General features: G+C 46.6%; 29 protein-coding genes and 2 long non-coding RNA genes across 37 annotated transcripts; 15 read left to right on the top strand and 16 right to left on the bottom strand.

Annotated features, from left to right (window-relative positions):
- Positions 1 to 20,677: 20,677 nt before the first annotated feature.
- On the top strand, positions 20,678 to 32,360 carry GSG1 (germ cell associated 1). Of its 3 annotated transcripts, XM_074870955.1 has the most exons (7): positions 20,678 to 20,705; positions 21,564 to 21,586; positions 23,741 to 24,059; positions 27,372 to 27,419; positions 30,217 to 30,369; positions 30,485 to 30,596; positions 31,681 to 32,360. In XM_074870955.1, the coding sequence occupies exons 3-7, from the start codon at positions 23,741 to 23,743 to the stop codon at positions 31,994 to 31,996; spliced, it is 948 nt and encodes a 315-aa protein (XP_074727056.1). In that variant the 5' UTR covers positions 20,678 to 20,705; positions 21,564 to 21,586; the 3' UTR covers positions 31,997 to 32,360. The 3 variants fall into 3 exon arrangements, with proteins under 3 accessions (XP_074727056.1, XP_074727055.1, XP_074727057.1); XM_074870954.1 differs by lacking the exon at positions 20,678 to 20,705 and having other exon boundaries at positions 21,509 to 21,586; XM_074870956.1 differs by lacking the exons at positions 20,678 to 20,705; positions 21,564 to 21,586 and adding an exon at positions 23,614 to 23,656.
- A 427-nt stretch (positions 32,361 to 32,787) lies between these two features.
- Positions 32,788 to 55,699, bottom strand: FAM234B (family with sequence similarity 234 member B). The gene is made up of 13 exons (XM_074870953.1): positions 55,621 to 55,699; positions 48,590 to 48,982; positions 47,568 to 47,666; positions 44,753 to 44,941; positions 43,159 to 43,289; positions 42,337 to 42,484; positions 41,844 to 41,985; positions 41,057 to 41,200; positions 37,576 to 37,657; positions 37,190 to 37,345; positions 36,459 to 36,576; positions 35,095 to 35,321; positions 32,788 to 34,665 (listed from the first exon to the last, which is right to left on the bottom strand). Exons 1-13 carry the CDS (start codon positions 55,655 to 55,657, stop codon positions 34,660 to 34,662), a joined length of 1,872 nt encoding a protein of 623 aa, XP_074727054.1. The 5' UTR covers positions 55,658 to 55,699; the 3' UTR covers positions 32,788 to 34,659.
- Positions 55,700 to 56,097: 398 nt separating this feature from the next.
- LOC141943769 (uncharacterized) lies at positions 56,098 to 57,686 on the top strand. The gene is made up of 3 exons (XR_012629047.1): positions 56,098 to 56,284; positions 56,386 to 56,441; positions 56,866 to 57,686. It is a non-coding gene; the product is annotated as an uncharacterized LOC141943769 (long non-coding RNA).
- A 16,643-nt stretch (positions 57,687 to 74,329) lies between these two features.
- HEBP1 (heme binding protein 1) lies at positions 74,330 to 78,052 on the top strand. The gene is made up of 4 exons (XM_074870952.1): positions 74,330 to 74,485; positions 74,650 to 74,788; positions 76,287 to 76,467; positions 77,782 to 78,052. The coding sequence occupies exons 1-4, from the start codon at positions 74,408 to 74,410 to the stop codon at positions 77,951 to 77,953; spliced, it is 570 nt and encodes a 189-aa protein (XP_074727053.1). The 5' UTR covers positions 74,330 to 74,407; the 3' UTR covers positions 77,954 to 78,052.
- Positions 78,053 to 101,134: 23,082 nt separating this feature from the next.
- Positions 101,135 to 125,287, bottom strand: GPRC5A (G protein-coupled receptor class C group 5 member A). Of its 3 annotated transcripts, none has more exons than XM_074870949.1 (4): positions 110,316 to 125,287; positions 104,175 to 105,142; positions 103,180 to 103,232; positions 101,135 to 102,508 (listed from the first exon to the last, which is right to left on the bottom strand). In XM_074870949.1, the coding sequence occupies exons 2-4, from the start codon at positions 105,094 to 105,096 to the stop codon at positions 102,416 to 102,418; spliced, it is 1,068 nt and encodes a 355-aa protein (XP_074727050.1). In that variant the 5' UTR covers positions 105,097 to 105,142; positions 110,316 to 125,287; the 3' UTR covers positions 101,135 to 102,415. The 3 variants fall into 3 exon arrangements, with proteins under 3 accessions (XP_074727050.1, XP_074727049.1, XP_074727052.1); XM_074870948.1 differs by lacking the exon at positions 110,316 to 125,287 and adding an exon at positions 107,678 to 107,954; XM_074870951.1 differs by lacking the exons at positions 103,180 to 103,232; positions 110,316 to 125,287 and adding an exon at positions 107,678 to 107,954.
- Positions 125,288 to 125,420: 133 nt separating this feature from the next.
- DDX47 (DEAD-box helicase 47) lies at positions 125,421 to 134,465 on the bottom strand. Its single transcript, XM_074870947.1, is given in 13 exon segments — positions 125,421 to 126,023; positions 126,117 to 126,246; positions 126,777 to 126,847; positions 128,573 to 128,710; positions 128,996 to 129,142; positions 129,271 to 129,387; positions 129,512 to 129,583; positions 130,454 to 130,572; positions 131,125 to 131,196; positions 131,859 to 132,047; positions 133,465 to 133,558; positions 134,308 to 134,393; positions 134,396 to 134,465. Coding segments are annotated over 13 exon segments (1,413 nt in total). The 5' UTR covers positions 134,451 to 134,465; the 3' UTR covers positions 125,421 to 125,900.
- A 4,112-nt stretch (positions 134,466 to 138,577) lies between these two features.
- Positions 138,578 to 143,416, bottom strand: APOLD1 (apolipoprotein L domain containing 1). Its single transcript, XM_074870946.1, has 2 exons — positions 143,332 to 143,416; positions 138,578 to 141,184 (listed from the first exon to the last, which is right to left on the bottom strand). The coding sequence occupies exon 2, from the start codon at positions 141,177 to 141,179 to the stop codon at positions 140,439 to 140,441; it is 741 nt and encodes a 246-aa protein (XP_074727047.1). The 5' UTR covers positions 141,180 to 141,184; positions 143,332 to 143,416; the 3' UTR covers positions 138,578 to 140,438.
- A 17,114-nt stretch (positions 143,417 to 160,530) lies between these two features.
- On the top strand, positions 160,531 to 161,601 carry LOC141944416 (histone H1.10-like). The gene has a single exon (XM_074870943.1). The coding sequence runs from the start codon at positions 160,540 to 160,542 to the stop codon at positions 161,215 to 161,217; it is 678 nt and encodes a 225-aa protein (XP_074727044.1). The 5' UTR covers positions 160,531 to 160,539; the 3' UTR covers positions 161,218 to 161,601.
- Positions 161,602 to 161,676: 75 nt separating this feature from the next.
- Positions 161,677 to 162,297, bottom strand: LOC141944417 (histone H2A-IV). The gene has a single exon (XM_074870944.1). The coding sequence runs from the start codon at positions 162,131 to 162,133 to the stop codon at positions 161,744 to 161,746; it is 390 nt and encodes a 129-aa protein (XP_074727045.1). The 5' UTR covers positions 162,134 to 162,297; the 3' UTR covers positions 161,677 to 161,743.
- Positions 162,298 to 162,310: 13 nt separating this feature from the next.
- LOC141944418 (histone H2B 5) lies at positions 162,311 to 163,145 on the top strand. The gene has a single exon (XM_074870945.1). It carries the CDS (start codon positions 162,441 to 162,443, stop codon positions 162,819 to 162,821), a length of 381 nt encoding a protein of 126 aa, XP_074727046.1. The 5' UTR covers positions 162,311 to 162,440; the 3' UTR covers positions 162,822 to 163,145.
- Positions 163,146 to 164,148: 1,003 nt separating this feature from the next.
- Positions 164,149 to 164,830, top strand: LOC141944413 (histone H3). Its single transcript, XM_074870940.1, has one exon. The coding sequence runs from the start codon at positions 164,274 to 164,276 to the stop codon at positions 164,682 to 164,684; it is 411 nt and encodes a 136-aa protein (XP_074727041.1). The 5' UTR covers positions 164,149 to 164,273; the 3' UTR covers positions 164,685 to 164,830.
- LOC141944412 (histone H3) lies at positions 164,821 to 165,462 on the bottom strand. Its single transcript, XM_074870939.1, has one exon. The coding sequence runs from the start codon at positions 165,339 to 165,341 to the stop codon at positions 164,931 to 164,933; it is 411 nt and encodes a 136-aa protein (XP_074727040.1). The 5' UTR covers positions 165,342 to 165,462; the 3' UTR covers positions 164,821 to 164,930.
- A 1,007-nt stretch (positions 165,463 to 166,469) lies between these two features.
- On the bottom strand, positions 166,470 to 167,174 carry LOC141944415 (histone H2B 5). Its single transcript, XM_074870942.1, has one exon. The coding sequence runs from the start codon at positions 167,172 to 167,174 to the stop codon at positions 166,794 to 166,796; it is 381 nt and encodes a 126-aa protein (XP_074727043.1). The 3' UTR covers positions 166,470 to 166,793.
- Positions 167,175 to 167,531: 357 nt separating this feature from the next.
- Positions 167,532 to 168,119, top strand: LOC141944414 (histone H2A-IV). The gene has a single exon (XM_074870941.1). It carries the CDS (start codon positions 167,532 to 167,534, stop codon positions 167,919 to 167,921), a length of 390 nt encoding a protein of 129 aa, XP_074727042.1. The 3' UTR covers positions 167,922 to 168,119.
- A 433-nt stretch (positions 168,120 to 168,552) lies between these two features.
- Positions 168,553 to 169,398, bottom strand: LOC141944411 (histone H1.11L-like). Its single transcript, XM_074870937.1, has one exon. The coding sequence runs from the start codon at positions 169,371 to 169,373 to the stop codon at positions 168,687 to 168,689; it is 687 nt and encodes a 228-aa protein (XP_074727038.1). The 5' UTR covers positions 169,374 to 169,398; the 3' UTR covers positions 168,553 to 168,686.
- A 23,505-nt stretch (positions 169,399 to 192,903) lies between these two features.
- LOC141944394 (histone H2B 5-like) lies at positions 192,904 to 194,016 on the bottom strand. Its single transcript, XM_074870917.1, has one exon. It carries the CDS (start codon positions 194,014 to 194,016, stop codon positions 193,522 to 193,524), a length of 495 nt encoding a protein of 164 aa, XP_074727018.1. The 3' UTR covers positions 192,904 to 193,521.
- Positions 194,017 to 194,249: 233 nt separating this feature from the next.
- Positions 194,250 to 196,698, top strand: LOC141944395 (histone H2A-IV). Of its 3 annotated transcripts, XM_074870918.1 has the most exons (3): positions 194,250 to 194,549; positions 195,738 to 195,952; positions 196,402 to 196,698. In XM_074870918.1, the coding sequence occupies exons 1-2, from the start codon at positions 194,250 to 194,252 to the stop codon at positions 195,870 to 195,872; spliced, it is 435 nt and encodes a 144-aa protein (XP_074727019.1). In that variant the 3' UTR covers positions 195,873 to 195,952; positions 196,402 to 196,698. The 3 variants fall into 3 exon arrangements, with proteins under 3 accessions (XP_074727019.1, XP_074727021.1, XP_074727020.1); XM_074870920.1 differs by lacking the exons at positions 195,738 to 195,952; positions 196,402 to 196,698 and adding an exon at positions 195,245 to 195,646; XM_074870919.1 differs by lacking the exons at positions 195,738 to 195,952; positions 196,402 to 196,698 and adding an exon at positions 195,245 to 195,646 and having other exon boundaries at positions 194,250 to 194,763.
- A 220-nt stretch (positions 196,699 to 196,918) lies between these two features.
- LOC141944398 (histone H2B 1/2/3/4/6) lies at positions 196,919 to 202,606 on the bottom strand. Its single transcript, XM_074870922.1, has one exon. It carries the CDS (start codon positions 202,237 to 202,239, stop codon positions 201,859 to 201,861), a length of 381 nt encoding a protein of 126 aa, XP_074727023.1. The 5' UTR covers positions 202,240 to 202,606; the 3' UTR covers positions 196,919 to 201,858.
- Positions 202,470 to 203,214, top strand: LOC141944397 (histone H2A-IV). The gene has a single exon (XM_074870921.1). It carries the CDS (start codon positions 202,583 to 202,585, stop codon positions 202,970 to 202,972), a length of 390 nt encoding a protein of 129 aa, XP_074727022.1. The 5' UTR covers positions 202,470 to 202,582; the 3' UTR covers positions 202,973 to 203,214.
- On the bottom strand, positions 203,111 to 206,456 carry LOC141944393 (histone H1.01-like). Its single transcript, XM_074870916.1, has one exon. The coding sequence runs from the start codon at positions 204,612 to 204,614 to the stop codon at positions 203,955 to 203,957; it is 660 nt and encodes a 219-aa protein (XP_074727017.1). The 5' UTR covers positions 204,615 to 206,456; the 3' UTR covers positions 203,111 to 203,954.
- Positions 206,457 to 213,891: 7,435 nt separating this feature from the next.
- Positions 213,892 to 214,539, top strand: LOC141944392 (histone H4). Its single transcript, XM_074870914.1, has one exon. It carries the CDS (start codon positions 214,141 to 214,143, stop codon positions 214,450 to 214,452), a length of 312 nt encoding a protein of 103 aa, XP_074727015.1. The 5' UTR covers positions 213,892 to 214,140; the 3' UTR covers positions 214,453 to 214,539.
- A 920-nt stretch (positions 214,540 to 215,459) lies between these two features.
- LOC141944391 (histone H2A type 2-C) lies at positions 215,460 to 216,190 on the bottom strand. The gene has a single exon (XM_074870913.1). It carries the CDS (start codon positions 215,912 to 215,914, stop codon positions 215,525 to 215,527), a length of 390 nt encoding a protein of 129 aa, XP_074727014.1. The 5' UTR covers positions 215,915 to 216,190; the 3' UTR covers positions 215,460 to 215,524.
- Positions 216,191 to 217,315: 1,125 nt separating this feature from the next.
- On the top strand, positions 217,316 to 217,823 carry LOC141944388 (histone H3). Its single transcript, XM_074870909.1, has one exon. It carries the CDS (start codon positions 217,325 to 217,327, stop codon positions 217,733 to 217,735), a length of 411 nt encoding a protein of 136 aa, XP_074727010.1. The 5' UTR covers positions 217,316 to 217,324; the 3' UTR covers positions 217,736 to 217,823.
- Positions 217,824 to 218,396: 573 nt separating this feature from the next.
- LOC141944389 (histone H2A type 2-C) lies at positions 218,397 to 219,127 on the top strand. The gene has a single exon (XM_074870910.1). The coding sequence runs from the start codon at positions 218,673 to 218,675 to the stop codon at positions 219,060 to 219,062; it is 390 nt and encodes a 129-aa protein (XP_074727011.1). The 5' UTR covers positions 218,397 to 218,672; the 3' UTR covers positions 219,063 to 219,127.
- Positions 219,128 to 220,047: 920 nt separating this feature from the next.
- Positions 220,048 to 220,458, bottom strand: LOC141944390 (histone H4). Its single transcript, XM_074870912.1, has one exon. It carries the CDS (start codon positions 220,444 to 220,446, stop codon positions 220,135 to 220,137), a length of 312 nt encoding a protein of 103 aa, XP_074727013.1. The 5' UTR covers positions 220,447 to 220,458; the 3' UTR covers positions 220,048 to 220,134.
- A 25,562-nt stretch (positions 220,459 to 246,020) lies between these two features.
- On the top strand, positions 246,021 to 246,769 carry LOC141943768 (histone H1.01-like). Its single transcript, XM_074869428.1, has one exon. It carries the CDS (start codon positions 246,036 to 246,038, stop codon positions 246,699 to 246,701), a length of 666 nt encoding a protein of 221 aa, XP_074725529.1. The 5' UTR covers positions 246,021 to 246,035; the 3' UTR covers positions 246,702 to 246,769.
- Positions 246,770 to 248,640: 1,871 nt separating this feature from the next.
- Positions 248,641 to 264,633, top strand: LOC141943766 (histone H4). The gene is made up of 2 exons (XM_074869427.1): positions 248,641 to 248,784; positions 264,184 to 264,633. The coding sequence occupies exon 2, from the start codon at positions 264,198 to 264,200 to the stop codon at positions 264,507 to 264,509; it is 312 nt and encodes a 103-aa protein (XP_074725528.1). The 5' UTR covers positions 248,641 to 248,784; positions 264,184 to 264,197; the 3' UTR covers positions 264,510 to 264,633.
- Positions 257,269 to 264,015, bottom strand: LOC141943767 (uncharacterized). Its single transcript, XR_012629046.1, has 2 exons — positions 263,964 to 264,015; positions 257,269 to 259,788 (listed from the first exon to the last, which is right to left on the bottom strand). It is a non-coding gene; the product is annotated as an uncharacterized LOC141943767 (long non-coding RNA).
- Positions 264,634 to 265,993: 1,360 nt separating the features above from the next.
- Positions 265,994 to 266,536, top strand: LOC141943765 (histone H3). Its single transcript, XM_074869426.1, has one exon. The coding sequence runs from the start codon at positions 266,007 to 266,009 to the stop codon at positions 266,415 to 266,417; it is 411 nt and encodes a 136-aa protein (XP_074725527.1). The 5' UTR covers positions 265,994 to 266,006; the 3' UTR covers positions 266,418 to 266,536.
- A 3,707-nt stretch (positions 266,537 to 270,243) lies between these two features.
- Positions 270,244 to 270,935, bottom strand: LOC141943764 (histone H3). The gene has a single exon (XM_074869425.1). It carries the CDS (start codon positions 270,826 to 270,828, stop codon positions 270,418 to 270,420), a length of 411 nt encoding a protein of 136 aa, XP_074725526.1. The 5' UTR covers positions 270,829 to 270,935; the 3' UTR covers positions 270,244 to 270,417.
- A 1,064-nt stretch (positions 270,936 to 271,999) lies between these two features.
- On the bottom strand, positions 272,000 to 272,862 carry LOC141943763 (histone H4). The gene has a single exon (XM_074869424.1). The coding sequence runs from the start codon at positions 272,826 to 272,828 to the stop codon at positions 272,517 to 272,519; it is 312 nt and encodes a 103-aa protein (XP_074725525.1). The 5' UTR covers positions 272,829 to 272,862; the 3' UTR covers positions 272,000 to 272,516.
- Between the last annotated feature and the right edge of the window lie 6,164 nt (positions 272,863 to 279,026).

Raw genomic sequence — 279,026 nt, 5'->3', positions numbered from 1 at the left:
TATGTGCTATTTGTAAAGCTGAGTTCTTACTACAAGAAAGGCCAGCTTGTCACTGTAATTTAAAAATCCTTTTGCCGTCTAGAGAAATGTCAGCAGGCAGAAACAAGTAACGGGAGGATTTGACCCAGACACAAAGAAGCTGTTGTTTTCTGCCTGTCCCGGCTGTCAGTGGTGTTGGGTTGCTCAATGCTGCTCAGGAAAGCAGCTCTGGAATTTCTCTGCCTTCCATGAAGTCTGAAGATGTATGAAGTGAAATGTGTCTGCCTGAATAAACACCTGCCAGACTGTCATGGGAAGATCTGGGATGCTGAAATGCAACAGGGTGAGGACTGGCACCGGGCCCAAACTGGGAATCAAGGAGAATCCTCTGGCAAAGCTGACATCTTGTTTTTGATCTCTTGGTTTCCACCTGCAGGTGTAATCGATACCCAGGTGGTGGAGTGACTAAACTTGCCCGCTGTTGCTGCTGCTGGGTTTCAGCTGCACCAAGCAGTGAGGAGGAATAGAGGGAAGGGAATGGGTGTGAGAGAAATTCCTGTCTCAAGAACCACGGAAGCATTTTCATGCCTGGGATACTTTCCTATTTGCTTTCCCCCAAGGTGGCCCCTCTCACCTTGGAGACAGTGTGGCACCTGAAACCATGGGCCACATGACCATGAGGTTATTTACGGCTGCAAAGTTAGGAGCAGAAGACGTATTTTGCAGGTCAGAATCCCAGTTGGGGGAGTATGAGGGGCTGGAGGAGCTGGGGTGTATCAGAAGAGGTTGTCAGTGTGACATCCTGGCTCAGAGAGCCTGTGGTTTGGCAGCGGAGGGTGGAGGGTGTGCTGTGCCCACATTTGGCCCACTGATCTGTTTTCTGATCCATTCCACTCTTAATGGATGGCTCAAGGAGGATCCTTCTGTGTGCAGGCTTGTTCACAGCTGGTGGAAACTTGCCCAAGGCATCCTTGCCTGCCATCACCAGCCCCATAGAGAAGGGGAAGGGACATACCAGGAATGATCCAAATCAAGGTAGGGGAGGAGTTGCAGTGGGATGGTGCACATCTGCACCCTATCCTCCACTGATGTGAAGAGCCCCAACGATTCCCATGCAGTAACTCTGTTTTTGCTATGCAGTCCTCACATCCCCTGGAACTCAGTAACAGAGAAACCAGCAAGCATCTGTGTCCTGTTTCTTCCATTCCTGGATTTGCTAGATTTAAGGTCCAGGCCATTAAAGCAATTAGGTCTAGTTATCACAGAGAGTGTCCTCACATACCTGCTGTCTAAGCACACTACATCTGTAAAAGGCTGGTGCCAGGCAGTCCTGTGCATTGGACCACTCTCAAAGGTGAGCCTTGGCTGTGGAGAGCTCTGCCAAATGGGATCACAAGTAAGAAAACAAGCATCAGCCTCCGCACTTCAAATGATCAGTCTCGACAAAGAGCTTATCAGAAGGACCTCACAGGGCTCTGTGCTAACACTAGTGCTATTCAACACACTTGTGGACACACTTGAGGAACGTGAACAGCAAGTTAACAGCTTACTTGTGGCCCACAATTATTCCAGAGAGGCAATATAAAGCTGACTGCAAAGGCTTGCAGAAAATCTCCTGGCACTGAGTGGCTGGGCCCTCCCTGGCAGATGAAATTCAGTGGCAGTAAATGCAAGGGAATTCCATGAGCAAGAAAACAGCCTGGCTGTACAGATACACTGAACGGCTCTAAGTCAGCTGCTGCCAGTAGAGAAAGAGATCTTGGATTCATTGCAGACAGCCTGCTGAAAACACTCTCTCAAGACTCCATAGAGGTCAAAAAGCCAAACAGAAATGTTAAGAATGAGTACAGAAGAAAGAAAGAACGTGATTACGCCTCTGTGTACTTCATGGTCTGCTGAAAGTTTGAAAGTTGTGAGTGCTTCTGGTTACTCATTTAAAGAGCATAGAGAAACACTAGTGAGAATACAGAGGATATCAGCAATGATCAGAAGTAGGAGATAGTTTCTGGGCAAGCACAGATTGCTAATCTTGGAAAAGAGATGCCTGAAAGGGAATCACAAATGGTATGGAGAGTGTCAACAGAGAACTAACATTCATGAGGTCCCATATCACAAAAACTAATGGCACCTGATAAAATGTTTTAAAACAAACAAGCTATGGACTTTTCCACGTAGGCATCAAGGAATAAAGGAACTCATTGCCACAGACTGTTGATGGGAGACAGTGCATGAACGGGTTGGGCACATCTATGCTGTGTATTTCCTTTGGTGACTGTTGAATGCAGCAGCACAGATGCTACCGTTGCATCAGAAGTGTCCTAAAGAGTAGACGAATGAAAGGTGGGCAGGTGTACTGTGATTTGGGTTATGTTTTCCACTGTTTCGTATACTTCTTTCCTTAATACCTGGTGCCTGCTAGACGAGAGATACTGGTTCTTCAGGCTGGGCTAGTATAAATCTTACATTTTTAGTAAACCTCTTTTTTTTTTTTTTTCCCTACATTAATTTCCCAAATTATTATCTGACAGCTGGTGAAATATTACAGGAGAAGTGGAGAGTGAACCAATGAGCTGGAGAAAACCACAAACTTCCAGATGGAGAGCTGACATCTCTTACGGACGTTCCTAATGTTCTTTGCACTGGTGTGCTAGGCCATGCCAGAAACAGGGACTTTTGAGTGAAAGTAAGCAAAGATGGTGGTCATGTTTTTAAAATGAGAAAAGCATTGTTTTCCCTATTAGCTTTGCCAGCGCAGTCCTTAGACGTTTAGGAGGTAGAAGAGAGACATAGTCTTCCCTTGCTGGACAAGCAGTAAATATGCTCTGGCTGTATGATCCAAATAGTTACACCTGTCCAAGCAGGAAATGCCAAGTTCCATACCAGCAATGAAATTTGGATTCTGCATATTTGCAACCGTGAGTAGAACATTTGCAGAAATAACTGAGAATAAAATTTGTCCCCAGGGATGCTAGTCTTTTCAGCTTGAATAGATTCATTGCTTGGGGCCGAATTTCAATTGAGAATAATTTTACATGAATAAGCTGGAAGGAGGTATAAACTGTCCACAGACAATTTTTGCAGAGGAAAAGATAACTAGCTGCAAGTCCAGAACTGTGGGGTGCTGGTAAGAGAAACATGTTGGTTGTGGCTTAGCACAGTTTCAACCAGCAAGCGGTCCTGGCCACAGTCTCAATGTAAGATCATGTCACAGCTCTGGGAGGGAGAGAATATACTTTATGCAAACAAAATTATATTTTTGTTTGTTTGGCCCTTTCCATTTCAAATACCTTGATTGCTGATGTCTGCCATGTTGTTTAATGACCAACCTCTACTCAGAGACTACAGTTTTTAAGATGATACATGTCCTGAATGATTTCAGCTGTGGTTCTGCTTTTTTTTCTCCTGTTCTGTTCTTCCCAATTTCTGACTCCACCTTCTCTGCCTGCCCACCCTCCTTGGTAGACAATGTTTTTCCATTTAATTTTATGAGACATTCTCAGCCCTTCCCCCAGGTCTGGAGAAGAAAAGCCCACATCTGGAGGCCATTCCCAGCTGGAAGATCTCTTCTGACATTCCTTGCTTTGAAATCCAACCCATGTAACCTTCTGTCTAAATACTCTGTGCAGGCAGAGCAGAAAGGGGCTTTGTGAGGGGAGTCCGTGAAGAAGCCCGTGACCCCTACATACTTTTGCAAGTGCCAGATTCCAAGATTACAGACTTTCTTCCCCAGAAGACAATTGTTATTTGGGTTTAGGGCTTCCTAATTTTGAGGTCTCCAAATACCTACTTTGAAAGCAGTTCAAAAAGGAGACTTTATTCTTCTGAGGTGTTAAACATACCCAGCAACAGTTAAATGAAGCTGTCTGAAGCATTGTGTAGGTTCCAAGATCCACAACTGATTTTGCCTGAATGGTCCAGCCGGTGGCGTGTGGGCTGCATTTTGTCTGTAAAACAGTTCATCCAGGCTCCTAGTGACTTTTCCACCACCAAAGAATAAAACTTCAGGTTTCTTGCATCCTCCTTGCTCGCTTAGAGTAAATTGCTGTAATCTGACTCCTGCTTGCCAGGAAGGTGGATAATTTGTAATTCCACTTTAAATACCTTGGAACAGAGGCTTACTTGTTACCTCTGCATTTGTTTAGCCTGTATATGCTTTCATCTATGACTTCATTACTGAGTGCTTTACAATGCTAGCAACCACACTCATCATTGTCGTAAATGCCCCTGTCATGACTAATAGGACAAAGATCATTGAACTGCTGGTCTGGTATTTTAGGCCCAGCGCAGAGGAAGCGGGTGTGTCTTTCCCTAAAAAAAAATAAAAGAGGGGGGTGTCCTGTTTGTTTCCCAATAGGATTCTGTCTCCTTTTGTGTTCTGATAACGGTCAGCAACTCTCTGCGCCCTGTAACACGTCCCCTTCCTGGGGGAGCTCACTGGTCTGTCTGCGCAATAGCCTCGGGTGTTTCACGTTGTATGTGGTCTCTGAGACTCGAATGGGTCCAACTACCCTAACTTCTGGCATCACACCAAGGTACTGTTGCATTCATACTGTATGCTTGCTTGCCTGGACACATCAGCCTCAATGTTCCTTCTTGTATTGCAATCTGAGCAGGCTAGAGAGGCTATATTCTTCTGTGTTAGTATAATTTAGGAACCATTTGTGGTTGGTTGGTGAATTTTTACTCCTAAAGTAAGTGAGCCTTATTCTGAGAAGAATAGATGTATATGTATGTACATGCACTCAAGAGGTGGAGGAATATATTATGAAAGAGCTGTATCAATTTTGTAGTTCTCAACCCCTGAGAGATTAAAGGCATCCGTTCACCTTTTCAAAAGTTAACTATTTCAGGATTTATGCTGTCCTGTTTCACTTCATACTACTACGGGCACTGTTCAGCTCGTGTGTCTTAGCTGAGAGGGTAGTAATAAACTGCTGAACAAGAGTGACTTAAACCACGACACATTTTATAGGGACTTGTCTGACTCAATTTAGCTTTCTAGGCTGCCCCATATAATGCAATGTAATATAATGGTCTGCACGTATCTGGGCCATATTCAGCCTACACGCTACCTCAGTTTGACTCACATGTTGTGACTATTTCCCTGAGAAGATTTCTGAGGGAACAGGAGTTAGTAGCTCTGGACAATAAGTGCGTTTTTTTTCTTTTATGAAGCTAGAATTGTTCTTTGTGTGATACAATCACCAGAACATCTGGAGTAGACATGTATTTTGGGGAATATGACGGCTTGTGCCTAGAACTGAAGTGTCCCTAAGGCTTCATATACCCAAAGGAATACCTTTGTAACACTAAGATTATATTTGCACTGGTATGAAAGGCAAGCACAATGCTCAGTACTCTTACTGACACCTTATTCTAACAGTTTGAGGAAACAACACAAACCATATTATTACTAATGATTATTACTGTTATCTGCTTATTATTACTAATGGTTATGACTGTTATCTGCCCTATGGACATGCTGAGAGGCTAGGGCCCCAATGCTTGGCGCTGGTCAGAAATATAATGAGCCACCACTGACCTTAGAGGTAAATGTGATGCTGAAATGCAATAGTGATCAGTAGTGTGGCCACCACAGAGACTGGATCTCTGTTTCAGAGTGCAAGGGTTGGCCTGAAAGGAAGCCATTTTCTTTTCATGTGCTCTTCAGTTTGGATACTTCGGGAAATATTTCTAGACATGTGATGCTGGCCTTCCCACCTCGGTTATTCTGTTGCTGGTGACCACATGGCTGTCATCAGGAGCAGTGAGACCTGCCTCTGGAGGCAGCCAGTCCTGTCACACTGGGATTGTGGGCTCTTTGCCTGCTGTGGACAGATAGAGATGGTCACAGCTGCTGCTCCCACAGACTGCTCTGGAATTGTGGTTTCTTGTCACTTCTGAAAATCTAGGTCTTGCTCCCAGCATTGCAAGCTGTGTGCTTCCTTTTGACAGGGGGGTGAACCAGGGCGGGGCACGACTGGGACAGGCAGTTCTGAAAAGCTGGGCTTGCACACACAGCAGTGAAACTTTGTCTTGGAAGGATGGAGGCAACTGGAATACACCACTTAAGGGAGAAGATCCAAAAGAAAATGGCTGGAGTAATGGAAAGAGTTTGAGTGAAAGGAAATTTTCAGTTGAATATCAGGAAATCTTTGCTAGCAACTGACTTTTGTTGGTGTGTGGAATAGCTTCCCAAGGGAAACCTAGTAATGAAAGCCTAGCCTATCAGTTCTGGTCTTCAACACTGGACTGGACATAGGAGAACATACTGCAGGCCAGGAAATGAACTTGCTTTGGCTGGGACAAAGACTATGGGTGTGACCCTGCACCATAAAAAACCAATTTGAGTGTTGCCAGTGACCTCAGGGAACACAGGCTCCTTCTAAACAGTAATCCAGTGCTGATTTTCCATCTCTCTTCTACACTTGAAGGTGTTTCTTGTCAGTGCAGTGGTGGTGGCAGAGTCACCAGGATATCCAAAACCATGCCTTTCCACTAAATTCTGCTGCTTGCTCCCTTCAGGTAGCTGTTAAGGAATGGTGCAAGAGTCTCTGAGATGCACAGAGCATTAGGAGGAGAGAGACAGATCTACATCTCATCAGCAGGGATGGGAGAAAGCACATCCATACTGTGCACGAGGCCTGTAAAACTGTGTTTATTTGATTAATTGAAACTCACTCCAGCCCCTGATCTGGCAGAAGCAAGGAAGGGGGAAGGAATAGATGCCTTTCTACCAGTCTTGGTCTTACTTCACTTTTGCCCTCTTCTTCCCTGGGAGTCCTCTGCCCAGTAGCCCTTACAGCAGAGGCAGGTGACACTTTTTTGCTCTCTGGTGCTGATGACAGAGATGGTCCCAGTGGACATCTCTGTCTCTTGCCAGATGTATCCCCAGGGAGCCATCCTCCTAGTGCTCTTTACAGTCCTTCCCAGTGTCCCCCAGTTATGCTAAGGAGTATTAGTGCTGGGGTGCACAGGTCAGCATGAAAAGGGTGGAGGCAAATAACTATGGTTTTAAAAGTAAATAATTTAAGCAACAATAACCTCTCCACCCAGGTAATCACGGTGAACAAACATTCTGCATGTCAAAGGTGTTTCTGGAGATAAGAGTTAGCACAATAAGTCTCCTGGTTTCTTACCTTTATCTAGTGCTCAGCACTTAATGCCACCTAGCTCTCTGCTGAAGGCAAAGTCTTGTCCCTCTGAGCAGCAGTGCCCCAGTGGAGGTTACCAGTCATTTTTCAAGGGGAAGTCTTTGTGATGACAATAAGTTCTCAGTGTGGCTGGTATGGTGTTTTCCAAGGGGGCTGGATTTAAGCCCTAAAAGTTTGCCCTTGACTCAGTGCAGTATTTGGCCAGAGGAGCAGAGAAAAGGGACAGATATGGAAAGAAACTCATTCTGATGGCTGGGAAATTCAGATTCATAGTTGCAAATTGCACTTGTGCTTGCGAAGCTGACTGAGGCTTTTATTTTCCCTTTTTTCTTTTTTAGTTACCCATGCAAATACCGCTGCTGGAAAAATTATGTATACCCAGCTAGGGGAGCTCTACAAAAGAAGCCCTGGAATTTACTACAGAAGATTTGGCCTTGTGACCTTCCTGCCGTATATTGACAGGCCATCACCATGTTGTAATGGTTGCCTAGCAAGGTGGTGACAATTGTGCTGAGGCACAGTGACAGCTGTGTCATACCAGAGGGCTGGTGAGGCTGAGACTCTGTAGTATTTGTTTTGCAACAGTGCAGTGCTTGCATCAGTGTATCCCCAAGTCATGAGTGCAGGCGTAGTGACAGGGCAACACTGCCTACGTGTTCACCTAACTTCCACCACTGAGTGCCCTGCAGTGGCTCCCTGGTTTGGTGTTAACAACATCCCTGCAAACAGAAATGTCCAAGACTTGCTGTGCTCATAGACACAAGAGGTAGTGTCTGAGTGACAGTTCTGTAGACCTGTGTACAGCTAAGCTTGGAACTGTGTTCATGAGCAATGCCTTACGTATAAAACTATCCTTTCTTTTGTAGTGCAGTTATTTTTGCATTATGATGTAACGTTCAAGGCCATGGCATCTAAGAGTCTGTGGGCTGTGATACAGAAACCTTCTTGTGGATGGTAGGGTTAGAGGCAAAGATAACCAACACCACCTCTGTTGCATGGCTTGAAAGCTTATCAATGGTTAGACTTAAGAAAGTACCAGCCAAGGGGGGGATCCCGTTACCAGCAAGTGCTTCTAGTGGGGTTCCTACGGAGTTAAACTTTTAGCCTGATGGTACTGAACTCATTTATCAGGAAAATTTTTGCATGTCATACAAATAATAGCAGGGAGGGAAAAACCAGCAAGGTCAGCTCAGATTGCACAGGCAGAGATGGATCTCTTGAGTGCATTTCAACAATGAAATGCTATGGCTGCCTTCTTGTAGTAAAGTGTGTACGTGGGATGTACCAGGGAGATTGGAGACACTATCCTGGAACACAGTGCCACTACAGAGGATATGGGCATCATGGTAAATAATCTTCAGGCTGAAAACCTCAAAAGTTTAGGAAAGACATCATGCCTAAAGGTATGAAGGGTATAGCAAGTGGGACATTTTCATTTTTTCAGTCCCACTAACCTGTGTCCAAGCTGAGGAGCAGAAGTATAACTTGGCCCCACTTAAACTCTTGGTCCCCTGAGAGCTCGTGTCAGGGACCAGATTAGTGTATTGTCCAGTTGACCCACACCTGTAGGATTCCCAACACTGGAAATGAGGCACACAGGTGAGTACAGGAGGACATGTGCCTTGTGCTATGCTCATAAGGGGAAGGGAAGCGGGGAAGGACCTGGAGTACAGGCATGGCTGGTGAGATCATACTGACGTACTGTCTTCTGTTTTCCTGTTTGTATTTCTCAAATAATGCTGAAAACTGGAAAGGACTCAAAATGTAGTTTATGTAAGAGAAAGTTACAAATTGACTTAATCACAGTCTACAAATACTTGACTTGGGAGAGAGATTTCTAATAGTAAACAACGCTGGCAGAAAAGGTCTCGTCAAAATCTAGGTTACACCTACACTAGTAAATAAAGCGATCCAGGGCCAGTTCTCTGAACCTGCAGGCAAGTGGCACAGCATCCCTCTGAATAAAATTTTTTCTCCCCCAAAGAAGGTAGCCTTGCCCAAACAACCTGTTGGGAATGGTGCCCTGACCTGTGGGGTCAGACTCAGTCCTGCCATTGTTAGGAGAGTACTAGCTGCCACAAGCCAAAACTTGTCACGAAGCATGCTAACAGTTTAACAATGCAGAAAATTGCATGTCAAGGCTTGAGTACATGGCCTGAACTGCTTAGCTTACTAATACAGAAGTCACCTCAGTGGCTGTTAGTTGAAGGCCATCTCGAAATAGGGTGTGCACTACAAACTGTGAGGCTGCTTAGCCAGTGGGACAGTTTAGGGACAGTAACTTCCTTGTCATTTGAAGTCCTTCAGTCCAGCTTGGATGTCCAGCAGTGTCCAGCAGATGCACTTGTATCCCTGACAGGTGCAATCACTACAGGGAAAGCCTCTGTGAGAACCTCTTAATGATTGGAAAGAGAGTTGTTCTCCACCATCACTACTAGAAACCCTAAGCTCTGTGGAAAGCGCTTGATTAAATCTCTCTGCCTCTGGGATAGATGGAAGCGGCACTCCCTGTGCTCCGTGCTGCTTTCTTCTGTGGGAAGTCTCAGCGCCTACACATAACCTAGTAGCTGAGAGGGGCTGTGGTGGCTCAGAAAAAGAGAGAGAAGCTTTTTGGGGGTGGACATAGGCATTCCAAGCCATGGCCATTTTCCAAGCAGTGATGGAATAATCTGGCTGAGATCCTGCAGGCATCAAGTCACTTTCCCTGGATGTACATTTTGGTTATGTGCTAGTGAGCCAGGTGTCTGAGTCATGGCCCCAGAGAAAGCCTGGGAGTGAGGAGGTGGGGAAAGAATAGTACAGAAATCCTCCCATTAGGAAATACAGTAAAGAAAGCCAGATTGGAGATATGGCTTCTCTGACATCCCTGCCTCTGCTTGCCATGATACATCCCCAAGACAGCAATTGGTGCTGTCTGGGACACCTTGTGCCCTACCACATTTGATCTGTGACCCACAGGTTTTTTCTTTAGCAACAAGAAAAAGACTTCAGTAGCTCTTCTGTCCTAGAGGTTCTCAAAGCCTCTTGAGGACCACAATCGAGCTTTTAAAAAAACAGTCTCCAGATCTTCATTGCAGAGGTTGAGCCAGCTATAAAAATTACTATGAGGGATTGTGGGGAGTTCAATCACTCCAGATTTTAATGTTCATTTAATAATTATTAAATGCATTTTAATCTATGAAGAGAGGGGAACAGCAGATCTGCTCCAGCAAAGCTGTGAAGCACACATTCAAGGTCTGTAACAGACTGTGGGTGGAAAGAAACACCAGTAAATTCCAGAATGGTTTTGTTGAGAATCTTAGTAATGTTGCACGTCAAACATCACTGTTGTCCCAAACCCGGAGCATGACAATTGCAGAGGGAAGTGTTATCCTGGTCTGCTGTGTTAGCCCAAACCAGGAGGTGTTCCAAGTCTGGAATTGTAAAACATGTGGTACAGTAGGCCAGACTTTTCTAGGGCTGACTAAGGATTGCTCAATACAGGTTGGACTTCAGGTGCCCATTAGCAGAGCCCTAGGGCATCTTTAGGATTGCAACACAGACAGATTTACCAGGAGTGGTAAAGGGCTGCAGTACAGGCCAGTGACCTGCTTTGAGTCTCATGAAAGGGGAGCGGCTGACCATGCATCCAGTCATGAACTGAAATGCTAGGGATTTTGAAAGTCAGGACTGAGGTGCATTGGTAAACTGCATGTGAGGCTTCAGGATTGACAGCAGTAATTAAGGATGTTTGTTGTGTCCAGCACTGAATTAATGAAGGAGTGAAAGACCAGCTCTGCAATCTGTTTTAATCTAACCCTCTGAAAGCTGATTTCAAACCAAAGCAAAATAGAAAACTCTTGCTTTAAAAGGAAGAAGGGTGGGAGAGAAGCTCCTAATCAAGTGTTCTGCTAACTCAAAAATCATTTTGTGAAAACTAGCAGGGGAGAGTCATGTAGAAAGCTAGAGCTGAGCCTTTCTACTTCTTGCCCAGTGCTGAAGACTGACCATAAGTGACCGCAGCATGCTGAAGTAGGGTCATGGCTCTCTTAAAGCCACCTTCTTTACCATTGCCCTAACTCCTAATCCTCACCTGCAGTGTCCTCAGTGTAGCTCACCTGCACACGCATCAGGCTGGTGGGAGCAGCCCCTCCAACCTGTGTTTTTTCCTGTTCTCTCCAGCCAGTCTTTCTAGTTTCACAGCCTCTGTGAGGCTGCAGGCTTCTTTTTTTTCCTGTCATCCAGGAAACACACCCACCTCTCTCTCTCCAGCCCCATCTTCTGCCTTGCTCAGAGATTCTGTAACTTGTGTGAAGGAATTTCAAGCAATGCAAACTACAGCCAATTTTAAAAAAAGAATATCATAGAAATTAGAGATGGGAAAATCTTGCTAGCTCATCCAGTCCATCTTCTCACATTCTAGCCCAGCCCAGTTCCTGCAAGATTCTTGCCTACAGTAAATTTTCCAGTGCATTATCCAGTCTGGTTGTGTATGATTTAAGCAATGGGCATCCTTTACTTCCCATGAGAGACTGTTCCACAGACGACTACTTTTCACTGTTTGGAAGAAGTTTCTGAAGTTTTCTTTCCATTCTGCCTGACCTAATTTCTCTAAGATCTGCCTGTGGTAACACGCTAGCCAAATGTTCTTCCTTCATGCTCATCCTGTTCAGATGATGGCAAATAATTCTTGTTCAGTCAAGCTGTTTAGCCACGATGCTTAATACTTAGCTGTAAAGCTCAGCAATTATAATCCTTGGCTACCTGGGAAAGACTGGTGTTGAGACTAGCATGTTAATGGGTGCGCAGAACATAGAAGACATTGCTAGCAGCATTGCCTCTTTATTGTAATAGTCACTTGACACATCCCATCACAAGGTTTGGCATTGGTTGCTTTTGCCTTTGCCAGACTTGGAGCCAACATCTTCTAGCTCATGACTGCTTCAGCTGTTTTACTGGGTTCTTTTTGGTTTTCTTTTTAATTTCAGTCAAAACCACTTATCTGTTTCTGAGAACAAGGCTGGCAGGGGAATATTCTGTTTTATCCACATTTTAAAAAAAATGTTGATGACTTTTTCTTTTAAAAAAACAGCCTCTTCACAATTTTTCTGTCAGGAACATGCCTTCTGTCATCTATGACAAAATATCCCCTGAGTTTGGCTAAATAATGAGCCTTTGAGTAATTGCAGCTTGAGCCTGGTCAGAAGAAAATAATAGGGACTGGAAAGGACAGTTGTTTGTTTGGGTTTTTTTTAACTGTGGGCTTGATGGAAATAATAGCACATGATTTAAGGCCCAAGTTACAATGCACTTGCACAAAGGGCCCTGGCTGTGGCTGCAGGGTCACCTAGCTCTGGCCTCTTATGGCCCAGGATGGTGTCACCGCTCCTGGACCCCTTCTGCCTGCAGCCAGGGCCAACCCTGGGGAAGCTAGGTCTCTGCTCCACACATGGGACTGGGGTTGCCCAGTCAAGTGGAAACCTGGCTGCAAGGAAACGGCAGTACAGAGAGAGGAAGAGAAGAGAGAAAAGAAAAAAAAACAACAACAACAAAAAAAACAGCAGAAGAGAGGGAGACGCCCAAGCTCTCTGCTGGCCCTCTCCAAAATATTTCTCACTTCCTTTCCACCGACTGGGGCCCTCCCTTCCCCCAGGACATGTAGGGAAGCCTGGGCACCCCGCAGCTCACCGGCCATGCCACACACGTGTTGCATCCACCTTGCACCCACGGCAGCAACATGGCCTGCTCCCACCACCACCTGCTCCCTCCAGGACTCCAAGGCATGGGGCTGGGGGCCCAAACTTGTGTCACTGCTGCCCTGTCCAGACCTGTCTCCTCACTGGTGCACAGGCAGCCCCACCGTGCTGCCCTGCAGCATGCAAGGGCACAGGAGGCATGAGTACCGGGGATGGCGCTCAACAGCAGGACTGTCAGTGAAGTCACAGCTCCAAAATGTCATGAAGGAATGCAAGGGGATTTGAAATCCTCATTAAATCTGGGAAAGAAAGGAGATGCCCTCAGTTCTGGATAATTACTAGGACATCCAGAAAGATAAAAAGTGCAATTATAATATCTAGCACCACTGTTTTCAAAGCACCCACTGTAACATACCCCCTCCGCTCAGCGCTGTAAAGAAAGCTAGTTTTATTATTCCCTTTAGATCAGCGTATTAGACCTTGGCTCCTCTGACCTGTGCTTGCTACCGTGTTTGCTCCATCAGGCAAGACAGCCTGAGAAAGTCACTTGTGCCTTCTAGGCACCCTGGTTGCATACCTCTTGCCATGCTGCCTCTTTATTCATGAATCCTTCCCCTCCCAGTTTTCTCTCCCCCCCTTTTTTTTTTCTTGCCAAAGCAAGGAGTTTTTAATAGCTAAAGAACGAAAAACACCTCCCACGCCTCACCTCAAAAAAGCTAACTCTCTGTCTTACTCACTCTTTTTGATTTCCAAACCTCTACTGCTAGCTTAGAGTCTTCCTTTGAAGCACTGGTTCCTCAAATACTAACATGTGAGTATAACTTTAGTAAACCGTATAGTTCCAATGGCCTCAAGGTGACAATCCATGTGAGTAAATAATTCAGATGTGGGATGGAGACCATGGCATTTAGCAAAGATGGAAAATTTTTCTGTTGGATATTGTGGTTTGGTTGGAATCAAGATATTACAAGGGAATATACTGACTTCAGGATGGAGCCTTGCGGAAAATATTAACAGTAGGCTTGAAGGTCTTCAGGGTGCCTGGGTCATATTGAAGCAGGTGGATTGACTAGATAATCTTTGGAGGTTTCCTCTAGCTCTGCTTATTCTGATTCACCACAGTGAAATGGAGGAAAAGATAAATTGAAGCAAAGAACAATTGTTTTGGCTTATTAATTTCCACACATGAAATCAAAGTGCAGTGTGGTTCAACTGTAATGCTTCATATTGGTTTTGCTTTAAAATTGATATTAAATATTTCTTTGACTCCAAGATCACCTGCATATATGATGTACTGTTCGCACAGATTAATTTTAGATCCTACGGTTTTGTCATTACCAAAACAGAATATCTCTTTCCCACTGACTTTGTGCTGATTCCAACATCAACAAGGATCAGCTGTGCTGTAGATTTGCATCTGTGGGAATGACTATGAAGACCCAATGTTATAGTGTAGGGAAACAAGAACTATTTTTGAACTATCAGTCCAGCCATGGCAATGTGGAGTTCAGCACAGCTTACTCTACTCAATTTCTGGACTGAGGTTTGTACCCTACCTTGTGCTCCATATTGCTGGAGTGAAATTGCTAGCAGCACTCAATTAAAACCCTGTCATCGTTAAAACCCTGGGAGTCCAGGAAGGCTGGACATACTTCAAGAACGAAGTCTTAAAGGCACAGGAGCAGGCTGTTCCCACGTGCTCAAAAACAAGCAGACGGGGAAGGAGTCCGGCCTGGCTAAACAGGGACCTTTGGCTGGATCTCAAGAACAAAAGGAGAATCTATGGCCTTTGGAAGAGGGGGCAGGTCTCTCATGAAGACTATAAAGTCGTAGTGAAATTATGCAGGGAGAACATTAGGAGAGCCAAAGCGCAGCTAGAACTCAACTTGGCTACAGCTGTTAAGGATAATAAAAAAAGTTTCTATAAATTCTTTAACAGCAAAAGGAGGATTAGGGAAAATCTCCCTCCTTTATTGGATGCAGAGGGAAACATGGTAACAAAGGATGAGGAAAAGGCTGAGGTGCTCAACGCCAACTTTGCCTCAGTCTTTAGCAGTGGAACTGGCTGTTCCCTGGACACCCAGCCTCATGAGCTGGGAGATGGGGAGGGGAAGCAGATTGAGGTCAGCACAGTTGAAGAGGAGGTGGTCAGAGACCTGCTACACCACTTGGATGCACACAAGTCTGTGGGACTGGATGGGTTACACCCAAGGGTGCTGAAAGAGTTGGCAGATGTGCTCGCCAAGCCGCTTTCCATGATTTACCTGAAGTCATTGCTGACTGGGGAGGTCCCATTGGACTGGAGGGTGGCAAATGTGACACCCGTCTACCAGAAAGGCAGAAAGGATGATCCAGGAAACTCTAGACCTGTCAGTCTGACCTTGGTGCCAGGGAAGGTCATGAAGCAGGTCATCTTGGGTGCCATTAAATGTCATATAATGGACAACCAGGGGATCAGGCCTAGTCAGCATGGGTTTATGAAAGGCAGGTCCTGCTTGACAAACCTGATCTCCTTCTATGACAAGATGACCTGACTATTGGATGAGGGAAAAGCTGTGGATATTGTGTACCTGAATTTTTGAAAAGCATTCGACACAGTTCCCCATAGGATTCTCATAGAAAAACTGGCTGCCCATGGCCTGGATGAGGGAACGGTCTGCTGGATCAAGCACTGGCTGGATGGATGGTTCCAGAGAGTGGTGGTCAATGGAGCTAAATCCAGCTGGTGGCCGGTCACAAGTGGTGTTCCTCAGGGCTTGGTGTTGGGACCATTTCTGTTCAACATCTTTATTGAGGATCTTGATAAGGACATAGAGTGTATCATCAGTAAGTTTGCAGATGACACCAAGTTAAGCGGGAGTGTCGATCTGCATGAAGACAGGGAGGCACTACAGAGGGACTTGGATAGGTTGGATCGGTGGGCCAATGTTAACGGGATGAGCTTCAACAAGGCCAAGTGCCAGGTCCTGCACTTGGGCCACAACAACCCCATGCATCACTACAGGCTTGGGGAGGTGTGGCTGGAGAGCTGTGTGGAAGAGAAGGATCTGGGGGTTCTAATTGACAAGCAGCTGAACATGAGCCAGCAGTGTGCCCAGGTGGCCAAGAAAGCCAACGGCATCCTGGCTTGTGTTAGAAATAGTGTGACCAGCAGAAGTAGGGAGGTGATAGTCCCCCTGTACTCTGCAGTGGTGAAGCCACACCTGGAGTATTGTGTCCAGCTTTGGGCACTTCAATACGAGAGAGATATCGAGGTGCTGGAACAAGTGCAGAGGAGAGCAATGAAGCTGGTGAAGGGCCTAGAGAATAAAACCTATGAGGAGAGATTGAAGGAGCTGGGACTGTTCAGTTTGAGGAAGAGAAGGCTGAGGGGAGACCTCATCACTCTCTACAACTACCTGAAAGGACATTGTAGAGAGGTTGGTGCTGGTCTCTTCTCACAGGTGATTAGTGACAGAACAAGGGGGAATGGCTTTAAACTCCAACAGGGGAGGTTCAGACTGGACATTAGGAAAAAATTTTTCACAGAAAGAGTGGTCAGACAGTGGAATAGGCTGCCCAGGGAGGTGGTGGAGTCACCATCCCTGGATGTGTTTAAGGGTCGTTTAGATGAGATGTTGGGGGATATGGTGTAGGGGAGAACTTTGTAGAGTAGGGCTGAAGGTTGGACTCGATGATCCCAAGGGTCTTTTCCAACCTGAATGATTCTATGATTCTACGAAAACAAGCACTGAGTGTTTATTCCCCATCACTGCCACTGCTTTGACTGCAGTGTAAATGCACCATTAATGACTTGGCTGATGGGAGGGGAAAATTGCGTGTCAGAGCCAAGTACTGAACCAGGAATTTGGGCCGTCAGCCACCTTGTTAGATCACACTATGTGCCTCTAATGAAATGCATTGATTTGTGGCTCTTACGATATCAGTTTTAGGAAATAATTTCACTAGCTGTTTATTTGTGTGTTGGAGAAGCCTGATGAGGTTGAAAAACTAAAGTAGACACTGTGCTTACAAATCAAGAGCAAAATTTTAAGAATGAGGTTAATTAACCATTAGAATAACTTTTCTAAGGATGTGATAGGTTTTCCATCATACTCTGTTGCATAGTCGATATTAGTTAGTTGTATAAAATATGTGCTATAGCTCCAGCAGGAGCTCTGTGTATCGTTAGAAATGATTGTCTGAAGTTCTTTGGGTTCTGATACACCCGAGATGAGACTATGTTGTTGTAATGGTCCCTCTTGATGATAAAAAGAACCCATGAGCCTGTGACAGCCATTGAGTCTGGGTGTTTGTGGTTCTGTGCAGTAACAGACTGAGATCCCATAAGTGGTAGATTTAAAACTGACAACAATTTTCATAAAGGGGACTACCAAATTACAAAGACGCATTCTGCAGAAGTGGACGCCCTGCCAATCCTGCGGCTGATATAATGTACTGTGATGAATTAGCGAGCTCAGAAAGAATTAACCCACCAATAAAATGACAGACTTGGTACATTTCAAAGCATCTGGTCAGATCTCATGGAATTTCTTGGCTGCTACATGTTCAGTCAGAGAGAAAGAAATAGTGGGGAGAGTCCATGATCACCTTGTATTTCACTGGATGCCTCAGAAGAGCAGATGGGGATAGGGAGCAGTGGATAAGGTAAGTGTTTATCTACTTGATGGTTTGTATGGACCATTTCCTGGACTGTATCCACTTTAATATCCTTATAGATCTATATAAAAAGTTGTCTTTTTCTTGTCTGCTTACAGTTTATGGTTGGCTAAATTTAATAAATAACATTTTTTTCTGTGTGCTCAGGTGAGCACATCCTAGAGTTGCCAGAATTTAAGTACTCTGTGAAAAGCAACCCCCTTTAAATAGTCTTATGTTACCTATCTAGAAATTGAAGCATCCAGACTCTAGTGAGTCCTAGTCTAGTGACTCTAGTGAGTCCTCAAAGTCTGTGTTGCTGCATTTGATTTTTTTCTTTTCATGTCTGCTTTCTATGTGGTTTTTGAATGGTTGATAACCATAAAGATTAGAAAAAAATCCAGTCGAGTAAGACTTGTTTTGAGAAAAAAAAAGAAGGAAAAAAAAAAGTAGGGGGGGAGAAAAGTAGTTGATGTCAAGCTTGTTTGTACATCTTTAAGATGTATTTACCTATCCAATTCAATCTTATTTCTGTTCTGCCACAGACTTGATGTCTAACAATGTACGCTGTTCATGTTTAAAAACAGAATTCACCTTTAAATATGCTGAGCCTGGAAAAAATATGCCTGGTGAGGTCATTTGCAGAGCAAGAGTTAATGCATCATGCAAACAGCTAAATAAAGGTTACAATCTGAGTGGAATTATTCAGAGCTCAGGGAGAAATCTGACATTTGCAGTTCTGTCAATGGGTTTGAGAAGTCTGGCTCTCTCAGTGTCACTGCCACCCAGAGACATCTTGCTTTCTGTGTGGCAGCAAGGGAGGGGACTGCAGTGCTGGACAGTCTTCCTGTAAAAACAGCAAAAACAGGAGCGGTGGGAAGTGTCATGTGTGAGGAATGTGTGGAATGAGGGGTGAGTATGAGTCCTTGTCCAGGTTTCAAAAAGCGATGTTATGGGTGTAAATAGCCGCACTTCCTCCTCTCTGTTCCTCTTCAGGACAGCTGAAGAGCCAATGTCAGGACAGCATATGATCCCTGGTATCCCTGGGAAGCATTGCTGCATGGAGGGCTATGAAGAGCCGTGTACCTCTTGAGACCTGCCAGTTAAGTATTGCAATTTTGGGGCCCTATCTGGTCAGGGCTCCTTGCCCTTCTTTTCCACCACCATCCTTGGGAGTTGAGGGTGTCACTTTGGGGCAGGATACACCCTAAGTATGTATGTGATACAGCCAGAATAAAAATGCATCACTTGTAAATGCCCGGCCTTTTTTAGAGTTGGCAACCTCCACAGAGGTGTTGTGCTAAGGTTGTGTTTTGCATTTCATTTCCTTGTTTTATTTCTATAAGCCGAGGACTTGGCTGATTGCACAGGAAATCAACTGCTATGGGCATTCATTTCAATGGGCGAACTTTAAACTAGTCACCAGGGACTTGCTGCTGCTGAGTTCAAAGGGAAAGAGACATCCAAAACCTCTAGCCAAGCCAAGTTATGGTGGGAAATATCAGATACAAAGAGGAGAAAACTGGAAGGCACAGTAGGGTGAAAGACAGATATAGCTTGGTTTTCCTGTCCATAATTGGTCAGATTAAGGTGAGGTTGCAATGGAGATTTAAAAAAAAAACCAAAACCAAAACATAAAATTTTGCTAAGGGAGTTTGTTGAACATCAGTAAACGTGCTCTGGTGTTTATGTTCTATGAGCTGTGTGCAATAATCTGGGGATGGAAACACGTTGAGAAAGTTAATATGGTACTTGACAAAATGTTGGAAAACATATTAGGAAGAATAGTTCTGTGCAGGGCAGAACATGGAGCAAATGCCTGGCTCAGCTTCTCCATTCATTCCTCCTTTTTTCTTTCCCCAGTGATTTCAGAAGTCTCCCCAGGCTCAGATAACTCAAAGATAACTCAAACCCCCCATATCCCCAGGTGAGGTAAAGAGGTTGTGTTCATAGAAATGGAAAAAAGAGGAAGACAGAGGGAGAAAAAACATGAAGGGAACGAACAGAAGTCTAAACTTGGGTGTTGCTTCCCCCAGCACACAGGTGAAGAGCAGACTCCCAAAAGGAAGACTAGAGAAAGATTGCCATCTTCTGGAAGGATAAATATCTGCCATTATTCAGAATATTTTTGAAACCATAGCATATTTCTGATAAATTTATTTTATAATCTGAATTCTTATCCGTATAAATCTAGTTCAGTCTCATTTCATCAATATATATGCTGTGATCCCAGCTTTAGAAACGGACATAACATCCTGGATTTTAATGAGTCTCTCATCAAGCTTAAAATTAGGAACATGTTAAGGATTATCAGCAGAGAGATGGACTTCATCTGTTCTTGAGCCTAAAAACCACACTTGTTTTTTACTGAGCATTTAAAAGCCAGACTTAAGCTGTCTAGGTGCAGAGAGACTGAACAATGGAAAAATATAAAAATAACCACTCTCCTTTTAAACAGAATCTGCTATTATTCTACCTACTTCAGTAAATTAAGTACCTCTGTGTCAAACAGAACCTTGTTATTGCTCAGAAAACCTGCAGACAGTCCATGGAGCATGGAAACATTTAGCATTGCTTTCAGTTAGCCCATCTTAGAAATGATTATCTATATTAGAGGAGTTTATGCAGTGACTAGGATTAAAATAGCTGCAGAGCTACCGTCCGTTCTGCTCAGGGCAGGAGGGGTCAGGAGCCTGTGATAGCACAGGCCACGTACGGCACCGTGAACCTGTTGGCTCCGTCTTCTGCCTGTGTTGTGCAGGGGCTGTCATGGGCTGTGCTGTCACCCAGAGCTATTCCAACACCTGCCTCCCAGCCTCTGGGTTCTGGTGTTGGAAGAAGGGGATGAGAGCAGGAACCACTGGTTTCCTCTGTCCCGGCAGAGCTGCAGGGTAGGCATGCAGGGAATCTGCCTTGCTCCCTCCCAGTGGTGGTGGGACCCTCACCAGCCTGGCACTGGGCAAAGCCTTTGTGGGGAAGATGGGGTGGAAGATGGGATGCTCCTCTCCCTTGCAGTCTGCTTCTCCATGCCCTCTAGTGACAGTTCATTCTCATGAGAGGTGATGCCATTCTTACTGTTCTGATACCAAACAATGTGTATCAACACCCTCAGGTATTATGGGAGACTTTAAACTTTCAGGAAGAGAGCTCAGAGGGGACTTTGGGTGAGTGAATCTTTCTGTCTCCCTTTACTAGCTTCCCAAATACATCTGACGTGAAGTTGCTGGGAGTCGGGATTCCTGCTGAACTTCGCACCTTGGTAAAATCTGCCACTACGAGGGACACTGACAGTCTTCCCTATGCTCCCATCTTTTGAGTATTGGACTTTGACTTGTCACTGTTTTACATACCTCTGTGATGGTGGTGATGCCGTGGTGCCAGTCTGCTACTCAGCAGTGCTTCTGCTAAGGGGCTCCTTTAGTCATTAAGAACTCCAGTGCCCATGGGAAGAGCTGGATTGTCATCTCTTCAGGGTCTGAAATCTTCAGTCCTCGGAGCAGATGCAGTCACATAAAATTTTCTCCCCCCATTTTTTTCTTCTCTCTTTTGTGCAGCCGGCAGGTCTGGCCAGGAAGATATTCCAGGGCTGGGGAGCTTGTGGCCTTTGCCATTCTGCTGAGACAGTGCACAGGGCAAGGGGTGACCTGATGCCAAGGGTGCTGGTAGTTTCTGAGCTAAGGTCACATCCCTTGAAGCACTGGCCAGAAAGCTACCAGCTCACTCCATACAAGCTCCCAAACAGCCACCGCATGGAGGTGGCTGGGATCTTTCTGTGTTTTACGGAAATTTTCTACTCAGTCAATACAGGTCACCCTTGCACTTAATCCCAGCTCACAGCACCAATCGCTTGCCATATAATCTCCCAGAACAGCTGTGCTGTGATTGCATTGTGGATTACAAAATTAGCATTTTCCATGAAACAGCTGCTGGCTGGAGGGATAGCATTTAATAATCACGGGGCGGGGGGGGGTGGGGGGTGGGGGGGGGTTGGGAGTGAGGGAGGAGACAAAGGAGAAAGGGGTTTTGAAGCTATTGGGTTTCTTGGAGGATCTAGAGATGAGTAAAACAGCAGACAAAGCGTGACTCCCATTTCTGTTTTGCTCCTCCAAATTAACAGGACTTCGAGGACTTACTGCCAAGGTAAATTCAACTCTTTTTCCTTTTGGGGCTATCTAGATACTATGGTCAATTATTGTCACTAAGTGCTTGGCTTTGATGGAGGGAAACTTTTCTGACAATGTTCTCATGAAGGAGTAGTTCAGATTTGCTTCTCATTCCCTATGTCCTCTGCATCCTTGATCCAGTTCCTTCTTCTGACTTGTTTCTTATATTTTTTTTCCTTATCACTTGTTCTGAAAATATATGGCCTTTCAACTACTATCACAAATCAGCTGGAGAGAATAGTTTCCCACTACTGAATATTTAAATTAGAAAAATGATTTTTGTCAATATTATGAGTGGAAAGATTTTTTTTTAAAATAAAAGCATGAGCAAACTGAAACCTGATGACAGAAAATCTTATAATCAAGCATTGATGAAAAACTTAAAAACTTTGTATGCTGAAGGTTTCTATTTTCAGATAAAAAAATCATGGTTTTGAGAAGAGAAATTTTATCTATAATTTCCTTTTCAGTCTTAAGCCAAATTTTCCACTGAGAGAACTTTCAGTGAGGAACTGGCCACCAACCTTAGCCAGAAACCTTCACATAATTGACTGTTCCTAGTAGGTATCTGCTCTGTGAAAATGGTGGTACCCAACATGCCTTCAGATCATGGAAGTCATTAGTTATGGTATCACTAAGGTGTTACCATCTCCAGAATGTGGCATCTCCATTGCTGGAAGAAAGAAATGTTCTGGTGAAGAGACAAAAGCATTCAGAGCATAAAATAATGCAGGAATTTTTCATGAGCTAGGAATTTTCCTGCCTTCAGTGAGGGTGTTCTGGATCAGGCATTATTTTCTCAGTGTGATGAAATGCTAATGAAGTCCTGCTTTCCAAGAGGAGCTTCAGCACCATCTTTATTGACCACATTTCTGAGCTTGCTGGTTAGCAGAACAAATGCTTCTAACTGCACCACTTTTTGCTGTGGTGCAGTCACAAACAATGCAAAACTCAGTCTCGTACCGTTTATTTATAGTAGTGTCCACAGTATGCTGGGCCTTTCTCACACGTTCAACGTTGGGTGAGTCAACCGAAGTTCTGTGAAGAGGACCGTCAGCAGGCAATGTCTGTACAAACTGAATCTATTCATGGGCAAATAGATTTTGAGAGTCATAAATAGGAAAGGGTGGGAGTATTGGATGAAATTGTGCCAAACATAGGGAGTGCCATGTGGGAAGAGGCATGCGTTGATTACATGAAAGTTGATGTGTGGGTAGATGACATCTAATCAATCCACGGAGTGATAAGTTGGGGTTCTCAGAAGTCAGTGCAGGGTTTTGCAGGAACCGTAAAATCTTAAGCTTCCTTCTGAGTGAGAAAGACCACAGGACCCTGGTACACAAACTGCTTTCTGAATTACTTTTTCTGATGAGATGAAACTGGTAAGAGTGTTTGTGGCAATGTTTGCTCTTAAAAAAAAACCCTTGACACTTTGTGTGAGAGCAGAAACACTGTCATCCCACCACCCTACCAAATTTCTGATGTGCAGAGCAGTACTTGTTCAGGTGGGGGGTGCTGCTCTGGGGCTTGAACTCAAGCTGCCAGGTCTGGATAGCTGTGTGTCCCTCCTGAGCAGCTTTGATGTGTGACTTCCAACAATCCAGGAACATTTTCCTGCTTTTCTCTGCTGTGAAATCAATACACTCCTTACCTCCCTAGGTAATGAACTGTTTGAAAAAGTGTTTGTGGACACTTGGCAGCAAGAATTCTCCTTTAGTTGGACAGAGCATTCATCATGCCCCATCTAAAGGCAATACATGGTATTTTGGGGAAGTTGGTTAACAGTTTTTCCTGACCATCTCTGAGATGGAGTAAATATGATGTCCCTTTCCATTTGCTCACGTGCTCACACCCCCTGATGCACTCAGCCCTGCTATGTCTACTGGGTCACCCTCTCTTCCCCAGTACAGATATTCAGCGTACTTTGAAATGGTTGAAGCTGAGCTATTGGTCCACCACCCTGGCTTTCAAGAAATGATTCTTCCATGCTGGGTGAGCTGTTGGGATGTTGTGAGGAGGGCAGAGTGCCCATATCCCCTCCCCACAGGTGCGTGCTGCGAAGAGCTGGGATTCATAAGGCTAGGTGGGACAAGTGGTTGGTGTGACAGTCCCTCCCATTTGTGTGTTGTAGATGGAGCTGCTGAAGGGATTGCCATGGCGCCGTGCTTTCCTGGCTGTCTTCCTGAACCTGCTGGCTCTCAGCCTCTCCACCACTGCCTTGCTTGGCAGCTACTGGTGCACTGGGACCCAGAAAGTGCCCAAGCCTTTGTGTGGGAAGAGCAAAGCCACCAAGTGCATTGGTGTCTACATGCTGCCTGATGCAGGGGCTAGCACTGTTTCAGCCCAGGATGTGGTGCACTACAGCTGGGAGACCGGGGATGACCGCTTTGCCTTCAGATACTTCCACACGGGGATGTGGCTTTCCTGTGAAGAGAGCATGGAAGGGCCAGGTATAGTGTCTTGCCCAGGCAGCCACAACTTCTTCCCTTGTATTTACTCCACAGGAGTTTGGAAATGACAGACGGGAGGCTGAAAACACTTGGGAGAAAAGCCTTCTTCATTTTCCTAGATGGCATTGGCCCTGTGCACTGCTGTGGTCATTATATTGCTGTCCTTCATTGGGATGTTTACAGAGGGAGGCAAGGGAGAATGGTTGTCTCTGGTGTGCCCTTCGGTCTGGAATAGGGGCTGTGAAGTGCAAGTGGTGATGGTGGTGGCATTGACTTTGTGATGGCATCATTCACCCTGATGTGAACTGGAGTGAGCCTCCTTGCCCTTTCCCCATACCTCCATTCCTACACACAGCTTACTTCATGTTCTCCAGGGCAGATTTGTGCATGTCCCCTCAGAAATTGAAGAGGGATGATTTTATGCAGTATTGTCAATTTATAGGTATCATGGTGAGTACTGCAATAGTTAGTGTTCTCCTTAAATTACCAAACTGAGAGGTTTTGTGAATTGAACAGGGACTGGACTTTTCTTGAAAAAAAAGACTAAAGAGAAAAAGAGAAGTACTGCCTTATAGATGCAGAGAAAACCTGGAGGATTTGAATCCAGAGAAACTAAAGCTAGGAGGCAAATTGACCTGAGGATTACAGCTGCAGTATTGTCATTTTTTTGGTTGTTTTGTGATATTGCGACAGGTTTCATTTGTGATTTCTGGCACTGCAAACCCTGGAGTGCCAGGGGCTGGTTGTGCAACCTGTACCAGACCCCTTTGGTGCCTCTGTTCACCCTTGACTTGCTCCTGCCCAGTCCTGCTGAAGTCCTTCTGCTGAAACCTGTGCCATGCCAGCACAGGTGGATGCTCTGCAGTGCACAGATGCTCTTTACGGCCTGGCACAGACATCAAAGATCAGAACTGACCTGGAAGGTGGCCAACAGGGCGATTTGTATATAAAGATACAGTGATGAAAGTCACTTTCATCAGTCCCATTCCCCTGAGCCCACCACCCTCCCTTCAGCTCTCCCCAATCACAAACATCTCACCTTCTTTAACTAAGCCATCGTTCTAGTATGGCATTTCTCATTTTCTTGTCTGCTGCTGCTCTCAGAGTTTGAAAATAAAGATTTGGTGAATAAAAGCAGACATAATGGGGGTGGGAGCAGGAAGTAATGTGCTTGAAACTCTCATGTCCTAACAAGAGGGCTTTGTTATGAGCATTTCCAGACATGCTGCCGAAGGAGATGTGCTTATTTGGGACTGGTTTGGGTTGGGCTGTGTTTCCATGGTGCTTGTGGGAATGGGATTACATCCTTTGACATCTTTCTCTGAAAGACTTGTTTGGCCACTGGGCAGTCCTGGAATAACCCTGAATCCTGAAGGAATGCAGAGAGCACGTTACATCTGGATTGCAGCAGAACACGGGGTAGAGCACATAGTCAGTCTCTGTCCCTTGCTTCTTGTAAATCGAGCACAACCCACCCCCTGCTGTGGGTCTTTGAAGCAAGTGCATAAACAACAACAACAACAACAAAGGGGCTACTATGAGCAAAAGGAGTTTGAGTTGAGCTGCAGAAAGCATTTCATTATTAAGGCTAATCTCAGGATCAGTTTAGATGAGCCATTACTGAATAACCTCACTAAAGTTCTAGGTGAAGTAGCAAACCACAAGTTAATAAGGACTGCAGATGGAACTAAACTGGGTAGCATCCTGAGAGCTGTGGATGACAGAAGTAATATAGGAGATTGGGAGAGATTAGAAATGGGGATAGAAATTAAGAAAATTAGATTCTTATATGAAAAGCAACAGGCTCATACTTCTGGGAGAAAATCCTGTGCCAAGTAGAGGAGAGGACCCGCAAATTGTATGAGGTTCAACGAGGCTAAGTGCTGGGTCATGCACTTGGGCCGCAACAACCCCATGCAGTGCTGCAGGCTTGGGGAAGAGTGGATGGGAAGCTGCCTGTCAGAAAAGGACCTGGGGGCATTGGTCAACAGTCAACTGAATAAGAGTTGGCAGTGTGCCCAGGTAGCCAGGAAGGCCAATAGCATCCTGGCTTGTATCAGAAATAGTGTGGCCAGCAGGACTGGGCAAGTAATTGTCCCCCTGTACTCAGCGCTGGTGAGGCCGCACCTTGAATACTGTGTTCAGTTTTGGGCCCCTCACTGCAAGAGAGACATTGCGGTGCTGGAGTGTGTACAAAGAGGAACAAACTTGGTGAAGGGTCCAGAGAACAAGTCTTATGAGGAGCGGCTGAGGGAATTGGAGTTGTTTAACCCAGAGAAAAGGATGCTGAGGGGAGACCTTACTGCTCTCCACAACTACCTGAAAGGAGGTTGTAGAGGGGTGGGTGTTAGTCTCTTCTCTCAAGTAACAAGAGGAAACAGTCTCAAGTTGTGCCAGGGTAGGTTTGGATTGGATATTAGGAAAAATGCCTCCACTACAAGGGTTGTCAAGCACTGGAACTGACTGCCCAGGGAAGTGGTTGAGTCACCGTTCTTAGAGGTATTTAAAAGACATATAGATGTGGCGCTTAGGGACATGGTTTAGTGGTGGACTTGGCAATGCTAGGTTACTGGTTAGACTCAATGATCTTAAAGGTCTTTTCTAACCTAAAGAATTCTATGTTTCGATGATTCTACAAAATTCAGTAATGCAGTATGCAGTAAGAGAGACTTACAGATAATGATGATGGACCCTCAGCTGAGACAATAGTTTACATCTGGCCAACATAAAAAGCCAAAGCAAATATGAACACTATTTGTCCAAATAGGATGCCTAAAATGTGAGGACAGAAGACCATATTTCTGTGTGATTTACTGCCACAGAAGAGAGACTTACATCTCTGTCATGCAGAATTTCACTTGGGAAGACTTTTTTTTTTTTTGTTCTTTGGGAAGCAGTGCTAGAACTGCTCTGCTGAGATTGGGGTGAGTGGGAATTCACATCCTCAGCAGAAGTGGTGGGTCTGCAGTCTGTTATAAGCTACACCCTTAATAGGCCTGATGAACAGTAATGTTGTGAATGAGTAGCAACAGATTTTTATATTCATTAGAGACTTCTAAAATTTACAAATTGCTGAAGTTTTTCTGGAAAGGCCAATTCTGGTTTTCCAGGCAGACATTGCCTTCCACTACCTTGCCCCAGCAAAGGTCTGGAAAAGTGGCCAGAAATGGAGCAGAGGTGAGAAGATCTGATGGGTAGACTCAGGTATGACTGGAGCTATGCATTTAAAAGAGAGTGAGAGGAAGATATATTCTTTTCCCTTATGTACCATGCATTGTTTTGCAAACTAATACCTTCGGTTTTGTGTTTCAGAAGAGAAATGCCGTAGCTTTATTGAGCTTTCACCACCAGCAGAGAGAGGTAAGAGCAACTCCCCATACCCCACTGTAGCTGCCCAGTGCACCTCCTTGGGATGGAGGGTGGACCTGCAACATTTTGCCTGTGTGAGAAGAGTAGGGTGGGTCCCCAGAGAGCCAGGCATGAAGTCTTGGCCTCATGGTTGCCAAGAGAGCAAAGATTTCCTCCCAGATGTTTGCCTAAACCACTGCCATCTGTGAGGTCAATGCTGGAGACCTCAGACTCCCTCCCATATGAAGTGGGATTTGTCTCATCTAATAATAAGTTGCCCAGTCTGAGCTTGTCATGCAGGAAGGGGACGGATGCCACCTGAGGGCAGTTCCTCCCACATATACTACATGTTGACTCAGTGCTTCAGTTTTGGGGTCTAATGTGACGACTCTGGAAACTGAATCACCTCTTACTTTGCGATAAGTGATCAGGACATCTGAAAGTTACACTTTCAGGGTGAAGTCCTTGCCTCATCAAATACAAAACTTCATCTGGATTGGAGATCTCACCCCTCCTGTCATTGTCACACTTTCCAAATTATCCTGGGGTTAACTTCAGTATACCTGGATGTACGCGTACGTATGCAATGGAGATTTTACTTACTGAAAGCTTTTCATCAGTTGGTGTAGGCTTGCTAACTATTCCCTGAGATTGAGGCTGGAGGCAAGTCATTTTGGAGGATGTTTATATGTGAAGGGAAAGGCCTGGGGTGCAGACCCTATGTCAGCATTCAAGCCATGAAAGCAAGAGCTGGAACAAATGCTGAGGAATCACAGCAGCCAGCAGGGTGATGAGTACTTTTGGAGACCTCATTTTCTTCTTCTGTCTTGTTTCCCCTATCTTAAAAACACTCACAAAGACTGCTGACCTGCTTTTATAAGGCAATGCGCATTCCCAGGTGAGGGATCTGGTGCTGTGCAGTGGCATTGCTGTGCAGATTAACCTGGATTACTCTCGGCACAACAGCAGGGTAGAAAATCATCCCCTGCTTATTCTTTTGGGCAACAGTATCCACACAATTCAAATACTGCTGGTGTTACAAGATCATTTTGAAGTCATGTAGATCTCCACTTTGTCATAAAACGAATGATTTAATGGCATTTGCTGAATGACTCTTGCATTTACTGCAAAATGCTCACTTCACAGGGAGTAGCAACACATTTTTCTTCTTTCTCACCTTCTCACTCTTCATCCATGGCCTAGGCCTCTGGCTCTGTTGCTTCCATTGTCTTCTTTATAGACTATTTTCTTAAGAAAGGAGGTTTATGCAACCAGATTACGTGTCTTTGTAAACCTGTCTGTTCCCTTTCATACTCCTCCTACTGCTCCTTGTCTGATTGCAGCACAACCTTGATAGGAAGGCCATGTTCTGTAAGACATTGAGCGCCTACAAATTAATTGGAAGACCACTGTGAGCTTAAGCATGACACTCATAGTGACACTGCAGTCTTAACTGCTCCATCACCTGCTTTCGCCCCTTCCTGCACATAGCATCATCTTAAGATGACCTTGGCCTTCAGCACAGCTGCCATTATATAGTTGGGCCAGCACTGGAGAAGGTGGTGTGACTGCTGGTTGCAGGCTGGACTGGCTGAGCTGGGTATGTGCAGAGCAACTCCACATTACATAGGCAGCATTACAAGACCAGATGACAGAGCATACGTGGTGAGCCTGGACTCACAGGGAACATGATGCATAGACGTCTATGCATGTGTGGTGCCTGGAGCCTCCAGGACATTTTTGTCAGTCTGACCTCTAATGAAATAGTCTTCCTGATGGTGCTGCATCAAGCAAGCCAGCTCCTTTAAGCAGCGAATGCAGCTCATCAATTCCTGCTAAAGAGCTGGGTGATTCTATGGCACTAACAACACTGAGGAGTCAAGTCAATGTCACATTAATGAGGGTTTTCTTCACACTCCTTTTCCCCAGCTGAATGTCTCCTCTATGGCCATTAATAGTTGCTAACAGTAGTGTTCACAGTGCTGCTTCATTTGTCAGATTAATATTTCTTTCCTCAGTGAATCCTGTGCTTTTCCACAGTCCAGCATTACTGAGTGCCTTTTCTCATTCTCATCCAAGTCCTACTGCACAGTGAGCTCAGCTGTGGACTGGTATCACTTAAGTCCCACTCAATCCCACCATGAAAGTATCTGCACTCTGTTCAAGCAGCAGAGTGAGTGGTGAATGTTATTGCCCTCGCTGGATATCCACCCCAAGGAAAGTAGTTTCAGTTTAACTGGGGTTTCACTGAGAAATACAGGCTTGCAAGGGGCTTCCTGAATTCCAGAGGCCAGGTCCCAGCTGCAGCTGTGGATGCACCATACAGTTCTTTACTTAACCAGTTGAGTCCCAGGTTTAAATTTCATTCCTGTGATTAGAAACCTACTCTGAAGGTCACTACACTAATGGGCAAGAACCTTCTAACATCCAGCTCATCAGATGTGTTTGTGGCCCACCTATGACTACTAGGTCTTGTGCTAATACTCAACAGCTTTCCTCGTCTTTTTCCCCTTGGTTTCCTCCTTGCTGTTTATGAATAATGCTCGCTTGTTTATAGTCATTTTAGTTCCTCTCAGCTTTTGTCATGCCAGAATGGCCAAGCCATCTTCTGTGACAAACTCTCTGTCCCCCTTCAGCATCCTTTGAGCCCTTGCTCACAGGCTCGGGGGATTGCTTTCGGGTGTTTGTTGTTTTCCTTCTCTCCCTTCTTTCCAAAGGACATCCTTTCAGGATTGGGTTGGGAAGGGGGAGTACTCTCCCTTGAACAAGCCATCCTGTATTGATGCGAGAAGTCTCTGGTTCCCGGCAGGAATCCTGTGGCTGTCGCTGGGATCAGAAATGCTGTATATCAGCTTGCTGCTCATCAGCTTCATCCTCCTGATGGTGGAAATGCTGCATACTGGCAATCCTGTCTGTGGGTTGAAGCTCAACGCCTTTGCTGCTGTCTCTTCGGTGCTGTCAGGTAAGTGTGTTACTGCAGGCTTGGAATCACAGCAGCAGGAGAGCCTCCTCTCCTAGACAAGGCTGAAGTATGCTGCTCTGGCTCTTGCTGTAACTTTGCTTTCTTTTGTGTCCAGGTCTCCTTGGGATGGTGGCACACATGATGTACACTCAAGTCTTCCAGGCAACGGTTAATCTAGGACCAGAGGACTGGAGACCGCACTCATGGGACTATGGCTGGGCATTCTAGTACGTGAGTGCTGAAGCTATCTTCTCCTCCCCAGACTTTTGGGCTTCAGCTGTGCTACACCCTGCTGAAACCCACCTCCTCCTTTCTTGACATGTGTTTCCAAAGACAGGTGTACCATGGTTCTCCTACTGCTAATCTCCTGTCTTTGCCTCATCCCCTGCTTTAACAAATAGTTGCTATGTTACTTAAATGAGTAGCTACCAAGGACTGGCAAAACAATGGGATCACACCTAAACAAGTTCTTTCAACCTTGTTGACTAATCATGTTTGTCCCTATGCTGGTTTGTCCTGTTTGGTCACAGGTCTTCCCTGTGTGCAGAGGCCAGTGTCACACTTGAGATGATGCTCTCAAATATGCCTTTTCTGCAGTTTAAATAAGTTGCATGCTGGTTTGGCATCTTCACGAACCAATGTCCAAAGGTCCTATTCCTGCAGCACCAAGCCTAGACACATGCTTAAAAGATGTGGACACTGTAGCCAGGAAGAGCAGCTGCAAAAAGCAGGTGGCTCAGGGTTCCTTTCTCTAAAGGCTAAAGAAAGCAACTGCAGATGATATGGCGTAACTGACTTGAAAAACAGTTGGATGAGCCTTGCCCATTGAAAGTGCAGGCTCAACTTGCAATGCTAAACTGACGATGACCACATTGACTTAAGACTTAAACCCTCCAGTGCCATGTGCCAGCTGTGGACATCAAGTGTCAGCATGGCCATCTGCTCGTGCTCAAGTAGACATGCCTCATGTTCAGGAAGACACTGAGCAGCCCTGCAATACAGAACTTGCTTCTGAACTGTGCTGTCCTACTCTGACCAGTTATAGACTTTCCTGATGCCCTATTTATTTTCCCTATATCCCTCCCTGCCCTGTGACAGGGATGACTAGTATTTACCCCACCGTCCTAAGAGGGATCTTGTGGTGGGATAATCCCTAAGAACTGTAATGTTACGAGCCCTAGTCTTTCTAGTTCATGTCCATGCTCAGCAGCTTCTGCCTGGCAAATCGGGGTGCATCACAATGCATGCAGTTCAATTCCTTACCCTACTTGGCTTCTCACAGCGTGTGCTATTCTTGTGTCTCTCCTGTAGCATGGCCTGGGCCTCCTTCACCTGCTGCATGGCCTCTGCTGTCACCACACTCAACACCTACACCAAGACGGTGCTGGAGTTCAAAAGGAACCACATCAAGGGCTACAATGGGAGCTTCAAGAATCAGCCTCAGCACCACCAGTGCTTCATACAGCAGCAAATAAGCAGCTACTATAAGCCCCAAGACAAGCCCCTTCATTCAGTCTCTGAGGGAGTTGACTTCTACTCTGAGCTGCAGCAGAAAGTGCTACAGAAGGAACCAGAGCTGGAGCTGGATGAGGTCTTAGGACAGACAATTGGGGAGGATCGCTGTTAGGGATGGGTGTCCAGGGGCAGAGCAGTAGGGTTTGGGAGGCACAAGAGCTCTGAACCAAACACTAGCACCACTGTTAGCAAGTTCTTGTGGAGCTCTTCCTTCCTCTATGGTTCAGAGAGCGAGAAGACAAGGTGGACACTGGGCCTGGGCAACAGCAGTGCCAACAATAGCAGGGTGCATCCTCCCTGATCACCATTTGATGGGTGTCCTCAGCTGGGAAGGGTGAAACTAGAGGGACATGTTGTTGGTGCCAGCTGTCTCCAAGCTCTTTCAGACAGAGCTGAGACAGATGTCCTAATCCCAGCACCTGGGAATAGATAGCCAGCACCATCCAGCTGGCAAATTCCAGTGTTGGGCCTCTTTGGGTGGTGCTACGGTGAAGGGCATCAGTGCTCATATTGATTGGCTGTAAACCTCTCTGAACACCCTATTTATTCTTCATTTCCAGGCCCAGCCTCCTCTTTTCCCTGCCCCCAGATTAAAATTCCTGCTGCAGTAGCAATGAGGGGGTGCTTTCAGACATCTCTCTCCTCCTCTTTCCTATCTCTAATGTCTCCCACATGTTCCTTTCTTACTTTTCCCCCCAAAATCTCCCATTCTGAGCTACTTTCATGTCTGTCTCTTTCTACTGTGCTGCTCCACAACCTTTAAGAATCCTTGGCCGGGCTTTTGCTTTTTTGTTTCTCTTCATCTGTTCCCTTTTCCCCATTGTAAAAATATTGCAAACAATCCTCAAATCAAGCAAACTCATAATTTTGCAAAGGTGAAACACTGGTTCACATGACAGATGATGCTGTACACAGTATTTATTTGCTCCACTGCAGTTCACAGTTCAAATACATTTTCCCAACAATATACAGACAGACTCTTTATTCACAGTGGGGATGTGTGTGTGCGGGCAGGTTGAATTCACATTATGGAGGAGGTAACATCACTGCACTTGAATATCAGTTCTCTCACGAAGAATCTCAGGAGAGTAACTACTTCGGGTAACAGCTGCTCCACCTTTTCCAGCAAGGTGGTGGGAGACAGGAGGGAAGGGGCACTCCTGTTTAATCCTCATATGTTACTGGTCCTCACACTTTCAGTCCCTATTATGCAGCAGTATTAACTGACTATGTATTATAAACACTAACCCCTGTTTGGAGGAAAAAATGCCAGGCCTAGAGCCCTTGCTACAGTTGTGCTAATATATACAAAGCTATTTACACAAAAATACCCTTAAACATATACAAACTGTTCACAGGCTCTGACATTAAGAGAGCAGGGCCCAAGGACCAGCCTTGGGGCTTGCAGCTAATCCTGAAGGGCTGTCCTGGAAACTTTATATGGAGATGCAGGGACGGAGAAGGAGTGGTACCAAGAGCCCAGGAGAGCAAACCCATAGTAGATGTGCCCATCTGGAGGGAGGGTCAAAGTCCTGCCATCAGCTCGCCACTCACAGGGAAGTGTGGGGAGGCTGGAAGGGCACGTGCCAACAGAAGGACAGAGGAGTCCTTTGCAATCCTCATCTCACTCTGCCTAATGTCAAAGGTCAGACCTAGAAAGGCATACCAAGAAAACAGTTCCTATGTTGTTGCCCTGCACTGTGGGGAGCTGCTGGGGCACCAAAGTGGTTGCTTTTTATGTGGTCATTCCTATCACAAGAAAATTCATGTAGATGCTCTGCAACTACAACACAGGAGACTGAGCCTCTGAGAGAATCAGAGATCTGACCCTCTAAACTCTGAAGCAGTGGTGTGAGAATCAGCTTTGCTGTGACTGGATCTAGTGTGATCTTTACAGTGCTAGTGGGGATCTGCTGAGAATCTATCCCAGAAGGGCTGTGATGCATCTGCAGAGGGGGACTCAGCCTATTGGACTGCAGTGTGATGTTACAGTGACACTTTGGGTTCATAAAAAGCTTAGGGATGTACAGAAATAAGATGTGAAACTCTTGCTTCTACATCACCCACAAGAACCCATCCTGAACTTGGGAATGGGGAAAGAAATATACAAGTGCAAAGGCTGGCAAATGCTGTGGGGACCACCTTTCTCTAAATCAGGTAATTCAGCTAGAGAACTAGTTTGTTTGTGAGTTTGGGGACAGAATGGAGAAGAGAGCACAGGAAAGGTTGTAAAGAAGACTAGCCCTGCAGGAGCCAGCCAGAAGCTTCTCTCCAAAAAGACAAAGATTAAAGCAGGCGGTGTCCTTTAGCCACACCATTTGCCTTGAGTCATTATGGCCCACTCTAGGCCTATAGCTTGTTTGACTGCCTAGGAATACTGTTTGGACATAAAAAGGAGTGTCCTAAATCTCATTCATAAATTAAACATACAAAAAATATACATATATTGTATAAAGTGATACATATATATATATAAAACCTGTTTTTTTATATATATATATATATGTGCGTGTGTGTGTATATATGTATATAAATTCTAAATTCACATTTCCGTGTTACCTGGAAGGAAGCATGCAAGAACAGCATATGGAGGGGTGGACGCTGAACAAGGTTCCTCTGGTCTGCCTAGAACAAACCTGCCTCCAGCTGAAGAAAGGGGAAGTGCTTTTAGCCCCCATTCCCTCTACACAGCAGTCTTCCTGAAGATCCACAGAGCAGCTTCCTGTATTCCCCATACAGGCCACAGGTCCAACCAAAATCTGAGGAACCACCAGGCTACAGCTGGAGAAGGAAAGGCAAACAAAAACTAGAGCCAAAACTTATTATCATCCAGTCTGGTAGAGAAAAGTGGTAATTCACAGGTCAGCAACTGAACATGGGCACCACCATATGGAAGGGCCTTGTTTGCCCATGTTAAACAAATGATTTCTGTCCCACCTCTCTGTTCCCTCTGTGAGTCTCTCAGTCCCTTATGATCATCATCCCTGGTTCTTTCTAAGATCCCCCCTCCTTGTCCAACTGCCAAAGTACAGCTGGGCCTCTCAATCTGTCCAGTTTATGCCCAAAAGGGCATCCAGTCATCTTGCAAACAGTCACTTTGCATCCCACCAGTCTCTTTGCATCCCAAAGAGCACCTAACTGTGTCAGTAGGGAAGAGATCAAGTGTTTTCAAAGGTCTGGATTTCATTAGGGATTCCTGCACAATCTCACCTTCTGAGGAAAGTCAACAAATTTCAGCCGGGCAAGAAATCGCCTCACTTCTCCACGGCTGATTTTGGGAGTGGTGGTGTCCTTTAGCCACACCATTCGACCTTGACTCATCATGGCCCACTTCAGGCCCAGCTTGTTGACTGAGAGAAACCCTGGCTGTTTTTCAGAGGTTGCAGTTGTTGTCACAGTGATGTGAAATGCATCCTTCTGGAGATCGTTAATTCCAACTGGTCCACCAGAAAAGAACAAGAAAATATTGGTGAGGAGTAAATGATTATGTTTCTTACAAAAGAAATCTTACAGTCTTTACTCACTCAAAACATCCACTGGACTGAGGGTATATTCAGTCTGACTTTACAATTGCATGTACCTTAGTTAATTAGGGAAAATTATTTTAAGTTAAAAATTTTCCATGGAAATAAATTTAGATCAGAAATGAAAGGGTTTGGTTCCAGGTGATATTTTTGAGCTTGACATAGGAGATACACATATTTCAATAATGCAGTTCACTTTCAGAGAACTTTTCTTCCAACACCTATTAGCAGCTATTGTTTTACCTCTATAGAAGGGGAAACTGGTAAAGCATGGGCAACTCAGTTCACTCCAGTCACTGCAAAATGATCTGTACAGACCTCAGAAATCCCAATTTCTAACAAACCCCTCTAAAAATGATACTCTATCTGTTTTTGAGTGAGCTGTGTTTTTGATACAAACCCAATTAGATGTATCAGTATGTAGCAGCTTTTCTATGCTTCCTGGCCTACTGGACCCAGTGCTGGATGAACTGATATTTTATTCCACATCCTGCCATTCTCAATAGGCTGGCTGTTGGTTGAACTGCTTTAGAAAGAGCAAGGAAATCCAACAGGGACTCTACAATCTTGTATAGATGTTAAATCCAGATCTACTTTTCAATGAAAACACAAATTTAAATATTTTGGATTCTCCCTTTCAAAAGGAAAGAAGCAGCAGCACAAGATGGCCAACAAAGGCAGAAGTGTAACTGAGGTGACAGAGGGAAGCTTCATAGTGATTCTTCATGCACCACCTTAAACCATAAATAGCTCCATGGAAAGCAAGCAGTAAAACATGCTCTCTGGTGTAAAACATGTGTGAAATCAAACTTGGACCTTTCCTTGCTTAAACATGTGCAAAAAACTTGGTGGGTCTTTTATTTGCAAAGTAGTGGTTGGACAGCACCTTTTTTCAGGAAGAAGACGAATCCTACTTTCCATTGCCGTCCTATGTGTGGTGGACCTCAGGTGCTATCTTTAAAGGCACAACTACATCCCACTGTTTCTCACAGCTACCTCTACCTCCATATTTCTTTAAGCCTAGGTAGTTTCTCCTCCATTTGTACTCACCTGCTGAAGCAATGACTTTGTCTGTTGCATTGGTGAGGTCCAAAAGGACTGTAGGAAAAACAGGATGGAGGAGATAGAGGTGGTGCAGTCCTGGGCGCTCAGGTCTGGGACCGGGTTGCTGTTGGAACAAAGGACAGACAACAACGTTACAGCTGGCTAGCAAAGAGAAGTCTAGCTTTGCCAAAGAAATAAAGAAGTTTTCTGACACTGTGCTGTCTTTACATGGATCAAAGAATCAAAAACTCTATGGTTTTACAGAGACAAAATCCTGCAAAGTTTTTTTTCTAAAACAGATTTGCTCCACAACTTCTGTTAGGTAAGACTGAGATCTGGCTCTGTCAAAGCCAGCTTGACGGGCGAAGCTACAGTCTGGAAGTTTGAGGCTCCATGCTGACTTGTGTGCCTGCATGCAAAGAAGCAGCACTCTGGGGCTGGGAGCAAATCTGCAGGAAAAATATCTCCGTTTTGCAGAAAAAAACAAAATTAATGCAGAAAGTTTTGTTTTTTTGGGCACGAATTTTGTGTCAATAAAGCTTTCTGGTGAAGAATTTGCACACCAAAACTCCTGTGTTCAGTTTCAGAGAAGTCAGAGTGTCAAAGCAAGAGGAAAAGATGACCCTGACATACTTCTTATATGTCAGGTTTAAAGTTCAATTACGTTAGGAATAAAAGACAGAGACTGCATGTGCCTCACAGAGAAACCTCAAAGTGAAGAAAGGATGCTTGCTCACCAAACTTTGTAACACAGGCTGTGCTTCATCAGCCCAGAAGAGAAAAACAGACTTCTTGTCCAAAGTCATGACTGACAGTGCATCGAGTTGTTGCTTCTGCCACAGGAATTCCTGGTTCCAGACAGTGAGGCCAGATTTGCCATCTATCACCACCACCTCAAGGCAGGAAAGAGATCTAGCATTAACAGGTGTCCAGGTGTGGGCATACAGAAAGCCCCCTTGCAGTGGCATGGCCTGTGCTGTTCCCTTTCATGCCTGTGCCCACCCAGTGATAAGGGTCGGCCACAGAAATGGGAAGAGCAAGGAGCAGGGAATGATTGCCCCTTTCTACCCAACCTCCTTCACTCCTGTGCTGCCACTGCCCTTCTTGCCTTCAGTCATTTTACCTTTTTGTTCCCATCTCCGGTCTGTGCTTGCAGCATGAAGTCGAGAGTTTGGTCAGCACTGAAGTAACCTGGTACAGGCTGGCTGCAAATTTGGGAAAAGAAACACTCAGTCCCCTGGCAGAAAGACAGGGATTTCAGATGGAGGCAGCACAGTTGCTTTCATCCTCCATCCTGCCTAAAAAGGCAGGAATTGCCCTGCTAAGTAAGATCTTTCATCCACTCAGAACTGTTCTGATTGTCAGTAACCATTTGTTGGTGGATCAGAAAAGTGAAAAATGATCAAGCAGCCCATGGTGCTTGTTAGCCATTCTTCAGAGTCATCTGTGTGTGGGGCATCCCTTGCTGGCCTGTGTAGACATCTGTTTATCACCCTGTGACGTGACTCTGTATTATTCTTCCCTTAGCAGAAGAACCTGTACAGTTTTGCTACGGTCATAAAAAATTAGTCAGCCCTTTCAAAATGCATTGGTAGATTTGACCAGCTGAAAGCATATTTCCCAGGCTGCCTTAGCTGTAAGAAATGGCTCTTCATATACTCACCATCAATGTCAGCCCATGATTCTTTGCTTTCTTATTGCTGGTGGTTTTAAAAGCCTTTTTATAACCTTCAACAGTTTAAATGAAGTCCCCTCTCATCCTCTCTCTTCCAGGTGACATCACACTATTACTTGAATATCCCTCACTATAACTATTTTCTAACCATCCTGCTTGCCTTTGGTTTTCTGAGTCTTATCTCTGTCTTCCTTAAATTCACCACAGCTAGACACAAGGTTCTAAATAAGCACAAACGATTCCTTAAAATTCACAGAATCAGAGATTTTATGGCAAGACGGGATCATCAGAATATGTCCTCCCTCCTCCTGTTTATGACAGATTGCTGTATTTTACCCAATTAACCCAGCAGGCTGACTTTGACTAGATCTACCAGCCATAAGGTTTGCTACGGAAATACAAAGATAAGATGAATTCATCACTTCTCATGACAGTCAGTTCTAATGATTAATCTCACCCAAAGAAACATGCCCGCATTTTCATTTTCTTGAACACGAATGGCTTTCGCTCCAAGGCTCTTGTTCTTGATACAGATTAAAATGCCTGTTAACTCCTATTAATTACACATGCTTATGAACTCACTCTTGGGCTTCTCTGATCATATAAACCCACTGACTTAAATCTTCCATGCTAAGGCATTTTTTCCAGCCCTTTTCTCCATTTTTTTTCCAGCTTCTCCTTTAAAATGTGCATACCAGAATGGCTCCTGAACAGCAATGCCACAGTAGAGCAGTGGCTTGACTACTTATACTTACTACATCAAACAACATTATTTGCTTTACAGAACCAATGTTTTCAAGGCAGTAGCATGGGACACTCTCATATACTGAAAGCTCTCCAGTAGCAAAAGGAAGTAGTAGGTAGTCCTATCCTATGGGCACAAACTCAAAACCTCTCCTAAGGTGCTTCTTCTCATGTCCCTTACGGGTTACAGTCAGCAGCAGATATCACAAACTGAATGCAGACATACGTATTTTAGATTCTACCAATCAACTGAAAAATCCTCTGGGCACTTTCTCAAATGAACCAGAAGGCTAGTAATTATTCCTGTCCAACAGTAATCCCCACGGCAACCTGCTATTAATCCTCTCTCATCTGAAGCATCCATTTACAACACAATTTTCAACTGCTTACTCAATTTCATGGTCTCTGAACTTCACTCTTGTTTTATGACTACTGATTCTCCTTTATGGTTTTCCAGGAATCTTATCAAAAGTTATCTGGAAATGCAGCACATCTGCAGCAGCCAGGTTTTTTTTCTTGGTGACTGTTCTGAAAGAGCTGGACTCAGTCTGCCTGGCTGGAGTGGTGTGCCTGGGGCAGGTTTACCCAGGAAAAGGGGAACTCTCAGCTGGCTCTGTAAGGAACTGAGTTTCGGTTTGTTTGACTCTATGGTGACACCCCTGAGCTGAATTTGTCCCCCAGCCTGCGTTGCTTAAGCAGAACAACTCTAAGTCCTAAAAAAACCCCAAAAACCACTTAAATAAATGCTTGTCCACAACATATTCAGTCTACCAGGTTTCATCCTTCTTAACTCTGAGAAAACAGGCAGTTCAGGACTTAGCACAGTAGCCTTGAACAAGAATTGCTTTCATTATTTTTCAATGTCTATCTGGCAGCTCCTGTACATGTATTGTACTCGGTCCCAGGTCATGGAACCAGAAGAAACAGGGCTGGAGTGCAGCAACCCGGAATACTAGTTGCCCAGTGAGGTACGTTGTGGAGTCTCTGTCCTTGGAGAGATTTAAAACCTGACAGCACACAGCCCTGAGCAACTTGCTCTAGCTGGGCCTATCTGAGCAAGTAGGTTGGACTAGGAAATCTCCAGAGATACCTTCCAACCTCAACCACACTGTGATTCTGTGAATGGAACGGGTAAAACAGTTTTCAACCCTCTTGATTTGAACCCACCGAAACTTTCAATTCATTAGCCGGTTCATTCAGGAATCTCTTCTTTATAACTGATTTTACAGCACCTATGAACTGGCTTTGCTTAGTCAGTACACACTTACCCTTTAAACTAGACCCCAGACACATCCAGAAGTCTACAAACTCTGGGCCCAAAATACTTTTAGTCCATCTCCTTTCCTCATAGCACGCCCAACTAGCCATAAGCCATTCCTAAAGCCATTGCTTATGTTATCCATCAGCCCTCAAGAATGTGGACATTATCTGAATATCAAACTTAGCTGAATACCAATTTTTTTTGCTTAATGAAGTTCCAATGCCTTTTTCCTATAGGTGCTCTTGACAATCAGGTAACACTGAGCTGAGAGCTGCTTTCTTTCCTCTAGATAGCAAGAGGAAGCAATTTGTTTCCCATGCCATGCAAATATTTAATACTGGGCAAGCTGGAATTGCTGGTTATTATCAACCCATGAGATCTGGCAAATTACTTAATTTCCGTGTGTGAAATCAGAGGATGAGCAGTATTATTTTAAGGATTACATTTAGTATAGATGGTGTGCTGACTACCATCTGAGCGTTCATTTTCAACTTTCAAGGAACATTGAGATCTGTGGGCCATACTCAGGAACCTTCTCTAAATACTTAACATCACTAACGCAACCACTCCTCTCCACTGAGCTGGCAAGTAGCAGCCCTGGGCAGCAGACGGGCTGAATCACACACCAGTAATCCCCTGAATTCCAATGCCATGACATTCCCCTCACATCAGTGTTGGATACCTGAATCAAGCCCCTTATTTGTGATCACTCCCAAGCACACAGCTTGGGTTTCCAGCCTTCTGTTCCTTGCTCCCCCTGACCTCCTCACTTCCTCAACGATGCATCTGCACACCTCCAGTTCTTAGATATCTCTGCAGACTTGGAGAATTCAACTGCTTTCTAAGGAGCATATGTGCTTACAAGTAAAAGGCAGAAAATGATACAGGAAGAAATAGGACATAAAAACGTTCCCAGTATGTAACCTGCTGATGTTCTGCAATTCCAGGGTCCAGCGGGGCTCCAGGTCCTGTCCCCGCAGTAGGATCAAGCCCTCTTTGGTCGTGATGAGCAGGTTGCTGCAGTTTGTGTCAGGTGTCTTCATTGTCTGCAGGAAGTCAACACCCCCACTGGGACAAATGAAAAGCAGAGAGGAGATTCCGAGGCTTGTATCTGCACCAGCTGCCTGTTCACATGGGAATCCTACCTAAGACTTGAACTATTCTTGGAGAAGCCCATCTTTTCCCCAGTGTTGAAGTTTACTTTCATTGGGGTTCCTCAGTCAAGTGGGCTAAATTCAGGTGTGGGGTCTTCTGAACATCTTGAGTTACCACAAAAAGCATGAGTTTGAGAGTTCACATTTGTTCCCTCCCTTTATTCCTATCCAGGTTGATCTTGACCACAGTTTGGCAGTAAAGAAGAAGGAGGTAAGAAATCCCGGCTCACAATGCTGTACACAGACTGAGCTTCCCAAAGGGACTCCATTAGCTGGGAACACCATTTTTTTTTTCCTCCAGGTATATACAGCGGTTGAAAGAAAGGAACAAGGAACAGGAGAAACAAAGGACTCCCTTTTATCATACTCTGCACTTCTTTTGCTAGGACAACCACAGGACAGGGAGGAAACAATGGGTTCCCTAGAGTACTGTTACAACTGGACAAGGAAAATAAGGACAGTATTGAAGTAGAAGGGACCATCTCTAGGAGCACCAAGAAGTGCTTACCCTCCCCTTCCTCTACCAGCGGAAGCAAGATGACAAGTCCATCTCATACCTGTAAATGTCAATGAGCTCTGACAGGTTGACAGATCTGCGCTTTTCCCACTCCGGCTCCTCCTGCTGCAGCATTGCAGGAAAGCTGTCCCGGTTTCTGGCTTGGGTAAAGATATCCCTCAGGGCAACTGCTTGAACATTACCTGCCAGGAAGAGTAAAGATGAAGAGTCCTGCCTGCAAAAGTTAACTCCCTAGTAGTACAGAGGGTCCTTGGGACCACTGCAGTTGTGGTAGAAGGCAAAGAAATGCCCAGAGCTGGAACTTCTCTGGCATGATGTGCCTTTGTGAAATTTCCAAGGTATTCCAGGCTGGCAGGTATTGGTACTCCTGCTCTTTTCCACACCACAGCAGTGAGTCTTGTTTCCATGCCCTCTACTCCTAGCTTTTACAGCAGAAGGCAGGGAAGAAATATCGCAGGGATGCTCTGGGCCATTTTAGGTAAAATTAATGTTTTCAGTAAGGTGAAGTGATGGAGAGGCAAGATGCATCTTACCAAAACCAAACAGGATGTAGATGGCTCCTCGGCTGGTGATGTGGACTTGGGGGCCAATCACTTTCCCTTCTCCATTGGTGCTGTACCTCACAGACGCACCCAAAGCAGTCCCAGTCTTTCCTGACACCAAGATGAAAAACACATCAGGCTGCAAAGAGAGAGATGTAGAGATTTTTAGCAGTGCTTTCATGCACTTGTGCTCTCAGAATCTTCCCCAGTCCCTATAGCACAAAGCTCCATTGCTCTTTCCCCCCACAGCAAGGTCTAGCTAGTGATCCCTTTCTCTTTGCTCAGCCTAGCTTCCTGGGCATCTTACATTCATGCTTTTCTCTTGACTGCAAATGCATCAAAGATGGAAGTGACTTCAAAAACCTGAACTCTTCTAACAACGTTAATGCTAGAATTGTGGTGTGGGATGAGCATAGAGGAAATCTGCATGTGAATTAATCACACAAGTATTTCTTTTGGATAAGCTGAGTGGTCCTTTCTCCAGAGATCTATCTCAACATGGCTCCCTACATGGCTGCTAAACACTCGCTTCAAACCAAGCCTTCACTGAACAGGTAATTCTCAAGTCTCAGCCAGGGGTAAACAATGACCCTTCTGTTCATTCTCAGCTGACAAGAAATGCAGGTAGTGTCATTACTGCTTGAACTCACTGCTCTGACCTTTTGAAAGAAAAAGGGTGTGTTTCAGGGAAATCTAAGGGAATGAAAATTACGGGCTCTGGCAGCTCCTCTTACAGCCTTTCCACATCATGCTCCCTCTTCTTCCTCTAGATAGTCAAGGTTCTTTCAAACCTTGAGCAGAGATATGCTGTACCTGTGTCTCTTTGAGAGCCAGAACAACAATATCCCTAATCCCATCTCCATCTACATCTGGAAGAGTTGCAGCTGGTGCAGCCAGGATCCCATTTGAAAGGTGGATGGAGTTCAGTGTCCAGATGGTCTTGCCTGCAGGAAGAACAGGATGAAAAAGACTTGCAGCACTTGGGGAACCAAGGGTTCCACAAAACCTTGAAGGAGGGTGCAAAAGAGTTTGTATCCCCCGTTCTCTGAGAAGAGGAAAGAGAAACCTACAAACTGGGGCAAGCTGCAGTGAGAAGCAAAGTTCTTCCCCATCATTTTTTCAGATTGTCTTTGAGTCATTCCTCAAGTCCTGCTGTGCTTCCTTCTTAGCATCTCTCTAGGAAGACCTGAGCCCAAAACAATTCCTGAAATAGCAGAGAATATTAGAGGTTCACTCTTGGAAGGAGAACCTAAACGAAAGCGTTGCTCTGCAGGACAGCAGTTGTTTTCCTCAGCCAGCACTAAAGCCTGTAGGTAGATGCCAGGAAAGGGAACAGATGGGCAATTCTGATTTTCAAAGTGCAAATCTGTGTCTCAGTTAAATTCCCAGCAGCAAATAGCCACTCCAGCATGGCATGCTCACTCCACCTCAGGGTGAAAGCGTGTTAGCAGACGTGATGTCAAATGGTTCAGCAGTCCAGCATGGACCCAGCTGGAAACTCAGTAAAACCTGATTTGCAAATTGGCAAATAAACACCCAAAAAAAGGCAGAATGAAATTCAATGCTTTTACTTTTTCACGATTCTTTTGCCAACACTTCTGCTTTTTCAATCAGTTTGAAAATGCTTTGCTGCTGCTGCTGCTGTGTAGGATACCACTTTCCTCTGCATGACAAAGGAAACCAAAGGCCATACCTGCAAACACTTGCACACATTAACACTATTACTCCTTGTAAAGGAGACAGCCTATGGTCCTGACCATGCAAACAGTGTGTAAGTAAGCTGGTCCCTAAAAGCATTTGAAAGGTAAGTGCTGCTGCTCGTTGACTGGATCTGTCATTTAAACCCAAGGTTTCCTGTATATCTCCATTCTCTGTTCTGATTCCAAAAACATCCATATACCCACCTATGAATATTTCTGCCAGTGAATTAATGTGGTAGAACAAACAGCAATCAGTGAATGGAGGTGTACATGATCAAGAGATTAAAAATGCAATATTCATTCACATCTAAACAATTCTTCTATGGGCCTAATTTCTCTGGAAGGTTTCCTGGCTGTAGTACATGTCCTTATATAATTTCTCCAAGAACGGTGTTCAGCTTTTCAGTGCTGTTAGGTAGGTGCTGAGTTATACTAATAGCTCAGTTGATGAGAACAGACCTTACATATCCTTCATGCCATGGGGATGCTACAGGATAAGATTAACATTTGAAATGTTCTGAGATGGTAGGATGAAGATGCTGCCACAAAGCAGCAATGGTTTGGACTCTCTTATCCTGTGTAACTAGAAACTCATTAGTGTTACAGCCACCATGAAGTGCCAGCACTGAACCACTCATGCTTATTACTCTTTTAAAGAAAACAAAAAAGCAGTAGCGTATTTCTAGTACGCTGGGAGTTCACTCTACCTGTGGAAGCACTGAGAAGGCTGAGGAATTTTGATATTCCTGTAACAAGGCAGACAGGTTCTGCAGGTGTCCCCAGTGACAGCCCTTTGCACTGCACACTCCGAGTCTCCTCTGGAAGCTGGATGGACCACAAGGTGCTGCCATTCATACCAGAAAGGGCCACCACAGTTACGGAGGGCCTAGAGACACCTGGAAGAGGCAGGAAGAGAGAGTGAAATCCCTTGGCATCAGAGGCTATGCCCATGCTGCCTTTGGTCTTTGAGCTTGACTTCCAGCTCTAACTCCTAAAGCTGAGTGGCTCAAGCCAGCCACATCCATGCTGCATGAAAGCAAAGGTCAAATCCCACCTCATGGCTGAGTCCCTCTGCCTGCCGAGCCTAGCAGTGATCTCCAGACAAGCTGGGCTGTCAGCCAACAGCACAGACAATCATGGAGGTTGGACCTGAGCTCACAGCAAGAAACGTGGGCAACTGGGCATAGAGGAATCAAGATCCTGGGGACAGTTGTGCTGACTTCCTAATGTGAAATGTACTGCTGTCAAACCAGATTGATCCTTCTGATCCCCTCTACCTCATGACAACAGCTACCACCAAGGGGAAACCTTAAGTGACTCCCAAGCCAGATGTCACCTCCTGTGAAAGTCCCAGGTTGTTTGCAATTCTGGAGCAGCAGAAAGTGATTGGCAATCTGAGAGCTTTTTCCTTTGTTTTCCAAATGAGTTTTATTATTGTGAAAAACAGACTGAATGCAACTAATTGGTGCAATTCAGGGGTCTTTTCCTAACTCACTGGTTAGCACAAAATAATTGTAAAGAAGTAGTGTTTTATGCTGTTTCAATTGACTGTTGGCTCTGATTCCAAATGTGAGCTCAGCCTGCCCTCAGACATAATTGTGGTTACTGTAATTTCTACCTGGTATGCTCATATTGCAATTTAAGATGAACTCCCGTACATTTCAAAATAACAACAGTCCCAGCTGACTCCTGTCTTACTAGCAAAACAACACATGACCTGACTACACAAAGGGCATATCTGGGCCACTGGCTGAAAGCAAGTCTGAGCCCACTCTCTAAATCAAACTTACTCTCTTCTCAAACTGAAAATCATCTGGCTTATGTTAAGGGGTTGCCCCAGACCGAGTTGTTCTCTTCATTGGCTTGGCAGGGACCAAGAACAACTAACTCCTGAGTGCAGCTCACAGCTGTGTTGCGTACAAGCTGAAGAAACAGCTAACAACGTCATAGCTTACTCCATCAGGTACCTATCCCAAGCCTATCTCTACCTGACACTGTGTGAATGCTCTGAGCACAAGCTACAGCAGGGCTTATGTCCAGCTATGTAAGTTTAGGATTGTGATGGGCTTACATCTTCTTTAGTGTCTGCTTTTTGTCCTCCAGCATAGCTATAGCCCAGGATATGTAGCTAGGTATGACTAGTTCCATTCAGAGCATGCTGAGAAGTGTAAATATGTCTGCAATGAAAGATAAATACAATGTAACAGCAAAACACAGAATGCAAGGACAACCTCTACAAACTGGATGCAGCCGTTAGGGCAACAGTATCTCCCTCTCTCACTTTATTTTTTAACTTACTCTAGTTTTCTGGATACTGGTAGGTTTCTGTAAGACTTGCTGTGAAATACTCAGGGCCGTGCTTGGGCTATGGAGAAGCAGCATTTTCCCTATCCTCTATATTTTTATTACCCTACTCTTTGAAGAGCCAAGACATTTTGCTCCCACAAGAGTTCTCTTCAGGCTGTGCAATATATGCTCGCTCCCTGAATACGTCTCTGAGACTGAACCGATTCACGTAATCTCAGGTGATGCCAGGCAGACACAGTACAGCAGGCAGCTGGGAACCTCCGGGACTTCAGAAGCCCAGTGCAATAGGATGCCACCAGACTTGGCAGCCCCTGTATAACAGTGGCCAGTATCAGCAGGCTGCTGCTATGTTACCTGAGGGGTGCGAGTGTTAACAGAGAAAGCAAAAGCAGACAGGAGGAAGCAGCAGGGTGATACCTGCTAAACAGTCAGGCACAGTAGCTTCCCCACCATCAGCCAGTCTATTATTTGTGAATTAACAACAATTTGGAGGCTGGCAAGTATATAGAGTGACCTGGAGAAAAAGGCAGCAAGGTGAGGGTGTTTCCCGCAACACCAACCTACAGCTGCTCGAGAAAAGTCCATAATGCTTCCTGTTGGCAAGCAACTGGCTAGTTCAGAAGAACCAGAGCACTCTATCAGTCAGCTCTGCCATCACTGTTCCTGTCACCAACTACCCTTGTTGACTAGGACACTGAACCACAGATAAGAAAAGAGTCAAGACTCTACCACTGAATCTCATTTGTGACCTTTGTCAAGCCACTTCCCTTCTCCATGCTTCCATCTCTGTGCCTGTAAAATGGAGGTAGTTAGACCGAGCTCTTTTGTGAATGGGTCTGAGAGATAACAAGGGGAGAAAAAACCCCACCTTATTTCCAATTGCTATTTGTAGAGCAGTGCTTTCTGATCGCTTTATCTGTGCCTCCAAACCAAATGTGCACAAATATAGTACAAAGAGGTGGACTTGCCCCAAGATGAGATAAGGAGAAATAGATGATGTTGACCCAACACGTATGGGAGCACAGGCTTGCAGTGAAAATTATAAGCAGCATGACAAAGCACAGGCACAGTACACCACCCATTTTAAGGAACTCTGAAAAAGAGCAATGCAGTGGATTTACAGTGACAGGAACTCTTCCCATGCATAAGACAAACATACAAAGGTCTGTACTGGCATGTACAGAAAGAGGAATGGAAAGGAACTGCAGTGCTTACCCATGACACTAGCATTCATTAAGGCAGTGAAGACAATGATGATGTCAGGGAGCCCATCACCGTTCACATCACACAGCTCCAGTGGGGATAACACACCACCTGAAATAGTCACAGAGAATCACTGCACTGTTGTCAAAAAGGCCATCCAGCCCATTTTCCACAGTGGGAGAGGAGGGCTGGTTCAGAAAACAGAATCATGGACAGCCAAGCTTCACAGAGTCTGCTAGGGCTGCTCCCACCCATGCCAGGCAGCTCACATCATGACAAGATTTTTCATTGCATGTAAAGACAGAAATATAGCATCTGGGGCACAGAAAGGAAAGGCAAAAATGGAGGACCTAACAGAAAAAGATTTCTGCTTACCACTTCACTTTCTGATGTGATGTGGGAGCTACATATCTTATGAAAGGCTTAGATTTGGAAGCCAGCGGCAGAAAGCAAGGAGGGAGAGACATATCTAGACCTGGTAGAAATTATTTCACAAACCACTATTACTTTACTGCAGAATGTATAGGATGACAAAAGATCTTGAATGTTGTTATATGGATTCAAGCAGGACAAGAAGACAAAAGAGATAAGGTTAGTTAAGCCAGTCAGAAGACACAAAGACTTCTATCCTTCTCCTCCCAAACACACCCACACACTTCAGTGTGGAGGTGCTGGTGAAATCCAGGATGTAGAGAGGGAAGTGCTATGTTTTAAAGTGGGCTGGGCCATCTCCATCTGAACAGAGCACACCATCCGAACAAAAAAAGGCAGGATGGGAGAAGAGTCAAAATGGGTTTTGGTGTTGACAGAAACAAGATTTTGTGGCACTGTTACCTACTGATGCCAGATCTCACAGGCCTCAGCTTGAAGAGTGAGCAGGACACAGCTGCCTGACTATTACCTCGGAGCATCTGCAATGGTGAGGAAGGGCCTCTGCTCCGACCTGGCTCTCCCAGATAGGTCTCTCCCGCTGATGCCCAGCCTGGGAGCTGCCACCTCCCCCATGCCAGATGCTGTTCTTGGGGCTTTCTCACCTGCTCCCTGACCTAGGTTGCGGTTCCAGGTGTTATGCAAGTCTCTAGGGGGACAGGGAATTAGAAATGCGCACACCAACACAAGAATCATCGAGATCACCACAGTGAGCAAAAAGATCGCTGTGCGCAGGTATGGCATGAGGGAGGGAGCAGCCTTCTGCTCCAAACTCCCAGCCGTCTCTGCAGGATAACCCTCAGGCGCGCTCTCTGACGTGTGCTGCTTTGTCATCCCAACCTCCACATCAGAGTCAGGGTCCTGCACCTCCTCAGGGGGGCTCTTCCCATTCTTGACCCCCCCATTCTTCTGGATGTTGAGTACCAGGTCATCTTCACTTTCATCACTGTCAGCCTGAGTGAGGGGATCATACTCCCCAAGGTCCGGGCTCTTCTTTCCTGAGGACAGAGATGGAGAGAGACAGTAAAATATGAGTTCCTTGCTTTTGCAGGATCTCAGTGGAGAAAAGTCTGCAGTGGAGAGTGATATAGAAGGGACAACAGCATAGTCTGGATTTTGGATGGATCCAAGTGAGAGATGTGAGAAAAAAGCCAGGGTCTGTCCATGTTTCAGGGTAGCAGCTGCGGGAAAAAAGATGCCAACAGTTTACTTCCCCAAGATAAAGGTATATATATATTATATATATACATACACACACATGTATGTGTACATATATGGAATTCATGGCTGATTTAGTTCTAATACTTTCCTGTTTGGTAATGAGACACACTGACATGAAGTCATGCTTAAGACTCTGAATACCTAAACTGCAGCACTCTCTTGACTTCAGACTCTGAACTCCTTTAGCATTTGCCAGCCTCTAACCCTGACACAGCCCCTCTCCACTTGTAGTCTTTGTTCTCTGAGGGGGCCTCCCTCTGCAACTCATTTTTTCCCTCCTTCTCCTGGACCAGGCAGCACTGCTGCTTTCTAGTGTGTCACATCTGCTGTCCTGTTTTGTGAGGGATAGAAGGGATAGTGCATGGATTCTCTGCAGTGCTGGAGTGCAACTCCCTGAAGATGAGGGCAAAGTGACTTTGTCCTTTCAGGCAAATAACATGCTGGTCTCTGGAAGGGATCAGGGCTGCCCCTCTGAGACACCACCTTCTCTGCATGGCTCAGCACTGCGAGAAGGAGTGCTCCAGACCCTGCAGTAGGAAACCACAGTGCTCCTGCGCTGTTCCTGCTGTCACCAGAGCTGACAGCTTGTGCTTGGCATTGCCAAGATAGATAACTTAGTACTGATGCCTTCAGGTGGTGGTACAAGAAAGTAGCTTAGCTTTAGGCATCTCCCCCACAGATGCCTGCCACATGGACAACTTCTCCCCCAAGTCCTAGACAGCCGCAGGGAGTGTGACAAGGGCAGGTGCAGAGCCTGGTTGTACATCCTGGCGTATGGCCAGGGCCATCTGCTTATGGGGGCAGCCAAGATCATGCAGACTCACTGCTCTGAACTACGAGTGGAAGATCACGTCTCAGGGAGCTGCCCTGCGCCACCAGGCTGGGCATGTAGCCATGGTCACCGCTCCGATGATTGCAGGATCTCAGCCTATTTCTCTCTCTCTCTCTCTCCTGTTCCAAGGTGGGACTTTGCTCTCCCAGATATTTGCCTCATTTCCCTTTGCCTAAAGCTGACCGGAGACAGGAGCTAACTTGTGCCCGAAGATGCTTGAAGTGATACATGCAAGGCATAAATAATAAGCAAAAACACACAAGCTGTAACCACTCTCAGACACTAAGATTATGAGAAGGCTTTACAGAGCGGAAGTTTAGGGGTGTTTCATGATTATTCTTCCTGCATAAGATAATATGCCTTACTTCTGGTTTTCCTGTTAAAGGCAGACTCACAGTTACAGACATATTGTAGTACCTAGTTAGTGCAACAGACCTATTTTGCATCATCTAGAATATATTTTGCAGCACATGCATCTCATTTCTATTTCATTTCTTGCCCCACAAAAGGATCTTCACTCCGCCTTCCTGTACCACTTATAAATGGTATTCAGTGTCAATTTTAGGATTTAAGAAAAACTCTCAATCCCACTAAAGGCCAGATGCCCCACACTAAGTGGAGCAGCCAGGACAACCCATTCACACTGAACAGAGGGAAATAAAGATATCCAGCGAGATCACAGATCTAAGTAAGACCCTTTCGTTTTGAACTAGGAGCTTCTACAAAAGATTCAAGTCAAAACAATCTGGGGCATATACACACTCCAAAAAGCTGTTCCTTCTGGAGGTAGAGCACCCAGCTAAAGCTACTACATTCCTATGAGACGGTCCTGTGCATCCCTGTGAGACACTACATTGTTTCACATAGATCTGTTCTAAACATGAGTTCAAAGTGTGGGTTTTTCAGGAAGTCTTGACAACCTTGGCTCCATCCTGTGAGCAGCACAGAAGGCCACTGACCTTGGTGGCACACAGCTCTCTGCTCTGAGATTGCAGTGACAGTGCAGTGTGAATTTCCCAGATCTCTATACACAGGTGCTGACAAGTTGCTGAAAGAGTACTCAGCAAAAACAAGAAATTCCAGAGAGGACTTGCTGGCAGGGTATTTGCAGCGTCTCACTACAGATCCAGATGTGCCAGTTCAAGCCAGGTCAGAGTGATATGAAGAGCAAATGGTATTTAGCCTGGGAAGTCAAAGTTGGACAGTTATGTTAACCAGACAGCTCCTAGTTTTGGAAACTGGTGTGCTTTGAGTAAAACAACTCAACAGCATACCTACATTTTGGATATTCTGTGATTTGTTTAATTATTTTAATTCCAGACAGTCAATGCAGAAGACTGAAACCTGTCTTGGGGCAACTAAAAGCATTGATGGGAATGAGCATTATCTGGAACAGTTTTCTGGATCTCTAGGAGAGAGAAAGAATCTCAAAACTATGGCTTACCCACTCCTTGAACTAGCAAGGATTGAGATGTTGGCAACGATCTCTAACAGGAACACCCTTCCTGCTGAGAACCACTGATCAGAGGCTAGAAAACAGCTACTACACAGTAATGACTTACATCTTTTGGTGATCTACATAGGAAAGGATCTACTGAGTTATAGGAGACCTATAAAGCAGATAGCTGCTCAGTCTTATTTCATGTCTAAGCCTGACCAGGAACCAGAAACTGGCACTCCTCCCTATCTTTCCTCAAAATGTTAGTTGGCACTCTCACAATGTGCAGCCACTCAGTAGAGTCAGGCATAAAATGTGCTGCTGATTTTTTTTTAAAATCAAAAGGAGGGAAGACATGACTCTTTAACAAAGAGTGTTAGAGCACTCATATAGCTCATGGGAAATCCAATTGCATATCTAATCTCAGAGGATTCAAACGCTCATCTCCCACTGTTCAGAGAGAGCCGTAACAATTGATCTACAGATGTTTTGGGAACGCATCTGGAGGGCTGGCGAGGACGTGCTCAGCCCAGCCTCCTGAGGCTGTTCTGTGGTGCAGAGAATACGTAATATATGATTCACCTGACTGGAGAGAGAGCAGAAGGAATGTGAGTCTTCATCTGAGTTTTAGGTCACTTGCTGTGGGAAGGAAGGATACCACACCTAGCTTTCACTAATCACTCCCAAATGATTTTTCAACAGAAAAGCATGAATAGAGAGACAAACACCAGTAAAGAATGTGTGAAAACGAGGGTAATCTCAGAGCATTTAGAGAATTATGATTTACTGAGAAGTGCTCCACAAGTCAAATTCTTTCCTTTCTGGTCAACAACAAGGCTTAGGCTGGGGAAAGACAGTTTGTCCACCAAGAGAAAGCTAAAACTGCCTATGTTTCAAGTGATCAACTGTCAGAAAACCCAATACTCCCATGCGGTTTTCAGCTTTCTATTGTGGAAGTAGAAATGCTAAGACCCAAGTCAGCCGCTTGGTCAAACTCTCACCCTATCTCCTGAAATGATAATCACTGCTTAATCTTCATGATAAATTAGTCCCTGTGCTAAAGAAAACAGACTCCAGACCTACCTTGAGCAGTTCTGTGGCCTTGCATATGTAACAATCTGTATAACTCATATCTTGTTATCTATCATTATCTGCATAGCAACAGTGTATATAAACCTTGCATCCACTTTACAGGGACGGAGTTCATATCAGCAGCTGTTTTCTTTCCTACAGGTATAGTAAATAAACTACTTCTGTTCTGACCCGCTCTAAATTGTATTCCATTTTTTTCCACGGCATCAGTGATAAAACAGAGGTTCCCAGTCAGTGGCCTGTGGTTGCAAACAATCTGAGGAACTGTTGCTTGTGGTCTGTGGCTAAATTAATGGTCATGTTGCCCTGGATTTTTTTTTTTCAGCCACTGGAAGAAAAAGCAAATACTGAAGAAGGAGGTTTTCAAAGGCAGAAGAGAGAAAAAATGCCCCAAACTTATCAACTTTCAAGGGCAGTTGGACTCTTAAACTGCACATGACTCTGAAAATCCCCTGTGCATTTGCCTAATAGTAGTTTTTGCACAAGAAGCTCTTGCAGTTATTGCAGTGTAGAATGTGACCTCTCGAAGAAGAAAAGATGAATCACGTGATCGTGATCTGGAAAGGAGGCATCTCTGAGGTGATCTGTGTTGGAATCAGGTCCCACTCATAATGAAATACCATTTCTAGTGCTGATGGCTTGAAAGATATTCATTGTAATCTTTTTTTCTGGTTTTGACTTACTGGAAAGGCTTTTCTTTGCACTCACTGTGGAGTAAAAGAGCAGATCTTGGACTTTAGAAGAGTACAATTTTCAGTGTGTTCTTCCAATTATGACATACTGGTTCCAGTATCTTTTGTACTCGCTTCATGTTCTGTTTATTTTTCATTTTTTTCCCAGCTGGCAGGCACCAGTCACCGGGTACTGCAGACATATCTCTAAGTCCGTGGGGAGACAAGTTACCACATATAGACATAATTAATTTAACGAGATGCAGCAGAAAAAAACAGCTATAGCAATAGGCTTTCTGCTTTCTCATTGCTGGCTGCATTTTTCAAGAGTTAACTACACAAACAAGGCATGATATATACAATTTAATCTAAGGACTGGTGCAAGGACTGTTTTCATAACTGTGGTTGCAAGGCCTGTGCTTTTTTCCAAATCAGTGCCTCCCAACAGCAGCTATCAAATAGAATACGCTGGTTCGAGAGGTCCAGAAGAGATCTGTACTTGCTATTGTACAGTTCCCCAGTGGTCACAGCCCAATGCCCACCAGTTCGCACTTTTCCTAAAGAAACTCCATGTAAACTGTGTTCCTTCCCATTGAGACAAACATATATATATACACAACCAGGAATAAATTGATTAGTAAACAAAACTTCTTTGAATGAGATCTAACAGACACGACATAAACTAAAAAATAATGAGTTCTGGTATGGGTTACTAAAATCTGATGGGAAGGGCCCTGAAGACATTACAGTGATCTTCACGGACTGATGGAGGAGGAAAGTATGACCTGCCCACTGAGTACAGCTTCATAGAGTGGGGTACTGCAGGACCATAGTAATGCATGGTGCCAGGGAGCAGCCCTCCCTCAGCAACACACAGCTGGGCCCTGTCTCCGTCCCATGGCTGTCCCAAAGGTAAGACATGGTCAGGAGAGGCAACTGCTGTGGAAGGCAGCAAAGCTGAGCCATATGAGCATGTGGACTAGACCCAAATAAGATGTGAACAGCACGTGGCAATAATGGGATAAGGTTGTGAGGCTATAAGAGCACAAGAATATTTATAAAATTACAGAGGCTGTTAACATGTTTTAAAAGGCTTTAAGGACATTGTTTAACCACAAAAAAGTAGCCATTCTTGATAAAGCAGAATTTACAGCTTTAGCATTGACCTATTTGCTGATTGGAGGAATAAGAAAACTCAGAAAACCCCAGAACCAGTTTAAGACGGAAGAAGACATAATAACCACTACCCTAAACCACAGCCGCAGAAAAAGGAAAAGAATGAACCTGCCTAGAGACAAGAGAGAGGACCCAATGAGGAATAAGATGATGCCAGATCCGAATGTTATTATTGGAGCAAAAGGTGTGTGCAAGGCGTGTGAAGAGCACATGAGGGGCTGGTGCATAGATTATAAGGGCATAATTGCCCAGGGGCTTTTTTTTCAGGGTCCCTCTCCAGAGACATCCAGCACGAGCCGTCCAAATTTGTACACCACAGACAGAATAAATTACGCTTTTATTTCAAAGGCCTTGACTTAGAGACTCAACTTTAAGAAACCTAGGACCAAACCCGAGGAAAAAACCTTTTCCTTCAACACAATGAGGCACTTTCCCATTGGGTTAACGCAGCCAGGTGCATTGGCACCGTGTCCAGTCCATCCAACAGCAACTAGCACACTCTCATGATCTGGTTTCGCAATGTATTTTCACTCCCTTTTAATCTCCTCGCTGAAAAGAACAGTTGTTGGATGGCTGCTCATTGCCTTATCTTTGAAAGATCTGGTTCTCAGACACAATAGTCCCTTATGCTTGAATATCCTTTCATCTCCTCGAAGATCTCTGGCTGGAAGGTACGCAGAAGTGGTAGGCAGACTTTAAACGTTTATCTGGGTAATTGCAGTGGCACTTACCGAACTCCTGGCCTGACTTTTGGGGGTAAAACCCGGCAGGAGTGGATCAGAGAGGGACTAACGCTTTCTCGCGGTGGTGGCAGTTGTCTTGAGCCCTGTGCCCACTCCTGCGCGGCCTACGGGACCTGGCGCCTCCTCCCGCGCAGTCCCGGCCCGGCTCCTCATAGGGCCGCGGCCAGGCCCAGGCCCCCCTCCACCACACACGACGCCCTCGGGCCCCAAGGCGCAGTCCTGTCCCCTGCAGCCCTCCCTCCGCCACGGCACCCGAGCAGAGGCCGCCGGCCCTCCCCGCCTCCTCGCCTGAGCCCCCAGGACGGCCGGGCCTCGCCCCACATCACCATAGCAAGACACCCCACCACCCCCAAGCAACGGCAACCGCGCCCCCCCGCCGCCGGCCACAGACTAGGACGTGGCTGCCTCAGCTCGTACCGGCCCGGCTCTCCCTCTCTCCCTCCCACAGGTGCAGACCCCTTACCCGGCAGCTTCAGCGCCCGTGAGAGCACCGTAGCCATGCTGGCGAGGCGCAGTGCGCATGCGTGTCACCCGCCCTCTCCGCGCCTTCCCGTGGCCTGCCGGGAATTGTAGTTCTGCGGCAGTGGAGCCCCACCCCACGCCTCCAGGGTGGCGGGCGCCCGGGGGCCGCCTCGCTCCTCGCCCGCGCGGCCTCACTCTGCTGGAGAGAGGGGTGGCGGGGAGCAGCCCCGGGGGTCCCTGTCACGAGGAGCTGCGGGTGAGGGCCGCTCGGTGGGCAGCCGAGGGGTGGGAGGGGCGCCGCCCTGAGGGCCCCTCCCCATGGCGCCGTCCCTGCCAGGAGCCGGCAGGCCTCTGGGTTAGGTGGCACCGGGGACTTCACCCGGGAGGTGCCGCTCTCCCGCAAAGGCGGCTGCCCCCCTGGCATAAACGGGATTCCCACCGATACCGAAGCTCTTCACTGGTTCCGTGGCGCTTCATTCCCTGCCTGTTGTTTTACAGGGACAGAGACCCGCAGGGCGGTGGGGGCTGGTGGCAGCGAGCCGTGACCAAGGACAGCCCCGATTTCTACAGTCTGCACAATTGTGCTGGGCACAGGCACATGCAGAAATAAGCTTGTTGTCCTAAGTGGTTTACACAGAAAGTGCCAGTCCTTTATGTTTTTCTTGGTATGAATATATGCCTTCATTCTTGGGAAGTTCTTAGTTGGAAGAAATCTTATTTGTTGATTTTGGTTTATTTTGCAATGGCTTTTTTTGCTTAATTATAGAAGTCCGCTAGGGCGTTTTCCAAAGCTGTCCTGGATCTTCACCACAGCCTTCCGAGGTAAGCGAACAAGGGAACTCTTCCTTTCCCACGATGGGGAAGTTGAGCAAGGAGAGTGCTGTGGCTTCCCCAAAGCCACAAGGCTCCAGCTTCCTGATTCCCAGGCCCATGCACGGGCCATCTAACACCACCACTTCTTCAAGTCATGATTTGTGTGAGAACTCTTAAGGCTGATTCCTTTGTCACAGAAAAAGAGAAAGGAGTATTGGCTAAATACATCAAAAGAGAGTCCGACTGGCTAAGGAACACATCATGTTTCCTCAGCATCTGCTGCTGCTTTCCCCTGTTTCAGGCACTGTTCCTGCCAATAATGTACTTACCCTTTCCTGTCTAGGTCTGTCCGTAAACTTTAAATGATAATGAAGAAGGAGCAGGAGAGAGACACCAAGTGGTCTAGCTGGTGAAGAGAATTTTTTTTTTTCAGATACGAACAGGAAAGAGAGTAGTTCTGATCCAAAGCTTTTTGGTACCAGAGGGATTTTTTCCATTGATGTCATCAGGCTTCAGATCAGGACCTTCCTGAGAACACAGCACTTGTGGGAGCAGTCCCAGGTGACAAAGTCTGGAGAAGCCATCAGAGTCGTCATTTTCCTTTCCCTTCCAGGTCTTTCTGAATACAGAGTCTTTCTGTTGCGTATGCCATTTCCCCTCCTCCACTTTTTGATTTAAGAGCAGTGATGATCCTGTATCTATGTAAATATTTACAGGAGAGATCCTGGATCCTTTTCAAGTCTCAGTTAGGAAAGCCTGTGATACAGAGGGACAGAGCTGTCCAGCAGACCAGCTCTTTCTAAGAAAATGCTTCTGGCACCAATTAGAGCTGGGAGCAAAGGTATGGCAGAAAACAGCCAGAAGCTGGAACTGGAAAATCTGGTGGCCTCATTTGTGATCTTCTAACATCTGGCACACACACATACACTGCAAGAACCCATAGTTTACAATGCTTGTACATTTGCAGTACAGCATAGCCCACTTAATTTCATTTACCCCCACAAAAATGGCTTGTTCCCCAAGCCCTGAGATCTCTGTGAGGCTAATGGATAGCAAGTGATTTGAGGAACATATGACTAAGCAAAGTGTTCAGAGGGTGTAATGATTTGCAAAGCATGAGAAATGAAGTTTTCCTTCTTTACATTGTCAATGTAGGCTGATTTGCATATAAATTGGACCTGTCAAGTGTGCTAATATCAATCAAAAACCTGTGAAAATAAAACTGAAGTTGCAAATAAATCATTCATTTATATGAATGTTACTGTGTATTTATTTTTTCCAAAGCATTTTGAAAAAGCCAGATGCTGAAAAATGAGATTCTTGGGTTAAGCTTGGAAGTCTGAGAGCTTTGGGTTGGCAATGTGGTCGTTTAGAAAAATGTTACAAGCCAAAAAGCATGAAAATATGCACCCACCAGCCCCTTATTAGTATTAAGCCTGTGCAAGCCCTCTCTGCTCACACTGGCACCTGCTGTCCTGTGTAGGGTCAAGATGCTGTCTGAGGTAAATTTCCTGTGCCCTGCTGGGTGCCTGATTTCTGACCTGACCCATGCCCTTTGAAATGCCGGTGCGTTGGAGTTGCTGTATGGGTATGCAATATTCACCTGACCTACACAAACTGTGGTGATATACAGGGTCCTCCTAATAGGGCCAGTGCAGAAGACTTTGCTCTTGGTTCAAAAATGGTGGGACATACCATAAGGAAATGTTTTCAGTGTTGCCTCTTTCAGTAACTTCTCGCTGTCACTCCACACGAAAGGAGAGGGGTGATGTCCTTGAACAGCAGCAGGAACACAATATGCAGGGAGAGCTGCCTTGTCCAGAAATCCCAGATAACACACTCTATCCCTGCCCCCAGGTTGTAGATATCTTCTCTTTTTCCCATCCTTTCTTTCTGGGACAGGCCATGCATAACACCCTTCCTCCCTTGCAATCAGTTTGTTCAGTTCCCTTTCACTTTAGCCACTGGACCAGCTGACACTGAATGTCCCACAAGTGAAAAGCACTGCCCTTTTTGTACAGTGATTCCCCTTGTACAGCTGCCAATCAATTAGTAAAGTATGGGGTTAATGCAAACAAATGGAGAAAGGTTTGGGTTGGGCTTCAGCTGGGCAGGGATAACTGGTGAGGTCCCATGCCCCACTGCCTTGCTCCTTGCCACCTTTCTGCCAGAAATTACAGCCTTTTTCAGTCTGCCTGCACAAGAACCTCTGGTTGCTCCTTGATACCGAAAGGCCCCACATTTAACACTGCTATTGAAGGTCCTCAAGCTAGAGCAGGTCACCCAGGCAGAGCTGTACAATGGAGTGATTGCACACACAGTTCTGCTGTAAGATCAGAGGGGCAATTGCCTCCTGATGAGCTGCTGGGACAGGAGCTATTCTCAGCTGTCCCTTCCTCCAGGTGTCCGGAGGGAAGAAATAACCTGCATTCCTATTAGTGCTAAGTTAATGCTTTTACCAGTTCTTCTCATCCCACCCTTCTTTGCATGGCTACATGGACAGAGTCAGGAGCACCATCCTCTTTTCCCCTGTGCCTGTCTGAGTCCCTCCATGACAGAGGACTCACACAGGAGCAGATGTTGCAATAAATATGAAATGCTTGTTCAAACAACAAAATAAAATGCAATCAAACAGTGAAGACTAACAGAAAGAAACAATAAAAGCAGGTAAAACCAGGAAAAATGATAATAACATTTTTAGAAGGTGCAAAACACTCCAAGTTCCTACAGCAGGCAGACTTCAGGCAATTTTAAGTAGTGCAGATGATCGTAGATTTTCTAATGAACCCAGACAGTAAAACCAGTGCCAGCCCTGTGTTCATCCCAGCACAAGAAAAGGCCAAAAGATGGTCAGAGCTGTGTAAAGGTTTCAACTGCTCAGCCCTAAGGCTGTTTTGTGTCCACTGCCATCACAGGGGCAGGCATGGGTATGTTAGTTGAGGGAGTTACTGTGGGGGACTGCCCCAACCAAACTCCCTGATGTGTCCTTCTCTAGACACTCTCCCAGTCTCAGTGTTGTTCTGCCAGTGCTGGAAGTCCTGTGGTTGAGAGGCTGGAGGGAAATGCCCAGTGGTGTGTGAACTGGAGAAGCAATAAATTAAGAGAAGGAGAGGGTAGATACTAAGGGGATATGTTATGCACAAAGGGAGGCAGCATCTGCTGTAAAATCCTGCAAACTACCCAGCATCAAGCATATATCTTTATGTGCCCTTGGGAGCTACCCTCTTCCCTCTAACCAGTTGGGTCTGACAACACCGGGTTGATGCATGCTATGAAGTGATGTGTAGGCTCTCAGTGCCGGACCTGTGTCCCCTGTTGTTCTTGGTGGCTTCCTCTGACAGCCTTGCATCCCTGCGCAAGCTCATGGTGATGCCATGGACAGTGTGAGTCCTGTTGCAGGTGCCTGTGCCCGGAGCAGTGACATGCAGGCATCACAGCTGAGTAAGGGAGGAAGCATCACACAGCAGAGACATCTTGCTCATTGATTTGCAGAAGTCCAAAGCAGGTATGAAATGGTAGCAGGGGAAAAGAGCAACACTTCAAAAGTGCTCAGCACTTGCCTTGATCTGATGTGAGAGAGAAGTGGCGGCAGCTGTGTAAGCGAGACCTCAAATCAAGTAGTGGTTTGCACACAGGGGCAGGGAGGAGAATGAGCACAGCAGTGGTGGAGGTGATCAGCCCCATAAGCCAAGCTGGGGAGAGAGGAGCTGTTTCAGGCAGCCTGCTTTCCAGCTCATGTGTAGGGCTGAGGCAAGTCAGAGTCCAGCAGTGACTGGCTGTCTCTGGGGCAGCTCTAAAGAGGGATGCTCCTAGAAATTGCACAGGAGCATCTGTGTTACTTCAGAGATTTATTGAAATCCCTGGTGGCTCATGTGTGGACTTTTAAAAGGTCTCCAGCCCGGCTGTTAACATCTCAGAGCCAGCCTGCCCTCCGGTCCCTGGGAGATGTAAGGAATTCCTCTTTGTCTCCACCTCGTGGTGCCCAGTTTTTGCACTCTGAGGGTATTTTGTCTCAGTATGTGCCTGGCAGCCAGGACCGGACACAAGCGGCAGCACTGGAGAGACCCTCATAGCTGCTGCTTTCCCACATGGCCCAGGGTACAAACACCCTGCAAGGCACAGGGGGTTACAGGGAGAGTTTGGGCCCCTTTTGCCCTCAGCTTGCTAAATCCGCACCTCCCCAAAGGCTGCAGGCTGAACCAGGGTCTGGGGAAATGAAAGCAAATGTTTCTGCAGACGTTGTTCTTGCCAGGGGGATTTTGCTGTCTCGGAGCTCTTATGTGTCCTGAGAGACCCACAAACTGACACGTACAATAGCCTGTTTGCATATCACAAGCAAGCTTCATGCTGAGGCTACTCAAATTTAGAAAACTGACTGCAAGCACCAGTCCTCATGCAGGAGAGCAGATCAAACACCCTGTAGTTCTTAAAACATAGTCACAGAAATGTGGGAACAAAAAAAGGGGAGTTTCTTGTTAGTTGGTTGTATTAAAGTTCCCAGTCTCTGCTTAGTGTGGTACAGTGATGGCATGTGGGCGCTGGGTATCCCTATCTGAATGCAGCTACGGTGGTGATGGCAGGCTGGGCAGTGCTCCTTTCACATCACTGGCCATGTGGATAGTAGTAGGCAGGAGACAGGGAGGGAAGTGCCATAGCTCCCTCCTGCCCTGCCTCCCCCACTAATCCCCGAAGAGGCACAGGGAATGGGGAATTTCTGTGGCACACAGTCTTGCCCGCTGAGAGCCACTCAGAGGTAGCATGCTGCCAGCACGAGACCAGGACAGGTTGCAGTGTATGCCATCAGGCACACACTGCGACCCTTCACCAGCACAGGTTGGATTTGGACCAGAGTTTTGGGAGTGTGTTGCCGTGCCTGTGGGTGTTTCCCCACCAGGTTCGCTCAGCTGGTATCTCTGTGCCATACCATGGAGGGTTTCTTGCTTGAAGAGTTCCTCCATCCAGCGTCCCCATCCCACGCTGACTGTCAGCAGTTCATTTCCTCTTTGCAGGGAGTTACAACAGCAGTGTGACAGAACTGTGTTTGCCGTGTGCTGAATGGGGAACAGCTGGAGACAGATGATTGTTTGAGTTATTTTCTTGTTGCCTGGACATTTTGTTTGCTTGTTTGAGCCCTGAAAAAATAGGTTTCCAGTTCCTCCGGAGGCTGGTCTGTGTTAAGCCTGTCTATTGTGGGATGCTTTTGAAAACTGGTGTTTTGTAACTTTGCAAATGAGTGTCCTGCTGCTTCAGTGGCAAGGCTCCATAAACAAGGCAGTCTTCTCAGAAATTTCCCTGCTACAGAGCCAGCGGGACTGGGGGAGCAGTAACAGCCAAAACCACACAGTTTTGGTGTCGAAGCAGATACCCCTGAATGTGGTCCCAGGTGGACCTCTGTCTTGAGTGGATTTCAGTGGCCGACTAAATGATAGTGCTGGCTGATGTTTACAGACTGTGCTTAGAAGGATGCCACTCAGCTTTCCTCCCAATTGGCTCCTCACCTGGGGTAAAGCAACATCACTCTGTTGCAGTCATAATACTGCGTTAGCACTGCTGTGTCTGTAACACTTGCACATATCCTCTGGCTCCTTACTTCTGGGTGTTTGTTTTTGTTCTGAGCAGCTGGACAGTCCTTCGCCATGTGAGAAAAGCATCTTTTTTACTACTTCTGAGTGCAGACGTTTTGGCTGTAGAAAATGGAGTTAAATAAGAATAGGCTGGTCAGGAAACAGAGAGGGTGTTGTTGCCAGCTGATATTGGAGAAGTAATATCAGGAAGAATGCAGATTTGGCCAAGGCACTCGCAAGCAGTGCCATGGGTCTAGTCATGAGCCTCGGTGTGCAGCAATTGTGCAGCTTCAGGCTGTGATGGCTGCACAACATCTCAAATCATAGCAAAATGTCAGTCTGACACAGACATAGGACCAGAGTCGGGGGTCCATCTCCTGCTTCACAAAACCCATCACATTAACACCTCGTGTTTCTTCAGAAATCTCTTTATTGAGTACTGACCAGACCTGAGCCTGTTTGATTTGGCAGGCATGGACCTGGGGGAGGGGAGCAGGGAGAAAAAAAATAACAACACCACAGCCGATTCATCCCTCCTTGTTTATTCCGACAGAAATAGATTTGGCAGAGTGCATCAGGGATGAACTAATCATCAGAGAATTAATTGGCATGTTTGTTTAAAAGGCAGGAACAACACGGTGAACAAATTCATGGCTGGATGGCTGGAGGGTTCAAGCAGCCAGAGAGAAGCACTGCATAGTGGAAACTGTGACTAGTAAGAGAACTCATACAGCTGTGCCGGAGAGCCAGCAGTTGAGAGCTGCCCAGAAGAACTGGGAGCAAAGATATATGGGTGTCCTTGCAGACGGAGCTGCTTACGAGAGGGGCTCCTTCACCCAGGCTTTCCTTCCCATAAGGCTCCCATGTGTGGGGGGGATGGCTAGCTTGCAGGAGTGGGAGGGAGGGATAGGAGAGGTACAGCTGGAGGAGGCTCCACAGAAAGACTGTGGAAACGCAGAAAGCGGGGAAATGAAGAGGGACACGTCACTCATTGCAAGCTGAAATGCAGAGGGGGTGGTGAGGAGAAGAGTAGCAGGGAGGCAGAGATTTGGAAGCCTCATCACGGAAGGACTGGCCTCAAGAGCACAGGTAATGCTTGTATGCAATTCTCTGCCTTCTTTCCCAGGAATGTTCTGTTTTTTCCTCTGGAGGAGACACATCCATGCACCTCAGAAAGAGCTTGTTGGATTGAGGGACTCTAAAGGCACCTGTGGGAAGAGCCAGGAGAGGAGGGAACATGTGCAGACTGGCATGGACTTGGAGGTTGGAGGATTGCTACCTACATTTCCAGAGAACAGGAATATGCAGAGTGAAGGAAGGAAGGAGAAAGGAAGAGTGAGAAAATCCTTAGAAACAGCCAGACAGGCAGACATATAGAGTGCAAGGTCTGTGGGTGGCTATCCAGGGAGAGAGAGGAAACTTCTTAAGAGGGAGCACCAAGCTCTAAATGGGAGAGAGATGGAGCTAGGACATATCCTGAAAAAGCATGTACACCTGGAGAAGAGGCAAAAGATACATATTACTTTCTCAAAACTAACAGTACTTTACTAATGTTATGACTTGCAGTAGATGTGTGCCTTGCACCTGGATGGCTTTTTCTTCTTTAGCATCAGTATGCCTGCCTGCTGGCAACAGCATCACCCTAGCTGTCCATCACTGGGGCTGTCAAACAGATCCCTTTGTTTAGCAGGATGGTCAGGCTATTTGAGGGATTCAGGTGCTCTTTGCTTTCACACAACATCCAGGTAGAAAATGAGCAGTGTAACTCTCAATTATATGCAAACCCACTATTTAACTCAAATATGTTGCCGAACTTGGAAAATCTCAAGATATTGTTATTCCTACATAACCCAAAGCTGGGTGTGTTCATGTACCAACATATAGCATTATACCCACACGCATATAAACCAAAGAATAATACAATACAACTGATTTTTAACAAGGACTTTTGAAACAGGTCATATTCTAGCTGTACCACTGTGGCTGGGTTAATATTGTAGGATCCAATTTTTTAAATTGCTTTTGGCATTTTTCCTGATCTTTCCACTATTACATAATACTACAAGCATATGCTAATGTTTATATTACCCTGATTTTTTTTTTTTTTTTTTTGCTTGGAGAGCTAACAAATGCCATCCACTTTGCAAGCAGAGCTTGCAAATTCTTTGATTGTTCTGAATTCTCAGTCTTGGCAGCCTTCTCCTCTAAAAGGTTAGAGTCTTTTCAGGATCCCTCTTTCTCAGAGGGAGCTCTGGCAGAACTGGCATTAACCAAGAAATTGTGTGCAGCTATTGTTTGGTTTTTTGATGTGAAACTGTTTGATTTATAGTACCCAAACCTTCTTTGACTTTATACATAAACCAGAACATTTTAGTTGGGTGTGTGTAAGTAATATAACCTTAAAATATTCTTTAAAAAGTCTTAAAAAAAATCTTAAAACTATTCTTAAAAAAATATTCTTAAAAAATTCTTAAAGATAGAGAAATTCCAACAGTCTGCAAAAATACCTTCATTATCTATTGAGATCTTTTACAAAATTGAGAACCTTAAACTTACTTTGATGTTCAAATACCCATTACCATTGGAGTGAGAGCTACATTTTGTGTATTTATAATTTAACTGAGATCAAACTCCCTGATTCATTTCAAAGTATATGTTATTTCTCTGCAAATAACCCCAAACCCAGTATCACTCTTCAGCTTTAATTTGAAAGTAGCTCAAAAGGAACTTGGGAAAATTATAAGAGAACAGGTCTCAAATGAAGACCACAAAGCTAATTCACTTGCAGTCCAATATTGCAGCAAAAAAATCCTTCATTTTAGATATCACTACAGTGATTGTTAAATCTAATCAACAAAATCCTCCTCTCAAAGCAAGCATGGGCTTGAGTTAACACACTGGGATGCTCATGCATGGCATTAGGAGAGTGTATGTGTTCAGAGCAGTCAGAAGTGCAGGGAAAGGTTTCAAGTCCTCTTGATATACAAGGGGCAGGCAAGATCTGAATCATAATGCAACAACTCATGTGTGCAACAGGAACAGTGTGTTCTCATCAGGCTTCAGGGGAGAGAGGGGTCTCTGAAATGAAGCTGTGTTTGGCACGGGGAGAGGATAACCTAGGCAATTCCACCGTATCTTAGCAGGCAGCACAACTCATGAGCAGTAATGAACTTCAGTCATCACACTTGACCTCAGTATGTCAAGTATCAGTGGATATCTCAGGTATCAGGTATCAGTGAAATCTCAGTGCTCTGTTGTCTTTCCCCTCTGCGTGTAAGGAGGGATGAGCACTGGAAATGGAGTATACTGGAGCAGCAAGAAACAGAAAGGGTGAAGGAGAGAGGGACAGAGATGGGAGTTCAGATCCTGGCAGCACTCCTCTGCTTTGGGGCAGGGATTCAGGCTTGGATGGCACAACTGCTGATCTGGGCAGGGCTGTGCTTGGGTTACTGAGCTAGCAGAGCTCTTTTATCATGTTGGAATGAGGAACTGAGAGGTTAAAGAAGAAAAAAAAATATTGTGTAATAATGAGACAAATATGTCCGTCTTCATTGCTTGCAGATGAAGGGACTGTCCGTGAATCACTGAGCCTACCCTTTTCTGAGGGCAGAACATGATGTAATTTTTTGACAGAGAGCATGCCATATTATTGTAATTAATAGTACCAATAACAAGGCTACTATGTTGTTATTCCCTGGATTTAGGAAAGAGCTTTCATACAAGGATATGAGAGAGTTTTCCCTGCTTGTCAATCCCTGTTCTATTCTGACAGTATTTCCCAGTGCAACACTGCAACAGATCCGAAGACACTCTTGCAGTGGGCTTGGGATCTGGTTCCTATTACAGATGACCCTGCAAACTTTTTCTGCTAGAAACCTTGTTAGTGACTATCCATTTGCCTTCTACAATTCCACCTAAGAGAGGGACGATTGCTCAATTTCTGTGTAAGTGTCTGAGACATGGGAATCTATTTCAAAGATGATTATAACCTGATGTTTACTATGATAATAAATTACAGTAGGCCCTCAGGAATGCAGAGAGCAAAGCTACAAAGAAACTGGTCCATGAGGGGCCCTGCAAATAGAGTGTGTGGGTCTTGTGATTCATTTGGACACCTGATGTTTTAAAAAGTTTGAGATCAAGTAGGGTGGCTTTTCAGTATCAGATGTAGGTGGAATGTATCACCACCCTTCTTTTAACAAATATGGAAAGATCAAAGTATCCCAACCCTGGGGTACTGGAACAGATGGGAGGTAGAAAGGGTAAGGAATGGACAGACTCTTCAGGAAGTTTTAAAATGAGCTGGGAAGCCACATTGTCTCCTCGATGTTGGCAGCATTTTCAAATAATTTGCAATTAGCGATGTTGGCGTCTGGTAAGTCCTTTCCCATCAGAGAAGATTAAAAAGGCATGTGCAGTGCATAGTCATCAAACAAAAGGGAAAAAAAAAATAAATACTCTAGGGCTGGAGTATTTATCTGGAAAAGCAGAGAGGCAGAGGAGCTGTGGTGTCACTGCAAATAGTTTCAAGAAGATCTATGCAGACACATTATGTGTCTTGGTAATATCATCAAAATTTGTTAGAGATCTTAATTTTGGCAGCTCTGAGTTGGGGGGAAGAGGTGTAGCTATGTGCAAGATAGGAAGAAGGTAATTTATTTTTTTCCTTTAAATGAATACTGCAATTATAAGAAGAATACTGAGTACAAAATACATCCTGACAGGTGGAAAGTAATATTTTGAAAGTAGCATGACATTTTCCATCTGTATGGCTATATTCATACTGCTATTTTAAATAGATGGAAAAATAAATGCAATTGCAATTAAAATACACTAATGATTGAATGTAAGAAAGGCACAAAGTAAAAGAATTTATTTATGTATTGCTTTATCTGCTACAGCTCCTAGTAGGTTTTGAGGTGGCTGAATTCTTCTCAGATGGTTAGGAGATGAGGGTTTTATGATATTCAAAAAGCAATTTAATGTCCTCATATTTGCAGTGACGTCTTAGACTTTTGATGCATGTACTTGAACAGGGGAATAATTTGGATTTTCTGAACGTGCCTACTTCTCACATGAGCCCCTCCATCACTGTGACTACAGATGACTGAAATCATCACTAAAACTCATGAACTTGGCAATGCATTTTTTCTGTTTGCTATGTGCAATATGTGCATAATTGATATTTCCATCCAGCTTCTACCAGAACAGCTGTTCATGACATTTTAAAAAAGTAAAAATAGCAGATTCAACACTGAGGGACTACTTAATTAAGGCAGAATAACAAATTAGCATGAGTAAACTGTGGAGAGACTGATCTACCCTCTTACATTTAGAGATGGTACTTGTCCAGGAGGGCCTGGAGGTTAGGGTTGACTTCCATTGGATTGGAAATGATGGTAAACTTGAAAGAAGATGAGGAGCTTAGCTAAATGCTCATCATCAGTTCATATACCTGTCTTGCCTACTCTGCAGATTTGCTCAGGAGGAAGTGACCCCCTGATACTAAGGCAAGGTGGAGATGGTACACGGGGAGTGGGGTTGTCTTTGAGGCTCCATCACCGGGCAGCATCTCAGTTATTGCCACTGGTTAGTGGATCAGATGAAAAAGAACTTTTTTTTTTTTGTTCTGGACACTATTAAATCCTTGAAAAATTACTTCACTGGTTTGTACCCTGCTTTCCCTAATTGCAAAGTGGGGATGCAGCTATTTCTGTACCTCATAGTACTGCCTCCTGACATTGATAGCATTTATAGCTATAAGGTGCTATCCCAGCACAGCTACATATGAAGCAAAGCTACTTTCCTAGCTGCTGCCAGTTGATAAAGTATCTCTGTACCACTCAATGGCTTGAAAAAAAAGTAAGGAGGTTTGTACTTGTGAAAAAAAAAGTCCCTGTGCTTCTGTAAAAGCTAGGCTGAACAACTTGAACAACATTTTAAAGAAATACATCATCAGAGAGAAATTTGGTGTTGGGGTGACAGGCAGGATGTGGACAAAGAGTGAAATAAAGTAGTTAGCGAGATTTTTTGTCTCCACAGAGCAGGGGGAAGTCAAGATCCTATGAACAGCCATCATGGTGACTTTTCCTCTTTTCCTCTTCTTCGTCCTCTTGCACTGCAGTAAATCCCAAGAGGACTTTCCCAACCAGCATCAGAAATGGAACTACAGAGAAGGTGGTAAGAGGTGGTGGTGGGTCAGCCTGGGAGACGTTCAGTAACTCAGAGCTGAAGATTCACCTATTTTGTCCTTGGAGTGAGACACACAGTGCTCAGTCATGAGTGCTCTTTCTTGGTTCCTGGGTAGCTGCTGAGATTTCTGGAGAGAAAAATGGTTTTAGAAAAAAATCAGATGGAGTATCCAGTGACAGCAGAAAACTTGGGCACCTGGAGGCAGAGATTTATGCTATGAGGGAGAGTTATCTGCTTTTTAATTTAGATCCTCCATATGCTTAATATTTCGCATTTCATTGCATCTCAGTTCAAGTGATGAGGAGTGGAATCAAACTCAGACCACTGGCTCACGTTTTCTTGCTCTGACAGAGCTTTCTTGATTTTATTTTCTTCTCTTCCATGGATGTCCTGCTAATCTAGCTGACAAAGTCAACATAGAGGGCATTAACAGCATTACTCAAACCCTTGAGAAATGGGGAAATGGCATCTTCTGGCAAATGAAGCACACCCTGCTGAACAACCCAAACGCTTTACTGCCTGAGTTCTCCAGGTAATTCCCTTCATCTGGAGGTGGGATTCAGTCCTCTCCTGGGTGCCCTTCCTTGAGTGGGATTTATCTTCTTTAAGATGAACTTTCAGATTGCTCAGCTGTGGGGAGATGAATCCCACTGTCTTGGTATCTGTTGTGCTAGCAGCTCTGATTACTCTAGTAAATTGAATATTCTGCTGACTATTTATTGTGAAATATTCTCAGTTGCCATGACTGTATTATAAGAATTATCCTAAAGAAAATGTAGGCTGTCCTTGGCACCTCACTCCTGTGAGAACAGTCTAGAAAATGAATTGTGCTACAAATCCACACATGGAATTGGCCACAGAGCAGGGAGAAAAAACTGATTTGGCCTGTGATGTTTTTTATTTCAGTCTCTAACACCCAGATCTGAGAAAGCTATTCACTAGTTCATGTCATCATATTTCTCCCTTTGCATTGCATGAAATATTAACGATTGAGCACACTCACAAAATTTACTTCAATCTCATATTTCCAGAAACAGAGTGGGAAAGGCAATGAAAGAGAGAGAGGAGAAGGTAATACTGGGAATTAACTAGAAACCTAATATCACTTAAATCAGAGTTGTTCATAAAGCAAGTGGTCCTCTTCCATAACTCAGCTTTCTCTTCAGGAAAAAGAAAAAAAATCTGTCTGCAACTGCTGTGCGTTGAACCAGTTGAAGAGGAAAGGCTAGAAGAATAAAATGGCACTAGCAGAAGGTCACACAATACCTGTACAAATTACAGTTTCAGGAGGATATAGTTGACAGATCATATGTTGGCCTTTGGCATCAAGTGGATTTCTCCCTGGCTGCATGGGGGCTGTTGTTATTAGCACAGAATTCATCACAACTTTCACACTGCCAGTGCTGAAATTCATTGGTGCCTAAGATCATCAGGACCAATATTAAATCATGTATTTGGAACAGTCTAACTTTTGTCCAGGGAGATGTAAGGAGACTATCCAGTCATATTTCCTGCATAGGGCTTTGAATTAAGAGTTTGCTGGCAAGGACACAGGCTGGTCCATTAGAAATGTTGAGGACTGACAGTAATCCATGCGAATCAGTGGCCCAGCCTCTATGTCTGCTCCTGGTTACAGCGAGGCTAATTAATACTAATTAACATTAAGTGAAATTAGAATGAGCATCAGAGCTTTGTAACACCCAAAGGGAGACTGAGAGAAAGCCCTCCAACGGAAGGGACCACGTTACCCCCAAGCGCACTGGTGCATCAGTGCAGCCCTCATCTTGCCAAATCCTGATGTAAAACCTGTCTCTCCCCCTCCCTCAGCTCAGGCAGAGGCACAGCCTGGAGTGACCCAGGGACTGTGAAATCACAGCTGCACCATGGCACGCAGCAGCCTGTCCTTCATTGGGAAGTCCTCATGGGTAATCCTCCGCATTGCTGCTCTCTTCTTCTCTACCTCTGCTGGTTCCAGCCAAGCAGGATGGTTTTCAGTTCCCCCCTTAAAGCAGGAGTGCTGTGAAGTGCTTCTGGGAGCTCATAAACCAGCTCTCATTTAGCATTGAGCCAGCTGTGCTTTGGTGGTGGTGGAAAGACCATGCTGCCTATGCTGGTCCTGAAACTCATGGTTTCTTGGGTTCAGATGAGGTCATCTCAGATGAATTCCCACCATGCAAGGGGCAAGGTAACTTTGGAAGCATCTTTTAAGGGTTGTTTGCAACTCTTTCATTGTAAAGGGCCCTTACACACCAAGAAACACAAGGCCATGGTAAATTATTTTGCATGCTCAGGAACACTCCCCACAATGAGTTATTCTCCTGTATTATTCTCTCTGTAGTCTACGCCCTGTCTCCGCGGCTGTGGACAATCTCGTGAGGGAAGTCCAGTCGATAAGGAAAAGGTTAGAAGAACTGAATGAACGCCTCAATGTCATCAGCAAAACCATCCTTCCGATCCGACTGAAGGCTCTGCAGAGCCAGAGGCGTGGAAATACTCAGATGCGGAGGCTTCCGATGCATAGAAGAAGGTTGTATGCTCGCAGGAGACCTCAGAGGAGTTAATTTCCTACCAGAAAAAAAAGGGAAATGTTTATTTTTTTCATCTGCTTAAGCCTTTATCAATGGGATGCTGCTAGAGAGAATAAAGTAAAGAACATACAAGTCAGCTTTACTAAGGAGACCAGAACTTCTGCATTTTGTTACTGCCTTTCAAACCTGGGTCAGTACGTGAAATCTGACCCTGTTCTTCAACGATGGCTGTTTTATGTCCCAAGCAAAATGAGTTGACAAGCTCAGTCTACTTGGGTGTGAATACTTTCAGGCTATACAGTCATTCTTTCTGCTTACCAGAGGAAGCTCTTTCTATAAAGATCAGGTGAATTTCCCTCTCTGTCCTATTTTTACAGCACTCCATCTGAAACAGCTGGGGAATTTGATCTTCAAAAGTGCTGAATGCGTGATGAATGCAGGAAGATAGATTAGTGCTTGGCACTTCCAGCTGGGCATGGATGGGGAGAGGAAGCTGCTTTAAAATACAACATTCACCTATTCTCTGTCAGTGCAAAGAATGTCCTGTTCATATGTTCAGAGGGTGGGTAGGGTTGGATAACGTTGGTGTGTGCATCATGTTTCAAGACTGAAGATGTGTCAGATTCTAGGGACCAAATTTGAACATCCAACTTCTGCAAAGAGGGTTTTTTTAGCTACCTGGAATTGGGTACTCAGAACCTTGTTATTCAGCAGATATGTTCAGAATTTCCAGCACTCTGAAAGACATCACATTGACTTCTGCCAAGACCCTTGGAAATGAGGGATGTTTTTGCAAAACTATTTAGATATCTAATGGCATAGATAGATAGGTGTCAAGAAGGATTTTCCAAAATAGCTTAAGAGACAGTTCAGTCCTCAAAATCCCATATAATAATTCAATTGGTGTCTAATTTGCAGAGTATCTTCTTCATATGCAAGCACTGACCTCCAGACATTTCCTGACATCCTTTAGCACAATTAAGATCTGTAGGAAAAGAACAACTACACACCCCAAGGACTTTTGTGCCTCAGGGAGTACCCAGAATACCCTGACTTCAGCTTGTCTTTGCCTGTGGCTTCCTGACAATAGAACTGGTCATAAAAAATAGTTCAGAAATCAAATTATGCACTGAACAGAGGATAGCGTGGACTTGCCCTTCAGGTCTCTAAATGTAAATCCAATATAGAGATTCCCATCCAGTGTTACAGCCAACTGCATACCTGAAATCTGTTGAAACATAGGCAGGAGAGTCAGAGAGGAAAATAAAATATTTTTTAAAAGGTCTTGATGAAGCAGTTTATGAGAACAAAAATAAAGAATGGATTGTGTCTAAATGGTTGTGGGGAAGGCTGGCATGACAGTTGTTTTACAAACACTCTCCAGTCACAAACAGCAAGGATGCAGACTAGCTATTTAGGGATTCCCAAGGCCTGAGTTTATGGAAAGAAGTTCAGTGACACTACAATAACCTCCAGAGGGAAAGGGGAAAAACTAGTTTCATGTGAAATCTTTCATAATGAACCAGAAAAAGTAACACAGTCAGCATTTTGGCTGTGACTTGGGAGTTGAGTGGGGGAGGTATGAGGAGTGTATGAGACATTCTGATAAATATTTCCTGGATGTAAATTCTCTGAGTTCAGGTTTTCAGAAAACAACAAAACTCTAACTTGGAATGTCTCTCCTTGGCTTTTGCTTGGGAATTTAAAACACTGTTTAGCTAGACAAGGGAAAAATCAAGCTTGTGAAAAGGCTGATAAAAAGATACAGTTGTGCTTTTACTGAAGTTGTTGTCGTAATTTCTCAAGAAATGTAGAGTATTTTGATCCCAGAATATATTTACCTAGTTTACAAGGAACAACAGGAGAGAAAGGCCCTGTCCTCCTTGTTATTCTACATTCAGGGCTACTAGGCTGTGCTGTAGCATCATCAGCATGCTTGCACAGACTGCTGGTCCCTCTGGGAGATGCTTTATACACTTTGCTTGGGGCTGTAGGGACTGTTGGTCACTTTGGCCTATCTGGAGGAAGAACACAACATAAATATCAGCTTTCATGTTCATATTTTAGACATGAGCATTTTATCAGGCAACCTGAAGTTGTATAAAATCAATTGAGGACTACTTGAAACAGAAAGATGAGACTTCCATCAGTCACAGATAGCTGGAAGTGGGAGGCCAGACCAGGTCACTGCATGCTTTTACTTCTTACCTAGATGGCCACCACCAGCTTCTGCCAGAGACAGAGGACTGGGCAAGATGGACCACTGGTCTGACCCAGTGCATGTATTCCTACACTGATATGTGCAAGTTGGTATTTTTGGCAAAACTCCTCAGCTCGACGGAGAAACTCACCATTTTTTTTTTAAAAGAGAACATATAAGCTGCAGCATGCAATGTATATCACAACTTTGCAATTTCTTGCATAATGATGAATAAACCAAGTAATATAAATGGTAATAAATTACTAGATCTGTGGCCTTGTCACCATTGATAACAGCCCCTGTCATTCATGCTGTGAAAGTCCACGTCAGGCTCCAGCCCTGCTCTCTGACCTGAACATGACCTGTTTGATCAGATGATCATGGCCAGCTGCTTTAACTTCTTTACCTTTGCATGACCCTCTCTCTCTAGATGGAAATGCTTTAATGTCACGTTTCTTTTATAATTTTCTTTTTTGCTCTTTAAGAATATAGGGAAGTTATGCCTCAGCCTGCTTTTGTGCCACTCACCTATTTTAGGAGGCAGGAGTCCAGCTGAGCAAGGACCTTGAGGTGCCTCTGCTTCATCGGCCTGGGGAGGCTGGCCTGATCTGATTTGATTCCTGCCTCTGCTACCCTCCTCTTAAATGATCCTGGGCAAAGTACCTTCTCTAGCTGGCACTTGTCCTTTGAGGCTTATACAACTAAAATCCACTTGTGATCACCAAGGATCTAAGTCTTCCATGCACATATATATATATACAGCTATATAAGCCATCTAGGTCCCCTGTTATGTTCATTTACATATTTCTGGGAAGGGACCTGGCTGGAGTTTTAAACAGAGTTGACTGGTTGGGCTGTGAAGTCAGAATGAAGAAGTCAGTGGTGGAAGAGCAAATACCACCAGCAGCTTCTAAGATCTATCCCTTACCTAAAGCTTACAACATCCACAGAGACACGGAGCACTGCCTTAAATTCAGTCTTAACAGACAACAAGTGTGATTCCCCTTAGCTCTGTTTATTAACAAAAAACCCCAAACCGTTATGATTTTGCAGTTTCAGGAGAGCTGTGCCCCTCCACGCTATGTATTACACACTTCCGTCAGTACTTCCCCTCCCTTGTATCTTATTTCCTTCAGATTTCCTCTCCTCCTCAGACAAATACCACCCGCTCCCGCACTTTATTACTCCTCACACTTCTTGGCGTCCTCCATTACTTCACCCCCGGGGCCGCCGGCTTTCGGCTCCCACCGCCCCCCCCGGCGGGGTCTTCTCCCGGACAAGTCGCCCCGGCTGCGCCCCCTGCCACCCGTCGTGGTGTGGGGCGGGGCGGGGCGCGCGGCCCTTGGGCGGCCCTTGGGCGCCCCCTGGGGGCGGGGCGGGGCGGGGCGCAGCAGGCGGCGGGACGCTCTCCGGGCCCTCCCACCCGGCCTGAGCGGAGCCGAGCTTAGCTAAGCGGGGCCGAGCCGAGCCGAGCCAGAGCCGAGCGGCACCATGCTGGGCATGATCAAGAACTCCCTGCTGAGCACGGTAGAGGCATGGCCCTACCAGGTGCTGAGCAAGGGGGAGAAGGTAGGTGGCGGGGCGGGCAGCCGAGCTTTGTTCCCCCGCGGGACTTCTGCGCCAGCCGGGCCGGATAATACGCTGCGAGGTGGAGCGGGTATCTTCTGGGCAGCGCTTTTCTCCCAGCCCTTCCGGGCAGCTGACAGCTTCTGCATCCTCATCTCCTTTCCCAGGAGCAGCTCAGCTACGAGGAGAGGGTGTGCGAGGGCGGGCGGTTTGCGGTGGTGGAGGTGGTGGGGAAGCCGTTTGACGAAGCCTCGAAGGAAGGGGTGCTCAAGCTCCTCAAGTACGTCGGAGGAACCAACGACAAGGGTGAGAGATGCTCCCTGCCCTGCGGGGCATGGTGGGTGTTTGTGGTTGATCGCCACTAGCAGAGACTTGGTAAAAGTTGAATGAATGGAGGCAATGGCGCTGCGAGCCTGCCTGGCTTGTGGCTCCTGGCACTGGGGCTCTGTGGTGAGGATGGCCCCTCACTGGGAAAAGAAAACTTGCTACAGGTCAAAGCATGCCCAGCCAACTCATGCTACGAGTCCACTCCTAACCCATCTCTGTTTCAGAGTAAAATCTCAAAAATTATTTGTTTAAGAACGAGTGAGTTACTTTGCAGCTGGGATAACATGAAGACAGGCACACATGTATCAATCACAGCTCCTTGGGTGACCAGTAGCTGATGAAATCCAGGGTATCTGGGGCACTTTGGTTCTATGATGTGCCCTTGTAGGCAGTAAAATAACTTTTGTGACCTTGATGTTTTGTCATACACTCTGGCTATTTTTATTCATGAAAGTTTAATTAATGAGCTTGCTTTTAAATGTTACTTTGTAATGTTTTATAATGGTGCTTCCAGGTGATTGCTTCTAGTTCTCAATTTACTAAAGTATGCGCGTCAGTAATCAATTGTAGCAGAAGTTGAAGACCATGGAGTAGTTCCGAGGCGTATACATTTGTTTGCACACCTTTCTTGGGCATCTGGTAGATGTATAGTCTGTATGGGAGTGGGAGCTGGATGCAGAGGGAAATGGCATTTACAGTAGCATGTTTTGGAAACGTGGTGATTGCTGTTGCTGTAGGAGAAAGGGTGCCTTCTGTAGCATGTGCCACAGAGACAGGTATGATATCAAAGCAAAATAAATAAGAAAGTTGGCTTGATCTCAGCCAGGTTCTGTGGCTGCCTGATCCTGAGGTTTGGAGGTTCTTCAGTGCCATGTGCTAACTCTCGGTAGTAATGAGCAGAAAAGCAGCATGCTCTTCCTGGAGTGGTGGACAGCATGGACAGTCCTGTTGAAAGACGTAGCAGCTCTGAGGTTTGGGGCACTGGAACTTGAAGGATGTCTGGAAGCATTTGGAAGGGTTTAGGAGAAAGCTGCTGTCACCCAGTATTGGCTACGGGCTTACCACTAAGTACAGATGATAACAATTTAAATACTGATGTAGATTTACATGTGGCACTGAGCTGCCCCAGAACTATAGACCCTGTTGTGTTAGAGGTGATTTGTTAGAACAGAGTGTCTCAGTGGCATGAGCTATATGGTTGAGAGCTACAAAACCAGGATCATTAATAAGCCATCCAGAGGTCACCTGGGGCCCTTATTTCCCAGAGTCCTTGTGTAGTCACTGGAGAGAGAAGTTTGGCTCAAGCAGAAGCCTAATGTGACTGTTCTGCATGCCCCAGAGGCCCCCACTCTTGACTGACAAGGAGTTCAGTGTGAGGAGTTTTCCTAAACTAAATTAGCTTTTGTGAATCCCCTGTTGATTCTGCGAGTTCCTGAGAACCTAGACTTTTTTAGTAATGTCTGTGTGTCTCTTTCAGGGGTTGGAATGGGGATGACTGCTCCTGTCTCCATGACTGCTTTTCCTGCTGAAGATGGCTCCTTACAGCAGAAAGTGAAGGTCTCTCTGCGGATCCCGAGCCAGTTTCAAGCCAACCCTCCTTGTCCTAGTGATGAAAGCATTAAGATTGAAGAGAGACAGGGGATGACCATTTATTCTACGTAAGAATGCATCCTGGGATTTCCAGTCCTAAGTGCTGAGGTCTCTAGCATGCTCTGAAGAGCAGTGTTGATTTTACCAGGTGACTTGCTGGACAAGGGGTGCAGGTGGTAGGAGATGGAGGGGTCTTTCTAGACTGAAGACAGTGTTTTATGTCATTTCTTATCATTGGTCATGATGCATCAATTTGGAATATGGATTTTTTTTCACTGGGAAAACAAGTGTGGAGGTTAGTCCTGAAAGGTTTTTTGTTTCACCTGGGGAGGTGAAGAGCAGGGGAGGGTGAATATGAAGGTACTGAGTAATTTCTGATCTCTGAAAACTATTGTTTTCCCCACTTTCTGGGATCAAGATGGTTCTTAGTCATCAAGAATGTCCTTTGGTATGGTTTGCATGAAACTACAGGTGTCAGCTGAAGCCTCATTTGCATGGACTCAATACAAGAGTCCAGCATGGAAACAAGCAGCTATTGAGTTGCTTCAAATCACCTTTGAATGTCTTTGGCTATTGACTGACAACCTGAACTCAAACTAGCATCACAACAGCCATAAGTTCTTCACCTTGTATTTAACCCCTTGGATGTTCCCCTGCCTCCTTGCTTGAACTATTTTGACTGACTCTAAACTGTCTGGCTCCTCCCTCACCTTCAACAGCTGCCTGGCCTTTGCTGCCAGCATGGGCAACTTCTGCAAGAACAGGCTGTTTTGTCTCAAACCCTGGCTCTGAGGCAGGGTGGTGAGGTGCAGGCTGATGTGGAAACAGTTGCTGTCGGTGGGAGGTCAACATAAAACAAACCAATTCCAGTCCACCCCTTTTAAATAGTATTGTGGCCTGTAATTGCTAACATCTCTGTTCCTACCTCCCCTTTTTGTTAGGCTAGCTAGAGTTTGGCTTCCCTTCATGACCTGACTTCCAGCAGATGCTTGTTCACACCACAGTGAACATGGTTGTTGACAGCATTGGTGTGAGGACTGTGGGCTGAGCAGACTTAGAGATAACCTCGTGTTCTAGTAAGCTGTTCCTCTGATATGGCGGTGACTCAAAGGGCAGGGCCATTCTGCTGACTGATACATGTGCGTCTGTTTGGGGTCTGCCAATGGATGACTGCACCCTGGCTGTGCAACCCTTGAGACTTAATCTATCACAGATAAAGCGTACTGGTTCACAGAGAACAGCGCCTGCACAAGTGCATGTTCATGGGACCTGGACCAAAATGCTTGGCTAAATACACTGTGGCTATATATTGTTCTCCCTCCCTTCCTTTCTGTGCTTTGCCAGGATTGCTCAGCACCTCTCTGTGTTTGGTTTCTTTGCAGGCAGTTTGGCGGCTATGCCAAAGAGACGGATTATGTGAACTATGCTGCCAAGCTGAAGTCTGCTCTGGGGAGTGAAGCTGCATACCGCAAGGATTTCTACTTCTGCAATGGTTACGACCCCCCTATGAAGCCTCATGGGCGACGCAACGAGGTCTGGTTTGTGAAAGAGTGAGAATTTGGCTCCCTGTGGTGCTGGCTTGCACTGATAATCTCCCCATGCTGTAATACTGTCCTCTTCAAAATAAACTAATAATTTAGCAGAGACAGAAAACCATCATTCCTTTCCTCCACACCTATACCTTTGTCTTTTATGGACCAACCATTTTAGAAGAACACTTGCAAACCCCCCGTGATGGTCCTGCTTCTTCGTTTTGGACCATGTCCTCAACCACATGGACTCTTGTGATCTCTCCGCGGCTTGCTTTTATCTCTCTTGTGCTCCCAGAGTTCAATGCTGAGACAGCCAAAAGTACTTAATTAGCAAGACTGGTGCCTGACAGGAGTCACGTCCAAGTGCTGGCAGGCTATTAGTCTCACCTGAGGCAGGCAGGGGAACATGACAAAAGTGCATACAGAGACTTTTTTTATCTTCTTGAGCTTGCTGCAGCTGTAAAACGCTGCTTTTATCTATGCCGTTTCAAAAGGAGTCTAAAGGGACATGGGTGTTGCTACCAACACAGCGTGGTGAAAATAAGCATCCTTTAGATTGACTCATAGTGTGCAGGAGAGCAATGCTTCTGTCATCTGACTGAGAAATGTCATTTAGAGGAAGATCCAGGTTTCTGTTTGCAGCTGTCCTTCTGTTTGAGGTGAGACATTTTGAGGTGTGTTATGTCCTGATCTCAGACAGCAGCTGGACTGTGTGATGTGGAGAACCCAAGATCACTTCCTCACCTTCCTGTTACTTGTGTATTACATTTCTTTAAAACTAGCCTACACAAGGGCCAGAGCTGAAATGTGTGAAGTAATCTAATTGAATTAGAAAAATACAGGCTGTGAAAAAAGCAGGTGCCTATTAGTTGTGATCTGAGGGTTTATTTGAAGAATGCTGAGCATCTAGTGGAACTACTGTTGGGTGCAGATCTTCTAAAAAACCTCTCTTAAGTGATGTTAGTTTCTGAAGACCTACTTAGAGCAGCAGTCTTCTTTAAAGGAGGAGGAAAACCTGACTGTTCTTGATAACAGGAATTTATGTCAAATAACAAGTAGACTTTTGGAAACCTCAAATACAAATGAAAGGGTGGGTCTTGTTTTAGGAAGACTGTCAATGTTTAACTGTTAGGCATCAAACCAGAATTTTAGCTGTCGGCTCTGCCAGGGAGGCAGCAGGATGCCCACAGAGGGAACACACTCACACACCATGGTACTGTGGGTGCCTGTGTAATTCATTACCTCCACTAAAACAGCTGTGCTCCTCTGATGCTTAAGTGCCCCAAAGTTCAGGCACTTTCCAAAAGCTGTTTTCCCCCTGGAGCTGAAAGAGGTTTGTCAGATGGCATCCCAGGTTCTGGCTGGTCAAGCTGTTTGGTCTGTGCCTGCTTTCTGAGAACATATCTCAGCACTAAAAGGAGAAAACCTGAGGTTCTGATGTGCTTTCCTTTTCTCTGTTGCTAAGCCAGAGCTTTGCTGTGGACCTCACGAGAGAGTTTCAGGCACCTGTGTGCAAGAGCAGCTAGTCAGGATGACTAAAATGAGCAGGTATCAATTTAAAAAAAAAAAAAAAAAAACAAGGGAAAATTGGCTACAGTTAGTGATTGCAGTGCAGGGGAGGGGAATCAAAAGGGAAATCAAGGCAGACAAAGAGGTAGGCTTTTGAAGGAGTTTTTTAAGGAGCAAACACCCTTCTAAGGCTGTCCCTGAATCCAAAGGGAGCTATTCATGTCCCAGATTATTTTTACCTGTGTGGGTGAGGAATGGAGGGGCACAGTGCTGCCCAGTTTATGCATTCTCAGGTTAATTTTGGAACTTGCATATGGACTGTGGATACAGTCCTTTCTGGGTACCAGTGGTGAATGTCCTGCAATGATCAAAATACTGAAATTTCTCAAAATTTCTCCTGTGAAATCTCAGATGTTAAGAAGACCAATAATAAACCTGGTATGAACAGAGCTGCAAATCTCAGCAGCATGGGGTTTTTTTCATAACATGCATACTCTCTGAACAGAGAATGAGAGCTTCTGACCCAACATTGAGAGCAATTGCATCCGTAGGCTCAGGCTGTGCAGCACTGCTACTGGTGTTTCACATGCAGTAGGCAGGGTACAGTTTCATAAACAGTCTTAACTGTTATCACAGAATCATAGAATGGTTTGGGTTGAAAGGGACCTTTCATCTAGTTTCAACTGCCCTGCCATGGGCAGGGACATCTTCCACTAGATCAGGTTGTTCAAAACCCTGTCCAACCTGGCCTTGAACACTGCCAGGGTGGGGGCAGCCACAGCTTCTCTGGGTAACCTGTTCCAGTGTCTCACCACCCTCACAGTAAAGAATTTATTCCTTATATCTAATCTAAATCTGCCCTCTTTCAGTTTAAAACCTATACCACTTGTCTGGTCACTATGCTACCTGATAGAGTCCCTAGTCATCTTTCTTGTAGGCCCCCTTTAAGTACTGGAAGGCTGCTTAAAAGGTCTCCCTTGAGCCTTCTCTTCTCCAGGCTGAACAACCCCAACTCTCTCAGCCTGTCCTCATAAGGGAGGTGCTCCAGCCTCCTGATCATCTTCGTGGCCCTTCTCTGGACCTGCTTGAGCAGGTCCATGTCCTTCTTATACTGGGGGCTCCAGATCTGAACGCAGCACTGCAGGTGGGGTCTCACGAGAGCAGAGCAGAGGGGGAGAATCGCCTCCTCGACCTGCTGGCCACACTTCTCTTGATGCAGCTGTGGAGGTTTGAACTCAGCCGGCAGCCAGACGCCAGGTGGCCGGCAGTTCACCGACCCCCGACCCCCCCCCCCCCCCCCCCGCCGCCTCTGGTGAAATAGGGGAGGGACAAAAAAAGAAGAGAATTCGTAGGTTGAATAAAAAGAAAGAATTTACTAAATATAACAAGAGAACAACAGTAACAATAGTGAGTCCAAAAAAAGAAACGTGTAAAATGCAGCAGTGGCTTACCGAGCGCGGCGACTGCCCCCCCCCTCCCGCCCCCAGCAACACACACCCGGGCCGAACCCGAAAATCCCGCGCCCGCCAGAGAGAGCCCGCCCCCCTATATCCCTGGGCATGACATCACATGGTATGAAATACTCCAATGAATGTTAGCTCCATCCTGGTCGAAACCAGGACGGCAGCCCAGGATACTGTGGGTATCTGGGCTGTGAGTGCGCATCACTGGCTCATATTCAGGTTTCCATCCACTAACACCCCCAAGTTCTCCACAAGGCTGCTCTCAATCCACTCATCTCCCAGCCTGTATTTGTGCTTGGGATTGCCCCGACCCACATGCAGGACCTTGCACTTGGCCTTGTTGAACTTCATGAGGTTTGCATGGGCCCACCTCTCCAGCCTGTTAAGGTCCCTCTGGACCCTCTGGATGACATCCCTTCCCTCCAGCATGTCAACCACACCACACAGCTTGGTGTTGTCAGCCAACTTGCTGAGGGTGCACTCAATGCTGCTGTCCATGTCACCAACAAAGATGTTAAACAGTGCTGGTCCCAATACTGACTCCTGAGAATCACCACTCATCACTGCTTTCCCATTGGACATTGAGCCATTGACCACAATTCTTTGAGAGTGACCATCCAGCCACTTCCTTATCCACCGAGCGGTCCATCCATCAAATCTATGTCTCTCCAGTTTAGAGACAAGGATGTCATGCAGGACAGTGTCAAATGCTTTGCACAAGTCCCTTATCCACCAAGAGCAAATGCTTTGCTCTTTCCTTATCCACCAGTGCTGTAACCCTGTTGTAGAAGGCCACCAAATTTGTCAGGCACAATTTGCCCTCAGTGAAGCCATGTCACCAATCACCTCCTTATTTTCCATGTGCCCTAGCATAGTTTTTAGGAGGATCCGTTCCATGATCTTGCCAGGCACAGAGATGAGACTGACTGGACTGTAATTCTTCAGGTCTTCCCTTTTTCCCTTTTTGAAAATGGGGGTTATGTTTCCCCTTTTACCAGCCAGCCGGAATATCACCGGACTGCAATGACTTTTTAAGTATGATGGATAGTGGCTTAGCCACTTTCTCCACCCATTCCCTCAGGACTCGCAGATGCATTTCAAAAGCTTATGCAAAAGAAATTGCCTTTTATGTACACACAAAGATACCTGTGTTTTGTCTGCTTTTTCTAGAGTTTTAAAATAAATAAATAATAATATTGTGATTTACAATTTCTGTGCTGATCATTGACTTTGTGAGCTCAGTGAGCTCAGATATTTGTTGATTTGAAAGACTAGGTTGCCAGTTTATCTTTCTGTTTGGGGTACTAATCATGTCACAGCATCTATAAATAGTCATAACATTTTTTCCAATAAATTGCTATTTTAGATATCCTGGTGTGGCCATGCATTATCTGACTGTGCGAGATGGGAGCTGATGGAGTAATCTCCTTCACTGTTGGTTCCAGCCACTGAGAGGTTTTGGCTGATGGATATATTTGTGTTAATGTAGAAACTAGGGGCCCTGCTCACCTGAGGAAAACTCTTGTGTTCACTTGTATGTTCCTGTCTCTGGGGTTCACAGACAGTGTTCAGGTAAATATTCATGACTGATTTTCCACACGACCAACTATCAGGAAATGTTAGATGTATTGTCACATTGAGGTCCATCTAGCTCAGTGCCCTGCTGCCAGTGATGGACAGTAGTGGACACCTGAGACAGATTACAGTGCAACTATGGACTGATACCTCCTCTAAATAATTCTCTGTCTCTAATACCACGTGGCTCAGGGATTTTTGTTATTGTGCTTGGTGGACCCAGATAGACTTTATCCCATGCATTTGCCTATTTTCTTTTTAGACTTAAGGTAAACTTACTATCTGTGGCATCCTGTTGTCCTATGGCAAGGAGTTCCTTGCATATGGATGGGCAGAAATACTCTTTGGCTGAGGTTTTCCAGCAGGTTGTCTCTCTGATCCATAGGCAGCTGGGTCAGCCAGCTTTTTGATACGCCTCCGTCACTGCAAGTGCATGTTTGTTTGGACAGCCAAACTTGCTGTTGACATTAGAGGGTTTCCAGCAACCTCTTTGTGCTGGGGCCAGGAGTCAGAGGTGTGCTCTAAATTTTGACCCAACGCCAGCGTGGTCACAGCTGCTCCATTACATACAATTGACTCCTGAAAATAAAAAAAGCTTTTTCTCTACCCCTTCCAGTATTTGTTCTCTGAGGGATAATACTGCAGCAGATTGCTTAGAGACCTCCTTGCTTCTCTTCTTTGCCTGTGCAGTGCCCTTTTCTGTCTCAAGCAAACGCTGAAATGGGGACATTTTGGTGCTTTTCTTATGTTTAACAGGGTGTCATGATGTTAACTGTTGTGTGTGGATTTAAGAAGACAGTGCAGGGGAAACTGGAAGGCGGACTTCTTGCTTAGGCACCTTGGCACTGTGTGTGGCTGCCTTGCTGAGTTGTTGGGATGTGGTGGGTGTGCGCAGTGAAGGCTGCATCGCTGCCCGTGGCCCCTCTCCCATCACCTTTACTCGGTGGTGAAACGGAGCATCTCCACCGCTGCCTGTGCTGCTTGCTGGGCTGGATGGGCTCAGGGAGGTAATGGCCTTGGGAATTATCTCTGCCTTCCAGAGACTGGAGTGGCCTTGCTGCTAATTAGCAGCTCGGCAGGTCCCTCCCGGTGCTATGCAAAGCAGCATTGTGATGGTGATAGCGCCAGCCACAGAAAGGCCCACATTTAAACAGAGCCAAATTCAAAAGCATAATTTTGATGGGAATTATATGAATGCCATGTAGATTTAGCTGTGCTGGATATAGTGGCTTCCTAGGCTACTCCATGTGTTAGTAACATAATCTGTGAGAGTTTTCCTGCTGGCCTCAGCGGTGACAAACCATATGCATATATATATATGTACATGTGTATGTGTATAAATATGTATATCTGTGTGTATAAGTACATGTATACAGTATATATGTAGTGTATATGTAGGTGCCCTCAGACCCCCTGCTTTCATCTGTTGGTTGGCATCAGCAGTCACTGAATAACTTGCTAATGCGAACACAGCCACAGGGTGAACATTTGCAGACTGAGGTTTTAAGTCTGCTAGAATGAGAGTTTTGTTAGCTTTGGAAAGAAATTCTTTCTTTTGTAGACACATGCCTAAATATTTCTAACACTGCATTAAGAAGACGACAGCCTTTATAAAAGAGCTAATTGGTTAAGTTGTCCGTATAAATCTGCCCAGACTTATAATACTCTAGTCCCTTTGAGGGGATGGGTGATTTATGGTGAAGGGGGAAGTAACATCATTATTTCCCCATTTTCATCAATCACCATGGCAAAGGGTGTGTGAGCAGCTATTGTACTTGTGGTAACAAGTTTTCAGCTTTGCAAGGCTGCCCGAAGGCAATGGGACAGGGGAAGAAGATGGTGGCTCCTAGCTCACATCATCCCTCCTGCTGTAATTACAATAATACCTCTTTTACAATAGCACTCTGAGCAGTGACTCTCTTTCTTCTGTGACAGCATTTCAGCCACACTGAGCTAAAAAAGAAATGCATCTCTTTTAACGGGACCATAAGTAGCTTTGGATGTATAACGCCTCTATAAAACTGCTTGGCAACATGATTTATTGGAGCAGGATCAGTGGTAAAAGTGACTTCTCTGACAGTAATGGATGAAACACTTCCAGTGTAGCTACTCTGCCTCTGCTTGGTGCCTATGCCAACAGCAGGCTGGTTTTGTCAGCTCATTCATAATCTCTGCTTTGCTCTCAGCAGAATCTGTTGCACAAGACAGGTTTCAGCCATGGTGGATTCTTTTTTTCTAGTCCTCTGCAGGAGCCACTGCAGAGGATGGGTCAGTGCAAATGCTGCTTGATTCCTAAGGTGCTGTCTAATTCCACATCCAGACCCTATGCCTAGGTGAAGAGTTGGGTGCATGCCACTCCCCTGCCCCTCACTGATGTCCACCCTCCAGTTTCTGTGAGGAGAGACTTGAGTGAATGAGTTGGAAGGAGATGCACTGTTCTTAGCCTGAATGTGAGGTCTGGCTGATCAGCAGCCCTAGGTTCCAGGGCAGCCTCAGATGTATCTTCTGTGCAATGCCGGTGAGAACACTGGGTTGAGGAACATGAATTTTAGATGCAGGTTTTTCAACAGTACAAATGGAAGTGTAAGATCCCAGAAACCACATCCTGAAAGATACCAGTGGGATTTAGGTGTTTCAATGTCTTTGAGGCTATGGATTCTCATGTGTATAGATCAACTCACTTCCATGTACCAAGCACAGGATCAGGCCAGTGTCTCTTGTTTTACATCCTCTGCACCCTGGCCTGCAGTGTGGATGTGGACTTCCAAGTGCCATGGCCTTTCTTCCCCTCCAGGATCCCACAAGCTGATGCAGCTGGACATTGTAAGCTGTGAGCCTCTCACCAACCCTGCTTGCTTTGTGGGACCAAGAAGCAGCAGAGATGCTCTGGAGCTACAAGGCCACTGAGAGGCAGCTGGTGTGAAAAAGCAGTTCCTCAGCCATGTGCTGCAGTGCCCTGACCTGCATCATGACTCGAATGACAGTGTGGCATTGGGTGTGCAGTGTGCCATTGGCAGTGTGACCTGCCACTGGGACTTCTTGTGGTGCGACAGCAGAGCTCACGCCTATGCTATGGAGGCAGCTGCACCACCCACCCTGCCCGTGCCTGGACTTGGAAGCTAAGTGGGTTTGGGTCTAAGTGAGGTGTATGTTGCAGAAGTGTCTTCTTCAGTACATACTTCTGTTATCCCAAGAGAAAACAGAGAAGCATTACCATGGCAACTATTCTCCCTTGAGTATTTTTCCAGAGTTTTCCAATCTCATTCAATTTTTTTTATATCCCTGGTGTTTAATTTAAGGCCTTTCCTAACTGGAGTCCAAAGAAGCAATTGAAACGTCTTCTGCCATTAGACAAAAAGTTCAGTCACGTTCCCACATGACTGATGAAGTGCAAGATCAACAGAATTGAATATTGTTGTGGGTAAGAGAGGAGAGGATCTGAAATTTGAAATGTATCGTACTCAGACAAAAGAAAGAAATAAAACCTTTTACCCAAAGCAAAGCATTGAAATAAAAAGTAGTGTACAGCGTGACAATTTTGGGCACACTTTCCTGCTGGCAGATCTTTCTAGCTGTTTAATCGCTGATTGCAGAGTTTCTCAATCCTCTTTATGACTCAGCTTTGCAAAGGAACATCTTTCCAAATCAACATGTGCTGGCTCATTGAAATCTCTTTCATGAGCTGTAGTATTATTTAGCCAGGGTACTTTGAAGGGGATGGTTACTGCAGTGGTGTTTATTTGGGGTAAATAAATTTATGTAAAACCATGCCTCTCATTCTCAAATGCCTTGCTTCCACCTGCACACCGATACCCATGCATGGGAAACCCAAACTGGAGGGGGAGGAAAAATCCTGTGGAGGTGTATGAAGGAGAAGGTTGATGTCCTGGTTGTGCTGTCTCAGGGGAGGGTGGGTCCGTTGGACATAGCACCTTGGGTGCCCCGTAACTCACACACCGGCTCTTTGCCTTGGCAGATGTTGGAAGGGGAGACTGTCAAACCCGTTCCAATAGGGCTTATGCTGTGATCGATGCAGCACAGTTAAACACAGAAGAGGAACCAGAGATGCCTCAAGCTTCTCCAGCCCAGCCTTGAGCCAGACCATGTCTCCTCCCTACAGCAGGGCCCAGGGAACAAAGATCTCCCTGAAAATTCCCAGCATGACTGTCTTCCCACTGTGTTGCCTTCTGCTTTGTGCAAGACTTTGGTATACGCCTTCGCAGAGAGCAATGCTCTTCCTCTGAGGACATTCTCCATGCTGCTTCCCAGGATGGGTGAAATCCTGAGCCGCAAGAGCAGCTGAGACTGCTCTGAGAACCCCTCCCTGCCCCAGGGTGGGGAAAACAGAAACAACGATTTTATGAGATACTGTGTCTTGGGAACCTGGCCTAAAACACCCTCCAGTTGGGAACCTGCCCAGCCAATTTCGAAACAATGAAAGCAGTCCTGCAGGTTTTGGAGTGCTTGCTTGATCTGAATGGGGAAACAGGGTCTGGAGCAAATAGAGCTGGAAAAAAACAGGTAGAGTTTCAGGCACGTGGGGTGCCCAAGGGTTGCTTTTGTTCCTCACAGGTGTATTTGTTGGTCTGACCGTGTGTTGACCCCTATGTAGCTTCATGCCTCGCCTCTCCCATCTGCCTCGGCATGGCGGTGGCACTGCTCACCTCTGGGGCAGGCAGTGCCCTGTTCCCTGCTTTGCTCCTCAGATGCACGTTCCAGGCACGGTCGGTATCAGCTTTTTAATGGTTGCACAGGAGATCTCTCTGGATCCAGGAATGAAGGCAAGATCTTGAACCAGAGGAGTCATTTGGCTGAAGACAGCTCTCCACAGAGCTGGTTTGTTAACAGGCAGCAGGAGTTCATTTATTTTACATTGCAATGGTGCTATTTCTGAGCAGGAGAGAAACCCAAAAGTTTTTTCTGTAGCATATGTTTTAGTTTTTGGCTTTTAAAATTTGTTTATTTTGAATGGAAGCCCAGAATGCACAGAAAGTAGCAAAAATTGCATAGATACAGATGGGGATTTTTGTTCCACCTTGCAAGTTACTCCTGCTCCTGATGCTAAAGCAGTAGCATTTGAAAAGGCTCTGGATGTTTTGCCTTTCCTTGGAAAGAAATACGTGAAAATAATAATCCTGAAGAAACACTGGAGGCAGCTGCTTCCAGATAACTCTACTGAAAGCAACAAGATGTGACCAGGCACACCAGGGAGATGAGGAAACTGTCCTGGGAACTGCCACCCAGCTAGAGAGTTTCCCAGAGACTGCAGCTCCCTGTCCTGGGAGATGCAGCAGGGGGATGAATAGGAGCTCCCCAGACAGTCCTGATGCAAAGATAAACACAATTGTTTTCCAAAATGTTCGATCCCATAATCCATGAATCCATTTATCATAAATAGCCATTCAATGCTGTTATGACAAACTCTTCTGGAATGAATCCAGCTCTAGAATTATGACAAGCTAAAAATGATGTCTATTCCCATGGCTATAGACAGAGAGCTGCTACTCAGCAACAAATGTACCACCAACTGCCATAAAAATAGACCCTTTGGAATTATTCAGTGTTTGGGACTTGTCATTTCATAGGGGTAAAAATGGATCCATTTTGGCACAAAATATGCATAATACGTATTCACAGCTTTATAAATAGCATTTATAAAATTATGTGTATAATTTTATCTTAAATTGGTGCTGAGCAAACAGACAAAACAATCAACAAGAACTTAGCACACAAGTTTTGTTCTGAGGAGAAATCTTGGTTGCTGGTAACACCTTAGCTAACTGTAAGACTTTTGCCTTAGAAATGCAGATGTCAAAAGAGACCTTCCTCCCCTCTCCCTCCTTTTCCTTTCTTTCTTCAAGACAGCTTTAGGGAAAAAATTTGAAATTACTGCTATCATAGCAAATGTGATGACTGTATGCCAAAGAAGCAGCCCAAGCCAAATTTGTCACCCCACACAAATGAATTCCACAGATTTAGTTATTCTGTAGGAGAGAGGTTTCCAAATGCAGGGCTTTATATCACTTGGGGTCCCAGCTTTTGCAAATGGAGTCATAAATGTGATGGAAGTCCAGTTGCTGAATGGTGCTCCAAGCCAGAACCGGAGTCAGTAGCTGGGACATAGCTTGAACAGGGCATAAGCAATCCAGGAGGTTCCTGGAATGTATTAATGACAACTTCCTTCTCTAAGTGATAGAGGAGCCAATGAGGAGAGATGCTATGCTGGACCTTGTTCTCACTAACAAGGAGGGGCTGGTGGGGAGCATGAAGCTCAAGGGCAACCTTGGCTGCAGTGCCCATGAAATGGCGGAGTTCAAGATCCTTAGGGCAGTGAGGAGGGTGCACAGCAAGATCTCTACCCTGAACTTTAGGAGAGCCAAATTTGGCTTCTTCAGGGATCTGCTTGGTAGAGTACCATGGGATAAAGCCCTGAAGGGAAGAGGGGCCCAAGATAGCTGGTTAATATTCAAGGATCACCTCCTCCAAGCTCAGGAGTGATGCATCCAGACAAAGAAGAAGTTAGGTAAGAATGCCATGAGACCTTCATGGATGAACAAGTTGCTCTTGGACAAGCTCAAACATAAAAAGGAAGCCTACAGAGGATGGAAGCAAGAACAGATAGCCTGGGAGGAATACGGAGAAATTGTCTGAGCAGTCAGGGATCAGGCTAGGAAGGTCAAAGTCCTGGTAGAATTAAATCTGGCCAGAGATGTAAAGGGCAACAAGAAAAGCTTCTACAGGTACATCGGTGGTAAAAGGAAGACTAGGGAAAATGTGGGCCCTCTCTGGAAGGGAACAGGAGACCTGGTTGCTCAGGGTATGGAGAAGGATATGGAGAAGTATTTAATATCTTTTTTGCCTCAGTATTCACCAGCAAGAACTTCAGCCTCACTGCCCAAGACACAGAAGACAAAAACAGGGACTGGGGGAATGAAGAACAGCCCACTGTAGGAGAAGATCAGGCTTGAGACCATCTAAGGAACCTGAAGGTGCACAAGTCCATCAGACCTGATGAGATGCATCTGTGGGTCCTGAGGGAACTAGCAGATTAAGTGGCTAAGACACTATCCATCATACTTGAGAAGTCAAGGCAGTCCGGTGATGTTCCCACTGACTAGAAAAGGGGAAACATAACCCCCATTTTCAAAAAGGAAAAAAGGAAGATCCGGGGAACTACAGGCCAGTGGTCTCACCTCTGTGCCCAGCAAGATCATGGAACGGATCCTTCTGGAAACTATGCTAGGGCACATGGAAAATAAGGAGGTGATTGGTGAGACCATATCAGAGAGGCCGATGAATGTGAGGCCATGTAGGAGAGGACACTGTGAGGACATATAAGAGAGGACAATGATTTTGTTTGAGAACAGAACGGGTTTCATTCACTCTTACTCACATATCTATACTCAGAAGCAGCTGGATGCCAACATCTGTTTGGTAGTTCACTCTGGATCAGATTGCTACAGCCATCACTGATAGTCCCGGTTGGGAACTACTCTCCAGAGGAGTGACCTGTGGCCCACTGGGAAGCACAGGGTGAAGAACTGTATGCATGTGCTGTAGAATACCTCCCACACACAACATCATGCCTCAGAGCTGTGTTTGTGTTTGTGGAGTCTCAAGACTCCACAAACAGTGCATGAGCAGATATGGTTGTCCTGTCTTGACCAGAGGGGATGACACCATTTAAAAGTGGGATTTAGCGACCGAGAGAGAATAATAGCTTCCTGGAATGGTGCAACAGCACAAGACAGCAACTTCACTGAAATTCTGAGACCATTCAAACTGTAAAGCTTTTCCTTAGAAATCAGCATTTTTAAGATCCTTTTAATGAAATATGACATGTTTCTTTGAAAAAAGTCTTAAATAATATTTTTTTAAAAAAGTTTTTTTGTTTTTTCATATCATTTCACAAAAGTAAATAAATATTTTCTGGGGAAAATTACATCACTCTTACCATTTTGCTGACATTATCAAATGGTTTCCAGGACAACTTCCAATAGCACTACAGTTCACATTTCTACTTCCTGAGGGGTCAGGGAGGTTTTGGTCAGAGAAATCAAGGAATAGACAAAAATGACAGAACCGTGCTTTGATGTTTTCCCACCTCTTGCTAAAGCAAGAAATATTGCTTGTTAATGTGATAAAAAGGAGCGAGGCTAGCAGGGGATTTATGCCCTCCTGGAGACATGGTGTGCTAGCTCTCCTCCAAGTTCTCTCATGCTATTTCCATGGCAACTCCATATAATGATAACTCCTACTGATTTTCTTCTTTTATCTGTTATTTTGGTCCCAGATAGTGATGAAGCTAAGGCATACATTTCTTTCACACCATTTGATGCCCATCAACAACCAAAGTAAATAATGTCCTCATTCTTTAGAACTTTAGGAAGTGCAGTTAGTTCACAGCGCTTTTGGGAATTCACCTGCAGAGCTGGACAGACCTGGGACAGGAAAATCAGTGCTACAGATGCTCAGAGAAAGCTGCAGAGGATGAATGCTCACTGTCAGCACAAGGTGACAGGATTATATCCACTCCTCCTTTTCTCCTCCCCTTGGCTGGGGTCCCAGCTGGAGGCTAAATAGGAAGCCACAGTGTAATGGGAGGATGGATGGTTTGGGTGCAGGGACCTGCATCTCAACTGTCCTGCCCACAAAGACAGGAGGTTGCTCTGCCTGATTCAGAGATACTCCCATTCCCCTACTGTCTGCTCATGATTGAAAATCTTGTCCATCTCACGAGACAAGGATCAGGAACTTCTCCCAGGCAGAGCTGCAGCCAGAGAAACTCTTGACCAAGTGCCTCTAACCCATGACTTCCTCCCTCTTACAAAATCTCTGCAGCAAGCTGCTGCTGTCTCATTTTACAGAGTAGAAGTAGCAGGCATGCAGCTTTATCTGGGAAAACTGTGCTTGCTTCATCTAGCTAATAGGACAGAACAGGGCAAATTGTCAGGGCTGTGGTGGAGAGTCCACAGAGAGCCTGGAGTCCAGATGCCAGCATGGCCTGCACTCAGCTTCTGTTCTTGAGCTCCAGTCAGTGTCAGGGAGGACAGGATAGTCTGAATGTGAAGGCCTATGCCAAGCATCCCCTTACTTCATGCCTGAGAGCATCCAGGTGTTTTGGCTTTCCTCACTTCTTCCTACAGATTCCCATTTAAGCAAATGATCAATGCCAGCTGAAAGGGCATCCCCCTTCAGAAAGGGACCTTAAACCCCACTGATTTACACTTGATATTAGTGCCCCTTCTGAGTAATGCTGCTGCTTGCTTAGAAGAGTTGTCTTACTCTGTTTAGTCTTCTCCGTCCTGTAAACCAGTTGTTGGTGAGAGCTTTGCTGGGGCTTAGGCTGTTTTAACAGATGGAGAGGCTAATTATGCAAGAAGTTATTCCATTCTCTTCATGCAGGGAGATTTGCAAGGATGGAAGCATGTCAAGGATCAATGCTCCTCTGCTGTGAGTCACAGCAACTACATGGAGCAGCGGGGAAGATGGCATTGCACCCACAGGGACCACGTCCAATGGCTGAAGTCACTTGGGATTTGTGTTGTTCACTACCCTGGAGGGATGAGCCAAAAGGGGACACAGTCTCCCTGCCCAGCTCCCCACCAATCCACTGGGTCCCTCTTACTTCTACCCTTACAAAGAGATCAGGACAGTCTCAGGTCTGAGATCTCTTGCTGCTCAGCTTTACCTCATCGACACTTAATGACAAGAGTTAATCCTAAGGAGAATGGGAAAAGAACCAGAAACTCCATGCTGTGATTAGTCCCTGATCCCAGGTTAGACAATGTACCTACTGGTTGAGACTGGTGTCCATCACTGCCTGGGTATCAATGAGTCACCGGCTCAGACATGGGCCCAGCCTGTTCATGCATGAGATGATGTGTGTTTGCAGGAGCTGGTGCAGCTCAGCCTCCAGCTCCCCTGAAGTCATTTGTAAGTCAAGCCAGGGGACTGCAGGCACATGTGATTATCCAGACACCACCGCCATTACAGGGAGAGGAAGAAGGGCACAGCGGTTTGATTCTTTGCCTGAAAGTGTCCCAGGTTTGAATCTTTTCTCTGAGTGACAGAGAGTGACTCCCCTGGGTGTGCAGGTGAGCAGACACCTAGGCATGGTGGAAATTTGCTCTTGACCTTCTGCCGTGAATGCAGGGAACAGCATTTCCCCATCATGCTGGCATGACGGAAGTATAAGCATGTGAAAGATCTCCTGTAGGACTCTCAGCAATTCAATAGACACATCAAAACCAAAATAGAGTTACTAAATACCAGATCTGAGGTCACCAATACAAATTCAAGTCCAGCACCTTGTCCACATGTATTATAATGATCCCATCGATCACAGTTTCCCATCCCCCAGGGCAGAACTGGGGTTGAGGCAATGGCGTTAAACACAGCAACAACTTTCTGCTAAGAGGGACACCACAAAGACACGTTTCTAAACTTCATGTATAAAATGTTTCCAAAGTTCATGGGTTTTTTTATTTCTTAGGATGTTGGTAAGACACATATACCCATAAAAATGATTCTTTCCAGCCTTAGATATACAGATACCTCTAAACTGAAAACTAAAGCCAAAGAAACTTTTGACATTGATTCACTAGCAAGAATTTAACTTTTTTTGTCCCAGATTTTCACTTCAAATGTATCATCATGCTTCTCTTAATTTCAATGTGAGCATTGCATGCACAGTTGGAGGCAGAGCATGCCCCAAAAGCTGATTACGTTTGACGAGTGCACTGTGAAAGAGAAATCAGGCGAGACACTATCAAGGGTTTCATCTCTTTGGGATCCTGTGAAGGAGCATACAGCTTCTTTCAGCATTTCCTCGTTCATTCAATATAGACAAAGTTGATTCCACTTTTAGAGATTACCACCAGACAATAAAGACAAATGATACTCAAAAAAAGGCAAGCTGCAGGATGAAACTTGCAGAGAGGACCTTTCTCTCCTCCCACTCCACTTGTCTCCAGGATTTGGAAAGACTCACTTGTAGCTAAAGCCAGGACTGGACACCTCGGTAAATCTGGCTTTAGGACTCCTCCTGTTGGATGAAAAATGTGATAGCCACCAACATACGAAGCACTGTTCTGGTGTGAACTCATTCAAACACTTTGAATAGGTTAAAAATGATTCATGATCTATCTTCATGTGTTCTGAGTAACTCAGCAGAAACGGGACCGTGTGTCTGCAGTGGATGCAGATTCCACAGTGTCCCTGCCTGGTTACTGAAGATCCCAATGTCACAGTAAAACAAAGACAGCTCCAGATTTCAGGCCCTCACATGGGACAGGTTTTAGTTCATCTTTCAGAGAACACACTAAAGCACAGCTGGTGGCAGAGCCAGTCTCCCCCTAGGATGGGAGCAGGGCAGCAGGGAGGGTGATACTGGCACTGTGATGCTGCAAGAGCTGTGGAGGCAGCTCCCAGGTCATTTGAAGCAGCATTGTAAGTGCCCCACAGGCCTTCCCACAGCCTAGCAGCAGCCTGTGCTGTGGAGAACTGAACATACCCTGGCCCACCAGGCTCCTGTCTCACAACCCAATAGCTTGCCATGCTGCCAGAAACTCACAGATAGGTGGGTCATGCTGGAAAAAAATTGTGCTTTCATCTTGTCCGTAGACCACCCAGTAGAGCCAGGTAGATAAATCCATACATTTTCTATCCCCTCCCTGTCAAATCAGTGCACACATTCTTGCATCAGTGACTACATCTGCTTGTGAGGTAACTTGTCTTTAAGAGCTGGGCATTTAATCCTGGCCCTGCCAAGGTCTCATCTCACACACATCATTTGCCATTTTAAACCCAAAAGTCTGGATGTAACAAAGAGAACCACAACACAGCTGCAATATATACCGATGATGGTGGTGATGGTTAAGGAGGACGGGAGACAGGCAGGTCATGTTACCTACCTGCAGCTCCTTGAAATGTTATCTACCTGCTGCTTCTCAGTGTAATAAAATTGTCCTGCCCATGTTGCTGCCAGATATCACTGTCTCTGTCACTGGGGATCTCCTGTCCTGTTGACTGGCACAGTCCCACCTAGGCAGGTGCAGGATCTTGGGGGCCTCCACTGGGGAGTTTGGACACAATGGGGAGCAGAGCTGGTGAGCCATAATCTGTCTGGACAGAAAGGCTGCCAGAAGCAAGCCCGCTCACCCATTTCCTGCCCTACCCCAGTGACTGTCCATCTCCTGTGGGCTCATGAAACACGGAGTCTGTGGCCCAGGATCTGGGGAGTGACTGATCTTCCTTGCCCATTGACACCTCATCAGAGCTGGGCAGGAGGCTCTCCAGGCAGCCATTTGTCTTCAGCTGAAGAAGCTGAAATGCAGCCAGTCAGGAAGAGGTTAGTTGAAATCAAACCAAACTGTGCCTAAAATAAAATGAGTTCAGAGACAAGCTTTTTGTATTGCTGTATAAAACAAGCTGAACGTCACAGTGGAAAAGCTTCCTTTTTAGGCTGGAAAGTTTTAGTGGCTTTTTTTTTTTTTTTTTAATTGGAACATGCTGAGTCAAATCATTTCATGGGAGCAAAATTGCAAATTTTACCAAAGTTCAGTGAAAGGCCATGAAATAGCTTTTTTTTTTAATGGCTTTAATGAAATAGCTTTAATGAAATAGCTTTTTTTTTTTTTTTTTAATGGCTTTAATAAGCTGCGGGGTTTTCTGTTTGTTTGGGGTTTTTTTTGTTTTTTCTTTTTTTGTTTTCTTTAAATTACAACAAGGAGTCCAGCGTGTTTAACTCTGACCTCAGGGAGGTGGAGACCCCTCAGCCTGCGGCAGCAGCAGCCCCCGCCCCCCATCCTCCTCCCGCGTCCCGAGGCGGTGGCTCCGCGGGGCAAGGGCGCCCCCTGGCGGCCTCGAATCCCCCCGCCAGCGCCGCCGCCCCTTGCCCTCGCGCCGATTTTCTCGGCCTTGCCTCCGCCTCTTTTGCGGAACCAGCAACCTAAAAACAGCCTCCTCCCTGTTTTTTGAGGGCGGTTGCTTTCGCCCTTGCCAGAATTAGCCTAGTGGGACGCGGCCCACTGACCTGGAGACCACCATGGGCCCCAGGCGTCACCGGCATCAGTCTCAGGAGCTGGGTTAGGGGCTGGGGGTCACAGCAGGCTCCTTCCGGGCAAACAGGCAGTGAGGGAGGGTGGTTCGGCACTGCTAAAATCAGAGTGCCTTCAGGAACAGCCTGTCTCTTTACTCTGATTATAGAGGTGTCCTGGGATGACTAAGTGACACTGAGGAACACCATGGTGCCTGATTTCTGAAATGCAAATGAGTTTGCTCAGTCTAGCAAAACCAATAAAGAGCTGATTTTGCTGGAAAATGTGCTTTCCTGCAACACCAGAGACAAGGATGCTACCCAGGTCCCTTTCTCCCCGTGACTATAGACCTCACCCAAAATCTTCAGCACTTCTTCACACTCCTGCTTCAGCATTTGAGCCTCACTGCAGGCCGTTTTGGGGTAGAAACAGCAGACAGCACTGTATGGTGGAGACACGGTGTTCTATTCCAGCTTTTGCCTAATTCATTAGAGAACAAGATGCCCATTTCATAAGCCACAGCTTTTGCTTTCTCCTCAAATGCACCTGTTACTGGTTTGATGGGAGAAACTCCTCAGCCAGGCAGAGCCCTGGCTGACTCTGGAGATAGATCCAGATAAGATCAGCCTGGCAAGCTGGGAAGACAGTTCCTGCTCCACGCCTGGCACTTCAAAAAGCCTTTTACAGAAAATGACACTCATATCTAGCATGGTGCTTAACTCGTCACCATAGCAAAGGCAAAGCAAACACCAGTTTCCCTAGAAACTGTGGGTGTCAGGGCATGTTGACTTTAAGGGAGGGAGAGGATCCCACATACAACAGTCCTGGGTGCAGAAGGGTTAGTGTGCTGCAGGTAGGGAGAGGGGACAGGGACAAGCCCCAGGCACACAGGGACCCGCAGGAAAGACTGCCATTGTCACGCTCTTGCATTACTCAGTGCAGTGGCAAAGACTGCCTTGGGACAGAGGGGGCTGAGTCCTTGTGATTGGGTGGCCCAGTAAGGGCACAGATTCATTTAGCACAGCTGGTCACTGACCCCAGCCTGGGTCGAGTGATGCAGACCGGCTGGTACCCAAGGGCTGGGCTTGCTGCTGCTGAGGCACACCTCTACTTTGCATTCAGAGCCCCCACAAAGCAGACAAATGTTGTCAGAGGCCCTTGGACTTCCTTCCTCAGGGCTCTGCTGGGAGAGGCAACTGCCACTGCAGCCCTCAGCTCACAAGTGGCCTTGGGTGCTGCTTCTGGCTCCTCTGGACTGTTCAGTCCCTTCTATTTATAACCACACAAGCTCCTCCAGGGCAAAGGGAGTAACTGGGGAAATTGAACCTGAAGAAGGCATTGTCCAGCAGTGCATGCTTATTGCAATGAAGACCAACCACATAATGGACTGCATGAGTAAGGGTGAAGTCAGCAAGGTGAGAGAAGTGGTTATTCCCCTTTATTTAGCTATTGTGAGGCCATATCTGGAATAGTGTGTCCACTTAGAGTCCCTCACTGCAACAGAGATTAATCAAGTGGACTAAGTCCAGCATGGGGACCACTGAGACAGCTGGGGGATGCTTGGAGCATATCGCCAGGAGGAGAAACTGAGGGACCTGCTCAGCCATGAGAAGAAAGGCTAAGGGGCAGCCAGTTCCTCTTGTCTATTAAGGAAATGAATGCTATACAGAAGATGGGACCAGACTTTTCTTAGAGGTGCACAGTGAAAGGACAAGGGGTGACAGACAAGTTGCAATGAGGGAAATACTGATTAGAAACAAGTTTAGAAAAAATCCCAATGAGAGTGGTCAGACACCAGCACAGGATCCCTGAGAAGCTGTGAGATCTCCACCTTTGGAGATATTCAAAGCTTGGTCTAGCTCTGAGGTGAGCCCTGTTCAGGGCAGAAGCTGGACTAGACCTCTCCAGAGGTCCCATCTGACGGAAACCTTTGTGTGACTCTGTAATTCTGCTAATCCTGCTAAAATGCGGGAAAGAGCTGGAAACGAGGAGGAACCCTGTAGCTTCTCAGAACCACCAGCTCATGTGGGAACTTACCTGCTTACTCACCTGCACATGTTGGAGCTTCCTCTTTGAAGGGAGCTTGGGGCAGAACAAATCAAGAGGCATCCCACATGTTACGCACACACAACCTACACACTGGAAGCTTTTAGATTTCATGTTTGTCTCTAACACGCTGCAAAGCCAGTGCCTCCCTGGGGAGTGTGCATGTTGAGGAGAACAGTGTAAGCTAAGCAATCCACCTGGCCGGGTGGCAATGTAGTGGGGGTTGATGCTTTGATGCTGCCACTTACTCCTCTGGGTGTTGGTCCTCTCTAGGTGCTGCTCACAGGCTGTAGTGGCTGAAGGAGACTCTGCTCCCAGCTGTTCACCTTGCCTGTATGAGGGCCAGGAAAATGGGAGACATTTCTGCTCTTCAGCTACCTCTATTTCTGGTCCATTGTGATGACAGACCCTGAAACCTACTGTGTGGGGTTTGTATGGGAGAAGGTGACTGTTGTCACTCGGGACTGGACACACCATCTGTACCATCAGCCCTGCTATGGAGACTGTCACCTTTGGCAAAGGACCACCATGCACACTTGGGCCAAGAGTTGCCACATCCGAGATGTGGCCCCATGATTCTGTTCCTTGGGGAATGGATCTGATTAAAGTGATCCCCTGGCCCAGCGAGCCCACAGAGAGTGGGTGCATGAGGCTGTGCCAGCCTCCCCACTAGCCCGGGTTACTCGGGCACAGCCTGAGTCACCGTTTGACACTGCTCTGTGTTTAATACTGAAACAGGGAGGGGACAGAAGGCAGCAGAGGGGACATCTGAGGGAGGAAGGCAGGGGTGACTGCCAGTGACCCATCACTCATATGGAGCAGGCCAGAGGGGATGCAGCTTTTCACCACTTCAGAAAAGGCTGAGGAGTGCAAGGGATGCCCCATGCTTATAATGGGCTTACAAGGCCCATTCCATGCAGCTGCCTCCTGACACCCCAGGAAACCAATGCTTGCTTTCTTGGTCCATGGTCAGGCTGGCAGGCATGGGAGCTGGGCTCCCCAACACCTCTGCCTCCATAGACTGAAGGAGGACATAACTCAACCACAGCCCCACCAGCTGGCAGTGTGCTCTTCCCTGCCTACAACCAGTCCCCAGCATCTTCTGCCCCAGCTGAGAGAGAGGGACTCATTCACCACTCCTATGCCACAGCAAGGGCTACAGAGCTTGTGGTGAGAGGGTGAATCCCTCACAGAGAAACACCTTCCTTGGGGAGGGTGGTGCCAGCATCAGCTGCCAAAAGGGGAGCTTTTTTTGGCAAGGCGGGGAGCATTTGGGAGGTGAACCCAGCAAGGTCCTTCCCCGTCCCAGGCCCTGGCACCAATGGCCTGGGTCTGTGCTCCAAGGGTTTACTGCACCCTCTATGCCCATGCCTGGCTGGGTACGTGGAGCCCTACAGCCCTGGCAAACTCACAAGGTGGTGATCCTGAAGGTCCTGGGTCTGAGTGGTGCCTCTGCCCTTCTTTGCCCTTTTCCCATGACATCCCTGACCTGAGGTTCAGCTGAGTTTGTCCTGCCTCCTGACAATCCTGGCTGCTTTCATAATCTGGGTGTGCTCTGTGCCAACCATTCTCTGGTGTGTACATTTCTGGCGCTCTGGTCTCCTTGAACAGGGAGAAAAGGGATCAGAAACCAGTGGGCTGTGAAGGCAGTGGACCTGCAACCCCCACCACCAAGGGAGACTTTTGCAGGAGAGAGGGTAGGGATGAGCCTTACTGGGTTTACTGGCCTTCCAGTGAGCAGATTTTAAAAAAAAACAGCACGAGGATCAGGCAACCTTCCTGCCTCCTCCACTCACTTGTTTCTTTTGGGTCTAGCCTGTCTGGCGCCACCAGTTTGGGATTTCTCTGGGATGCGCGTGTGTGACACCAAGTGGCCGACTAGTTTGGTTTAAGCTCAGTTTTAAGGAAAGAGGAACTGCTGCTTTCCCAATACCCTCTCCTGAGGTGTGAAAAGCATGCAGAGCAGCACCACCCCTTTCCCACCAGCACCAAATTCCACAGAAACTTGTATTTAATTTAACATTTAAATCAGCCCTCACCTAAAGCTGCCTTAATATTGAAGTGCAAAATAACGCTGTATTTGTGTTGTTACAGATGTTTAAAAAAATTACTCTAAAAGGCACTGTAAATCCATGGAAGGAAATTTTCACTCTCTGCTGAGCAGCATGCACACTAACAACCAAGTAATCAAGAAAATTGCCGTGCCCTGAACTGATGTGAGTGCATGTGGTGTCCCTCATCTCTCCTAGTTCTGCTGCCTCTAGGGCCAAGGTGCATTTGGGAGACACTTTCTTGTCTGTAGCAGTCAGTGAAGGAGTTGATAAGATGTGGAAAACACACGATAAGAGCACAATTCACTCTTATTCTCCTGTTAGCCTGTCTCTTGGCTCCACCAGACTCCACTGAAGCAGGGGAGCTGGCTCTGTTTTAATATATTTTTGTCTCCACATGGGACATACTCTAGCCATCAATGGCACCACATCAGCTTGAAAACCTACCTTCTTGGAAGTTTGGTATTGTTTCAAGCATGTCCTCTCTACCTTCAGTCTGCAAGTCAACAACTTGCGTCAGGGTTTCACATACCCCCTTCCCAATCTGCTCCCCAGTGTTACATTAGTATCCTTGAGTTTTCTCTCCCATCCTCTGTGTTACACATGTGGAACTGTGTAGGTAGAGGGGAAAGGAGAAGAGGAGGGTAAGCATCCTTTCCACCTCAGATTTACTAGAAAAAGGCAAGATGTCCTGTGACACATTTCAAACCAATGGTTTCTCATTCCAGGGGATTCAGAAGACTCGAATCACCCCGTGTCGCCCTTCAGTGCTGATAGGCAGAGTGGGGAAGGCCCAGCGTGACATATTCTAGACAGCACTGTGCCTGAGGAAGTGGGTTTGCTTTCCAGGAGCATATGAGTATGTGGTAGCATAACATACCACGTAAAAACTCATGGGAGAGGAAGCCTCTAAATTGGGAGATTACAGCGTCATACCATCAGGAGGTTTAAAAATAATAATAATAACAATAATAATAATATCATAATCACCATCACTATCATAATTATTTTTCTTTGATATTGTTTCTTTCAAATAAAAATATTACATATGTTCAGAACATCAGAAAGACATATTTTTACAAGCTGAATTAAATACCTACAAGTTCCTTTCCTATTCTGAATTATGCAAGTACCCAGCAAGACACAAGCGCATAAATACAGGAATATAGACACAGCAGACACAGACACATGCACTGATGAAAAGATCACATCCTTCCTCCTGCATTTGCTTGCTGTGGCTTGGGTTTATATTTCTTCATTTCTTAAGCACTTTTAACATTGAATCAGCTTTTTTTATTCAAGAAAAGTAGCATGGAGAAACTACTAACCCTCTTCTGCACCCTCAAGCAGATGATCTCTGGTCCACAGTGATAGCTTCGAAGAAGCCAGCATCTCTTTGCCATTATCCCCCTAGCTACAATCTCCCAGGTGGCCCACTCCAACCCATGGAGAGCTGTTGCTGTCACCCCAACAGCCATTAGAGGAATCACATTCCCTAGGAAGAACACCAGTCTTGTAGTCAAGCTCTTTGGGCTTTTATTAATTAAATATTCCACATACAAACTACTAAATAAATATATATATCTGTGTCAGACACCAGTGTACCATACACACCCACTTGGAGAGCTCTATGTATTTATATATGAAATATCATGGAAAACTATTTACCAAATGCAAAGCAGGCTACGGAATGATTCAACTCTGCAGACTCATTGCTCATCACCAGGGTGCAGTCCACATGGTGTGCAGACGCACACACACGCACATGCTCATGCGTGCTTACTCCTGGGAAGAAGGGTGTCTGCCCTCTGTAACCTAGCTGCTTGGGAAATGTTCATGTTAATGCCACAGACACACTCTGGAGGAGGCAGATCTCCAAGCTGTGTAGGAATAAATCCCACCAGGGTATTGCAAGCAGCTGCATGGAAAGGTTTTGTCTGCAGGGATCCACAGCCTGGGGTGGCAGGGGTGGGGAGGGAGGGTTTGTGGGTTTGGGTGGGCACCCTGGGGAGCTCAGCTAGGGTGCATGGTCAGGGGTCAGAGCTAGGAGAGAGGCTGATGCTAGACCACAAATCAGAAAATGTGTCAGAGTCAATAGGTGTAGATGTTTTTATGTCTTCAAATTTTCTTCCCCATCTCCACCATGGTTTCTAGGTGATGAGGAAGGGGTTGGAAGTGAACATGAAGAATAAAAAAGGAATATTCGCTCTCTCTCTCTCTCTGTCTCTTCTGCACTGAACTCTGGAGTAGTGCCAGGCAGGGCTGGGAGTGGGCACAAAAGTAACCACTATAGATGAGGGTGCTCTTGGTAGTACCTGAAATGTGTTCACAGGTGGGCAGGAGTGGGGATGTGTAGGGCTGATGCTCCTGCTCCTGACTCTTCTCCTGTCAGAATGGGGTGCAGACAACATGAACTGATCAAACTGAGTCCTGTCTGGGGCAGAGCCGGTTGCAGACCCGGCTGATGATCTTCCTGCTGCTCTAGCCCTACAGCATTCCTGCTGAAAATAGGCCAGGGCAGGCTCTTCCCAGCACGTTCTTCTGTCAGAAGAGATGAGCTCCATCCCAGGGAGAAACAGAATGAGCAGGAACAGGATATCCAGAGTGGTGTCTGAAAGCTGTGTTTGAGGAATGAGAGTGGGCTACAAGGGTGCCTGTGAGGGGAAAAGAGGACACCTCTCTTCTTTTGCCAGTGTGGGTTGACTGTCTCTTCTGCAGGATCGACTGATTTGTCACCACATGGCCCATTCCCCACACCTCTGCTGACAGGCGCATAGTCTCTTTGCTCACTGTGGAGCTGCTACATGGGGCCTTTCCCACCAGTGTAGTCATGGTATGGGCTTGTCCGGGCCTTGGGCCGAGGGATAGAGAAATCATTTTGGGGTTCGATGGTCTGAAAAGGAAGCATGAAAGTCTTTACCTTTCAAAAATGGAGAGAAGTAATAGAATAGGACTTAAAAAAAAAAAACCAAAAGAGGGGAGGGAGAAATTGAACTGAAGGTTTCCTGAGAGTGTGATCAGTGGGGGCTGTGGAAGAGGATCCTGGCAGAACAAACCAGTAATGTAGACATGTCACCAGAGAACATGTGGGGACATGATGTGAGCTACTAGACCTCGCTAGGCTGTGATCTGAAGGAGAACTGGTGAACGGACATGGGGACACTCTGGATCTGCACTGCAAATTACAGTGACTGCTGGTGGCAATACATTCAGGGCACTGGCTGAGGAAAGGAGCACGATCTCCTCAGGAAAGTCTACTGCAGAAACTGTGCTCAAAGAGAGGACTTCTTTTGCGATGTCAAATCCAGAAGAACTGAAAAACACAACCTCATACACTTCCTTGGGCTCCTCTTTCCTTCCCATGTCCCTGGACATGTCACATCTCCCTCCCCACAGCCACAGGCACCTCCATGAACACATGCCATGGTATCGCTCCATGCAAAGCACCTGCCTGCCTCCACAGAGACTGCTCTAGGTCCATCTGTCTTTGCTCCTTCTCTTCCCTTTAGTGCCTGAACAATAGCCTACATATGGTGAAACAGGTGAAGAGGGGTGTGAACTTACCTTCATCTGAAAGTGAGAAGAGTATGGGGAGTAGCTGAGGTCTCCTGTGTCTCCTGAGTCACAAGACAATAGGGGGGGAAGTTAGTGAGTTAATGTTATATGGTAGATTGGAAATACCACATCAAGGGAGAATCAAAGGGCCTGTTACTACGTTAGCAGCTGCTGTTAGATTGATCAAACTATGCAGTATGAGGCAGGAATGGGTTAAAATCCATAGGTAGGTAACTTATTAATTATTTCTGTATGAAAGCAGGAATGAATGGTATTGTAAATAACAGGACATAGGTGGCCTTGGAGTTTAGACACCTCTTGTTGCCTCACAATTACTGTCATCATTACCAGCCAAATCCCTCCCACTCGCATGCACAGGACCCCCTCTGTGTTATTCCCTGGGAGAGCACAGCCTTTCTCAGCTATTCTTTTACAAACCTGGAGGTCTGACTCCAGGGGACAAATGTGACCTCAGTAGCAGATCCATGGGAAGCGCAGTCATATCTCCTACCCGTAGATTTGGGAAGCCTCAACTGATGAAAGTGAGACCTCCTTGCCTCCTTTTTGGATGGTGGGTTCATTTTTAAATGGATAATGGGAACCAGATCAGAACTTGAACACAAAATCTCCAAGGTATAACCTGGAGAGGTCTGAAGAGATGGAGCATTGCTAAGAGGGAAACAAAAAGCTCCTGAATTTTTACATGGACTTCCCAGACATAACAGAATAATAAAGAGTTATGTCTCAGCCCTGATACACAGTAAGTCTTCTACTCAGTCACTCCTACACATCTTTGGCTTTTGCATTGGTCCTTACTCTTTTCCCTCTTGTCTGTAGATTCACTTTCACTTGTATTTATGAAGTCTCATGAGTCCGAAACTTTTTCCTACCTCTAAATTATCCATTATCTTCAAATCTTTTTATTGTAACCCTCCTACCCCTTTTAGCTCGTGAGTGGTGCATATGTGCTCAGGGTTGGGGGACAGTGGAGTCATTCATCATACCTTGCACAATTTCATCTTGGGTATAGGCACGGTTGTCTGCTCCAGTTGTCTGTTTTATGAACTTGGGTTGGCAGAAGTCATTTTCTGGAGGGTAGTCTCCCAGCTTCAGAGGGGCAGTGAGGAAACAAATTTCAGGGACGATATACATTATCAGGAAGATCCATCCATTGGACACCAGAGCAATGGCCACGACAGGATCATCCCAGCTACGTTTATCTAAAACCGTGTTGCCTTTTGTGAGCATAGTGATCCACACTACCCAAATGGCAATGGAGAACAGGATAGTGACAAAGATGTGGGCCCCATGCCTCTTCCAGCTTTTGTATGACCCACAGAATGTGAACATGGAAACCAAGAAGGTCAGAGCCATCAAGAAGAGCACATAGATCAAAAGCATAACAAAGTCCTTGTTGGTGTCCTCTGGAGACATATTCAGAAATTTGTCTTTCTGGTTTACTAGCATGGTGACTAAGTACTCAATGTTGATCACAACTTGTACCAGGGCAAAGGAAAAAATGAGGAGCAGCAACACCAGCCAGGAGAAGGGCTTTCTTCCTCTCACTAGTTTGTTGAGGTTGCAGGCATGGGTGAGGAGGCATGAGAAGCAGAGAGCAAAGATGACTCCAAATAGGAAGAAGCGAGTGGGGCGAGTCCTGTCATTGAGTTTAATGATGAAGGCAAAAGTGAGACCAAAAATGCCGAGCGTGCCTAAGAGAAAGAAGAAATAGATGGAGACCATGTGTCGCTTGCTGTTGTCTTGGATTTTACAGATGAGAAAGAAGAGTGAGCAGATGAGGAAAATGGTGATGAGGATGCCAGCTGCAGCCAGCGACTCCAGGACAATCCCCCAGGCCTTCTCCATGTCACAGAGCATGTAATAGTCAGCAGCAATGCTGCCGCAGCCTCGGGGAGGCGACGTCATCCTTTCGTGTTCTTGAACAACCTCCCCTTGAAATGTTTCCACAAAGCTGTAGAAGAAGAAAAGTCATGGACTGTCATATCAACCACCTGGGTGTGGCCAGCAGTGGTGAAGGAGAGGCAGGACAGACCTCCATCCCCACCTCACTGGGCAAGGATACCACAGTGGTATCTAAGAACACGGGGCTGTGGGAGCAGAGCCATTCCTTTGTTTGGCGTCGTCTCTCTATCAAGGGCAAGCCAAGCCCCTTAGCAGGAGGCAATTCACCTTGCATATCCTCTGCACCGTGCCTGGGGTTGTGCAATGTCATAGGAGCGTGGGGAGCACAGAGAAGGTGAGTTGCTTTTGCAGGCATTAGCTTGGTGCCCTGCAGCACAGAGACTGAGGTGCCTTGTCACTTTTGTGATACAAGAGCGGCTGTTAGTCATAATACAGTTTGTGCTCTTTTGACAAGTTCAAACAATGTCAGTACCTTTTGTCAGTGAGGTTCAGAGATGAGCAGTGCGAAACAGGAAACTCGTTACTCTGTTTCTTTTCCCCCTTTTACTTTCTCTGAAACACTCTTGGCTTTGGTTTATGGGTATGAATGAAGGGAAACTTTCACTGCCTTTTATCCTGCAGATGACTAACCTGGATGCCTCCAGCATATCTCTTCTCACTTCAAATTAAACAGCAAATAAGCCCTAAACTCATATGCCTCCTTCTTCATGGCAACGCAGCAATAAGAACTGTCTCAAAGACCTCAGTCTCCTCCCTGAAATACTGCCTTGCGCTGGCTGAAAGCCTGACATGATAGAGATAATGCTATTCACTGCATGAGAAGTAACCACCAAGTTATTGCTTGAGGAGTCCAGGAGTCAAGGATGGCAAGGTCTCTAACATACCCAGCACATTCCTGCTGTCTCATCATGAGGAGTTCAGTGCTGTCTGAGTAAGCCTGGTTTAAGCCTGTCTCGCCAGGAGATAAGAGGGATGTTTGGGTGAACTCTGCCCATCACCAAGGGGAATTAAGTTGCCTACTTCCTTGGGAGCCTGAAGCATTTGCAGAAACCACTGCATGAAGATGTTGGGCACTTCATGGCCCATTATGCAGGCACTGAGTGAGTATAGATCTCAGGGACCAGGTACTGCTTTCTAGGTACCAGATTGCTCAGTTAGGCTTGGGTCTCTAAAATCCATCAAAACAGGAGCTTAGATACAATATTGGCATGAAGCACGTGAGAATCTGGCCTTAATGGTGACCCATACTGGAAAACCAACAGCTTTCTTTTCTGATATATAAAGAAAAAACTTAGTCTTGCAAAATTTAGTCTTTAGTGTTCACCGTGTCATTTGCCTTGATTTTCCTGCTCCAGAACAACATACTGCAGTTATGAGGTTGGTTCTAAAACACTTCCAACAGATATTAGGGAGTGTAGGTTGAGTCTACAATAAATGGCCATTGTTCTAATCAAGGGATGAGCGAAGGGGGAAAATATTACCGACTCACTCTCAGCCCCATATATGCCTCAACATGATCTGCTTATAAGTGGTGGAACATTTTTCCAGCTTTTAACCTCACTGTGTAAAAGGAGGTGTGCAGCTCTTCAGAAAGTCAGCTACAATAAAATGCAAATTATTCAAATATGCAGGAACTCTGGACTCCCATGGAGAAAAGGGAATTAATGAATAACACATGTAGGAGTTTTCACAAATCTTTGTTCATAAAATTTTGGGGATTTATGATCTCTTGCACAAATAGCTGAGAGTTATCTGGACATTTGTGAATAATAAATAATGAAACTTTCTGAAAATCTAGAGAACAAATGCTACAATTTTATCCACAGACATTTACTGTCGATCAGATTAACTTATCTATTCACAGCTCTGGCAGGTACAGACTGGTGCCTGCTGTCAGGGCAGGTGGAGAGCCCAGAGAGCCAGCGTAAAACCCCAGGGCAGCACAGAGGACACCCACAGCTTTGGGTCCTTACTGATGCTTATTGCAAGTGGTACTTGCCACAGCACGCTGTTAAGGCCCTTGGAACAAATAGGATGGAAAGAACCTCGCTGCCTTGGACAACTGGGCCACTTGTGCTGATTTTTACTCCCTTTTTTTTTCCAGGGTAGATGTCCTGTGAGGCATGAAGAGTCTCTGCCCTGTCTCCTGGGTGAGTGTTGCCCCCAGAAGCCAAGTCTCTTCATCCAGCACCTACAGAAGTGTCTGGGATTTCCAAGGGGCTCTGCAGTCTGTTCAAGGGAGCCTGTGCTGTGGTAACTTTGCAGCTCACCCCAAATCATGGCTCTGCCTTAGTGTTGAGCTTTCTCCCTCCAGCCTGAGCCTCCTCTCTCATTGATACTTGTGCATAAAATACCCCATCCAGCCACAAATTTCAAGTAAATTCCCATGAAAGTCTGCCATAACTCTCTCAGCTCCAGCTGGCAGTCCCCTGTTAGAGTCAAGGGTAGGAGGCATTCTCTGTCTGCCGTGGCACCCCACGCCCCTGCTCTCCCACCCCCCAGAGCCATGGTCCTGCACGCCATCCCACCCCAGCCGCAGAAAGCAGCTCCACCCTGTATCCTGTAGGACATTGCCTTGAATTACCTTTCTGGGTCCTGCTCGGAGAAAGCAACAGGGAGTCTCCAGCTAGAAGAGGCAAGTTCCCAGTGCATCAGTTACACAGTCACCTCTGCGTCTGTAGCTCCAGCCGAGCAGCAGTCCCCCTCCTTGGGAGCTTTAACAGCTGGAGGGCTGAGGAGGTGGGGCTGAGCACGCCTATTCCAGTTCCACCACCTCTCCTCTCCGACAGCACACAGCTATGAAAATATGGTCCCCGTGCCAGGAAATGAAGTAAGGCCTCCTGACGTCAGCGGGGCATTCACCCCTGCGTCGGGGTGGAGATGGAGCCGCTGCCTGTCCCAGCTCTGGGACGGGACTGAATGCTGCTCAGCCAAGCGCCTGATAAGGTGCTCCCCTGTCAGACTCCTGGCACCCGTGGGTGGGGACCGTGGCTGTGAATAGCAGTGCGTCTCCTCCCTGCTCCAAGTGTTTTGTCTCTTTGCATGCTTTCTTGCCAGGTAACTGCTTGCAAGGAGGTTGTGGGATGCAAACAGGCCCACAGCACCTGGAGGGAGAGTGGCTGCAAGCCTGGCTCCACAGACAGTTTCCTAGGGGCTCTTGCTGGGCGCTGAATCTGTGCATGGGGACACATCTGCTCTGCTCATCCCTTCCACTTGTGCCAGTGAGAGCCACAGGCTCCTTTCCTGAAAAGGGCAGTTTGCCTTTCCTGGTGTTTCACTCAGGCCAGCCCTACTCTCCAAAGGCACAGTTCTGTCAGCTTGCAAGCGCTGAGTCACTTTGTTCAAATTTCTGGCCCAGACGGTTAATGAATTAAGGCAATGACAAATTCCCCCTTGCTCTACATTGTGCCTCTGGCCTGACACACCTATCAGTGCAATCCCATTCAAAGTCCTGGGTATCTCCAACGTGCTCATGACTTCATCTGTTATTTTAAATATTACTCACTGGGAGTATTTTATTATTCTGAATAAGGAATGGACATCAGGGCCTATCCACACTAAGCACTCAGTCCCTACACACAACCCTAAACCTGGAAATCCTTCCCACCCTGTGGAGCTTGTGCTCCTTCCCAAAACTGTGGGAGCAGCTGTACATGCTGAGATGCCCAGCTTATATGTAGGTACCTAGATGTAGATGTCCACCACATGGACTTCATTCTGGTGCATCAGCATAGACAAATATGGGCTGAAGTCTGATTGCCCATAGTTGTCTCATCTGAATGTTAATTTTGTTTGTTTGTTTTAGGGCCCCTGGTTTATTTCTAGGTGCTGATCCCTTTTGAACGTCACATGTAGAGACTACCACAAAAGTCCTCTCTTGCATACCCCCTAGAAGGACATGAGGGCCTGCAGGGATGAGGGTCTCATTGAGTGAAAGGCAAGTGTTGTCACTGCAGGGTGGGCCATGCTGAGCCCAAGGACAGTTCCTCATGTCCTTCCTACTTTCATTTCAGTGTAAAACCTGAGGCTTCTTAGGAAAGGACATACCAGGTTTCTTTACATTAAATTAATCTTAACATTAAAGGCTTAGTGAGCCAGCCAAGAAGGAGGCAGTTGTGAAAAATGAGAGGAGAAAAGGAGTGATGGAGAAGAGTTTAGCACCAGCTCAGTGGGAGCCAAGCTGACATGCTAAGAAGCTTTCAAAGGTCACTGTCCACTGCCAGCCTATTTGCATCTTGTCAGAGCACATTATGGACTGCCAGTTACTTCCTTACATTTACATAGACACACAAAACTCCATGGAAGGCAGCGTGTCAAATTATATCGGGGGAAAAAGAAGAAAAGATGAGTAACACTGATATTTTCCAGAATGCCTGAGAAATCCTTGAAAGTCAGTCATCAAACGCACCCTGTACTTTCAAAAGGCTAATAAATGGGGCTACATTTAAAAAAAAAATCTCAAGTGACTTAGGAGCCCAGGTGCTGCTGACTTGTGATAGGTAGCCTGAGAAATGGTGCCCATAACCCTCATGCTGTGCCAAGGAGGGAGGATAAGCATCAATGGTCTACATGGGTGAGCACAAATGGTACAACAATCACACCACAAAGGTGAGGATGATTGTCACCTTGCTTTAGGGATGGGATGCAGCTTGCAGATAGAGGCACCAAAATTTAGATGTCTGATGGTTATTACCTAAATATGAGCTGGGTGTCTCAGCTCCCAAATAGCCAAAAGGTCAGAAGGACTGGCCCAGCTGATTGGATGCAGGTGCCTATTTCTGTGTACACCAAAATGCTCCAAGGTGTGGTTGGCTGGATTGCCTGGGGCCTCACTTTAGGTGCTTGCACATCGGCATATAATGTCATTTGAGATGCCACAGGGTATCCTGCTCAGCTTTCAAGGACCATTCCAGGAGCACATGGATCTCCATATCTCCTGTATCAGATCTGGAAGTTCTGTGCAGATGTTTTGATACCCCTAGGCACCTCAAAGCACGTTTGTAAGAGCAAATGGATTGAGTACTGAATCTCCTCTGGCTATTTCAGAGCTGAGATGCCCAGCTTATATGTAGGTACCTAGATGTAGATGTCCAGCATATGGACTTCGTTCTGGTATATCAGCATAGACAAATAGTTCATTGAAGGTACTGTAGCTCAGCCACCTGTAAGTCAGTCACCACAACAGGGATGGCACATAGGATACAAGAGCTGTGGGAAATTACCCTTCTGGAGCATCAGCTCACACTGAATAATCCAGGGGAGATCAAATGGTCTTGGCACCAGTGTGTAGATGATTAAATTGACTCCTAGGTGTCCACAGAGCAGACTTCTTCATCTGAGGCAGTCATCCAGATTCCCACTATAGTTGGTAGAGAGAGAGGCACTTCCAGGGGAGTTTCAGTTGACCTGCTTCAGAACAAACCAAATCACACCTGAGAAGTATCTGTTTCTCTTCAACAGAGGTGAAGGGAGACAAAATAATGAATTCATACATCGATCTTTACACTTGTCAGCTGAATTATGTAGCAATTCTCCAAAATCTCAACACGATCCAGTAGCAAAGTGCTGGTAATGTTGGTTGTTCCTTTGGGTGGGAGGCTGTTGGTAGCAAAGCAGCTTGCTTTGACCATACTGCAGTCCTGGACAAGCAAGTTGGCTGCTGGTGAATGAGAAGGAGAAGTGGCTATGCCTGACAAGAAGAGGCGGGGATGGCAGCAGGGACTGACCCCTTTGGACAGCAGGCACCCATACCTCCCCTTCCAGTCCTTGGGCGCAGGACAAGGTGGAGGAAGAGGGCTGGCCTCTCCCTCTGTGTTGGCTGCGCTCCTTTCCCCTTCTGGCTGCTGACATTGCCTGGCCCTGCTCCCTCCCGTGGGGTGTCAATGCCCAGTGCTGCCCACAGTGCCCTGGGCCAGCCCTGCTCCACCAGCTTCAGTGTCACAGGGATGAGCTGCCAGTGAAGGGCAGAGCGCTGCAGTCCCTCTCATCTCAGGCAGGTCTGGGAGGTTCATGGACTGAGTTAGTACCTTTTATTAAGCCAAGTAACAAAGCAGCTAGATGCCTGGGGAGAGACGGTGCGTGGTGCTCTGGAATGTGTCTAAATAACATTTATTTTTGGTCACTGATACTGTCTGCATTGTGAATTTGCTTGTGTCATTCCTTCTGCTTAGCTACCTGTGCAGTACACTGACAACAAAAGAGCAGCCTTGCTCCCTGAAAAAAATCCCCTCTGCCAGCACTTACCACAGTCACACTGAGCTAACATTACAGCAGCCTCCACCCTGTCCTTCATCTTAAATCAGTTCAGATATAAATGTTATGACACCCTTGGAAACAGCCTGGCACAGGGGTGATGGGTCTTCAATCCAGGCAGCCAGCTTAGAGCACCTCTGCCTTAGACAGGAGCGAAGACAAGGACAGGGGGTGTAATTTCTGGAAAGGTACACATGGCACCTCCACATAACACTGGACTTTCTTCTGGGGGTCCTTTCCCTGAATCCCTTGTGCTCTGGCTCTGAAAGCATGTATCCAAGGATTACCAAAAACCCTGTCTAAGAGATTAATCCTTTTCCTTCAGAAATTAAAAGTGTGGCACCAAAAAAGAAGTGTTATCTAAAAAAACTGCAGAAAAAACTCATACTGATATCCTTCAGAGCTGTTAATTGTCTCTGCAGCCATCAGCTCTTCCAAACTGCATGCTGTGCTCCCTGCCTTTTTCAGTCTCAGAAACAAAATAAACATTTCCAATATGTAAGCGATGTGCTTTGCTTTGAGTGTTGATTGCTGCCTCTTTTCAAAGAAGCTTCCTTCTTTAAATGAGTAGGTTTTGGCCAACCCCTTTCTTTTCCTGGCTCCTAAATGCCCAGATTCCTGGTAGAAGATGTTCATTTACTGGGAGGGGGATAGATTTGGGCAAGAAAAGGGCAAGAGACTTGTTAAAATATTGAAACCAGTGCTACTGAGTATGTCCTATAAACAGAAACTTTCAAACCGGTGAATTATCTGCCAGAGCATCCCTAATTTGTGAGAAGATCCTGCTTCTGGAAATGTAATGGAAACGGACTGCCTGGTCCTCCCACTAGGAACATAATGCTCTGCTGTTCCGCTAACAGGATCACTTCTGTATGCAATCCCAGGTACAGCCAGCCTAGTACCTTCAAACCCAGGCGTAGGGGGTGGCTTCTGGAACACTCGCCAAAACTGTGCTGAGTTCATGACTTGTTCTTATCCCACAGAGGCAGGTGTCACACCATCTTTCATACTCCACAAGTGTGAAGCTGGAGCAAGAACAGGCAGAAATAAGTGGAGAGCAGCTAAGAGCACCTGTGGCTGTGATCACTTTGACTAGGAAGATCCTTTTCATACAACAAAACTGGTGCTCTTGAAGGCTGTGAGCAAATTAAAAAAAATAATGAGATTTATCACCTCCTTTAGGACTGTCAACAGTGTGCTGATAAACATTTCAATCACAACAACTGAGCCTCTAGATGTAGTTTCCTGGAGGTATCCTGTGCCCATCCATTTACCAGAGCAGCTAAGAATGCTCCAGTCCTCTTTTATGGCATTAACCTCATCTGCTTTTGTGCTGATGTGTTCCCAAAGCAGCAAGTTGCATTGATATGGATGAATGGGTATTGTACGTAGAGACACATTTAGGAAGAAGTGCATAACTTTCAGGAAACAAGGGACCTGAAAACATACCAACTGGTGGGGATGTTGCCTGATACCCCCAGAAAGACAGACACATCAAGGGAGATCCAGGAGAAACTGCATTTTCTCTCTCCCAGAAAGGCTGATGCCAAGGCTGGGGAAATGATTTAGGAAAGAGGGGATGTCTGGCTGCATCTTTAGCTGGTGAAGCCTGACACAGACTCTCAGCAAAGCACTCCAGGAGGAGTCAGCCTTTGCTTTCCTTGTGTGCCATCCCTTATTTTGGTATCCTTGCCTGGCCCCTAATGGTGTTTGTTCCCTTTGGTATCCTTGACGACTGTGCCTGGAGTAGTTTTCCCTTTTCCACTCCACACTGCAAGATGTGGACACACTGCAAGATGACTGGCTGAAATTCCCGCTGAGAGAAGATTAGCCCCTCTCTTGCAGAGGTGACTGTTGGCAATAGATGTTCTGAGACAACCATGCTGCCTTGGAGTCTCAGGCTGATTTGTCTTGTCAGTAGTGCCTTGGATAAGAGGCTCTTCAGAGAACTGCTTCCATGCAAGAAGTATTCCTGGGAATCAGGTTGCACACAAAAACTTCCTGCTCAATGATACAGAAAATTCTGCTTTACTGCTCCTGGATCAAACGCCAGTGCAGTGACACAAAGCAAAGTTAAGATCCAACATAAATCACTCCTCCCTTTTAGACTTCATCAGAAAAAAAGTGTTGATAGATTTTATTTTTTATCAACAAGCTTCATGCTGATACAGATCTGTGCCCCCACACAGCCAGCATAGAAGCTGGCATAAACTCATTATTGTATGCCCTGGCTAAATTATCAAAAATACAATTGTATTAACACTTTTAATCTTAATCAGACACATTCTGTTGAGCGATATGGCTGTGCACAAATCTGCTATTGACTGCAGAACCATGGCCTGGGATCAACCAGCAGTTTTGGTCAGCATGTGTTATCCAACCAAGGCTAATAATTAATCAATGCTGTGATTTCTCTTGAATGAAATGGATGGTGGGGGAGAAAAATATAAGGAACAATTGTAAGGTAAGGTCAAGTAATTGAATTTGCAGCCTATTGCTCCTGAATATTTTCTTGCAGTTTTGAGCAGGTCCCCAGGGCATGCAGTTCTTGGTCTCTGGGTGCCACAAATCCCACTGTCACCTCTTGGAGCTGGAAAGCTGCTGAGGAGCCACATAGGTCCCTGGGAATCCCAGTCAGGCTTCAGGAAAATGTAACCGAGGAACATGACAACACACAAGGCTTTAGTGCTAGCCCTGATGAAGCATGTCTTACTGTAGTTCTGGGAGAAGGAGCTTCTCTCTGGGCAGTTTCATCTTGTGGGGTGTCAGGTGCTTGGCAGCAAAGCTCAGGCAGATGAAGGTGTGGACTTCTAGCACTGCTCTGTTCCACAGACACAGCCATTTCCCAGTAGCCATGGGCGTTAGAGTCTGTGGTCACCGTGATTTGAGGGTAGATGGTCTGTGTTCCTCTGGGCTTAAGCTGGAGACTGCTGGAAGTGCCATGCCAGTGCTGACCTGGCAGAAATGACAGTGAGTAATAGTTGCCAGATTATAGATATAAATAGTTTACAAAGCCAGTGCCTCAGTTCTGCTTGCTAGTTCACCCTAGGTAAAGTTTGTTGCTTGACCATGATTGCGTATGACAATAAAACTCCTCAGATGCCTTTCAGGGCAGTTCAAGCACTCATATGTCAGCAACCATGAGGGGAGCCCTAGCTCAGCCCATGCTACAGTCCTTCCCCAGCTCACTGTGTGTGCACCAAAAAGGCTGTTACAGCCTTGTAAACACTCAGAGAGATGGGATGGGAGAAGAACAGAATGTGTGTTTCATCAGGGTAGGGCTAAGGCCATGCTTTCAGCATGCACAGTATGCCTTTTCACTCAGATCCTGATGGCTCCCCTCCCTTTGGCAACTAAGGAGCCAGGGGAATTGCTCTGCAGGCAGCAGCCCGGAAGTACTTAGCTTCTGGCACAGGTAGATGGCATGCCTCCTGGGAGCCTGGAGACCTGGCGCTCCTCAGGTATGCACAGCCAGCAGTGGGTCCCACCGTCACAGGGTGAGTGCAGGTGGTAGCCTAGGACCCTCACATTGGGTCAAGGTTATGGAGCTGGCTGGGCAACAGCGCTTGGTATCCTCCATTTAAAAGGCTAGCACATTGTTGCGCACCTTCCTTTCGCTTGGCACAAGACAATGCGTGCAGGCTTCCTTCCGCTGCTTCTTCCATCACGTCATACGTTAAGGTGGGTGGGCTGCTCTTCTAACTTCAAGGACAACACAGGCACGTACGTATCCCCAGATACTGCCTCGCTAGAGGCCCAGGAATGCAGTTCAGCTCTTCACTCCTCCTACCAAAATCCTTTCTTGAATGATTCTCCCAGTGCAATATTTTCCAGGAGTGACCAGTTGTTGAATCAACACGAAGGTTCTTCAAGTTTCCTCCTGTCCTGCCTGCTAGTCACAACTGATGCTTTATGAGATCTCCAACTTCCTAGTATCACCAGTGACATTAAGCTCCCTAAGGGACATAGCAATGTTCATTTGGTGCATGGCTGCTGCATCTGGAGGTTAAGCAGCATAAAAATCAATGAGATAATGATACACATTCAAGTAGCTTTACTTCAGGAAATTGAGGGGGAAACAGTGCCCTATTCTATCTGCTTCACTAAGGCAGAAATTTAAATGGGTGTGTTTAAGAGGCCTGATAGCATTCCTGCTCTAACTGCTTGCTTCTGTAAAATGATGCCTCTCCTTGCAGTTGCTGCCTAATCTCAGTGGGCACATAACCACACACAAACACAGCCACGTGGAAACACGCACACAGGCCGCACCCAGCCTCACGCTGCCTACCATACTTTTACCTCTGTTGTTGCAGTATCTGTTGAAACTAGGTAAAAATGCAGGACTTTCAAGGTGCAAGGGTGCTGTTGGTGGAAGTGGTAGCCAGGCGAGTTGAGAGAGAGAGCGGGCAATTGCAAGCCAGGAGCACCACTGAAAATGGTTTTCCATTGAAAATTCACTGCAGGATGTTTAGCATGTGCTGCACTGTGATAGGATCCCTCTGCTTGCTTTGTGAAGCCATATCCGAGAGATCTGCGCTCTTTAAATGCCGTTTAGTTCAGTGGCTGCACTTTGTAAGGATGGAGCACTTGAAGCCAGAGATTTGAATCATAGCCAGAGAGATTAAGTACTTAAGAACTGAAGCTGAGGTCCTAATGTAATCCATTTCATTATTCTCCCTTTAATTCTATCACAATAAAGAGTGGAAATCTCAAAGGGAGAGTTGACTTGAAAATGCAGTCTGTGCATGAAATTCCTACTCTTACTGCTTTAAGTCTTCTGATGTATACAAAGAATAAATAACTCTTCAACTATGCAACACAGTTGCACATATACAGATGAACATACACACACACTCTTCCTCACCCTTTTAACCAAAAATCCATAATTCCATCAAAAGGTCAAATGGAAATTTCCACTGTTCCTTGTTCATTATTAACAAACTGCCATAACAGACATTCATTTACAGTAATGAAATATCAACTGGCCCATGAGCAGCTCTCCTGAAAAGGCTGTAAAGTGCTTTTTCCAGGAATCCCTGGCTGCAGACAGGACCTTAACTCCAGGATAAAACCTAGCAGCTGTTCCGGCATTGTCTGGTGCCCAACAGTTCAGCGAGAATGCAGTACTCGATGTCTGGGACCTGCAGGGAAGTTTATTTAATCACACAGAAAATTCATTGCCTTTGTGCTTACATTTTAAAAGGCAAAAGGAATCACCACAAATTTTGGCTCTGACCTTCTGCTTGGCACACAACATATCCCATCATGTGTGGGATAAGATAAGGTACACTCTTGAAAAATAAAAGCCTATGCTATATGAATGAAGTGATTCCACATATGCTATGGATCCGAGCAATATTATTGCTGACTCCAAGGGCTTTATCAAGTTACAGGGCCATAGGGGTGAAGTTACCATGAGATCTTACATTACATAGAGTTAGCTTTTCCTCAGCTAGAGCTGAACTCACACAGTAGATCTGAAGCTGTGTTGACCTGGAACTGAACTAAACCAACTTCAGTTGTTACTTTGACAACCCAAATAAGAACTAAATCCAACCTATAATGATTCACCTGTGTGATCAGCAGTGTGGTTTTACTAGAGGTAAAGGCAAAGGAAAGGGTCAATCCATGTGTATGATTCTGCCAAACAAAACATTCTGGATGTATTACATGACAGTCTGGTTTCTTTAGCAAACACAGCATCTGTTGCAGTCCTGTTCTAATTAAAAAAAAGTCTGCTATTACATAACAGTTGATAATCCCCAATCTCCGGAGTGGTTAATCTAGATGTACGCATGGTTAAAACCTCCACTGACCAATTGAAATCTGACTTTCCTAACTACTCATTTGTAATCATCAAGCAGAGAAATGACACTGTAGGGTCTGTTACTGGTTAGGATGTATCCTAATCTTCCAGGACAACACAGTATTTTGATAGGTTTGCCCTAAATCTAACCATCCTTCTCTTTACTCATCAAAAGGATTTAAGACTAATACAATTAATGAGTTGAAAGAAGTTGAATATAAGTGAACCATCTCTTCCTAACAAGCCATCCTACATTATTAAGCAACAAAAGACTTGCCCAGAGAGCCCAGCAGGATCTCCAATGCTTTCTATCATTTACCTCATTGCTTTGTATCTTCTAGAGCACCTGTGAACACAGATCCCAGTCAGTCCCTGAATGGCTGAGGTGGGATATGTCTGCAGATGCGCAATGGAGTGACTTCCATCTGCATAGGGGCTGTAGTAGCTTCCTCTGGCAATCAACTTCAAAGCAGAGAGGTGTGCCCTAAAATGCCATCAGGATGGGGAGAGCCACACAGGAACTGCCGAGGCAGCTCACATCTCCCCTGCACAAAAAAGGCAGAGCTGAAAGCAAACAGTTTGGGTAGGTACCTGTCCACCAGCTGAGAGAAAAGCCTGCAGGACAATGTTGCAGTGCAGCATGAACAAAGAACCAGTTCAGGGGCAATTTAGGGACCTGGTTACAGGCTGCTTGGTGGGGCAAGGCTGGGGAAAAGCGAGCAGGGCAGAGTGCAGAAGGTGCTTAGAAAGGGGGATGCATGCATGACACCTTGGTGGGGGCAGGGAGTCAGACATGTAGGAATGGTCAAAGGCAGGGGAAAAAGATGGGAAATCCCAAAAAAAGCACCAAATAATGGAAGTTTAATAATGCAACAGATTCTGGGGCATGCTGAGCACAAGGAAATCTTGCTCAGGGAGTATCTCAGCAGGCCTGTGCCAGCTGCAGGAGCAGAACATGGGGTTGCCAGTTAGTTATGCTAAGGGAGGCCTTGGCCAGTGCTTCTAAAGGAATAAGTCAGCCCATGTGGAGAGGCTTGAAGACAGGGAGGGAGGCTTCATCCAGGCACTCCTGGGCAGCAGGGCTCCTCTACCCCAGGCCATGCAGGGAGATCGGGAGATTCCCTCTCCCTCAGCCACAGGAGAGCTGGCTCCCCAGCTGTGTGCCCCTGTGGGCACACACGGCCCCAAGATCTCTGTCACTGAATACTCCCAAAAGTTAGGGGAGTCCCTTGGTCAGCTTTATCTGATTAAATGATGGGAGGGGACTGGGTGATGATGCAACTCTGCAGAGAATGCAGGAGAGCAGAAAGATGCAAACTCTGCCTGTCTGGGCAGTGAAATTTTGCTGACATGCTGAGCAGGCAGGCTAACCTGCTCTGGTGTGCCAGTACAGCCTTGTATGTCAGACAGTCCTGGCTTCTGCCACGGGACTCAGCCCTTTGCCCACTTCAGTCACAGAAAAGCCTTCCAGCTGAAGCAGTACCTGGGGCAGTGCACAAGCTCATAAGCTGTTTCCTCCTACCCAGGATTCATTTTAAGGCTCAGCATGGCTTCTGGTGCAGAGCTACCCTACTTTAGCAAAGCAAGCAGAAATTAACTATGTGTCCTGCCACTGTGAAGGCCAAGGAGATGAGTATCCAGATCACAGAAGCCACTTCAAGGTAAGGTCACCCAGCCATCGTTGGCTTCAGATGTCTACTTGTGAAAGGTCTTTTGCTACCAAAAAAGATAACAGCTCCATGCAACTCACCACCCAGCTATAAAGAGGGACTTCCCTCCCATCAGCCCTCCTCTCTATCCCTGAATCTTCACATGTCAATAACTACTGCACAGTCCTTTCCACAGACTTCAGTGTATTTTTGGATGTTAACCCACAAGGTCTTCGAGGCAGAAAAGCACCTCCCCCCGTGCATTTTCTGTGCTACCTGTGTAAATTGGTAATACATGGTCCTGTAGATCTCAGGTGATCAGAGAAGCAAAGGGCTGACATGGCTAACAAAGCTGAACACTTCCACCAGGAGGCTGTCCTGGCCCAAGTAGGAGAGACTAAAGAACATGGCAAAGAAGAACTCTCAAAGATTTTTATCCATGTGTCCTGTTTGGCACAGGACAAGCAAACACTGCTGGTTCAGGAGTTCCTCCTTCCTTTCCAAGAAAGAACAGAGCAATTGGCTTTCCAAAGGGCTTCTTGTGTTTAAAAAAAAAAAAAAAGCCTTATTTGCTGTGTGCGTAAGATACAAATACACTCACCAAAGATTTCATTCATACTATGCCCTCCAGCAAGATGCCTTCCCATTGCACAACATATTTATCAACAGCAGAAGGTTAACAGGGCCCTGCACTAGCCACATCTTCCTCTACATCTGCTGCTTCTACTGAATTCAAGAGCACCACAGCTGTCTGCTAAAGGATTTTCAAAGGAACACTGCAGTCACACACTCAAACAGTACATGCAAATACAAGACCAAGACTACCAGTGACAGCAATTCCCCTTCCATCAGTTTAACACAACCCTGATGGAGAGGGACATTCCTCACTAATCAAAGAGCTGTTTATCAGCCAGACCAGATGGCAGCATCTGACTTGTGAAATCAGTGCTGATTTTTCAAAGAGGGGAGGGTAGACTGGCATTCAAAGGATGGATCTTCAAAAAGTCATCCTCTGAACTAGATAGAGCAGTACAGTTGGAGTAAAGAAGTCATATCTGAGTGGGAGCCTTGGAAGAACCAAAGGGTCACAAAACACTAGCATGCTTCACAAGAAAGGGCTCTTTAACAAACTCAGCTGAGATGAGCAAGCCTGGCTGCAGCCAGCCAGCTGAACACAGGCAGAAGTGAGACTATCTCTAAATTTGATCTTAGAAAGAACAGACTAGCAAATCTATCTCTAACATTTCTTCCATAGATCTTTTATAACAATTCTTCACTACGTTATCCATTTTGGAGAGCATAGCCAATACTTTGTTTGCATTTTTATCTAATCTTTTCTTGAAAATTGGAAAGGTAACTCCAAGATTCCTAGTTATTACTAAATCAATTCTCACCAACAGGTGGGGAGAGTGTAAACTAAGACCCACATATGACTTGTGTGTATCCAATGGAAAACAGTCCATAGCTCTGCAGAATCTTTAAGAGGCATCTCGAGACCTGAAACTGCAGGAATGGAAAGCTGATTCTGCCTAGGCTCTGCCAGAGGAGGCTGTTAGGCTGTCTGCTTCATATTGTTGATTGTGTTTGGAGAAGACCAGTCCTTAACAACCAAAGAGAGCCTCTGGCATGCACCAGGATAAAGGTTTGACACACCTCTAAGCATGCCCATGCGCAGCAGTAATAGGAAATCACTCACTAGTGGCAAATTTATCATTCTGAGTATATATTGAGGGAGAAGTAGTATTACTTCCCTGCTGATGATATATCAAGTGCAGAGGCTGGCAAGGACAGATCAGGCTGGGTATCTCCTGTTACAAATTCCCTTCAACTGAGCTACAACAAAGACAGTAGAAGACCAAGTATATCCAATTACATGCTTGACTGGGGTACCTTAATTTCTATTGCTTTAAATAAAATTGAGCAAGCCTGCACATATTCTCTCCCAGGCTTGTTCCACAGATCCTGTGCCCCCTTACATTGCTGCTGCAGAAGAGATACTTTTGTGACTCCAACTCTCATTGTGCAAAAGACTTTTTCCTACATGAAAGACAAGGAATTTATGGTTTAGCCCCTTTCACGGGATGGAACAGATATACAACAAAAACCACACAAAGGAATCATTTTCTTCTGGAAAGCCAACATAACCAAAGCAATTTAACCTTATCATGCAACCCTCTCTCTACCTCACACAGATTACTTGCAGAGCAAGTTTTGCTATTTATCTTTCTTTACACAGAGACATGTTTGTGTGGGAAAATCCTGAGGAGGATTAAAGAGAACTTAAATCAGTCCAAATGGGCAACACGTGCCAAAAAACCTGCCGCTTTAGACAATATCAAATAGAGAGGAGGAAGTGATGGACAGAAGGAATAGTCTCTGTGAGAGGCCTGTCAACAGGTTCTTTTTCTGCCTTTGCTAGGATTTGAATGGAAGACAATAGGAAGCCCACATTCTATTTCCTCTTTCCTCAGGAACCTTTAGCAAGCACCAAGCCCAAGGGAAGGCAGAAACTTTTGACAGTCCTATCCTTCGACTTAATTTTATGGAGAGACAACAGAGCAGCATATACACCTCTGCAATGACGAGGATCCTTCAGCAGAGAAGATAAAAATAGTTCTCTTCCCTTTGGGCATGCAAAATACCCTGTGTTAACCTCTGGTAAACACAGCTTCAGGCTTCTGATGCTTCCCTGAAAAAGTGCTGAACAAGCTCCAAGGGCATCCACCCCTCCCTGAGGACCTATAATGTCAACAGCTGAAGACTGCACAGTGCCACTGTCTCCTATTGCACAACTAGGCATGACCTTGGCACAGCCCAACACACATCCTACCATGAAACATGACATATACTTGATTATTATGTTCAGGAAAGCATGTACCTGCGTCCCAGTGGGGCTTTGGAAGCAGAAAGTGCTATTATCATTGTAAGTTTCCGTATCTGAAGGGTCCTCAGGAAGAGCTACAGCACTGGAGGCATCACTGCATTCATCCCTGGGGCCAGAGAGCAAGCAACTATTCCTATTTCTTAGGTGCCAGAGGAACAAAACATCCTTAGCTCTCCCTTTTAAATATTTTTATTCATAAGGAGCTTTCATAGTCTGACCAGGGGAAAAAAGCCATCTGAAAACAAAGAATGTTTTTAAAAAAACAACCCTCAGGAGTTAACCCCAAAGACTGGGGTTCTGTCAGAAACTCATATTCTGATTCTCCATGTGTACACATCGTTTTTTTCCCCCCAAAACATCTACTGGTAAGTGTGTATACAAAAGCAGTAAAAATTCAGAATGACCACATGGACCTCTGGCACCAAAGCTGAATTTTTACAGCATTTGCTCTGCAACATTTACAAGAATTAATTGCTCACTTGAATGTTTACAGAAGCTCCTCACATGTCATTGCAGGCAAACCACAACTTCACATTTATACAATGTCAAAATGCCTGGTACATGCCTGTGTCTTTCACAGGTCATGCAATAAATTCCATTCCTTTTTAAGTACTTCCAAGGGCTTTTAAGTATGTAGGATATTTTCCTTCTTCATTGCTTGGCTAAACTGGAAATGTTTACTAACTTCAGTCCTGCTTTGTAAACTAAGGCCCTCCCGATTTCCAATCTCTTCTTACTCAGAGAGTTCCCTCCTAAACTGAGCCTCTTTTCAGCACAAGTTAATGGTGTTGCTAGTAAGTCATCATACTTATCTCTTCTGGTCATCTCTACTTTTTTGGGGCAGGGGGGGAAGGTAGGCTGCCATGTCCTTGAACAGGCCCATGTTCCTCATGATTATTTTAAGCAGACTTAGGCTCAGCCTGACACCACAGAAAAAAAAGCCCTGGATTCCCCACCTTGGTTCCCAGCTGGGCTTTCCTGTACATGTCTTCCCTTGCAGTCCCTAGGCAGCAGGTACATGGCACCGGGGAACCAAGAGAGCCAAATCCATTTCAGACAGTTCAATTCATTGCAGCTTCCACTCTGGAATACTGTGTAGTTGCATGGACTGCTACTTGCTATCCTCACTTATCTTGAAGTCAGTTATCCACACTGACATAAATGTTTTACTCCTCCCCGCCAAATGATTGTTCTGCTTCTCCTACCTCTAGAACATTTCAACAGAAGACATTACAACCCCATTCTTTACTGCCTGAGGTAGTCACCTATACAGTATTAAAAATCAAAACTATAAGACATTATTTAAAATACATATTACAAGTATATAAACAATCACTTTCTCTTTATGGGCTTGGGAAGTGCAGAACTGTTTCAAATTGCAAACATCCCCACCAAACATCTCTCGAGAACACAGCTTTTGCTGAAACTTGAGTTTCAACCACAAAAAAAAATGACAGGTTATGTTAGCCTGATCCTACCTTACGTCACACTAAGGTTAATCCTCCACTTCAGCTCCCTGCTGTGCAAAGACTCAAGAGGTGTGCAGAGCTGTGCTTCAGAACTGCCCCTCAAGAGTCCTCGTGACTGAACAAACATACCGGCATCAGTTGTACAGAAGTATGCAGTCACACACATACCAGTGCTGGTATTTTCACAACTGTCTTTTATCCAGAGACAGGTCTCACTCCATTCTTTTCCCCTCATGTTTCATTAGATCAGCAAGATTTTGCTTTAGTCTCGCTAGAAATTCTGTTTTGACCAAATACATCTTTAGACACTCCCTATTCCACTTCAGTTATACAAACACCCTAACCCAGCCCTCATGGCAGAGTCACAATAAGAAACTATTTCCTGCCCCTCCAACCTTTTTAGTTGAAATTGAATTGCACATACCTGTGGCAGGTGAGGCACAGTAAGAATGTGGGTGTGGTGAGACCTTTGCCTTTCTAGTGCCAAGTGTTTCTATGGCTTGTGATTCCAAATCAAGGGAGGTGGCCAGCTGTCTAGGAGTCTCTCCTCTCAAGGAGTGTCTGCACCCTTTTAGAAGGAGCAGCTCTACTTCTCTCCTGTTATTCTTGCAACTGCAGAGGAGGGATAGAGTATTTGATCCCATCAAGGGGCAACATAGACACCATCTGATGTTGCAGCCTTCCACACAGGAAAGAACACAGGGAGATGCTAGAGGCTCCACCTATCTATTCAAGAAAGCCTCATACTACTTTTGAAAGAAATTTTCCTGTCCTACCTCCTTCAGCAGTAAAATTGCCTTTCACATCACTTTACAAGATTGGCTAAGGACTGACTCTGCATGTCACCTATTACATAGCTGGGAATAACACCAAGAGGTTTTCCAGAGACCCAGGAGCTTTTTTCTATCATTTGCTGATAGCTGTACCATCCCTGTCCTGCTTGTGAAGAAATTTTGTTCCAAGCATCCAGCAGGACAGAAGACCAGTTGGGAGAGTTCCCTCACTCCATGGGGAACAAGCACTTGCATCTCCACCCATATGCTCACTCCCTTCGTTCCTCTCTCTGGTGCATTCTAAGATTGTTTCCTCTTACCCGTGGGGATCCCTACCAAAGGGCCCCGTAGAATGAACATGTTCTCATTACTGGGCTTCCACCCCTGCCTCTGCACTAGGATCCATGATGGTGCACACTCTCTTCCTGCTTTATAAGAACACTCTTAGCAGTCAACATACCCCAAGATCTGTACCCTTACGTGCCACTGATCTTAGACTACCTTAGAGCTATCAAACTTGAAGGTGAGTATACAGGAGATTTGAGTAAACTGCTACAAAAAAAAAAAAGACAAAGGAAGAACACTGGCACTCTTCTCACACCATCAGAGGGTATGTTTGTTCCTCATGGAGACAACAGAGATGCTTTAAATAAAAAAGAAAAAAACATATTCCCCTTAGTTTTAATCATGCTGTGTTTTCTGTAATTTTGCAAAATGTGCTGCCCCAAAAGCATAAAAGCATTCTGACTAGCATACATGTGTATAGATTGATGCTGACACTATGAAGTAACCATTGAGCTCATCTTGACTACTGCAGTAGTTTCTGCTTTCCATTTAGATCTAAAAAAAGAATCTTCTGAACAGTTTTTCATGTAGCAGAAAATCCAGTTTACAAGTGGTTCTAAGAGACATTAAATTTTCATGTTGAGTAATCACAAAGGCACTTCTCACCCTTCTCTGCCCACAAGTAGAGGTGTCCAGTGTGAAAATTTGTATTGCCAATGGGAACTAGGACTAACGTTCTGGTTTGATATGAAGATAAGTACATTTATGTCATTCTTGCAAGAGTCTACTTATACAGCACTGAACTCTGCCTAAGACAGAGAAATAAATAGGAAAACACAGAAAAAGCCTCTATGATATCTGCTTTTCTTCACCATCCAGCTTCTGAGCTGCTTTCCCAGGTAAATACCACCCTCTTGTGTTGGTTTGTAAGTACTAAACGAATCAGCCACAGAAATGAAAAAAAACCACCCCCCAAAACCCAGACCTCTCCTTGATCTTGCCAATCATTACAGATTCTGGATTGAATTCCAGGCAGTGAATAGTCTAATCTGCTGAAACAGATTCTTTCTGTGCTGGGCCACTCTTCAGCTGACATATCTAAGGTACTGATGTCAAATCTAAATCACTGACTTAAGAAGAAAACCTGGCAGAGCCAATATTCAAAATGAGCAGAACAGGTCAGTGATAAGACAAGGAAAACCAGGCAGCTTTAAAATTAAGCAAAATATATTTGGAGCTCTCCACAACACCTGTCCCTTCATCAAGGCAAGGGCATCACAGCTGTGCTGTGAAAACTCAGCTGCTTCTTTTAACTTTTTTCTTTCTTCTGACAAACCTGTCTGACCTCAGACCAGTGAGTTTGGGTAGTGAGACAGGCTGCAACACTGGGAAAGCTGCACTCACACTGCACCTCTCTGTGAATGAGCAGGGCCAGACCACAGCTGCTTTCAGGTCCAGAGGTGATGGTCTGGTGTCTATGAAAGGAAGACTGGTCCCATGGTACCACAGTGAGTCAAGCTCAGTCTGTAATTGGTGAAGCAGAAGAGAGGAAGTTGTTTTCCAGGTGGACTGTCCAATTCCCTAAGTAGTTCTGAAAAAAATCCACTGGACACAAGCTTGGTAGACTGTTTTTGCTGAGCTCATGTAGCCATAAAGAGAAAAATAAAAAAAGTCTGTCCAAATACTGAACTAGAAGGCTTTCCTTTTCTTCTTTTTCCCACCTGCCACCTTATTCCTGACACCGATAGCTTCTTCTGTGTCATCATCATCATCATCCCGAGATCGCTTCTTTTCTCCCTGCTCCCGCAGCTCCTGCAATGCAATCAAAAGATTGACCAAGAGTTCTGGCACCTGAGGAAATTCAGACTACAACAGTGAGTAGAGGGACAAAAAGTCAGCACCCACCATTCGAGCAAACCTCTGGGCCTCAGCCACACGCTCTGTCAGCATCATAACTTCTTCCTCTTGCATGGGGAATGCTGGCAGCTTCTTGCCAATCAGGTGTTCAATGCGCTGGAACAGCTCTACATCATACCTGAGAAAAGACAAGACACCAGTTTGAATTGGCTGTTTTGAGAGTGCTTCAGCTGTCACCACCCACAGACATCACCCCTGATCTCCAGCCCACAGATATTGTTAGCTTGTGCTGATGGTCTCACAAGCAACTCTTAATAGCATCCGAATGATGCCATCGTTTGGGATGGCTTCACTGTATTCAGCTCACCTCTGTTCAGAAGTGTTTTGCAAAGACTTTTTTTAGACAAATACTTCAGTATGTATCAAAACGCCACACTTACTTAACCTGCATTATATATTACAAAAATGTATGTATATTATACAACCAAGTTATATACAGTTCTGCTCATTACATGCCTGCTTCTAGAATTTATCTAGACCTTTCTCCCTTCCCACCCCAGGCTTCAAATTCTCTCCCCTTTAACTAAATAAATCCACTGGCACCTCAAAATTAGAAGTAGTATTTTCTTCTCAGCCAGGATGAGGTCAGATGTTTTCTGCTCTGAAACACATCTGGGAAGAATACGTCTGCCACATTTTAACACTTACTGTGTGACAAAGGTGATAGATTTGCCAGATCTCCCAGCTCGAGCTGTTCTCCCAACACGATGAATGTAATCCTGAAAATAATATTCTTGGTAAGCAAGAAGATATGTGCACCAAACAAAACAGAAGTTATGGGAAAGCAGTCCATATAATTTTTCTTTAGGAAAGAACAAGAAAATGGGGAAAAAATACAGCCAGGATTAAATACTCAGGACTGTGTGCAGCATTAGGATTTGAGAAGATGCCAGCTTGTGGAAACATACCTTTGGTTTCAACATTTGAATTCTTCTCCTTCAAAGGAGAAGACCACTTCCAATTATTAAGACTGCAGGACAAAAGTTGCAATATGTGACTTTGCTAATGAACAATCAATTCCTTGGAAAGCTAATATTTTAAGTGAGTCAATGCCTGCATTTTCAGTCTTGGGATCTAGTGCTCTATATAAGTGTCTTCCAGAAAAACTGTCTGGCAAGAAGATTTAAATTTGTCAAGCACAGTGAAAGGGAGGATGAATGTGAACAATTTGGAAGCATCTGATCTATTGAGTGCCTTCTGTTTACACTGTTCTAGGCTATTTTCCAGGGTTTATACTGCATTATGGAAAATAAAATACTCCCTTCTCCATGCTAGATCTGTGGAGAAAGGAAGCATCATGAGAAAGGATGTGTTCTGTGACATGGTTAGATGAGAGGGACACAAAAACTGTAACAATGTCATTCAAGCTGCTGCCCCCAACTTGGTTTTTTTTTCACTTTTGTCCTTTTACAATGTCAAAAGCAGTGTCTTCAAAAGAACCACCATACTTTCTTCTGCTTGCGATGTGTAGTATCTTCAATCATTATAAAGAAAAATAGCAATTCCTGAAATGCATGTTGGTATGCTTTCCGAAACTAGGCCGGCAAACAAAGTCACACTCCTAAAATAACACTACATTTTCTGTAAGGTAGAGTAACTCATTTTTTTTTCAGTTTGCTGTACTTTTGTGATATGAATGCAAAATATACTAAAGACATCTTTCTTGATCAAATCCTCATTGAACGTAATGGGAGATTTTTTTTTTTTTAAACACAGTTTGAAATGTTAAGGCAGACCTGGACCACAGGAACAGAGATTACTACCTGAAACTAATAATACGTTAAAACTATTTTCAAAGTCTAGAAGCCCTTTAACGTAATACAGCAACACACACATTCTGAGTGTTGGGGGAGGCAGCGGGTCTGCCAGCAGCCTGACTGAAGAAGAATTTGGCCTTGACAAGATTCCAGTGTACCCTTGAAGAGGGAGACGTTTGCTGAAGTATAAAGATAAAAGGAACTGTGAGCAAGGGAGTAGGATGGAGGAGCCGCAATTCTGCACGTACTAAAGAGCAGAGAAGAAGAGTAAAAGCCAACCAATAGCAATGTTGAAAAACAACTGTGTAACCAACTAAATGAGCACACAGCTTTGTAAAGCATATATAGAAGAAGAGCGTAGATAATAAAGTGGGGGACATTTTGTCTGCATCAATTGCTTGTCGTATCTGTCTCTACCACGACATCTGAGGAGAAATACAAAGACACAGAATGTCCCTCACTTCCCCTCTTCACTTATGGTATCAGTTCTACTATCCAGATGAGGCCATCCAACAAAACTGAGATACCAACTCAACTGCAGAGGCTGAACTACATCTTTTAATCTACAGAAGTGTGAACTAGACTTCCAGTCAGCAGAACAGAGAAGAGGTGTCTTTGTTCCTTTGTCTAGCTTCATTATGTCTCCTGGTGACCAGAAGTTCTCAGCCAGCACACAGACTAGCTTACCTTAGAGTGTGTAGGAATATCAAAGTTTATCACCACATCTACATGTGGGATGTCCAGACCTCTGCTTGCAACATCAGTAGCCAGCAGAATAGAACGTGCCTTTGCCTTGAACTTGTTTAGAGAGCCCAAGCGTTTATTCTGGAAGAGAGGAGGTCAAAAAGGGAATGAGTGAAAAATGCTTATTCTGGTTAATATGGTCTTGTTGAAATACTGGTACAGAAGAACTGGGGCAAATTACTCAAAAATCTCACTTCTCTAATTTCTTTTTGAACTACTACAGAATCAGTGGCAGCATTCACATTAGTTACATTTCTAGGGATCAGTCCAGTCCACTAGCTTCTGTAAGGTAGTTGTGACTCAGTATGGTGTAGCCCACTTCCCAAGTGTCTCCTGTCTACTACATTCTGTAGGGTATGCCCATACCTGACTCATCTGCCCATGGAGAGGAATGGCAGTGAACCCCAGGTTGCGGAGCAGTAGAGCAGTCCTCTGAGTATTGTTACATGTACTACAGAATATCATGAAAGAGTTTCCAGCTAGTTCATTCAAGATATAAACCAGGTAGCTGTCCTGTAAAGAAACAGACAGAGCAGAAAAAAAGTAAGCATAAGCCAGAGAAGATGACAAGATATTGGGCAGATGTGGGAACAGCAAGACAAGACACAATCAGAAGAGGGAAGAAACAGAAGTGACATTACCTTGAATTTTGAGGGGATGAAAATGTAGTACTGCTGTAGTTTTTCAACTGTCTGATATTTTGAAGAAACAGCACATTTAACAGGATTCTTCAGAGCAGCACGCTGGAGTTTTTGAACCTGGGAAGATCAATGTAAGTTAGTACCAGATGGACAGAGATCTTGTCAGAAACCTGTATCGTACAGTCTAGTCAACAGTATAGCCTGATGGAAACAGAACTAAAGCAGAATACTCTGCTCTCACCTTCTTGGTCATGGTAGCAGAAAACAGGAATGTCTTCCTGTCTCGAGGAATCACTTTTAAGATCTTATCCACCTGTAAAAATAGAAAGGAAATGGAAATGCTGAATACAACAGCAATCAAGACATAAGCCTCCTCCAAATGTAACCATCATCCAAATGAAGAGCAACGTATGTGCGCAACTTAGACTTACAGTAGGAACAAATTTCCCCTCTTCTAAAGGGAAGGTGTGAGCTGATAGCTTGTTGATAATTAGGCATTGTGAACTCCAGAAGTCCAATAAGCAGTGCAAATATCAGACAATATTCCTGCAGGAACATGCATGTGACAGTGTTCTACACTAACTGTGTCAATGTCAGGCATGCCAGAGAAACCAGCAGATTTCAGAGACAAAATGCCTTCTACTGTCTTGCTAGTGCTCTGCAGAACTTTGTTAAGTTCTATTCTGTCCTGATTTAGCCAGGATAGGGTTAAGTTTCCCCAGCAGTGGGGGGGAAGCTCTAGCCGTGTTATTCATATATCATGCTGACGTCACATCCTAGCGCGAACGCGGGAAGAATCGGATCGTGTGGGTGGCGCAGCCGGTTCTCTCACTGATGTATCGGTATATACTTTGCTCTGTTCATTGTTATCACTGTTATTCTTATTGTTGCTGTTTGTTGTGTTGCTGTTGCTCTGTTGTATTAAACCTGTCCTTATCTCAGTCTCGGGGTTTTGTATTTCACTCCCTTTGTGGGGGAGGGGCAGCGGCTGCGTGGTCTCAGACCCCGGCAGGGGCTAAACCGTCACATATTCCCACTGTAGACTTTTGTGCAGTTATTAGATCTTAGTTACAATTTGCTCTTAATTTCTACAGAACAGCTCAGTGTTTACTATGTGACTGTATGAAGCGATTTTAAGGGGACTCCTCTGGTGTTCCAAACTCTTCTTTTAGCAGATTCTTACCTCTGTCTCAAAATCCATGTTAAGAATCCGGTCAGCCTCATCCATCACTAGGAACTTCAGAGCTCGTAGGTTGAAGCCTTTTGTGTTCTCCAAATGATCAACTAGACGGCCAGGGGTTGCTACCAACAAAATCAAGAGAGCAAATTTAGAACGAAAGCAAAGGAAAAGATACAAAGAGGCAAGAGAGTCATATGTTACAGAAATGGGATTCTTTGCCCAAGAGAAGTAAAGCCAGATTTCTTTGTGGGAAGGACTCTTTGATAGGATATCTTCAGAGTGTTTTGAAATAAGACTAATGGAGTCAGACTTGCTGAAGAATGGCCTCCGTTCCCCCTTTGCCCCTAAAAAAAAATAAAACGCAAAACAAAACAGACTGTAGATGAGCTGTACTGAAAAGGATGAGACCAGCATTTTGAATACTTGAGGAGAATGAAAAAAAAAGCCAAAGACAGTCTAGCAGGAATGCTTTGGAATGAGCTTCTAGCAGCAAGGCTGTTACTGGTGTATACTTTAGAAACATTAACAAGCCAGTACTCAGATCTCAGGATGAAAACAAATGAAGGATGTACTCTCACTTCTCCTTCAAATACACAAAAGCTTTTGGTACTCTTTCTTTGGACAACTGCAGTTTGATAATATTCATACCCTGTACTCCCAGCACATTAACTTACCAATTATAATATGTGGTTTCTTGGCTAAGGCCAGAGATTGAGACATCGTGTCAATTCCGCCCACAATAACAGCTGCAGGACAAATAGAATATAGTGAATCTCTCAGCCATCCCCTGGCACCATAGTGTTTCCTCCTATTCCCTGACAGCCACAAGTCTGTACAAATGAAAGGCTACTTATCTTTACAATAATTCATTTTATTTTAGCACACCTGACCTTCCCAGGCCCACTAAGCCATATAATTATATCCTTACTGGCCCCAGGTATTTTATTTTCACAGTTGAAGAGCTACAGGCAGAATATATTCCTTTCAGCTAAACTCAGCTGCAAAAATCTAGGAATTCTAAAAATACCCACAAAGGTTTTATGTTTGTAGAGAATATCTAAAGAGCCAACACAACAGTCTGAAGGAAAGATTAAATTACATGACACTGTAGAGAAGAGCTCTATGCAATTTCACAGGACACAAACTCACTATTGAGAAGATTCTCTTCTATTTCCATCTTTAACTGTTTGAACATAAAATGCAGAAAAGCTGCATACTACTCCATGAGGAGAAACCATACAGTCTTTCTTTCCCAAACCTGACACCAGATCTCTGTCTTCCATATCACGAACTTTTCTGACCTTTTGTTCAACCCTCCATAAAAATACTCTACTTTTTCCCTTTGCAATCTAGAATTGACAAACTTCAGTCTTCAGAAAAACCGCTCCAACATCACAAAGCTACTTACTACTGTGGACACCAATGGAGGATCCAAGAGCTTCAAACTGCTCTGAGATTTGGAAGGCCAGCTCCCTTGTTGGTGTGAGGACAAGAGCAAATAATCGCTGAGGTGTTTCCAGCAGTGCTTGAAGAATTGGCAAAGCAAAGGCTCCTGTTTTTCCAGAGCCAGTTTCTGCCAGTCCAATGATATCTCTGCCTACATGGAGCACAAAAGACGACAAAAAAATCTTACAAATCTAGACCAGAAAAAGAAGTCTTTAAAGCACAGTGCAAGAAAGCACAAGAATTCCCTAAGTGTAGAAAAAGACATACAATGGGTAATAAAGAACAAAGGGTCAAACCAAAGAATTTCAGGACATCTCTGCAGCACTTTCAGAGAGTGTGACTTCATTTGTACAATAATTACAGTCTCGATCTTTTCCATTCTCTAGTTAAATGTCTGCCAATACACAGGTTTTCATACAAATTTCAGGTTCAAAAAAAGCTTTATTATTTCTCAAATCTGTCAGTTTACAGCATATTGCTTCTATCTGGGTAAACAGTCTAGACCAACTGTTGCCTGTTCACTGGCTTACAAGGAATTAGACTCGTGTTCGAGACCTACGTCATACCAACTACAAGACAACAGCACTACCAAACCTCACTTTCCACAAGCCAAAATCAATTCTGTGCCATTGACTAAGAGAGTAATCTAAACCAGTTTGCAGCAGGAAGGATTAGAACAGCAAGTCCTCTACCCAAAACCAGTACAGGCAACAGGGTAGAATTCATCAGTAGAAATCATTCTGACCTCCTAAACTCCTACATCTGAGAAGAACATACTGCTAACAGCCTTAAAGTGGAGACAAGTTCTGAGGAATGCAATCTTATTTTTGCTTTTTTCAAGAGAATCTTGTACGTGTAGTAAAAGAGTCTGACAACAGTTAAGTACTAGGACAGAGTAGACACTGAAAGTTTACTCCCACTCTGTCACTACGCTGTTCTGTTCCTGCTTCAGAGTGTTTAGTTTTTTTTTAAAAAAAAACCCAAAACACAAACTAAATATTCTAGAGGCAGAAATGTTTGCCGAATTCAGTAATCTATTTTCCTGTAATTCCAGAATGTTTACAGAAAGTCACTGTGGTTTGGCTATTACTCACTCCAGAAATCTAATTTCAAAGAATTGCCTGCTCACAGCAAAGCAGATTATATAAATTATGTAATCAGTTAAGGCACCTATAATTTCAGACACACACTTCTATGAGAAGTTTCCTGGGTATCCCTGACTATTTCATAAAGAAAGTGGTCAATGTAGACTAGCAGCTCAAGTGATTAACAATAATTTTATTTAACATGGAGTGTAAGAACTACACAACAGTAGTGAACACTCAAGAACCCATTTTACCCATTTGAAAGTTTGCAATTGCAGGCAGTGTTATAGGGCAAATTAGTATTCCAAACTCAACCTCGGAAGGACACCAGAATGAACAAAGAGACTACTTCTGGACAGATACCTTCAATGATGAAGTGAGAATGCTTACATCCCTGCCACTTACTTTTCACTCAGCAAAATTCATTCACACAGAGCTCCCAGGGCATCCCTAGATTCTGGATCAGAGAAGCACACTGCTCACCTTGGAGAGCCACTGGAATAGCCTCAACTTGGATCTTTGTTGGCATCTTCCATCCTAACTGGTCACAAGCTTCACACAGGACATCTGTCACTCCCTGAACATTAGTGAAAAGAGAAAAGGAAAACAGACATCACCAAGGAGACCTAAATTAAATCACATAGTTAAGTTAAATACATACAGCTACAGAGTCAAGCTCGTCTCTAGCAGAGACAAACCTCATCAGGCCCTCAATGCAACTACCCAAAAGGGCAGGCTACGCACAGTGATCCCCAAGTCCTTCAGATTTCCTCAGAACTGTTAGAGGTGACTGCCATCAGTAAGAAACTCGTCATTTTTTCCCTAGTTTACACAAGGAACTTTCCACACACACCCAGCTGTCTCTCTTTTGCTCTGAGGGTATCCCATGAGCATGGAAAAAGGAAAACGCCTGGGCAAGGTAACACAACTGAAAATACAGGCAGCGGCTGACGAGCGCTGACCGGAGCAGCAATGTCAACCTCACCGGAGTAGAGGCCTGAATAAACCAGAGCTCCTGCCCGGGCACAGCACCACGCCACGCCCGCGAGTCGACGCGGCGACGGCGGCACACGCGTCTGCCACCGCGCACCGGGGACTCCGCCGGGTCTGAGGCCGCCTCCAGCCTGCGAAGGGCCGCAGCCCGGCGCCGTGCCAAGCGCGGCGGGGCGGTGTGGGGCACGGCCTGGCACACGGCGCTGTGCGAGGAGCTCCCGCCCGCCCGGACTGATACGTGGGACGGGGACAGAGAGCAGCAGGGGCAGGAGGGCGCTCCTCAGAACAGGGGAGGGAATAGCGAGGGAAGAAACGGCTCCAGCCCAGCCTCACCAGATCCTTGAAGCTCCGTGACTCTTCTACCGCCGCCTCCGGCTCCGCCGCCTGCCCTTCCTCATCTCCTGCCGCCATTTTAGTCAGTCCCCATCCGGGAAGCGCAGAGCACTCTGGGGGTTGTAGTCCCGCCCCGGCGGCATTAGGGGATTTGTAGTTCGTAGGAAAGAGCCAATGGGAGCGGGCGGGGTGGGGTTCGAGCGGCTACGCGCGGCGGCCGTTACCCGTCGGGGCGGTCGCTTTTGCTGCTGCTGGCGGTGGCTGGAGCCGGGCCGGTGCTCCGGGAGGGTGGGCGGTGCTGCCGCGCCGTCACAGCGCTGCGACGGTGGTAGCGCTGCTATGAGGTACAGGCGGTCTCATTTTCTTGAGGTCAGAAGGTGTCTTCTGCCTCCGGAGTTCTTCAGAGCGCGGCTCTCTGGGAAGTGGGTGTAATGCTCGGGGCACCAAGCGCAGTCATTTTCTCTCCCGATGTAAACGAGCCGACGTCGGCTGAGTTGCCATGTCTGTGGAAACATCCTGACTCTGCACAAGGCTCTTAGCACATTTGAGGAGGCCTTTCATCTAAATGTGTTCAAGGCTTGTTTTCTTTAAACTTAATTGGGATTACGCTTCTGCAAGGGGGGGGTGATTTTTGTGACAAGTGCTGTGCTTTGCTAAGTTAGAAACTGTGGGTGGATTTTCACTGAACTCCAGAGAGGTCTCCAGGGAAGGGGAAGGTACGGAGCTGTAGCCACTTGTATTGGGATAAGAGCACACTGAATTGTGTGAAAACTGCGTGAAAACCTGCGTGCTTGGCACTAACTGCAAATAGCTAAGCCTCTGGCCTGCAGCTCAGCATTAGCATTGCTTAGGCAGTGTGCGTGATGGTGTTCTCTATTCATAAATTCTACAATTGTGAAAGAACAAGACAAAATGAGCTAGCCTGCCACAAAAATACAGGAAATGTATATAAACTTGCAGATATAATACATGTAAAGAGCAAATTAACTTATTCAGAAGTGCTAGTATGAAACATTTTGAGGGGAAAAAAAGAAAAGTCAAGAACTGTCACTGTTCCACCTTGTTTTCTTGTTTATGGTAATTGCCAGTGTGCAACTTTGAAGTGCCAGAAATACATAAAATAAACTGAACTGTGGCAACTCACAGCATGTTATGTAATACATTAATAATGTAATAATGTAATGTGTATGTGTATATATATGTATATGTAATAATGTAATTAATAATGTAATAGGGGATGGGAATAGATGCAAACACTCCCCCAGCTCTCTTGATAGTTGCAGTTGAGACTCAGGCAGGGGCCCTGCAAGTGCACTGGGAGAGGTGAAAATGGTGATGGGTTTAGTGCCCTTTGACGGAGAGCAGCATCAGAATGTCATGTTGTGATGGTAGTTCCTGAGCTCATTGGTTTCCATCTGGTCTGGGTGTGGTGCCTCTGATCTGTAGTCCCAATGCTGATTGCAGAGGAGCAACCTTGCAGCTAGGTGAACCTCCTTTGTTTTAGGGAAAAGGATGCTAATGTATCCAAGAGCTCTGGCTTTGAAAGGACAGCAGAGCCAACTGCAAAGTGGAATGCATGACTGCATTTCTGAGCAGACCTCCCTCTCTCTTGCTGGTTGGGAAGCCTGGCTGGATGTGCTCGCAGTGGAAACGCTGACGTACCTGAGCATCTGTCACTGGATTCCAAGCAAGCAATTTCCTCTGCTCCCAGAACAATGAGGAAAGTGAGAGGAAATCCGAACAAACTCTCTGCGTGACAGGGAAAGGAGAGGAAACCTGAAACAATTCACTGGGCAGCAGTGGAAATGAAACTCCTGCATCCCACTGTGCTCAGGAGCAATGATTTTAAAATAATAAATTAAAAAAACCCAACAACACCAAAAAAACTCAGAAAGAAAAACCCAGTGTAGATTCTAGTTATGATCATATGTTTCAAAAATTACAGCAGTCTGAGCCATGAGTTTGCCATATATCATTAGTGCTAAAGGTTAAGCCTGGCCAGCACTTAGACATGAACTCTTATAAGGGTCACTGAGATGCCTCAGGAAATGGAGCTGGGGATGTGACGGGAAGTCACTGCTTGTGATTTTTTGTTGAACTCATTGTCCATATAATATGGTAGGAGCTGTTTCTGGTGAAATTCCAGTTTGGGTAATTCCCTTTTGTCAGTAGATGTATTTGAATAAAAGCTCCCTCCTGTCCTGAACTGCTGTTGGGAGCACTCGTGTGATAAAACAAATACCACTTCTAAATGGTGATTCCCTTTTTGTGCTTTTCAGCACACTGCAGATTATACTGGATTTAGAAATTTTCACTCCAGGGCTTTTAGACATTGCTTTTGACCAAATACGTCCCTAGCCCTACTCAGGGCTAGGCTCAGTCTTCCTTAGAGCAGATGGGCTGGGAGCATCCGCAGCAGATGAATTTTAGTGCAGGTATAATGCCAACTGTTTCATAAGGGATGCATAATAAGACAAGATGGACTGTGTGTATAGTAGGTCACAGTTAATGGTAAATGGTCCTGTCTACCCTCTGGGAGACTATTGGATATCCTGACTCCCTGACTTTACTTGGGGTCCTTTGTCATAGACACCTTTTTATGCTTTCTAAACATAGTATGGGACTTTGTGTTAAAATTATGTTTACATTGAATCATTCCTCCCTGCAGCAGTTTTGATAAAAGGGGGGTAAAAATGGCATCAGAAGGCCAGGCTTCATAACTGCCAGCCCAGGCTAAACATCAAATCACACACATACCCTTCTCCCCCTGCTGCCTAGCTACCAAAGGAAGGGTTCCACGAGCATATCTACTACTTTGAAGGGTAAAAGCAAAAAACCCGCTTATCAAAGACAGTTTCCCCAAATGTTGCTTGTGACTCTAAGGGAGTCACAATATTGGAACTAAGCCAATACTAATACTGGCATAGGTGAACCCCTGTCTTAGCCCAGGTCACTTGCTTCTGGTGCTTTCTTGGTACAAGTTCTGGTGCTCATCTGACCCAGCAGTGAGCTGTTTCAGGGAGGAAGAGGAGTAAGAAATGAATCTTACCCCCAAATCTGGTAGAGTTCTGCCAGCACAGCTCCGAAAGCTGGCTCCCCAGGGTATCACGAGATCCAGTGCTGACTGCATGGGTGGAGAGAGGACGACATGCTCAGAGCTGGGTGAGGAGGATCTGATCACCTTCTGCCCTGTCTGCTAGCTGCTAGATCAAGAGTAGTTGAGTTGTGAGGGCTTAGACTTAGATTCACAGGACAATCTGGCTTAGAAAGTATCCAAGAGCACTGGATGGGTTTTGGAGCAAATGAAGTCACACAGGTCCTCTGCCTTGTGTAGGATTAGAGATCTTCCAGCCTGCAAGGCCCACTCTTCGCGTGAGCCTCCCTTTGCATTCCTAGCAAACCAACCCAGGGAGGGGACTGTGCTGAGACCTGGCCAGGAGAGTGTGGTACTTTGGGCTCAATTACACTTGCACAGCAGTGCTGTGCAACAACTCAGATCCTGACTTTGAGTGAAGGGTTAGCCTAGGGGAAAACAGAAGCAGAATTTTTTGCCTGTGTGGCTGAGATGGGAACCAAATTATCTGATTTGTCCCCAGCTGCTGAAACAGCAGCTATGATTGGAGTGCAGGACTGTGTTGAGCAGAGAAAACCAGCCCTTGTGAAGATCTGAGCTCTCAAATTCAGATCCTTCTGCCAACTAGATTGGTCTGTTCAGAGCTGGTTTTGTTCCTATGCTCTTCCCTGTGTGTGGATGTGTGGACAAAGCTGCATTGCCAGAAAACTGGGCAGGAGGTAGAAATATATGTTACATAATTTTCTTTGTGAGGATAAAACCAGCCATCTCAGAAGCCTGGTGAAGTTGTAACTGATCTGGTGGAGTTAGCTGGTGATATGCTGGAGCACTAGAAAAAAATTTGCATTGTATCTGCCTTTGCATAGTGTGCAGTTCACACTCCCAAAACACACTTAAATGCTCACACATACACACCTCAGTGTTTGCATGTCAGAGACCAACATCCACAGTGTACATGGACTAATGTGCACACCAGGATATGCACTCACACAGGCATAAACACATACACTCATACACAAATGCCAGCTGTGTGGCATGGAGTTGATGACCTCATTTTCCATTCTCACCTTCTGAACATGTCCAGCTGTTCATATCGATTCCCTGGCTCCAGTGCCTGGAGCATGAAATGGACCAGGGTGAGCCAGGGGGCAGAAATGTGATCACATGCACGTGTCCAGAGAGACACTGACACAAAAGTGCTTCATATTTATTTAATCAAACTAGCAGTGTACTTGTTCATTTCTGGCAAACAGGCTTGAGCATTACAAGCATCTGAGTCACACTCTGAGGGACCAAAGCTTTTGTTCTCTTTATGTGTAAAAACAAATGTTGATGTCATGAGAGGAAGAGACAAAAGGGAACGAGAATTCAAATTTTGTGAGATGGAGTGTTGCCCTTCCTAGAGTTTGCTCAGTGTTACAGAATTAGAGAGTGAGTTTTTCTAATCACTTCATACATCTGCAGGGAAGTTTCCCTTATCCACTGGTGCATACTTGTGGACGTGGAATTATCCCTGCATTAACTTGTCTAGTCGTCTCAAGCTAGTTTCTGGGGTCTCTTCCTTGTACCTCTTCCACATACTGACATGATCCCCATCATCACCATACTTGAGCACTTTTCAGTATTTGTCCCAGAAACATACTTGTGAGGTAAGGAAGTGCTACTATCCCCATTTTTAGACAGAGAACTGAGACACTGAGGCGTCAAAAATCACAAAGGACATATTTAGCAGAACAGTCACTTGAAACAGGGTCCCCGTCCTTCCTCCTGCTTCGTAAATGCTCTGCCACTGAATCATCCTCCTCCTTTGCACCCCTCTTGAGTATTAGTACCAATATATATTTTGCTAACATGAAGCCTTCCCTGGGAAGCATTGCTAGGAGTATGTCCAGCTCTCCATGAGTGCTGCCTCCTCCCTCACAGACAAACCACTGTGGGTCTCACAGGCTGCTTGACTGCATGGAGAGTGGCATCTCCACCTCTCCGATGTGCTCCCATCACAGCTGGGCTCCAGCTCAGTCCAGTAACACCAACCTATGCTTCCCTCCTTGCTTTCTTCCACCAGTGCCCTGAGGCAGGCTCTTGTCCCAGGGTCACTGACCTGTCCTTCTCCCTGTTTTGGTTCTTAAGATCTGTCCCTGATTGACTGTGTTTCACCTATTTTATAACTACCAGCATTCAGGCCATGCTTTCCTTTTCCTACAGGGACTTGCCCTCCCTCATAGCCAAAGAACAGGTAACTTGCTCTCACATGCCACAGACTTGCTTTGCCTCCAAGAACAGCTGCTTTCCTTTGGAGCAGAGGCCTCTTTATAGAAGAGAAAAAGTATACATCTTTAAATACAATATCAAAACCTTAAAATAATCCTATGTAAATAAATAGAACACAAAGATCACAGTTCTCAGCCTGGAGAGTTTTCTTTAAAAGGGATAACAATTTCTGGCCCTGCTATTTCACCCTGGGATGATGGGCCATCCATACAGTCTGTCGTATCTGGAGCTCTTTCCTTCAAAAGCCTTTCCAGATGTACCTTGGTAATAGGACTGTACTCTGCTGGAAATTGGCAGCTGCTGGCTTTTTGAGGGTACCCTAGCCCTTTTAGCATTCATAGATTCATAACTTATTTACAAACCAGGTTCAGTCAGCACCAGGACTGCCCGGGTTTCACCAGGCTCCTGACCTGCTTCTTTTTGCTGCCTTGGGGAAGCAGGGCCGGGGAGATGGCTGGGGAAACATGGGTCTGAGGAACAGCCACCTACCCCTGCCTTCAGGCTCTGAAATCTGCTGCTGTGTGCACAATAGTCCACGTGTCCATCATAACCTCCAACCTGAATCAGGTGCTACTGTCAGTTGGTGGGGGGTGTGTGTGTGTGTAAGTTTTAGCTTCCTATCAGGAAGGAGTTTGTGTTCAGATATAGATAAGGCACATGACAGATGTGCACACCTGTGTGGATTAGCACCACCAATATTATGATAGGAACAGGTAGTAGTGCTAACGGTGACAATTAATAATGTAATGTCTCCAAGCCCAGTTTTAATTATTGGGCAAACATTGTTTCAGCTGGATGGTCTCAGAATCTCAGCAGTGGTTTTAGCATCCAAGTTGAGTCTCCTTGTGCATGGGGAAAGCTCTGTCCTGGACTCAAGAAGTTCACAGACTTCATCCATTGCCCTGGTGCAGGTCTCAAGGTTGGCAGCCAGCTTCTGGATTTTGGCCTTCAGCACGGCCTGGCTCACTTTTGTGACCTCCTTTGTGTATTCTGGCACGAGGAAGCTGTGGGAGCCGCAGAAGACCATGAAGCAGACGGAGTTGTACAGTGAGATGGAGGCCCTCTTCTCTGACTGGCGCAGTGTGGGGTCCCCTGGGCCCTGCCCACGGCGGAGGAACTCCAGGCAGCCGAGTATTTCCCTCATCTGTTTCCGACAAGTCACTGCGATTTCCTGCACCTTCCTCACCTCCTGGGAATTGCAGAGCACTAAAGAGAGATCGGAGGTGATGCTGACGGCCCCCCCGGCTGTGGCCAGGCCCAGACCCACAGCTGACGCCAGGAGAGAGGCTCCCAGCGTCACTGGGCTCAGGGACAGCCCCACAATGGCTGTGACTGCTCCTGCAGCAGTCAGGGTGCTTCCGCTGACATTGGCAATCAGGGACCTTTTGCGGAGCTTGTTGAGTTTACGAGCCACCTTGTGAAGGTGAGCAATTTGGCCACGCAGCCTCTGTCTCTGATCCAGCAGCGCTATGTGGAAGTGGTGTGTGGGGTCTAGTGTTTGGGGAAAAGCAGCACCGTTCCTCTCCATGGCCTCTGTCCAGAAACAGAAAAGGCTGGGTTGGGATTTATGTTAAAAAAACCCATGAGACATGCTCAGCCTGGACCACCATTTCAGGGATGGCATCCAGCCAATTGTTTTTTTTTCTTCATCCAGCTACATGAAAGGTTTGCTGTCTGCACACACGTACACACTCACGTACACACACACACACATGCACATACACACAGGTACATTTAATTACCATATTCCCCTGTAACTTTAAGACAGATGAACTTTTAAATGTTTTTTCTTGTTCCTTGAGAAGACTAAAATATCTTAAGGGCTGGAGTCAGATGTGCTGTTGTTATTACCTCTGTGAAGACACAAAACATCTCTTCCAACCCTGGGGACAGAAATTCCCTTGAGATTAAGTGACTCAGCACCCAGAGCATTAATGCTGCCAGAACTAATATGTTGTCCCCATGATGGGATTCAGAGGATCTGCAATATTCAAGGGCATCTTTCAGAAGAAAAGTCAGGTTCTGAGGAGGTGAAATCCACCCATCCCGGGTTGCTATTTAGGGGTCATTTCCCATTAAAGGAGGACAGAGGGAAGCAGCTGAGGGGTGTCAAGGTCTGACTTTTCCCTCTAGGAGGTGAGAAGCTCATTGATGCCTCACATGGGTATTATGAACATCCTTTCTTTAAGCCTAAGCAACTCAAGGTCCTGCAGCATTTTTTTCCTATTGTAACCTGGCGTCAGGATCTGGACAGAGATGGGAACCATTGTTCTGTGGTACTGGTCCAACCTATGGTAGTAGATCCCCAGTGACAGTGGCAAGAAGGCCTATGGACCTTGTTTATAAGAAGGGTGCATCAGAAAAGTGAGCTCACTTTCAGTGCACACTCCCTTGGGGATGGGGGAACAGGAGAAATGCAGGGGCTTGTGAATAGAAAAGGCTTGAAAACTGCTGGCTATGGCAACCTCCCCTGGAAGAGTGTTTTCCCTTCGAGAGGGTAAATCTTCAGAGTTTTGATGCTAGGCTATCTCTGTTCGCTGTCTCTGTTGTTTGTTACAAGGGTAGAAATCAATGTTCCAATAAACATTTGCAAGTTGCTCTAGGGCTGCAAAGTGCTTTACAAAGAAAGCCTTAACCCTGTTTACATATAGGGCAACTGAGGCAAAGGAGGCAACAGGAGTGATGTAGCATTGCCAGTTGTCTGGTTGGAGCAGAGCTTTTGTGCTCCACAACACTGCACTGTGCACAAGACTGTGCTGCGTCTGCACCTAGCAAAGTCTAGCCATGGAGCTAAGAAGCTGCAGTCCATAATGCCCTCGTAGACAAAAGAAGTCTCTGTAGCAGAAAGACCCTCTCCCAGAGCCAACTAAGCAAAACTATTCATTGCTGAAGCCACCTTTTCACTGCTAAGTCTTCTCTACAGTGTGAACTGGAGGTGCCTGGTCCCTCACACAGGCACACTATATAGTTAGGATCCTTGGGGCTTTCATTCTGCAGAATCCCTGTGGTTCAGAAGGAGGAAACCTTCTACCATAAAGAGTCTTTCCATCCTGAAGTGTGTAAGTGAATAATTCTCACTGCAATTTTTTCCCTCTACTTGTCCTAACCCATCTCACACAGAAACCTTTAGGACCTCCCCCTATGCCCTTCAGAATGATGACTCCAGTCTCTCTTGGTATCATGGGGCCATTTGAGCCACTTAGTACATTGTGCTTTTCTTAGCTGGAGGCAGCATCCTCTTATTTTTTACACTATAGTCAGAGATGAAGCTGAAAGCCCAAGGACTAACACTAAGCTAAATGGATGCCGGCATTAAAATGAACAATGAGCATATCATCAATAACTTAACAGTAGATCAATATGATGATCATTAATATATCGATTCCTGTAGCCTCTTAACAATTTGTTCTGCAGATTTTCTTGCTGAGAACAGTCTCAGGTAATAACAGTGGCCATCTCACTGCGGTTAGTAGAACAGTCATTCAATATACAGCATAAGCCGTACAGTGATGCATGTCTTTTGAACACACTGATTTATGTCAGCAGAAAGGAAAACAAAACCAACTCCTGCTCTTAGAGAAAAATCTCCCCAATAATAAATGCATACATTAGTCCAAAACCTTCAAACACTTTCCTAATACAGTACTGAGAGACTACAAAAAATACTGGTTCAAACTTACCTTTAGTTTCCAGCTGACCTCCCCAAAGACAAATTTTGATCTGTTTCTGGAGGAGACCAATTTATAGCTCCTGTGGACCAATTGCTGTGATGGGAATGCTTTGCCTCATACTGGGAGTTTGCCATTTCCTGCTCTCCCTTGTGCAGAAGGATGTGACACACTGGAAAGTGACCTGCGGGACAGCGAGCACACATCATGTTCAGGAAACGATCCCTGCAAATGAACATTGTGTGTTTGCTTTTCCTGAAGTGTAGGGGGAAAAAAAATTTTAAAAATCTCAGCCTATTCCTGGTGCTGAGCTAGTTCAGCCATTCCCCCCAGGGAACAGTTGCCTTTCCTTTCCCTGAAATAGTAACTGACTTTACTCTGTGCTGGAGCCGCCCATTGCTTGATGACTGAAGTTTCCCCCAACCACAGGTTTAGAGCCAGTGGATCATCAGTCAGCCAACTACTTCATTCAAGTCCAGTGTACTTTTAAAATCTCAGCTCTTTGGGACAATCGTGTGTGTGTGACTGGCTGGAGCACAGCAGTGCTGTGTGAGAGCTCCGGCAGTGCTCCACTCCATAAAAGGGAAGCAGCTCCACAGCAAGATGATTACTCTGAATTCCCATTCCTTCTCCTTCTGAGTAGATAAAACCATGCAGCATCTCCAAAAGGAGTGATATCCCTGTATTTTTGCTGTTTCTTAACTATGGGCACCGTGATGGTTGAGAAACAACCATATTGTTTTCCTAAGGTGCCTGCCCAGAAATCAATGAACAGAAAGAAAGGGTCATTGAGATCCTCTCTTTTGCTGCCTGCTGTTGCCTGGCAGTTGTGTCCACATACAGATGTGGCCAGAGGGAGGAAGTTATGAATGTACTGGGGAGGAACAGCCTAAGTGATACTCCTGGCGCTGCCTTTTACACCGAGCTGGGGTCAGCTTTAATCAAAGACAGATACTTTGGATGGGTTCAGGAAAAAAGGATTTTTTGAAGGCACTAAGTGGTGCAGCCCACCTTAGACCAACACGGCATGTGTCCTTATTGACACAGGGCCTGTGGTGCCAGGGACATCTGTTTTGAACAGTTGTGCTTGAAGACGGGGCATCTACTTTCTTGCTTGGTGGCTTCTTACTCTTCAGGGCTGTTTGTTGACAGGGAACCTCTGATTGTGCCCTAGTGTTCCCCTGGCCCAGCTAATCTGAAAGCTACCTAGCTGTCACTGAGTGGCGAGGCTTTACTCTTGAATGATGAGATGCATAGCCACACAATTCTGGAGCTGACTTTAGGAAGGGATAAGGACTGAGAGGCAGCAGGCAGGGAGAGGAGAAGGCTGGGATTATTAATTTTAACAGAAGCTTAGTTTTAGATCATCTTAAAATGACTGTGAAACAGTATGTCAAGTGTTTTGTTGGGGGTGAACCTGCGTGAGATGGGGCATGAACAAATAAATAACATTGAAGAGCTACTTCAACCTGTCACAGACCTGAAAAGAGAAAATATTGTTTTGAAGATGCTTAAATAAGCAATCATGGTCTGTTACACTTTGTACACATTGCACGTTAACAGGAAGGTGAGTTTGACACTGAAGGAAACTGTGCTTTAGCCCTTCCCTTTGTTTTAGCAAACATATGCTTGAATTGGAGCCCATCTGCCTTGGCGAAGGTTTGCAGTTGATAGACACAAGAGTTCTTTTGCACATTCCCAAATAGAATAGGCTTTTATAGTGTAACTGCATCTACATTAGGACTTGTGCCAGCAGAGATGTCCTTGTTCAGACAGTGAGTTTTGTTAAAAATGAAAAAATGAAGAAAAGAAAAAAAAAAAAGCGATCTAGAATGAGCCTGAGAAGAAGACACAGTTTTGGTTGCTCTTCTTCCTTTCCCAGTGCTCTTCTTTCAATGTACTCAGCTGCAAAATGTTGGCAGAAACCCCTGCGATGCTCAGTGTGTGGGCGAGGACATGATTAGAGTGCAGAAGAGACAATTCATTTTTTTATAGTATTCCCTCACAGAGTCTTCTGCACACTGAAAGACCTGCACTTCACACAAGACAAGATATTGGTCTCAGCCTAGGATGGTTTCTCACAGGGGTCATCCCTGGGCTCCTTCACTGTCTAAAGAGAATGTTTCCCCATAATCCACTCCAATAATGAGATGCATACTGAGGAAGTAAGGACTTCCCATAGGGAGCTACGGATGTCAACTTGATTTTAAAAGAGGAATGTGTATTAGAATAAGAAACATTATTTCCTAGGGAGTTGCCCTACAGCAGTATGCTGTGATCTGTTTTCGTCCCTGCTGACACTCTCACAAGCATCCCTTTGGATGTGCTGGTCTTCTCTCCCACCGATAATTACAGAAACTCCCTCCAGCAAAGGTGAGCAGTTAGGAATGGGAGCCGGATGGAAGAAGAGCATCTTCTCTGACCACCTCCCAGGGACTGAAAGGTTTTCAATGCCATTAGTGCATCTGCACAGATGTGAGCACATCTGCTGAGTCATCAGGTAGGTTCCAGGGGCCTGCCTGGAGTGAATCTTAGCTACCAGGGATGTCAAGGCTTGTGGGGTAGGTGTGGCCTTCACTGGGTAGTGCTGCAAGCTAGCAAAGGCCTCCCCATCCTGCCTGCTGTTGGTTTTCACCCAATCCCTCTGCCACTGCAGTCTCTTCATTCTCGGCCTGCGAAGTACTTGGGCTTTAGGGTAGAAGGGGCACAGCAGGTGTTTCACAACTGCCCTGGCCAAAAATGGTCCCTCTGCTCCACCCTTTCCCATCTAGCCACATCCTCTTGAAATGGGCAGAAGCCAGACCCATGCAAAATCTGCCCTGAAGGCATTTTGTTGGAGCAGATGACCAGCAAGGGGAAGGAAGGATGTTTTATTGCCTCAGCTCTCTTCCTTCCAGTGGATTTTGGCAGAAAGGACTGGTCTTTCTGCTCTTGTTCTCTCCAGCAGAAGGGATATATAGCAGAAGTGTTTATTCTGAAGCTGTTTGGAGCAATATAACATTTGAATGTAAATGTGTAACATTTGAAGCTGGACTTTCAAAGATATACTTCCTTTATTAACTTTTTTTTTTATCAAATAATTGAATAAATTTGTGTAAATTTACATTCTGGTATCATCTTTTTAACAGGGGATTTCTGTCATGCTTGATACTTTCAACCTTAACTGCTGGATCCTGAGGCTAAAAGTTGTTGGTTTTTTGTTTTTGTTTTTTTTTTTTTTTTCCTGTGGTCAGTTGAATTGATGACAAACTTTAACTCTTCACAGCAAGACATTTGTTCAAATTCAGTGGGAACTTGAATAGGTCAAAACTAAAACAAATAAAGCAAATTAGATCAAAAAGGGCTGCATCAGCTTTTAGTAACCTTATCAGTAGATCAAAATTAATTTTTTGAAAGCATTCCAGACTAAGACAGGCTGCTCTGGGCTCTGGGCTCTGGTCACTGGTGAGTGTGGGACTTCAGCTGGGCTTGGAGAAAGTTATGAAGAGCAGGGCAGGGTGGGGGGAATGGGAGAGCCTGTGGGATGGAAACACCTCTTGCTAGTTCCAGTTAAGTAGGATGTTAGCTGAGTGCATTGACTGTGCCTGGTCCTGCCTTGTGAGCAGGCATTCATGTGACAAAAATACCATACTAAATTGCCTTGTCAAAACACTGCCAGCACTGTCTGCAGAGATCAAGTATTGATTTGGACATAGAGAATGAATTTCTGCAACGGACTTTAACAAACTGGTTTATACTGCCATTTGCCACCGTTAATTATATGTTTCAATGCAGGCTGTATGGCATAAGGCTCGCTCTCTGATATACAAAAACACAACTCCCCACTTAGCCATGTGTCTCCAGCCTTGCTCGTGGCACAGCTGATGTGACTGAGTGCGGCTGTATGCAGGTTCTGCTGAGACCAGTGCTGCTGGAGGACTTTTCTCTCTTCAGTGTCTCAGCAGTGGCAGCAGCAGCAGCACCACAATAAACAAGTCTGGCTTCCTGTACCGAGCACTGTAGAGACTAGAGAATCGTTCCCATGTCTCCAGAACTGCAAAGAAACCTAATAGCTTGGTGAAAAATAGAAATTAGGTAGCCTGTTTTTTTTGTGGCTTTTTTCCTGTGGACTTCTTGATGGCCAAGCTCATGTTGCAACACGTCTCTTGAAGGAGACATGTTTTTAGTGGGTCTGGGAGGTGCTCCCAAGGACCACAGTTTGAACGGGAAGGAAAAGCAGCTCATCTTGGAAGCATGGTCCCAACATGTCTTTACCAATTAAACTAATGGGCTGGAAAGACTCAGGTATAAATCCCCCAAACCAGTCTTGGAAGCCTTGGGATAACAGATTACTGAGTAGATGTAGCATTTATTAGCCAGGAAATGAGAGTGTCTGTGTTTCCATCAGGCAGCACAGGAAGAGTTTTTACCTGGCTCCCCTATTTGCCCCCTACCAGTAGCAGATTGCTGTCTGGGTTAATGATCTCTAACAGACATACTCTCGCTATCTCTTGCTCCTCAACTCTTGCTCTCAGTTGCTCTGATATGGCCATTGATGAAGTAACAAGTCTCAGCTTTGATGGTACCTAGAAAAACTCTAAACTCAGAGGCTTGAGAGCACCAAGCAACAATTCACTAATCAGTCATGGTGGAGGGAAGGGCTAGGAAAACATACCTTTATCGGGAAGATTGGATTTGGTATCATCCTGTATTCGCACAATGAAAAGTTCCCGATCCTGTCTCTGTACTTGGCACTGGCCAAGGCCAGAAAGTTGCAGTGATTGGGTTCACCCCACATCCCTGTGCACTTCCCTACCAGCTACCTGGGCAGTGGCTGGGCAATGCAATTTCAAATGTGCTGTGCTCTAATATTGAACCAATACATAGATAAATAAAAGTAAAATAGTAAATAAATAAAACCAAAGAATTGTGAGATGGTGTGGGGTCTCAGTGCATTGATGTTTTCTGACTTAAATTTTACAAAGAAAACATAACTATTTTACTATTCTAATGAACTTTAGTATTTCTTTTTTAATATATGAAAGAAAAGGAGTATGTTTTTAGAATTTATGCTTTCATTTAATCTTAATTCTTCTCTTGCTTCTTCAAATTAACCAAATTGTTCTATTGTACATTATCTGCAGCTAGTCAAGAGACATATTTAATATTCACATACACGGGCATTTCATTGAAAAATAACTTAGATAAGAGAACTTGCAGTCATATTTAGGTATTGGAGATGGAGCGATTTGGATAAATTGAGGCTGCATTGCAGGTCTGCATATTAATTACATACCAGTATTATCAATGATGCTGACTTTGTGTTAGGAATTTTCAGCTCAAAACCCTCAAATTTCATAAAGGAGGATTCAATTTGTCCTGGAATGGTCACAGTCATGTGTCACTTGCATTCCTTCATCATGAAATAAGAGAGTTTATCCACAGTCCTTATAGAAACTGATGCTACATTTGAAGAAGATGAACCCAAAGTTGAGAGGTTTGGACATTTTTGAGAGTTTTTTAAAACACTTGCAAGATTCGTTTTTGAGGGGTTTGTTTTGTTTTAATTATTATTAATTTCATATGGTTAAGCTTTTACTAACAGGATTAAGGTTCAACAGGAAACATTCCATATAAAAAATGCACTGTGATGAAAACAAAATAATGGAATTCATTGCATTGATTAACCCCTCCATCTGGCACCGTAGAAACGACAGACACACAAGGGCCTAAAGAAGTCCAGGAAAAGTTACAAACTGTTACCTTGAACTTCAGACGGAGATGCATCTCACCTAATTTCAGCCCTCTTCAGAGATTCACATGCAGGCAGCTCATTCACTTTCCGAAGCTCCCTCTAGAGCCAGGAGAAGAAACTGCCATCCCCAAAGGCTGGTTCAATCCATCGCTTTCAGGCACCTGCTCTGTAATACGTGACTTATTATAGACAGCAATTCTTTATCCCTCTCCTGCCCTGATCGATGTCCCCCATGTTTGTTAGTTTTATGCTCCAGTTTCAAAGGTCCTGTCCCACAGGGACTGCTCTGGGCCAAGATGGTCCCTGTAACCCAGCACTTGGCGTCCTGGAGTGCTAGTAGGCGATGCTGTTGTGGAAGATTGTGGGTGGCAGTGGTACATCCCCTGCAATAATAGGCCACTCTTGCCCACGGATTTAGCTGGTACCTTTTGACCTTGCTAACGCCAGCTGCCTCCACTGCCTCCTGGGACAGTAAAGTCCAGAAGTTCCCAGTTACTCATGGTATAAAGAAGTATTTTCTTTTGCCTGTTTTCAGCTAATGTATTCCTTTCATAGAGTGACCCTTATGCTAGCTGTGTGGGATCAGGGAAAGAAAAGTCCATGGGTTTGGTGATCCTGCACTGCACGGTGCATGGCATGTGGTCCCCACTCATGCTCATGAGTGACAAGTTATCTGCCACATTCTCAGGATCAGCAGAGAACATGTACAAGCCAGACATGTCCAGAAGAACACAGGGCTTTGCAGAGCTGCACTTGGGAATGCAAAGAAAGCATTTGATGGATAACATTGCTGCATCACAGTCCTAATGATTTCTTCTAGTTCCAGGGAGACTAAAATTCAGTTTTAAATGGCTAAATCTGAACTAAAAGCAAAGGACAACCAAAGCAAACGAACAATTCACAAATCATTACTATTTTTGTCAAGCCAGGACTTTTATTTTCAGGTCAGGTCTTCCATTCTCAAAATATGATAGCTGTAAGGTGATTCCTCTTGGTAAGTCACCAGGGCTAGGAAAAATAATCTTATCATAGAATCGTATCATAGAATGGTTTGGGTTGGAAGGGACCTTAGAGATCATCTAGTTCCAATACCCCTGCCATGGGCAGGAACACCTTCCACTAGACTGGGAGGTCCAAATCAGAAACATTTTGTCCTATTGACAATGTGCTTAGAGGGAGGGAGAAAGGGAAATGCTGCCTCACTAAAAGCAAGATAGATCTTTTTGTACCTTTGTTAGTATTAACATTAATTAACATTAACATTAACATTAGCATTAACACCTGGTGCGAGGGCCTCAGAAATTACTTATTACACATTCCCCAGACCTGATCAGAAAGAATAGCTGTCAGTAATATAAAACTCTTTGAAGGGAAATTTATGAAGAGGGAGTGGTAGTCTCACGAAGGAGCTGAGGGCATATTTCAAACACAGCACCAGATCTGTTAATGGGAGATCTGGCAAGAGCAAGTCACCACTCCCTGTGAGGCCTGGGAGCCTGCATTTCCAGAAGAGGGGAAACTGGCCAGCTGCAGAGCCAGGACGTGATGGGGATGGGAGCTTGGCATTTCTCCCAGGCTCCTAATTCAGATGTGTGCCGTGCCTGAGTGTTCTGCTGCCCGGTGTCCCTGAATCAATTTCATGAGACTACAGGGTTGGTCAGCAGATGCTTTTGTTCCAGGTGGATTTGGCCTGCTTCCAGCACCCTCCTGAACAAATGATCAGGACATAGGAGGGAGGAAAGGAAACGTGGGAGAGAATGCACTTCCCTGCATCTGCAGATACACCCAACACGATTAGCAGAAGCCATAAGGGCAGGGCATGGTGACCCCATGGTTTAAAAACACATGCATTTTTAAAAAATATTTTCTAAAAATGGCATCATTCTGGGAGCTGCAAAGTCTTGGAGGGGTAGTAAACCTCTCTGTTAGTGTTTGATCAAATACAGCCCTTGAAAAGATCAGGTAGTGCCTCTTTTTTACCAGTCCAGTAATATAGAAAATCCCAGCCCACCCCAAAACAAAACAAAACAAAAGAAGGAAACAAAAATTTTAAAAATATATTTCCTTAGCTAGTCTTTAATTTTTTTCTAACCCATCCCAGATACAAACAGTAAAGAGAGACCTGGCTGTTGGGTCTAGCTGAGCTGGGCCTAGGATAAGACTTATAGAGGACAGTAAAGTTGTTTGTATCTCCCCAGGTTGGATGGAGCCAAGATAAACCCTGTTGTCACTGAGGGCAATCCAGAACATCTTCTACCTTACACTTTGCTTCTTATTGCCAGAAGATGCTCTGCAAATTACTGGGGTGACATGAGGGGATTCTCCTCTGAAATACCCAAAAAAGTATTTTCAAGGAAGATTCTGTAAAAAAGACCATCTTAACACCATTTCCTTTGAGCTCCATGATATTTGGAGCTCTGGGGAAAGGAGAACCCTAAACTGCCCCAGTGAAGAATTAGATTACCAAGGACCACTCTTCTGACTCCTGCTTATATCAGAATCACTGTCCACACAAGTACTATGCACAAGAGATGCTTGTGTGGAAGACAATCTCCTCTTTATTTCCTCACAGGCTACATGTGTCTACATGTTTAATTTAGCTGTTAAAACAGCTTTTCCCAGATTATTTTGTAGCCTGTCTCCTCATCATATGAGCTCTACCACTCACTCTACCTAACCCACTCCTGGAGGACACATCCAGGTGACTTGGGAGAACTTCTCCAGAGGACAACTCCGGAGTAAGCTGCCAAACTGAAGTACGCCATTCCCATGTGCATACAGGGTCTTGTGGCTCATGCTTGCTCCACACCACATATACAGAACCCACTTCTACAATGCATGTTCCTTGCAGTATCCCCAACAGGGCCCTTTTAGCACTCATTCTGTCCCCACTTTGTGCACACATGCTAGGTCCAGCATCCAGCTTTCCAGCCTAACTCCCTGTTTTGAGACACAGGTTGGGAAGAACTGGGGCTGGAGGGCAAGAGGAGTTTCCCACTACTCTGGGAAAGGACATGAGGATGACAAACTTCACAGGGTACCCGGGTGGCTCCTAGGATAAGTCAGAGAGGGGTGCATTGTCATGGTCTACCTCAGTACCTGTGTCATAGTAAAAGGAAGGAGAAAAGCTCTAGATTCAATGTATAAGCTCCTGGGGAAGAAGTTGAAAATCAGAATGTCTACTCTTGCTTGCTGCTGAAAAGCTCCCAGTGTGCTGCCTGGGACCAGGGAGGGATGTGGATGGCAGTTTCACAGCCTGGCTGAGAATAAAGTTTCAGCAGGAACTGGGAACACTTCTGTACTACAGAGTACTTGTATAGGAGGGATGGACCTCATCTGGATCAAAAGAGAAATGGGCTTCTGGCTATGAGCACGCAGGAGGTTGTCAGTGAGCTTTTTAACTGAGGAGTGAGGGAAAGTCAACCAGTGGTGACATTTTTCAGGATGGTGTTCCCAAGGACAAGACATAGCAAATTCTATAGCCTCTAAGGAAGGATGCATCAGGGGATAGCATAAAACAAGAGGGTTAGCCTTCAAAGAGAAGGCCAGGGAACCAAATGGATGCTGTGATTGTCTCAACATCGGGGCTTGAAGCCTGGGAAACAAGACAGAAGCACTGGCACATTTTGTTGATATAGTAGTCATTTTGGAAATCTTGAGCTTGTTAAAAAGCTCAAAGGAACACCTGGGAGGATTAAATTCCCACAGGTGGGTGGACATGGCTGAAGTGACCATGCTGGGGACACAGTGATAGGGCTACCACCCACCTGGAAAGGCCTGAAAAAGGGAAAGATGATGGTGCTGATAACAAGAGGGAGGGTTGAGAGTAAGAAAGCGTAATTCAAAAAGCTGCAGGTGTGTCTGAGTAAAGAACACAGAAAAGAACAGAAACACTATCAGATTAAGCATAAAAATATAACTGAGCTGTCCAAAAAGGGATTAGAAGATCAGATAGTTAAAAAATCAAAACTAGTACTAAATCCTCCATCTGTCACAACAGCAGCAAAAATCCTGCTGACCTTAAAGAAAAGTCAACAGCAGCAGGATAAAAGGGAAAATCTAGCATGGATAACTATTTGATAGAAGGTTGAAAAAAGCATGAGACTAAATAGAGGAAGGTCACCAGGGAGTTCTGCAGGGGTCTGCACTAGGATCTGTGCTCTTTAACAAGTTCCTACATGATGTGGGAAAAGGGGTGAACAGTGAGATGATAGGGTTTGCTGACAATATGACTGGCCAAAGCACTGGTGCAGTTGTTTGTTTGGAGAAGCTTTTGCTTCAGTGAATATCAACAAAAATGCAATGTGAGGTTGATGTTCACTAAGTATCATCTTAAGCCATGTTTGCTCTTACAGCTTGGGGCAGGGTGGGATAGGGTGGGATAATTGAAAAAGATCATTTGGAACTTTGGCTCAGAGAGCTTTGGCAGAGCTGCAGTATGGAGGGCAGTCACTGGTCTGCCATTTGCTCCTGCTGCGTGCAAGGACACTTCTGTCTAGAGCATCCCCATCTCCGGACACCCCAGACCTCCCTGGACTGGTGCTGTGCACTGTGGTGGTGCCATCAGATGGCCGTGATCCTAGGGAAGGTTTCCTTCTGTACCTCCAAACATTGCTCATACAGACAGGTATTGCTGCTTGCATCCATACTGAACTCAGTATTTAGCAGGGGGTATTTGGCTGTTGGGACAGCCTTTATGTCCATCTTGAATCAAGATTCTGACAAACTTGCTTTGGAGACTGGTTGTGGACTCTGTCTTTAAGGACAAATTGTGTTCTTGATACCTAGATCAGATTTTAATCCAAATCCACAAGACTAACATCTCTTGGAGTATTTTAGGGCTCCCCTCGAGGCTGGGTATTATTATTTGCAGCACATCAGATACTGAGTGACTGTACGGATCAGATGACAACATTTTGTATTGACCTGGCATAACTCTAGGAAAATATTTTCACACTTGAAGCTGTTCTGCGGGCTTGGAGAACTCGAACTGGGCAGAGAGCATGGATACGGTCTCTTATTGTCAGCCCTTGCTTGAACACAGTGCAGTCAGGGAGCTGAATCAGGTCTCAGAAAGCAAATATGTTGCTCTATTTTATGCCTCTTTAGAGAGGTGTCTGGAGATGGGCATCCTTCTTCTTTCAGCTTTAGTACAGACCACACATTGCACCTGAAACACTTTTTTCTTCTTTAGTCGTTCTATAGGCAGGTCTTCCCACAGTGAGTGCTCATGAAGAAGCCTAGCAAAAAGCAGCCTCTTTCCACAAAACCTTCTCCTCAGTAGGAGTCTTTTCCTCCTTAGCACAGTAGACTGTAAGTAGGCATTAGTAATTTGGCCACCTACTTCTCACCACCTTTTACATTTCAGGAACCATACGGTGGCTGACACATTTCCTGATGTATATTCAAAAATCACATCAGTTTGGATCCAGGACCTCTGACTACCAACGTGAAGCTACAGACAACTCACACTTTCTTGCTTTTCTGCAGCAGTCTCAATAAACTTGGGAGGTGCCTGTCAACACCTGATGTGCAGGGAAAAAGAGGTAGGGAGGAAGCTGGTAGTTTGCTCATTGCATGGTAGGCAGAGCCAAATGGTGAATGCAGGTGGCCTCAGTTTCAGATGAGTGTTTGCTCCCTGAGGCTGCTCTGTGACCTAGCACAGCTTTTGTGACACTGATCAGGCCATGATTTTAAATTTCCTTGTTCTGAGCCTCTTCAAGACTTAAGGGTGAGACTTTCCCATTTTTAAGTGTATATCATATTTGATTCTAGACAGCTTGATGTGAGGAATACTAATTCAGCCTTCAAGGCCACAGCATTCTTTTCTTTATATTTCTTGGAAAAGAAAAGGCATCAGTAGGCCAACAAGCATATTTCTCTTGTAAGGCCCCCGGGACAAAATTTCATTTTTTTTTCTGGAACAGCTGTCATAGGAATTTTCATTTGAATACATACCAGCAATAAGGAAATGATATTGCTTCATGTGGGTAATTTTTAAAAACCTCTTAGAAGCTGTTCATCCATTCAAGAGTACCAGAGGAGTCTAGTAGAAAAGGAACAAGAGACATGAATGTATTCAGGGTTCCAAAACTGAGCACTTTACGTAACACACCTTACATATGCTCAAAAAGAAGGTGGCAAAACACCCCACCAGAAGTATCCCTCCACCTCCAGCTCTTCTCTGACGAAGTCTGCTTGCCCAGCTCCACGCAGCTCCCCTGTTTTCACAGGTGCAGTAATGCCAGCAGCTATTTTTGCACTTAGCTCAGGGCAGCGCTTCAGCTGCTGGACGTCTGTGCTGAACTGCTCCTTTCCTTTGCAGACTCTGCATCCCAGCGTCCTCTAGGAAAAGTGCAGGGAACGTCATCTTCAATCCCTGCCCTCCATCAACAGAGGGAGAGGAGTCAATCTCTTCTCCCTCAAGGATATTTGTCTACCTGTGCTGAGCCACTGTGTGCTTGTTTTTTGTGAGGTGACAGCTCATCTCCCTGGCTCCTCTGCAGAAAGTGGAGGGGTTGCAAACTGTATTTCAGCACTGTAGGTCACTGATGGTGGAAGAAGAGGAATGAGAAAAGTCAAATCTATCAGTTAGTAAAAGAAGAACAAAGATAGTAATGTAGGATCCTTCCATGGAGGCTGCAGAGGTGCCTAAATGCAGTGAGTGTTCTTCTGCAAACAGGTCTTTTCCCAAACTATGGGTCACAGCACTTGAGAGGAGAAACAGGTTCAAAAGGCAGCTCTTAAGTGTCTAGATTAATCAGAGAACAGCTATTATGCTTAGCTGCTGATAGCAAGTAAGGGCAGTTATCCTTTTGTTGGCTAGGGTGAGCACCCATGTGGAGCAGGTGAGTCCCAAGGGTTGCCTGCCAGCCCAAAGTTTGAAATCAGCTGCCTTAGAGAAAAAACTGGCTGAGGCACCCCTGTGACATGAGTGTCATGTTTCAGAGTGTGATGGGAAAGGATGAGAGTTCCCACCGGCAGTTATTAGGGACACTTGTACATTGTGACCCAGACCAAAACTGTGGGTCAGCATTTTCTCCAGATAGCAGATAAAAGGTGGAACAAATGGGTCTTTCTACTGGCCCCTTTTGGATTTTGTGACTGTGCTGGAGGGGATGAAAATGTTTTTATTTAGAAGGGCAGTCTGGCAACTAGAGCTGGCTGTTGCTCGTCCAAAACCTCTTGAGATGTTTCCCTGTGAGGGTCAATGAAATGAAGGTAGAAGGGTGTTTTATATCCAACTGAGTGCTGTGGGCCCTATACCAGGTCAGCCAAGCCATTCCCACATTTTTATATGTTTGATGACAAAAGACTTAGGAATCACTAAACTGAGATGCAGGAACTGCTGTTCTCAGCTATCCTGAACCTAAAGCTGTGGACTACATCCAATGTCAATAAGTGCAAGTGGCAGGAGAGTTTTGGTGTAACAAATCTGCTTCTCTGTCTACTAGGACTGTAGTCAAACATTTGAATGCAGCTTGGCCAAAATTGCTCTTTATTTTCTGGATCTAGAGGAATACTGAAGCAGTAGCTTTGAGAGAATTTCGTAGTCCCTGCTACAACAAGGAGGGGTCCTGTCAGGGAAACACCAGCCCTCCCTGTCCCTGGTCAGCATCTCCTGCAGCTCGCCCCACCCTGCCCAGGTTCCAGGACCTCATTGCACCCCCCTGGGGCCATCAGCTCCTACTCCAGTGGCACTGCAACTGGGCCAGTCTCAAGCTCCCCACGGCCCTGCCCGACCATGGCCCCACTGCACCAGGGGGGTGCCCGATGCCTGGGGCTGGGGCTGCGTCTGATCCCAGAGCCCCTCACCCAGACCTGATTCTGACCCCACCTGCAGACTAAGGTCCTGGCCTGGCCAGTGTGTGTACAGGAGGGAGCTGAGGTTTGTGACAAATTAAAAATTTAAATGGGCAGATAAATTCATTGCATTTTGAATGGGTTTTGATTTTCCCCCTGTGAAATTAGATGAATCATCTCTGAACTGGTTTTCTGCTGACAGGAAATGGTGACAGTTAACACGTATAGCTGGGTCTCAGCAGAAGGAGGTGGAAACCTGAACCAGACAAAAATCGGAGGATCCAAGTAACTGCATTTTTAAGAAATGTGGATAAGTGACTCTCAGTTCTCCCATCTCCAAAATGGGGATGGACTTTACATGTTTGGGAAAGGTGTGGCAATGTGAAATGAATAAATGCAGTGCGGTTAGATACTCATGGAAAAGTCATGAGGAAGGGGAGGAAAAGGAGCAAACAGTTCAGACAGAATTATCCTCAGTACATGTACAAACAGCTGCACACTGGACCTCTGTAAGGTGCTCTTCCTAGGACTTCCAATGTCATCTATGATGACCCCTATGCTTTGTCACCTAGTGCCAGGTTAAGTATCACAAAAGGGATGTGCAATAAATAGAAAATTACCCTGATCCTGAAAAAATTGCTTGTTGTCTTGCAGGTATTAAGTTGACAGGGATTACTATATATTTTTTCAAGCTAGTAGGCATATGTTACTGGTTATAATAATCTATACTTTTCATGCTGGCTGGGAAGTGTTCTGAAGAGGCTTTCAGATCTAGGCCTGCAGTCTGAGTTGGGTTACGTTGGTAGTATCGGCAAAAAACATTCTGTAGCATTTGCTGGCAGATCTTATGTTATTCTACTAGATATCTCTGTCCATACTGACAGAGCATGTAGAGACCGACAGCATGAAATACCATTGAGGTCCTGTTATTCTTGATGGTCACTTCTTCTAAGGTGAGGCAGTGAAGCTTTCTGTAATTGTGATAGCAAATGCATAAGAGGGAGGGAGGGAGAACCTCTCCCAGCAAGTGTCTTCCTGATCTGCTCCTTTTCTGTGTCTGCGTTGCAGGGAAATGTGTACTACTTCCATGTATCCTAATTAAGTTTGGTCACGACTAGAGTGCATAACTTCAGGTGTTTTGTGCTGCTAATCACACAAGGAATAGCAGTATTTGGGGGAGGAGGGTGAACCACAGTCCTTGTGTATTCACTGCTGAATGAAGTGACACTGTACTCAGCTCTCCTTGTATGTCTTGATTTTTCTCTGGTACTTCTGCATTCTCCCCCTAATACACATGGCTTAACTGCTTATTTGTGAAATGGTCATGAGAATATATTGTCTTCTTAACAATAAGGGAAGGGAATAATGGAGTAAACACATAAGTGGAAAATCAAAGAAGTAGAAGCACTTAAAATAATTACAAAAAATAGCTTCAAGTTGCAAAATGGTCATTTAACATTTGATGGAGATTGATAGTCTCAAAAGTGGAGTAAGGCAAGGACTACAACAATGTGCTGCAGTGTTGCTTTGGCACATACTGAGAGGCTTTTCCTCCAGAGATGGTTGGTGGTGTAGTTATCACTGCTCTACAGGATTTAGACATACAGCTGTATTCCATCTGACTATGTGTGTGTAAGGAGAACAGTCTTGAGAATATCATATTACAGATTGGAGGAAAATGTGCTATTGTGCTGCATTATTACTCTTGCAAAATAAGAGTTGTAGAGAATGGGGGAAATTCTTTTATTGTGAGGTAGAAAGGCCCAACCCCAGTACTGGCACGGGTAATGTGAAAAGAGTTGGTGAGTAAGATTCAGCTTAAGACATTGTAACAAGTTTAGTTTTTAAAGGACATCAGGGCTTTTACCGGACCTAGATGGGACAGAGCAGACATACAGCCATCCACCAATTTCAGGAAACTTTAGGAGATGTCAATAATTTCACTACTCAATTCTTTATGCCCCCTATTACTACATGAAGTAAATGTGTTACAGTCAAGTTCTCTTGCCTTTGTAAAATTCCCTGTGGACATTGCTCTATAAAGCCATACCTCTTCCAACACAGCTTTGAAAGCCCAAATCCAGATTTGCTGAATTTGCCATACCATTCACCCTCCCTGTCTCAGGGATAACTCCCGAGCTAAGAGACCCCAACGATGAGGAAAAGGTAGAAAGAAAACATAAGTGGGAGAGAAATATATTTTTATTTTCCTAAAGTCCTTTTTATCTTAAATATATGAGAAAAGGTCAAACTGCCTCTACAAAGTTTTAAAGAATGGGACTTTGTGAATTAATTGAAGACAAAAGGTTGCCCAAAATCTTCAAGAGGTTAATTTGCCTTCCCTGTAGTGGAATGAGAGAGAGGAGTGGGGTGGTATTTTTACACTCACAGATTTTTCATTTCGTTGAAATCGTGAAGTTGATTATCTGGTCAACATCATATGTAAACTGTGCAAGTGCAGTTTGTAAACATCAGGTACAAATGTGGCATTACGATGGTGCTGAACTGGCTGATGCCCATTAAACTTCAAGGTAAATGAATTAGGAACTCGTGCCAGAGACACAAAGATATATACAAAGTTTTAGCTGATAAGGAGGTGTGGACGCTATGAGTAGTTACCACATTGTGGATAAACAGCTTTGCATCACTTTATGCTGCAGCCAAAGGTTTTATGTACAGAAGCTGCTGTGACTTGATCTGTAACCTGACAAAAGAGCAGTGAGCAAAAATTGTGAGTTTTCTTCCTAGCTTGGCATCAAAATATGAACAAAAAAGGGTGCGTTCACATCCCTTGCAGACTCAATCTCTCCCAATTTTTTCTCCGTGTTACTGAATCGTACCAACATATTTACAGAAATAGCAGTGTGCTTTATTTAGAGTGTGGTCTGTTTCTATATGCCAGAGACTTACATGAAGCTCAGTGATTCGACACAAACCTTTTCATCTTTGCTCTTCCTGTCCCAATTTATTCCATTAACATTAGAGAACCTTTTTCTATGTTAACAGCAGCAAAGAGCTGCAGAGAAAGTAGCGCATTCTGAGGCAAATAAAGTATATGCTATCTATTATTTCATGCTTTGCCTCCGTAAACTTTAGCTTTGAAAGTACGGGCAAAAAAAATCCCTAATTGACTGTTTCGCAGTAGCCAAAGGTATAAACCTCGGTAAGAGAAGCAGAGGCACGGCTTGTGGGAGTTTGTGCTACCTCACTCTCTTTGAAGCCATTGTATTTTAAAGAATAAGATTCTAACTGCTCGCTTTCTTCTCAGATATGAAAAAGACCCTCTGAAGATTAACCCTGAGTTTCCTGTCTCACGTTAACTTTAAAGGAGAATTTCTAATTTACAAAGAAAAACAAAACTTCTGCTCTCTCACGGTCCTTTCGGTTCCAGGACTCGGGATTTATTGTCCTCTCTGTACCCAAACTCTACTCTTTTCGCGACACGACACCGATAGGAGAAAATAGGCACTTCCACGGGCTCCCAGATGTAGAAAAGGGGCAATTTCGTGACAGATAAAGTAGAAAAAACCCGTTTTATTATCCCCGAAGAAACACAAGCCGGAGCACGGAGCGCCGGGCGGCGGCGGGGCGGGGCGGGCGGGCGGCACCAATCAGCGCCCGCCGCGCTGCTATAAATGGCAGCGCCGCGACCGCCGCCGCCCAGTGCTCTGTGAGCCGCCGTCATGTCTGAGATCGCCCCTGCTGTAGCGCCCGCCGCTGCCGCCCCGGCCCCCGCTGCCAAGGCTGCCGCCAAGAAGCCGAAGAAGGCGGCGGGCGGCTCCAAAGCCCGCAAGCCGGCGGGGCCCAGCGTCACCGAGCTGATCACCAAGGCCGTGTCCGCCTCCAAGGAGCGCAAGGGGCTCTCCCTCGCCGCGCTCAAGAAGGCGCTGGCCGCCGGCGGCTACGATGTGGAGAAGAACAACAGTCGTATCAAGCTGGGGCTTAAGAGTCTCGTCAGCAAAGGTACTCTGGTGCAGACCAAGGGTATTGGTGCCTCTGGGTCTTTCCGTCTCAGCAAGAAACCTGGGGAGGTGAAAGAAAAAGCTCCCAAGAAGCGGGCGGCCGCAGCCAAGCCCAAGAAGCCGGCGGCCAAGAAGCCTGCCAGCACCGCCAAGAAGCCCAAGAAAGCCGTAACAGCGAAGAAGAGCCCTAAGAAAGCGAAGAAGCCGGCGGCCGCCGCAGCCAAGAAAGCAACCAAGAGCCCCAAGAAGGCGACTAAGGCTGCCAAGCCCAAAAAAGCGGCGGTGGCGGCAGTGAAGAGCCCGGCCAAGGCGAAGGCGGTGAAGCCTAAAACACCCAAACCCAAGGTGACCAAGCCCAAAGCGGCCAAGGCGAAGAAGGCGGCGCCCAAGAAGAAGTAAGCCCCTGTGGAAGAATCTCTTGCTCCGCTCTTAAACCCAACGGCTCTTTTAAGAGCCACCCACGTTTTCTTAAGGGAGCTGAAACGCTGTGTGTGGTACCCGTTTTAACGAAAGGGACGACGGAATTTTTTCTAGGGCAATGGTACGAGGTTGGCAGAGGATCGGAGCAGCCCTTTCGGCGGGCAGTGCAGCAGCGCTTTGCCTTCAGAAATCGCGCACGGTGCAGGGATTGGCTGCGGGCTCGGGAGGGCCGAGCCGCCTCCCGGGAGCCCCGTCAGCCGAGCCCCGCCCCCGCGGCCGTAGCACGTAACAATGCCGATTCGGAAGGTTTGTGGGTGGCCGGGGGTGCGTCCCCGCAGCTAATTGCGGGGGTTCTACCGTGAAGTGTTGAGTGATCATTTCAAAAGGTGCGCACTTTTTACTACATCTAATGACGTTCCAGCTCCTTTTCTGAAACTATTGGTGGCTCTGAAAAGAGCCTTTGGGTTTCTCTGGGAAGAAGTTCCCGGGCGCTGCTCCTTGGCGTTCACTTGGCTTTAGCCTTGTGGCTGTCGGTCTTCTTGGGCAGCAGCACAGCCTGGATGTTGGGCAGCACCCCGCCCTGCGCGATGGTCACCTTGCCCAGCAGCTTGTTGAGCTCCTCGTCGTTGCGGATGGCCAGCTGCAGGTGGCGGGGGATGATGCGCGTCTTCTTGTTGTCGCGGGCCGCGTTGCCCGCCAGCTCCAGGATCTCGGCCGTCAGGTACTCCAGCACGGCCGCCAGGTACACGGGGGCGCCGGCGCCCACCCGCTCCGCGTAGTTGCCCTTGCGCAGCAGCCGGTGCACGCGGCCCACGGGGAACTGCAGCCCAGCCCGTGACGAGCGCGACTTGGCCTTGGCCCGCGCCTTCCCGCCCTGCTTTCCCCGGCCGGACATCGCAGTAACAGCCGTATGGGAATGAAACCCGCTCCGCAACCCGTCCTTATATCCCTTCTCAGCGAAAGGCGCGAATTTCGATAGGCTGAGGAGGTGACATTGTGAAAAGAGCCAATGGGAACGCGAATCGAATTCTAACCAATGGAGAAGAAAAACAGAGTGACTCAAAAATCCTCTCAACCAATGAAAACTAACAATGGAGAGACCCTAATTTGCATAGGGTCCCTATAAAAGGGAGGCGCTCACACGCACTTACTGTCTACTACTGTAGGTGTTCTACGACAGCTGTGTTGAGAAAGTGGTTATAATGCCCGAGCCGGCAAAATCTGCCCCCGCGCCCAAGAAGGGCTCCAAGAAGGCGGTGACCAAGACGCAGAAGAAAGGCGACAAGAAACGGCGTAAGAGCCGCAAGGAGAGCTACTCGATCTACGTGTACAAGGTGCTGAAGCAGGTGCACCCCGACACGGGCATCTCGTCCAAGGCCATGGGCATCATGAACTCCTTCGTCAACGACATCTTCGAGCGCATCGCCGGCGAGGCCTCGCGCCTGGCGCACTACAACAAGCGCTCCACCATCACCTCGCGGGAGATCCAGACGGCCGTGCGGCTCCTGCTGCCCGGCGAGCTGGCCAAGCACGCCGTCTCCGAGGGCACCAAGGCCGTCACCAAGTACACCAGCTCCAAGTGAGCCGCCTCGGCCAGACCACCTCGACCCAAAGGCTCTTTTCAGAGCCACCCACCTTTTCAATAGAAGAGCTGATGCTGTGGTGACTTGTTGGTTGTCCCGGGTGCTTCTCAGGGGAGGGAACAGTAATAGCGGGGAAGCACTGTCAGTTGTAAGGAACCCCGGGATGTGCTTGTCAGCAGTGAACGGTGTGTGTGTGTTCTGCGTCTGCCTCAGTGGAGCAGAAAGCTCGCGATTCGCTGAAAATACCCCGGGAGCCGGCTTCGCTTTCGTGTCAGGCTTGGGGGGAGGTTTAACAATAAAGGAACGATGTAGGTATTGTGTTTAAATGCCTGAAACAAGCGCGCTCTGGACAAGCGGTGCTTGCTGTTTTACCCCGAGGCGTTCTACTGGAAGAGGAATACATAGAAACACAGGCGGTTCAAGGTGACCGTGAGCTTTCCTTTCAGCAAAAAGCTCCAGGCTGGACATCGCCTCCACGTTAGCGTTCTCGCGGGAGATGGGGGGGAAGGAAAGCGGAGCGCTTTTCAGGGCGTTCTCGCCCCCGAACCGCTTCTCCCGCCGGCGCCCTGTAACTCCCGCAACCGAGCAGCCCGCGGGAGCGGGGACGGGCGGGAGGACCGGGAGCCGCGCAGCTGCTGGGCTCGACCCGACCTGAGTGAGGACTGCGCCCGCGCTCCCCAGCAGGACGGCCCGGCCCGGCGCGGCTCCCGGGAGGGCGGTGATTGGTCGCGGTGACGCCCGAGGCTGGGAGCCCGTCCTCGCTTCGCCAAGGCGCGCGTCTCCAAGGAGAGCCGGCCCTGGGACTGGGGCGGGGGAGCAGCCAGGCAGCGTTCGCCTTACGCGGAAAGCCGGCTGCCACCTGCGCCTGCCGCGCTCCTGAACCGAACGCGGCTACTGAGAGGGAGGAAACTGCGAGCACTCGGGGGAGGAGGTGGCTGCCGTGCGAAAGAGCCTTTGTCAGCAGTCCCGAGGCTAGGCGGGGGAGGAGGGGTGAGGGGCGCTGAGGGGGAGCGGATTGGGACGAGCCCGAGCCGCGAGCGGCGACACCCCGCTACACCGGTCGCCTGCGGCGGTTCCGGCCACCTCCCCGCCGTTCCCGGGGACGGTGCACGCACTCCTCCGTAGACAGCGAGGGAGCCGGCGCTAAAGCGTTCTGGAGGGAGGGCCGGAAAAAGAGCAAGCGGCCGGGGCGGGGCGGGGCGGGGTGGGAGGGGGAAGGGCGGGTCGGTTCGGCGGCTCCGGGGGCGGGGCGGGGCGGGGCGGGGCGGGTGAAGGGCGGGTTTCTCGCCGGCGAGGCGCGGGCGTTTCGAATGCTCGCGTCGGCCAATGGCAGCCGGTCTCGCACGGCCGGCCAATCGGCGGGGAGCCTCGGCCATAAATAGCGCCGGGGCGCAGCCGCTGCCACGGCTCGGTCAGTGGTGGGAAGGGTCGCGGGGCGGCGAGCGCGGGGCCATGGCGCGCACGAAGCAGACGGCGCGTAAGTCGACGGGCGGGAAGGCGCCCCGCAAGCAGCTGGCCACCAAGGCGGCCCGCAAGAGCGCGCCGGCCACGGGCGGCGTGAAGAAGCCGCACCGCTACCGGCCCGGCACGGTGGCGCTGCGCGAGATCCGGCGCTACCAGAAGTCGACGGAGCTGCTGATCCGCAAGCTGCCCTTCCAGCGCCTGGTGCGCGAGATCGCGCAGGACTTCAAGACCGACCTGCGCTTCCAGAGCTCGGCCGTGATGGCGCTGCAGGAGGCGAGCGAGGCCTACCTGGTGGGGCTCTTCGAGGACACCAACCTCTGCGCCATCCACGCCAAGCGCGTCACCATCATGCCCAAGGACATCCAGCTGGCCCGCCGCATCCGCGGCGAGCGCGCCTGAGGCTTCTACCCTGGCAGTACCGAACCAAAGGCTCTTTTAAGAGCCACCACATTTACAGAAAAGGAGCTGTTGATACTGTAAAGTTTGCTTCCTGGATAGGCATTGAAGTTATGTAGACAAGTAAAAAGACCCAAACTAGGATTTACCAGCTCTTTTATTGTGCATGTAGTGGCTCTTAAAAGAGCCTTTGGGTCTGTGTGTGGCCTCAGTTTCTGCAGAAACGAGGGAGAGGCGGCTGCAGGAGCCTCAGGCGCGCTCGCCGCGGATGCGGCGGGCCAGCTGGATGTCCTTGGGCATGATGGTGACGCGCTTGGCGTGGATGGCGCAGAGGTTGGTGTCCTCGAAGAGCCCCACCAGGTAGGCCTCGCTCGCCTCCTGCAGCGCCATCACGGCCGAGCTCTGGAAGCGCAGGTCGGTCTTGAAGTCCTGCGCGATCTCGCGCACCAGGCGCTGGAAGGGCAGCTTGCGGATCAGCAGCTCCGTCGACTTCTGGTAGCGCCGGATCTCGCGCAGCGCCACCGTGCCGGGCCGGTAGCGGTGCGGCTTCTTCACGCCGCCCGTGGCCGGCGCGCTCTTGCGGGCCGCCTTGGTGGCCAGCTGCTTGCGGGGCGCCTTCCCGCCCGTCGACTTACGCGCCGTCTGCTTCGTGCGCGCCATGGCCCCGCGCTCGCCGCCCCGCGACCCTTCCCACCACTGACCGAGCCGTGGCAGCGGCTGCGCCCCGGCGCTATTTATGGCCGAGGCTCCCCGCCGATTGGCCGGCCGTGCGAGACCGGCTGCCATTGGCCGACGCGAGCATTCGAAACGCCCGCGCCTCGCCGGCGAGAAACCCGCCCTTCACCCGCCCCGCCCCGCCCCGCCCCGCCCCCGGAGCCGCCGAACCGACCCGCCCTTCCCCCTCCCACCCCGCCCCGCCCCGCCCCGGCCGCTTGCTCTTTTTCCGGCCCTCCCTCCAGAACGCTTTAGCGCCGGCTCCCTCGCTGTCTACGGAGGAGTGCGTGCACCGTCCCCGGGAACGGCGGGGAGGTGGCCGGAACCGCCGCAGGCGACCGGTGTAGCGGGGTGTCGCCGCTCGCGGCTCGGGCTCGTCCCAATCCGCTCCCCCTCAGCGCCCCTCACCCCTCCTCCCCCGCCTAGCCTCGGGACTGCTGACAAAGGCTCTTTCGCACGGCAGCCACCTCCTCCCCCGAGTGCTCGCAGTTTCCTCCCTCTCAGTAGCCGCGTTCGGTTCAGGAGCGCGGCAGGCGCAGGTGGCAGCCGGCTTTCCGCGTAAGGCGAACGCTGCCTGGCTGCTCCCCCGCCCCAGTCCCAGGGCCGGCTCTCCTTGGAGACGCGCGCCTTGGCGAAGCGAGGACGGGCTCCCAGCCTCGGGCGTCACCGCGACCAATCACCGCCCTCCCGGGAGCCGCGCCGGGCCGGGCCGTCCTGCTGGGGAGCGCGGGCGCAGTCCTCACTCAGGTCGGGTCGAGCCCAGCAGCTGCGCGGCTCCCGGTCCTCCCGCCCGTCCCCGCTCCCGCGGGCTGCTCGGTTGCGGGAGTTACAGGGCGCCGGCGGGAGAAGCGGTTCGGGGGCGAGAACGCCCTGAAAAGCGCTCCGCTTTCCTTCCCCCCCATCTCCCGCGAGAACGCTAACGTGGAGGCGATGTCCAGCCTGGAGCTTTTTGCTGAAAGGAAAGCTCACGGTCACCTTGAACCGCCTGTGTTTCTATGTATTCCTCTTCCAGTAGAACGCCTCGGGGTAAAACAGCAAGCACCGCTTGTCCAGAGCGCGCTTGTTTCAGGCATTTAAACACAATACCTACATCGTTCCTTTATTGTTAAACCTCCCCCCAAGCCTGACACGAAAGCGAAGCCGGCTCCCGGGGTATTTTCAGCGAATCGCGAGCTTTCTGCTCCACTGAGGCAGACGCAGAACACACACACACCGTTCACTGCTGACAAGCACATCCCGGGGTTCCTTACAACTGACAGTGCTTCCCCGCTATTACTGTTCCCTCCCCTGAGAAGCACCCGGGACAACCAACAAGTCACCACAGCATCAGCTCTTCTATTGAAAAGGTGGGTGGCTCTGAAAAGAGCCTTTGGGTCGAGGTGGTCTGGCCGAGGCGGCTCACTTGGAGCTGGTGTACTTGGTGACGGCCTTGGTGCCCTCGGAGACGGCGTGCTTGGCCAGCTCGCCGGGCAGCAGGAGCCGCACGGCCGTCTGGATCTCCCGCGAGGTGATAGTGGAGCGTTTGTTGTAGTGCGCCAGGCGCGAGGCCTCGCCGGCGATGCGCTCGAAGATGTCGTTGACGAAGGAGTTCATGATGCCCATGGCCTTGGACGAGATGCCCGTGTCGGGGTGCACCTGCTTCAGCACCTTGTACACGTAGATCGAGTAGCTCTCCTTGCGGCTCTTACGCCGTTTCTTGTCGCCTTTCTTCTGCGTCTTGGTCACTGCCTTCTTGGAGCCCTTCTTGGGCGCGGGGGCGGACTTAGCCGGCTCGGGCATCGCAGCAAAAGCGCAGCTCTCACACAACACTCAACAGCAATACAGAACGCCGACTAATGCTCTCCCCCTCGCTTGCCTCTTTTATAGCAGCTCTTTGCAAAGCAGCGTCTCGGCAGCGTCCCATCGCTATTGGTTGGCAGTCCTCCTGCGTGTCGTCACATGGCGCTGAGCTTTGCGATTGGACACCTCTCGATTCGCGTTCCCATTGGCTGCCGAAACAACGCCTCCCCCGCAGCCTATCAGACAGGGCGCCGCCGCTCCGCTCGGGCGGTATATAAGCGGGCGGTCGGGCGCGGCTGGGAGTAGGTCGCAGGCTGTGGAGATTTGCTGTGTGTCCTGTTTTGCTGAATCTTTGCGATGTCCGGCCGGGGAAAGCAGGGCGGGAAGGCGCGGGCCAAGGCCAAGTCGCGCTCGTCACGGGCTGGGCTGCAGTTCCCCGTGGGCCGCGTGCACCGGCTGCTGCGCAAAGGTAACTACGCGGAGCGGGTGGGCGCCGGCGCCCCCGTGTACCTGGCGGCCGTGCTGGAGTACCTGACGGCCGAGATCCTGGAGCTGGCGGGCAACGCGGCCCGCGACAACAAGAAGACGCGCATCATCCCCCGCCACCTGCAGCTGGCCATCCGCAACGACGAGGAGCTCAACAAGCTGCTGGGCAAGGTGACCATCGCGCAGGGCGGGGTGCTGCCCAACATCCAGGCTGTGCTGCTGCCCAAGAAGACCGACAGCCACAAGGCTAAAGCCAAGTGAACGCCAAGGAGCAGCGCCCGGGAACTTTTTCCCAGAGAAACCCAAAGGCTCTTTTCAGAGCCACCCACTGGATCACCAAGGAGCTGAATTACTATGTATGGTTTGGAACACTTGAACTGTAAAGGCGTTGTTTTCCTTAGTGAAATAAGTTGCACGAATGGTTTTGCAAATTCTGTATTAAAATGTTTTTAAAAGTTTTCTTGCGTGTGCAACCAAGATTAATTCTGGCCTTTGAAAATGATTTGGAATCTTTTATTATCTTTGCCTGCCCCACCTAATAACGAGAAAACGGTCCCCGCCCCTCCCCTCTACTTCCGCTCTCACGATTCGGCAAAGAAAGCGTTAAACACCGGTGACAACACTGCGGTTAAAAACACAAAGGAATACATTTCAAGTGTCCTAAGTACTTAAGCCGCTCTTAAGCCACGTCCCACCTTCTAAGGAGTGAACGATCTCCCATGCTGTAGCACAACAACGATTAGAGCAGCACCAAGGGCTGTTCCTAAAGCGGTGAAGTTCCTCCCTGCCACGGCGCACGCTTTCAGCTTCCGTATGGGCCAGACTCAAAGACTGCAGAACTACTCCCACTACTTACCGACGATATTAAAAAAGGAGAAACTCCCTTAACCTGTTTTTGGAAAAAATTGTCTCTATCCTTAAAACGGGTGTCACGCACAGCGTTTCAGCTCTCTTAAGAAAACGTGGGTGGCTCTTAAAAGAGCCGTTGGGTTTAATTGCGGAGCAAGAACTTTTGTCCGCAGGGGCTTACTTCTTTTTGGGCGCCGCCTTCTTCGCCTTGGCCGCTTTGGGCTTGGTCGCCTTGGGTTTGGCTGCTTTGGGCTTCACCGCCTTCGCCTTGGCCGGGCTCTTCGCTGTCGCCGCCGCTTTTTTGGGCTTGGCAGCCTTAGTCGCCTTCTTGGGGCTCTTGGCCGCTTTCTTGGCCGCGGCGGCCGCCGGCTTCTTCGCTTTCTTGGGGCTCTTCTTCGCTGTCACGGCTTTCTTGGGCTTCTTGGCGGCGCTGGCAGGCTTCTTGGCCGCCGGCTTCTTGGGCTTGGCTGCGGCCGCCCGCTTCTTGGGGGCTTTTTCCTTCACTTCCCCAGGTTTCTTGCTGAGACGGAAAGACCCAGAGGCACCGGTACCCTTAGTCTGCACCAGAGTACCCTTTCCGACAAGACTTTTAAGCCCCAGCTTGATACGGCTGTTGTTCTTCTCCACATCGTAGCCGCCGGCGGCCAGCGCCTTCTTGAGCGCGGCGAGGGAGAGCCCCTTGCGCTCCTTGGAGGCGGACACGGCCTTGGTGATCAGCTCGGTGACGCTGGGCCCCGCCGGCTTGCGGGCTTTGGAGCCGCCCGCCGCCTTCTTCGGCTTCTTGGCGGCAGCCTTAGCGGTGGCAGCCGGGGCTGCGGCGGCGGGCGCTGCCTCAGCGGCGGGCACGGGAGCGGTCTCCGACATTGCGTCGTAGGAGACACAGAGCACAGCAGCTGCCAGACGCGCCGCGGCGCCTCCATTTATAGCGGCGCTGAGGGTGCTGATTGGTGCGTTATCGAGCCCGCCCCGCCCCCCCGCTCCGAGCCCCAGCCGCTCGGCTTGTGTTTTTTCCTTCTAAAACAGTGTGTTTTTCGTAAATAAAAGGTGACCGCGGCACCCCATTTCTTAGCATTCTTGCTGGGGACAGAAGATATTGTTGTCATTCGGCGTTTCTTTTAGCTGAGAGTTAAAATGAGTTTCAGGCAAACCAGTAATCGCCGAGTTTGGGGACTTCACTCAGAGCCGGTCGGTGAGATTTTTATTTTTCGTTTTGAAATAAAACTTTGCTTCTGAGACAACTGTCACAGTGGCAGCAAACTCATGTTCTTGAGACGGTTTTTGATGAGGATAGTGCAAAATGGAGGTAACCTTGAGACATTTTCTTAGGGTAAATTAGATTTGAAAAGAGGGAAGTAACACAAAGTAAGCCATTCAGCTCTGTATCTGGGTTATGAGTTGTTTCCCGTAACTCGGCTTCATCTCTTAAAAATAATGAAACCTTTGGTCATAGTGCCCGATTTAGCTCTACTTGGAGATAATAAAAAGGAAAAGAAAGATGGTTTTCACCAGAAACATGAAAAACAACTGTCTTAAATCAGCAGGTACCTTCAACATCCCATAAGAACATATAGAAAAAGTTCTGTAGCGGTTTCCCTCAGTTTTCTCTGTCCTTGTATTAATATTTTGATGGAATATATTCCCATTTTTTTCTCCAGAACACTTCTTTTGATTAAGCACAACAGGTAAACACATTCTTTTGTATGGTCTTATTTTAAGATAGGGTTTATTTTTGTGCTTAGTTTTACACATTACTTACAGGCATTTTGTCAGCCAGGATCAGCAGCTGTGCAAAAAAAAAAAAAAAAATATCAAAATATGGGGTGCCTGTTTTCTTTCTGAAAAACAGAGGTAAGGCTGCAGGCATTTCTGTAATAAAATAATATAAATCGAGTGGTTTCATCAAATGATTATGTTGCCAGAGCTGCTGAGATAAACTAGGGCATGGCTCTCTCCGAGCCATGGGTTTTGTGATGTGGGCTACACTGAATATACATAAAATGTTTTTTTCTTGAGATGAATTGGACGGAAGAGTGCCAGGTTCAAACACATGTAGTGCAATTTGGGGAAGAATAGGAGACCCTGTTGCTTATTTCTTATGATTGAAAATGTAGTCATTTGGCTTCTTTTTTCTTTTGATAACGTAATATCACACACCGTCTTGTGGAGTTTTGGCAATGGGGGGGTCAGTTTTAAGAGCTTGTCAGTGGTGCTGGTTTACTGTGGCTAGCATGCACCTAAAGTGTGAGGAACTGCCAAGAGATGTGGTAGCGTTTCAGAGGGACTTTTGTCTAGAGAAGAGAAACAGCATCATATGCAAGAATATAAAAACAGAAGTTCATGTGGACTTGGAGCCAACGTCTGTAATGATGATGTATTTCATGGTGGTTTCACCTGCTGACCCCACTGTGGATTGTGGGTTGTGAACTACGTGGTCACAGAAGTGAGTCTGTTGAGAAGGACACATGCCATCGAGGAAAGATTTCTGGAGGTTAGTTCTGTAGCAAACATATTTCCTTCCAATTCTGTATCTTACTCCATTCTATTCACTCCTATCAGGGTCAGTCCACTGGTAGCTTTACCTCTAAATCCTTTTGCTCCTTTGCAAATGCATTTTCCTGGGTTTAGGCTAGGCCTCTATCCTTCTTCCAAACACCTGATGTAGCAGCACAGTCCTGGAGCAGTCTATATGCTTTCCTAAAAGCTCATTTTTCTGGTCCTCCAAAGTGAGCAACCTTATTAAAAAAAAAAAAAAGTTTATTACTTATTTCAAATATTTTCTTCAAGAAAAAAAGACCTTAACTTTTTTTTTTTTTTTCTTCCCCCCTGATATGAAGCTTTGTACAATGATATACTCAGTAAAAGATGGAATGACTTCTGACTTCTCTTTTTCCCTGGAAAAAAATTGTGAAGCAAACATAAGATTTATTAAAATGCAAAAGGTTGAAGGTACTGCTCACAGTGGACTGGGATATTTGGACATGACAGAAATTTTTCAGAACTTCAGTCAGAAATGCAAGGACTCCTTTTTCTCCTACTATGGTATTGGATAAAAATACTTTCATGAAGGTTCTTCTTTTGAGCCCGTGTGACTTGGTGCACTATAGAATCACAGAATGGTTTGGATTGGAAGGGACCTTCAAAGATTTTCTAGATCAACCCCCTAGTCGTGGGCAGGGACATCTTTCACTAGACCAGGTTGCTCAAAGCCCCATCCAATCTGGCCTTGAACACTTCCACTGACAGGGCATCAACAACTTCTCTGGGCAACCCATTCCAGTGTGTCCCATCACCTTCATCATGAAAAATTTCTTCCTTAGAACCAATTTAAATCTACCCTCTTTCAGTTTAAAACCATTGACCCTTGCCCTGTCACTGCAGGCCCTGGTGAAAAGTCTTTCTCTGTCTTTCTTATAAGCTCCCTTCACATATTGAAAGGCCTCAATAAGGTCTCGCCGTAGCCTTCTCTTCTCCACGCTGAACAGCCCCAACTCTCTCAGCTTTCCTTCATGGGAGAGGCGTTCCAGCCCTCTGATCATTTTCATGACCCTCCTCTGGACCTACTCTAATAGGTCCCTGCCTTTCTTGTCCTGGGGGCCCCAGACCTTGGTACAGTACTCCAGGTAGGGTCTCATGATAGTGGAGTAGAGGAAGAGAATCACCTCCCTTGACCTGCTGGCCGTGCTTCTTTTTACACAGCACAGGCTACAGCTGGTGTTCTGGGCCACAAGTGCACATTGCTGGTTGATGTCCAATGTTTCATCCATCACTATCTCTAAGTCTTTCTCTGTGGGTTTGATTACAATCAGTTCATCCCCCAGTCTGTACTGATATTGGGGATGGTCCCATCCACATGCAGGACCTTGCACTTGGCCTTGTTGAACTTTGTGAGGTTCACACGGGCCTGCCTCTCAGGCCTGCCAATGTCCCTCTGGACGGCATCCCTTCCCTCTAGCAAGTCAACTGTACCACTCGGCTTGGTGTCATCCACAGACTTGCTGAGGGTGCACTCGATCCCACTCTCTATATCATTGATGAGGATATTAAACCATATGGGTCCCAGCACAGACGTCTGAGGGAGACCACTCATTATTGGTTTCCATTTGGACATGGAGACATTGAGGATAACTCTTTGGATGTGACTATCCAGCCAATTCCTTACCCAACAGTCCATCCGTCAAATCCATACCTCTTGTCTATCACCTCCCTGTCTTCCATACGCTTCAACACAGCTTCCAGGAGGATCTGCTCCATGATCTCACTGGGCACTGAGGTGAGGCTGACTGGTTGGTAGTTCCCAGGGTCTTATTTCTATCTAGTCCCTCGTATAAAATGATATTTCTAAAAAAATCACTGGGGATTTCACCTGGCTGCCATGACTTTTCAAGTATTATGGAGAGTGGTTTGGCAACGACATCTGCCAATTCCCTTAGAACTCTGGGAGGAATCTCCTCAGGTCCCATGGACTTGTGCAAGTTCAGGTTCCTCGGATGGATTCAAACCTAAACTTTTCCTACACTAGGAGGGACTGTGTTCCCCCAGTCCCAGCTTTGAGATTCAGAGACTTGAGAGATGTGGGAGAAGTGATTGCCAGGGAAAACTGACGCAAAAAAATTGCTGACTACCTCAGCCTTCTCCCTGTCCATTGTCACTAGATCTGCCTTACTTACTGGGGGGTGTATTTTCTTTAGTCTTCCTTTTCTGATCCCACACTAAGGCCATGCCAAGCCCCCACCATGCACATGCTACCCACATGCTAAACCCACACCAAGCCCACACCAAGGCTCTACCATGCACACGCTACCAACACACCAAGGCCACGCCAAGCCCACACTAAGGCCATGCCAAGCCCCCACCACGCACACTACCAACACACTAAGGCCACACCAAGCACATGATAAGGCCATGCCACGCTCACGCTACCAACATGCTAAAGCCATGCCAAGCACACACTAAGGCCACTCCAAACCCAGACTAAGGACACTCTGAGGTCATGCCAAGCCCCCACCATGCACATGCTACCAACACGCTAAGGCCACGCCAATCACATGCTAAGAACATGCCAAGCCCAGACTAAGGACACTTCAAGCCCACGCTAAGGTCATGCCAAGCCCCCCCGCCCACGCTACCGACACGCCAGGGCACCGTGACTCATGTGGGCGCACAGCTGGCACTGCCTTTCTTATTATTCTTCACATTCCTTGCCAAGTTCAGCACCGGATGTGCCTTAGCTTTCCAGATCCCATCCCTAGACACTGGGACAGCATCCCTATATTCTTCTCAGGATGCATGTCCCTGCTTCCACTGCCTGTGCATTTCCTTCTTGCACTTCATTTCTCTCAGAAGGTCCTTTCTCAGCCAAATTGGTGTCCTGCCTTCCTAGACTGCTTTCTTACCGATGAGAATCAAGAGCACTTTTCTCCAAAAAAAAATGTCCTTAAATAGATACCAGCTCTGTTCTGCTCCCTTATCTCTGAGGGCAGATTCTCAGGGGGTTCCTGAGACAACTGAAGGTTTCCTCTACTAAAATTCAGGGTCTTGACTTCGACTATGGGCCATTTTGCCTGGCCCATATCCCTCAAGTTCGTGATGGGCCTGGGCGCAGGCTGCCGCCCGGACTGCCACCAATCTTGACCTCTCCAATTAGCCCGCTTGTGTTGGTGAGCAACAGGTCCCTTAGTGCTTCTCCTCTGGTTGGGCTGTCTTTCACCCGGATTAAAAAATTGTCCTCAACACAATCCAGGAGTCTCCTGGATGGCTTACAGCTTGCTGTGCTCCTTTTCCAGCAGATGTCAGGTTGACCAAAGTCCCCCAGCAGGATCGGAGCCTGTGAGCGTGATGCTTCCTGTAGTTGAAGTAAGAAAGCTTTGTCAACATCCTCCCCCTAATCGGGAGGCCTATAGGAAAGACCAACCACGAGGTTTCCTTTGTTGGCTTGGCCTCTAATTTTTACCTACAAGCTCTCAACTGTTCATTACTGTTTTTCAAGGACGGCTTTGTGCAATCAATACATTTTTTCACATAGAGGACAGAAACCCTCCCCCCAGCCCTTCCTTGACTGTCCCTTCTGAACAGTTTATAGCCATCAATTGCAGCACTCCAGTCTTGTGATTCATCCCACCATGTGAACTGTGACTGTGCTGGACTATTACTGTTTGCTGAGGAGGATATATGGAGGCATCCATCTCACAGATGCAGCTGAGGAGGCAGGACTGCAGCATATGAGTGCGCATTTCAAACAGGCTGATCAAGGTCACGCATTAAGCCTGTAGCTGCAAAGCCCCATTAACATGTCTTTCACCTTGGGCTGCCTAAGGCTGCACAGCATCTTCAGTATTTTCTCAAGGAGGCAGCCCTTCCTGATGCCTGTGCTGCTGAGCATTCATGCTTTATATATGTGATCCAGTTAAATGCATTACAGCTTAAGGATGCTCCAGGTACATAAGAAACATAAACAAAGTCACAGAGTCACTCAAGGCAATTCAAATCTGCCCTTGATGTAATGGCAGGCTTTGGATGATTTTATTTTGGCTCAAAGCAAGAGAGAAATAGTTCCTTGATCATTCCAGACCGCATAGTTTTCGATAACTTCCAAGCTCTGCTAAGGGATAACTCCAAGAATCAGTTCAGATCAATCAAACAAGCAACCAGTCAGTCAAATTACAAAGTTTCTGGTTTAGTATTTAATGTTTCAAAGTGACACATGTATATAATATGTATGAAAATGGTACTGTACTGGATTAATTTATACGTGTGTATTAACGGTTTGATGAAAAGCCTAATTTTGCAGGGGGAACATCAACACGTGAAATAATGCGCTTCAATGTCACATGAACATGACATTTCCTTTGCTGCTGCGCACTTCGTGCCTGTCATCTGGGATCTCCCCATGTTGCATGCCTGGACTGCTGTTGCCTGCCCCGTGCATTGGGGAACAGCAGCTCCTACCCGCTGCAGGTTACTCTGGGGAAGGAGGTGGCACTGTCTTTCCTAGGCCGTCCACTCCACAAACAGCCTCAGCAAAGGTGTTGTACCACATGGCCAAGTCTTCATTTGCATTTCAAGATGGTGAGAACAAATTGTTAGTTTTGACTTCTGCCTGGCCCGTGCAGCAGTGTTGGTCTGGGTTTTGTCAGGATGAAATAAGAAGTGACAAACATGTAACGGTACACCTTGTTGCAGAACGGAACTGTCCTGTATGGTCTCCTACAAGCCGCAAGCAGCGCAGGCAGAGATTGAGTGGCTGAGCCACCTCCTAGCTGTCTGGTGCCGAGGCTGAGAAAACCTGTGATCAAAGGTGGAAAGCAATACTACAAAGATGGGAAGAGTGCAATCAGCTGCAGTGCTTCAGGACGCGGAAGACATCTAAGCTGCCCTTCCTCCTTGTAGGCTGTGAGAAATGAGCAGTGGAGTGTTGCAGATGAGCATGGAGAAGAAAGCTGAGACACTGGAAAGCTGATATACATGGCGCAAGTGTTACAGGCCTTGCAGATTATTCTGGAAGCTTCCCTGACAAAGTGACTCTGCATGCAGCCCAGTATTCACAGAATAAGTCAATCTCATTCACAGAATGAGATCAGCAAAATCAGCGGGATACAGCTGTGACACCCCTAAATTTTGATGATTTCTTCTCATAACCTGGCTCACGAGGAGCCTGGCTGGCTGCTCCACCTGTCAGTAGGACCACTGCAGAGGAAAGCCTGGGGCCACCACCAGCACCCACTTCCCCACAGGATGCTGCCAACTAGCACGTGGGCATACAGGCACTGCAGGCAGGTGGTCAATGCGGCTCAGCTTTGATTGACAGCTTTCCTGGGATGTCTTTCTCTCCTCAGGATATCCTGCATTTGCATCACCCTCTCACCCCTTCCACTAGCTCTCTCCTTTGCCCATCCCTATATTGCCTGACTGCACACAGACATCTGAAGCAAGACAGTGAGGGTGGTAACTATTCTCTGCTCAGCTGGACAAAGAAACAGTCTGTCTTCTCTGGTGCATAAGAACAGCCACCACAAGCTTCTCTTCTCTGTCGAGGCCAACCATAGAGATGTTCAGCACATTCCTTGGCTGAGTTGCTACAGCTCAAAAGCACCACTCAACGCCACAAATCAGGAGTCAGGACATTTGATGAGGCAGGGGAGAGGTGGATGCTCCATGTTCAGTAACGACAGGCATGGCTTGCATGCTGTAAGGAAGCAATGGTCCTTCCCTAGGAGGAGGACTGGGGATGGGAGAGTGCTGGTATGTAGCAGCTTCCTGGGATCAAGGGGAATAACGAACAGAAGGCACCTTCAGATGGGTGAGGTGGACAGGAAGGAGGACAGGAGAAGGAAACAGGAAGGAAAGACAGAAAGGCCGATGGCCACTATTATTGACACCTATGGCACTTTGCAGCCAATACTCACAGAAGCAATATTGAACCGCGTCACTCCAAGTCAGCAATGGGTCGTCTTTACGCAAATCAAGGGGAGCCTGCTCTGATATTATCCCAGCATCAGATATTTGAGGAGGTGATGGCATGTTGAGCTAGAAAAAGAGAACTGTGCAGGATCGTCAATGAAGGCTGATGTCTCAGGGACTGTTGGAAGTAGCTGAATTTTTCCTTCAACCGTCATAACTGTGCTACCATCACTAGCACACTAGATGAGGACAGATGTGTAAATGATGGCTATTTGAAAGGGGATGAGATTCTCTCTGACGTCTAATTTAACTTCCATAAATACATTCCTAGGTGGACCAACAAGTTCAACAAAGTTTGCGGGGGAGCAGCAAGAAAGGGGCTGCCCCACAAGGGCAAGTGAGCTGGGAGGTGAGGGGGACAGCGGGGCAGGCAGGGCCATGCTGTCATCAACAAGGACACAGCCCCGCAACACCCGCACGTGGCGAGTGGGGCAGGGATGGGAGCAGTGACCGGGGACAACCACGACCCTGGATCACCGGGTAAGTCTGCGGGGACAAGGCTGCGATGAGGTCGAGCCGGGAAAGAGCAGCCAGTGGAGTCACAGATCAGAGAATCAGAGAATACCAGGCTGGAAGGGGCCTCATGAACCCTCTGGTCCAACCTTTCTTGGCAAAAGCACAGTCTAGACAAGATGGCCCAGCACCCTGTCCAGCTGAATCTTAAAAGTGTCCAATGTTGGGGAATCCACCACTTCCCTGGGGAGATTATTCCAGTGGCTGATTGTGAAGAACTTTCCTCTTGTGTCCAGTTGGAATGTCCCTAGGAGTAACTTGTATCCACTGTCCTTTCCACATGACTCCTTGTAAAAAGGGAGTCTCCATCTTCTTCACCCTTTAAATACTGGAACATGAGGATAAGGTCTCCCCTAAGCCTTCTTTTTGCAAGGCTGAACAAACCCAATTCTCTCAGCCTTTCCTCACATGGCAGGCTTCTCAGTCCCTTGAGATCATCTTTGAGGCCCTTCTCTGGCCCCTCTCCAGCCTGTCCACATCTTTTTCGTCTAGGAGGGACCAGGCACAGCACCTAAGGTAAAGACTGAGCCTAAATGCAACCCCCAAGCCAAGAGGTTAAAACCAGTGGGTGGAGGGTAAGATCTTGAGACATCCTCCAACAAGTCACCTTCAAGTCTGGCAAAGGGAAAGGGAGAAGGAAGGTTCTAGCGACAAGAAGCATGTTTGCCTCACGGGAACTGGATGCAGAAGTACAAGTGGAACTGGAATGGAATCTGCCTGTACACAGCCAATGTGCGGAATAAAGCATTTTCGCTCTGCATTGTCAGCTCAGGGTCGCATTTTCCATCGCGTGGAACACGCGCCCAGAACTCCCCTTCCAAACGTGTGATTCCTGCATTCCAGGAATCAGCTCTTCCCTAAGATCTGAAAGCACTCAAAAAAGTTAGGTGAGGGACAGGCTGGCCGAACATCTCTGTGCACTGTTCCAGCAGGAAAGACGGGGCTTTGCAAGAACAAAAGGCTGCTAAAATCCCTGTCTTCAGATGTGCAATTTTTTTCCTCTGTCTTAGATACGTTCCCCTTTCCTCTGACATCGGGTTGGTAGATCCACCCTGAACAATGAGTTCAGCTCACTTGTTCTCAGCTCTCCATATAACTTAGTTCTTGTCTAGAGAGACACCAAGCGAACTTTTGTAGCTCGTACGGTTTTGTTTCCTTATGCCTGTGGCTGCCAGGCGAAGTTTGAGAAGCAGCTCCCAAAGGAAAACTGAGTTATACTGCTGTTCTGCTGATCGAGGATGCCAATTAAACTCAGACACCAGAGTGGAAAGAGTGGGCTTATCTTACTCTTAATAATTAAAGGATATAACTAAGTAATACAGAAAATAAGCAGTAAGGAAAACACAGAATAGTACACTTAATTATTACTGCATACAGTTAAGCAAAGCAATGCACCTAATCATTAATACACGATGGGGAGAACAGTGATTACATCACCACTTGCATACGTTACCAACATCCAGATCCACAGTCACTGGGGAGCCCCAGTTGCAGCGAGGGTTTGGAGTACCTTTGCCTGCAAGTGGGAAGTCCTACGTGATGCGTCCATCCGTAGGTGAGGCATCCAAAGTCGCAGCAAGAGGGTCCACCCTTATATACCAAAAATCAGCAAACCAGAATAACTTGCACTTTTCTTTGAGTGGAAACATCTGGTTTCATTCTCTTGTTGGATTCCACCCAAAGCCTGGCCAGGGCTGGGGGGGGGGGGGGGGGCGGGGGGGGCGGGGGAACCAGGGGAGTTTCTAACAAGGCTAAACACTTGGGTTCTCAGGCTTGAACACGGCTAAAAAAGGAAAGTCGGATACACATCTCACAGCATTTCATCCTCACTACTGATTATATCCTAAGCTACATCGTTCACTAGTGAACATATGTATTTCGTTAATGATCAGATACTAATAATTAACGCTAATGGTAATACAGATTTTACTAATTAACAGATACTAATAATGCATAACATTTAGTTGTGAGGTTCATCTAGAGGCCAGCTTTGTTTCAGGGTCTGTTATTTAGGCCCTAGCACTACAACTGCCTGGGATGTTGTTGTTTTGGGTTTTGGTTTGTTTTTGTTTTTACCGCACCTTCTGATACCTGTTCCAGCTGTTTATCACCGTCTCTTTCTACGGCACTTGGCTTTCTCTCCCAGACAATATGCAATACACATCAGTGTCTATTAGGGAGAAGACTTTGGCAAGTGATAAATGGCAGAGAGGTGACACGTCTGCAAACATCCAACGACAAGCAGGTTTGAATTTAGATTCCTTCATCGCAAGAAAAAAGCCTAAATCCTGGAACCATGCCACTTCCTAAGGGCACAGATCGTACGCAAGCGAAAGCGTCAAGTTGTTTGGTAAAATATTCGTCTTTGTCGGTGGTAGGTGCCAAAGTTCTGAGGAGAGAAGGCGCTTCATCCCACCGATGAGAAGAGGAACTTTATCCGCACCTCACCGTTGTTGTGAACCGTCCCGCTCTGAAGGGACCGAATGAGGCTGTTCTTGGACAGCTAGGGATAGCGCGGAAAATCAAGTAGCGGTAACTAATGTGTAGCTCTTAATTAGGCGAGGGGTGGCTTCCCTGCCAAATCTTGCGCACATGAGTACGTGCTACTGACGGAAGGCGGGGGATGCTCCTCCCGGATAATCTGCCCCTTGTGTAGGCTGGGAGCAGAGTCTGGACTGCTGCCGGGCACGGTGCCGGGCTGCGCCGAGCGCTGCCTACGCCGGCTCCCCCCGTGCCACAAGGCGCGAAGGGACGCGGGGGACCCCGGGAGACCCCTCGGGGGGGCCGGTGCTGCCTAAGCCGGCTGCCGGTCGGAGCCCTGCTGAGGCTCAGCCCTGAGCCTGACCGCCGCAGGCTCTCCTCTCCGCTTTCGCCCTCCGCGGCTATTTCCCGCGTGAGTGAGCTCCGCCGCAGGTCCGGGCACCGGCAGACGGGGGGACGGGGGGTCTGGGGTGGAGCTCGATACTTCAAAGCACGGCTTCTTGCTTCAGCAGTTCCCACGCTTAGGAAACCTGCACGTCCAATCGCTTTTCCCTCCCCCGCCCCAGCCAAGGCGGAGCCTCGGTACCGAGAGGAGAAGCAGGGCAGGATCGCCGCCGGCCCCACGCCGGTCCCTCCTGGACAGGGCGGGCGAGGTGGGGTGCAGCGGCTGGGGAGGGGGGGCTGCTCCGGGACGCGGCTGGGAGTGTGCGCACCCCCTCTGCTGCCGCACTTGCCGCCGAAGCCCGGTCGGGGTTAATCTGGGGCCCCCGAGTGTGAGAGCTCCGTTCCAGGGCTTCCGGCGGCGGTGCGAGAAACAGAAGGTGACGGAACCCCTGACACGAGTGTTCCCAGAGAGGAATAGCCAGAGGAGACAAACACCAATCCGTTACAGGAATGGGTGTGTAATTAACTCCTCAGTCACAAGGCCGGGCCGGGAGAGGGGCCGGGAGCGGAGCGCGGCGGGACGCGGCGCCCGGGGCCAGTGCGGAACGAGCCGCGGCTTTACGCTGGGCGCAGCCGCCGAGCGCGTGATCGCAGCGGGCGTCTTGGCGACCATCTCGTCTTACCTGGGCTGAGCCGGGGGAGGGGGGGAGTCCCACCGCCGAGCGAGCCTCGGGCAGGGCGGGCAGTAGGGCAGCGCCGTGCTCGGCAGACGGGAACACGGAAATCCACGAGCGGGTTGATTGGTCCCGGCGCTGCCCGAAAACCCGAAACGAAACTGGTAAAAGATGATCTACGTGAACTGCACAACACGCTCACTCCCGCGGCGTCAAGCAGCAGGAGAAGGAGGACCCCATGTCCTCTTCCAAGTGCTCGGGGGTCCCAGCACGGAGCGCTTGTTTCCAGTGATCTCAGAGACCGCTTCTCTCAACAGCCCACTGCTGCGTTCCGGTACACAGCATTGTTCCGGGGGCACATCCTTCACTTCCTTAACGTTTCGCAACATGTTTCCTATAAAAGGAGCTGCAAACGCAAACGGAGTATGCCTCCGACACACACCTCACACTGAATCTCACCGAGACCTACATCGCCCCGTGCTCCCGAACAAGATAGCGCGCCCCGCTTTTACACGCATTAGCTTTTCACTCGCCCACGCAAACATCACCGTGCACCGCCGACACACACATCGCCCTGCGTGCGGCACTGCCATCGCTCTGCGCCTCCCGAAGCACACATCGCTCTGCGCCCGACGGCGCACCTGTCGCGCCGCTCCTCCCCTACACGCGCCGAAGGAAACACCCATCGCTCTGCTCCGACTGACACACACAGCGCTCGGCGCCCGACGGTGCACGCATCGCCCTGCGGTGGACAATGACACGGACATCGCTCCGCTCCTCCCCTGCACGGGCATCGCTCTGCCCCGCCCGACACACACATCGCTCCGCTTCCCGAAGACACCCCCATCGCTCTGCACCGGCTGAGAAACATATCGCTCAGCTCCCCAGGACGCAGAAATCGCCCTGCTTGCGACAGTCCCATCGCTCTGCGCCTCAACGACGCACACATCGTTCCGCTCCCCGAAGACACTCCCATCGCTCCGCACCGGCTGAGAAAAATATCGCTCCTTTCCTACGACACACACATCGCCCTCCGTACGACAGTCTCATCGCTCCGGCGGTGATGGACACAGAAATGGCTCCGGAGCTCATGGATACACACATTGCTCTGGAGCCGATGGTCGTAGAAATGGCTCTGGAGCCGATGGACGTAGACATGACTCCAGCGATGGCGGATCACCACCATCACCTCGTGGGAGATCCAGACGGCCGTGCGGCTCCTGCTGCTCGGCGAGCTGGCCAAGCTCGCTGTCTCCGAGGGCGCCAAGGCTGTCACCAAGTACACCAGCTCCAAGTGAGCCGCCTCGGCCAGACCACCTCGACCCAAAGGCTCCTTTCAGAGCCACACACCTTTTCAATAAAAGAGCTGAGCACTCAATATGCAAAAACCCTCCAACTTTAATAATAAACTATCAGAGCTACAAAAAAGGATACTACGAGATGGACGTGCACATCGCTCCAGATGTCTGATCTCCCGCGAGGTGATGGTGTTGTAGTGCTCCAGGAGCGACATGTAGTCTGTCAGTGCAGAGCGATGGGAGCTTCTTTAGGGAGGGTAGCGATGTGTGCGTTCATCAGAACTGAGCCATGTGCATGTCCATTGTCGCCCGAACGATGTGTATGTCCATTGGCTCCAGAGCCATTTCTACATCCATTACGTCCAGAGCCAAGTGTGCATCCACAGTCTCCAGAGCGATGTGTGAATCCATCATCGCCGGAGCAATGTGTGTGTCTATCAGCTCCGGAACCATGTCTATGTCCATCGGCTCCATTTCTACGTCCGTGGGCTCTGGAGACAAGTGTCCAACCACCATCGCTGGAGTCATGTCTACGTCCATCGGCTCCAGAGCCATTTCTACGACCATCGGTTCCGGAGCCAAGTCTGTGTCCATCGGCTCCAGAGCAATGTGTGTATCCATGAGCTCCGGAGCCATTTCTGTGTCCATCACCGCCGGAGCGATGAGACTGTCGTACGGAGGGCGATGTGTGTGTCGTAGGAAAGGAGCGATATTTTTCTCAGCCGGTGCGGAGCGATGGGAGTGTCTTCGGGGAGCGGAACGATGTGTGCGTCGTTGAGGCGCAGAGCGATGGGACTGTCGCAAGCAGGGCGATTTCTGCGTCCTGGGGAGCTGAGCGATATGTTTCTCAGCCGGTGCAGAGCGATGGGGGTGTCTTCGGGAAGCGGAGCGATGTGTGTGTCGGGCGGGGCAGAGCGATGCCCGTGCAGGGGAGGAGCGGAGCGATGTCCGTGTCATTGTCCACCGCAGGGCGATGCGTGCACCGTCGGGCGCCGAGCGCTGTGTGTGTCAGTCGGAGCAGAGCGATGGGTGTTTCCTTCGGCGCGTGTAGGGGAGGAGCGGCGCGACAGGTGCGCCGTCGGGCGCAGAGCGATGTGTGCTTCGGGAGGCGCAGAGCGATGGCAGTGCCGCACGCAGGGCGATGTGTGTGTCGGCGGTGCACGGTGATGTTTGCGTGGGCGAGTGAAAAGCTAATGCGTGTAAAAGCGGGGCGCGCTATCTTGTTCGGGAGCACGGGGCGATGTAGGTCTCGGTGAGATTCAGTGTGAGGTGTGTGTCGGAGGCATACTCCGTTTGCGTTTGCAGCTCCTTTTATAGGAAACATGTTGCGAAACGTTAAGGAAGTGAAGGATGTGCCCCCGGAACAATGCTGTGTACCGGAACGCAGCAGTGGGCTGTTGAGAGAAGCGGTCTCTGAGATCACTGGAAACAAGCGCTCCGTGCTGGGACCCCCGAGCACTTGGAAGAGGACATGGGGTCCTCCTTCTCCTGCTGCTTGACGCCGCGGGAGTGAGCGTGTTGTGCAGTTCACGTAGATCATCTTTTACCAGTTTCGTTTCGGGTTTTCGGGCAGCGCCGGGACCAATCAACCCGCTCGTGGATTTCCGTGTTCCCGTCTGCCGAGCACGGCGCTGCCCTACTGCCCGCCCTGCCCGAGGCTCGCTCGGCGGTGGGACTCCCCCCCTCCCCCGGCTCAGCCCAGGTAAGACGAGATGGTCGCCAAGACGCCCGCTGCGATCACGCGCTCGGCGGCTGCGCCCAGCGTAAAGCCGCGGCTCGTTCCGCACTGGCCCCGGGCGCCGCGTCCCGCCGCGCTCCGCTCCCGGCCCCTCTCCCGGCCCGGCCTTGTGACTGAGGAGTTAATTACACACCCATTCCTGTAACGGATTGGTGTTTGTCTCCTCTGGCTATTCCTCTCTGGGAACACTCGTGTCAGGGGTTCCGTCACCTTCTGTTTCTCGCACCGCCGCCGGAAGCCCTGGAACGGAGCTCTCACACTCGGGGGCCCCAGATTAACCCCGACCGGGCTTCGGCGGCAAGTGCGGCAGCAGAGGGGGTGCGCACACTCCCAGCCGCGTCCCGGAGCAGCCCCCCCTCCCCAGCCGCTGCACCCCACCTCGCCCGCCCTGTCCAGGAGGGACCGGCGTGGGGCCGGCGGCGATCCTGCCCTGCTTCTCCTCTCGGTACCGAGGCTCCGCCTTGGCTGGGGCGGGGGAGGGAAAAGCGATTGGACGTGCAGGTTTCCTAAGCGTGGGAACTGCTGAAGCAAGAAGCCGTGCTTTGAAGTATCGAGCTCCACCCCAGACCCCCCGTCCCCCCGTCTGCCGGTGCCCGGACCTGCGGCGGAGCTCACTCACGCGGGAAATAGCCGCGGAGGGCGAAAGCGGAGAGGAGAGCCTGCGGCGGTCAGGCTCAGGGCTGAGCCTCAGCAGGGCTCCGACCGGCAGCCGGCTTAGGCAGCACCGGCCCCCCCGAGGGGTCTCCCGGGGTCCCCCGCGTCCCTTCGCGCCTTGTGGCACGGGGGGAGCCGGCGTAGGCAGCGCTCGGCGCAGCCCGGCACCGTGCCCGGCAGCAGTCCAGACTCTGCTCCCAGCCTACACAAGGGGCAGATTATCCGGGAGGAGCATCCCCCGCCTTCCGTCAGTAGCACGTACTCATGTGCGCAAGATTTGGCAGGGAAGCCACCCCTCGCCTAATTAAGAGCTACACATTAGTTACCGCTACTTGATTTTCCGCGCTATCCCTAGCTGTCCAAGAACAGCCTCATTCGGTCCCTTCAGAGCGGGACGGTTCACAACAACGGTGAGGTGCGGATAAAGTTCCTCTTCTCATCGGTGGGATGAAGCGCCTTCTCTCCTCAGAACTTTGGCACCTACCACCGACAAAGACGAATATTTTACCAAACAACTTGACGCTTTCGCTTGCGTACGATCTGTGCCCTTAGGAAGTGGCATGGTTCCAGGATTTAGGCTTTTTTCTTGCGATGAAGGAATCTAAATTCAAACCTGCTTGTCGTTGGATGTTTGCAGACGTGTCACCTCTCTGCCATTTATCACTTGCCAAAGTCTTCTCCCTAATAGACACTGATGTGTATTGCATATTGTCTGGGAGAGAAAGCCAAGTGCCGTAGAAAGAGACGGTGATAAACAGCTGGAACAGGTATCAGAAGGTGCGGTAAAAACAAAAACAAACCAAAACCCAAAACAACAACATCCCAGGCAGTTGTAGTGCTAGGGCCTAAATAACAGACCCTGAAACAAAGCTGGCCTCTAGATGAACCTCACAACTAAATGTTATGCATTATTAGTATCTGTTAATTAGTAAAATCTGTATTACCATTAGCGTTAATTATTAGTATCTGATCATTAACGAAATACATATGTTCACTAGTGAACGATGTAGCTTAGGATATAATCAGTAGTGAGGATGAAATGCTGTGAGATGTGTATCCGACTTTCCTTTTTTAGCCGTGTTCAAGCCTGAGAACCCAAGTGTTTAGCCTTGTTAGAAACTCCCCTGGTTCCCCCGCCCCCCCCGCCCCCCCCCCCCCCCCCCCCAGCCCTGGCCAGGCTTTGGGTGGAATCCAACAAGAGAATGAAACCAGATGTTTCCACTCAAAGAAAAGTGCAAGTTATTCTGGTTTGCTGATTTTTGGTATATAAGGGTGGACCCTCTTGCTGCGACTTTGGATGCCTCACCTACGGATGGACGCATCACGTAGGACTTCCCACTTGCAGGCAAAGGTACTCCAAACCCTCGCTGCAACTGGGGCTCCCCAGTGACTGTGGATCTGGATGTTGGTAACGTATGCAAGTGGTGATGTAATCACTGTTCTCCCCATCGTGTATTAATGATTAGGTGCATTGCTTTGCTTAACTGTATGCAGTAATAATTAAGTGTACTATTCTGTGTTTTCCTTACTGCTTATTTTCTGTATTACTTAGTTATATCCTTTAATTATTAAGAGTAAGATAAGCCCACTCTTTCCACTCTGGTGTCTGAGTTTAATTGGCATCCTCGATCAGCAGAACAGCAGTATAACTCAGTTTTCCTTTGGGAGCTGCTTCTCAAACTTCGCCTGGCAGCCACAGGCATAAGGAAACAAAACCGTACGAGCTACAAAAGTTCGCTTGGTGTCTCTCTAGACAAGAACTAAGTTATATGGAGAGCTGAGAACAAGTGAGCTGAACTCATTGTTCAGGGTGGATCTACCAACCCGATGTCAGAGGAAAGGGGAACGTATCTAAGACAGAGGAAAAAAATTGCACATCTGAAGACAGGGATTTTAGCAGCCTTTTGTTCTTGCAAAGCCCCGTCTTTCCTGCTGGAACAGTGCACAGAGATGTTCGGCCAGCCTGTCCCTCACCTAACTTTTTTGAGTGCTTTCAGATCTTAGGGAAGAGCTGATTCCTGGAATGCAGGAATCACACGTTTGGAAGGGGAGTTCTGGGCGCGTGTTCCACGCGATGGAAAATGCGACCCTGAGCTGACAATGCAGAGCGAAAATGCTTTATTCCGCACATTGGCTGTGTACAGGCAGATTCCATTCCAGTTCCACTTGTACTTCTGCATCCAGTTCCCGTGAGGCAAACATGCTTCTTGTCGCTAGAACCTTCCTTCTCCCTTTCCCTTTGCCAGACTTGAAGGTGACTTGTTGGAGGATGTCTCAAGATCTTACCCTCCACCCACTGGTTTTAACCTCTTGGCTTGGGGGTTGCATTTAGGCTCAGTCTTTACCTTAGGTGCTGTGCCTGGTCCCTCCTAGACGAAAAAGATGTGGACAGGCTGGAGAGGGGCCAGAGAAGGGCCTCAAAGATGATCTCAAGGGACTGAGAAGCCTGCCATGTGAGGAAAGGCTGAGAGAATTGGGTTTGTTCAGCCTTGCAAAAAGAAGGCTTAGGGGAGACCTTATCCTCATGTTCCAGTATTTAAAGGGTGAAGAAGATGGAGACTCCCTTTTTACAAGGAGTCATGTGGAAAGGACAGTGGATACAAGTTACTCCTAGGGACATTCCAACTGGACACAAGAGGAAAGTTCTTCACAATCAGCCACTGGAATAATCTCCCCAGGGAAGTGGTGGATTCCCCAACATTGGACACTTTTAAGATTCAGCTGGACAGGGTGCTGGGCCATCTTGTCTAGACTGTGCTTTTGCCAAGAAAGGTTGGACCAGAGGGTCCATGAGGCCCCTTCCAGCCTGGTATTCTCTGATTCTCTGATCTGTGACTCCACTGGCTGCTCTTTCCCGGCTCGACCTCATCGCAGCCTTGTCCCCGCAGACTTACCCGGTGATCCAGGGTCGTGGTTGTCCCCGGTCACTGCTCCCATCCCTGCCCCACTCGCCACGTGCGGGTGTTGCGGGGCTGTGTCCTTGTTGATGACAGCATGGCCCTGCCTGCCCCGCTGTCCCCCTCACCTCCCAGCTCACTTGCCCTTGTGGGGCAGCCCCTTTCTTGCTGCTCCCCCGCAAACTTTGTTGAACTTGTTGGTCCACCTAGGAATGTATTTATGGAAGTTAAATTAGACGTCAGAGAGAATCTCATCCCCTTTCAAATAGCCATCATTTACACATCTGTCCTCATCTAGTGTGCTAGTGATGGTAGCACAGTTATGACGGTTGAAGGAAAAATTCAGCTACTTCCAACAGTCCCTGAGACATCAGCCTTCATTGACGATCCTGCACAGTTCTCTTTTTCTAGCTCAACATGCCATCACCTCCTCAAATATCTGATGCTGGGATAATATCAGAGCAGGCTCCCCTTGATTTGCGTAAAGACGACCCATTGCTGACTTGGAGTGACGCGGTTCAATATTGCTTCTGTGAGTATTGGCTGCAAAGTGCCATAGGTGTCAATAATAGTGGCCATCGGCCTTTCTGTCTTTCCTTCCTGTTTCCTTCTCCTGTCCTCCTTCCTGTCCACCTCACCCATCTGAAGGTGCCTTCTGTTCGTTATTCCCCTTGATCCCAGGAAGCTGCTACATACCAGCACTCTCCCATCCCCAGTCCTCCTCCTAGGGAAGGACCATTGCTTCCTTACAGCATGCAAGCCATGCCTGTCGTTACTGAACATGGAGCATCCACCTCTCCCCTGCCTCATCAAATGTCCTGACTCCTGATTTGTGGCGTTGAGTGGTGCTTTTGAGCTGTAGCAACTCAGCCAAGGAATGTGCTGAACATCTCTATGGTTGGCCTCGACAGAGAAGAGAAGCTTGTGGTGGCTGTTCTTATGCACCAGAGAAGACAGACTGTTTCTTTGTCCAGCTGAGCAGAGAATAGTTACCACCCTCACTGTCTTGCTTCAGATGTCTGTGTGCAGTCAGGCAATATAGGGATGGGCAAAGGAGAGAGCTAGTGGAAGGGGTGAGAGGGTGATGCAAATGCAGGATATCCTGAGGAGAGAAAGACATCCCAGGAAAGCTGTCAATCAAAGCTGAGCCGCATTGACCACCTGCCTGCAGTGCCTGTATGCCCACGTGCTAGTTGGCAGCATCCTGTGGGGAAGTGGGTGCTGGTGGTGGCCCCAGGCTTTCCTCTGCAGTGGTCCTACTGACAGGTGGAGCAGCCAGCCAGGCTCCTCGTGAGCCAGGTTATGAGAAGAAATCATCAAAATTTAGGGGTGTCACAGCTGTATCCCGCTGATTTTGCTGATCTCATTCTGTGAATGAGATTGACTTATTCTGTGAATACTGGGCTGCATGCAGAGTCACTTTGTCAGGGAAGCTTCCAGAATAATCTGCAAGGCCTGTAACACTTGCGCCATGTATATCAGCTTTCCAGTGTCTCAGCTTTCTTCTCCATGCTCATCTGCAACACTCCACTGCTCATTTCTCACAGCCTACAAGGAGGAAGGGCAGCTTAGATGTCTTCCGCGTCCTGAAGCACTGCAGCTGATTGCACTCTTCCCATCTTTGTAGTATTGCTTTCCACCTTTGATCACAGGTTTTCTCAGCCTCGGCACCAGACAGCTAGGAGGTGGCTCAGCCACTCAATCTCTGCCTGCGCTGCTTGCGGCTTGTAGGAGACCATACAGGACAGTTCCGTTCTGCAACAAGGTGTACCGTTACATGTTTGTCACTTCTTATTTCATCCTGACAAAACCCAGACCAACACTGCTGCACGGGCCAGGCAGAAGTCAAAACTAACAATTTGTTCTCACCATCTTGAAATGCAAATGAAGACTTGGCCATGTGGTACAACACCTTTGCTGAGGCTGTTTGTGGAGTGGACGGCCTAGGAAAGACAGTGCCACCTCCTTCCCCAGAGTAACCTGCAGCGGGTAGGAGCTGCTGTTCCCCAATGCACGGGGCAGGCAACAGCAGTCCAGGCATGCAACATGGGGAGATCCCAGATGACAGGCACGAAGTGCGCAGCAGCAAAGGAAATGTCATGTTCATGTGACATTGAAGCGCATTATTTCACGTGTTGATGTTCCCCCTGCAAAATTAGGCTTTTCATCAAACCGTTAATACACACGTATAAATTAATCCAGTACAGTACCATTTTCATACATATTATATACATGTGTCACTTTGAAACATTAAATACTAAACCAGAAACTTTGTAATTTGACTGACTGGTTGCTTGTTTGATTGATCTGAACTGATTCTTGGAGTTATCCCTTAGCAGAGCTTGGAAGTTATCGAAAACTATGCGGTCTGGAATGATCAAGGAACTATTTCTCTCTTGCTTTGAGCCAAAATAAAATCATCCAAAGCCTGCCATTACATCAAGGGCAGATTTGAATTGCCTTGAGTGACTCTGTGACTTTGTTTATGTTTCTTATGTACCTGGAGCATCCTTAAGCTGTAATGCATTTAACTGGATCACATATATAAAGCATGAATGCTCAGCAGCACAGGCATCAGGAAGGGCTGCCTCCTTGAGAAAATACTGAAGATGCTGTGCAGCCTTAGGCAGCCCAAGGTGAAAGACATGTTAATGGGGCTTTGCAGCTACAGGCTTAATGCGTGACCTTGATCAGCCTGTTTGAAATGCGCACTCATATGCTGCAGTCCTGCCTCCTCAGCTGCATCTGTGAGATGGATGCCTCCATATATCCTCCTCAGCAAACAGTAATAGTCCAGCACAGTCACAGTTCACATGGTGGGATGAATCACAAGACTGGAGTGCTGCAATTGATGGCTATAAACTGTTCAGAAGGGACAGTCAAGGAAGGGCTGGGGGGAGGGTTTCTGTCCTCTATGTGAAAAAATGTATTGATTGCACAAAGCCGTCCTTGAAAAACAGTAATGAACAGTTGAGAGCTTGTAGGTAAAAATTAGAGGCCAAGCCAACAAAGGAAACCTCGTGGTTGGTCTTTCCTATAGGCCTCCCGATTAGGGGGAGGATGTTGACAAAGCTTTCTTACTTCAACTACAGGAAGCATCACGCTCACAGGCTCCGATCCTGCTGGGGGACTTTGGTCAACCTGACATCTGCTGGAAAAGGAGCACAGCAAGCTGTAAGCCATCCAGGAGACTCCTGGATTGTGTTGAGGACAATTTTTTAATCCGGGTGAAAGACAGCCCAACCAGAGGAGAAGCACTAAGGGACCTGTTGCTCACCAACACAAGCGGGCTAATTGGAGAGGTCAAGATTGGTGGCAGTCCGGGCGGCAGCCTGCGCCCAGGCCCATCACGAACTTGAGGGATATGGGCCAGGCAAAATGGCCCATAGTCGAAGTCAAGACCCTGAATTTTAGTAGAGGAAACCTTCAGTTGTCTCAGGAACCCCCTGAGAATCTGCCCTCAGAGATAAGGGAGCAGAACAGAGCTGGTATCTATTTAAGGACATTTTTTTTTGGAGAAAAGTGCTCTTGATTCTCATCGGTAAGAAAGCAGTCTAGGAAGGCAGGACACCAATTTGGCTGAGAAAGGACCTTCTGAGAGAAATGAAGTGCAAGAAGGAAATGCACAGGCAGTGGAAGCAGGGACATGCATCCTGAGAAGAATATAGGGATGCTGTCCCAGTGTCTAGGGATGGGATCTGGAAAGCTAAGGCACATCCGGTGCTGAACTTGGCAAGGAATGTGAAGAATAATAAGAAAGGCAGTGCCAGCTGTGCGCCCACATGAGTCACGGTGCCCTGGCGTGTCGGTAGCGTGGGCGGGGGGGCTTGGCATGACCTTAGCGTGGGCTTGAAGTGTCCTTAGTCTGGGCTTGGCATGTTCTTAGCATGTGATTGGCGTGGCCTTAGCGTGTTGGTAGCATGTGCATGGTGGGGGCTTGGCATGACCTCAGAGTGTCCTTAGTCTGGGTTTGGAGTGGCCTTAGTGTGTGCTTGGCATGGCTTTAGCATGTTGGTAGCGTGAGCGTGGCATGGCCTTATCATGTGCTTGGTGTGGCCTTAGTGTGTTGGTAGTGTGCGTGGTGGGGGCTTGGCATGGCCTTAGTGTGGGCTTGGCGTGGCCTTGGTGTGTTGGTAGCGTGTGCATGGTAGAGCCTTGGTGTGGGCTTGGTGTGGGTTTAGCATGTGGGTAGCATGTGCATGGTGGGGGCTTGGCATGGCCTTAGTGTGGGATCAGAAAAGGAAGACTAAAGAAAATACACCCCCCAGTAAGTAAGGCAGATCTAGTGACAATGGACAGGGAGAAGGCTGAGGTAGTCAGCAATTTTTTTGCGTCAGTTTTCCCTGGCAATCACTTCTCCCACATCTCTCAAGTCTCTGAATCTCAAAGCTGGGACTGGGGGAACACAGTCCCTCCTAGTGTAGGAAAAGTTTAGGTTTGAATCCATCCGAGGAACCTGAACTTGCACAAGTCCATGGGACCTGAGGAGATTCCTCCCAGAGTTCTAAGGGAATTGGCAGATGTCGTGGCCAAACCACTCTCCATAATACTTGAAAAGTCATGGCAGCCAGGTGAAATCCCCAGTGATTTTTTAGAAAAAAAATCTAAGGCACTTTGCACTAAGGCACTTGCAGAGCAGATCTCTCAACACCATTTGAAGCTGCCGAGGAACAGAGCATGGAGGATGCCGCTTCACTCTGGATATGTGAAATCCAATCTGAGAGGTTCCCATCTGCCTTTAAGCTGAAGTTAACTTTGATAATTTGGTGGCAGATTTAAGAGACACCAGGTTCCTGTCTCTGTACCACCAAACAACATGCAGTCAGTACTAGAAATGCTGACTTTTGGGATTCTATGGTCCCTGTATGAATTAAGTGGGTTCAGCGACCCACAGCATCTGCTTGGAATTCAGGCTTATTCAGACCCATTTTGAGAGAAAGGGTTAATGGCTTTGGTCTGCATCTACAGCAGCATCTAATTACCCAAGAACGTGATGGAGTGATTCAGAAAGCCTGTGAGTTGAGGCTGAAGACTTTAGGGCTGATTAGTGGGTATACAACAAACTCTGATAGTTTCTGACATCAGCCCACAGTGGCTAGTTTCTTACTTTTAATACAATTAATGACCTATGAATACAGGAAAGGTTGGGTAGGTGTGAAATATTCCTCTTCATTTGGTGTTTTTAGCTACAAGGGGAACATTCTCTACCTAAAACGGTTGTAAGGAGAAGCTATGCATGTTACTGTAAAAATCACACACACACTAGAAATCTTAAGAAAACTGCTGGAGACAAATAACTTCCAGAAAGGACTTCTGTGTTGTATTAATCACCGGGCTACTGGTAACAGCTTACCAAGAATAAATGTCCTTTGTTACTAACGTCTTTTACAGTACTGTAGACATCTCTTCTGCTGGAAAAAAAAAAAAAAAACCACCAAAACAAACCAAAACCCAAAACAACCAACCAAAAGCAAGAAGACTGAGCACTATCAAGTGGTAGATGTTGTAATAGCGGCCACAGCAACGTTCATGGCTACGTTTCTGTTAGTAACAATTTTGAGTTCTTCCCGACTAGAAAACTGCAGAAGCCTTCTCTCCTTCAAGTACAACACATATGACATGAACACACTTAGAATTAAGTGATGGACTGCACAACATACATACAATCTTAAAAGGAAATTGGAACAGAACTGTAAATTAAGGAAACAATATCACCTAGAAAGATACAACATAGTTAAAGTTTGCTATAGCAATTTAATGTTCCCCGATACAGAAAATTGCATAATACCAAAATTAATCTCAAGTAGGAATGAAAGTTGGGAGGTTTTTTTGCATATGGAGTGCACAGCTCTTTTGTTGAAAAGGTGGGTGGCTCTGAAAAGAGCCTTTGGGTCGAGGTGGTCTGGCCGAGGCGGCTCACTTGGAGCTGGTGTACTTGGTGACAGCCTTGGTGCCCTCGGAGACGGCGTGCTTGGCCAGCTCGCCGGGCAGCAGGAGCCGCACGGCCGTCTGGATCTCCCGCGAGGTGATGGTGGAGCGCTTGTTGTAGTGCGCCAGGCGCGAGGCCTCGCCGGCGATGCGCTCGAAGATGTCGTTGACGAAGGAGTTCATGATGCCCATGGCCTTGGACGAGATGCCCGTGTCGGGGTGCACCTGCTTCAGCACCTTGTACACGTAGATCGAGTAGCTCTCCTTGCGGCTCTTACGCCGTTTCTTGTCGCCTTTCTTCTGCGTCTTGGTCACCGCCTTCTTGGAGCCCTTCTTGGGCGCGGGGGCGGACTTAGCCGGCTCGGGCATCGCAGCAAAAGCGCAGCTCTCACTCAACAATACCGAACGCCGAGTAATGCTCTCCCCCTCGCTTGCCTCTTTTATAGCAGCTCTTTGCAAAGCAGCGTCTCGGCAGCGTCCCATCGCTATTGGTTGGCAGTCCTCCTGCGTGTCGTCACATGGCGCTGAGCTTTGCGATTGGACACCTCTCGATTCGCGTTCCCATTGGCTGCCGAAACAACGCCTCCCCCGCAGCCTATCAGACAGGGCGCCGCCGCTCCGCTCGGGCGGTATATAAGCGGGCGGTCGGGCGCGGCTGGGAGTAGGTCGCAGGCTGTGGAGATTTGCTGTGTGTCCTGTTTTGCTGAATCTTTGCGATGTCCGGCCGGGGAAAGCAGGGCGGGAAGGCGCGGGCCAAGGCCAAGTCGCGCTCGTCACGGGCTGGGCTGCAGTTCCCCGTGGGCCGCGTGCACCGGCTGCTGCGCAAGGGCAACTACGCGGAGCGGGTGGGCGCCGGCGCCCCCGTGTACCTGGCGGCCGTGCTGGAGTACCTGACGGCCGAGATTCTGGAGCTGGCGGGCAACGCGGCCCGCGACAACAAGAAGACGCGCATCATCCCCCGCCACCTGCAGCTGGCCATCCGCAACGACGAGGAGCTCAACAAGCTGCTGGGCAAGGTGACCATCGCGCAGGGCGGGGTGCTGCCCAACATCCAGGCTGTGCTGCTGCCCAAGAAGACCGACAGCCACAAGGCTAAAGCCAAGTGAACACCTCTAAGCCTAATCGAGAAACAAAAGACAAAAAAGGCTCTTTTCAGAGCCGCCCACAACGGTCGTAAAGGGCTGAGTTGCTCTCTGAAGTTTCGGTTCTAGGGGATGCAGGCAGCAACGTGTAAGCTTTTTTTTTTTTTTTTAATCTGTTTGCTTCAGCTATGCTGGTTTTTTTCCGCCTGAGTTTTTTGAAGATGTTTTATTAACACTACGTGCTAATTTTGAAAAAATCAGGCTGCTTTCACAAAGGAATTTAATTGCGTGATTTTTTTCAGAATAATTCCTTTAATTTTTAATAAAATATTTTTTTATACTTTGAGAAAGTGGGTTTATTTACTACTGTTAGTAATTCTCTTGATGTAGCCCAGTATGTGGTTGGTTTTCTCGGCTGCGAGTGCACATTGCTGGCTCAGAGTCAGTTTTCCATCCATCACTGCCCCAAGTCCTTCTCCACAGGGCTGCTCTCAATGCACTCGTGGCCCAGCCTGTATTTGTGCTTGGGATTGCCCCGGCTCGTGTGCAGGACCTTGCACTTGGCCTCGTTGAATTTCATGAGACTTGCACGGTCCCACCTCAACATTAACTCAGTTTTGCAACTGCAGGAGAAAAGATGAAGGTGAAAACGCCTGTTGATCAAGAGACAAAGAGAAATCTGGCTCTTCTACCCAGTGTGAATGGGACCACTTAGCCGGCACTCCGGGCGGCCAGACCAAAGGCAGCACATGCCCCCTCCGCGGGTCCCTCTCCTGGGCAGGTCGGGGACTGGTGGGGCAGCCGCCACGACACATCCCTCTTCAGCCATCGCGCTTGAGCAAAGGGGAGACGTGAGCTGTTGCGAACCGTGGACTGCGCCATGGCACCTGGATTGAGGAGCTGGCTGTACACTGAAATGAACTAATTATGTCCGAATTTGTTTCTTTCCTCGGTGTGCAGTTTGTTTCTTGAGCGAGGGAAGCAGAAAAAGAAGCAAAACACTCAAAGAGCTTTTAATGTCTACTAAGCAGTATTAGTTTTACTGTGTGATTTAATCCCACGAGTTTAGTTTGTGCAATTTGGCTAAAACCGAGTTATCTCGTCGTTGCGTCTATGTGGCAGATAATGGAGCGGACAATCCCCACCAGGACCCCTCGTTTCTCCAGCAACGACGAAAACTTCCGGGTTTGTCGGTCCGGCCGCAGCAAGCGGAGATTTTCCTGCTCCCCGCGGCGGTGCCAGGGACGGGGATTTTAAGACGGATCCGCCTCCAGGGGAGGAGGGACCCGGGGTCCATTGCGAGAGAGTCGAAGGAAGGAGCGCGGTGTAACAGGGAGGTTAGTGGAGAAGAGAAGCAGGGAGGGAGGGAGGGAGGGAGGGAAGCCGGGGTGGGCGGAGGGGATGGGGGTGTCGCAGAGCTCGGAGGCTGAGGGGACTGCGCTGCAGAATCCTCCAACGCCTCGCACTGCAAGAGGCGCCTGGGAGCAGCGGTGAGAAGGCAAAGAAAAGGGGCCCATATCTCCGGGAAGGGCAGAGCAGGTCACCGGATTTTGAAATCCAGAAACAAGCTATTTCCTTTTCACTTTTTCTCCAATTAAAGTATTTTTAACTCTTTCATTGTCGAGAAATAAATCTATAGGGTAAGCGGAAGAGTCCACGTGACTCAGTTCAGATAAATGCTGTAAATACAGCCTCAATTCTTCTGAAGCTTCCTGATGTCCCTTGTTGTTTATACCCCGTGTCATTTCCTGCTGAGAAATATGATCTGTCATGCAAACATTCTTAGGTGGAAAATGTCGGGGGAGGCAGCGGGTCTGCCACCAGCATGATTGAAGAAGAATTTAGCCTTGACGAAATTCCAGTGTATCCATGAGGGGCCGGAGAGTCCGGAGAAGAGCTATGTAAACAAGATTAAGGAACTGCAAGACAAAGATAAGAGGAGCCGTCCTGACAACTCAGCAGGGAAACTATTACCCAATCATGAACTGTTAGTTACTAAGTAAACCCATCATATATCAACACACACTTTGAAGAAGGTTATAAAAAGGCTTGTTAAGAACAATAAAGTAGCCATTTTGCACAATCTGATGTTTGTCGTGTCCATCTCTACTGCGACAGGAAAATACTATAGAAATAAAAAAAGCGGAAAAGCCTTACCTGCCTGGTGTTATGAAAAAGGTTAATCACTCTGATTGTCTTTATCAACATTTTAGAAACCGTCATTGTTTCATTTCTGTCCCGTCAATAAATGCACAATTAGAAGCCACTATTATAAGTACGAAACACAACACATACACATCCCATGAGGTTTTGCGTGACATTTAATTATCAGTTAAGGCTAAAACTCCAGGAGTTAAATATGCCTTACACCCATGTGACCATTTTACTTCTTCCATGGGAATTGTGCCAGCGATTTCAAAAGGCAGCATTTAAAAACTCCTGCATGTAGGGAGTGCAACCGATTCAGTTAAATTGTCTGGGCTTCCTCAGCCAGCTCAGCTGAGCCCGGACACCCGGGTTTGCCTGTGATGAGCTAAGCCCGGTCTGCTGGTGCTTGGAGGACAGGAGGAGGCAGCCCTGTTTAAAGACGTATCTCGATGTGTAGAAAGGTTGGGACTGTCATTTCTATGGTAATTCTTGTCCTCTTTTGTAAGCGGGATGATTAAAGAAGCTAACCTTGCTTCCTTGTGTCCCAAGCACACAAGGCAAAAAAAACTTTATCATGTGAAGTGCTCAGAATGTTTCACGTTGCAGTGGCTGCTACTTGCTACAAAAGGAAAAGAGGACGGACAGAAGAGATGTATGCATTTCTTCATAGCTCTGATGTGGCACAAAGGTAGTGCAAGATCCTTTATTCTGTCTGAAGTCCAAGTTTCAGCTGTAACTCTCCGTGTGTGTCCTCTTCTTAATTTGGGAATTATTTATTTCATTTTCCCATGACCCTTTCAAGTACAAAAACTACATGCAATGCAAGTAGAACTGCAAGTACAAAGAAGTTGTGGATTTTACTGGTGATGCAAGTTCCAAGCTGTCCTCATACTTCCTTCACACACAAACTACTTATTTTCTATTTTTAAAATGCAAGTATGTCCAGAATTGCTTCCTGAGCTTTTCTGTGTTAAAAAATGAGTGGAAGAACCTTTGTGATTAGCACTTAATATAATTTTTGACAAGGAATGCTTTTGGAACAACCTCTCCATCAGGTTGGGCTGTCAAATAATTTAGTTCTCTGCAGCCACCAAAGAAACCCAACACAAAATCTAAAAAATCCTTTCCACCTACACAGGTCTCTGGCTCTGTGACCCCAGTCCCTGAAGAAAGAGCCAGCCTGGCTCATTTCAATGCTTCTTCCTTGCAGGTATGTGAGCTGGGAAGGGAGAAAGGGTGTTCCCAGCTGCATTTCCCTCTACTTCCAGCCCTCTTCTCCAGTGAGATTTGTGTCATGTCTTGAGCTGTGCTGTGCTCTGATATGACACAACCTCAAGACCAGGTTTTTGGAGACCAAGAACTCAATTTTTTCCTTTACAGTCTGAACCAGGAACATTTTCATTACTGACCAAAAACATTACATCAAGGTGAATATAAGGCCAAATCTTTTTCATAGCTACAGTTAATACTTTCTCCCTCAATGTTAATTATTTTGAAATATATTATTTTCTATTAAAACTGGAAAAGAAAGTCTCTGGGAAACTAACATAGCAATAATTTGCCCTATGTCTTGAGTAATTATAACCTCTGGCCATTAGGAAAAAACAATTTGATTTCATATCTAGGTGAGCAGATATTGATTTACTTGATTAAAAAAAAAAAAAGATCAGGAGGTAGTACAAAATTACTGCAGCCCGTGTGTGATTTGTTCAGGTTTTAGATCAGGTGCACGTCATCCATTTATTGTTTCTAATGCACAGTGCAGTCAGTTAACTAGAGAATACAGTTATTTGTTTACCCAGCTGGTATATTTAACTTTTGCAGAAATAAAAACACATATTTTTTTAAAAATTATGATTAATAAATATAAATTTTATTGTAGTTATTCTGATCTAGAGAAGGTGTGTCTTTCCAAGATGCTATTAACTGTATTATTCTATTAAAAATAAGATAAGGGAACTTTTTGTAGCTGTTGGATTGTTCTTCAGTATTCTTGATGGCTGCTTATTCACTCAACTGTAATGTAACTCTGATAAGCTTATATACAGAAGGTTACTGATATAAAAAAAAATATTTTTACAAAAGTATTTGTATAACCAAAAATAGATATACCCCATATTTCAGTTGCTGTGAATAAAGAGGTATTTTGAAGATAGGCATGGAGGGTAGATAAAAATACAGCGCGAAGGGCCTGTTTAAAGATTCTGTATTCTAGCACTTCCCAGTATTGAGAATTGTTAGGATTAATAGCCCTGTTTGGTACTAGAAGCTAAAGTAGTTGAAGCCTTAGGCCGGAAGAGCTGACCAAAGGTAAACTTTTGATAAAAATAATGCTGCAGACAGAACTATCTGAAACTGTCAGATGCAAGCAGAATGAAGATCAGGACCAAGGAAACAATTCTCACAGAATGAAGTAACTTCAGAAGGCAACCAGCCTAGTGACCAAGAAAACCAGTAAGAAATCAAGAGATCACTAACTAGAATTAAGGGATTGGACTCAGGGATTGGGTAACAGGTGGTATGGGTGTAATTGGGGAGCGTGACCTGCAGTAGGGATCCCTCTTTGGAGGCACCCAGCTCGAACTGCTCTGCATGTCGGATAAATAAACCACTCATTTATTCAGCAGATTGGAGACTTGTCTTCTTCGAGCGGGAACCTAGGGCTGAGACCTATTGAGGTGGTATCTGCATAAATCCTGCCATGGTCTAGGTAGTGGTGGCACAATTCCTGATACACCAGGATAATGTACTTGAACACTGTGCCATCTGACTGTTGCTGAGTGAAGTCATCTAGGTAAAGTGGATTTAAGAATACAAAGAACACTGCTTTGAGCTGAATAGGAAAGAACATTAAAGAACATGAAAGATGGAAGAATATGCTGTCATATAATTTTATATTCCCACTAGTTCTTTATTAATTTTGAATGTTCATCCTCCTGTGGGATGAAATTGATATGTTTACTGTGCTTGCTGAACCTAAATCCTCCTACTTTTACCTTTGGTGAAAAGAACAAGGATACAAAACTTACCGTGGTCATTGGTTTTTGTCATTTCAGACACTTTGGTCTCAACACTGGTAGAAAAATAATGCATGTGTTATAATCAGATCTGATGATGTGTGTGTGCAGATAGAAATGCTGTCTTCACATTATAGCCCCCTAATATTGCCTTGTCATTCATACAGAGATTGGAAGAAGCAATCATAAGCAACATTTTCTTTTCTGTAGAGTCAAGAGTTTCAAGAGCCTAGAAACAATTTCCCATACTGAAAGAGCCTTTCTGAAAAAAACCAAAAACCTCTTAAATTTCTGTGAAAGCTATATTAATGAAGTGTGCAGCATGGAGCATACAAAGGCAGGAAAGGCAAAAAGAATGCTTATGGATACCTGCACTGGGAGGCCAAAGGGTACCACCAAGCTCCTACTTTAGCACAAGCAACAGGGCTGCCCTGTGATAGCTCTAGTTTGAACTAGAGGATAGATCAGTTTGAACTGAGGATTTTTTTTTTTTTTAGGACAACATAACTGAATTTGACTTTTATATGACTGATTATAGAGAATAACAGGCACTGACAAATTCTTATGATGATCATCATCACTGTGAAAATATGAGCATTTTTAGTACATGGTGTTTTCTAGGGTCCCCTTCTCGTGACCCATACACCCCCTCCCACAAAACTCTAGAATACACCATGGTTTAGTCATCTTTTTAGATACTGGACATATACAGAGGCCTAGAATATGCAAACTATGTTTCAGAGTTTGCACTAAGGCACTTGCAGAGCAGATCTCTCAACACCATTTGAAGCTGCCGAGGAACAGAGCATGGAGGATGCCGCTTCGCTCTGGATATCTGAAATCCAATCTGAGAGGTTCCCATCTGCCTTTAAGCTGAAGTTAACTTTGATAATTTGGTGGCAGATTTAAGAGACACCAGGTTCCTGTCTCTGTACCACCAAACAACATGCAGTCAGTACTAGAAATGCTGACTTTTGGGATTCTATGGTCCCTGTATGAATTAAGTGGGTTCAGCGATCCACAGCATCTGCTTGGAATTCAGGCTTATTCAGACCCATTTTGAGAGAAAGGGTTAATGGCTTTGGTCTGCATCTACAGCAGCATCTAATTACCCAAGAACGTGATGGAGTGATTCAGAAAGCCTGTGAGTTGAGGCTGAAGACTTTAGGGCTGATTAGTGGGTATACAACAAACTCTGATAGTTTCTAACATCAGCCCACAGTGGCTAGTTTCTTACTTTTAATACAATTAATGACCTATGAATACAGGAAAGGTTGGGTAGGTGTGAAATATTCCTCTTCATTTGGTGTTTTTAGCTACAAGGGGAACATTCTCTACCTAAAACGGTTGTAAGGAGAAGCTATGCATGTTACTGTAAAAATCACACACACACTAGAAATCTTAAGAAAACTGCTGGAGACAAATAACTTCCAGAAAGGACTTCTGTGTTGTATTAATCACCGGGCTATTGGTAACAGCTTACCAAGAATAAATGTCCTTTGTTACTAACGTCTTTTACAGTACTGTAGACATCTCTTCTGCTGGAAAAAAAAAAAAAAAAAAAAAAAAAAACAAAAAAACAAACAAAACAAACAAACAAAAAAACCCAAACCCCAAAACAACCAACCAAAAGCAAGAAGACTGAGCACCATCAAGTGGTAGATGTTGTAATAGCGGCTACAGCAACGTTCATGGCTACGTTTCTGTTAGTAACAATTTTGAGTTCTTCCCGACTAGAAAACTGCAGAAGCCTTCTCTCCTTCAAGTACAACACATATGACATGAACACACTTAGAATTAAGTGATGGACTGCACAACATACATACAATCTTAAAAGAAAATTGGAACAGAACTGTAAATTAAGGAAACAATATCACCTAGAAAGATACAACATAGTTAAAATTTGCTATAGCAATTTAATGTTCCCCGATACAGAAAATTGCATAATACCAAAATTAATCTCAAGTAGGAATGAAAGTTGGGAGGTTTTTTTGCATATGGAGTGCACAGCTCTTTTGTTGAAAAGGGGGGTGGCTCTGAAAAGAGCCTTTGGGTCGAGGTGGTCTGGCCGAGGCGGCTCACTTGGAGCTGGTGTACTTGGTGACAGCCTTGGTGCCCTCGGAGACGGCGTGCTTGGCCAGCTCGCCGGGCAGCAGGAGCCGCACGGCCGTCTGGATCTCCCGCGAGGTGATGGTGGAGCGCTTGTTGTAGTGCGCCAGGCGCGAGGCCTCGCCGGCGATGCGCTCGAAGATGTCGTTGACGAAGGAGTTCATGATGCCCATGGCCTTGGACGAGATGCCCGTGTCGGGGTGCACCTGCTTCAGCACCTTGTACACGTAGATCGAGTAGCTCTCCTTGCGGCTCTTCTTGCGCTTCTTGTCGCCTTTCTTCTGCGTTTTCGTCACCGCCTTTTTGGAGCCCTTCTTGGGCGCAGGGGCGGACTTAGCCGGCTCGGGCATTGCAGCAATGGCGCGGCGCTCTCAGAACCAAACTACCACAAATACAACAGGAACGGAGAATTACGTGTAAGTAGCCGCGTGCCACGTATTTATAGTTCCTTTATGCAAATGAACAGCATTCAGTCTGTGTACTCTCATTGGTCAGAACACAACCACGTATCCTAGCTCCCCTATAGACGTTTTTTATTGGTCAGAACTCGATTCATCTTCTCATTGGCTGCCCAGAGGAGACCTACTTCTCAGCCTATCAGCGAAGACGCGAGGTGGGGAAGCGAGGCTATAGCTGAGGAGCGCCGGTGGGTTGCTCTGTTTTGCTGTTGGCAGTTGTTAGGAGCGATCGAGGATGTCCGGCCGCGGGAAGCAGGGCGGGAAGGCGCGGGCGAAGGCCAAGTCACGCTCGTCACGGGCCGGGCTGCAGTTCCCCGTGGGCCGCGTGCACCGGTTGCTGCGCAAAGGTAACTACGCGGAGCGGGTGGGCGCCGGCGCCCCCGTGTACCTGGCGGCCGTGCTGGAGTACCTGACGGCCGAGATCCTGGAGCTGGCGGGCAACGCGGCCCGCGACAACAAGAAGACGCGCATCATCCCCCGCCACCTGCAGCTGGCCATCCGCAACGACGAGGAGCTCAACAAGCTGCTGGGCAAGGTGACCATCGCGCAGGGCGGGGTGCTGCCCAACATCCAGGCCGTGCTGCTGCCCAAGAAGACCGACAGCCACAAGGCTAAAGCCAAGTGAACCCAAGGAGGAGGCGATCCGTTGTCTCTTCCGGAGAAAATAATCCAAAGGCTCTTTTCAGAGCCACCCACAAAATCATAAGAGAGCTCACTTATCCGTGCTGTATTAGTGCTGCTTTGCATGAATTACTCAACTCGGTTTTTTTGTTTTTCTCCATGTTTATTAACCGTATTTTTGGCTTTGTGATAGTAGCAACGCTTTCATGTTTTCGTTAACACAAAATGTCCTCCCAAAGCAAGTTATTCCTGGTGTGGATTATTTTTTGTTTAGTTCTTATGCCAGAGAAGACGGGAACACTATTTAGGCGAGAGCTCCTGTCCCTCCCCCCTCTTCGGCGTTTCTCTTCTACAGTGGCTGAAACAGCACCAGAGATAGGCCTAATCGTTTTCGGGGAAGGGGGGGGGAAGGGGCAGCGGGGCGTACTCTCCGCTGGCCAATCCTTCGTCAGGGCGGGCTTTTTCAATAGTTAAAGCTCTTTCTCATCGGGAACAAAAGAAATGGGAGAGCTCAGGGCTATTTTCGGGTCATTAAGGAAATCTTCCCCTCCTCCCCCAAATACACAAAACCTTTTGAAGAGACACCTTAAGAGAAATAATAGATTAGACGTGGCTCAGTAGTAGCGTGCCTGGCAATTGCATTACTTTTGTTATAAAATATATCCTTAAAAAAACATACATCCGATTTTTATGAAACCATTATAAAACATTGCTTTCTGGCAGTCAAACCAATTACTCGGCAAAAAAAGATGTAAAAGTCTACACTTCCCTAAAGCCGCCGCGTTACACCGTGCTCATTAGCGTTTGTTTCGGTAATCGTAGGGGAAAAAAGCCACAATTGACTTCTGACGACTTACGAATTACTGGATCCTTGCTGCAGGTTACAGATGATCTCGGTGCCTCAGCTCCTTTCCGGAAAGTGTGGGTGGCTCTTAAAAGAGCCGTTGGATAACAAAATAGATAGAGCAAGACTCTTCTGATAAAGTTTACTTCTTTTTGGGCGCCGCCTTCTTCGCCTTGGCTGCTTTGGGCTTGGCTGCCTTCGGCTTGGCTGCCTTGGGCTTCACCGCCTTCGCCTTGGCCGGGCTCTTCGCTGCCTTCTTGGGGCGGCCTGCCTTGGCCGCTTTCTTGGGGCTCTTGGCCGCTTTTTTGGCCGCGGCGGCCGCCGGCTTCTTCGCTTTCTTGGGGCTCTTCTTCACCGCTGCCGCCTTCTTGGGCTTCTTGGCGGCGCTGGTGGGCTTCTTGGCCGCCGGCTTCTTGGGCTTGGCTGCGGCCGCCCGCTTCTTAGGAGCTTTTTCCTTCACCTCCCCAGGCTTCTTGTTGAGGCGGAAGGACCCAGAGGCGCCGGTGCCCTTGGTCTGCACCAGGGTGCCTTTGCTGACGAGACTCTTAAGCCCCAGCTTGATACGGCTGTTGTTCTTCTCCACATCGTAGCCGCCAGCGGCCAGCGCCTTCTTGAGCGCGGCGAGGGAGAGCCCCTTGCGCTCCTTGGAGGCGGACACAGCCTTGGTGATCAGCTCGGTGACGCTAGGCCCCGCCGGCTTGCGGGCTTTAGAGCCGCCCGCCGCCTTCTTCGGCTTCTTGGCGGCGGCCTTGGCACCGGGCGCGGGCGCATCGGGGGCGGCGGCGGGAGCGGTCTCGGACATCGCGGCGACGTCCTCTGCGGAGCAGCCGAACACAATTGGGCTGGCGCGGGTCAGATGCTCGTATTTTTAGAGAGGAGCCGCGCGGTGATTGGTGCGTTGCAGAGCCCGCCCCGTTGCACGGCCGGGGAGCCCTTCGGTGTGCTCGATTTGTGTTTCTTTGGAGCAACAAAAGTGTATTTTCCTCGGAATTTCTGCCACCAAATCGCCCCATTTCCCCGGGGAGGGAGGAGAAGAGCAGGTACTTGCGTTCGGGAGAGTTTCCAGCCGTAAACACGCAGGCTGAGTTAAAGGAGAAGCGATAAATCCCGTGTGCTGCTGCTGAAGAGACCTCTGAAGAGAGAAACTTTTGTTTTTCCTTGCAAATTAAAAATTTCCTTTTGACATAAATGTTACAGCAACAGCTCAGTCTGATTCTTTAGAGGGTTTTCTTGGTGTTAAAGTTGAAATCTGCCGATTTAAAGCTATTTTGACAGTTTAAACTGATTTTGAAGAGGAGGAAGTAACACAAACTCCCCTTTCAGCTCTGAATATGGATTAAGAACCGGTTCCTTTGACCATGTGTTTTACCTCCTAAAACGCTAAAGTCTAGTGAAATAGTGTCTCGTACAACCTCCTTTTGCACTTTTTATAGAGCCATAAGCAATTTGTCAATATCTGGAGATTTATGAACATACAGTTGTTTTATTTTGTCTTCCCGGAATTGCAGTAGAAGGGAGGCAAACTTAGCCTGCTACCTTGTGTTGGGTGTTTTCTTTCTTTTGTTTGTTTTCCAATGAATTCCTATACCAATTATTAAGTAAATGAAGCTATTTACTTTTCATATTGCATTTCAATTTCAAGTAAACAGTTATTTTATATCTGATGTTACAAAACTGCAGCTTTGTAAAAGAAAGCAACCTCCTAAACTTCTGGTGATATTTACTGAAATTATCTTTGTCTCTAGTAATTTAAGATGTGTAAGGACTAGCATAGCAGTCTAGTAGTTACGCTCTTCCAGCCCAGAGGATATTATCTTGTTATGTATTTTCTCTAATAGTAGTGGAATTTAATATCATAATACTGTGGGGGTTTTTTTATACATCTCACACAATATGTCTACACAAAGATTTATCTAAAGACAATTCTGAATCCACTTCCCACTCTAAATAAAACCCACCTAATTCTTCCTTATACATTTTACAGCTATCACTGAAGTAAGGAAATGCTTTCAGGACAAAAACTAGGATACTTTGTGATACCCTGAGTTTTAACAAGGGGAGAGGTAGGCCATAGGTCATTCCTAAAGAACCAGGAAGAATTCAATCAATATTAATATCTGGTGGAAGATGATGTAATATGCTGAACAGAACAGAGCTCCGCAATAATCTTTCATTAATCTGTACCTGATTATAAACAAGTATATTATCCATTGCCTTTAGTAGTTATTTAAGAATCAGAAAGACTACACTTCAGCCCTGCCCTCTGATTTCCTTTGATATTACCAGGTATAACAGATGATGTGAATACAGTATTTAAGTACATGTTAGCAGCCAAAATTTCAGATTGTATGAATAGGTACTTTTGGGTAAGTGTAATCCTATTTCCACCTCATTGTTTCATTTACAGTGTCTGTTTTGTAAATATTAAATGCGTATATAACATAAAAACATTTTAGTTTCCTTTAAAATTGGGTTTCAGGGAATATGAAACTATAAATAAATACAATTAAGTGAAAAATTGCAACCTGCACCCAAGAAGAAAAAAAAATCAGAAAAAAGGTTGCAGGAAAAGTGCACCTGAGCTCTGTAATAGTTCAACAGGAAGATAATTGAGAGAAGGGCTAATGAAATTGGGACTTTTCAATGTTTTGTTTGTAAAAGTTATGTAACATGAAATAAAGATATGGGAATGAATGAAATTGGAGTGGATGTGGATATTGAAGATATACCATTACAAATTACCAAAACTGAAGTAAAACAAATATATATATTTTTTAAGCCTGTATCCTATATGTGTTTGTAAATCAATGAATGAGACTTTCCATTGACTTCACTACATAGTGAAATAAAGTAACAATGCAGGGAGGAGATGACATTTAGCAGGTACCAAGGCACTTCAAAGCACATAGACAGAGAAAAAGCATAGACCATGAGTGACATGTCAACAAAATGAAAACTCATGTTGCCTATACTTGTTATTATAAACTCATACACATTTACTTCAATAATCTTCACTGGAGGAGATTTAAATACTCCAGCCCTTAGTTGTGGCTTCACAAAGTGTTGATTCACATTTACTGGTGGCTGAAATTGAGGTGGCTAAACTGGTCACCATTGCAGTTGTCTGCCTAGCTTTTCTCCCAGCAGTTGCTACCCTCTCCCTGTTCCCAACAGGGACAGCTAATAATATGTATAGCAGCTTCTGATCTCCAACAGTAACAATCTATTACCTTAAAATAAACTGAAGTAACTGCAGAAATTTCATGACACAGAGAGAAACTGATCCTTCTTTTTTAACGGCATTTCAGCAAAGACATAAAAGAACTTTAGTGATGTAGAACTGCTGCTTGGAACACGTGTTCTTCTCTACATGAAAGAAATACATGCAGGGACAACATTTTTGAAAGTTAAGGTGCGTTTGGCAATTTTAAAAAGAGTTTGCAGTCAGAGCAGATAGTTTAGAAGGAATAGACACATGCACTCAGGCAAAGAAAAAATGTGGTGAAGGATTATATAAAAGGCAGGAATGGCAGTTTCACCTCAAGCTGAGCAAATGAGAAAAGGAAATAATCTCATTTTAGGTATAGGATATTTAAGAAAAACTTCAGGAGGAGGGTGCCACATAGACTCTGACATGCAGTTTGGCTTTCACAATGAGATTGGAGGGGGAGAGACTGTAATGTCTACTACATCTGAATGACTTAAATCCTTCTCACCTCATGGGCACCCAAGCAGGCCACAGTACATCACAAACCTGCACAAGACTGCAGGCTGAACCTGCAAGTCATTTCCCTTCAGATACCCAGGTCTGTCCAACTTTTGAAGTTATCTATTAAGACCTCTTGGCATAGACAGAGAGGCACTTGAACTGTGGCCAGGGGCTGGCACTGCACTTGAGAGCTATCAAACGTTCCCATCTCCAGTTGAGGACCTGCCAGCACTTGTTCCTAAGAAAATGAGCTCTGAGTTATATTTAGATATGTTTTTAATAATGAGAGGTAGCATGGTAGCTGTTCTTCTTCAAGCAATTTTGTTAGGCGGCATTATCATGAGAGCTAGCTACACAAATAGGACTAATGGGCTGCTCTGCCTGCAGTATGTGAGTCCCATGGTCAGTCATTCTCAGCTGGAGGAATTTAGAGAGACATGGATTTGATGGATGGACCACTTGGTAGATAAGGAATTGGATGGATGGTTACACTCAAAGAGTCGCGGTCAATGACCCGATGTGCGAGTGAAAAGCAGTGACAAGTGGTGTTACTTGGGGGTCAGTATAGGGACCAATGCTGTTTAACATCTTTGTTGGCAACATACACAGTGGGACTGAGTGCACCCTCGGTAAGTTGGGTGATGACACCAAGCTGTGTGGCGTGGTCAACATGCTGGAGGGAAGGGATGTGCCATCCAGAGGGACCTGGTCTGATTTGAGAGGTGGGACAGTGCAAACTTCGTGAAGTTCAACAAGGCCAAGTGCAAGGTCCTGCACATGGGTTGAGGCAATCCCAAGCACAAGTACAGGCTGGGTGATGAGTCGATTGAGAGCAGCCCTGTGGAGAAGGGCTTGGGGGTATTAGTGTATGGAAAACTGAATATGAGCCAGCAATGTGCACTCACAGTCCAGAAAGCCAACTGTATCCTGGACTGCATCAAGAGAAGTGTGGCTAGCAGGGGAGGTGATTCTCCCCCTCTGCTCCACTCTCTTGAGACCCCACCTGCAGTACTGCATTCAGATCTGGAGCCCTCAGTATAAGAAGGACATAGACCTGCTCAAGCAGATCTAGAGGAGGGCCACGAAGATGATCAGGGGGCTGGAGCACCTTCCCTATGAGGACAAACTGAGATAGCTTGGGTTCTTCAGTCTGAAGAAGTGAAGGCTCCAGGGAGACCTTATAGCGGCCTTCCAGTACTTAGAGGGCCTAAAGAAAGATGGGGAGGGACTCTCTATCAGGAAGCTAAGGGTTTTAAACTGAAAGAGGGTAGATTTAGGTTAGATATAACGAAGAAATTATTTACTGTGAGGGTGGTGAGACACTGGAACAGGTTGCCCAGGGAAGTGGTGGCTGCCCCCTCCCTGGAAGTGTTTAAGGCCAGGTTGGATAGGGCTTTGAGCAACCTGATCTAGTGGAAGATGTCCCTGCCCATGGCAGGGAGGTTGGAACTAGATAATCTTTAAGGTCCCTTCTAACCCAAACCATTCTATGAATCTATGATTCTGTGATTCTTAGTATGGCTGATAAGCCTGTGCAATACAGCCCCCTTCCTTCCTTCACGAGACAATTTCCAGAGAGATTTAGGTGAGGACCTTTATGTGCTGCACTCCTGCATACACGTTCCAAAGGCAGGAGGTGTAAATACTCCCTGCAACCATGATTACACTCCTATTACAGTGTTACACCCATGCCTTACTTGCCCTCAGTGACTTCATCCTTCATCTGAGTTACAAATGTAATAACTCATGTGATCAAACCAGCCAGCACAGTTTAGCAGCTTTTAACCCTTAGCTAAACAATTTTAAAGTGGTACCTACCAAACTACAAACTCGTTGCAGCTCAGCAAACAAGTCTCTGCCTACATAATACTAATGTTGCTGCTGTTGCTGTTGTTATGACTCCTAAGTGTACAGAGGCCACACGAGGCCTTTTAAATCTGGTGTATAGCTGAGCATCTGTAGTGGGCAGGACAAATAGGGTAGGGCAACGGATGACTGTCCCTGTAGACTCAGCTTCCTGGAATGTTGCACGCTCCTCCCTGTACTCTTGGTTAAGGGTTGGGGCACCTCTTGTGGCCTCCCTTCATCACTGACATGGCATGTCATCTGGGAATTGAAAACCTATAGTCCAAACCCTGGATATGTCTGTAGGTAGGAGGCACTGTGAAAGATGCCCTTCTTGGGAAAGTGAAAAAAACCAGCAAAAATGCAGGGGGCCAAGACTCTTCCCAGAACAGCTAATGAGGAAAAAGATGCACTCTCTACTCTATGGGAGTTTACCAGGTTAACACATTTTTACTTTTCTCACACAGAGACAAAGAAAAGGTCCTCACTGTCAGTCAGATAACAAATAACAGAATTATTTATGTCTTAAAGTACTTTGGTCTTCTAAAACTAACCTAAGGCAATTGACAAACTGTCTTCTGGACCACCCTGGCATGCTTTGACTGTATGCATCAACCAGCAATTGAGGTGCTCAGGCCCTGAGACAAATTGTCCATGAAAGGTAAGAAACATCAGCAGAAGCTCCATCAGCCAAAGAAATCATCTCCTCTTGAACTGACAGTGCTTCTATTTCACCTACATTTGTTAGTGAATTCCACCAAGGAACTGGGCCACCACAGTGTCCTTTCAGAGCAGCCTCTCCACCAGCACTGAAGCCTGGCTGTTCAGACCAGTGAGCAGCTCACACAGTGATGCTGTAAGCAACTCACTCTTCCTCCCCAAAACACCCCAGCAGTTCTGTGTGCTTTCTGTCTCCCACCCTTTCCTATTTGTGTGCCAGTGCTCCCTGTGACTGCTGGTAAGAGGGAGGGAGCAATGTGACCAATATACACATCCCCGTCCACTCCATCCAGAACACTTTTTGGTACCTATGAAGGGGACAAATTGCTCTGGAGCATGTAGTGCATACACAGCTGGTCTGCAATCCACCACCTCCCTGGCTGGTGACACTCCAGGCGCTGATGTGACAGGCTTCGATGTACATTTGGGTTGGCAGGCAAGCCATTTTTTTGCCACACAGGTAAAATGATGATGGTGGCACCCAGACACAGTGCAGGCTGGACTTCTGCCATCACTGAGAGACAAAGCACTGTGTCACACATCATGTGAAAGTGCTCTCATAAAGTGATGCTGCCTTGCTGGTTTTCCTCAGTGGTGTGGGGGTGAAGCAGATACTGGCTCTGGATAAGGTTGTTTGTGCCATCTTTCTAGAGCAGGAGTATCACAAGGTAGCACTTGGGCGCCAGCAATATAGGCTGGCTGTCTTCCTATAGAAGGGAGCAAAAAGGTTCTCAAGACTTGTTCACTGTGTAAGTGTGCTGGGCTGTAGCTTATGTTTTTTTACAGCACATGCTTTGTAGCTGTGCAGTCGTGGGCTGGCGCCAGAGCAGCACTGTCCTTGGTTAGGATGTCATCCAGCCTGCCAGCGGCACTGGAAGGGCCAGCTGCTGCCCAGCTTTCCCCACAATATACAAATGAGGCCAGTCACTCAGCACCTCTGCTATCAGACAGTTAGGAAGTCAGAAATCTGGCTTCAAAGGCTCATGAGAGTATGTGTATAGTGTGGGCACATTCAAGAAGAATATATTCCACCTATTTTGCCTGCAGCTTGTCTTCTATGATCTGGTCCCAGTAAGAAGGATTGGCTTCCGTAACAATTCTATCAAGTCTAAATCTTGGTCTTCCTGACAAAGTTTTTTTCTGGCTTGAACAGTGAAAATGCAATCAAGTTTTGATTGATTCATGCATGAAATGAGGAGTAGAATAACAAGTTTAACTTTTGTGTGCTGTTTGAGATTAGTAGTTTGTACCATCTTACATCTAATTGTACGGTTAACAAGACTAGCCCACAAGGCCAGCAGTGAGCAGCTAGGAGCAGGGATCAGCCTGTGTCCAGCTATACAGAGATGGTAAGTAAAGAGAAACTAGCTGGGCTTTTAGGTTTACCCAAACTGCAGTAGGAGACACGTACAAGAAAGGAAACTTAGTAGCCCCAGTTACCCAAAGTTTTTGAGTAAAGAGCCTGCTGATCAATAAAACATCTTCATAATTCTGATATTAACTGTCCATACTTAATGCACGTTCATTTACATAAACATCTTCCCTGAAAATAAAAAAGAAAAAAAACCTAAGTGGAGGCAAAGGTGAGGTTTAATCTGTGCTTGTTTTATTAATTCTTTAGAAGAAAACAGGCCTTGACATGCTTGAGTACATGGAAAGGCTTTCGAGGGTTACAGCTGTCAGCTACATCACTGGATGAGGAGAGGAATGCTTGTTTGCATTTGACACTAATGAAAAGGAAAGGTTCTTACACTTGAAAAGTGTTTGGTTTTAGGTTTTTCTTTTTTTCATGTTACAATATGTGCTTATTCTCCTAACATGGTGAATGGTCTTAGTTCTGGGGTTTTTTTTGTCATCTCCTTCTCCCTAGGGTAGCAGGGTCACGTGGTTATGGTCTCTTCAGTGTTGAAGGAGGCACTAGCCCTGTTGAACTAGTATCAGGGACACACAAAGCATAAGTCAGGTCAGAGGAAGAATAAAGGGTATAGTAGTAGAACTTGTTCCTGCAGTTAGGAATATCAGCATGGATCCAGAGTGGGGAGAAATGAATGTGCTGCCCTTAAAATTGCATTCCAGACCGAGACTTATGATCATAACACTGGAAGAATTGAATAACTCACAGGAAACTTCCTCCTGGGCCAATATCCCATCTGTGAGAGAGCCCAGTAAAAAAAGAGTCTAAAAACAATAGCTGGTATCTAATCAAAATAATCTCTTAGGTCCTAGTAATTCATACGCCAGAGACTCACCAAGTCAGAGGGAATGTCTTTGAATTGGAGAACCCTGAATGGATTTTTCTTCTGTGCATTTATTGATTGCTTTCTCTGGACATAATACCTCTCATTTTTCATGCTTTAGGATGTGGCTTTAAGTATGACTACTTATAAAAGGTTGAGGACTAGGTACAGTGGAGTGGTAGATAGAAAAATGGGTGATGGACATATATACTACATGGAGTCTATCCCTTTCATAGAGGAGAATCTCATTTACATACAGTTAAGTGTCTGCATTGTCTGTCTGTGTGTGTGTTACAAAATGGTACTGGAAAACATGCTTTCTACAGTGTAGATGAAGTGGGGCAAAGTGGCAACCAGCAAAGAGAGTGAACTGAACCCCCTTTCCTGCAGCTGAAGAGAAGTGAATATATCTGTAGTGGAGATAATGATAAGTAATTTGAAAGAACAGAGAAAAATAAATCAGGAGTCTTCAGGGCCAGGCAGAGACATTGTTACATAAAATATGTGAGCTGAAAGATGCTGAGAAAGAATTACGTCACCATTATATTTTTAGATCCCATCACTCACACAGGCCTTCCCTCCTGGAGTCACTGTGACGGAAGCAGAACCAAATGCCAATGTCAGTGAGACAAAGGGTTGTCAGAGTTCACAAAGATCTCCCTGACTCCTTCATTTTGAAGGGCTCTCCTCTGTCTCTGCGTGCTCATTCTCCATACTGGAATTACACTAATCTCATAGTCCCAGTAGGCCCCGAGCTACAAAAGGAGGATCACAAGGATAGCCAGCAGAAATGAGTTATGGATTTAACAATCACAATGACTGATTTTTCAGAGTCATGAGGTTGTACCAAAATAGCAAAGAGAAATGTTGTCACTGGCAATGTACACTGGTAAAAGGAAAACATATTACATGAAAGAAAGAGTATCTATTCATTCAGAATGATGTTAGGCCTTTGAAAACATGGAGGTACACATGCACATAGATAACGTAGCCATTTTTGTTGTGCATTTGACATACACGACTAATTTTCATCCAGTTAGTAGCAGTGATCTAAACGGAATTCTAATACTTTTTGAATGTGACCAGGATGTCTCAATATGAAGAAACAGTGCAGACACAGGATAGAAAATAAAGGGTCTTGTCCAGTTCTATGCTGAAAAAGCCCTTTGTGGACTCACCAGTGACAGTATAGTCTGAGACGGGCATCTGAGGGTCGGCTTCTAGAAAAACATGCATGTTTCTTTGTCATCTGAGGTGAAGGCATGGATGTGATTTTCCTGATGCTTCACAGCATATAAGCCAAATACTAGCATAAGGCCACGAAGGTGACCTGTCAGTGCTTACATTTAGCAGCCAGTTCTCAGCATCACCACCGAGTCCTTGAGATGTGACCTCAGAGCTAATGAAACATGCTCAGCATGACCTTAAAAACGATCGCGGGAGCCTCAAGGCCGCAGGCTCCCTGAGCAGTGGTTCGCTCGGCCTCTCAGAGAAGAAAAATCTGTGCGCCGCCGGCCCTCCCGGAAGGAAAGATGCCGGGAACCGGCGCTTCACGGGCACCGGGGCTGGGGGAAGGCGAGCGCGGCAGAGACAGACGCGGAGGCGGAGACTGGCGCGGCGAAGCCGGCGGGGACCTCGGGGAGGTGCCCGAGAGCGGCGAAGGCCCCGCCTCGTCGCGCCCGCGGACGGGGAGGGACGCAGGCCCCGCCTCCGGCAGCCGTGCCCGCCCCTGCTCCCAATCAGGTCGGACCTCTCGCCATAAAGATCGCGGCGCGACGAGCTGCCGCTCACAACTTGGAGCAAGTAAAAGCAGCGGAATGTCTGGCAGAGGCAAGGGCGGGAAAGGGCTCGGCAAGGGCGGCGCCAAGCGCCACCGCAAGGTGCTGCGCGACAACATCCAGGGCATCACCAAGCCGGCCATCCGGCGCCTGGCCCGGCGCGGCGGCGTGAAGCGCATCTCGGGGCTCATCTACGAGGAGACGCGCGGCGTGCTGAAGGTTTTCCTGGAGAACGTGATTCGCGACGCCGTCACCTACACCGAGCACGCCAAGAGGAAGACGGTCACGGCCATGGACGTGGTCTACGCCCTCAAGCGCCAGGGACGCACCCTCTACGGCTTCGGCGGCTAAAGCGCTTTGCTCCTGGACCCTCTCGAGAACCCAAAGGCTCTTTTAAGAGCCACCCACTTTTCCTCTCAAGAGAGCTGTGTCGTATTACTCGCTTTGTCTTGGGTTTTGCCCTGTCTTGGTCTCCCACGCTCCTCCTCTCATCCGCACCCAACCCCGTTTTCCTTGCCCAGCTGCAACCGAACTGGATGCTTACAGTTCGGCTCCTACAACTGCATCATTTCCCCTTCCCAGCCCTTCTGCCTCTTCTCTCCTTCCCACCAGCCGCTTTCGGGAGAGCTGCCGGGGCGCCCTGTCCTGCGAAGCGAGCAGTGTGCCAGGGCGTCCTCTTACCGAGGCGTTTACCGATGCCGGGAAGTGCTAGGAACCGCCGGCACATGAAGACCGAGCCGAGCGCCTCTTCAGCGGCTCTGTTTGAAAAAAATACAGGCCGAGGGAACAGTCCCCCTGCCGACACAAAATAAGGCAGAGCGCGGCTCTGTCTTGCCAAGCTCTCTACTGCAGGGCGGCACGTCCTCCGTTTCCTCCTGCCCGCTCGTGCCCGAAGGGACAAAGTTGCAGGGTCTCCACCGGGTTCGCTTCAGCCAGCGGGGTGTGGAAGGGGCCTCACCGCTCTTGCGCGGGGTGGGGGCTGGAGGCCTCCGCGGCTGGGACCCGCCTCCGGCGGGTTCAGCGCCCTCGTTCTTTCGAAAAGCCCGCGCGGGCGGCGATTGGCTCCGGCCATTCCCGGTCTCCGCTCCCCGCCCGCGCGCACCAGCAGGGCCCCGGCCCCGGGCACTGCCCATCCGGGAGAGCAGCACAATCCTCCCGACAGCCGCGGCGGCGGTGCGGGGCCCACGAGGGAAACGCAGGCTTCCCGGCCGCGACCGAGCTCTCCGGCAGAGCCGCAGTGGCCAGAGGGAAGAGCCCCGGCCTTCCCCCCTACCAAGCCAGCCAGCCTGCCCCGAGAAACGCGCACGCCGTTCCCCTGCCGCCCGCTCAGCAGCGCTTCACGCTCCTTTTCGAGACTGTGGGTGGCTCTGAAAAGAGCCTTTGGGTTTCGCTTCTGTGCTTGGGACGCCTCCCCGGCGCCAGTTTACTTGCTCTTGGCTTTGTGGCTCTCGGTCTTCTTGGGCAGCAGCACGGCCTGGATGTTGGGCAGCACCCCGCCCTGCGCGATGGTCACCTTGCCCAGCAGCTTGTTGAGCTCCTCGTCGTTGCGGATGGCCAGCTGCAGGTGGCGGGGGATGATGCGCGTCTTCTTGTTGTCGCGGGCCGCGTTGCCCGCCAGCTCCAGGATCTCGGCCGTCAGGTACTCCAGCACGGCCGCCAGGTACACGGGGGCGCCGGCGCCCACCCGCTCCGCGTAGTTGCCCTTGCGCAGCAGCCGGTGCACGCGGCCCACGGGGAACTGCAGCCCGGCCCGTGACGAGCGCGACTTGGCCTTGGCCCGCGCCTTCCCGCCCTGCTTCCCGCGGCCGGACATTCTCGATCGCTCGCTCACTCGGTACCAAACTCCCGCTGCCACGGGAAAAAAAAAACAGGTGCCTTGCCCCCACCCCGAGACCCGCCCTTATATCCCTTCCCCTTGCGCGGCCGGCGGCTCCTGATAGGCCGACGCGCCTATCGGGGAACGCGCACCCAATGGCGGAGAGAATCTCGTTCTGACCAATAGCGAGGGGCGCAGCGCCGAAAGGGCTCCGCCTGCCCTCTCGAGACACCCAATGACGAGGCGGGAGGGGCGGGCCTCAGCAGAAGCCTGCTCCCGGCGGGAATGCCCGGTCCCGCAGCCCGGACACGCCGGGCCGCGCCGCGCCGCGCCGGCCCTTTTTCGCGTGTGTTTTATCTTCTTTCTTTAACTGTTGGAAAGCAGCCGGTCGGCAAAGCGCGGACCGGGAGGGCGGAGTTGAGGCGGTAGAGAGGGAGAGACAGACAGCGCGGCTGTGTCAGTGAGCGGGGAAAGGCGCGGCACAGCTCCCCCCGTTATTTCACGCTGGGTCTTTGCCCCGCGGGAAGATTTCGCCCGTTTCCAGCACTAGGTCACCCCAAAGCTTTCCGACCTTCCAAAACTGTGCACACTTCTTTGCATCGGAAGACCACCACGGCTCGCTCCCTCTTGCCTGTCGTACCCCTCCCCACCCCCCCCACCCCCCGCCACTGCCCCCTGCAAATGCATAAGGGAACACAAGTTGAACACGGACTCTGCACATCCTGCCTGATCGCATCTAAAACTAAACGAGAACCTTTGATTCCTATATTCATTCTCAGGTCCTCATTTCGTTTATACACTTTAAGTGCTCATGTAGTATTAATACGCTCTAGAAAGGGAAGATTTTTTTCATTCTTTATTTAAATTAATTCTTTGTATCATTCCGGTTTTCATTATTCTTTCCAAAGTATTTTATTTTTCCAGCCTTATTTTTTCCCTCTGTTGTCTTGTACATTCTGTATGTTTCTGTAACATTTCAACGTATTTAAAGAAAAATTACTATATCTTCCAGAGACTTTTTTTCCTTTTTAATACTGCACAGGAACGGCCACACAAAAAGAAGGAAAATTTCAAAGTGAAATGACAAAAAAAAATACTTTTCAAAAAAGGAAGTTTAATTAGTAATTTACATGCTGTTTAAACAAGTTTAAAATCAATAATATATGACTGGTTTCTGCAAATGAAAAATCAGTTATAAAAGCATGTCTTTCATAGGCGGTACACAGAAAGAACAAAGACTGAGGGCTAGGCGGTACTAGGCAACGGCGGGATTTTTAAACTTTGAATCCACCAATGAGACCCAGCCTGTCCACATCCGCCTATCAGAGAAGGGACCTCTGCTATATAAACTCCTCGAGTAGCGGTACGATGTCAGTGGTACTGAGCGTAGTACTTTGACTAAGAGGGATGGCGCGCACGAAGCAGACGGCGCGTAAGTCGACGGGCGGGAAGGCGCCCCGCAAGCAGCTGGCCACCAAGGCGGCCCGCAAGAGCGCGCCGGCCACGGGCGGCGTGAAGAAGCCGCACCGCTACCGGCCCGGCACGGTGGCGCTGCGCGAGATCCGGCGCTACCAGAAGTCGACGGAGCTGCTGATCCGCAAGCTGCCCTTCCAGCGCCTGGTGCGCGAGATCGCGCAGGACTTCAAGACCGACCTGCGCTTCCAGAGCTCGGCCGTGATGGCGCTGCAGGAGGCGAGCGAGGCCTACCTGGTGGGGCTCTTCGAGGACACCAACCTCTGCGCCATCCACGCCAAGCGCGTCACCATCATGCCCAAGGACATCCAGCTGGCCCGCCGCATCCGCGGTGAGCGTGCATAATCCACTTTAGAAAATGACCAACTATTATAGTAAATAACTTTAACAACAAAAAGGCTCTTTTAAGAGCCACTCCATAAACAACAAAACGAGCTGTGACACTAGTAATATTTCCTTTACTAATTTATTTTTATACAAAACTTAGTCTAAATTTCTGCTATTGAAAAGTTCTAATACATGATTGATACAGAAAGTGTAACTGCGTTTTTAGATGCAATCAGGCAGGATGTGCAGAGTCCGTGTTCAACTTGTGTTCCCTTATGCATTTGCAGGGGGCAGTGGGGGGGGTGGGGAGGGGTACGACAGGCAAGAGGGAGCGAGCCGTGGTGGTCTTCCGATGCAAAGAAGTGTGCACAGTTTTGGAAGGTCGGAAAGCTTTGGGGTGACCTAGTGCTGGAAACGGGCGAAATCTTCCCGCGGGGCAAAGACCCAGCGTGAAATAACGGGGGGAGCTGTGCCGCGCCTTTCCCCGCTCACTGACACAGCCGCGCTGTCTGTCTCTCCCTCTCTACCGCCTCAACTCCGCCCTCCCGGTCCGCGCTTTGCCGACCGGCTGCTTTCCAACAGTTAAAGAAAGAAGATAAAACACACGCGAAAAAGGGCCGGCGCGGCGCGGCGCGGCCCGGCGTGTCCGGGCTGCGGGACCGGGCATTCCCGCCGGGAGCAGGCTTCTGCTGAGGCCCGCCCCTCCCGCCTCGTCATTGGGTGTCTCGAGAGGGCAGGCGGAGCCCTTTCGGCGCTGCGCCCCTCGCTATTGGTCAGAACGAGATTCTCTCCGCCATTGGGTGCGCGTTCCCCGATAGGCGCGTCGGCCTATCAGGAGCCGCCGGCCGCGCAAGGGGAAGGGATATAAGGGCGGGTCTCGGGGTGGGGGCAAGGCACCTGTTTTTTTTTTCCCGTGGCAGCGGGAGTTTGGTACCGAGTGAGCGAGCGATCGAGAATGTCCGGCCGCGGGAAGCAGGGCGGGAAGGCGCGGGCCAAGGCCAAGTCGCGCTCGTCACGGGCCGGGCTGCAGTTCCCCGTGGGCCGCGTGCACCGGCTGCTGCGCAAGGGCAACTACGCGGAGCGGGTGGGCGCCGGCGCCCCCGTGTACCTGGCGGCCGTGCTGGAGTACCTGACGGCCGAGATCCTGGAGCTGGCGGGCAACGCGGCCCGCGACAACAAGAAGACGCGCATCATCCCCCGCCACCTGCAGCTGGCCATCCGCAACGACGAGGAGCTCAACAAGCTGCTGGGCAAGGTGACCATCGCGCAGGGCGGGGTGCTGCCCAACATCCAGGCCGTGCTGCTGCCCAAGAAGACCGAGAGCCACAAAGCCAAGAGCAAGTAAACTGGCGCCGGGGAGGCGTCCCAAGCACAGAAGCGAAACCCAAAGGCTCTTTTCAGAGCCACCCACAGTCTCGAAAAGGAGCGTGAAGCGCTGCTGAGCGGGCGGCAGGGGAACGGCGTGCGCGTTTCTCGGGGCAGGCTGGCTGGCTTGGTAGGGGGGAAGGCCGGGGCTCTTCCCTCTGGCCACTGCGGCTCTGCCGGAGAGCTCGGTCGCGGCCGGGAAGCCTGCGTTTCCCTCGTGGGCCCCGCACCGCCGCCGCGGCTGTCGGGAGGATTGTGCTGCTCTCCCGGATGGGCAGTGCCCGGGGCCGGGGCCCTGCTGGTGCGCGCGGGCGGGGAGCGGAGACCGGGAATGGCCGGAGCCAATCGCCGCCCGCGCGGGCTTTTCGAAAGAACGAGGGCGCTGAACCCGCCGGAGGCGGGTCCCAGCCGCGGAGGCCTCCAGCCCCCACCCCGCGCAAGAGCGGTGAGGCCCCTTCCACACCCCGCTGGCTGAAGCGAACCCGGTGGAGACCCTGCAACTTTGTCCCTTCGGGCACGAGCGGGCAGGAGGAAACGGAGGACGTGCCGCCCTGCAGTAGAGAGCTTGGCAAGACAGAGCCGCGCTCTGCCTTATTTTGTGTCGGCAGGGGGACTGTTCCCTCGGCCTGTATTTTTTTCAAACAGAGCCGCTGAAGAGGCGCTCGGCTCGGTCTTCATGTGCCGGCGGTTCCTAGCACTTCCCGGCATCGGTAAACGCCTCGGTAAGAGGACGCCCTGGCACACTGCTCGCTTCGCAGGACAGGGCGCCCCGGCAGCTCTCCCGAAAGCGGCTGGTGGGAAGGAGAGAAGAGGCAGAAGGGCTGGGAAGGGGAAATGATGCAGTTGTAGGAGCCGAACTGTAAGCATCCAGTTCGGTTGCAGCTGGGCAAGGAAAACGGGGTTGGGTGCGGATGAGAGGAGGAGCGTGGGAGACCAAGACAGGGCAAAACCCAAGACAAAGCGAGTAATACGACACAGCTCTCTTGAGAGGAAAAGTGGGTGGCTCTTAAAAGAGCCTTTGGGTTCTCGAGAGGGTCCAGGAGCAAAGCGCTTTAGCCGCCGAAGCCGTAGAGGGTGCGTCCCTGGCGCTTGAGGGCGTAGACCACGTCCATGGCCGTGACCGTCTTCCTCTTGGCGTGCTCGGTGTAGGTGACGGCGTCGCGAATCACGTTCTCCAGGAAAACCTTCAGCACGCCGCGCGTCTCCTCGTAGATGAGCCCCGAGATGCGCTTCACGCCGCCGCGCCGGGCCAGGCGCCGGATGGCCGGCTTGGTGATGCCCTGGATGTTGTCGCGCAGCACCTTGCGGTGGCGCTTGGCGCCGCCCTTGCCGAGCCCTTTCCCGCCCTTGCCTCTGCCAGACATTCCGCTGCTTTTACTTGCCCCAAGTTGTGAGCGGCAGCTCGTCGCGCCGCGATCTTTATGGCGAGAGGTCCGACCTGATTGGGAGCAGGGGCGGGCACGGCTGCCGGAGGCGGGGCCTGCGTCCCTCCCCGTCCGCGGGCGCGACGAGGCGGGGCCTTCGCCGCTCTCGGGCACCTCCCCGAGGTCCCCGCCGGCTTCGCCGCGCCAGTCTCCGCCTCCGCGTCTGTCTCTGCCGCGCTCGCCTTCCCCCAGCCCCGGTGCCCGTGAAGCGCCGGTTCCCGGCATCTTTCCTTCCGGGAGGGCCGGCGGCGCACAGAACATTTACGAGGGGCTGAGCGGAGCCCCCGCGGCCGACACTCTCTGGGGGCGGCGGGGCCCCGTCTCAGTTGCCCCTGTGGTCTCATCCCAGCGCGCCCGTGCGCGGGAGTCGGGGGTCGTGCGACCTCCGCGGATCTTTCGAGCGGGTTGTCGCAGCCCTCCCCGGAGAGCGGTGCCGTAAAAGTTTTGGAGCCACTTCCCGTTGACTTCGCCAGTCTTATTCTGTCCTGCCATCTGCTGGTCATCACTGCATTTTCTTCAGACATTTTCTCATTCCTTTTTCCCCAAGATGACATAAGTTTTAGGAGCATAGTTTGAACCTTCAGTGGTTATTATTCTTTTTCACAGCGTTGTCATGAATACTTTGAATATGACTGTATTGCTATACGTACAGCACAACATATTTATCTTTCGCATATTAACTTTCGTGAATAAATAACACTATCACTTACGAGTACTAATTATTTCCAAAAATGGAAATAATCTTATGGTTTGGGTTTGTTTTCCTTTGTTCATAACACGAAATCCTTGAATTCTTTATCTCTAGTCAATTGTTAATAATTTATAAAGCAATAGGCCAATAATAGCAAATATGGTATTAAGGATCCGTGAAAATTCCGGAAGCACTTCTTACCGTTTTTCTTAATTCTTATCCTTGTTCTTTTAGGTTATCTACATTTAAATTGTTACAATTTTCTTCTTAGCTTTTTGCCTTTATAGGTCATCAGCCTAGAGACCACAGTCTGTGGCTTTGTTTTGTTGTTGTTTTTAGAAAATCAGAGCAAAAATACTTTTACATGGGGATGAAATTCTGATTTATATGTTACAAATGTAAAGTTGGCCTTTTTATATTTCAGCGGTGTGGACCAGCATTGAAGATGTAAATGTGAGCATGTCAGCTCTAAACTGAATTTCAAAATGACTCCCAACTGCAGCAAACAGTAGCAATCACTTTGAAAGGCCTGCCCTGGCCCTTGTTCCTGTATATGGCCCTAAATGCTTTCAAATTTGTGGAGCCTTAGAAAGCAATGTTTTGCATATGTCGTGTTTGACACTTCTGAATTACACTTCCACTCAGTTATGACTCACCTGATTATCTTCCCCCACTCTCTCTACTTCAGTACACGCTGAAGAATTCACATGATAATCTCCTTACATGTGCTAGGGTTAAAATCTTCACAAAAGAAAAAACCAACAGGATTTAGGCTGCTGTGATACCCTGTCCCCTCAATTTCTGGGGTTTACTCATGAATTTCAAATGCCCGAAATTGTATGGAAGCTCTCTTGACAGTTTTGCATTGTTCTGCTGTCAGTTTGAAGCCATTAGGTTATAGATAAACCATTGTTTTGTGTTATGTAAGGGTTCAGTTAAAAGATTCATCACCGTGGTATTAAAGGACAAGAGGAGCTTTAAGAATTAACGGACTAATGGAAGTCACTCTTTTTTAGCAGAAGACCCAATTGACATTTAATGTTAACATAATAGAAAGTGAAAGGAAAAAAAAATCTTTATATGTTCCTAGAAGTTTCTCTTTGATTTTTGAAATTTTTTTTTTTTTTAATTGTTACAACTACAGCATTGGTTTAGTAGGTTTTGAAGCAGGCAGAGACACATTCCTTTCAGTTTGGAATACCTAGAGATTGGTCTAAAGCAGCCCTCATAGCTTCAGCTGTTACACAACAATAGAAATTAGTCTAACAGGTATCAATGGAGTTGGGGAACTCCATGTACTTCTTTTGCCACATGGAGGAAAAGAAAAAAAAAAAAAATTCTAAGTACATTAGAAGTTTCACAAACACCCTTGACTTCCCTCACTTCTACGCCAAAACTTTATCTGCCTGTGCTGTATCTAGAGTTTCCAAAAAGCAATAACCGCTTGTGGGCAAGAAGGTCCCATTCACATCCTAACCCTGCAATTCTGGAAGGAGCTCTAATATTATTTTTAGAAAAAAAACCCGCTGTAGGTCACCTTCAATCCGCTTTGGGAATCTGTGACCTGGAAAATGATTTTTTTCTAGGCCATACTTATTATTACTAGATCTATACTGTTGACAAAGTGTGAATTTTTCCTTCTTATCCTTGTCATCCTTGTGCCACTCAGTCAACTTCAGCAGCAGCCATTAGGTCTAATGTTGTGTCAGAAACTGCTCTTGCTCCACATGAGAGAAAGAAAAATTAAAAGTTCCAGTCCATTGGAGCTTCTGCATGCTGAGCAGCAGGGTTTCCATCCTCTCAAGAGAGCTAGTGGACAAAGGCTGAAACACAGAGAAGTAGTTTTCATCTGTATTTGAATGGTGTTTCTGTGATTTAAAAAATGGTTCCATTTCCTGACAATGAGGCATGTTCTGTTATATAGAAAAAAAAAAAAAATTTTGACATGTCTTTCAAATGTGGAATACAGACTCTTCTGAACATTTTGTCATGTATACCTCACCATGAGCTACAGTCTATATCCAGAACTTTGTCAGAAGAATAAGATTGCTCTACAACCAAACCAAGATCCTCACCATTGAGGAAGCCACAATTCACAGTGAAGAAATTGGCTGCTGTTTGTTTTGCATGGTGGTAATGAAAATACTGCATCAACATTTATTACAGGGCATTTTTAATTTCCTAGTAATTCAAGAAAATAAATATCACTAGGCATAGAGGACAACAATGGGAGCCTATGACCTTTAAGCAGAAGAAAACAGAGGTTCATGATTTATTGAACATTAGGACACTGTGCTTGGCGTCAGCTTTGAAAGAGGGCATTAAAACACAGTCAACAATCATTTGGTATAACCTACTCCATTCTTCCTTAGAATAGGAGCAAAGGTAGATATCCAATTACAATCAGCAGTTTGCATAAAGTTGAATTGATCCAAAGAAGGTGTAGGGTTTTGATGCAGAAACTGAACCCATCACATTCTTCTGTCAAGGGTTCAGTTTTTTCCTAGTAACCTCTTAAAGAAATTCTGGGTAGACTCTCTCCATGGGCCTGTGCTAATTCATAAAAAGTGTTTATCTCCTGGAAAGAAAATAGCAACATTTCAGTAAAATATTTCAGTGTTTTTATTGACACTTGCTGATTCTAAGAATTGAAGGAAAGGTGGATGGAATGGCAATACCCGAATACAACTTTGCCTGAAGAAATAATGGAATGTCAAGGCCTGGGGAAGTCTCTCCACTGTACCTATGCACATGCTCTCTGTTTTGGCTTATATCCTACAGTGGCTGAAAATTTCAATTTTAGTCTACAGCGGCTGAGAAATTAAAATCCACTTTCTGTATTGCAGTCCAAATACCTGGATACTTCTAGGATACTATGTTTGAACATCCAAAAGCAAAATGTAACTGAATAAAAGAGTCAGAGGGTGTGGGTGTGCATGCTGGTTTATTGAACTTTCTGCCCACACTGACAATGGAAAAGTACAACCAGCACTTGGGCAGAAGATTAACGAAGTCTGAAAACAAGAAATAGTTACCAGAAGGCCAGAAGAAAAGAATGTGCTCGTTAAGGAAGAAACTGATAAAGAAGGGACCTTTTGGAATTGCAAAAGCAGGAACTTATCTACTGGCTGTGTGCGGGTAGCAATGTTTGTGGAAAGTACTGAGGGGAGCTACTTTTAGAAAGCACAAGAATATGTAAAGGCTTGCTGATATTTTTAGAAGGCACAAGAGTATATAAGGGCTTGCTTGCTAATAAAGCTTTGAGCTTGACTTCCAATCATATTGATTGTCTGTGGTCTCGTCTCCTGTGGTCTGCACAGGATTTCGTCCCCACAAATGGTGACTTCGACATGATCTGCTATCAATGTGATCGACGTGATATACGACCGACGTGATGTGCTATCAGTGTGATCGAAGTAATGTACTACTGACTCAGTCAACAGTGGGGACAACGCCCTTCTTAAAGAAGGTAAACACAAGGCAGGGAAGAAACGGCTGCAGGGTGAAGAAACAAAGAAAAAGAGATGAAAGTGCGCACAAGGTGAGCAGCCAGGGGAAGCGCAGTATCCGCGGAGCAAAAGTCGATCCAGGGGTTTTTAATGAGATTAGTGGACCGGCAGGGTTTTATCAATAAACTCAGAAGCGCTGTCCAGATTATTAAAATGGGGACAGAGGACTGAACCTTTTTTCAGACCACAAAATATGTTTGACCTAGGACTTTGGGACTCTTTGGGGGGAGAACTATGACAAGTGATCACTATAAGAAATTCTCAAATACGAAAGGCAACTCAGACTTGGGAATAGTTAAAAAGATGTTGGAAACTATGAAAGCTGACACTGCTACTGATGCTGCTGTAGCTCAATTTTTTCATGCGGCTGCCGAAATGAAGGATTTGAGGAACAGAGAGTTAGGTACTACTCAGACAGAATCGCCCCCACCCATTGCTTTACCAGCTGGGGCCGCTGAATATGCTGAGCCTGTAGACTGTGATAACCTTTTAGGCCCTGACACCTTAAATCCTAAAAGAAAACCTGGCCTGTGTCCTCCCTTAGCTGGGGATGATCTGTGGGTAAAAGTGAGGCAAGAAGCCTTGGCGCAAGGGGATATGGACATGGCGAGAAAGATTGTTGCTCCTGTAATCTATGAGCCAGGACATCAGCCACGTTGTGGAGGACTGCAATTTTTTGTTATTAAAGAACTACAGAAAAGCGTTAATGAGGACGAGCTTCAAAACTCATTTACAACAGGTATACTGGAGGCAATCGCTCATGGATATCAGTTGGTCCCATGGAATTGGCTGGCACTTTTAAAAACGGTACTAACGCCGGCACAGTATTTGTCCTGGTTTAGCCAGGATAGGGTTAAGTTTCCCCAGCAGTGGGGGAGGAGAGCTCTAGCCGGGTTATTCATATATCATGAGGACGTCACATCCTGGCGCCGAAGCGAGACGGGTCGGTTAACACGTGTGTAATGCCATCGCGCTTCTCACTGCTGATTTGGTAGATATTTTGCTGTTCATTATTATTATTGTTACTGTTATTGTTGTTGTTTGTTGTGTTGCTGTTGCTCTGTTGTATTAAACCTTTCCTTATCTCAGCCCCAGGGCTTTGCATTTCACTCCCTTTGTGGGGGAGGGGCAGCGGCCCCGTGGTCTCAGACCCCAGCAGGGACTAAACCACCACAACTTTAATCCACCCCTTTATTCTATACCATGTGCGTCACATCCAGTTGCCATTTAGCAATTAACATTAACAAAGAAAAATTAACAAAAGCACAGTAAAATTCACGGTGTGTTTTCATCCACAATCAAGTCCCCTTGTGGTACTCATTGGACTTCTACATCCTTCTGCATCACCCACCAGGTGCACCCAGGTCCTTGAGCAAAAACAATCCCGTGGATGGGTTTGCCTTTGCCCGGCACAGGACTAACCCAGACCATTTTTCCCAGCAGGTCCCTCATGCGCACCACAGGGACTTTATCCCCGTCTACAACACGTGGAAGTTTTGACTGAGCCGGGCCAGCTCGATTGGCAGATCCTCTTGTGTTCACTAACCAAGTGGCCTTTGTCAGATGTGTGTCCCAGTGTTTGAAGGTTCCACCCCCCATTGTTCTCAATGTAGTTTTTAACAGTCCATTGTAGCGCTCGATCTTCCCGGAGGCTGGTGCATGGTAGGGGATGTGGTAGACCCACTCGATGCCGTGTTCTTCTGCCCAGGTATCTATGAGGTTATTTCGGAAAAGAGTCCCGTTGTCCAACTCAATCCTCTCTGGGGTGCCGTGTCGCCACAGGACTCGCTCTTCAAGGCCCAGGATGGTGTTCTGGGCGGTGGCGTGGAACACTGGATAAGTTTTGAGCCATCCAGTGGTTGCTTCCACCATTGTGAGCACGTGGCGCTTGCCTTGGAGGGTCTGTGGCAGTGTGATGTAGACGATCTGCCAGGCCTCTCCATACTTATATTTCATCCATCGATCTTCATTCTGCTGGGGCTTCACCCGTTTGGCTTGTTTAATCACAGCACACGTCTCACATCTGTGGATGATCTCTGCGATGGTGTCAATGGTGAGGTCCACCCCTCGATCTCGAGCCCACTTATATGTTGCATCTCTGCCTTGGTGGCCCGAGGTCTCATGGGCCCACCGGGCTATGAACAGTTCACCTTTACGCTGCCAGTCCAAGTCCACCTGAGCCACCTCGATCTTAGCAGCTTGGTCCGCCTGCTAGTTATGTTGATGTTCATCAGATACCCGACTCCTGGGTATATGGGCGTCCACATGGCGCACCTTCACAACGAGGTTCTTCACCCAGGCTGCAATGTCCTGCCATACTTCAGCGGCCCAGACGGGTCTGCCCTTGCGTTGCCAGTTGTTCTGTTTCCATTGCTGCAACCACATCCACAGGGCACTTGTCACCACCCATGAGTCAGTGTAGATATAGAGCCTCAGCCACTTTTCTCGCTCAGCAATCTCCAAAGCCAATTGGATGGCTTTCACCTCTGCGAACTGGCTCGATTCATCTTGTCCCTCAACAGCTTCAGTGGTTTCTCGTGTGGGATGCCACACCGCAGCCTTCTATCGTCGATGTTTTCCCACAATGCGGCAAGACCCATCAGTGAACAGGGCATATTGTTTTTCTTCCTCTGGCAGCTCGTTATATGGTGGGGCCTCCTCAGCACATTTCACCTCTTGTTCTGTTGACATCCCAGAATCTTTTCTCTCTGGCCAGTTCATGATCATTTCCACTAATCCTGGGGGGTTGAGGTTCCCTATTCGAGCCCGTTGTGTTATCAACGCAACCCATTTACTCCACGTGGCATCTGTTGCATGATGTGTGGAGGGAGCCTTTCCTTTGAACATCCATCCCAGCACCGGCAGTCGGGGTGCCAGGAGGAGCTGTGTCTCAGTGCCGACCACTTCTGAGGCAGCTCAAATTCCTTCATATGCTGCCAGTATCTCCTTCTCAGTCAGGGTATAGTTAGCTTCAGAGCCTTTGTACCCCCGGCTCCAAAAGCCTAGAGGTCGGCCTCGGGATTCCCCATCTGCTCTCTGCCAAAGGCTCCAGGAAGGGCCATTCTCCCCGGCTGCGGTGTAGAGCACATTCTTAATCTCCTGCCCTGTCCGGACTGGCCCGAGAGCCACTGCCTGGGTAATCTCCTGCTTAATTTGTTCAAAGGCTTGTTGTTGCTCTGGGCCCCATTTAAAATCGTTCTTCTTGTGGGTTACGTGGTAGAGAGGGCTCACAATCAGGCTGTAGTTTGGGATGTGCATCCTCCAGAACCCCACAGCACCCAGGAAGGACTGAGTCTCCTTTTTAGTGGTTGGCGGGGCCATGGCTGTTATCTTGTTTATCACCTCCATTGGGATGTGGCGACACCCATCTTGCCATTTTATTCCTAGGAACTGAATCTCCCTTCCAGGCCCCTTAACTTTCTGTCGCTTGATGGCAAAACCAGCCTTCAGGAGGATTTCAATTATCTTCTTTCCTTTCTCAAAGACTTCCTCAGCTGTGTCCCCCCATACAATGATATCATCAATGAACTGCAGGTGTTCTGGAGCCCCATCTTTCTCCAGTGCAGTATGGACCAGTCTATGGCAAATGGTGGAGCTGTGTTTCCACCCCCGGGGCAATCGATTCCAGGTGTACTGGATAGCACTGCAAGTGAACGCAAACTGTGGCCTGCACTCTGGTGCTATTGAGATGGAGAAGAATGCGTTAGTGATGTCAGTCATGGCGTACCACTTGGCTGCCTTCGACTCCAGCTCATACTGGAGCTCTAGCATGTCCGGCACTGCAGCACTCATCGCTGGCGTAACTTCATTCAGGCCATGGTAGTCCACGGTCAGTCTCCATTCACCATTAGGTTTTCTCACTGGCCATATAGGGCTGTTGAAAGGTGAGTGAGTCTTGCTGATCACCTTCTGGCTTTCTAGTCGACGGATCAGCTGATGGATGGGGACCAGGGAATCTCGGTTAGTGCGGTACTGCTGCCGGTGCACCGTCTTGGTGGCAGTTGGCACTCGCTGCTCTTCAACCTTAAGCGACCCCACCACTGAGGGGTCCTCTGAGAGGCCGGTTAAGGTGGACAATTGCTCAACCTCCTCCAGGGCATCTATACCAAAGGCCCACCGGTACCCTTTTGGGTCTTTAAAGTACCCTCTCCTAAGGTAATCTATACCTAGGATGCACGGGGCATCTGGGCCAGTCACAATGGGGTGCTTATGCCAGTCCTTCCCAGTTAAGCTTACTTCAGCTTCTAGTAGGGTCAGCTGTTGGGACCCCCCTGTCACTCCGGAGATGCAGATGGATTCAACCCCACTGTGGCTTGATGGCATCAGGGTGCACTGTGCGCCAGTGTCTACCAAGGCCTTATATTCTTGTGGTTCTGATGTGCCAGGCCATCGGATCCACACCTTCCAGTTAATCCGATTATCCCTTTTCTCCACCTGGCTGGAGGCAGGGCCCCTCTAATCCTGCTCACCATCACTCACTTGATCTAAGAGTGACTCCTGCAGGAATGGCTTCCTGGTCCCCTCAAGAGGGTCAAGCATACTGTTGGCCATTCTATTCTGCCTGGGGGATTTCCGACTAGACACTGGAGCTGCATCTCTCTTGGAAGACTCCCCTTTCATGGTGGTCTTCCCTTTCAGCTGCTGTACTCGTGCAGCTAGGGCGGAAGTGGGCTGTCCATGCCACCTTCTCATGTTTTCCCCATGGTCATGGAGGAAGAACCACAGGGTGCCCCGTGGTGTGTGCCTTCCATTGCCCTTCTCTTGGGTGGGGAAACGCCTGCTTCTAATAGCTGAGACATCGGCCTGTGCAGGCGGAACATAGGACATGTCCTGTTCCATTTTCTGGAGCCTCTGAGACAGTTCCTCTACAGCTGAAACCAAAGTATGTCGGGAGGAAGGGAGAATTCCCTCATATTGCCAGAGCTGGATAATCACTTCGTCCACTGAGTCTGGGTGTCTCGCCACCAGGACGCTACTGCTAATGCTTTGGAATGTCCCTCTGGTCCACTTTGCAGGAACTTCCGCCACATCAGCTGTGTACAAGGGACCTGATCTGGATCCATTGGTGACTGCTCATCATTCAGATCACCATAGATCATGTCAAACACAGCCATTTCCCTGAGGTTTTGAATGCCTTTCTCCATGTCGGTCCACTTGCCTAACCGACATAGAGCATCATCCTTGTAGGGGTACCTCTCCCTCACACCGAGCAGGCGTCGCCTCCAAAGACTGAGGGTTTGAGCCTGTTTCCCTATTGCCTTGTCAATACCAGCCTGCTTAGCTAAACGTCCCAGCTGCTTGGCCTCTCTCCCCTCCAATTCAAAACCAGCAGCTCCACTATCCCAGCATTGGAGCAGCCAGGTGCAAATTTGCTCGCCTGGAATGCAGCGAAAATCCTTCCGCATATCTCGCAATTCACTCAGGGATAGAGATCGGATGATTACCTCCGGCTCTTCCTCCTGCTCTCGTGATGGGCCTGGTTCATTATCACCCTGTGCACTGCGAGGGGATTTTTTGGTATATTTGGTTTTCTGTATCGGGGCAACTGATATTGGTACTGCTCGTGCCTCTGGCTCAGTTGCTGTGCTGGTGGAGGCAACTGGTACTGGCACTGCCTGTCCCCCTGGCCCAGCTGTCGTACCAGCAGGTTCGCTTTCAGATCCTGCAGCCCCTTCTCCCCCTTGAGGGCAGTGAACAGCGTTAAAAATGACACGGTAGGCATGGGCAAGCCCCCAGCACATCACAACGAGTTGTGTCTCCCGGGGTTTGCCAGATTGGCAGCACACCTTTTCCAAATATTCCACCAGTTTATCAGGACTCTCCATTTGTTCAGGAGTGAAATCCCAAAGCATTGGGGATGACCACTGACTCAGGCACTTGCCCATCTTTTCCCACACATCTTGCCATTTATAACTATCTGCCCTCAGGGCAGGTTTCCAGGTGGTGCTATTGTTGGAGAAATACCGCATGGCCCAAAACAAGATCTGGCAGACATTTAGAAAGCACAGTGCCACAAGCACACTGGCCTGGGTGCTCCAGGGATAGCTGAAACTCTCAAAAACCAAGAGAATCTCTTCCCCTGGCTCACCCATAGAGGGGGTGAGACCCCTAACAAAAGCCCAGGCAGCAAACAGGTACCGGTTCACCCCCACAAGCAGGGATACAACCATATTATAAGCAGTCTGCAGCCAGTACAGCAAAACAAGACCCTTGACACATTTTCCACCAAAAATAAACATCAGCACTGGGAATGCACAATGGATATAAGGATTAATCCAGCCCCACCACGCAAGAGAGTTGGCCAGCATTGCAAACGTTTCTTATTAAACAAGTACAAATAAAAACAGAAAAATTACACCTAACAGATTGCTCTAACACACCTTCTCCTTTTGTCCTTATCTCAGTCTTCTCTTGCCCCACGTTGAGCGCCGAAGTTGTGGTGGTTTAGTCCCTGCTGGGATCTGAGACCACACGGCCACTGCCCCTCCCCCACAAAGGGAGTGAAATACAAAGCCCTGGGGCTGAGATAAGGAAAGGTTTAATACAACAGAGCAACAGCAACACAACAAACAACAACAATAACAGTAACAATAATAATAATGAACAGCAAAATATCTACCAAATCAGCAGTGAGAAGCGCGATGGCATTACACACGTGTTAACCGACCCGTCTCGCTTCGGCGCCAGGATGTGACGTCCTCATGATATATGAATAACCCGGCTAGAGCTCTCCTCCCCCACTGCTGGGGAAACTTAACCCTATCCTGGTTAAACCAGGACAGTATTCTATCTGGAAAACCGTGTGTGTGGATCTCTGTACTCAGCATTCATGCCCTCCCCCACCTGCAAGCGCAGAGTTGGTGGCCGCGGTGCCCCCCCACCCGCCACGGGGCAACTGCCTGTGGCCGAGCCCGGCACCGCGCTCTCGGCCCGCACCTGCCCCCCTCCCCGCCAAAAGCGGCAGTTTTTACAGAAGGTGCTGACACTGGGATGCGGTATCCCTTGTCTGTCAATACCACATAATCAGTAAGCAATGGCTTTATATATTCTTAACAGTGTTTTGATGTTTGTAGTATTTGTCATTTTATGTTGTGTGAGTAATAAGTGTAAGAGGCCTCTTTGTATGGTTGTGTGATTGTTCTACATGTGTGAGATGCAGCCCAGCTGCAGCTGTGGAGTGCGGAGTTCTCTGACCCGCAGTTCTGTTATCCCACGAGGGAAGCAGCCGGAGAGGAATGAAGCGCAGGGCAGACTCTGTACCAGTGGGGGGGGTAGTGCAGGACCAGTTAACATTCCTTAGTACAGAGCTCCCTAGTGCCCACCCGCTGGGTCATCGGTGCTGCCTGTTTGTTTGGGCTAAGTGTTTGAAGTATCATAGGTGAAATATCTCCTCTAGTGGGAGGCAGTAATTCTGTGTTAACTGTTGTCTTGAATTTAGGTGCATACTCTGTGGGGAGAGTGCAACTTTGTACCATCTACCTGAGAAGGATATTGTCAGAAGATCATCTACAACCTTACAGGGGTTGTTCGTTTTACCAGAGGTCATAAATGCCAATTATGAAGGGGAAATCAGAATTATGGCCTGGACCCCTGGACCCCCGTGTTCAGTAACAAAAGGGTCAAAAATTGCTCAGTTTGTTTATTTTACTGTGGTTCCCCCTAATAGTATGCCGAGAAGCCGGGGTGACTCAGGATTTGGATCAGCAGGTACTCCTCAAATATTTTGGGCTCAGACAGTGACACAACGTCGACCTCTGATAAGATGTACCCTCGTTAAAGCAGAAGAATCTGTTGAACTGACAGGCATTTTACATACTGGTGCGGATGTGACCGTAATATCTGTGAGCAGATTGGCTGTTAGCTCAGGTAACTCGAGTGCTTTTCAGGGTTGGTGGTCATGCTGTAACATTTCAAAGCAAAGATCTCATTCATGTAAGGGGCCCAGAAAACTGGGTAGCAAATATTCATCCATTTATATTGGAAACCCCTGCTACATCATGGGGTCGTGACTGTATGGCTCCATGGGGAACTCAAATCGGATCAAATTTGTCTTAATTGTCACTGCAGCACAACCCACCTTGAAACCCACCCTGAAACTAACTTGGAGAACAGAATCACCTGTGTGGGTGGGTCAGTGGCCCTTGCCAATGGAAAAGTTGAGCCACCTGAATGATTTAATTCATGAACAGTTAAGTGCAGGACATATTGTACCTACCACCAGTCCTTGGAACCCCCTGGTGTTTGTTATTTTAAAGAAAAGTGGTAAATGGTGACTTTTACATGATCTCCAACACATTGATTCCCCTAAACTGGCATCTTGTAATAATTGATCTGAAAGATTGATTTTTTCTCCATTCCCTTGCATCCGGATGATGCATCTAAATTTCCATTTTTTGTTCCCAGTATTAATGTTAGTGAACCTGCAACACAGTACCACTGGGTTGTTTTACCATAAGGCATAAAGAATACTCCCACAATGCAGGTCTCCCAGACTGTTGTATATCACTATATGGATGACATCCTTATAGCAGCAGAAACACAGGAGATCATGGAAAAGCCTCTTGCTTTACCCAAAGACTCAGTATCTCAAACGGGGTGACAAATAGCACCTGAAAAAGTACAGCGATCATCACCATGGCAGTACCTGGAGTGGAGAATTTGTGAACAGACCATTGTCCTGCAACAGGTTGTCCTGGTTTAACCAGGATAGGGTTAAGTTTCCCCAGCAGTGGGGGGGAGCTCTAGCCGGGTTATTCAGATACCATGCGGACTGTCACATCCTGGCAGGTCACATTTTTCCTGGCGGGGGAGCGCGGTGCACTCGTGGTTTTGTACATCGTGCTTCTCACTGCTGTATTTGGTAGCTATTTTGCTCTGTTCATTGCTATCACTATTACTGTTATTGTTATTGTTGTTGTTTGTTGTGTTGCTATTGCATTGTTGTATTAAACCTTTCCTTATTTCAGTCTTGGGGCTTTGTATTACACTCCCTTTGTGGGGGAGGGGCAGCGGCCGCGTGGTCTCAGACCCCGGCAGGGGCTAAACCACCACACAGGTTAAACTTAAAACTGATGTTAAGACTTTAAATGATTTACAGAAACTGTTACGAACCATAAATTGGATACAGCTGTTGTTGGGCCTAACTAATAATGATCTGCATAGCTTGCTTTATATTTTGCAAAGAGATCCTTCACTGACATCACCCAGAGTACTTACAGAGAAAGCAAAAACAAGATCTCCACCGTGCAGCTAATGCCATCTCAGAAACACGGTAAGCATGGCTTTCACATGCAATTTTTCCACCAAAATGCCAGGGCAATACAAAACCAGTTTTCTTTATCAAGGCCTCAGGCTGAAGACATCATTGCGACTTACCCTGAATGCCCGAAGGACTCTCTCTCTTCAACAGCTAGTAGTGTCAACCTTCGGGGACTCACTCCTCAGAATTATGGCAATCTGACGTCACTCCCTTTGCTGCATTTGGATCGTTAAAATAGGTGCCGTCAATATTGCACCACTTCTCATCACAGATACCAGATCAACAAGAAGTCCAGGGCAAGGCTCAAGTCCTGGAAAGTGCTAACTGGGAAGGACCATATCCTTTAATAACCTGGGGAAGAGGTTATGCTTGTGTTTTCACAGGTTACAGTCCCGGTGGTTACCACCAAGCTGTGTGCAATCACACCTGAGGCGTGAGAGGCAGCCTTTGGTGGACACTCAGGAGCCAGCTGTGGGTGCTGTGGATACCCCTGTGCCAACAGTTCGCCATCTCTTCAACTGATCATTTAAGCAGAATGGATGGGTAATGCTTGCTACTGCAATAGGACAAAATACACTATCTCTGTCCTTAATCACACTATGGTTGCCAACTCTTTTAAGAGAAAATGCTAACAGTAATTGCAACTCCTTGATGAAACATATAGGCTTACTAGTCACTAGTGAAAGATGTACCTTAGACAAAATGTAGTTATTAATAAGGATGAAATGCTATAAGAATGTGTGTATTCAACTTCCTTTGTTTAGCAATATTAAGAATTAGGAACTCAAGTGTTTAACCTTATTAGAAACTCCCTTGGTTTTCCCCCTTGAGTGGTGGCCAGGCTCTGGGTGGAACCCAACAGGAGGATGAAATCAGATGTTTCCGCTCAAAGAAAATTGCCAGTTATTTTGGCCTGCTGATTTAGATAAATGAGGCTGGACCTGCTTGCAGAGATGTTGGATGCCTCACCTACGGATGGACGCATCGCGTAGGATTTCCAGTTTATGAGGAAGGGTACTCTAAATTCTCACTGCATCCAGGGTTCCCCAGCAGTTGTGGATCTGAATGTTAGTACCCCATTAAGTAAGTGTGCTATTCCGTATTTTCTTTACTGTTTATTTTTGTAGTATTTAGTCATATCCCTTAGTTATGGGTACTGAAATTAGCCTACTCTTTTTTACCTAATAATTGTAACTGCTGTATTGTTTCTAGCATTCTGTGAAACTATTTTGAGTATGCTGTGTTTTTTTAAATTTGCCTAACCCTTAATTGATAAAGCCTTGAAACAAGTCTCACAGGTGCTGCTGCAAAACAAAGAAAGGGGAGTTGTGGGAGGCATCGGCCTGTCAGCCTTACACAGCCTCTGAGAAATAGCTAGGGTTTGATGAAGAACAGGCCTTGGAAGATAGATAAGAAACTGCTGAGTTGTGCCAAGGTAGCGGGGAAAAACAGCGGACAGCTGCAACACTGAACTGTGAAAAAGTACTAAGCTGTGAGAAGTTACCATTGCGGTAGGGCAGAATGTGCCAGGTAATATGGGGAATTAGTTCAGCTGACCTGTGAAAGAATTTCTGGGTAACCTGGGCAAATCAATCAGAACAGGAGGCATTTTGCCTAGGTTTAGCAACTGCTACTGACCCATTTCGGACCTGTTTGATTGGTATGCCGTATTTTTAGCGCTCGGGACTTTAAAGGGTTTGTTAAAAATATGGCAAGAATAAATAAGGGAACAAAGGACATTAACGGGACGTGTTGGGCATTGTATAACAACAGAGTTGCCCACAAGCAGGCTTGCCTATGCTACAGGGAAATATTGTGAATTAACTTAATCAGACAGCCCTTCTTCCATTGCAAGAGTTAGAGCTGAGAGGCTCACTTCCCCCAGTAAGTGGAAATAACATGCAGAATCAGCCCTGGGGATGTATAGAATTTGGGGGGAGGGATACACTGGGGGCTCGCTGGGGTTGGGAAAATCGATCGAAATGAGAAGGCTGGCAGAATGTGACTCCTGTTGTGATACCCATAAATGAAACTTGGTTTTGTGGTGGTCAGCACACTTCTAAAATGGGCCTACAGCTTGAAGAAGGAGGAATATGGAATAATGGTTCGGCTAAAAGGTTACCACCTGGGTAATTTTAATATGTGGGGATCGAGCGTGGGGAGAGATTCCAGCCAAAGTAGTTGGAGGTCCGTGCTACCTGGAAAGGCTGACTTTATTTGCCCCTAGTATAAGAATGTCACAGTAGAGACGGATACGACAAACATCAGATTGTGCAAAATGGCTACTTTATTGTTCTAACAAGCCTTTTTATAATCTTCTTCAAAGTGTGTGTTCATATATGATTGGTTTACTTAGTAACTAACGGTTCATGATTGGGTAATAGTTTCCCTGCTGAGTTGTCAGGACAGCTTCTTTTATCTTTGTCTTGCAGTTCCTTAATCTAGTTTACATAGCTCTTCTCGGGACTCTCTGGCCCCTCATGGATACACTGGAATTTCGTCAAGGCTAAATTCTTCTTCACTCAGGCTGGTGGCAGACCCGCTGCCTCCCCCTACAATTCCCCCTTTTTGTATTTGTGCTAAAAATATTGTCCCGACAGCCCTCTGCAGGGCCCTTTGCAGAAGGCTGACAAGACAGGGCAACATTAGGAGCACGGTCACAATTATCAAGATCACTAGCCCACAGTTTTGACCAGAGATATCAACCATCCAGAAAGTCCCCAACCTTTAAACATTCTTGTTAGCCAATCTAATCCATCATCTTCTGTTAAACGCTTGACACCATCTTTTAGCTGCTGTATGCTTTTGAAAATAGATTCTGAGTGGTCAGACAAATTCATGCAACACATTCCATCAAAATCTTCACATCCATGTCCTTGCGCTAAAAGCAAAAAGTCAATAGCAGCTCTATTCTGTAAAGTAGCATGTCTAACACTACCAACATCAGTTAGAAGGCCACTTAAAACTAAAGAGGTAGCATTAGTTTGTTTGCTAAGCCAACACCCTAACTTTGTTAGTTTTTTTCAATGCAGAGTTACCCAGACATTCTCTTTGGGTTGTGGAACTACCCATCCTTCACCCTGATGCAGGTTCCAGCACAGGCCGAACACACCGAGCAGGAACCCAGCGAGGTCTGGCATCTGTAGAGACACAAGCATAACCCCTGCCCCAGGTTAATAGCTCACATGGTCCACTCCATTGGCCAGTAATTAGATCCCTAACATGCACTTTGACGCCCTTTTGCAAATCCTGTTTTGAAAAAAGAGAAGAGAAATGCTGAAAAAGTGGAGGCAGAAAAGAATTATCCCCATAATGGAGACAGTTGAGAACATAAACTCCTTTATCTAAATGAGCCTGGGGGGGTTCCCCAATCATTCCCCCTTTTTGTTTTTGAAGTTGCTGCTTCAGCGTGCCATGCGCACTTTCAACAATTGCTTGCCCTGTGGGGGAATGTGGAATGCCTGTAACATGAGTAACACCCCACATATCAAAAAATGCCTGAACTTTCTTCGAAATATATGCAGGGCCATTATCTGTTTTGATTTGACATCTTTTCCCGTTTCTCCATTATGTGCTGTTGCTACTAAGGCATGAGAATAAGTATCAATAGAAACACGAACATATTTCTGTCAGCCAAATTCAGATTATATGAGTAACATCAGTTTGCCAAATCTGTAAAGCCTGCATACCTCTGGGATTAGTACCAAAATACACTGGTGTGTGAGTTCCTTGGCAATCAGGGCAGGCAGCTGCAATGGAACGAGCTTCATTATGAGACAAGCCGAACTGCTGTCGTAAGGCTCGATATCCTTGATGAAAAAATTGATGTGATAATACAGCTTGTTGCTTTATGTTAGGAACAGTACTCAGAGCCACAGCAGAAACAAGAGCATCTGCTCTGGCATTACCTTCCGTATAAAATCTTGGTAATGTGGTATGACAATGGATGTGCATGATAAAATAAGGTTCTGTTCGTAGTTGAATACCTTTCCAGAGTTCTAAAAGTACATCAAATAATAACTGATTGTCTGACATGGTCAAAACCACTTTGTCTAGATGAGAAACTAAGTTAGCTACATATGCTGAGTCAGTTACAATATTTACAGGAGAAGTGAAACTAGAAAAGACAACAGCTACAGCACGTAGCTCTACCACCTGTGGAGAGCCCTTCTGATATACCACCTTATTCTTCCAGTCATGGTTTTCATACCATACTACTGCTGCTTTACCTGTTTTTCCTGAACCATCTGTAAAAACAGTAAGGTCATTCACTGGTTCTGGTTGGCTTAAATTTTTCTGACCAAATGGTACTTCTCGAGCAAATTTCAGCAGCGGGTGTGATGGCAGGTGATATGATATCTGTCCCTGAAAGCCTACCATGGCTGCTTGCAGCTCATAATTATTCACCAGACACCATTCAAAATACCAATTTTGAACAGGTAAAACAATCATAGCTGGGCCACGCCCTGTTAGTTCAGTACATCATTTTCTGGCTTTTATGATTACATCAGCAATAAGCTCAAACAGTCCAGGAGCAGATTTTCATGATCGGAATGACAGAATCATCCATTCCAAAATACGTAATGGGTCATCCCACTCAGAATTCCACTGCACTAAAGCATCAAATGGCACAGTTCTGTCAATTAGTACAAAGAGTTGTACCAATTGAGACAGATCTATTCGAGAAACGAATTTCTCATGTATAGATTGTTCCACCATGTGAATTACATTTAATGCTTCCTTATTTAATATTCTGGGTTCTGTTGGATCATTGGAATTTTTTAATAATTCCAATAATGGCTGCAATTGCGAATTGGTCAGTCCAAGATAGGGCCTAATCCAATTCAGGGATCCCATTAATTTCTGTACATCATTAAGGGTTTTAACTTCAAGGTTAAGTTTCACAGGTTGAGACATCACCTGCTTACCTGTAACTGTCATTCCTAGATATTTCCAGGGTTCTACCTTTTGTACCTTTTCAGGGGCAACAACCAATCCATATTGTTGTAATGAATCTCTGGCCAAATTCTCCATGTCATTCAACTGCTCCTTGCTGTTTGATGCTAACAGGATGTCATCCATGTAATGGTAACAAGAGCTAGTGGGGAATTTTTCCCTTACAGGTGACAAAGCTTGTGCCACAAACCATTGACAAATGGTTGGCGAATCTTTCATGCCCTGCAGCAGAACTCTCCATTGATATTTTTTTGTGGGTTCTGCATGATTGACAGAAGGCACAGAGAATGCAAATTTTTCTCTGTCTTGAGAGGCCAATGGTATTGTAAAAAAACAGTCCTTAAGGTCCATGACAATGATTTCCCAATCTTGAGGGATCATGGCAGGTGAAGGCATGCCTGGTTGCAGAGCCCCCATCGTGGCCATGACAGCATTGACCTGCCGCAGGTCATGCAAAAATCGCCATTTTCCTGATTTCTCTTTTATCACAAACACTGGAGTATTCCATGGGCTCTGAGAGGGTTCAATGTGTCCAGCAGCTAGCTGTTCCACCATCAATTCTTGCAGGGCCTTTAAGTTTTCAGTTGTCAGGGGCCACTGATCCACCCACACAGGGTTATTTGTTAACCAGGTTAATGCAAGTGTGGGTTGTTTAACACCCTGAAACACAGTGGACCCCGTCAAAAATCCGTAGTGATTTTTATGCCCCACTGGGATAAACAATCATGTCCCCACAAAGTTAAAGTTGTTACTGTAATGTAAGGTCGTACCATGGCTCTCTGCCCCTCAGGATTCACGATCATGACCGGAAGAGCAGAGAGCTCACAATGAGACATTCCTTCCAAACCCACAGTCCCTGTGTCTGCTGCCACTGTGGGCCAGTTAAGTGGCCAGTCAGTGTGACAGACAATAGTTACGTCTGCTCCACTGTCCAGAAGTCCACGAACTTCAGCAGAGGGAGGATGGCTGTCTCGGTTGTAGATGGTGCATTTCATGGACGGACGATGCATCTCTATGGCTTGTGACCAAAAGGCCATCGGTGATCCAGTCGATCCAAAGTTGCCATCCCCACGGAGGTGCTGCTCTGCTTTCGGGACAGAACTCAGAAAGGGTATAAGTTGAGTAATGTGGGTGCCTTTTGGAATGGTTACTGGTGGGTAAGGAGTAGAAATCATAGCACAAATTTGTCCAGTAAAATCGGCATCAATAATTCCCACATGCACAATTAATTCATTCAAAGTGCTGCTAGATCTCCTGATTAATAAAGCATCCAACCCTTGCCCTATAGGTCCTTTCGCATCAAGCGGCACTTTAACAATGTCTTTTGTTAAAAGTGTTACTGTGTCAGCGGTGGATACATCCATCCCTGCGGAGCCGGGGGTTTCGGCTGTGAGCCGCTCACAGAGGGGCGATGAGGAGCCCCTGATGTGCGGGAGGGATTTTGTATCTCTTGCGCTCTTTTTCCTGTTTCCCTGGAGAGGCTGTCCACTGGCATGAAATTTAGACTGACACTGTGTAGCAAAATGACCGAGTTTCCCACAACAGTTGCAGGTTATCCCTGCAGAGCTGTTTGCTGTGTTTTTTGAGGACTTATTAACAGGGCAGCTGGCTTTAACATGGCCTGTCTGGTTACATCTAAAACATCTTTGTGGCTTATCTTTTAGCGCTGTAGCAAGGGAGGTAACCATACGTTCCACTGTCCCAACCTTAGAACACACGGCCACCATGTCTGGAATAGAAGGATCTCCTGGTAAAGCCTGTGTTATCTTTTGACAGTCCTCATTAGCATTATCTTTTGCTAACAGTTTGCACATCATTTGTCTTAACGCCTCATCTTTTACCTGGTTTTCCAATGCTGCAGATATTTTTTCTACAAACTGTAAAAAGGGTTCTCTGGGGCCTTGGCGGATAGCAATGTATTTTTGCTTCGGAGCTGCCATTTCCATGGTTCACTTTAATGCCGTAATTCCTATATGTTGGGCCTGTTCAAGAGCAATCGGAGGCCATGTAGCTTGCAGCTGAGGGTTACTAAACGGCCCCTCACCAAGCAAAGCATCCTCTCCAAGGCCTAGCCTCGGGTCACCCTGTGGCAGTCGTAGATTATTCTGTGCGGCTGCGCGTGCCATCTGCCTCCAAGTAGATTGAAACACTTGCAATTGCACGGGATGAAACAGCACTTGTGCAAGATGCGTAATGTCATATGGACACAGCAGATCTGTGATGATTATTTGAATAAGTTGCATCACCTCAGGAGAATTGATTCCAAATTTCTGTGCTTTATTCTGCAAATCCTGCACCACTTTCCAGCTGATTGGATTGTGCTCATCGTGCTCGTTTGTGCCTGCAGAAGCTTTGAAAACAGAGAATGGACCAGGAGCCTCTGCTGCTCTATCTACAGGCTTTGGACATGCCGGTGTTGGAGAGTACAGGCTGAGGCGTTCAACTAGATTCCAGTTGCCAGCTTCGGCAGCGTGCTTCCTAACTCCCTCCCAAAATCGATCAGGGGATCTTGGGACTACAGTTATTGTGGATGGAGGGAGAGTCCATGGCTGGGCTTTTTTCACTATGGTTTTATCTGCAAGATGCAGAGTTCGCATAGCGGCAGTTAGAGCTTCTTCTCCCTCACTTTCATTTTCGCTCTCACTTTCCGGCTCTGTGTTATTCGCCGGATTCGTCGTATTTTCCTCCTCGGGGGGGAGGGCGATGGGGTCACCCTTCTGCTGCTGCGCCGCTAGGGGCCGCTGCTGCACCGCTAGGTGAGAAGGGCCCCTCATCGCCCCGAAAAATATTTAATGGCGGAGGAGGAGGAGGTGGACGAGGGCGTGATCTGCTTTTGCCCGTGAGGGGTTTCCTGCCTGCTACCGCCGATGCTGCGGCATCGGCTTCATTTGTCCCTTGGCCACAATCTTTCCCCTTCCTAACATTTTCTGGTTTCTCATCTTTCTTTTGCTCATCATTCGCCTCACATTCTGCTTTCCATTCTTTCAGGGTCTCGCTTAATAGACGCCATGTGGTCGCCAACTCACATGCCTCTTTCTGTCCTTTAGAGACCTCATCCAATATTTTCCATCCTACTGCTTGCCATGCACTCACACTGAATGCAGTTACTGTTGTGGCTTCAAAGCCTTGCATCTTACTTCATATCAAAATCCTTTTCAGGCTTTGTTCTGTGGTTTTAACTCCTTTTCTTTTTAATAGGGCTTTCCAGGTAGACGAAATCATCTCCTCTTCTTTTGTTTATTGCTGCCCCATTTTAACAGTTTGGTCCCCGGTGGCTCACCTTTTTAGGTGTTGAAGTTCAGGTCTGGACCAAGCAGATTCCCTCTGATCTCAGCTTCATCGGGTTCCATCTCTGCAGTTCTTCCCACCACCACTATCCTTCTCCGCAGCTCTCCCCGCCGCAGAGTGCGTCGCCTTTAAATGATCACTTCGCCCGATCACGTCGGGGTCACCATTTGTCGCAGTAGACACGGACACGACAAACATCAGATTGTGCAAAATGGCTACTTTATTGTTCTAACAAGCCTTTTTATAACCTTCTTCAAAGTGTGTGTTCATATATGATTGGTTTACTTAGTAACTAACGGTTCATGATTGGGTAATAGTTTCCCTGCTGAGTTGTCAGGACGGCTTCTCTTATCTTTGTCTTGCAGTTCCTTAATCTAGTTTACATAGCTCTTCTCGGGACTCTCTGGCCCCTCATGGATACAACGGAATTTCGTCAAGGCTAAATTCTTCTTCACTCAGGCTGGTGGCAGACCCGCTGCCTCCCCTGTCATAAGAAATCTTAAAAAACATCAAAGATCAAAACGGGCCATAACACATCATGAACTCACCCCAGATTGCCAAGACAAAGTGGAATTATGGGGGCCTGGAGAGATTATTGCTGCCTCTCTCTTGGCCCCAGGAATTGGAGTTGCAAAAGACCTATCCACCTTGAACAAAATGGCCTCTTGGAGTGTAAAACCATTCAATTTAACATCTAATATAATAAGTAGTTTGTTGATGGACATAGATAGTGTAAGGCATGCTGTTTTGCAGAATAGAGCGGCTATAGATTTTTGTTACTGGCACAAGGACAAGTATGTGAAGAATTTGAGGGCATGTGTTGTATGAACCTTTCTGATCACTCTCAGTCGATATCTAATCAGCTTCAGCAACCGCAAGATAATATGCATAAGATTCAGCAAGTTTCTTCTCCTTTGCATGAGTTTTAGGAAATCTAGGGTGGCCAAAGTGGATTACAGAGCTTTTGAGAATGTTAGCAGGACCAATAATAATAGTGGGATTATTGATATGTTGTCTTCCTATTTTAATGACATGTTGTCTGTCTTGTGTGGAAAATAGCACGGAGGCTTTAATAAAAAGAAAGGGGGGAGATGTGGGTGTGCATGCTGGCTTACTGAACTTTCTGCCCACACTGACAATGGAAAAGTACAACCAGCACTCGGGCAGAAGATTAACGACGTCTGAAAACAAGAAATAGTTACCAGAGGCCAGAAGAAAAGAATGTGCTCGTTAAGGAAGAAACTGATAAAGAAGGGACCTTTTGGAATTGCAAAAGCAGGAACTTATCTACTGGCTGTGTGCGGGTAGCAATGTTTGTGGAAAGTACTGAGGGGAGCTACTTTTAGAAAGCATAAGAATATGTAAAGGCTTGCTGATATTTTTAGAAGGCACAAGAGTATATAAGGGCTTGCTTGCTAATAAAGCTTTGAGCTTGACTTCCAATCATATTGATTGTCTGTGGTCTTGTCTCCTGTGGCCTGCACGGGATTTTGTCCCCACAAGAGGGAAGCAAATGATCTGTGAGTTGCTTCAACACTCAGGTCTGCTCTTCCTGTCTTCTGGTTTATGACTGTCTTTGATTTGACCTACACTGAAGGGGAGATCATAACGTTTTTTTCCTATGAGAACTCACGGCCTGATACTACCAATCGTCTTTTCTTGGTCACAAATATATCACACAGTGGGCGGAGATAATCTCCGATGTACAGAAATATAACTTACATGTAGTAATGACAGGCTTGAGAGATCAGAATCAAATCTCTAAATACTTTGCAGTTTCCAAATAAGTTAAGAAACAATCATGGCAATGAAAGCAAAAAATGGATGTTCTGTTTCTATTTCCGGGAATCTCAGAGTCCATTTCTGCCTTAAAGAATTTTGGAGAAATAAAACGCTTACTAGGAATCTTTCAAAGGTTGATAAGGATGACAATATTCCTTGTTGTACGAGTTCAGAGATTCGACAGAAACCTGCCATAAAGTGTGTATAGCTTGAAACAAACAAACCACTTATATGCAGATACCAGTGGACTAGAGTCTTACAAAATGTTAGCTCCACTGCCTCTGAGAGGACTTGAAATCTCCGTTCTTTATTACCATGGGGTAATAAAGTCTAGAAAAAATCTTTTCCTCAGACTGCCAGCAGTTCTGATACAGTGTTCAGTCATATGGCTGAGGACCTTAATCTTCCTCCATTATAGGAAACAACCATCAGTTAAAATGGGAATTAAAATTAGTTTCCAATGTCTGTGTTTGATCAATACACAACGCACAATTCTGCAGTCTCACACTTTGCAGTTCTGCCATACTCGTTATCACAGTCAGATCACCTAAAAAACGTATTTCCTTCGTTTCACAGGCTAAAATGTATTCGCTGGGAGACGTCACAAATCTGTATTTCTTCTCACATTTCACCTCCAAGCAGAGAAAAAACCCGGTATATTAAGTTACTAGAATAGTCCTTTCTTTGATTGTAGTCCATTAGCATTCTCGGTTAAACATGCGTAATCAGAAAAGAATATGACATCTCTTGTATGTCACATGGAGATTCAAGTCAGCATATTTGTGTTTTTTCAGTCCCAGGCAGGGGGAACTCTACGTTGTACCGTCATTTCATTCACCCTGTTAGACCTTCTTTTAGCCGTTGAAAACGAAGGAAGAAAGTGAGAATTCATCTATTGTTTGGAATACGGAGCTGTCACTGATCCAGGGAAGGAACCTTCTTGAAAAGATGTAAACTCTTACCTTACTTCCGAAGGGAACAAAGCGGTGAGTCACCAAATGCTGTTATCAAAGCAAAGCACTTACAGCATCAGCATTCATTCATTAGAACAGAGAAATCACTTTCGCATAATGGGGTCCTGATTACCGAACATACCCTCAAAGGACCGAATTTTCAGCTTTAACTTCACATCCAGTTCAAATTGCATTACACCCCAGATTCTATTTCCAATCAATTTTAACAAAGCGCGATGCAAAGACAAGTAGTTTCTATACGTTTTAAGACTAAAACCCGATGTATTGCAATTGCAACTATCCTGACTCCTGAATTTAACGAACGTAAGCGACTCTGCTGAGGTTACATTAAAAGTGCAATAGAGGAACATCAGCTTTCAGAGGGGCGCGTCGTTGGTTTGTCCCCCTGAAATACCTCAGCAAACGTAAAGTATCATCGCCTTTCACCCACGCTGCTAAAGCACAAACGTGTCCCTAAAAGGCATTAGCTAAGGCACCGTGGTCGCTGGAGGGACACTGAGGGGGATTGTGTGATTTCGGAGAGAAGCGGCTCGGCCGAGGGAGCCGGCTCTGCATCCGCGTCCGGGACCAGGGGGCGAAGCTGTGTTATTTCCTCGGCTTTAGTATCAATTTACCCGGAGACCAACCGTTCTAACCACTCTGGGTTTTGCCCTGCTCTGGAGAGGACTTTCTAAAGCACAAGATTTCACGCAGGCAGTGTCTACTGAGCCGATATTATAACTTTGATTTAAAAGATAAACCGAAAATTTCTCTCTCCCGAGGTCTCTGCGGCTCCACGCTGAGGAGTTTCTGGGGTCGCTTTTCCCTCATTTCTGCTCCTTCCAACGGGAAACTCCGTTCGCAGGTGGGACAGACACCCCCCTCCCCGCCCGCGAAGAAATGGGGTGCTCCGGCAGTAAATTTCGGGAGGAAAAAGCCCTTTTGGGACCGAGAAGAAACACACTGGGCGCGGCGACGGGGGGCGGGGCGGGGCGGGGCAGGCTGCGCCAATGAGCGCGCGCGGCGCCGCTATAAAAGAGGGCGGCGGCAGCGCGTCCGCTATTGCCCGAACTAACTGTGTGGGGGGCGTCATGTCTGAGACTGCGCCCATCGCCGCGCCCGACATTGCAGCCGCCGTCCCGGCTCCGGTGAAGTCTCCGGCCGCCAAGAAGCCGAAGAAGGCGGCGGGCGGCTCCAAAGCCCGCAAGCCGGCGGGGCCCAGCGTCACCGAGCTGATCACCAAGGCCGTGTCCGCCTCCAAGGAGCGCAAGGGGCTCTCCCTCGCCGCGCTCAAGAAGGCGCTGGCCGCCGGCGGCTACGATGTGGAGAAGAGTAACAGCCGAATCAAGCTGGGGCTCAAGAGCCTTGTCAGCAAAGGCACCCTGGTGCAGACCAAGGGCACCGGCGCCTCCGGCTCTTTCCGCCTCAGTAAGAAGCCTGAAGAATTGAAGGAAAAAGCCCCCAAGAAGCGGGCGGCCGCAGCCAAGCCCAAGAAGCCGGCGATCAAGAAGCCTGCCAGCGCTGCCAAGAAGCCCAAGAAAGCCGTGACAGCGAAGAAGAGCCCCAAGAAAGCGAAGAAGCCGGCGGCCGCTGCCGCCAAGAAAGCAGCCAAGAGCCCCAAGAAGGCGACTAAGGCTGCCAAGCCCAAAAAAGCGGCGGCGGCAGCGAAGAGCCCGGCCAAGGCGAAGGCGGTGAAGCCCAAAGCAGCCAAGCCGAAAGCAGCCAAGGCGAAGAAGGCGCCCCCCAAGAAGAAATAAATGATCCTGAAAAAAATTGTCATCTGCCTTGCAGATAAACCTAACGGCTCTTTTAAGAGCCACCCAAACTTTCCCTAAAAGAGCCGAAGCAATTTTTAAGGTTCTATTTTGTGTGTGTGCGCGTGCGAAATTTTAATTTCCCTTTTTCGGCACTGCTCTTGCTTAATTAAGGGGCGATCCGATAACCGCACAATCTAACTCTGCGGGTTCTCCGCAGGTGCCGGGCAGCACTGCAGCTGTGTTCACCGCGGTACATACAGCCCGCTTCAGCACACCCCCCCCTCCCCGCGGGCGTGGGTGCAAATAGCTTCCCGTTAGCCGCAAAAAAGGTGCGATCCCGAAGTCCCCGTGGAAGTCGGGCAGCACTCACGGCACCCCGGCTTTTGGGGGTCGCGGGCTGCTGCGGCTCCCCGTAGCTTCTCTCCGATCAGCCGGGGGACGAAGATCCGCGCTCGGAGGCGCTCCCGCCCGTCCCCCGGAGCTCCCCCGATTTCGAAAAGCCCGCGCTGCGCAGAGATTGGCCGCTGGTTTCTCTGCTTAAACAGCAGTTTTCGGGTTAAACAGACGCTCCACTTCTTTTTTATCTTCCCCTCGGCGGAAGAGGCTTATGAACTTCCTGGGTACGTGCTCGCCTTCCTCCTACGGGCTTTTTCACTCCCAGTGCAGTTCTGTCCCCTGCAAACTCGTCCCTTCCCTGGAGATTGTAAGGCGAGGAGGGTCCGAGAGGCACGGCTGTTTGGAGCTGCCTTTTGAGTAGTCCTCGGCGCTGCTCGCCGGTCCTCGGCTTCGGTGCTGAGCCCCTTGCTCCTTGGAGCTGCTGGGCTCCGTTCTTAGCTGGAGGCTCATTTTGGCAACGGAGACGCTCGGAGGCAGCTCTGGGCGCGGTAGGAACCCGCCGGGGGTCAGAGCTTCCCGCGCGTCTCCCCAACATCCCGCCTGCCCCCCAACCCTGCAGCCACCTCCTTTCCCCAGTGACCCGCCCGTACCCTCCTTCCGTCGGCTTTTCTGCGCTCAACCAATGCCCTTCGCCCCTCGTATCTCTGCCCGGGCGCCCGCAGTGGGAAGCAGAAGGCGGGAAGTGGTGGGGAACAGGCTGTTTCCTCGCCTTAGCCCCAGTGCTGGGACCACCGCTTCCCCAGCGGGCAGGAGAACGGGCAATTTCGTGGAATTACCTGCTCAGCTCTCAACAAAGATGGCTGATCTCAAGTCCCTAGCTGTTAACCTCGTATATCAGAAGGGAGTACCCGAAAACGAGGTCCCTGCAGTTTGAGGGAGAAGTGGTGGGATTGGATTTTGCCAGTATTTGTGTTTTCACAACGACTGTCCACGTCCTAAATCCCTGTACTAAAAGGCCGAAGATTTGTATTTGTATTTGATGAAATACAAAACAGAGCCTCTATTTTAAAGCCCTGTTCCTAAAACGCTGTTCTTTCTTTTCCTCTGCATTGCCCCTTAGGGTGCATCCAACTTTTCGGTCCTTGCTCGGATTTATGACCTCTTCCCCTGTGTACAATACAAACCTCCATACACATCCCACTATTTTTCTGAAATTACTGGGCCATATCACTTTACCCCAACACCCTGATTTTCTGAGCTCACATGCCTGTACCCCTGTTCGGGATGGAGATGTGCCTATCAGACTCTCACAGTTACCATAAAGGAAGGGTGTTGGGAGTCATACCTATTAATTCTCAAAGGGTTTCACCCAACTAGGTGCACTGACTGAAGGAGAGTGGGTCATTTGTGATTCTCCAGCCCACTACAACTAGTTGGAGGGGAGTAGATTTTGACTGAGTATGGTCAAACAGCAGTACACTGCCCTAGCAAATGTGATATTCATGCTTAATTTATTTCTTTACAGCTGAGCCCCAAAAGGCAAAACCCAGTTACAATAGCATGGACAAAACTGTACCACACACATCCCTGCTAATAGAATTGACCTTGGTGAGACAGCCCTGGAATAAAATTTCAGCTTCTGGAATGAGTTGGGGTAATGACAGCAGTTCACTCTTGGCCTGTTGAGATTTACCCTCCCTGTTCACTTCGGGGAGGCATCAGGGCGCTTCTTTCCTTTTTCTGAGAGGTAAGAGGAAAACTCAATTTATTATAACTGTTTTTAAAGAAAGTTCAGTTGGAGTAGTTACTTACCTTGGATACTGCAGTAGTTGAGATTAAGGAAAGTAGTGCACTACTGAACAGAAGTAGTGATGGAAAGCACTGACCTATGTACAATAATACCAGCCTAAAATACCTTTACAGATAAAGAGTATGTAGTTGTGTCTTCAGATGAATAGACTTTATTGTCCTTAGCTGGAGATAGCTGCCAAATAATGTTAAGAGATTGTTCCACACTACAGAGAGGACATGTATGTATATGCAGGAACACTGTACTAGCTATATAGGCTCCACTGGATATACTGTCAAGTACAGGGATGAAATTAAAATCCTGTTTACTTGTGGCGCTGAGCTGGGCAGTGTAGCATAGGTACCTACTGAAGATTGTTCTTCCCAGCTGGAAAAGGGGAGCACAGTGACAAAGAGCAAGAGTGGCCTGAGGTAAATGAGCTTGCAGGACCAAGGGTAATATCATGTTAATGCCAATTACATCACTGGCCTATCAGTCAGTACCCCTAATTCACCATTTCTCATCCTCCTTCTCCTCAGCCCATGCACTGCTAGCCCTCTGGATTCCTACTCATTTCAGTTATAAGGGTGGGTGTGCACAACTCCGGACTGATTCTCTCTCAGAAATAGCTTATTTTAGGTTACTGAGTCACTGCCGCAATGTCTGATTAGTGTGTGTGTCTCAGGCTCCCATATCATCTTCAACCAGTCATTTTTTGGCTACTTAAGCCATTTTGTATTCTGGTTATAAGAGAAGTTGATATTCTAAGAAAAAAATCAGGGACTACTATTCTGCTGTCATGGTTCAACTTTCTAACTAACCTGCTGAGCTGAGGTTCAAGTGTGTGATTTATGATTCTAGTGGAGAGGGAACACAACTCACTTTGTTGTATGAGGTCCTTCTTGGATATCTGGGCATTAATTTCTTATCTCAAAACTGTTATGATGCCTCATGAAATTGGGAAAAGAAGAAAAGAGTTGAGGTCTGCTCAGTATAAACCAAGATGTGCCATGTGCTAAGATGAAACTTCTAATGGCATCTTGAAAAGACTTGGATGTGTGCTCATAATGAAAAGTCAAACCTCAAAACAACTAAGAGGGCCTAATGTTGTTTTGTTTTATTTTGTCTCCATGGAATCCTGATGATCTGTTGGGTATGCTTGTTGCAAGGAACATCCTCCTTGCCCATCATGCCTTTATCTCCACCTTTCTCTTAGCTGGGTGAACTTTTCTAAGAACCAACACACAGAAACTTCCCCAGACATTTCCTTCCACATCCAAGTGTTGTATTGTGTCCTGGCTTCAGCTGTAATAAAGTTAATTTTCTTTCTGGTAGCTGGTACAGGGCTGTGTGTTGAATTTAGGATGAGAAAAATGTTGATAGCATACTGATATTTTAGTTGTTGCTAAGCAGTGCTTAGACTAAGTCAAGGACTTTTCAGCTTCTCATACTGCCCTGCCAGTGGAGGTTGGTAGTGCACAAGAAGCTGGGAGGGGATACAGCCAGGACAGCTGACCCAAACGAGCCTAAGGGGTATTCCTTACTATATGATGTCATGACTAATACATAAGATGAGGGGAGTTAACCAGGGCACACTGTGGCTTGGGGACTGGCTGGGCGTTTGTCAGCAGATAGCGAGCAATTGTATTGTGCATCACTTGTTTTGTATATTCTATTATTGTTGTTGTTATTATTATTATTATACCTTCCTTTTCTGTCCTATGAAATTGTCTTTATCTCAATCCATGAGTTTTACTTTTTTTTCCCAATTGTTTCCCCCACTCCACTGGGGGGGATTGGAGTGAGTGAGTGGCTGTGTGGTGCTTAATTGCCAGCTGGAGCTAAACCAAGATAATTGATATTCCAGAATGAGATTCCAACTTTTGTATTGTATGATGGGACTTCCTGTGGCCATGGAGCATCTATTTTTTTAACTTTTTATACAGGCTATGTGATGTCCCTAGCCTGTTCCACATTTGCAAAGTGCTCAGACTAATGCATATTCTGAGATGAATAGTACATTTCTTAAATTTCTGCTATGTCCTTACTGCATGGACATTTTCCTACGCTACGGGCTCTAAGGAACGAGAATACCACTGCCTGGAAAACAAGTTATATGGCAGGAAGAGCTTTAGGAACTCAGGCACAAAACACATTCTGTCTTTTGTGAATAGTTCTGATCCAGGAACTGGATTGGAATCAGACTGGTCAGTGATTCAGTGCAACTATTTGGCATGGAGAACTGAGCTGCTGGTGGCCAAAGAGGAGGTGGCTTAATAGGAGGCAAAAAAAGGCTGGTGTTTAGCAAGTGGCCATACTGAGACAGAAAACCCAAGTATCTGCTTTTTTACTTCAAATGCTGACTAAGCTGCTCAAAAATTAGGAGGAAGGTCAAAAAATGGGTTCAGAATTTCAAATTATTACAAGGAAGATCTGCTTTCATTTGTTTTATCTTCCATGGGGTTAACTTTTTATTTCACAGATTTACTTACTAAGTAAATAGTGATATCAAAAGTCTGTGATGTTCCAGCACTGGAGGAAGAAATGGCACAGCAAAAGAAAATAATGGCAAAAGATCTCCATATAGCAGCACAGACTCTCAGCAGCCTGGCAAGAATTCTGTTGAATTCAAGTTACTCCCTCACAGAATAATATATCCCTTTGTACTGATGGATACTTTTGTATTACGGGGTTACAGAATTTTAATTTGCAATAGTCACCACAAAACCAGATTACCATGACCTCTGTAATTTCTGTACATATATTTCTTTATCTCTTCATTCTCTGTCAGTGGATTCTGTTACTCCTGTGCTTTTTGTGTAGCTCTCTGACTCTTACTGTAGTTGTTGTCATGTGGGAGGTAAGAGTTTATTCTGCATGGCCTTGGTGTCTTTGAAAACAATAAAAAGGTCTCTCTTAGAGACTCACTTTTGAAAAAAATCAAAGGTGGAGTTTTATTTCAAGTTAAACTATTTGAATACTAACATAAAAATGCTTCTATATTTGTTAGAGAAAATTGGAAGCTATTTTTCAATAAAAGGCTGAATGATGTTAATTCAAGTGCGAAGATGTTTAAAATAGGGATATGCTGGTTTTTCACATCCTCAGTAGTAGTGAGCACCCTAAGCTGAATAAATCAGAGAAAAAGCCCTTCATAGTATCCTGAGCTGGATAAATGGAGATATGTAAATCTGTACTGTCAGTCTCGGTCCAGCCAGGATCAGGGAGACGCACAGAAGAACGACAAACTCACAGTGGTTTGCTGAAGGGGGGGACATTGCCAAGAGCAAGTGCTGCTGCACTGTGTGCAAGCTCCCAATTCATTACCACTTGTTTACATAGGTTCACTTTTACTTTTACATCCTACTGACCTTCAGGTTTTGCCTGTTTATTGCTTACAGGCTCATCACATCCTGCAGGTGGTATTTTTTACTGCCGTTTTTCACACAACACGGTGTTACATAATGCTGCCTCAGTTATCCACAATCATTCTTCTAACCTCAAGGTCAGTTTACATTTTGCTAACTACCAATTAATTCCCACAGCTCCCCCTTCTTTGTTTTGTAGCTTCGTTTCCATGGCAATCATTACAATCAGGCATGGTTCAGTCTTCCTCCATGTTGTAGGATGGTAAATCCTATAAAAACCAATTAAACATCCCAGGCCTGCTAAAACCCACATCTGTTGGTTCAGACCTGCAAATTAGTGCCCAGGGTTGAGCCATGATAAACTTTAGCCTAACTCTCTCATGATGTCATCATGCATTAATTTCTGAATCTCATTTAATTCATGTTGTAATGAATTATGTTGCAGATTGCTTGTTTACTTGAGGCAATTCAGAGTCACGCTGTTAACGGTGAGTAAAATTCACTGATAGCTGTAATTCTGTTCTGCTGATCGAGGATGCCAATTAAACTCAGACACCAGAGTGAAAAGAGTAGGCTGATTTTACTGTTAATAATTAAAGGATATAACTAAGTACTACAAAAATAAGCAGTAAGAAAAATACAGAATAGTACACTTAATTATCACTATATATAATTAAACAAGGCAAATGCACCAAATCATTACTACACAATGGGTTACTAATATACAGATCCGCAATCACTGGGGAGCCCCAGTGAAGCGCTAAGGCTTGGACAACCAGCCCAAGGCAGAGTTCACCTATAGATGAATCTTGTATATTTTATAACTGATAACCATTGTCCTAATAGGTATTATACTAAGTTATAACAAACCACCTATTCTGATGTGTATTGAAGCCTGAATAACAGGTCCTGAGCTGAAACTGTTAACTCAGTATGTAATCATTAATGAAATATACATGGAAGATGTAGCTATCTTGAATGTATCTTTATCTTTCTTTGTGTGTGGATAAGATAACAGGGTCATGGAGAGAGTTGTCTGGCACTGTGGCCTGATGTGAGACCTTGCGCATAATCCAATTAGATAAGCAGAGAAACTCCCTTAGCTTCTCCCTTGAGCCCTGGCCAGGCTCTGGGGGAATCTAACGTGAGATTGGAATCAGATGTTTCCACTTATAACAAAGGTGCCAGCTATTCTATCTTGCTGATTTTAAGGTATATAAGGCTGGACCCACCTACAGCAACTTTGGATGCCTCACCTATGGGTGGATGTGCCATGTAGGACTTCCCACTTGCCAGGACAGGCTCTCCAAATCCTCGCTGTAACCAGGGCTCCCCAGCATCTGCGGATCTGGATGATGGTAAAGTATGCAAGTGGTGATGTATCTTTCTTAATCACTATTCTCTCTCCCTTGTAGTAATGATTTGATGCATTAACATAAACAAATAGGAAAATACAGGGTAAGTGCACTCTTCTGTCTTTTCTTACTGTATGTTTTCTGTATTACTCTGTTACATTATTTAGTTATCCCCAGTAAAATACACCTACTCTTTTCACTCTGGTGTCCGTGTTTAACTGGTGTCCTTAATCAGCAAAACATCTGGTTGCAGTGAGGATTTGGAGTACCTTTCCCTGCAAGTGGGAAGTCCTACGCGATGCTTCCATCTGTAGGTGAGGCATCCAAAATTGTGGCGAGCAGGTCCAGCCTTATATGTCCAAATCAGCAAGCCAAAATAACTTGCACTTTTCTTTGAGTGGAAACATCTGGTTTCATCCTCCTGTTGGATTCCACCCAAAGCCTGGCCAGGACTCAGGGGGGAGAACCAAGGGAGTTTCTAACAAGGTCAAACACTTGGGTTCTCAGGCTTGAACAAGGCTAAACAAGGAAAGTTGGATACACATTCTCACAGCATTTCATCCTTATTAATAACTACATTTTGTCTAAGCTACATCTTTCACTAGTGACTAGTATGCCTATATATTTCGTTAATGATCAGATACTAATAATCAATGCTAATGGTAATACATATTTAACTAATTAACAAATACTAATAATGGATAATGTTTAGTTATAAGGTTCATCTAGAGGTCAACTTGTTTCAGGCCTATTATTCAGGCCCTAGCACTACAAATTCAGATCCACATCTCAAAGGAAAAATTACTGTAAGCTTATGGCTAGATACATTGGCCGTGGATAGACAACTAAAATATTTAGGATCTGTAATGATGATCTGATAATCAACCACTACTATTGCTTATTCATGCCTCTTTTCCAGCCAACAAAATATACGGATGAGTTGCACAGACAGTCTAAAATACAGGTGCTGTTGTGGCTGCAGAGGCACACATGCACCTCTTCCTCCTGTGGACATATACACACGGGGGCATCCGCATACAATATTATACTGGCAACATTCAAACGATATGACTGATTCTCTGTGTCTCAAGGAGGAAGCCAAGACCCTCCAGTCCACTGTGTGTCATTATTTGTTTCCGGTACATCAGGATCCCACTGCTGCCACCGTGTCTTCTGCTTTCTGTTGTAGTTGTTTTAGACTTCCCCAAGTGATAGCTGCAGGTGCCGAGTTCCTAGAGGAACTTATCCTGCACGTCAATTCCTGCATCGTCAGTTGAGAGATCTGGGGTATCGGGTTGGAGGGTTGACCCTTCCAGCTCACAACATGACTTGACTTTCCTTGTCGGTATCCACCGAGGACCTGTGGGTGACAAAACACAAGCATACCCCTGCCCCCCATACCAGCAGATCTACTGGCCCTCTCGAGATTGGGTCTCCTTCAGGATCCTTATACAAGACCTGTGGTTTAATTATAGAGTCTGTTGTGGTGCTAAAATGATGTTCTGCTGCTGTCAAGGTGTCCTGGTTTAGCCAGAATAGGGTTAAGTTTCCCCAGCAGTGGGGGGGGAAGCTCTAGCCGGGTTATTCAGATACCATGCCCACGTCACATCCTGGTGCCGAAGTGGGACAAGGGGTTACCGCATGTACTGTGGGATTTGCTCTATTCTCACTGCTGTATTAGTAGATATTTTGCTCTGTTCATTGTTATTACTGTTATTCTTATTGTTATTGTTGCTGTTTGTTGTGTTGCTGTTGCACTGTTGTATTAAACCTGTCCTTATCTCAGCCTCAGGGCTTTGTATTTCATTCCCTTTGTGGGGGAGGGGCAGCGGCCGCATGGTCTCAGACCCCAGCAGGGGCTAAACCACCACACAAGGCAAACCAATTTCTGCTTAAAAAATTAAGAGTATATAAAGCCATTGGCAGCTGATTATGTGGTGTGTCCAGAGAATTCGCCTTTCTTTGTTTTAAAATCAAGGCTTTTAGTGTAGCATGTGCACATTCAACTATTGCCTGTCATGTGGCATTATGAGGAACACCTGTTTTATGCTGAATCCCCCGTTGATGCAAAAATAGTTGTAAGTCTGCCACCTTCCATCTCTAAAATCCACCATCATTTTCCAGGATCTGTCACTTTTCTTGACAGGCCGTATCGGATTGTCCCAAGCTGCGGCGGTTGGCTTTAAAACTCCTACACCTAATAAATCTTTAATTGTCTGTGATATCTCTTCATGTCCTCCCAGAATTCTATATTGCTTCATTGTGACTAACTTAGTTGCAGCTGGAATCTGCACAGGAGGCATTTTTACTCTACCAACAGTAACATGTCTAGCACTAATATAGGGTTTAACTCCAAATTGATACTGATCATCAGAAAGGTTTAAAGTTACTCCTTTTAGAATGCCTATACCTATTATATATTCAGGAAGGGGAACAATCATGACTGAATACAATCGTCTTGGGAGGTTTCCTATATTCATTTCTATTTGTGTTTGTACAGCTTCAATTTGTTTTCCTCCCAAACCTGTAATAGTTAAGCCCTCTGTGTATATATTTGCCACAGCTCATCAGTTGGAACACCAGCAATTTTTTTTCACGAGACATGCTGTTCTTTAACAAAGCCTAAATATTTCCTTACGAGAAATCCTGTTTTCACTGCCTTTAGGGCTGTCTCGAGTATCTCTATTCCCTGCACTCCCTCAAGTGCCCCACTCTCCAAGGTCACGTAACTGTTGCACTTTTTCAATTACTTCATTGAGGGGATTCCCCATTTCATTAATGAGGAGGGTCATTCTTATATGCCAGTGGAGCGGTTTTAGTCACTCTGTTTCTCATAGTGACCAACAAAGGATGCCACATCATAAGGTCAGCATCTCCTACAAAAATAGCTGCTTTTATCCCTCCCTCTTTCATTGCTGTATACAATCTCGCAAAGTATACCACTGATGGTCAGAGTCTGGCCAATCATTTTCTGTAGAATATTTGGTATTACATCCCTGAGTAGCCAATGCTAACAAATTAACATCCTGAGTATTGTTCCAAAATGCATCCTGCACAAAAGAATCTGAACTTAAAAATCAAAAACTTTTTAGAATCTCCTGCATCTAGGGTTATCCCTGCAGTTCCCTGATCATGCAAGTGCACTATCCAAGAGAGCAGGGATTCCCCAGGTCTCTGCTTAAATCTTTCAATTATGTGTTTACTTCATACTGTGTATAATCCTCTGTCATATCCTTCCTCACAGCTTGCCCAATATTAGGATCTCTACCAGGATCCCACTGCACACCCACTTCTGCAATCACCGCATGCACTTTCTTACAATTCACTCGCCCTCTCCTTTTCCTATACTTATATTGTGCTACTCGCACCACAGCTTTCTCCACCACTGTCTGATAAGTATCCAGCTTATCAGCAAGCAACTTATTCTGGCATTGCAACATCACTGTTTGACTCTGTAAATCACACATCTGTCGCTCCATCTAGGAGCACTTTAACAACAGCCTCTCTTTACTCTGCTGTTGTTTTCTATATGCAGTTAACAAAATCCACCCTCATTTACTTGAATTTGTATTTTCTTTTCCTTTTTCAACAGACACTCTTTTCATACAATTTAAAGCATCCAATTGTTACTTTAAATAATGGCATTTTTGTCAGATCCCACTTCTGACATCGATTTATGTTTTGCTGATTAAGGATACCAATTAAACTCAGACACCAAGTGAAGACAGTAGGCATGTTTTACTGGGGATAAGTAAATAACGTAACAGAGTAATACAGAAAACATACAGTAAGAAAAGACAAAAGAGTGCACTTAACATAAACAAATAGGAAAATACAGGGTAATGCATCAAATCATTACTACAAGGGAGAGAGAATAGTGATTAAGAAAGATACATCACCACCTGCATACTTTACCATCATCCAGATCTGCAGACACTGGGGAGCCCCAGTTACAGCAAGAATTTGGAGAGCCTTTCCTGGCAAGTGTGAAGTCCTACATGGTGCATCCACCCATAGGTGAGGTGTCTAAAGTCATTGTAAGTGGGTCCAGCCTTATATACTAAAAATCAGCAAGCCAGAATAACTGGCACCTTTGTTATAAGTGGAAACATCTGATTCCAATCTCACATTAGATTCCCCCAGAGCCTGGCCAGGGTTTATGGGGGAAGCTAAGGTAGTTTCCCTGGTTATCTAATTAATTTATGAGCAAGGTCACACATCAGGTCACAAGGCCAAACAACTGGCTCCATGGCCCTGTCAACTTGCCTCTATACAAAGAAGGATAAAGATATATTCAGGACAGACATGTTTTATGATATCTAAGCTACATGTTTTGTTAATGAGCATGCATATTTCACTAATGACTACATACTAAGTCAGCAGGTTTGGCTTGGGGCCTGTTGTTCAGGCTTCAATATTTCAACACTTTAGCACTTTTTACATCAGTATAGGTGGTTTGTTATAACTTAGTACAATACCCATTAGCGCAATAGTTGTCACTTATACAGGATTCATCTATAGGTTAACTCTGGTTTGGGCCTGTTGTCCAAGCCTTAGCACTTCACATGTAAGGAAGACAGAGGTCAGCAGTGCACTCCCTAGGTCTTCATTATTTTTAAACTCCTGTCCGACCTTCCACCATAATGCTAAATCAAAAGTTCCATTGACCGAGAACCATGTACAATACTTAAAGATATATCACAGTAACTCATGCAGTTGATCATCTGTTACTGAGTATTGGGCAGCCTTCAATAGCTGCTTTAAAATTGTATATACAGCTTTTGTTCCTTAGAAAACCCTGACCCCATGACTTAAGAGAAAAAGAGAAAGAAAAAAAACCCCTTATGATTTAAGAGAAGGGGAAGAGCCGTATGCCAGCAGCTTCCCACAGCCAGGCACTGCTGTGTGGTACTCACAAGATAACTTAAGAGAAAGAAACCAGCAGCTTCCCACAGCCAGGCACTGCTGTCCAGTAGGCAATTTAAGAAAAAGAGAGTAGCAGCTTTCCACAGCCAGGTACTGCCGTCTGGTATTCACCAGATAGCTAAAGAAAAAACCCCTTCTGTTCTTTCGTATGCTGGCAGCTTTCCCAAAGTCAGGTGCTGCAATCTGGTACTTACTAGTTGAATGAATATTAAAGTCCGGACGCCACTTTCCTCCTTCATATACGAGCACACTTCTGTCTTCTTCAATTTTCCATATGGCTCACACGGGGCACGGCTTGTCGGTCTCGGTCCAGTCAGGATCGGGGCGACACGCAGAAGAATGACAAACTCACACCAGTTTGTTGAAGGGGGGACATTGCCAAGAGCAAATGCTGCTGCATTGTGTGCAAGCTCCCAATTTATTACCACGTGTTTTCATAGGTTCATTTTTACTTTTACATCCTACTGACCTTCAGGTTTTGCCTGTTTACTGCTCACATGCTCACCACACTCTGCAGGTGGTGTTTTTTACTGTTGTTTTTCACACAACACAGTAATGTAAAAATTACATAATGCTGCCTCAGTTATCAGCAATCATTCTTCTAACCTCAAGGTCTGTTTATATTTTGCTAACCACCAATTCTTAATTCCCACAATGTACATTTCAAGACTAAGTTTACACATTCTCAAAAGGAAGGAGCTGAGTGGGAAGACAGTTATAGTGTATGGACAGGAAGGTGCAGACAGCCAGTGCGGAGTCCCCAAAAGTGAGTGCAGTGTGAATATCGTTAACACCAGACCTGTTCTCTGCTGCTCGCATGGCAATACAAATTTGGACCAGTTTGAGTTCAGGTACAGAACCACTTTTCACCTAGATACCTTTGACTTAGAAAGGTTACACAATAGAGGTTTTTCTGCTACGAGTTTCTTTTTTACTACCAAGATGACAATACACTCAGTCCAGTCCTGGGCACTGGATGATACCAGCCATGTTTCTTTGTGGGGATTTGTGATCCCTCTTCTCCAGAACATGTTGTCAAAGGACAGCAAAGTCATCAGTGTGACTTCTTCTGGGATCCCCATTCATTCTCCATACTCAATTTTGGACAACTTTTTCTAGACTTGGAGTTGCATTTTATTCTGCTTTTCACTTTTCAGATTGTTTTTTGTGATGTCCTTGCACTTCCATTCCCATGTGAGTTTTGTTCATCACTCATGTAGGCCTGCTGGGACATCAGTGAAACCCCAGTGCTTGGTTCTCCCAAGGACTGCAGGGTTTGCTTTTCAACAATTTCTGGATTGGGCTGTCAGTAGCTGTGGAAAAAAATGAAATGTAGAAAAATAATGATAGGATTATTGTTCTCATCAAACACAGAAAAAAAAGAAAAATAAACAAAGCATGGGTCAGGACCTGTACTAGCCATAAAACAGGAGTTCCTCTTGTTCTTTCAGCAGCCAGTGTATGCTGGCACTAGTCAACCAAGGCTGTATACACTGGGTCTACATACTGCATATTCATGTTCAGTTGTATGTAACTGCCCTAGTAAAAATGCACATTGACATTGCCATTGCAGTGTTTTGCCACTTTTTCCCTGCTTCTGTTTCCTCCACTGTAGATTTACTGTCTTTGTAACAGAACTCTGTGCCCATTCCCTGGTCAACTGCCTTTGGCCACTTGGTTCTTAACTCCTTAAATATTTTTCTCCTTCTGTCCGAAGGAATACATTGCTAGCACCAGCATCTCCTGTCAGGACCAGATCTGGTGAGTTTGTGCACTCTTGAGGTACGAGACTTCTTTCATTAAAAAGGGGTGTGTTTCAGACATATTTCCTCTTCTTTGGTGTCAAAGAAAAGCTGAATTTTCCATTTCCACATTATTCCATGTGACAACTATCCCAAAAACCCTAATTGCCTGGACAGGAAAAGCAAGCTACATAAGAACAATAGAGAATTGGGGTTTTTTTCCCCAAAATGGAAGATTAAAGAAAATGTGCACACACACCCTTCCCAATAAATATGACAGGAGAAATAGTGACAACTGACATGCAAAAAGGTTGAGGTGCTCAGCTTTTTTTTTTTTTTACTCTCCCTCTCCGTTTTCACTGATAATCACTCTTACTGCATCTCTCAAGACCCTGAACCTCAAAGCAGGGACTGGGGGAACAAAGTCCTTCCCATTGTAGAAGATCAGGTTTGAGATCATTTGTAGAACATGAACATACACAAGTCTATGGGGCCCGATGAGATGCATCCCACGGTTGTGAGGGATTTGGCAGATGTAGTTGCTAAGCCACTCTTCATCATATTTAAAAGGTCACTGCAGTCAGGTGAAGTTCCCAGAGACTAGAGAAAAGGGAATATCGCAGCCATTTTTTAAAAGGATAATAAAGAGGACCCTGGGATCTACAGAACAGTAAGCCTCACCTCAGTACCTGGTAAGATCATGGAACCGATCCTCCTAGAAGCTATGTCAAAACATATGGAAGACAGGGAGGTCATTAGAGATAGTAAACATGGCTTCACCATGGGCAAATCATGCCTCACTAATCTAGCGGCCTCCTACAATAAAGTGACTGCATCAGTGGATAAGGAAGAGCAACTGATGTCATCTACCTGGACTTCTGTAAGGCCTTTGAAATGGTTCCCCACAATGTTCTTACCTCTAAATTGAAGAAGTATGGATCGGACGGATGGATTGTTAAATGGATAAGGAATGAGCTGGATGGCTGTATCCAAAGAGTTACAGCCAATGGCTCAATGTCTATATGGAAACCAGTAACAAGTGGTGTCCCTCAGGGGTCCATACTGGGGTCAATATTGTTTAATATCTTCATCAGTGACATAGTGGGATGGAGTGCACCCTCAACAAGTCTGTGGATGACACCAAGTAGTGCAGTTATTTGCTAGAGGGAAGGGATGCCATCCAGAGGGACCTTGACAGGCTTGAGAGGTGGGCCCAAGAGAACCTCATGAAGGGCCAGAATAACAGTCAGAGGGCTGGAACACCTTTCCCATGAAGAAAGGCTGAGACAGTTGCTGTTTTTCAGCCTGGAGAAGAGAAGTCTGTAGCGAGACCTTACTGTGACCCTTCAATATATGAAGGGAGCTTATAAGAAAGATGGAAAAAGCTTTTTCAGAAGGGCCTGTAGTGACAGGACAAGGGGCAATGGTTTTAAGCAGAAAGAGGGTAGATTTGCATTAGACACAAGGAAAACACTTTTTTTATGATGAAAGTGGTGGGTCACTGCACCAGGTTGCCCAGAGAAGTTGTGGATGTCCCATCCCTGGAAATGTTCAAAGTCAAGTTGGATGGAGCTTTCACGTGATCTAGTGAAAGATGTCTCTACCCACAGCACAAGGATTAGTCTAGAAGATCTTTGAAAGTCCCTTCCAATGCAAATGATTCTATGAACCTTAGCAACTTTCAAGAAGACGTTACATTTCTATCTCAAGTTACAGTTACAGTTTATTTTTATCAGACAGATCTAGTAGACCAGATGAAATCTGATGTATAATTTGGAATCACCTATGGGGGAAGAAGAGAAGGAACTCAACTACAACCTTGCTTCAATTTATTAGATGAATTTCTGTCATGAGTTAAAAAGCAGTTCTATGAACAAGTATGTATCTACTTATTTAAAAAAAATCCATTTCCAAACAGGTTCTGACATTGTGTCGAGGAGAACATGGAGACAAGGAGACGAACATCTAGACACAGGGGAAAATATTATATGTAGTCACAGATTCCTGGGCAAAAGCAGCTCATTATGGAGCAGGGTTATAGTATGAAGCTCTAACTTAATTTTATCCCCTCTAAAAAAAAAAAAAAAAAAAAAAAAAGAAACAAAACCTTAGCTTTCCAGAGGTAGACAACTCATCAGGGACTGCATGGGAAGGTGATAAGGTGATTTGAAGAAGTCCAAGAGTGTCTGGGAACCTCATGGCAGGGGTCTGCAAGTGGTAATAACTCCCAGGACAGGACTGTGATATAGTCAGATTCACAAAGATTGAGCAGACTTGATTTTCATGGCAAAGCAGGTTTAGGGAGCTCTGCAGCAGGGGGTGCTAAACTACCCTGTTAGTAACATCCTGGGGACTCGCCTGTGTCCTCAGAAAGCAATAAAGTCTGCAGCAAATGTTACACCAAATGTCTTTCCTTACTCTCGAAATCTGCTGGGAATGAGACAGGACCTAACTACAGAATGCACAGTTTCTCATGGTAGCCTGGTCCCCCACAGCAGTCTAGTCATGGTCTCTGAACTTTTCTCCCTGGAAGGAGCAAACCAGTGTTAGGAAAGGGAACTTAGCTGTGGCATCACCAGTGTACTCCAGAGTTATGTCCATAGCCCAACCTCGGATCCTGTAAAGTTCCTTGTAGAACAGGATATTTGTTATTGGTTTGAGCCTTTAGGATGTCTTCTCAGAGTTTCGGTGCTTGTCTTACTCCATTTGAGTTTCCTTTGTGCCTATCCTGAAAAGATTGTGCTTGAACAACATGGCAGACTACATTATTTTCATCTGCTAGTGAGAGGCCACTGGAACAGTGATTTCTCTGCTAGCAGATGCAACATCTGTATCTATGGCCTATGCGAAGATAGAGATTGATCACTGATTAATCTTATGTTTTATCATTATGAAAGGATACATTAGAAAAAGCCACTCAGCTTGTAATGGGAAAAAAAAAAAAAAAAAAAAAAAAAAGCCAACAAAAAAGGACCATGAGAGGGCAGCAAACGCTCAATACTGGAAATTTTTTTTCATCCTTCACCAATTTTCAGGTGGAAAGCCATCTACAGAATAATTTTTCTTAAATAGCATTTTTTTGTTTGCAAAAGTAAAATATCAGAAGATTTCCCCCCCCCCAAAAGAAAGAAAAAACAAAGCTGAATACATTCCCCGGAAGGACAAAAACACCCTTCCTTTTCCATATTTAATTTTTCAATCTCTCTAAAAAATAGCCACGTTATTGTCTATGCCACCATAAGAATGGAAAGTACTGTAAAAATATTCTTCCAAAACAATCGTTTTCCCTTAAAAAATTAAAATGGAGCACATAAGGTTTAACTCTTGATTAGATTACCTTTACTGCTAAATTCTCCTTGAGAAAACGTTTAGAAAGGGCAGGAAATGAAGATGAGAGAGAAATTCAAGGAGGGGTAGAATTTCTCAGAAACACGATTGGACAGATTTTGCTGCAAGATGCGCCATTAAAAAAACATGAGGAGCAGCTGTTTACAACACTGAAACCACACGTAAGAATCAATCAACCAGATGAAACTGAAAGATATATCACATACCCATATTTTAAAATAACAATTATAGGAAAAAAATCAAAGGGCAATTTGAGTGATTCAGTAACTGGGACACTTTTCTGTGATCGAGATTTTACTTCTGAATGATCAAGACATATTAAAGGTTTAAAACAAATTATAAACTATTATACACGCAGACCCAAGGTCTTTGTTATCTGAAAAAAAAACCAAACGTACCGAAAAAGGGCAGCAACACAGAACCTCTTGTGCCGCGGGAAGTGAAACTCGCACGAAAACCGCAGTTTGGTGCTAGCGGAGCGCGCGGTAGGGAAAGCGGGGAGACGCGGAGGGAGCGAGCCCTAAGCCCCGCCCCTCCTCTGTGCAGTCCCCAACCAGGTCGGCTCCCACCGCATAAAGGCCGCCGCGCTGCCGCGCTCTCTCTACATTCTTTCCTCAGCGTTCGGGAGCAACATGTCTGGTAGAGGCAAGGGCGGGAAAGGGCTCGGCAAGGGCGGCGCCAAGCGCCACCGCAAGGTGCTGCGCGACAACATCCAGGGCATCACCAAGCCGGCCATCCGGCGCCTGGCCCGGCGCGGTGGCGTGAAGCGCATCTCGGGGCTCATCTACGAGGAGACGCGCGGCGTGCTGAAGGTTTTCCTGGAGAACGTGATTCGCGACGCCGTCACCTACACCGAGCACGCCAAGAGGAAGACGGTCACGGCCATGGACGTGGTCTACGCCCTCAAGCGCCAGGGACGCACCCTCTACGGCTTCGGCGGCTAAAGCGCTTTGCTCCTGGACCCTCTCGAGAACCCAAAGGCTCTTTTAAGAGCCACCCACTTAACTAGGAAAGAGCTGTGTTGCTTCAAAGCTGGTGAACCGAAAATAAACCCTAAAAATGCTCCCATTAATTGAGTTTTTGGTTGTTGAATAACTGTAGGTAGATCTTGAAAGGTATTTAAGCCCTTAATATAATTAAATATATATTTGAAATATCTAAGGGACCATCCATGCTAAGTAGCTTCGTAAACACATACAAAGCTATTAATTTCTGTATATGTGTAATTACAGTCTAATGACTTCAGGGCTTTTCTCACTTCTCTGAAAACTCGAGCTGAATAGTAAAACGCCCTAAATTTATGCTCGCGTTTCGAGGTGGTGAGCCCTGGCCCCCCTCATCGCCAGGTACGCAATCGCCCTGCGGGTATGTCTTGTGGCCTGCGTTTTTTCACTGAGTAAATACTAACAAGCAGATGCGTATCAGTTAATCATGTTAATTCCTGTAACGATGGTCGGCACATAGAAATGCACTGGGTTGCGCTGGGAGATGTCACAGCTGGTCCCCCTTCACATAAAATTTTAAATACTGCAATGATTCTAAATCTGTCCTTTTAAAGTAATTTTTAGGGCATCGTACATTATTCTTTGTGCATCCGGTGTGTTAAAGCTTAGGAAGCCGCTGCTTTCAATTTAGGGCTGCTGAAGCCGGAGCATTGGTCCATATCCAGGGCCAGCACCAGACTTCCCTTTGCACAAAATCCCTTCTCTACTCGGGCTCTGACAATGCTCCCCTGTAGGAAAACAGCAGAAACATGCAGTGGGGGGAAGACAAAACTCACAAACTACAAAGTTTGTATTTCAGCAAGCAACAGCCTGAAAACACTCTCCCTTGAATTAGAGCATTTCACATGCAATTCCTCTCAGTCAAAATGTATTTACCATACCAGCTACGATATTACTTTCTACTATTTCCAGATTAAAGTTACTCTACGTAAAGCAAACAAAAAATCTACAGAACCAAACACAACACCGTCAAAAAAAGAAAAAAAAAAATCAAACCAACAACTAAAGACCCCAAATAAGGATTCCTGTTGAGGAAAACGGGTACAAACCTTATTTTTCAAAGCTCAAGACTTGAATTGGAATGAAATAAACATGAACCTTCTATGCCTTCAGGACAGCATAATTTGCAACTGTCCATTTCTCCTTTGAACAATTTTCGCTAAAGATTGTAATTTTCTGGATGGAGTATAAAAATTGTTATAAGAAATAGATAAAACCTAAAACAAGAACGGTGAGTGCAAGATGGGGGGAGGGTGAGCGACGTTGGGTGGTTGAGGGAAAAGGCGCGCTTTTCGAATTTGAAAGTATCCAATAGTAACGTCTCATTGCTGCCAGCCAATCAGAGAAGAGAACACTCCATAAAAAGCCGCCACGGGACAGAAGCGGCACCATTCTGTCCACACTGATTCCAGGAGGCGGTTCGGTTCTGTTAGAGCGATGGCGCGCACGAAGCAGACGGCGCGTAAGTCGACGGGCGGGAAGGCGCCCCGCAAGCAGCTGGCCACCAAGGCGGCCCGCAAGAGCGCGCCGGCCACGGGCGGCGTGAAGAAGCCGCACCGCTACCGGCCCGGCACGGTGGCGCTGCGCGAGATCCGGCGCTACCAGAAGTCGACGGAGCTGCTGATCCGCAAGCTGCCCTTCCAGCGCCTGGTGCGCGAGATCGCGCAGGACTTCAAGACCGACCTGCGCTTCCAGAGCTCGGCCGTGATGGCGCTGCAGGAGGCGAGCGAGGCCTACCTGGTGGGGCTCTTCGAGGACACCAACCTCTGCGCCATCCACGCCAAGCGCGTCACCATCATGCCCAAGGACATCCAGCTGGCCCGCCGCATCCGCGGCGAGCGCGCCTGAGGCTCCTGCCACGGTCGTCCATCATTTTTCATCTCCCTACCCTAAAGGCTCTTTTAAGAGCCACTACATTGCAGAAGAGGGCTGTGACACTGTCTTTTTTTGATACTGTCATACAAAACTAAATCGTGAAGTTCTCAGGTAGTGTAATTTCTCAGACTGTTTCAGTAGTACTAACAACCCTAGCATTTAGTTTGTTTCCCTCCCACCCTCCTCTGCTCTACTCAGCTGATTTCTATGGACATGTCAAGAGGCCTTTGAATTAAGGTACTGCAATTTCAGTGATAACATGTTTATAATCCTTCCTATGGTGTCATCTCAAACTGCTACATGTTCTAGTGAGAGACTTGGAAATGCCTATTCAACTGTACAAAAAAAGTAACTGCACAAAACAATGCTCAGGTAAGGTAAATAAAAAATACTTCTAATAATCACAGCAAGCTAATTTTTGGTGGTGGTTTTTTGTGGTTTTTTTTGTTTGGTTTTTTGGTTTTTTTTTAAAGCAGGACAGAAGTCTTAATAATTCTTCCTCCTCCCCAGATCTGATGCTTCCTTGTAAATACCTTTTGCAATGGTTTTATAGAGCAGTGCAGGTTTTTACTTTTAAGCAATGTGAAAGGTGTAACCTGAGTTAGTATTGGACAATAAACTTTTAAAGAAAAATCGATGTAAATATACTCTATCATTGCTCTTACTAGAATATACTCAGAATCCTAACAATGCATTAGATATCTGAGAGCCCTACTTCTCTAAGTATGAGACGAATAAAACAAAAGTACTGAGAAGATAAGCCTGATACAAGGTATAAAAATGGGAAATTGAATAAATTAGTCCAATTGTCATTTATAGTCTCAAATTTGTTTGCTTGATGACTTTGAGGCTGGAGTCAAGGATGAAGGAGACCTTGGAAAAAGCAAAGAGAACCTGGTGGATGGATGTTCCTGGGAAGTCCCCCCTCCAATTTTCTAAATAAATGGACAGCATGGGCACAGGGGAAAGTTTCATGGCTTTCATATGGGACCAAAACAGCTCAGGGAAAGGAAGCATCTGTCAAGTCCTGGCAGTTTTGTAACCGATGAGAGGCCTGTAGAAAATATACTTATGTCATTTTGAGATTTGAGGACAAGTGTGTTGTGATGGATGACAAAAAGAAGGTGGACTCTGTAAAGGAATACACATAGAGGAATCAAAAGGTAAACATTTTCTAGAATTTAGTTGATTCAATAAATTTTTTAGTCAGGAAAGTATAGTTGGCCTTTAGTTCCCTTCAATTTCTTGATGATTGTGTCAAGTCTTGTACACTTTAGGTGTTTTAATATTTCAGAGAAATCACCTTTTCTATTAATTCACAAATAAAACATTCAGATTCCTATGGTTTTTGCTTCTTTTCCTATGCCCTTCATAATAGAGTCTAGCCTGTCCAATATGCTTCTGTACCAGCCAAATTGGTCTGAAATGAAAACTCAAGTATTTGAATATGGCATCTGGGGAACTCTGCAAGAAGTTTCACAGAGTATATTTCTGAAATACAACACAGGAATTAAAATATGGTAGATAAAACTAACATTGATAGCATAATGACTTAGGTATGAATGTACATACCCACACAGATATGTACATATTCTGTATGTATACACACACATATATATGCTTTTCCTTCACTCACAAATTTTAATTCTTTTCAGTATCTGTCCACCTCTGTCTTTCCCAGTCCTCTCTGCCCTAGCACCACCCGGCTTTATCCTACTGGCTTTATTTTTTGCAGTCCCAAAAATATGATAGGGTAGATCCGATGAAAGACACTATTTTGCAGTTGAACTAGATGATTGTTATAGGTCCTTTCCAACTGAATTATTCTGTTCTATTCCTTTCTATTCCATTCCATTCCAATCATCTCTTTGTACATCACCACTAAAGAGTGACAATTTTATACATTTGATAGTGGAAGTGCTCCTGCTGGAATAGCACAGAGACTGTGCCTATAAGTGTAATTTGAAAGGAATTATATGATTATAATTTTTAAATTAACTATACATCTGGCTACACTCCAAGAATTCAGTAGTCTCCATCCTGACTCTTAATTGTTTTTCCACATTGGCAGTGTATTAACTGCAACGACTTTCGTTTGTAGCAAGGCACCACTTAGAGGTTAGCAAAGGTTACAATGTCTAAAACCTCAGACTTATTACATTGTAAATAAATAGAGTGAGGTCATGGGGGTGAAACAAAATTACCTTGCTGAAACAGACACACAGGTGCCTGCTTATAGTGCACACATAAGCCCTGTAAAGGAGCTTTCACTGATACCAGGCTGCAGAATCTGCTCTCAAAAGTGAATGAGGAAATTATTCATCATGACTGATAAGTTGTAAATATGTTGTCTGTGTTCCCTGGTCATGCATCTTTTCTCATCCACCCTAGTGCTGTCTCTGACAGACGGTGTCTATAGCGCAGGAAGCATCTCTAAGGGAAATCATGCAAATGGTGCTCAGAAGCCTCTAATGACAACAGGTGACTGCTCAAAGCACCCTTCAGTGCTACCCAGCACTCAGGTCTGTTACACCCCAGGTACCAGCTGTGAGTTTTCACACACGGGGAGAAGTGAAGATGTTTCCCAAAATAATGGGAGTACCAACTACTCTCCTTTATGAACATGAGGCCTAATTTTTAACTTCCTGTTTTAGTGCTCAGGCTCTTGTTAGACTAGTCAGTCCTGTGGGCATGGCAAAAGGTGCGTCCTTATAAAGAAGGTTGAAAGCTTCATACATATACACGTATATCCTGCCAGTATCTTCTGAGGAATTCTAGAAATCTGTTTGCAGAAATCTGACAAGTCAGCATATTTTCTGACTGCATAAAATCTTATGATCACTACCTGGGTAAGTGTAAGTTCAAAGACAAATATGTGTACACTCATTATTGGAAGAATACACAAATTTTCACTGCAAGAGTTTTATAAACTTCTCATTAAATTACACCCACCCACTCCCCCCCCCCCCCCCCAAAAAAAAAACCAAAAAAACCCAACAAAAACCAACCAACCAACCAAACCCCAACAAAACAACCACAAACCCCAAACAAAACCAAAAGCCTCAGGAAATACATAGCCTTTTTTCACACTTTACTATTAGCAATGGTAACAAATTCAGGCAAACTTTATAGCTTTTTCTGTGTACAGTAATTTTTAATCAGCTTCTTGGCCTTTTTAGTTATGTTTCTGTGCTTTGAGAGAGAAACCTCACATGCCCTGTCTCTTCAGCAGTCATCCACTATTTTGTGACTGGTCTCAGAACTGATCTTTTCAGACAGATATTCTTGCTCCTGGCATTAACAGTTGTTGGAGCAAGGCAGCAGCCCCCTTTGAAACAGACTGCCTTAGCCAGGTTTAACAGTAAGACAATTCCAATGAGCTATGGGAAGTTACTCCTCTTGCCTAGACCCAACCAGCCAGGATTGTTTAAGGCAGAGTTCCTGAGCCAGGGCCTGTCCCAGACAGAAATGTGTGTTACCCCCACCGCCCTTCTCCCTCAAAATTGCTCTGAGTCCAGCAGTCATAGCGATGTTAAAAACCTCCATTCTGCCCGATATTCTCTGCTCACCATCCTTAAACTAATATACCGACCTGAACCCCACCCTCCAATGTTCTCACCTATCCCACCCACTCAGCATTTATAAAGTGCCTGTTACTCCTCTTCAGTATCTGTGGAGCACCCCAATGAATGGCAAAGCAGGAATTTGTACAGCTTGTGGGACTTACAAATGTTTATAAACAGGTAATATAGTGAAATAACAAATGTGTAAAAATAAAAAAAGTTAGGCCCATAAAATCAAATGCTACAATATAGGAAATAAAAAAGAAAATAAGTTATTTCTGAAACGTGCCATTTAAAAACAAGTGCTACAGCTCCTTTATTGTGCATGTAGTGGCTCTTAAAAGAGCCTTTGGGTCTGTGTGCGTTGCCTCGGTGTCTGCTGGAACGAGGGAGGGGCCGCGGCAGGAGCCTCAGGCGCGCTCACCGCGGATGCGGCGGGCCAGCTGGATGTCCTTGGGCATGATGGTGACGCGCTTGGCGTGGATGGCGCAGAGGTTGGTGTCCTCGAAGAGCCCCACCAGGTAGGCCTCGCTCGCCTCCTGCAGCGCCATCACGGCCGAGCTCTGGAAGCGCAGGTCGGTCTTGAAGTCCTGCGCGATCTCGCGCACCAGGCGCTGGAAGGGCAGCTTGCGGATCAGCAGCTCCGTCGACTTCTGGTAGCGCCGGATCTCGCGCAGCGCCACCGTGCCGGGCCGGTAGCGGTGCGGCTTCTTCACGCCGCCCGTGGCCGGCGCGCTCTTGCGGGCCGCCTTGGTGGCCAGCTGCTTGCGGGGCGCCTTCCCGCCCGTCGACTTACGCGCCGTCTGCTTTGTGCGCGCCATCGCCAACCAGCTCCCACCTTGTCCCGAAAAGAAGGAGAAGCGAATGAAGGGGACTACGCGGCGCCCCTATTTATAGAGCCGTCTCTTCTCTGATTGGACGACGGGAAGCGCGACCTCATTGGCTACCGTGGAAATCCCAGCCCAGGCCCGAGGAAGCTGAATTCGCCGCTGCCTGCACTCCCACCCCGCCCTCCCGCGACCCCGCTCCCAGTCACGACTCCCTCGGTGCGAGTCCAAGGCCCGAGGCGAGGCGGGGCGGGGCGGGGGGGGGGGGGGGGCGGTATTTCAGACACAGCTCTCTCATCCTCTCTGCTTCTTCAGCTTTCCCTATCCGTGAGGTTCGTGACAGATTCAAAGCCGTGGGCAGGCTGAAATTCAGGAGTTGCTCCTAAAAGCGCCAAGTATTTTTTTGTTTTGTTTTTTTTTGGTTTTTTTTGCTGGGTTGGTTACAAAATAAGAAAAAATTCCTTCATTGCTGTACAGAGCGCTCTCATACAGCAACAGGCACATTATCCTCAAAGCTACAAAGGAAAGATTGCATGGTACCTGAAAACACAGAGACAGACGCTTAAGAAATCATATAATGCAAGTTTGTAACTGTAGCAAGTATGTAGCAAGCTAAAACAATACAGATGCAGCTTTTAAGATATTTTTCTCATGTTTTCTTTTTCCTAGGAAGTATGGCTTGAGTGTTCTTAATTATCATCAAGTAAAATCGTGACTTTGAGAATACTTAGACAATTAACTTAATTGTGAAATTAAGAACTTCAGAAGGAATATGGAATAACTCTATTTCCTTTAATTTATTATTATCAATAATTATATAATTCATTATTATATTAAGGCTGCGAGAAAACCAGGAGTGACTGCAAATCTTTAGTGAATGCAATTGCTTGCAAGTGGCAAATGACTATGGTGATGAAGGAAATAGAACACCAGCACTGTAGAAGTGCACGTGATGGAAGCGGTCTCTCTACACAAGAATGAGCAAAACCTTCACACAAGGCTCCTTTAGACACATTTTCTCGAAATGTGTTAGTAGGGGCATAATTTTAGTTCATGGTGTGTCCCCTCCCCCAATATATACTCTAGAAAGCTTTATTAGATTTACTCCTCAAATAGCTTTTAAAAGCGAAAAAAAAAAAAAAAAAGACGAAGAAATGAAAACAGGTTATAGCAAAGAAATTTATTTAGAAATAGCAGAAAGAACACGCTCATATCAGAGCAACTTTCATGTTTTTCCCTATGATGAAAAATTGGTTTCCCTTTCTTCCTCGCAGATTATACGCATTTAAATGAAAATCTTAAAATACAAGGCATTGAATAATATTACAGGTAATTATGCTTAAAATCGCAAAAATTCAAAAAAGGTAAAGGAAGCATTCACTTTTGATTACAAAAAGCACTTGACATTTTCAGTGGGGTACATTTGCCACAGAATTTAAGGAGTACACAAAAGAAAAAAGCGTCAACACAGCAAAATCAAAACATTAGATAGCACTTATCCAATTATAAACCCTTTTAGCAGTACCTCCATAATCGACACTTGTAATAAGCTTTGGGTATTGGGTAGTAGATGCTTCAAATATTCTTTCACAGAAAACAATTATCACAGCTCTTCCCATGAGGAAGTGGGTGGCTCTTAAAAGAGCCTTTGGGTTCTCGAGAGGGTCCGGGAGCAAAGCGCTTTAGCCGCCGAAGCCGTAGAGGGTGCGTCCCTGGCGCTTGAGGGCGTAGACCACGTCCATGGCCGTGACCGTCTTCCTCTTGGCGTGCTCGGTGTAGGTGACGGCGTCGCGAATCACGTTCTCCAGGAAAACCTTCAGCACGCCGCGCGTCTCCTCATAGATGAGCCCCGAAATGCGCTTCACGCCGCCGCGCCGGGCCAGGCGCCGGATGGCCGGCTTGGTGATGCCCTGGATGTTGTCTCGCAGCACCTTGCGGTGGCGCTTGGCGCCGCCCTTACCGAGCCCTTTCCCGCCCTTGCCTCTACCAGACATGTTGCTCCCGAACGCTGAGGAAAGAATGTAGAGAGAGCGCGGCAGCGCGGCGGCCTTTATGCGGTGGGAGCCGACCTGGTTGGGGACTGCGCCGTGGAGGGGCGGGGTTCCCGCCAGTTTTTTCTGCCTCCGTCACAGATCGTGATAGAACACCGTCTGTTGTAGTCTGTTAAACAATTCTTAAACTCTACAAATAAATAAAAAATTCCACCTCCCCCCCCCCCCCCCCCCCCAAATCCCATGGACGTACATGTTCGTACTTTAGGAAAGCTTTTGCCCCCGCTTCTTGGGTTTGTATAAATCCATTTGCTATGCATATGTGTGTGTATTTTTTTCTTGCAATGACAGGTTTCTTTGAATTGCTTTAAATTCTCATTATTTTCAGTCTGGTGTTCGTTAAACATCTTGTTTTATTTGTATTCAAAGTTCTATAAACCTTTTTTTCAGAAGTTTCAATGATTCAAATCTCTTACTGGCTTTAGCAATTTTCCTGCAAATCTGTGCTGTCAGGTTTTCTAATATATTGATTTTGTATTTACCTTTCTACCTCACATTTCTTAAATGAAAGGTTTGATACTTTATTCTGATTTTTACATAATCGATTTTGAGTGTGTAAGCAAATATTAACCAGAAGACAGAATAGAATCTTTTTTATACTATTACCTTTATTTTAGACTGTGACTTTTACTAATTTTTCTCAATTGGAATTACTGCTCTGGAGATTTTTTTTTTTTTTTTTTTTTTTTTTTTACAAAATGTCCTTTAGGATAACTAGAGATTTATATTCCTGCCACCTTAATTAGTAAGAAAATCACCATTCTTTTGTATTACAGATCAAGCTTTTCAATCTTTAGCTGTTGTTATTGGATCTCAATCTATACTGGAAACAGGCAAAATTCTGAATTAGTGTTTATGAAAGTAAGGAGCAATCCTTGTCCAAGGATATTTCACATGTCACAGTATAAGAACATCCCAAGCTGGAATAACTACTAAACCAAGACATAATGAATGGTTTCAGTTTGTTGGTTTTTTTTTTTTGGGGGGGGGGATATCATATTTTAATTTTCTTCTGTCCTTTTATGTAGGAGATGGAAGCATAATTTCTGTGTACTCTTTTAAACTGTGCTATATTAGAACATATAAGAAGTTTATCTCTATTGTGCTGCTAAACTGGGAAAGAGTAGCTTCCCTCAGTCTATTTAATAATGATGGAATTACATTCCATCATAAAACCAAATGAATGTTTGCTCTCTGTGGTCATATTAAAAGCTTAAAAGGGCAGTTAATTATCCTGACATCTCAACTATTGTTTCTAATACTGTTCCTAGATGTATTCATGTTCAATATCAAATCTATGTCTTTTGGGGTTTTGGGGGTTTTTTGCTTCAGGTTTTTTTTGAGAAGAAAACAAATATGATTTAGATAAACATTTTATTTTCTTTTCTAATCTGCATCACTTCTGAAAAGGAGTATATTAAGAAACATGGGAATGATCTTTGCTTTACCCCTCTTCCAACATGAAGCAACCCACACTAAACTCTTTAGTCAGTTACTATCGTTCACGTAGCAGAGGCATTCACAGCTTTTACCTAGGCTGTAGCAACTGTGCTTCCTGTTGCAGAGGTGCAGTGGAATACACAGGTATAATGTAGAGTCTCCTTAGAATTGGTGTAGTCCTAAGCATGCATCCTTTCTCTTCCTGGGAGGAGTGAACAGGTGAGTGGAGTATGATACTGGGGCTTAAAAAATGTATTATGCTGTAGAATTGTTTATACAGAACTGATAGGTCACAAAGCAATAAACAAACTCAAGACTTTTCTGCTGTAACTAGCCTAAAGAAGGATTCCAGAATAGTTTTGGGTGGGTTTTTTTAATTATTCCTTTCTTTTCTTAATTTACTAGTGCCTCACTAGCAGCAGAACACCCAATTTCAATACCCCTCCCTTTCTGCTTCCCAACCCCTGCCTGTACTTCCTAGTGACAGTCCTCAGGCAAAAGCACTAAAAAGTGTGTTCATTTAACACATATGTAGACTAAGAACAGATTCACAACAAGATAGAATGAAGACAGATTTAATTCTGTGAGATAGAGGCAAATGACTAAGCCTCTAGTGCACTGAGAACACTTGCTGCCTATCCCCATGACTTTTATACTCAGCTTTTCATTTCCATTTGTAAGTTTTCAGCTGCCTTGCTTGTATTCTGGCTTTACATCCTCCAGGTAATTAAAGTGATTTTTTTGCATATATGTTTAAAGTCTAGCACAATAAGCTAAAGCTCTTGTAGGGTATTGTGTTTGTATCAGTAACCTCAGGGTGAGTAATTAGAATCCTGACTTAAAAAACATCATTCATGAAATGCTGATAGAACTTCAGGCTTCAAGTTTTAGATCAATATTAGGCAAAAAATCTACTGCCAGACATTATATTGTAGGATATATAAAAATAAACTTCTGGAAATGTAATCATATTTTTCAAACTAGTAGTTTTGAATTTTGTATGAGCATTGGACAGGTTTTCCCGTTCTTTGTATTTGCCATTCACTGGCAGCTGGTGCTTCATTCCTGTTCAAAATATTCTCTGTCACTTTCAAAGGAAAAATGGAATTGCAATCTATCCTTTGTGAATGAGTCAGGTTGTACAGATCCTTGCTTCGCACTGTTATCATGCTCCTGTTGTTGTTCTGCCATGCTGAAAATATAGTAGATCTCATCTGGACTATCTGGGGGAAAGAAATTGTTCCCTTGTACTGAAAGCCTAGGTACTTTAGACAGACCAGCAAACCCCTACAGTGGAGGAGAGCTCAAAGGACAAGGACAAAAAGACAATGAGCTTGAGGAATAATGTACTGCAAAGAAAGCTGCACTTATCTCAACACCAGGGAGACTGGAGGGTTACCATGGTTTTAGATAAGACAGATGCACCAGTGAATCATCGGGTTCCCTCAGACAACAAAGAATAATCTCTTCCTGAGAAACCAGACCAGTGTGAGGAGTGGTGAGGGAGGGTGGTGTATATGTGACTCAGCCCAATATAAAGTATAAAGACTGGACAGCGAATAAAACAAAGTTTGAAGACAGCAATGGGCTTGAGATGGTTTCAATCAATATATTCCTTCCCAGTGATTGGGGAGGCCCAGCATTGTTACAATGATCATATAGAGATCAGTCATGAGAATCACGGTTGCACTGTGATTCAACTGTATGTTGCAAATGCTACATTAGGCTTGTGATGCGATTTCAGTACATTGCTGTATCACTTCGCTAAATCAAAATCCCATGTAATGTCAAATATGCTCAATAAGGAAATTTGATACTAAACGTTAAGCTCTCTTCATGCATAATATCTAAAAGAACCTTCTTGGAGAGTATTCAAATCTGACAGCATGGAGGTGTGGTCAACTGGGACCTGTCTCTTCATGGGGGCAAGATTGCAAACTACACAAGATCTGACTCTTTTGACACACTTCAGTCTTCTAAATCTACCTCAGTGGTACTTGTTTTCTGTATCCTCATACCCACATAACACACCTTCAGTTCAGCATGTAAGACACACTACAAATCTGTGCTTACTGAGCACAAGCAGCCCACATGATTTTGGTAGGAAATGTTTTAAGTACACAAAGCTTTTATCTTGAGACTGAGTCCAAGTCAATGTTTACATGTGTGGATTTGCCATTTGGAAGGAATCTCCTGGCAGTAGCATAGTTGCAGAAGTGGTTTATGCTGCTTAAGTAGAACTAGCAAACAATGTCACCTAATGTTTAAATGTTACAGCTATCAGCTTCCCAGTGTGTTGATCATATCTATCTATTTGATAGGTGTGACAAGAGATCTGGGGGGGAATGTGGTCATGAATTTAGTTTATGGTTGGTACTTTGGTAACTAATTTAATCTCTTCCCTCCCCCCTCCCTTGCAGTGGACACAGTCAGAGGTGGAGACCCCCATTCTCATCTATTTATTTAAAGGCTCCCCTCAGTCAGAGATCCAAGAGGTTGGGCTGCAGCCCTGTTTTGGACTTTTTCCAACCTTCTTCTTGCTGCCAAGTCCAGAAACTACACAGGGCCTGATAAATCAAGAAAAGACCTCTGTTGTAGCCCAGAAGCCTGGGCTGACCTTTTAGGATGCAGTTTGCCATGCACAGAGTGTGGCTCCTTACAGATCAGAAAATGATTCACACAGGGGCAAAAAGTCATCTCACTTCTGCTGCCCAGTGCCAGCTGCGGGTAAGGACAAGTGCAATGTTGTCTGAGTCACTGCTGTACTGCTCTGCAAACCAGAAGGAGCTGCGTGCCATTTCATCATGGAAAACAACATCACAGGATTAGTCTTCAGCAGCAGATTGCAGGAAGGGACACTGCACACACACTTCCGAAGGAATGTTGTACTTGGCAGGTACCAACACCCAAGCACTCACTTGGCCTTGCCACCACTCACCTCCTCCTCACCAGGCCACATGTTTCAAGGTACCTTTCAAAGCAATGCTGTTTGTGATGGAATTGCAAAAATACACTTTCTAGGGTGTTTCTCTCACATGACAATGTACCAGCTATCAGGACAGCTGTTCACAGCCCACCTAGCATGACTTTGGAGTAGTGAGTGTATTATGTCTCACTCTACCTTGGAAGGAGAAGACTGGCATGGGACTCCCACCACACCATGCAAAATCTGCAGTCTTGCAGGCTCACTGAATAGCTGGTGTAGCTGAATAGGCCTGTGAAGAAAGGCTAGAGGAACTCCTAGACCAGGTTTGGGGTATTGGGAAGATAGTAATATACCCAGTTCCTCAGGTGAAGCTGTTTTAGGACATGAGAGAGAAGGAGCAGGGTCAATAACCTGTGATTGGAGGCAGGAGTGTCCTTCTGCTCATGTTGGTTTTGTCCCCATGCTCTGGACTTCTCCCAGGAAGACACCAAAGGACCTCTCCAGCAAGTGCTCCAGGTGGTTTCCCAGGACCAGGGTGGCCCATGGAGCTCAGAGCTCTGTAGCACACAATGCAAACCTTCTGCATTCAGGTAAGGGACAGCAAAGAGCAAACTGCAGCTGACATTTGACTGCTGTTCTTAACTCCTTACTCTGTTTTCTAAACTGGCAGTTGAAGCAGCACAGATCTCCTGATACACTGACCATTGATTAAGCTAAAAAGATGTATCTTGAAAGCATTTTAAACACAATGTTTCTTGCACAGCTGAGACTGATCAGTTCCTCTCCTTGCCTGGGCTTCTGCAGAGCTGCACTGTGCAGTAAGTTTTGGTGTTGAATTCTGCCAACTCTTATAGAGTTGTAAGTACTTAACAGCAGCTGAAGTATTGTCCTGTCCAAACAGTCTCTCTGGGGCATAGTTTTCAAAGTAATGAATGTACTGTGGGCATCCCTGTAGGAATGTATTTAGTTTTTTTCTTGGGTTGTGTGTTTTTGGAGGAAGTCAAGTCTGGAAAATGGTGACATGCATTGTGTCAGTGTCTCCAGACATTACTGCTGTGCTTTGTCTTTGTTACAGTAATACTTGGTTGAAAACCAAATACTTTGTTTGGAAACCCCAGCTGCTTACAGGGTTTTGTGGGAGTGTCAGCTCTACGCAGCTGTGGGAAATTCAATATGTTAAGTGTCAAATCATGTGTTACTGATAAATGATTAAGAGGCAAGTCGGCATTGGCCTGTCAGCCTTGCACAACTGTGGGAGATTCAATACTTAAGAGCCAAATAGACATCAGCCAATCAGCTCAGCCAGAGAGCTCAGTTTGGGGAGCTTGGTGAAACTGGAGAGCTCTACTTGGGGGAACTATGCTTGGTGAGCCAGGCAGGAGCTCTGTCCTGTGCTGGCTTGGAGAAGTGCCAGCTCTGCTCTGCACCAGTCTGGAGAAGCAGCAAGGCTTTGAGGAGAAGCAGGCCTTGGAAAAAAGATAAGTCAGCTCAGAGAAAGTATGGAACTGTTTCTGGGAGAGAGGATTGATGACTGTCTAGTTGCTGACTTGCTTATCATGAAGTAACAGCTAAGGTAGCGAGAGCATAACTACATACCATTGTAATAATAAAGGATTTTCCTTCTGCACTTCAATGGAGAGTCCATGCCTCGGTTGCCACAGGGTTTTGTTTATTCTTAGGCTCTGGGCACAGCAACAGGCTTCCATTTAATGATCCAGCAGCTGAGAAAGACCACTACAACCCCCAAGTCCTGTCCAGGTCAGACTGGTCATTTC

The sequence above is a fragment of the Strix uralensis genome, chromosome 5 (assembly GCF_047716275.1).
Source record: "Strix uralensis isolate ZFMK-TIS-50842 chromosome 5, bStrUra1, whole genome shotgun sequence".
Taxonomy (NCBI): Eukaryota; Metazoa; Chordata; class Aves; order Strigiformes; family Strigidae; genus Strix; species Strix uralensis.
This window is presented reverse-complemented; position numbering and strand designations above follow the sequence as displayed.

What these genes read in the sequence shown, in the direction of transcription:
- GSG1 (XM_074870955.1), top strand. Translation starts at nt 23,741, where the DNA reads ATGGAGCTGCTGAAGGGATTGCCATGGCGCCGTGCTTTCCTGGCTGTC. An exon ending in TTCACCACCAGCAGAGAGAG is followed by an intron (nt 27,420 to 30,216) that starts GTAAGAGCAACT and finishes GGTTCCCGGCAG; the next exon opens with GAATCCTGTGGCTGTCGCTG. An exon ending in GACTATGGCTGGGCATTCTA is followed by an intron (nt 30,597 to 31,680) that starts GTACGTGAGTGC and finishes TCTCTCCTGTAG; the next exon opens with CATGGCCTGGGCCTCCTTCA.
- LOC141944417 (XM_074870944.1), bottom strand. Translation starts at nt 162,133, where the DNA reads ATGTCCGGCCGGGGAAAGCAGGGCGGGAAGGCGCGGGCCAAGGCCAAG.
- LOC141944413 (XM_074870940.1), top strand. Translation starts at nt 164,274, where the DNA reads ATGGCGCGCACGAAGCAGACGGCGCGTAAGTCGACGGGCGGGAAGGCG.
- LOC141944416 (XM_074870943.1), top strand. Translation starts at nt 160,540, where the DNA reads ATGTCTGAGATCGCCCCTGCTGTAGCGCCCGCCGCTGCCGCCCCGGCC.
- LOC141944391 (XM_074870913.1), bottom strand. Translation starts at nt 215,914, where the DNA reads ATGTCCGGCCGCGGGAAGCAGGGCGGGAAGGCGCGGGCCAAGGCCAAG.
- APOLD1 (XM_074870946.1), bottom strand. Translation starts at nt 141,179, where the DNA reads ATGGAGAGGAACGGTGCTGCTTTTCCCCAAACACTAGACCCCACACAC.
- LOC141944390 (XM_074870912.1), bottom strand. Translation starts at nt 220,446, where the DNA reads ATGTCTGGCAGAGGCAAGGGCGGGAAAGGGCTCGGCAAGGGCGGCGCC.
- LOC141944392 (XM_074870914.1), top strand. Translation starts at nt 214,141, where the DNA reads ATGTCTGGCAGAGGCAAGGGCGGGAAAGGGCTCGGCAAGGGCGGCGCC.
- LOC141943764 (XM_074869425.1), bottom strand. Translation starts at nt 270,828, where the DNA reads ATGGCGCGCACAAAGCAGACGGCGCGTAAGTCGACGGGCGGGAAGGCG.
- LOC141943763 (XM_074869424.1), bottom strand. Translation starts at nt 272,828, where the DNA reads ATGTCTGGTAGAGGCAAGGGCGGGAAAGGGCTCGGTAAGGGCGGCGCC.
- LOC141944415 (XM_074870942.1), bottom strand. Translation starts at nt 167,174, where the DNA reads ATGCCCGAGCCGGCTAAGTCCGCCCCCGCGCCCAAGAAGGGCTCCAAG.
- LOC141943768 (XM_074869428.1), top strand. Translation starts at nt 246,036, where the DNA reads ATGTCTGAGACTGCGCCCATCGCCGCGCCCGACATTGCAGCCGCCGTC.
- HEBP1 (XM_074870952.1), top strand. Translation starts at nt 74,408, where the DNA reads ATGCTGGGCATGATCAAGAACTCCCTGCTGAGCACGGTAGAGGCATGG. An exon ending in TGCTGAGCAAGGGGGAGAAG is followed by an intron (nt 74,486 to 74,649) that starts GTAGGTGGCGGG and finishes CTCCTTTCCCAG; the next exon opens with GAGCAGCTCAGCTACGAGGA. An exon ending in CGGAGGAACCAACGACAAGG is followed by an intron (nt 74,789 to 76,286) that starts GTGAGAGATGCT and finishes TGTCTCTTTCAG; the next exon opens with GGGTTGGAATGGGGATGACT.
- LOC141944398 (XM_074870922.1), bottom strand. Translation starts at nt 202,239, where the DNA reads ATGCCCGAGCCGGCTAAGTCCGCCCCTGCGCCCAAGAAGGGCTCCAAA.
- LOC141944393 (XM_074870916.1), bottom strand. Translation starts at nt 204,614, where the DNA reads ATGTCCGAGACCGCTCCCGCCGCCGCCCCCGATGCGCCCGCGCCCGGT.
- LOC141944418 (XM_074870945.1), top strand. Translation starts at nt 162,441, where the DNA reads ATGCCCGAGCCGGCAAAATCTGCCCCCGCGCCCAAGAAGGGCTCCAAG.
- LOC141944395 (XM_074870918.1), top strand. Translation starts at nt 194,250, where the DNA reads ATGTCCGGCCGGGGAAAGCAGGGCGGGAAGGCGCGGGCCAAGGCCAAG. An exon ending in TCAACAAGCTGCTGGGCAAG is followed by an intron (nt 194,550 to 195,737) that starts GTGACCATCGCG and finishes TCTATGTGGCAG; the next exon opens with ATAATGGAGCGGACAATCCC.
- LOC141944411 (XM_074870937.1), bottom strand. Translation starts at nt 169,373, where the DNA reads ATGTCGGAGACCGCTCCCGTGCCCGCCGCTGAGGCAGCGCCCGCCGCC.
- LOC141944394 (XM_074870917.1), bottom strand. Translation starts at nt 194,016, where the DNA reads ATGGGACGCTGCCGAGACGCTGCTTTGCAAAGAGCTGCTATAAAAGAG.
- LOC141944388 (XM_074870909.1), top strand. Translation starts at nt 217,325, where the DNA reads ATGGCGCGCACGAAGCAGACGGCGCGTAAGTCGACGGGCGGGAAGGCG.
- LOC141944414 (XM_074870941.1), top strand. Translation starts at nt 167,532, where the DNA reads ATGTCCGGCCGGGGAAAGCAGGGCGGGAAGGCGCGGGCCAAGGCCAAG.
- LOC141943765 (XM_074869426.1), top strand. Translation starts at nt 266,007, where the DNA reads ATGGCGCGCACGAAGCAGACGGCGCGTAAGTCGACGGGCGGGAAGGCG.
- LOC141943766 (XM_074869427.1), top strand. Translation starts at nt 264,198, where the DNA reads ATGTCTGGTAGAGGCAAGGGCGGGAAAGGGCTCGGCAAGGGCGGCGCC.
- GPRC5A (XM_074870948.1), bottom strand. Translation starts at nt 107,745, where the DNA reads ATGCACTGGGAACTTGCCTCTTCTAGCTGGAGACTCCCTGTTGCTTTC. An exon ending in TCCGAGCAGGACCCAGAAAG is followed by an intron (nt 105,143 to 107,677) that starts GTAATTCAAGGC and finishes CTTCTTCTACAG; the next exon opens with CTTTGTGGAAACATTTCAAG. An exon ending in CTTCTCACTTTCAGATGAAG is followed by an intron (nt 102,509 to 103,179) that starts GTAAGTTCACAC and finishes CTTCCTTTTCAG; the next exon opens with ACCATCGAACCCCAAAATGA.
- LOC141944412 (XM_074870939.1), bottom strand. Translation starts at nt 165,341, where the DNA reads ATGGCGCGCACGAAGCAGACGGCGCGTAAGTCGACGGGCGGGAAGGCG.
- LOC141944397 (XM_074870921.1), top strand. Translation starts at nt 202,583, where the DNA reads ATGTCCGGCCGCGGGAAGCAGGGCGGGAAGGCGCGGGCGAAGGCCAAG.
- FAM234B (XM_074870953.1), bottom strand. Translation starts at nt 55,657, where the DNA reads ATGGCTACGGTGCTCTCACGGGCGCTGAAGCTGCCGG. An exon ending in CAACCTAGGTCAGGGAGCAG is followed by an intron (nt 47,667 to 48,589) that starts GTGAGAAAGCCC and finishes TGACTATTTCAG; the next exon opens with GTGGTGTGTTATCCCCACTG. An exon ending in CCTTCTCAGTGCTTCCACAG is followed by an intron (nt 43,290 to 44,752) that starts GTAGAGTGAACT and finishes TTCTTCCTGCAG; the next exon opens with GCAAGACCATCTGGACACTG.
- LOC141944389 (XM_074870910.1), top strand. Translation starts at nt 218,673, where the DNA reads ATGTCCGGCCGCGGGAAGCAGGGCGGGAAGGCGCGGGCCAAGGCCAAG.